Source organism: Choloepus didactylus, chromosome 2 (assembly GCF_015220235.1).
Source record: "Choloepus didactylus isolate mChoDid1 chromosome 2, mChoDid1.pri, whole genome shotgun sequence".
Classification (NCBI taxonomy): Eukaryota; Metazoa; Chordata; class Mammalia; order Pilosa; family Megalonychidae; genus Choloepus; species Choloepus didactylus.
This window is the reverse complement of record NC_051308.1, coordinates 80547865-80836222: the sequence shown is the minus strand read 5'-3', so window position 1 is coordinate 80836222 and position 288358 is coordinate 80547865. Positions and strand designations below refer to the sequence as shown.

Sequence of the window (288358 nt, the reverse complement as noted above, 5' to 3'; positions counted from 1 at the left end):
CTGGACACCAATGGCCATCCTTCAGTGAGGGTACCCTATTGATGCCTTACCTTGGACACTTTATGGCTTTAAGACTGTAACTGTGTAACCAAATAAACCCCCTTTATAAAAGCCAATCCATCTCTGGAGTTTTGCATTCCAGCAGCGTTAGCAAACTAGAACAGCAGCATTAGCAAACCAGAACAACACCCATGGTACATTTCAGCATATTCCTCTGTCTTCTGTGTTTCCTGCACATTGGCATTTAGATTCAGAGCCAGATCAGTTCTTTGGCAGGAGATGTGTTCTTTTGTCAGGAGGCACATAAAATGGTTTTCATTCTCTTTTGGTGTCAGCAGTCATTGATGTTTTAGGGTTTGCAAAATGGGTATACTCATTTTGTTTTCATTTGGTAGCTGTAATTTCATGAGAAGATGCTTACTTCTACTTTCTGGCTCCCCAGTATTACAGGAAAGACAGGAGAAATGCTCAATACCTCTCTTTAATTTACTCGGTTTTCAGACAATGAATGGTATCCAGTCATCCTCAAAAGATGACCAATTTTTGTGTGTTATATGTGTATCTTATATGTGTATATGTGTGTGTATAATTCTGAACTCAAGGATTTAAACATATTTGTTGGGTTTCAATCCTTTGCACTTCTTATCCTTTCTGGCTAGAAAAGCCAAACAGGATTATAGACGTGAGGGGATTTCCTTTAAACAGTTTTCATCTTAGATTTGGGACTATTTTTTTTTTTCCATTTATTTGCTTGCCAATAATTACACAAGTTGAAGAGCCTCCTCTGGAAGAAAATGCTTTATTTTCTTTATATCTAATCTTTGCTTTATATCTAATCTTTGGCTAGTGACAGCTTCTTCAAGCTGGGTTCTTTTTTTTTTTTTTCAGAAAACAATGGAACAAAGTATTAACTCAAACTATAAATCATATTGGATCATTTATCAAACCCAACCCTTCTTTTTTTTTATAATTCAGTTTTATTGAAATGTATGCATATACCATACAGTCATCCATGGTGTACAATCAGCTGTTCACAGTACCATCATATAGTTATGCATTCATCACCCCAATCTATTTTCGAACATTTTCTTTATACCAGAAAGAACCAGAATAAGAATAAAAAATAAAATAAAAAAGAACACCCAAATCATCCCCCCCATCCCACCCTATTTTTAATTTAGTTTTTGTCCCCATTTTTCTACTCATCCATCCATACACTGGATAAAGGGAGTGCAATACACAAGGCCTTCACAATCACACCATCGCCCCTTGTAATCTACATTGTTATACAATCGTCTTCACGAGTCAAGGCAGATTGGAGTTTGGTAGTTTCAGGTATTTACTTCTAGCTATTCCAATACATTAAAACCTAAAAAGTGTTATCTATATAGTGTGTAAGAATGTCCACTCGAGTGACCTCTTGATTCCATTTGAAATCTCTCAGCCACTGAAGCTTTATTTCGTTTCATTTCACATCCCCATTTTGGTCAAGAAGATGTTCTCAATCCCATGATGCTGGGTCCAGATTCATCCCCAGGAGTCATATCCTGCATTGCCAGGGAGATTTACACCCCTGGGAGTCAGGTCCCACTTAGGGGGGAGGGCAGTGAGATCACCTGCCGAGGTGGCTTAGAGAGAGCGAGAGGGCCACATCTGAGCAACAAAGAGGCACTCAGGGGGAGACTCTTAGGCACAATTATAAGCAGATTTAGACTCTCAAGCTGAGTTCTTGCAAAATGATCCTAGTACTGTTTGTTAACTTTCTTGCTGTTACGTGAAAAGGTGTTCCAGGCTCATCTTAAATATTCTGTGATCCTGGAGTATTTCTTGGCCTTTTTAGAGATAGAACTAAGGGGAAGATATATATGTATAAAATTAAAATGGTTCATGATTATGAATATAGATGCAAAAGTTCTCAATAAAATACTAGTATACTGAATCCAACAGCACATTATACAAACTATGTAGCTTAAATGATGTGACTACGTGATTGTGAAAACCTGTGGCTCACACTCCCTCTATCCAGTGCAGGGACGGATGAGTAGAAAAATAGGAACAAAAATTAAACGAGTAATTGGAGGAAAGGGGGGGATGGGATGTTTTGGGTGTTCTTCTTTACTACTTGTATTTTTATTCTTTTTTTTTTTTTTGGAGTCATGGAAATGTTCAAAATGGATTGTGGTACTGTGAACAACTGATTGTAAATTTTGGATGATATCTCTCAATAAAACTGAATTGGAGAAAAAAAAAAGTATTATACACCATGTCCAGGTGGGATTTATCCCAGAAATGCAAGGGTGGTTCAACATAAGAAAATCGATCAATGTAATGCACCACATAAACAGGACAAGGAAAAAAAAACACCCACGTGATCATATCAATTGATGCAGAAAAGGCATTTGACAAAAGCCAGCACCCTTTCTTCATAAATACCACATGAATTCATAACCATGTTTCCAATTAAAATGCAGGACCACAGAGTTTTGCTTAACCTCTTCTGTACTACATCTGTAGCTCCTTTCTTCCATGCTGAGAATACTGCTTCTCAAGGATGTAAGGATTATAGAATTAGAACATTCCACAATTATTCAGTTTTTTTATCCAAATTATACATACAAAAATATGAATATCAATGCCAACACTACCACCACTAATTATAATTTTTAAAAGCAGTTAAGATTTTTTCCACATGCTATCCCTGTTGTCTTCCTTTTTAATTTTTAATGATTATGTTAAATTTACCTTGTCAGAGCATATAGCTATCACATACTATATCCTCTCCCTTTACAATCTAATTCTACACATAAACCATATATTTAATGCTCACCAACAGTCCTTATGCTGATGTTCTCAAGTCATTTTGGTTGTCTGAAGCACATTCTATAGTAAATTCCTTAAGAAGGGCTCAGGGGAACAATGCTCCTTGAACTCTTGCATGTTGATAAGTTTGTCAGTGCCTTCACAATTTAAGGTCAAGTTTGTGGGATATAAAATCATTAGCTCACATCTATTTCCTAGAATACCTTAAATAGTTTACTCCATTTTCTTCTGACATAACCATTACTGTTGAAAAGTCTGATGATTAACTAATTTTCTTTCCCTTCTAAGTAGCAGGCTCTTTTTAGCAAGCTGCCCAAAGGATTTTTTTCTTTTTCTTTAAAGTTTAGGAATTTTACTAAAATATGTTTATTCTCATGTACATTACATGTTTTTCTGATATGTAGACTCAAATATTGTTCCTTTTTTTGCAATTTAGGAAAACTTTCTTGAGTCCCAGTTTAGTATTCATTATGTTTTGTTTTTTTTCTTTAGGACTTCCATTATTTTTATCTTTTTGCTTACCTTAAATATTTGTCATTTTCTCTCAAATCCTTCCCCACCCCCACCCCTACCCCATGGAAGTATATTCTATTTTTTAAATTCCATTGAGACCAATATCTGACATGACATATCATTTGAATATGTTGCTGTTATGAACATATGAATATGTTGCTGTTATGTTGAATATGTATGCCTGGTTTTTAGGTCAACACAAAATATTTTTATAAATAACATCACAATGGACTTTCTGAATATGGAAAAGCAGTAGAAAAAGGAACCAACTTTGAGATACTTTAGGTTATTTATATAGTCTTTCAAAGAAGATCATTTCTATGTTTACTTTAGGAAGTGACAGAAGTAAGATTTTTTATTTTTTCAGAACAGACTGATCGTTTCATTACTTTAAAGATTTGGTTGAGTATAGAGCCTAGGCATTGTTCTACTTAAAATGATACCTTGGAAGGTAAAGCAATGTATAAGCAAATGCAAATGTTTAAAATCAACAAGGAAATCATTTAGATTCCTTTTTATCTTTCTTCATTAGCTTTTGATTCTTAAAATACTCTTTTTTTTAACCTTCTATTTCTGTTAAGGTATTATTTATTGTGCTTATTTTCCTTCTAGTTTGATCTTCATTTTGATATTTTGCTATTATTTCTAATCATTTCTTGAGCTTTGTCACCTCATTTCTGAGTTTTTCTAATTCTGATATATATGGTTCATTCTCTCGTTGTCTTTTACTTCATTTTGAAACAGCATACTACAGTTTTGATAAGCTTTTTTTTTGAGAACCTCTTTCTGGTGTGCTTTCACAGTTTGTAGGGAAGTTATTCTTACTCTTTATTCTTACTCTTTTTTTTTCTTATAACAATTTCCTATGGATTTGAATTTGGTGTTTTTCTGCTGCTCATTTTTATGTGAATGTAGTCTTCTAGAAAGCTTAGAAGAAGCCTTGATTCAGGTAGAAATTTCCCAAATTTGCCAGAGTTTCCTCCTCTGCTGTTTTCATGTAATGTTCAAAAAAACAAAACAAAAAACAAAAACATGGCAGCTTGCCTTCTGAGGTTTTCTTCCTCTGTTCTCCCCCCCACTTTGCTCTAGACCTTCTCTTCCCTTGTCTCTATGTTCTGTTTTGTTCAGTTTTACATCCACTCCCTGCAGTTTCTCAAGTAAGACTGTATCCAAGAAGAGAACTCAGACTGGTCAGTTGACAAGTTCGTGAGGGCTAGTGTGTCCAGCCCCTGCAAGCCTTACCACCAGCCCCTTGCTCGTCTCAGATTGGCCTCCTGAACTTTCTAGTACATAACAGTTGGCTCTTTTGTGGTTCTCCTGTTCTCAGGTCAACTGTTCCATTGCTTCCCTGTGCATAGAAGCTGATACCAACCAGCACTTTGGGTATTGTTCTGGGCACTTGATATACATCAGAGAACAAAATAGACAAAGATTCTTGCCTTCCTGGATTTTATATTCTAGCAAGGGGAAGAAAGACAAAAAATAATAAGCAAATACCTTGCCACAGAGTTCATGCAAATACCTCACCACCTAATTTCGTGCTACATGTTGTCCAAGGGTTTTTGGTTTTGCATTCCAGTTTCTCCATCTGTTTTTATTTAGGGATTCATAAATATCCCCAAACCACATTGCCATATGCTGCCATCTTTAGAGTGATCCTTTAAAACTTATCCGATCATGTCACTTCTCTGTTCAAAAACCCTGAAATGACTTCCCATTTCACTCAAAGTAAAAGCCAAAGTCCATACAAAGGCCCGCAGGGCACTGCATGGTAAGAGTCTCTGCCCATACCCCTCCCATCTCTGAACCTTTCTACTCTCTCCTCTCTCCACTCTCTCTCCACTCCAGCTACACTGGCATCCTTGTTGTTCTTTGGCCATCCCAGATGTCTTCCTGTCTTTTTCCAGCAATTTCCTCTATTATGATCACTCTTACCCCAGACATGAGCTCAGTTAAATTAACCACTTCCTTCAAGTCTTTGCAAATTTCTCTTTCTTGAAGACATCTAATTTGATTACCTTATCTAATACTGCCGTCTCCACACTCAGCACCCCTGATCTCCTTTACTCTGATCTAATTTTTCTTTTTTCCATAACATTTAACATTTACTAACATATTAGACATTTTACTTGTTTTTATGCTTATTATTTATTGTCTTTCTTCCCCTTGCTAGAATATAAAATCCAGGAAGGCAAGAATCTTTATCTATGTTGTTCTCTGATGTATATCGAGTGCCCAAAACAATGCCTGACAGATAGCAGTTGCTCAATAAATGCACGAATGAGTAAACAAACTGAAGCAGCCCAGAGTGGGGTTTGCTCTGGGCAAACCTCCTCCTCCCCCATCCCCTCCGGATGCCATGGTCAGCAAATATACAGGCTGGAAACAGTACCAAGCACAGTCAGACAAGGTTTGTTCCTAAGCTGTGTGGATTCTCAGAAGGCAGGCAGGGGCAGAAACATTCTTTCTAGGACTTCTGAGTTCAGCCCAAACCTGAAATAACACTCCAGCCATGTGCCTTTTAGCATTTCAGCACCTCTGCTTGTGAATCCCGCTAGAATCTCAGAGGAGAGGACCCTGGAAGGCTGAAAACTATAAGACAACTCCCGGCCTGAAGGGGTCAACAGTAGGGCAGAAGATGAGACTGAACCTTTTGCGAGACCATCTCCCTGCCCTTACGCTCCAGCCTGGTGCCGGCTGTGTGCTGGTTCCTTGGGAAGGCCTGCAACTTGAGTCTGTTGAGTTCTTGCCTGTTTGGATGGCATTCATGACGATTATTTACTTGATGTTCCAAGCTTAGGCTTCAGGGAACAAACATTACACTGCCCATCTTCAAGTTGTCCCAGGATAACTGATGAAGTCAGCACTGATCAAGCAAGCATCGGGCTCAACAGCCTCACCTGCTAAACAAACTTAGTGGCTCTTGGGTGAGCAGAGGCCCTCTCCCCTTCCCTCTGAAAAGAGAAGCCTAAGGTAGAGGACAGTTTAAGAGGGTGGCCTTCCATCAAACCTTTTCTCTCAAACTCTAAATAGTTTGGGAAAATGCTCCCTGAGCTTGGATGCCTGAAGGAAGATTGTCCAACAGTGGTTGCCAGCCTATTTCCAGGGCCAAGAAAAATAGGCAAAATGTTGAAATTGAGGCCCTTACCTGTCCTAAGTGTAGGGTGCTCAGCTCTTTCTTTTGATTCCTTATTATTCTGATGGAAACTGCAGGCACAGCAGACAAGATTCACTCCCTTACTCTCCCCAAGTTGTCATGGGTAGGACTAAGTGAGCATTCCCATCCTCCCCACCTCCAGGACAGCACAAGCACATTTTGAAGCCCTTTCTTTTCTTCTTTCTGTCTCTTTATTCATAGTTGGAGGATGGATATTCTTTGGCCAGAAAAAACTGCTGGGTTCCATTTCCACTAGCTAAGAGTAAGCCAAGATTCTGAACCTGAAATGGAAATCACCTCTCAGGGTTTCCAGAGTTTTCCTGAATCTGGACCAAAGATCCCGTGATACCCCCATACCTCCCTCCAGCCACCAAGGTCCCCAACTCAGCTGATAAAGGGACTATGCTATGCCCCAGACATGTCCATCTGATAGCTTATTTACTCCATGCTAGCCCCCTGGCACATAGACCCTCGCCTTTGTTTATAGATAAGAAAACTGAGTTCTGTGAAGTTGAATAGCTTATCCAAGGTCATCCCGCTTAGAAAAGGCCCCAGCAATTTTTATTGCATTGTGAGGTTTCCCAGCCAGCCTGTGGAAGGGTTCTGTGTTCAGGGGGCTGAGGGGCAGTCCCTCTCCCACCTTCTGAGATGTTGTGGACACATGACTTCCAAATAGGGGGACTGTGCAAGTTTGTATATATTATGTCCCCCAGAAAAAGCCATATTCTTTAATGCAATCTTGTAGGGGCAGAGGTATTAGTCTGATTAGGTTAGAATCCTTTGGTTGAGTGCTTCCATGGAGATGTGACTCAATCAACTGTGGGTGAGAACTTTGATTAGATAATTTCCATGGAGGTGTTACCCCACCCATTCAGGGTGGGTCTTAACTGACTCACTGGAGTGCTATAAAAGTGTTCACAGAGAGAAGGAGGTGCTACAGCCAAGAGGGACACTTTGAAGAAAGCACAGGAGCTGAGAGAGGAGCTGGAACACAACTTGGGATCAGCAGATGCCTTCCCAGCTGACAGACATTTTCCAGACGCCATTGGCCTTTCTTTGGTGAAGGTATACTTGTTGACGCCATAGCTTGGACACTTTTATGGCCTTAAGACTGTAATTTTGTAACCAAATAAATCCCTTTATAAAAGCCAATCCATTTCTGGCATTTTGCATAAAGGAAAGCATTAGCAAACCAGAAGAGGGACCATGCATCCTGCTTTGCCCAGAATTTGGGTTGGTGCCCGATGTCCCAGTATAATTATTTATAGTTCCTTCTTTTACTCTCAAACTTGTCTTAGTTCGGACAGTAAATTGCATAGTCACCTTATCTAAGACAGATCAGTAGTAACTGAGTGGAAAAAACTACAGAAATAATTGCTCAAGAGGTTACTCAGGAATCAGCATGAAAAAGGCCTGGCTAGGGCTTTGATGTTCTCCCTGCCTGCCCCACCTCAGCTTCTGCTCGTTTTGCCTCAGGCACTCCCTCCCAAATTGCCGGTGCCTGTCCTTCCACAACACCAGAGCCATAACCGACCCGACAGGAAGAAATGAGACTGAAACATACCAGAGGGTTCTTGCTACCTCAGTAACCCCTCCAGTGGGTCCCTGTATTACTATGCACAAATGAATTCTCCAGGCATGTCGTCCCATCCCTGGCAGGTGAGAGACACTGTCCTGGGGAGGAGAATCTAAGAGAGCACAGAGGTTTTGAATGCCCTTGTTGGGGAAGAAAATAAAAATGTCTTTGACCAAAGCTTTTACTCCACACAGGAGGGAGCTCCCCCAGAGACTCGAGTATGACGCAGTAGAATGACACAGTGGAAAGAGCCGATCTTTTGAAATCAGAGACCTGAGTTTGACTTTAGCTTCCCTATGTTTTAGCCGGGTGAGCTTGGGTAAGTTACTCAACCTCTCTGAGCTTCAGCTTTCTGACTCATTTGAGAAATGGCTATAATGCCGACCTTGCTGTGTATTACAAAATATTGAATGAAATATGCATACCACTCGGGTGCATAAGAGGCACTTATTTTTAGTGAGGATGATAAATTTACCTTTCATTGAATGTAACACCATGACAATGATCTCTGGGCATAGAAGGACTACTCCAAAGGCACGAACTCAAAACACCAACAGACAAACTGAACCTTAACTACTTCCCAAGCAGTAAGAAGATCTGAGAGGCAGGGTTCAATTATGCAAACATTTCAAAGTAAACCGACCTTTATTTAGCAGCTAGTATATGTCGAGTGCCATGACAGGTGCTGGGGATTACAGGGATACCTGTAAATGAGTTTGTGTCCTTAAGGGGCTCACAGTCAAATGGAGGAGCCAGGCTAAAGGCAGACATGTGTCCTCAAATAACCATGATGCCAGGCAGAGTTATAAAAAGCCGTAGGAACAAAAGGAGTGAAAGAGACCATTTTGCTTAGCAGGTTCAGAAGCGTCAGAGAAGAGGGGCAAGTGAACTGGTCCTTGACAGCTAAGCACGATTTCTAGGCATCTGACAACAGGTTTATATTCTAGGTTGGGAAAATTCTGTTCAGTTCTTCCCTCTGCAAAGAAGAACAAGTTGTTTCTCAAAAAGGATGATATAGGAGACACCTCCACACTCCTCTTCCACTTCCTCATCTGCAGTCAGCGGCCAATTCTAAAACGAAATACAAATTCTAAGAGACATGGAGACAGAAACAGAACTCTTGACACAGAAATTCATCAAGACTTGGATACAAATTCAAGTCACAATAAAAAAGTGTTTCAACTTCGTAAAATTCACTTTGAGACATTTAATGGAAAACAAGGCTCTGAATCACAAAATAAATACACACGGTTTGATTGTATCAAAGGTAAAAAGACAAACAGTTCTTGAGATAGGTCACTGCTAAGAAACATCAACCAAGGGCATTGACTAGAAAAATTCGCAAATTCATTCATTAGCCTTCTGCCTCTACCTCCAATCTCTAACCTAGTTTAAACCAGTAAGTGAGAACTTCTTGGTTAACTAAAACAACAAGCAATGGCTCTGTAATGGAAAAGGAAACAGAAGCACAATTCAGGCCGATTGTTCTTTATTGCATATTAGCTCATAGAAAAGGAGGTGTTTCTGTCTGCTACATGCCATCCTACCCATTTGTTCTTCTTTTGCTGTAAGTCTGAGCAGTAGTTCTCAAAGTGGGGGAGATTGCTCCCCAGGAGACATCTGGGAAAGTCTGCAGAGGTCTTTTACTGTCACAACAGGGGGGATGGGGGGTGCTGCTAGCATCTAGGATAGAAACCAGGGATACTGATAAACCTCCTTCAGTGCCGCCCAGAGCAAAGAATTATCCATCCCAGAATTTAGTGGTGCTGAGGTTGAGAAACCCTAGAGTGAAGAAGTCTCAGTAAGCTGAAAAAGGCCTTGAAAAGAGAGATGATGGGATTCAGACAACTGACAGATTTCCTAAATATGAAAATGTGAAAAAGAATATTAATATAAGCAGGTACTTGAAAGCAAAACTCCTCCAGGAATCTGAGAAGAGCAAAAGGAATGGGACTGATTGTATGGTATGTGAATATATCTCAATAAAACTGAAATTTAAAAACAAACAAACAAATAAACATGAATGAGACTGCCAGTGGCCTCCCAGGCTGCAACCTCCACGGCTGCTGCCCAGATCCTGCAGTCCTTAGTTTATGAACTCCAAATTGAAGCCATGGGCTGACACAGTATTTCCATTTCTAATTAGTGAGTTTATTTATATGAAATTTTTAAATTATAAAAAATTACAGTACATGCATATATATATGTGTGCATATCTATACCTATATACACACAAATTTAACAATTCTCCTTTATTAAAAAGAATTATACTATGGAAGCAATTTAAATACTCATCAATAGAGGACTGGTTAAATAAATTGTGGTACATATTCAATATATGAGTACTTGTATATATCTGTTAAAAATAATAAAGAAAAATGCATATGGAAATATTTTTTATAAAATGGTATTCTATCAGGGATTTGCTTTAAAATATTATAGTGAAAATGTTTAAAGTAGAAGAAGAGAATATAATTAAAAATTGGCAAATTGTTGATAATTGTTGAAGCTGGGTGGTAGTTACATGGGGCTTAATTTTCCTATATACTAAGTTTTAAATTTTCCATAATTAAAAAAAAGTAAAATGCAATAATTGGCAAAATGAGAAAGTTTACTATGCTCTCATATGGAAAAAACTTCAAGATATAATGTTAGTAGAAAGAAGCAAAGAGCAGATGAATGGGGGGCATGGTTGGGGGAGCATAAAAATTGATTTTCATATACACAAGTACTTAGAGAAATTATGGGAGGATTCTCAAGAAATTAAAGTGGGTATCTGGGGCATGGATAGAGAAGTCAGAAACTGAAAATATAGAGGTGGGAGCAAGACATTTCTATGTATACCTTTTTAAATTTTGGAAACATATGAATGTACTACATATTCAAAACATAATAATAAAGAAAGCATCTCATAGAAACTCATCTGTCCTAAAAAAAATTGGAACATGTTGTTGCCATACTTATGCCCCAGCCTTGAAAAGAACTCATACTGCTTCTAAAGGATTATCTCATTTATCTTCACAAAAACCCTAAAAGATTAAAGATAAGGGTGGTGGGGGAGGAGGCAGGAATTTCAGTCCATTTCAAGCCAGGCACAGTATGTGAAATAGGAATTAGATTTGTTTTCTGGTTCTAAGGAGTAAAAAAGGAAAAGGACCAAAGTGTAATGTTAGAGGGAGAGAGCGTTAGACTCAATGGGAAGAATTTTCTAACATAGAAAACAGTCTAGGGAGGCCTCCAGATGTAGCAAATTTCTTATGCAATCTGCAGACAAAATCTTGGTGGGCTGTGCAATTTAACAAATATTTATCAAGCTCATTTTGTGCTAGGCTCATAGACCTGCAGTTAAAGAAAGACAAAAAAAAAAAAAAAAAAGCCACATTCTTAGATACAGCTATCTCGGGGTGGGGGCGGGAGGGGGGTGTATTTGGCAATATCTTTAAAGATTTAAAATGCTTATATTCTAAAACCCAGAAATTTCATTTTATGATATTTACATGTGCATAAGAGGCATTTGTACAAGGATAGTACTCACACCATTATTTTGCAATGGCACAAGTTGGAAACAACCTTAGTGTCAATTAATAGGGAGTTGGCTAAATAAACTATAGTATTACATATCCATACTAGGAAATAGCAGGAAGTAATTTGGAAGAAAAAAAGAAAAAAAAAAACTTGGGAAAGCTATATCTAATAACATACAGATTGCCAAAATATATGGCTGAATTTTTTTTCTTAAAAAAAAAAGGAAGTTGAAGGATGATGCATACAATATGATACAAGTGAAGTTAAAAGAAATACATCATATTTTCCATGGGTACATATATACACATGTATGAAATGTCTGGGAAAAGGTCTAGAGGAAAAGCAATACATTGGTAACAATGTTTGCCTTCAGGGATTGGGGAAAGAGACGGTGAAGGGGTGAGATGGCCAAGGGGGACTTTAAACTGCCTTTTCTGTTATGTTTCACATTTTTACAAGGCAAATTAATTTATGTCTTACTTATACAGTTAAAATAGCTGCTTTCATAGGAGGGGGTGGAAGGAGTCAGGATCTGTGCTCAAGAAGCCCACAATCTTTTAAATGTGACCTGTTAAAATATAATTCTGTATGATTGTACAGCAATCAAATAGTAACAGCTAAGATTTGTTCAGTTATTATGTTCCATGGGCTGTTTACCATTAAATCATTTAATCCTGACAACAACCCTAGGAATTAGGAACAATTATTATCTCGACTTTATAAGCATGAAAACTGAGGCGCTGAAGTGACTCACAAAGCTCGTGAGTGGTAGAACAGGGATTTGAACACAAATGTTTCTGACCCTGGTGCCTACTAGATTCTTTACTATACTGCACTGTTGAAAAAAGAAAAGCATAGATGATCCACAATGGCACAGTCAGAACTTGGAATTATTGGTAAACTTGGTTGAGGGTCCTGTGGGAGATGTCCAGTTATTGCAGATGGGGCTAACCAACCAAAAAAGTGTCCATTTTCACTTTCTTTTTCATCCTGACTTGATGCTGGGTGGCAAAAGTCCCTAAGTTAAAAACCAAAGCCTCAATTGCACGTAGCAGCTGCCAGGGGACATGTTCTGACCAGTGAGATGCAAGTAGAGGTTGTTGCCAGGATAGCTTGTTAAGGGGGCAGACTCACCTGTTAAGTACCACTTGGGCTGTTTGCCCTTCACCATTCATCCTTTCTTCTTGCCTGGAATACAGAAATGATGCTGAGAGATGCAAAAACTATCTTTAGACCCTGAGGACAATAGCCACTTACTAAGGATGGTGGGGCAAAAACATAAAGGGGTTTGGTACATGAATGACATCCTGGTGCTACTGCATAGCCCTGGCTGCTACTTCTGACTTCTTGTTACATGAGATAAATAACTTCTTTCTTAAGCCCATGGTCGGTTTCCATTCCATGCTGCCAAATATTATCTAATGAATACACTAGGGTCTAGAGAGGCTCATCCTTGGGAAAGATGCCTGAAAGGTCTTAGCCTAGACTTGTTTTGAGAATGGAAAGGAGTTGCTGCTCCACTCCAAGTTCCCCCTGGGGTCAGAATGTCCAGAGCATGTCCCAGCCACCCCAGTCACCAGACTGTGCCTCATCTTTCAAAGACACAGGGAACTGTGGAAGGGGATCCATGGGGTTCTAGATCTCCTTAAACAAAAAACACCAACTGGGACAGTCTGCTAGAGGGTTGAGTATCAGCAACCTGATGCCATTGTTTTGGACTACGGATCCTAGTCTACTTATAGCACCAGGCAAGTGTGGCAGGAGAGGGTGGAGCTCTTGGCAGCTGCTTGTTTTGAACCTGCCTGGGCAACTCCCTCAACATTTGTTTAGAAAGCAGGCAAGGGAAGGAGACAGTTGGGGAGTGGAAAATGGAGCTTGGGAGAAGGGAAGAGAAGACTGGTACACCCTCCACTCTTGAAATGGAATTTTTTTTAATTCAATTTTACTGAGATATATTCACATACCATGCAGTCATACAAAGCATACATTCAATGCAATATATACGTTGAATACATATATAATGCACATTATATAGTTGAGCGTTCATCACCAAAATTAATTTTTGAACATTTTCATTATCATACACACAAAAATAATAAGAATAGAAATTAAAGTGAAAAAGAACAATTAAAGTAAAAAAGAACACTGGGTGCCTTTTTTTTTTCCTTCCCCCATTTTTCTACTCATCCATCCATAAACTGGACAAAGGGGAGTGTTGTCCATATGGCTTTCCCAATCACATTGTCACCCCTCATAAGCTACATTTTTATACAATCGTCTTCAAGATTCATGGGTTCTGGGTTGTAATTTGATAGTTTCAGGTATTTACTGCTAGCTATTCCAATTCATAGAACCTAAAAAGCGTTGTCTATATTGTGCATAAGAGTGCCCACCAGAGTGACCTCTCAGCTCCTTTAGGAATCTCTCAGCCACTAAAGCTTATTTCATTTCTTTTCACATCCCCCTTTTGGTCAAGAAGATGTTCTCCATCCCATGATGGAAAAGGAATTTTGCTGTCTCAACTCTTTGGGGGTCACACTTCCCCAAGGCAATCTTGGTCTTTTTAGATGGGCCAAGGTTCCTGCCTCATATGAATCCCTGAGCCTGACCATCCTTTAGCCCTGGGCTTGGCAAAGTTCATCTAGGCTAGAGCTAGGGGCTATTTGAAATTCAAGAAGAGACAGAAGAGCAGAAGAGGCCAGAGGGTCAGGTCACTGAAACCAAAAGAGTCAGTGGGGTCAAGTTCTTCAGGGGGGCTAGGAGGATAGGAATGTGATCAGTTGGCCAGAAAGTGGAACATCTTTTCCTAAAAGTCTGACAGAGAAGGAAAGAAATAACACAGCAGTAATTTTACAGAATTAGGAAAGGAGGACTGTAAGCCTGTCAAGGCACAGGGTGGTAGCAGGGACTTTAGATTGCAGCAAGCTGCAGACCATGCCATCTCTACTATGACATCTTCCAGGGTGCTGGCTGCCTCTGCTTTGCTCTTAGGGTCCTTCTATCTTTTTTGTAGTTAGGATCTCCCAGAGAATTTGAACTTCAGCTGGACTATCTTAAACATCAAAACATTTGTGACATCTGAAGGCATAAAGTTAAAGCGGCAGGTGCCAAGTGACAAGAGTGATGTCGGAATCATTTAAATTTCACTGCATAAGCAGCTGGCTACTCAGAGAGCCAGCCCTTGACAAAAACTTGAGGACATTTTCCAGTCACTAAAAGAGGTCAGAAGCTTAGAACTTGAAAGTTGGAAAAGAACTTGGATATCAGCTAATCCAACTCCCTTAGTTTATAAATGAGAAAACTGAAGATCAGAGAGAATTGCCCAAGTCATATCACCAGCTTGGGGGTTATAAAAGCAAACTCTTATAGGATGCCTGTACTATGTGGTAGAGACTCTGACAAACTAAGTAACTGAGGAAACACAGAGAGTAAGGGGCAGAGCAGGGATCTGATCCCACATAACCTGGCTCCAAAGAGTCTGTGCTCTTAACCATTAGTCTGCACTCCCTTGCTTCTCTTAGCAGTTTTACCACCACCAACTCCAGCTCTGTGTCAACAGAACTACCCTCTCCTTGTTCCCCTGCTCTGATGGAGACCGGTGAGAAAAACGGTTTTCTTTGGTGGTGATAAGAATAGTAGGGGAAGAATGAAAGGGAGGTGGGGATTGCTGTGTGCCAACTGTGGACACCTGGAGGGAACTGAGGTGTGGGCCAAAGAGGATCAGGATCTACAGCTTCTGCTGAGTTCAAGGGCTGGACTGGCCTCATCTCCCTTTCTCTTAGTCTGCAGCAGGAAGTTGCGACATGGGGTTCATGGACATTTAGGGAGGTGGAGGTGATGAACCCCAGGTAACTGTATGCAAGATTTCAGTCTTGCATTTTTTCACCTCCCACCCCCTCCAATCCAAAAGCTGGAATTGATATAGAATGAAACCAGGCTCTTGACGCTGCTCTCTCTCTGGTCACCTGAGATCCCATAGAAGGCAACTGCAATATGGAGACAAGAGCACTGAGGCTGGAGTAGGACATGGGTTCAAATCCCAATTCTGCTTTTTTTTTTTTCACTTTTACAAAAACTATTTTATTGTATAGTCACTCAGTATTTTTATGAGGTGATTGTATACCCAATTCATAACATTTTGCTTAAGGGAAACAAGAATCAATTCTACAATCACTCCAAGAACCAACCAATTACAAATCAGCATTAATAGTCATTAGGGTCAAACTGCCTGTATTAGAATAAAGATAAGTTGATCTTTTGTCCACATTTGACACTTTCCTTTTAAATAAACTATAGCTTTAAAGATACATTATACTTCTTGTACCACTGTTTCAAAACAACACAACAACTGTCGTCTATCACGTATCTTTGGAAACATCCATAGGAATCTGGGCTGGTCTCCCACTTTGCACATTAATGCAACCTGAGTAACATTCCCAATAGATTTTAAATTATAAGAATTGTTTTCAGTTTTCTTGGAAAAAAAATCATTATACTTCAGAACAATAAAGAAAAAAATACAGTAAAATTAGATTCAGAGCATTCACCAAAACTTGACCTAGTTATCTTAATTCATAGGAATATTTAATTCAATCACTAGAAAAGTAACAACAAAAGGAAAAGAAATATTTTACCTTCAGATTTCACTTTAAACAATAAATTATCATAATTAATTTTAAAGAAGTTTGCTAATAAGTAGAATCCAGAAAGTTTCTGAGTTAAAATGACAAAGCTAGGAATTTGCCTGACACATATTCATTTTTTGGATACCGACTATACAGACAATATGACACAATTATTTTTCCACAATGTTAAGAGCAAACAGGCTATATTAGGAAAAGTTCAAATTAAAAAAAGCCATTAAAATGCAAAAACCAGTAAAACATTTATTCATCTCACTATTTCAAGTCCATGTTCAGTTCATTCACAATATTCTTTTTGACAATCAGTGAAATTCATTACACACTAAAAATAACACCACATTTATGGACAAATAAATTCATTTTCCTAGTAAAGGTAATCTTCTTTTAACAAGATTTCCCACATATTCATAGTATATAATATCACAGAAAGCCCATATTTGGCCTAAATGTCTCTGAATTGTTGTATTACAAGATGGTAGTTCACTGTGCCTGATAATTTGGTTGAGTTTTGCCCAAATGTCTTCCAGTGTTTGGCTGTTACAAACAGTGTGTTTTATTGTCCATCTTCCTCTATAAAGAGTATGAAAATTTGATGCCTTTAAACTATCTTGCAATTTTTTAGATAAAGGAAAACTCTTTTCAGTACAATTATTGCTGGGATTGAAACACTCCAAGACCTCTTCAAGTGCTGTTTTCCTTTCCCTGATTATTTATTTATATTTTCAGAATTAGTCTGTTGAGTCACTGTGTAAGACCAGATTAAGTGCTTCTTTTTTTTTCAAATTAGGTTGAAACTCCAATAGATCTACAGTACAATCATAATTTGGTGAATTTAACATCATGTTCTGAAGTGGTTAAGAACTGTTTCACATCTTTAGCTGACTCTTCAGAAATCACAGGTGCTGATCTTTCAGGTTTGAGTGGAAGTTGGATCCATAATGTGGAAACCAAGGAATAAATCTGGGTAACAGATAAGTAGGAAAGCCCTGAATTGCTTTTTCAGCAATTTTTGGCAGTTTTGTGGGGTTGCTCTCATATAGTCGAGAATGTAATATTACATTCTACAGTAATCCAGTTACTCTTAATGATGAGAAAATTTCTTAACTGAGTTCCTAAGATCTCAGTTATATGTTGTAGTATGGTGCATTTCAAAATCCTCAGCACTGTTGTCATGTAATTTTACAGATGAAGCTGAAGCCTACTAACTTCATCAGTGCCACATGAAGAGACATGAGACAACAAAAAACCACCTTCGATGCATGATGTAAATCATCCTGGTTCATGGGGATCTCACCGAGTGGAGTCCGTACATCAGCTTCTACAGTTAAATTCTGTCTGGTGATTGCATGGGCACTAATCAGAAAGAGTGATGTACCACATATCCATTCCATTCTAGAGGGCGGCTCTCAAACCTTTCAGTGCCAGCAGGTACTCCTGTTTGGGAGGGATTCACTTCCATCTTGACTGGCACTACGGACCCACTGCCTACAGGGGCTGAGAAGGTTCAGCCTGGCCAGGAAGAAAACGGGAAAGCACATGTTTGGGAAGACCTAATGTTAAACACTTCCAACAGCTTCGCTGCCAGTGGTGCCTTAAATTCTCCTACTATGTTCTTTAAGGACCCAATGGCTTCTTTTCACCAAAGTCATTCCTTATCTTGTAGATATCTCTATATAAAATATTTCATCTTCCAGCTACCTTCTCACATCGCGACTTAAAACACTTCCGGTAAAAATACACACCCTGGCTCTGCTCTTAACTGGATATGTGGAGCCTCAGTTTCTTCATTAAGTGAGGGTAACTTCTTCATGCTGAGGTGTTGTGGGAATCAGGAGGAAAATAACTGAGAGCAAGTGTACTTGGCTCAACTTGGCAAGCAGTTAGCCTTTGTGGACTGTTGGTCACATCTAAACATGGGGAAGCATACAGCCCTGGCTCTCAGGGAATACCTGAGCAGGGACTGGCAACAGTACGGTTCAAAGGGAGGGCTGGGTATTTGACTTGAAGCTATATTTCCAGAGTGAGCACACAGTTTTTGTTTAGCTTATGGGATGGGCTTAGAGCTGAGTAGAGCTGATGATGATTATGGTGAGGGGAGAAAGCCCCCCAGGCCACCCCTTGGTGAGGCCACTAGACTTGAAGGAACCAGGCGAGATAAAGACATCTCTTAAAGTGGTAACAAAATATTCTTGGAATGTCTGTTTCTCTCAATCAGGTCTTCTTGAAGTCCTGACATCCCAATCTTGCTCCTTTGACAAAGCTCCATTAACCTCAGGAGAGGGCTTGAGGCAGCCAAGGCAACACTGGAGAGAGACTTCACGCCAAGGAGAATGGGACATGGAGCCAAGAGCCCTGCTATTTCTATCTCCTCAGAGATCATCAGTCTGGCTGCCAGGCATCTCTATCATGAGAAAGTTGCAGAGCATGAGAGCCAGTAGGTCATGTGGGTCTGACGAATGCAGGACCCCACTCCTGACCCACCTCCCAACACAGCCCCAGTAACCTTCGTCATCAGCAACTTTAGTCATCACCAGCCTAAGATAGAGATGTCCTGGAGCCTTAGCAGGAAAGGTCAGTTGATTTAAATAGCTGTGGCATCTGCAGCAACTTTCCTGGCCTAAGAAAGGAAACCAAAGCTAGGAGAGATGACATGCCAATGGCTTTACCTACAAGGGTGAACAGAAAGGGAAACTGGTTCAGATTCAACAAGCATTTATTAGACATCTGCTGTGTTCCCAATAATGTGCTTTGGCACATCCACATGGTGGCCTTACTTAATCCTGAGGGGTGTACATCATATAGCCATTTTATAGGTAATGAAACTAAATTTCAGCAAGATTAAGTGACTTGCTCAAAGGTAATAGGATTGGATACCTCTCCTCCACTGACTCGGTACCATACCTGGCAGACGCTTTTGTTTTGTTTTTATGAAAATATTACAAAGTTATGTTTGTGATTTTTAAAACATCTAAACCATAAAGAAGTGCATTCGATTTAAAAGAAAGAAATCAAGAAAGAAATTTTCCCTGCTATGCCTGTCTCCAGTTTCCTTCCCCAGATATGTAATTATAAATTATCAGTAATTATAAATCTTTCCAGGGATACTCAATGAAATATAAGCACATATACACATATGTATGTGAGTTTGGGGTGAGGGGGTGATTTTTATTTGCAAACAGTAGGATATTATACACTCTTCTGACCTTCCTTTTTTGATATTTAATAGCTTTAATTTTTCCTATCAGTGCACATAGATTTTATTCTTGTTAACAGCACATAAAACTCCTGTATGGATGGGCCATATTTATCTAACCAGTTTTTATCCAATAAAACACAGGGTTAATGGATTTTCCTGTGCATATGTCTTTGTGCACATATGCAAGTATATCTATGGGATGAATTCTTGGAAGGAGACTTGCTGGGTCAAAAGGGTGTCCCAGTTCATTCTCCCGGTAACAATATATGAGAGACTGCTGGTGATTTTTTCCTACCAGAAAGGTTTGGAACTTCTTTCAATCTAAGCTGTATCTGACAGAACCTGTGACCAGTCCCAGAGCTTCTATTTCCAAGTTCAGGGCCTGTTTAGTTTTCCTTTTAGGCAAAAGTTGACTTTCTCATAGACATGGCATGAAGGAGGTGGTAGAAAGTCAGAATTTAAATAAAACAGAAGGGATAGTATCTCTATCTTTGATGCTTAGCCTCTAGAAGTAGAGAAAGAAATCCAGACACTTCCACAAAATCACTAAACAACCTAAGCTCCAGTGGCCAGCCCCATTCCTGAATGCCCCAAGCTCAGAGCTTACCTAGAGCTACTTGATTTATCGGAGAGAATATGCCAAATCACAGAGACAGAAAGAAGAGTACAGGTTACCAGAAGCGGGAGTGGAGTAGGGGCGAGGGGGAAATGAGCAGTTAATGCATGATGAATATAGGGTTTCTGACTGGGGTAATGGGAAGTTCTGGAATGGTTGGTGGTGAGGGTACTGCAACCTTGTGAATGTGATCAATCCTTCTGAGTGGTGTGCTTGGGGGTAGTTGAGATGGGAAAGTTTATGCTGTATATACATTGTCACATTTTTTTTTTTTTAAAGAGCAACTAAAGAGACAATGACAATTAAATGCAATACATGATGTGGGACTGGCTCTAATAATGAAGGAGAAAAGGCTCAAATGGACATTATTGGGACATGTGGTGGTTTGCAGTTATGTACCCCACAAAAACATGTTCTTAACCTTAATCCATTCCTGTGGGTGTGAACCCATTGTAAACAGGACCTTATGATGAGGTTACTTCAGTTAAGGTGTGGCCGAATGGAATCAGGATGGGTTTTAATCCTATTACTGGAGGATTTATAGAGAAGGCCACAGAGAGAGAAGCCACAGGGAGCAGCAGGAAGCTGGAAGTTAGTGGAACCAGAAGAGAAAGGAGAAAACATGGCATGTAAATTGCCATGTGACAGAAAAGCCAAAATCCCAGGATCCAGCAGCCAGTCCCAGACCACCACAGTCTTTGAGAAGGCATCACCTTGCTGAAGCCTCAGTTTTGGTCTTCTCCTAGCCTCAAAACCATGAGCCAGTAAATCTCAGCTGTTAACCCAACCTATTGTATGGTATTTGTTTTAGCAGTTGGGAAACTAAAACGGGACAAATGAAAAAAAATTGGAATCAATGTTAAATTTCTCAAACTTAATAACAGCACTTAAGGTAGTCACACAAGTGAATATCCTTGCTCTCAGGAAATGTACATGGAATTATTATGTGTTCAAGAAGAATGATGTGTACAACTTATTCTCAAATGTTTACAAAATAACATAGAAAGAAGGAAGGGGGGAAGGAAGGAAGGAAGGAAGATGGGGCAAATGTGGCAAAATGTTAAAATTGATGGATCTGGATATCTGGTGGTAGTGGTGGGGAATCTGTTGGAGCTCTCTGTATGGGTTTTGTATTATTTTTGCAACTATCCTGTAAGGTTGAAATTATTTTAAAATAAAAAAATTAAGAAAAAAAAAAACAGCACACAAACAAGTCCTTTGCCTTTTGAATAGCAAAACATATATGGTCAAGGAATATCAAATTATTATACCTCTGAATAGTAATTGCCATTTCCAGATCTAAAACGCATTTTTTCGAGTGACACCCCGCTTAGTTGCCATTCTCCTTTCTTTACCTGAACCTCACCTCTTACCTGCCTTTTAGGGATGTTCTAAAGAAGAAGAGGGTTTGCCGGCTGGCTCCTATGTGAGGAGTCCAATGAACTGTGAGAACCACAGTGGAAAATTCTAAGCTGTATGTTCTACTTTTTCATGTCTCTTTCAGCCTCTGCTGCACTTCTTTACAAATACAATGGAGTCATCATATTTTAGGTGGATATGGCATATTCCTTACAGGAATTTCCCTTCTGTCCTGCTCCCCTCTCCATTCTAGCATAAAGTCACTTCTCTATCAGTCTTAATATAAAATATAAACTGAGAGTTTCCATTTGATAAGGTGCCAAGAAGTCAAACAACTTCTTTGAGTCATAACTGTCCTTTCTGAGACTTGAAGGCAAAAAAGCATCCACTGAGAACAGAGTTGATAAATAGTGGCTGTTTCACAACCAAACAATAATAAGACAAAAAACAAAGGGATCTTTTACCCTTGCAACTAAAATTAATGTATGTTGGTGTCATGTTGTGCAAGTTATAAAGCACTTTCACATTTGCTATCTCCTCATAATACAGTGGTGTACATAGGACAGTTACCACTGTCATTTTAAACATGAGAAAACAGACTCTAAGTCCTAGGAAGTGGTGGAGTTGCACTGCCTGGGCTCAGATCCTGCCTCTGTGTGTCCATCGGCAAGTAATGTGTGCCTCAGTTTTCTCATCTGTAAAATGGGGATAATAAAAGTGATACCCACCTCATAGGGTTGTTGTGCAGGTTAAGTGAATCAACAATGCCTAGCATACATTAATTACTGAATAACTCCTAGCTAGTATTACTCCAGTGCAGAAAAACCCTTTTACAGATCAAGTCTTTTATTATATAGATTTTTGTAGAGTTTATGATTGTTTAATACATTTTAGAGATTGAATCATGTCCCCCTCAAAAGTCGTGTTCAGGTCTAAACCACTGGTCCTGTGCACATAGACCCACTGTGAATAGGATCTCTTGAAGGTGTCACTTCAGTTAAGGTATAGCCTAACTGAATGAAGTTGGGCTTTAATCTAAATTACTTGAGTCCTCTATAAGCATAATGAGATTCAGACACAGAGAGAAGCCACAGGGAGCAGCAGGAACCCAGAAGAGAAAGGAGCAGATGCAGCCATACACATTGCCACGTGACAGAAAAGCCAAGGAACAAAGGTTGCCAGAAAATACCAACCCCAGGAGGAAGCAAGCCTTCTGGCCTCCGAAACCTCAAGCCAATAAATTCCTGTTGTTAAGCCAACCCATTGTATGGTATTTGTTTTAGCACCCAGAAACTAAAACAATGTGCAGGCTCAAAAGATAGAGGAAGAACTTAAAAGAGTAGCTCAGAACCATAAGAATTTATCCATTCATTCAACATTTATTGTGTGCCTTCCAGGTATTAGGCTAGACACCAGGGGCAGATGTCAAGTATAGGGTAGGGGGTTCTGAATTTGTACCCACCCAACAATAGTGGTCCTGAGTGGCCTTATCAACCCCATAAACTTCATCAGCATCCCACCCAGATACTACAAACAGATTTACAATCTAAGTAAAAAACAGTGACCTTGCTATGTAAATGCAGCTCCCTGATAAGTCTTCCAGCTACCTTGTCAACCAAATTGCTATCCGATTTCCCTACTTTAAAAAATGAAACTGTCACTTGCCTCTGATCTCACGTCCTACCTGGCTGGCAGAAAATACTGCCTTGAGTGTTACTGGGTTCTTTACCTCTGCCCAGGACTGGAAATAAATTCAGAAGACTTACCTGGTGCTCAGCAAACAAGGGAAGGTTGGCAAGTGGCTGCTGTTTGTGACGTACAGTCAAAAGTCCTGTGGCCTCTCAAAGTAGAGGGCCAGCCTCTACAGGTGAACGCGACAGTTCTTCCTCTAGGAAGCCCTGTCACCTCTCCAGGCCCCCCAAACAAGCTCAGGCCCTTTGGTCTTGAGGAATCTTTCCTTCAAGGGCTTTTCAGAGGCTCCCTTCCTTCTCAGAGGCTCTCTTCCTTCTGACCTCTACAACAAGAGTTTGGGCCTTCACTGAGGATTACTGGAGAGGTTGTCTTTCCCCAGCTTCAGATTCCATTTGGCAACACAACCCTGCCTTGAGGCAAGGAAACAAAAAAATCCCACCTCGCAAGAGGTTGAGGTCTTTTGTTTCTAACAAAAGTGGGGTGGGGGAGTGGGACGGGGATATGCCTTCTGAAGTGATCCTGGAATCATCTTTAGGAACTTTTGAAGAAATATTGAGAGTGAAAGTACAGCTAGGAGACTGTGCATTGAGTGAATGTTGCCCTCATTTCTTAAAATACGAATTTTGGTAATGAGACTGGTAAGCTTTATAATACCTGACAAAATTTCAGATAAATTAGAGCAAATTATCCGGTGGTAATCACTTAGAAACAAAAGTCAGGATCCTGATGAACAAATAGGCTCACTAAGAAAAAGTCATGAAAACCCATGCAGATTTCCCTTTTTTTTATAGTCGCTAGACTAGTAGATAAGGGCAATACATAAAAACATTTACATAATGCACCTTGGTTTCAGTAAGACATTTGACAAAGTCCTGAACAAACTGGATAAGCTGAAAAAATGTGAACTAGATAAAGGAAAGTCAGATGGACTGATACTGGTTGGAACAACCAATATTGAGGGTTGATTGATGAATTTATCCCAACTATTCAGAGTTCTGCATCAGAATGTTCTGTTTATCTCTGCCCTAATTGTCCTCTATTTACTTGATTGAAGAATTTACAGTAATGCAGATAGATAATTTTCCCAGTGACCTAAAGAGGGAGAAACAAGACAAATTCCAAAGGGTCTCGTTGGCCTTGAAAAAGTTGTACCGAAGTTAACAAGATGAAATGTAGGATGAATAAACTCCATAGCCTTCATAAGTCCAGAAAATCAAGAACACAAGTTTATGTTAGGTTTAAAAGCAATTTTCCTCCTCACTCAAGTATTTTAATAGTATGCAAAGCAACAGATATGATAAGACTTTCAAAAAGTCAGTGAAATTTTTGTGTTAATTAACTGTCCTGACAACGAAATTACTACCTTGTCTCCCTCCTTTAAAAAAATGAAACTGTCGTTTGCCTTCTAGAAGAAGAAAGAAAGGGACTCCTACTCTGAAATCACACCCATGATATCTGTCCTAGAGAATTGCCCTTTTAGAACTGGATTGCCAATCCAGAATTTATCCAGAGGAAGAATAGGCTGGTGAAGAATCTAGAAGTCAGAATGTAACAGCTGGGAAAGTTTAACCTGAAAACAGATGACACACTGGGGATGTGGGTTATGTCTTCTAATATCTCAAAGGCTGTCACATGGACGAGGGATTAGACTTGATCTGTGTAGTTTCAGAAGGCAGAATAAGAATAATAGCAAAAAAAAAAAAAAAGATACATAGAGGCAGCTTTTACCTTATCATAAAGAAAAGCACAAAGCAGTTCATAAATGAAGAGGTCTTCCTTATGACAGATAGTTCCGCCCTAGAGAATTCAGGCAGACAGTGGATGTCTCCCAGCACTGGATGCCATAGAAAGAGTTCCTAAACCTGTAGGAGGCTGGACCAAAAGATCTGTAGGGCGGGCGTTCTTAGCCTGAATCTCTGTAATGCCGGAGAGCCCTGGGAGTTCTCGGAGAGATCCAGACCTCAACCAAGGGTTGGTGCTGAGAAGGCTCTTTACTCAGTCACAGGAAAGAATTCAAGGACTAGTCAGTGTGTAAAGCCAAATAGTTTAATAAGCTTCATGATGCTGGAGGGCCCCAGGAAATCTCCGCTGGATGCTGGAGCCCCAGGAGTTCTTGGCTGGATGCTGGAGAGCCCTGGGAGTTCTCAGAGAAGTCAAGATCTCAACCAGGAGCTGACGCTGTGAAGGTTCTTGCCTCACCTTCAGGAAAGAATTCAAGGACTAGTTCATGTATACAGCCAAACCAGGACAACTCTGTGTACAGCCAAAAAGTTTAATGCAAAAGTACATGCTCAATGGGGGTGAGTGCAGGCATTCTCTGAAGGAGGAGAAGCACTCTGAGGTTGGGATTCTCCATTATAAGAATTTGGAGGAGCCCTCTCCCCACTGGTTATGCTCATAAGGGATTGGTGAGCTGTATTTTTCATTAGTTCTTTTTCAGTGCCAACCTGAGTGAGGGCTAGGTGTGCATGCACCAAAGGAACTTCTTGTTATGGGTCTTAGGGTTGCTTCTCCCTCCCTCCTCTGTTTAACCTGCCTCATCTGTTCGAGCTTCAGAAAGACTCTGAACACACTGAAATTATATTTGCAGCATATTTGGGGGGAGATTGTCCATAGCTTTTCTCTTTTTAACCAGTCTCAAAGAAGGGAATAACCCAAATTCAGGTTAAGCATGACTGCCCTAGGATGAATTCCCATTCTGAAATTCTAGGAATCAAATTCATCTTTGAGCACCAAAGGCCAAGGAAGTTTCCATTGAGCATGGTGGTCATGCACTAAGATTCCTGAGATGCTTGGGACATAAAAAGTGGACTATAATCTTCTGACATACAGAAGAGAAAGGCCCCCACTCACTAGTCCCCTGACTCATGTAGTCAGCATGCAATTGTGATGAAAGCTAGGTGAATGGAGACAATGCCATGCCTGTTTGTTTTCCACCTAGAATGCTCAGTGCTACACCACGCCAGGCTGCTGCCACCTCCAATAGAGAAACCAATGGGCCCTGGGAGGTGCGTGCAGGTTATTGGCACCAACTGAAGGAGGTCTAGCTAAACTGAAGGGAGAATAACATTTCAGATAACGTATCCTGTCACTGGAGACCCAGAACAAATAAATCTCCAGGAGAAGTTAAATCTCTCTCTCCCCACTCTTACCTCCATTTTTTCTCTTCCCTTCTCCTTTGCCCTTCTTACTATCTCTCCAGGCCATCATTCCTCTATCCTTGTTCTCTTTCCATTTCTTTGTTCTCCTCACCCTTACCCTTCCCTTCTGCTCTGACTTCTAAGTTGACTCAGAGTCACTGTTCAAGATGTTACTTACATAATATGGCTTATGAAAGCAAAATAACCTGGTGGCCTGGGTGAACCCAGAGTGAAAAGAAAATACCTGGTGCTTGGCACTTCTGGGATTTCTTGGACTATTGGCAAGAAGGATCAGCAGGAGTAGATGTCCATTTTCCAAGTGCACCCAACATCTGAATCTCTCTTGAGACTAACCCAGCTAGATCTTAGAGCTCTTCATTGGTTTAATGGCAGAGAACGCACACAGAAGAGATAAAGGTGGTTGGGGATGGGGTAGGGTGGGATGGTGGTCAAAGGAGGCTCATGGATTAAATAATGTGAGGACTAGGACAAGAATCTTCCATTCTTTCTACTTTTTCCCTGGCTCTGGAATTCTCAATCAGGCTTTCTCTGAAAGGCATTGCACAATCCACAGTAGTAGACCCCAGAAGTGTTTCTTGATTACTCAGTACAATAGTTGTGTAGAAAAAAGGTCAGGGCCCTACCTATATTTTCAAGCTCCCTGAAGGGAATTATGGTAATCTTATCCCCTGGGGAATTTCCACTGGATCCCGGACCCTGGTTATTCAGGCAGAAGTGTTAATGAGGCCCGCTTAGGGTCTTTCCTGGGAATACTGTAGCAAGAACATAGAAGATTTCTTTTGGTGTTTCTGGGTTTGTATTTTCTGCCAAGTTCCTGCCATTCTTTCCCAAGCACCAGAAGAAGGCTGATCCTTAAGATCATTGTCTATGATTGAAAAGCTCAGCCTAGGATGAGAGAATCAATAACATTGCATGTAACTGTCTTCTACAAACACCTTCATCCAGGCAAAATGTGGTAACAAACAAATATGAAAGTCATCTTTGATGGGAAGGAGATGTCTCACAGAGGAGCAGGTCGGCTTGGGCTTAGAGTGGGGCTGATGTGGCTACTGAGGAATCAGCTGACTGTGGAAGGCCTACATGATTCCAGTCTGGGAATTCTCTTTATTTGCAGAAATAGAGACTTTGGGGCTTTTTTGTCCCTCTAGACGTTGTCACTTTCTTCTTGCCTGCTTCAGGCTCCCTGGGTTGCTCCCAGAGGACTTTCCTGGCATTTGGAATAGAGAAAGGGAAAGAAAGAAGTAACCAACTTACCTCTCATTCCCTCCAATTAAGTGCAGAAATTGAACTGGCAATCCTTACTCTCACTCTCTGACAGTCAGAAAGGCATAATTAAGACCAGGAATTGAAGGAACAAAACCAGAAACCTATTCCAGTATTCTAGCAACTAAGAAAAAGAAAATTATATAAAGATTCAGTATTCATAATCCTTTGTTAAAGTCCTTCTTGTCTGTTGCTACCCCTTCCTCTAGTTTAATCACTTTCCTGATCTTCAGGGATGTCTAGGCAGTGACCACCCTAACCTGTTCATGTTGAAAAGGGGTGTCAACACTATGAGAAAAGGGGACACATCTGATTGATGTTTTTGAAAAGGCTATTGCCTCTGGGTTTTGGGACTCAGCTGGCATAGGAGCACTCTAAAGAATTCAAATCTGAAGAATAAATGTAGTGAGCGAAACCTTTATAGAGTCCCACATAGGGATCTGGGCATTCTTTAAGGTTACTGGGACTACTGTTGACTTGGACTTATCATACTGTGGTCATTTGGCATGTGTAGGTGAAGCTTTCATAGGAGTAACCCCCAGGACAGCCTCTTGACTCTATTTGAACTCTCTTAGCCACTAAAACCTTGTTTTGTTGCCTTTCTATCATCCTTTGAAATTTGTGCTATAGCTACTTGTTAAATTGTAATTTAAAAGCTTTATCTTTTTGTATATACGTTATATTTCACAAGAAAGAAATAACTGAAACTATGGTACTATAACTCATAACAACTTTGGAAATTTCCTGTATGTATCTATCTACTTGTTAAAACATACTTTGAAAGATGTACATGCATTATATTTTACAATAAGGAAATCACTGAAACTGTGGAGCTGTAACCTATTGTGCTGGTTTGGATGTATTATGTCCCCCCAAATGCCATTATCTTTAATGCAACCTTGTGTGGGCAGAAAACATATTAGTGTTGATTAGGTTGGAAACTTTTGATTGGATGTTTCCATGGAGATGTGACTCTATCAACTGTGGGCAAGACCTTTCATTGGATTATTTCCATGGAGGTGTTGCCTCACTCATTCAGGGTGGGTCTTAATTGGACCACTGGAGTCATATAAAGGAGTTCACAGACAGAAGGGCCTCAGAGCAGCTAAGAGTGACATTTTGCGAGAGCAACTATGAGTGACATTTTGAAGAGGAGCTGCAGCTAAGAGAGGACAAAATGCCCCAAAAGCAACATTTTGGAGAACGCCATTTTGAAACGCAATCTGGGAGCAAGCAGACAACATCCATGTGCCTTCCGATCTAACAGAGGTTTTCTGAACGCCAATGGCCATCCTTCAGTGAAGGTACCCTGTTGTTGAGGCCTTACCTTGGACTCTTTATGGCCTTAAGACTGTAACTTTGTAAACAAATAAACCCCCTTTATAAAAGCCAATCCAGTTCTGGTATTTTGCAAAAAGGCAGCATTAGCAAACTGGAACACCTCTACTATTTTTTGAAATTTGCTCTCTAACTACTTGTTAAATTGCACTTGGAAAGTTATTACTTCCATGTATACGTTATACTTGACAATAAAAAAATATGATTAAAAAACAATTTGAAGAGGAAAAAACAAAACAAAACAAACAAACAAACAAAACCAGAAACCTTAAATAAAAGACAAGGCTCTCTTCCCAGGATAACACTTTAACCTTTATTGCTATCTTTGGACGAGGAAGCCCATTGTGGTGAATTTAATATCATGCCCACAAATTCTTTAATACTCCTCCCCTCAAGAGGCAGAGCTTAATTGCCTTCCCCTTAAGTGTGGACTGAATTTAATGACTTGCTTCCAGCAAATAGAATGTGGCAAAAGTGATGGTACATCACTTTCAAGATTAGGGCATAAAAACTGTGGCTTCCGTCTTGGGCTTTCTTCCCCACCACCTACCCTCTTAGATACCTCACTCTGGGGAAATCTATGTCATGAGCAGGACTGTAGAGAGGCTCACCTGGCAAGGAACCAGAGCCCCCTGTGATCAGTCATGTCAGTGAGCTTGGGAACAGACCCTGACGTCCCAGCCACGGAAGGCAGCTTAAGAGCAACCAAGGCACACCAAGGCCGAACCACCCAGCTAAGTCACTCCGGGATTCCTGACCCCTGGAAATTGTATGAGATCATATTGGTTGTTTAAGTTGCTACATTTTGGAGTAGTTCAGCAGTAGAAAACTAATACACTCACACAATGCTTTCAAATGATACATAACCCTCAGGGATGGAGAGTAGTGGGTTGAGCTATCTGAGGAAGATGGTTACCAGCCCTGGATGAGGCTTTGGCACTCTGGGCTTGGGATGAGGGATCAATGAAGCTGGAGTCCTCAAACCGAAGGAAATAATTCTCTTTAACCTAGAAGAAATGGGTTAGGTCATTTTATGTTTAATATTCCTATTACTCCTTATATAACATGTAGCCTCATAAAACATTTTTCCTGAAAGAGAAATGCTATGCTAAGATATGGCCTGTTCTTTTTTTTTTCCCCCAGATTTCTCCAACATACCTGACTTTCTGAATTCAGCTGTGAACCTTGATGACAAATAAATAATCATAAATTGGTAGATCACTCTTACCCTCCAAGAGAGTAAATTCAACCCAGAAGTGCTTCATGTCAGCATGGGGTGTGATGGTTCACAGCATGGAATTTTAAATCTGGAAAAAATTTAGAAGATGCCCATAGCTTATCTCATGGGCAGATTTCTCACAAATGTCAATTTCTGTAGAAGTGGATCATTTAATGCCTCAGATAGTCCAAAAGTGTTCCCAACTGTCCCCTCCCAAAGGAAGGGAGGAACCTGGAAGATTCAGCTACTTCCAGGATTCCACAATTGGGATGTTCCCTCTCAAAGGCCCTGCATTCAGGATGAGGGAGAGAAGGATTATTTCTAGAACAGCAATTTGGGAGTAACTGAGAGTGGATGGGTCATACATAAACCATTAACATCTAAGATTAATGTTTGTGACATCTCTTCACCTTTAGCTATTCACATCCTTCAGCCAGTGATTGTGTAGTGACCTTTCCCTGACAATTTAATTCAACAAGCATTTATTGAAGGCTTATTTGGCTAAGTGTCATAAGTGAGCTAAGCCTTAGATGCATTAATATCAAAATGTTAATGGGTTGGCAGTTTCTTGACACTAAACCAACCTAGGAATGAGCTGGAAGAGAGATTGTTTGTGGAGAGGGTAAGAGAATCCCAGTACATTCATTTTATGATTTTATGGTCCTCTCTTATAAAGGAGGCTCTGGAGAAGTGGATTCTTCTGTTGTACTGTCTATTTAAATGTAGTTCCTAATTGGATAACAGATTTCTTTCCAGAGACCAGACAAGTGTTCACTTCTTCAAAAAAAAAAACCCTCTCCCCATCTCCCAGTGCTTTACTATATGTAGCATTATTTGAGTAACATCACCAAAAGAACTCACAAAATCATTTGAGGATAAGCTAGTGTACACTGCAATAGCCACAGAAGTCCCACACTGGTGCTGCCAATGATGCTTATTTTAGCAAATGCAGAAAGGCTTCACCACAGAGCTTAGATTTAGTGCGTGGGTGCCCATTGGAGTTAGGTCAACATAAATGACTACACCATGTGCCAGAGGAGTTGAGCAAGCTGAGATGAATTGCAAACCCAAGACAATGCAAGTAACTCAATATGAAATCCACAAGAAAAAGGACAATTTGATGAGGCTCAAGGCCTCCAAAGGCAATTCATCAAATGACAATAGGGACTGTGAGGATGCTTTTCCTCTGTAACCTGGGACTAGGTCACCACTTCTTTCTATCAGAGGGGTTCCGGGCAGTGAATCATAGACAAATACTTATCAATTAGTCAACAGTACCTGACAACCACCTCCCACCCATAAAACATGGGGTGACATTAATTGGAAAGGGTTGGCAGTAGAACCTTGTTTCAAGTTTGATTATAGCTTCTACATCCTGCCTCTCCACTTTAAGTGACAGCTTTCTCAGCCGAGTGAATTCTCTGGAGTGTGCACTATTTCTGGATGATATATTTGTAAGGTCCTGTCTCCTTTATACGATGCTGTATCCTGGGCAAAGGCTATATGTAAGATACATGTATTGTGTATCTAATGTGCAAATATATACATAGCCCACAAATGTCTATATTGTGTATATGTGCGTTATCTGCACATAAGCATGGATACTTTTTTAAACAAGTGGTTGGTGATTGAGCTAAAGACTAAAATGGCAGAGCTCTAATCAGCCCAAATTGTTTACAGTCTCAATTTACCCAAAGCCTTTGGAATTATATGATGAACTATCACTTTATATTAGTTATAACTTTTCAAGCAAAATGAGGCTCTTGGCAACCTGAATCCAATCAGAATTAACCAAGCAAGCAGATATTCCTTTTTCTACAACACCCTCTTCCCACTAAGTTTTCAGTGGTGCCATATTATTTGTAGTTAAAAATAATCAACTTGTTGGATTCTCTTTAAGCTCAGTGTAAGAGAACTTTGCTTTTGGGCCACGGAGAGAGTTAAAACACAACCTAGCCACCAAGGCCTCACTGGTTTGACTCCACCCAGTAGAGTTGCAAGCCCACAAAGTTGATTATTTAAAAATTACATTCAACAAATATTGCTGGCACCATACAAGCTCTGGGGGTATAGTGAGCAAGAAAAATCAACAGGATCCCTTCCTTCATGAAGTTTGCAATCAACAAGTCCTGTTGATGAGGCATCTACTTTTGTTGGGATAGCAAGTTACTTTCCAGACTTCACAACTTATTGGTAGAAAGATCAAGCAATAGCTGAGATTATCTATGTGAAACCTAGTGATATCTAGAGCCCCAGCATAAAGTATTTAGGAACTTCTTTTATCCACTAGTGTACCCTTCTCCCCAGAAAAGATCTGGCTTTTTAAATGGCCCTAGCAGCAACCATCCGTGGACACTCTCTCATTAGCCTATGCTGTCATTAGCTCTTATTCAGGAAATCAGGAAAACTCACTGTTTAAAATGGAGAACTCCTTTTGTGACTACAGGTCTCTGTCTCTTTAAGGTGGCTGGAAGGCTGGGCCAGTAATTCCCAGTTTAATCTACCACTGATAAATTTATCATGTAACCCAGTGTTTGTTAAATGAGCTATAAAAAACACCTTAGAAATACAAGGGGATTGCACTGCATTGTGACCTGTAGATCACAGCCAATTCTAGATGACAGGGTGGAGATGAATATGCTGGTTGTTTCCACGTAAGTTCTGATCATATTAATTTAGAACTCCTATTCATGTAATCTTTGTAGGGAGTTTGGTTAGAATGAATAAAACATAAAACTGCTCAGGTCATCCACTCTTCAGTCCAGTGCTTACACTGTGTAGAGTATACCACAGTCCCTGTAGGAGTGACTCAGTGAGGGGAAGCCAACTTCAACTGGGGAGATGCAGAGAGCTTCAACTGAAGCAAGGCTATCACCCGAACCAGGAAAATGCCAAGTGAGAGGGCTGGAACAACAGGTGTAAACTGGGACCATACCCAGCAACCAGCAGGCATGACTCATACTACTTTGAAAATTAAATCATGCCAGGAGCCAACCCTCCTAGGAAAAGCTACTGATATCCGGGATTAGACAAGACTGGAGTAAAATACACTTGCCCGAAAAAAAAACCTCCCTCATCTCTGAAGAACTGCTCTAACAGGCCCCAGCTACCTCCAAACTGACAACACACACACTACCTTTTAAAAATACCTAATTACTATTGCTCACAATATCAGACCCATGAGGTAGTGTTGGTTGAGTAACTGCTTTTTGCTGGGGCTTTGTGCACAGCTCCATGGGAGCAGAAGGGAGCTCCTACCCAGGCCAGTGAGGAAAGAGCTAGTAGACCAGAATAAGGCAGAACTACCAGGTCAAGGGACTCAGGGCAAGGACACAGACGTCAATATGGAGCTCCCAGGGGAACCACAAGCAGCTCACTGATCTAGTGCAGGGAGAGGCATCTGCAAGTATGAGCCTGGAAAGGCGGGACATGCCCAGAAACACGGGCAGCTTCTGAGAGATTTACCCAGGCCAGCAACGCAGTCAATATTTACTATTTAGATGAATCACTGGCAGCAGGGTGGAGGGTGAAATGAAGAGTATGGATAGTGAGATCAGTTAACTAACAATACTGTACTTTAGGCTGCCATAAAGTTAAGCCAGAGAAGACTTCAAAACAGTATGTTGTACCCTGGTAGGTCAAAACCAAACTCTGGAATGGGTAAGAAGTTGTACCTTATTACAAAATTTTAGGGCTGAGGAATGCCAAGATTGTGTTATCTAATGCTCTTGAGGAGCAAAAACCTTAAACCACAGAGATCCCAAAATTAGGCAGAGAAATGAGCTTGTTGGCAACATGACTCATCTAAGATTTTTAGAAATTCTCAGAGAAGATAAAACCCGAGCTTATTTTGCCTCTCAAATCTCCCCTCTCGGATAGGAAAGGAATGACATGGCACATAGGGGTTGGAGTTTAAAAGAACCACAAAAAAGAAATCTTACAAATGTTAGGCTGATTTATAAGAGCTGCTCTGGGCAGTTACAGTTTGTTTACAATGAGGAATTATCTGTGAACATACTGTACATGGCAATCAGAAGTCGTCATGGCAAGAGAAAACCACAGCATACTTGCTGCAGTCAACACAAAAATCACCATTGAACAAGTAGGGAAAAATGTAGGGATTAAGGTAGGATTTGCTTTTTTTTTTTTATTATAAAAGGAAAGGAACACAACTCTTTAGAAATGTTAAAGGAGTATCTCGCACTCATGGAAAGACACCAGAATACAAAATCACAATTGTGACTCCAGGCCTTTCCCATCTCCTCAAAGGGCAGAGATGGGGAAACAGTTGAAGCCAACAAGCAATTCTGTAAAACAGAAAGACTCAGAAATCCTACAAATATGACTAAAAACTAAACTTGTTTTGCTTTAAAAATTTTTAATATATCAAAAGGCCTGCTTTAGTAACATGCTACTCCCACCAGAAAATAACCCCAGTACCCCTTTGTCGGGAACATAAAGCTTAAGTTGACCAGCCAACTCATATTGCTGAACCCCTGTGTGCACAAGTACGTGTGTGTCTTCCAAACCAGAGCCACCAGGCTCACGTGACTCCCACTGCTAGTAACCTGCATCTATCTGTTACCGGACCAATTCCCACTCCCTTTGGAAGGGTGGGCAGGGCACACTGAAGCTCCCCAAGTGGTAAGGAGGGAATAATGGCCTCAAGTAGCCAACTTTTCAAGCAATGCCTCTTCCACCCGGACTCAAAAGGAGATCCTTATTTCTAACCAGACAAATTTGCCTTCCAGTGATTAGAATGGTTTTCTCCTTTAGAAAAACACATATATCCACACACCCATATATATAATTTTTTTGTTTTTACATTTAAATATAAAAATACTACTCTGCTTTGTGTTATAAATGGAGGACCAAGCAATAGGAACTTTGTCTTCTTATGGTAGGACTATCCATCAGTTAACACTCTTCAGGTTAGGGCATTTAGCCTCAAGCAAGGGAAGCACAACAGCAAGAGATCAAGGGCATTTTCCTCCTAATCTCTGTAACCTTTCCTTCTCTAACTCCCACTTCAAAAGGAAAGTTGGTTATAATCCTTTTTAAAACATGGAACTTCCCACCAAAAGTGGGAAGGGTAAATTCTCAGCTATCTACACAGTAAGTCAGCCCCCCCTCACCTTAGCTAACCTCACAGAAAAAGTCCTGCTCTCCTTTCACAAACACAGATGTTCCCTGTCCAGACCGGACTATGCCTAGTGGACAAACACACCTGATTAAATGGAACCAGTGGTTATGTTGCCCCTCCCACCCCTCCTCACTAATGCACTACTTCCTCAGTCTTCCAAAGCTTCTGTAATAGGATAAGAAGGTGGATGGGGTGGGTGTGAAGAGATTAAGAACTTGACTCCTCTACCCTGACCCAAAAAAGCAAGAGTTATTAACTGGGCACAAGGGAAAAAAAAGACCTTGATATTCTGCCCTTTGAGTTACAGTTAGTAGGACAATTGGGAGACAGGAAAAGTGGGAGTGGGGTGAAGAACTGGGAGGGGTTTGATGGCTGGAGGTCTAAGTCCACTTAGTTCTTGTACTGGAAGGGCTCGTCGCCAGTCTCGTTGAGCAGACACGTGCGTATGAGGGCTTCTGTCACCCCAAAGGGGTCACAGTTAGCAGAGGGGCGGCGGTCTTCAAAGTAGCCCTTCTTCTCCTGGCCAACCATCCGGGGAATGCGGATGCTGGCGCCACGGTTGGCTACACCAGCAGAGAAATCATTGATGTTGGAGGTTTCGTTGAATCCAGTTAGGCGCCGGGCATTGTCAAGGCCCCCCTTGGGATCGTAGGCATGGATGTGGTACTGGTGCCGCTTGCTTAGTTTCTCGATGGACTCCTCAATGTACCTACACGGAACAGAAAAGACACGGGTCTGAGCTTGTCACCAGGGATCCCTCCCTTCAAGGGCAGAGGAGCAGGTTTAGACCAAGGATGGGGTGACTAGGATGACATAACTATCAGACAGCGTCTTCTAGTTTATCAGGCTACAAAACACGGCCCCAGTAGAATACTCCATGGACAGCAGTGACCTTGCCTTGTTACCTGTATGTCCCTGTGCTCAGAACAGTGATGTAAACAGTCAATATTTGCTGAATGAAAAGACCCTAATCGCTGGGAAGACTTTCTCCTACCTGTAAACATAAGTATATCCACAAGTCTGTATTGTTACTAATTTAGTTCTTAAAGACTTTCAAACTCATGAATCTATTTGTCAACTTTTCCCTATCACCATCCTTAATTCCATTCTATGATACTTTTCAAATAGGAACAGAATGAGAAGATTCAATTTTTTGAAACAAAGTGCTAAGAGTTAAGGCACTTGTAGAAGCAGCCTAGCTTCCTCACCCCCAATACATCTAAGATTTAGCAAGTATTCTTGTAAAGGAGACTTTGCTGAAATTGATAGCCCCTTCCCAAGCTTTCTGCTGCCCAAGATTAAAGAAGGCTGAAGAAGATACTCACTTCAGACCATTCTCTTCTCGCATGGCCTTGGTGCTGAAGTTGGTATGGCAGCCGGCACCGTTCCAGTTTCCAGGAATGGGCTTAGGATCGAAGGTTGCTATCACGCCAAAGTCTTCACATACACGATGCAAGATGAAACGGGCCACCCAGAGATGATCTCCCATGTCGATGCCTTCACAGGGTCCTATCTGGAATTCCCACTAGAAGAACGCGAAGGTTGGCCTTCACTACAAGGCCAACTGCCTGCCCCAACTCTCTTCCCACCTCGGCTCCAACCCACTCTTCTCATGTTTCGGGTTAGTGAGCAATGCCTCAGCAGCCCTTGTTGGCAGAAGTCCCCCCTTGCCTGCCCTGCAATCTTCAGAGGTGGAGAAAGTGAAGGACCATAGCCATTTACCTGGGCAGGCATGGCCTCAGCATTCGTTCCCGCGATCTTGATGCCAGCGTACAAGCAGGCCCGGTAGTGGGCCTCCACGATGTCTCTGCCATAGGCTCTGTCTGCTCCCACTCCACAGTAATACGGGCCTGTGCAGGCATCAAGAAAGGATGGTAAGAGAGAGATGAAATCCAGCAAACCCCTCTCCACACAAGATGCATGGCACAGAGCCAGGAATCAGAAGGCCGTTAACACTTGGCCCCCTGGAATCACCGTCCCTGCCGTCACCTGGTGGTGGGGAGGGGAGGGGAGGAGGGTGGGGACAGAGTACAGGAGACTCCTCTCTGCCACCTCCTGAGTGGAGCCGAAGGTTTCCCTTCAACTTTTATTTTACACACTTAATAACAAATGTCTGAATCTGGGTAACATGAGGGCGATATTCTCTTTACAGAATTGTCAGCGAGTCTCCGAGAAATTCCACAGCTTTTTGATTCAGAAGGAGTCATTCCCATCTGTGGGAAGAGGCTTCTTTGTCAACTAAGCACTTGGAGAGAGAACTGGTTCACCTCTCATCCAGGGGGCACTTACCTTGGGGCCCAGGGAAGCCGTTGGAAGGCCAGCCGAAGGGGTGTCCATCTGTCCCCATCAGGGTATATTCCTGCTCCATTCCAAACCACGGGTGATGGTTGCTCACCATGTCCATTATCCGTTTACAGGAGTGCCTTAAATTGGTCTCTAAAAAAAAGAGTCAACAATGCCATTAAGGACATTTATGCTGAAACCAGTGCTGATGGGAAAATGGGCCTCCGATTCTACACAACGGAGGTATTCATTAAAAACTGGAATGACCCAGTGTAAACCTTTCTGTAACCTGTCACAGGAAGCAGAGGAAATGGGAGAAGCTGAAACTGTGCATCTGTAGGGAGGATCCAGATAGACTAGTTATAATTGAACTCAGTGACAAGCAGGTCACATGGGAATGAACCCAGAACAGAGCACATTTTCACCTTATCTGCAGGCTGGCCTCCTCCCAAGTACCAAATGCCAGGCACTTAAACCCTCTATTAACAAAACAGCTGCTTCTAGTTGAGTCTTATTCCTTGTTTCTTGAGCACTTAAAGCTAAATCAACAAGATTCTATTGAGAGAATCATTTGTCCATTCCAGGTGAGGAGACTAAGAGCAAAGTTCTACAGTGTTGGCTAATGCAAACAAATAAACAAGACTGAGATGAGCCCAACTGTAAATAATTTCTAAGCTAAAAAGGAACTTTAAAATAAGAAGTAAATATAGATGTACTGACTGCATTAACTATCTCATTTTAAGACAGTTACATTAAAAAAACAAAAACAAAACCAAAACTCATTGAGTCCTCATGACACTCCCACAAGACAGGTATTGTTAAGAGTCCAGATTTACAGATAAGAACACTGAGACTCAGAGATGTTAAGGAACGTGCACAGGTTACAGGGCAAGCAGAAGAGTCAGGAAAGCCCATATTGCCTTGGTTTGAGAGCCTGTGCCCTTTACTACGATACACAACTGCCTCTCAAACAAAAGAAATCAAGTCCAGAGGGCTTGCCAAAGGCTCACTGGCAGGTAGAAACAAGAGGACTTAATAGAAGGGAGATTTCAGCTAGGTTTAAAAAGATGGATGGGCAGAGAATCAGGCGGAATGGGAATGCCAGATAGGCTACAGGGTACCAACAGGAACCTAAAAGCAGTTACAACAAACAGAGGCAAATATACATTATCGGTGGGCGAAGATGCTGCTATTCTAGTCAGATACAGAAACAAAACAAACAAGCTGTCTGGAATGAAATAGCATCTAATAGTTGATGTACAACTGTTCTAAAAGAAGTGCATGTATTCATTCATTTAATCCTCTAAACAACTTTATGGGATGGATTTTTATTATTTTCCCCATTTTTAAATTGGGGAAATGGAGGAACAGGGGTTAAATAGTTGGCTAGCAGCTGGTACAATCTAGGATTCAAAGCAAACATCCTGCTCCAGATTTAAACTTTATACTACTGGCAGGCAGGAGGACTGTGTCACTGGGGATGCCACTAGAAAACAGATTCAGAAGAATCCAGTGCCATTTTATGCAACCAACAGGAGACCATGGAAGAATGGACCACACTATCTCTTTCAAGAAAGAAGTTCAAAGTGGAGAGATGGATGTTCAAACCCCACGAAGACTCCAATAGTTGAGATACTGTATTCTTCCCAATACTGACTTGGGAATATCTTCTCCCATCCCCTTAAGCAATCATGGATTGGGGTAGGTTATCTATACCGTACATGCTAAACATACCTGCAGGCTTTCGGTTGTACTTGAAGACTTCACAGAACACCAGCTTGTTGGGGTCCTTGCGGAAAGGGTCCCGAAACATGGCAACAGGGGTGAGATACATGTCACTGTTGGAGCCTTCAGACTGAAAAGTACTAGAGCCATCAAAATTCCACTCAGGCAGCTCTGGAGTAAAAAGGTGGGTGGGGGGAGATTAAGTTAAAAATGCACAGGAGCTTTTCAGGCAAGAATATAGATCCTCACTCACCTTTCCACCTCTAAATATCTACTCTCCCCCCAAAAGTTAGAAATATATGAATGCCACTCTCAGCATATGAACCCTGATATCTGCACTTAGCCCTGCAGTCCTTCCTATCTAAACTCCCAGTAAGATGATTGCATCACTTCCTTAAAGGAAATTATAGTCAAAAGAACATAAGAATCTCTCTTCCTTAAATAAGTTTACTGGGCACCAAGGAGACAAACAGAAGTATTCTAATGTCATCAGTGAGTCAGTCATCATTTGAAATACTGAGACAGGGAAAAGAAAAATTTTCTGTATCTCCTATTAGGCCATCTGTGTTGCTTTGTTCCCCCACTGTGTTTTTACACTGTCCTAGCTCAACTTGCGTACTTGATTAGTCAAGGATTGCTTCCATCTCACTTATCCACCTTAACATAGCAAAGATCATCTATCTAGATGCACTTTTCCCACTGTTTGAAAGACCAGTTTTTTTGCCTTTTCAGTTGACAAGGAGCTCTCTGAAGACAGAAACCAGTCCCTTGCATTCCCACTGCCTAGTCCAATAGCTGTCACCTAGCAGGTACACAATGTACACTTCATGTTATGGTAATTCATTCATTCAAGGAATTCTCCAATGTGAACAACATTATCAGAAAAATAAGCTATCATAAAATAGGTAGGAGATGATATTTTTTATTTTCTTCTCTGGATTTTTTCCAGAAAGGATAGGACTATGGCTTGTTCTAGAACAAAAACTACAGGTTACAACTTTAATAAAGCAGCTCCTCGTGGGATGAGCAGATGGTTTAAGAATTTCCAAAAGCGGTACCAACTGAAAACAAATGAATGACTAGTCCCATTCAGAAACCACTTTAGGGTACGTGCTTTGTATAATAGGAGTATGAATCCTTTTTACAAAGCATTCAAAGTTTGTAAACCAAAAGACATTCAGGTTAGAGCAGTGGTTGTCAAACTGGGCTCCTTGGGGTGCCTTAGGGCCAACCACAGGGATAGCCAAGTTGGCAAAGCCTCCTTGCACAAACCAAAGCCTTCATCTTTTTTCTTCAATGTATTGGCTTACTTGCAAGAATTCATCTAAATAAAGGATTCCATTGTTGCTATGCTTTGAGGCCGTAGGAGCTTAATGTTGACTGAATGAAGTCTGAAAAGGCCTGCCTTAGGAAAACATTACAAACACAAAAATAAAGAAGCCCAATCTGGTGGCTTGGTCTAAGGCTGCGGCCCACCCAGCCTGGCTCTCACCTTCTACACACTTGGGTTCACTGTCCAGGGTGCGGGTCTTACAGCGCAGTCCTTCTCCAGTGCCATCAATCCAGATATACATGGCCTGGACTTTCTCGCCCTGGGGCAGAGCCATGTATACCTGCTTGACGCCTTTGTTCAAGTGGGAACTTGCTGAGGTGGCCATGGTGGAAGGTGTTCTGGAGAGAAAAATTACAACATTTGGAACCCTGACTCCAAACCGATCCCCTGAAAGGAATGGCTCAAGAGGGACATTTAAATCCAAGGTAGACACTTCCTTTGAGAAGAATGGGAGGGGCAGCCCCTTCCTTTGGAAGTCACACACCCAGAGGTATACCTATTCACTCTGGTTTCAAGGGGATCCATGTTTTTATATTAGTCAAAAGTCTATAAGTCATGAAAATGCTCAAAACTTGATTATGGTAATGAATGCACAACTATATGATGATACTGTGAGCAACTGATTGTACACTGGATGATGACACAGTACGTGACTATTATCTTAATATTGCAAGAAAAAAATCTCCTTATAACGTTAGGCTGTAAAAATCTGATCACCTTTTCAAGAGACTTAAGTAAGTGCTCGCTGGAGAAAAGACCAACCTCTTGGTAGTAGCCTCGAGGCCTCTCTCTGTCCTCCAGCTCAGGGGTTGAACCAAGGCTTCCCCAGGCTAGAATCCAGACTTCGAATCTACTAGATAGAGCAGATAATAGAATCTAATATTCCCTTAATAGAGGTAGGGGAATTTTTAAAAAACATTTAATACTAAGATACTAGGGATAAAAATGAAGAACATACTCAAGTTCTGAAATAGAAAAGTTTACAAAACAGATACCATCTCCTAATCAACACAAGTAAAATTTAGCCACAGAAAAGCTTGGCTGCTCTGGTTGCCAGTGAGTGTTTCCCTTTGTGTTTCACCTTAGTTGTGGTTTTTATAAAAGCCCCATCCCCTCAACAACATACACTTTAAGATTTAAGAATGAAACAAGGGGCTTCCCTTGAAAGATTTAAAAGGCTGGAGGCTTCTTAAAAGGAGGAGTGCAGTTATTATCACCAGGCGAGAAAAAGCTCATCCACATCCAATTCCAAGGTGAACACTACCACAGTTTCCATCTGTCTAATGCAAAGTTCTTACTTCAGCAGGTGGGCTCAGATTCAGGGTTGAGAATGACAATATTCTCAAATTCCATTGGTTGACTTTTCAAATAATTAGGGAATTCCCACTTCTTAAAATCAAAAAGATCTGGGATTTCAAAAGCTCTGAGGCATGCTAAAAACTGCAAGCTACCACCACAAAACCTCGGAAAGAAGAGAACTCTAAAGCCACAGAACCAACCTTAATGTGAACAAGAGGAAATGTTCTCCATACTCCACTCCACCCCACCCCCGCTCCAAAGCCCAGGGTGGCTGGAAAGGGAACACATTGTTCTCCTCCAATGACTTGGGCAACTTTCTGAAGTACAGTGGCAAAGTTTCTATGGGCAACCATCCATGTTTGCCCAGCTGAAAACATAACTGCTTCTCCTTCCAACAGCATCGCCCTGTGGGGAAGAGGAGAACCTCCTCTGCCAAGCCCAATTAGAGGAAAACCAATACTTTTGTCTATTGCATCCCCAAGTCTTGGTAGGTCAAATGCTATCCCTCACCCCACCAAATCGCCACCTCAAAGACCAGAAGAACAATTCCTGATCCCTGCAGCTCCAACTAAAAGCTAGAACCCAGTCTGCTGGCTTTCCTCCTAACTTGATACACCCGCCCCGCCCCCCCCCCCCCCCAACATCAAGCCACACTTCTCTCCAGCCTCGGTGAAGTGTCTCATGCTCTCTCACCAGCCGGGTAGAATGACAGCAGCCCGGTCTACAGTAGCAACTGGTGCCGCGGCGGTGCTTAATTTTAAATCTTTAGCTGCTTCTGCCGCTGCCACCGGCTCCGGAGTCCATCTCCCTACCCCTCACTCACCCCAGCCATAGGTGGTTAACCATATCGATGGGGTCGCCCTCGTTACGTCTCCTCTTTTTTGACTTGGGTTCACGCCTCTCTTCGTTCTCGGACTCTCGCTGGTCCAAGCACCGGAGCTTTCCGGGGGTCGGGGATGGGGATAGGGATGGGACCGGAGCCGGGGATGTGGACGCGGTCGGAGACGGACTCGGGGACGGGGTAGGGCATGGAGAATGCTCTGACCGGGTGGTGCTGGGATACGCAGGCTGGTGGGTCAGGGTCTTAATTTTGACTCGCGATTTCTCTCCGGAGTTCACAGAATAGGCGACGAAGCCGAAGCAGTTGGTGTGGGACCCCGAGGACCGCGACTCTGTGTCTTCTGCATCGTACTTCTTCGCGGCTTTGCGACTGGGGGAGCGTCTCCGCTTCCCGCCCCGGGGGAAGTTGGAATCCACTTTGAGAGCAGCCCTATCTCCCCGAAGCTTCCCAAACGTCGGAGCCCCGCCCCTCCGGCCCGGGTCCTGATCTCAGGGACTCAAAGAGGGGGCGCCATTCCCCTCTGATGGCAGAGGCTGGGGACGGAGGGGAGGGGTTGCGGGGGGAGTCGGCGGGAGGGGCGGCGTGCGGCTGCCACCTCCGCCGCGCTCTCCTTTAGCCGCGCCCGCCGGCCACGCTTTTGCGGCTCCAGGATCCCCATTGTTCGGTCACAAGTGGAAGGCCCAGAATTTCCCCGGGACCCCGTGGTAGGCGCGGGTCGCGCAAATAGTACACTCCTGGTTAACTAGCTTCAAAGCAGGCGACTAAAAAAATACCACGATGACCTCCCAACACCCGCCACCGCAGAGGAGAGCGAGGAGCCGACGCCTACTTAGTGCCCCTGCGTGCGCTTCTGCAGGTTAACACAGCCGCCCCACCAACAATCCAAACAACACCCCCAGCCCAGAGACCGGGGCTCAACAGCCCTGCCCGCCGAGAGGCCTCCAGGGGCGTCCCTTTGGGCCGCAAGCAGCGAAAGGAGGATCAAAACAACCTCCTTCCTTTCACAAAACCTTGAAAAGGGCGCGCCCCACAAACGCCAACCCAGATCCGCCGGGAATTATCGACGGTGAAACCACGCAGGAGGCCCCGGCGTCTCCGACACCGCGGGCCCCGGAGGCCGAGGCACAGAAGAGAGGACAGGAGGTGAGAGGGGGCCAGACCGCCAAGAAAGGCCTGGTGTGGCCGAGGGGTGAGGGGCGGTGGGCGTCTCCCTTCTGTACTGTCCGGGCGCTTTACCTGTGCAGCAAGCAGGACAGAGGGCGGGAAGGCCGCGAGAGCGAAGTGAGAGGAGGCACGGTGTGCAGGTCAGACGCCCAAGTCTTCTCTCATTCTCGGCTCTGCCCTGCAGCTTCGAGCCCGGCATCCTTTATCTGCGGCCTGGAGCCGCCCCCGGCATCCTGATTGGCTTCCAGAGGCCGGGAGCTGGGGCTGATCAGCTGATGTGCGCCCGAGCACCGCGGCCATTGGGCGAGGAGGCGTGCGGGCGCCGCCGGTGGGGGGAGCGAACCAGGGAAAGAAAGAAAGAGAAAGGGGCGTGGGGGAGGGGGCGGAAGGGAGGAAGAGAAGGGTTGACGGGTGGCGTGTAGAGGGCGCGGGTTCCTGCCGAGAAAGGACCCCGCCTTTAGCAGCTGGAGCAAAACAACCGCGGGCGGACCTGGCAAGGTCCTCGCAGCTCCCTCCCCCCGAGTCTGAAGGTTCCCAGAAAACTGCCTGGGCGTCCGCCCCTTGTTGCCTTCAGATTGAATAGTGTTGCAAGGAGAGTCCTCTCTTACGATGTCATACCGCAGACCCCGGAATTCCCGGGGGAAATTCGGAACCACCGAAACATAATTTTGGCTTTTGTTGTTTGAGAACCTCCCCATCCCCCCTTCCCAGCGCGCTCGTGTTAACGCTTGAGAGGGAGCGCGGGGCGCGGGTGCCCGGAAGCCCTGGGCTTCTGGACGATGGCGGGTGCGGCAGGGACCTGGGGAGAGGGCAGCATCTAGTGGGGCCGGGGTTCCGGAGCCCGAGGACAGGCCCCCTCCCCAGTTGTCTCAGTGAGTTTTGGAAAGTGAACACAACTCTGCTATTTCATAATTTTAATCAGCGTGCTGTCTTATATCATTCCAGGGAGTGAATCTTGGCGGGCTGTAGAAACAAAGTAAGGAGACGTGTCTGATAACCGCCTTTCTTAGCTTCTCTGGGCCAGAGTTTGCTCATCTGCAAAATAATAGTGGTTCGAGGGATGTGACCTTTAGAGCCACCCGAAAGATTTGAAATTCTATGTGTAAACTGATCCCAGCTGCAGCTGAGAGGAAAGGGAGGTCTTCCATTGACCCCTTCGAAGCTCAGAGTTCCTAGAAAATTTAGAATTCCTTAAGCAAATTCTTTTTTTTTTTCTTTTGCTTTTCAGGTAGCTTATTGTTCCTTCTTTTTATTCCATAAACTGGAAAAAATACTCCTTGATTGAGAGAACATGTGTGAACACAGTCTTGAAAATGGATGCTTGCCAAAGATGCACAAGTATCATAAACTATAAAAAATAATATTTTGTTGGCATTGCTACCAGTTCCTATTACTTGATTATTCTATTTTTATTGCCCCAAATCCACCTGATGGTTTAGCCTTTATTGACTTGAAATTGAGATTTTTCTGTTTGAAGACCAAGAATTCATGCTTCATTGCCTTTGGAAGAGGAAATGAAGAAGTTTGTTCTTTGTGTTATTTTTTGTACCACAAATATAGAAAAGAAATGTTGCTGGTGACCACAAACATAACCTGGTTCTTTGGTCAACATCCCTTTCCTTTAAGAGTGTATCTAAATACCATGGTGCTTTTAAATGACAAATGTAGCATTCATATCCAACAAAGGCTGTTGGTGTGTTTCCGACTGGCGATACTCTGAACTGGGTACAGTGTCTTACAAATGTAAGGGATTCCATGTTGAATTTTAGTACTGCATTATAGTGCATTGGTTAAAGGCTGGGTTCAGGGTCAGACAAACCTAGGTTCAAATCTGGGCTTTACCTCTTAGCAGCTTTGTGCTGGCCAAGTTATTTAGCCTTACTAACCCTCAGTTTTCTTGCCTATAAAATAGGGAGAATAACAGCTATTTAATAGGGATATTGTAAGGATTAACTGTGATAACATACGCAAGTCATTAGAATAGTACCTGGGAAACAATAAATGTTTAGAAAGCCGTAATTATAACTATTATAGGCCCAGGATAATCTGAAGAGATTAAATTCTTTCTTTCCCTGTAACGGCCATTCAATTAATACCCACCCAAAACAATGTTCTGACTCAGTGTAATGCTTCACTATCAGTTTTATGAAAGGCTTAGACCTGGAAGCAGAGTAAGCTGCCTTCATTCCATTGCTTTCTGTAAAGCCTTGAATTTTAATGGCTGGGGGTAGAGGGGAAAGGTGATGTTCTTAATTTAAAAGATATTAATTTCCAAATGCCAAACTGCCAAAGCTCTACTGCATTCATCACCACCAGCCCCTGCAGTGGGGATGGCAGTAATAGAGAATAGACTACTAAGGAGCAAATGCAGCTTCTGGTATATTTTGCTGGGCAAGTGCCTGCTTCCCTTGTTAGGTATCCTCCTTGAGCAGCTTATTCATTTTCATATCCCCTGTCGGTATTCAAAGTGAGTGTTCAATAAATGATGTTTGTTGACCCCACAGTAGTGACAGCGGCACCGTCAAGAGAACATGTGCTTTGAGCTGCTTTTCCGGGAATGGAAGTGGATTTGCTTTGATCCATTCATGTGACCAGGGGCATGCCTTGTGAGGGTTAGGAACATAATGCATGGGCTCTCATTCTTTCAGGAGTGAACAAGAGGCCTTGTCCTCCTTGGCGTACCCCACACTTACTTAAACCAACCGTATTAGGGCCCAAATGAGTCCCAGGGAGGCTTAAGAGTGGATGAGGGAAGAAAAAGCAGAAGAAAGTCCTTTAACTGCCCCCAGGAACCCAGACTGTGCATTCAGAGAAGTTGAAACTGGAACGGCCTGTTGCATTTGGATTGATTTTGCTGTGTCTGCTGCCCTTTGTTCTCAGTATCCTCCTTCCCTAAATTGCTAACCACCCCCATTTCTCTCCCCCTCCATAAAAAGCACATCAGCGTGCTTGAACCCTTGAACTTTTCTCTCTTGGTACACAGTATAAAAGCTGACGGGGTTCTCTTCCATGTGCTTTGAAGTCATGTCTCTCTCTTAGAGTAGAGTAGCTTTGGTCCATGGGTGGGTGGAGTGGGAGCGCAGCATTACAGGAAAGATTTTGTTCCAAATCTGCAGAAATGACTAGGGATTAAAATGATTTTTCAGTGTTACTCTGCTGCTTGAAAAGAAGGCCTTCTCTTGAATGGAGGAAAGGTTGATTTCTCCCTCAACCTCTTTCTTTTATTCAAATGACCTATTCTTACTTGGCAGGTCTGAAGCCCCCTGAAGCTAGTGATCTGAACGTGACTTCCCTGGGCTTTGGACTCATTCATCATTAGAGACAAGATTCGGGATGGAACTCAAATAATTTGGGGGGAGTTTTCCCTGTATTTGAATGATTTCAACATGTGTTCAATGAAACTGCAGTAGGGCTAAGGAGACCCGGCTGAGACTCAGGGTTGAGGAACACTCTGGAAAACCAACCCAGAATTGTAAACTCTTCTGTTTTGTTTTTTAATAAACACCATTGCCAATTCTTTCCAAAAGGATAGACCAAAGTATAATCTTAAGACAAAACAAAACAGTTGGAAAAAAAACCAAGTCTGGAAGTTGATGCCATTACTCTTAAACCATATTTCTGGGAGAAGCTGCAGGTGGCCTAAGCTTCCAGATGTCACTACACTGGACACAAGATTAAAAGAAGAAAAGACCAGGTCTAACCAATTGAGGTTATACCTCAGTTCAATACCTAACCCTGGGCGCAGAGGAATTTCTCTTTATAAAATCCTGTCTGATTGTTTATGTCCTTAAGCTCAGGAAAGGAAATTAGAAGTTCAAGTCTCAGCATGTCTCTTTAGTCCTAATGAAGGATTTCATTGAGCACCTGTTGAAATCATTCAAATATAAGGAAACTCCATTTCCCAAACCACATTATGGCTGATGGTTTGGGTCTGCTTGAGCCCTCCCCCAAATCTCTTCCCTAATGGGAAACTTGTTGGAGAGTTGGGAAGAATCAACTTCACCTCTGCAAACAACAGGGGAAAATAAGTCCTACTGAGAAAATTAAAGCCGCACAATTCTTGAATTGGATCTTAACATCATCCTATCTTAAAGAGGAGGAAACAGGCCTGGAGAACACGTAAACTGCTTAAGTCACATTAGTGCCATATTTCACACCCTAATGTGCTTCCAACATATAAACCCTTTCAGAGCCCTTTTCTATTCCTTCCATTCAGTCTTCTTGGACTGTGGGTGATGTGTTCCGGGGCAACCTTGAAAATGTTGGGATTCCTGTTGTTCCTACTGAGGAAAGTACAATGTGCAGGGATAAATCAGTTAACCCTGAATCCTACATTGCAGCGTATCCAATGCCTTACATGTAGTGGTCATTCCGTATATATTTTCTTTGTGAATATTCTGGATTACTGGAAAAACTACTGTATAGCAAGCTCTCTTTGAAGGAATTTTGGAGATCATTTTGTATATCTAACAATCTGTCCCTAGTTTCACTGTTTTGTGAATCAGAGAATTTCAGAGATACATTTTGTTCACATTTTGTTCTTTATTCTCAATGTATATACAGATCTATCTTTGTTCCCTAGATTGATTGGAATGTTACAGAGGCTTATTTAAAAGTTTAGGATATTTAGCACAGTGATCAAAAAATTATTCGAATAGGAGAATGTCCCTTAGTTGGCATTTTTACCAAAGACATTCTCAACTAGATCCAAAGCCCTTCCTCCCTTCTCCCTTCCCCACCCCATTTGTTGATTTGAATCCCTGTTTATTTCACATTCACATGCCAAATTTTAATGGGAAAAAAACAGTTCCCGGTTATGTTTTCTGGATGCTTGGGCAATACTTAATTTGGCTCTGTTTTTTTTTTCCTGCCTTCCTCCTTTCCCCCTCCCCCACTGATTTTTAAACCCCTTGTTCTGAGACTTGTTTACTGGAGTTGAAAGAGCTAGAGACTTGGTTAGGGTATATGAAGGTAGCGCCCTCTGGTGGAATCTTTTGAGAATTACAAACTTCTCCCCCAAAGCCTAAGTGTTGGGTTTTTTTTTTTTTTTTTTTTTTGACTGGCCTTCAAGGGAAGGGCGTTTCTGTTATATCTCAAGTATAGTAAGTTAAGGTATATAGGGAGATCCTCCAGCTCCAAATTATCACCACTCTCTCTCTCCAAGTAATTAAAATTCCACCATATTCATCATATGCATTTGTTGAAAATGCGTAGTGGTTAGTGAAGTTTCTAGATAACATGCGAGTTTGTTACACAGACTGGATATTTAAGAGATGTTTTTATATTGGGAGTATCAACTGATTACAAGAGGTTTGTTTATCATTATAAAACCAGGCCCTGAATGACTGGAAATGGGCAGCTAACCGTGTTTGTGTTTTCTCATCAACTATCATAAGAGATGAGACAAAGAGGACCTCGAAGAAAGGTAATTTTAAAGATTCTAAGGAACTAAGAGGAAAGGAACTAAGGAACCAAGAGGAACTAAGAGGAAGGATTAGAAAACTTGGTCACAAACAAGTCTTACCCCCATCCTCATTAGGATCTGAGCCCAGAAAGTTAAGACAACCCATCAGCCTCTCCCTCCCAGGGGAGCCTGGGGCAGAAGGTGTGGCATAACCAAGAGTATTCACACTGCTGCTGGCTCCAGCCAGGCCTTCTAGCTGACCTTTTTTCTGTTTTCAGCTACTTCATTAGGATCTCTCCCTTCTCCCCCCTCAGTCCTTGGCCCAGAGGACATGGCCCCTGGCTTGAGTCAGACTCACCTGGCTTACTTTCCTGACTCGGCTTGCACCTGCTCAGAGTCTGGGCAAGTCAACCTGTGGGACCTCAGCATTGGAGGCTCCTTATAGAATGCTTGTGGGGATTTAAAAAATAACAGTAAACAATTCAGGAACAGGCTAGTGGATTTTATTATAACCAAGAATGAGGAGGTGATGACTCAGGCTTTGGGACTGGTGGTATCTCCCATAGTGTCCAACAGGACCTGTCCAGGGGGGATGTTGGGCTCCATATTTTGAAGGAACAAGGGTAGGGGGAGAGTCTGTAAGCAAATAAGCCGTTATTAAGCATCGACTGTGTTACATAGTTGGAGCATACACAGGAAAGTAGGTAACGTGGATATGGCAAGGTCCCTTCATTTAAAGGGCCTACACTTTAGTTGGTGATGGAAAACCTCCCCACGGGAAATGATTTGAGGAAGGAACAGGGAAAACCATAGCGTATCAACTGTATAGGAAAAACAACGAGGCAGATTTAGTGTGGGTGCCTAAGATTTCCGGAGCAAAGGAGTTCATGAAGAAGGACTCGTTAGAGGTATTCAGTGGGATGAGGGTGGGGATGGGTTTTATACTGGGAACCATATAACCTGGTAAAAAATATGATTGCTGGGTGGCTTTTTGTGAGATACAAGAGAGTGAAATTTGCAAAGACCCAAGGGTAGGAGCTAATAAGTTACATGTATAAGGGTAATGGTGATGAAATAAGTAAGCTTTGGCAAGAGTAGGAGAGTAATGAGATAGGAAGTTGGAAGATACCAGTCGTTTCAATTCTATGACAATTTGAAATAATAAAAATTTGAAATATTATATTAAAGTATTAATAAAGCCTTGCTTTATCTGTAAAATTAAAAATGAAGCTCATCCTTCTAAGTTGGGGGAACAAAAAGGCAAAAAGAACATAACATCAACCTAGAGGGTTGTGTAAATCGATTATAAATTCTGTTTATGCTACTTCCACATGTTGGTACCACTTTAAAGAGTATCAGTTTTTCCTTGTCAGAATGACACTTGAATAATTCCAAATTTTAATTGTGAGGAATCATTTTTCCCTCAGGTAAAAGACAAACACTTGAGCCTGGCGAAGCAGCTGGTGAGGGCATGACTGCTGCTTTCCTCCCTTCCTGGGCCTCTCTTCCATTGCATTCTCTTCCCACTGTGGTTTTTCTTGCATACTGCTCTACAGTCCTCATCCTCCTTGCCTTCCCCCCAAAAAGAATCATGTCGGAATCACTTTCTCAGATTCCTTTCTCCCCATCTCCTCAGCAACTAGAGGCTCAGGGACAGGGGATGCAACAGCAGATGGGGATCACCTTCTCTCCTTCAGGGCCGTGACCTTCACTGGGGACAAAAGAGGGTACAATGCACAATGCTGTGAAAACCCACAGGGGAAAGACAGGTGGGCTCTGTGCCAGGCATGCCTGGCCCTGCCTCAAGGTGAGCCCTTTGAAAGGAGGAGAGGCTGGTCATCTTTCTCAGACGGCTCCACTTCCCGCAGCAACTTGTAGAGGGGCTCTGCGGTGCTCACGGGATATGGAGCTTCTTTGTACCTCATCAGCTTCAAGCTGGGACAGAAACGATACCAGAAGGAGGAGAAACCATAGATTCCCAACAGGCATGAGGCATTGATCATCACGTGCCAGCAAAAGAAGGTAGCGACAAACATGACATCATTAATGTCATCATCCTGCCATGGGTAACTGGAGATCGGTCTGTATAGAATAAAGCCTGCCTGCATCAGCCAGGAGCCCATTGTCAGAAACAGAAAGGTCTCGATCAGCCAGAAGTGAGGCATGTCAGGAGCCCACAGTTCTGCGGTCAACACCAGCATCAGCAGGAACACCACCAAGATGAGCAGAGAATGAACCTGCAGCTCCACCCCTGCGGTCCCCTGAGTATGTGACGCCAAGAGCAGCAGGAGCACGTAGAAGGTCAGGATCCGGATGCCTAGCTCCAGGACCACACATCTCTGAGGCAGCAAGTTCTTGCTCACGAGGTCCACACAGCCATTGAGGGTGAGGAGGATGAACATGGTGAGGTGCTGCCACTCTTTGGGATACATAAACCTCGGTGGAAAGTCGTCGTCCATCAGGACCAACCCTCCTTTAATGCAGTTGTTCTCATAAGCTATCAAGAGGGAGCCAGTCACCAACTTCACCAAACCTCCATAGGATATTTTCCACAGCCAGGCCCATCTGCCCTTATTCCTGGGAGGGCATGACGGATGCAGGAGAGAGTCATTGAATATCAAGGCTTTGGAGACCACTATTGCCTGATACAGTCCATATAAGACAAGAAAGAGCCCTGGGTACACATGACCAATAAAATTTCCCATTGAACCACAAGTCTGTCTAATGAAGGAGAGACAAGCAAAACTCGGGCACCACCTCACCTTCTGGGGCCACTTCAAGTTCTGGACTTTGGAAAGAACTGCCTTCCACCTATTTTTATCATCTCACCTCACCCACTGCTCCCCCACAGAGAGGAAATGGTTCTTGAGACAAGCCTACACTTTTGGTGGTACATGGCCTCATTGTTCCATTCCATTCTGGTACACTGTGAATTAACCGGCTTTTGCCAAGGAAGGAAGCAGGCGAATGTGTGCTCTCAGGGGGCTGCACTCTACGGCCCTCGAGGCTACCTCCAGGCACATCTGTTCCTCTCTTCCGTGGCTTCCTTTCACTTGTCCTGCCCAGTGCTCGGAGGAGAAGGGGAGAGGGACATGGGGTGGGGGTGGGAAATGCCATGGTATCCAGAGAAAGCGGGGGGCACTCACAAACCCTTCATTATCCATCAATACTTCTCATATCTAACTGTTCCCATGATAAAGTCAAATGTTTTCTTTCTGGACACACATGTTTATAAAAATTTTGGTATTTGCCCTTATGATACTTACTTAACACCTATTGGCTTTTCTGTTCTGTGACAGACCATTTAGAAGACTGCAACAAAGTTCCCCTCACCTTTTCCCCCTCATTCCCCAGCCCCTTCAAAATCTCCACTGCTCAGAAGATGGATCTGAGAAGCCATTTTTGGAGAATGGCTTTAGGGGTGTGGTGGTTTTATAGTGTGTCAACCTGACTAAGCTTGGACCTGAATTCCCTTCTTTATATGCTTCCAAGTTGGGGTTGGCCACAAGAGAAGTTTGCATGTGAATCTGAAGCTTGAAGGGAAACAGTGGCCTAAGTACACGCTTAGGTTGATGTAGTACTCCAGGTGCCATGGCAGTTCCGTGCATGCTACTGCTGATCTGCGGGTTCACTTCCTTGGCGTGGGCAGCAGCCAGGCCTGCAGCTCCCCTAGCCTCTCTTAGTGGGAGGGACAGCAGTATCTTCTGCAGGTTCCCCGCCATTGAAGTTTGAGGTAGCATAAGACAGGCACGGGCTCCAGTTTGTCCTCGTAGGTTCTACTTTGTCCTTACTCTTCCCCACTTCATGAAAAGCATTTCTTCCTGACCGCTGCCACGTTGACCTGAAATGACCTCTGAGGCTCCACAGCAGTAGGGGCAGCAGGCTTTATCAGCGACCTCAAATGGGAAAGGTCTGATGTCTAGAAGAATTCCTTATTCCTTATCACTCACTCCGTATTGCTTTGCTTCCATGTTCCATCTCCAGCTATGTAATGAATCAAATGTAGTCCTGGTTACAAGGCAGATACCACTGAGAAGAGTAACTCCAGTGAGCTGGAGACCATTTACATTTTAATGTGAAGTAGCCCTTCAGCTTTGTTTATCAATTATTACTTGACTAGTGTCTAATGCGCCTAGGAAGACAGACTCCTAGGTATTGGGTGACAACCAGCCGAGTAAAAGGCAGAGGGAATGGTGGAGAACAAGTTATACCCTGGGTACACAGTGGTTCTAGGTTCACCGTAGAGGGTATAGAGAATTGGGTTTTTTCTAGGGGTGACAGGTATGCTGAAAGGAGAGAAATTTCATTACTGAACACGAACGGGGCTGACTTCAGGTTTTCTGTATAATCACCTGGCCTTACATGCAATCTCTTGGGGGCAGAGAGGCAGCACCTGTAGGCCAAAAGCCCCCCCAGTGGGCAGAAGGAAAGCTTACCCTTCACTGCACTGCCTCTGAGCCCTCACTCTCATCCAGATGTCCACTCTTTCCCAAGCCCATTTAATGCCCCCAAAATGGAACTGCACTTGACGATGGCAGTAATTCAGATTGCTTCTTGCTGAGAGAGCTGGTGGGAGTGGCGATTTGAGTGTGAAGGCATGGTGGGGGGCACTTAATTCTACTTTCTGAATGAATACATTTTGCTTATTTAATTAAAATTTTTAATTTTGGGTGTTTTTCTTCAATTAATGTATAGTCATTGTAGAAAAATTAGGTAGATATATAAGCAAAAAGAAGAATGTTAAAAATCACCTGTAATACTCCAACCTGGAGGTGAACGTTGTTACCAGTGAGGTGCAGAGACACTGTTTTAAGAAGGTGTCATGAGGAAGTGGGAAACGCATTGACTGGAAGTCAGGAAATCTGGATTCTATTTCCAGTTTCTCTAGACTGTCTATCATAGCCATACCTTAAAAAGTGTTAGACTTAATTTTCTCTCAATTGAAACTAAAAGGGCATGGATGTTGTTGCACAGAAGTAAGCATGTTTATCTCCTGTCCCCTTCTCCCTCTTGGCGAATTTCCAAAACACTTGGAAAGCACTGTAGAGCCGAAGGCTCGCAGGGAGGAGATTCAAAAGGCAGATCCAAGAGTGACACTTTTCTTAAGTGAATCAGGGAAGAGAGAACCCCAGGGACTCCCTTTTTTAGCTTTGCTTGGGAGAAGCATAGGGTCCATCATTTCTCTAAGTGTCAGCACGTCAGGGCTGAAGAACATATGGTCTGCAGGACTCGAGTGGGACTGCATTTGTTTACTCTTCATGTTGTTCCCAGGACTTTAGGACTGTGGCCCAGTTAAGGTGAGGGCAGCAGAGCTTACTCTAGCTCCCATATTCATTTTCCCAGCTGTGAACAGAGTGCCAGGGTCAGAGGAGGAGGGCAGAATGCCAGCCCTGGCCCAATGGCAATGCAAGGTTGAAAGTGGCACGTACACAGCCCCACTTAAGGTCCCATTGGGGATGGGCAAACCCCCGCTTTGGCCAGACATCAAGGCAACATGCTGGTCACTAAAACATGAGCATCCTGATCCCAGGACTTTGATAATAGGATTTGTCCAGCCCAAACCAGACACTGACCACAAAAATAAAGAAAGAAGCCAAAGGTTATGAATGATTAGCAGAACTGCCAGACAGCTCCAGAGTCTGTGGACACTGAGTACCTGGAAAACTGTTTTATGAGGAAAGCCCAGCTTGACCAATGGAGCACTTAGCGTCCCTTTGTGGCCTGGCTGCACGGCGAGACCCCTGCCCCCCAGCCCAGCCCACATTCTAAGAGACCCCAGGTACAGCCATTTGTCTGGCATCATGAAATACCAAAGTAAGCAAGAAGGTTTCCTGGAGCTCAGTAATCATGAATTTATTAACTGCTGTGGATCCTGCTGAGTGCCACATGGCATATAAAGAAATATATGATATAGCTCTTTATCTCAAGCAGCTTACAATTTAGTTAAGGACACAGTATCTCTCCCTTCAGTCCTCTACACATATTGTACACATACATTAGAAAACTATTTAGACTATCACTGTTCAATAGAAATAAAATGTCACATATGTAATTCTAAATTTTCTAATAACCACATTCAAGAAAGTAAAAAACAGGTGAAATTCATTTTAATGAGAAATTATAGTCAATCCAATATATCCAAAACATTTCAACATGTAATATAAAAAATATAAATGAAATATTTTACATTCCTCATTTCATACTGACTCTTCAAACTCCAGTATGGGTTTTACACTTACAGCATATCTCAGTTCAGACAAGCTCTTGCAAGTGCTCAGTAACTGTATGGCTTGTGCTGCCATATTGGACCATGCAGATTTGGGCAGTACAGAATGACATGTTCAGTGATATATACATTTTAAAGTTTTAATGAAAGGAATGGTTCATGGAGGACATAGAAGTTTGGTAAGAAATGGCATCTAGAGAACTACACTAAAAACTAGTCAATGGTTGTGGGATTTTAGTGGTGCTGTCCAAAAGCAAGTGTCTTTTAATTTAACTCCTGCTTAGAAGAGGCTTCATCATCACCATCATCATCATCATCATAATCATCAAATTATTTCAGCTCTTCTTGCTGCAGAGCAGAAATACACCATAAAGGAGAGCAAAGGCTAGTGGTTTGGCTGGGGGATCGGGCAGGGCTACACAGAGAGCAAGTACATGGAGATAAGCACAAGGTCAGGGAAATCCCATCTGTTCACGTTCCAAACTTTCATCTTATTTCAACTAAGGGTTACTAAACCTTGGGGTTTGTCACTGACTCACCAAAACAAGACTCACAAGAGATGGAAAACAATATTCTAATTTCTTGGTTTGAAAAGACATATGTGCTTTGTTTCTCCTGGCACAACTCATAATTTTCCTTTTCAAAATTTTCTAACACATGGGCTTTCTATCTCATTGCACAATTGTGACATATATAATTAATTTCAGGTACTTTTTACTATCCCATTTCAATTTATTTTTCTTCTGGAAACTTTTGGCAAGGTGGAAGCACCTACTCTCTCTACCTCAGTCATACATAATCTTCCTTTATGACTAAGCTAGTAACTCATGTCTGAGGATAGAACTCAACCACCCTGAGTCTCTTTTTCTGTAGATGGGTTCTCTTCCAAATCAGAATATGCATCCCAGAATTAGGGGGATATGATTCATTCCCCAACATAAATCTAGATTTGTCTGAGGAGTTTGGCTTTTACCAAACTGAATGATAAATTATATGGTCACTCAGCTATGGGCTAGAATCCAATTATATCACCATTCAAATAGAGATACTTGCCATATTGTACCTGAAGTAAGGCAAGTCACTACAATCTCTGCAAGGGCCCTTCATCACATGCCTCTATCTCTATTGCCCCATGGTCCTAACCATCCTTGACAGACAGGTATAAGCAGAAAACTTAAGACCTTCTGAAATGATGACAAGAACACACCTGTCTCCAATTCTAGAGCATATGCCCCATATTTTTCTGCATTTAGCATTTTTCACTTCATCTTGGAGATCATTACCTATCATGAAATATAGATTTCCCTTTAAAAAAATTATTTAAACATTTCTAAAATTTACACTCTATACCTAGCAAGCAACATCAGTTGATTATCACTTGGGTTGTTTACACTCTTTGTATATGAGAATAATACTGCAATGAACATCAGTGTACAAGTATGTGTTTGAGTCCCTGTTTTTGATGTTTTGTGGCTAAGAGCGGAATTGCTGGGTCATTTAGTAATTCTATATTTAAATATTTAAGGAACCACCATACTGTTTTCCACAATGGCTGTACCATTTTACCTTTCCACCAACAATGCAGGAATGTTCTAATTTTGCCACATCCTCTCTAATACTTATTCCCCTCCCACCTTTTTTAATGCAATTTTATTAAGATGTATTCACATACCATACAGTCATCCAAAGTGTACAATTAGTTGTTCACAGTATCATCATATAGTTGTGCATTCATCACCACAATTTTTATGCAATTTTATTGAGATACATTCACATAACCTACAGTCCTTCAAAGTGTACAATCAGTTGTTCATAGTTATGCATTGATCACCACAATCCATCTTTGAACATTTTCATTACTCCAAAAAATAAAATAAAAATTAGAATAAAAAAGAATATCCAAAACATTCCATTCCCCTCCTTCCACCATTGTTCACTTCCTTTTTTTCCACACTCATTCATTGTTTTTTTTTAACTTTATCAAAAAATTTAAAAAAACAAGCAATTAAAAAACATTTCAAACAAAACCAAAATGAAGGAATAAGAAAAAACTAATAACCTAAAATAACTACATTGCTTCCAACATGTTCCTACCCTACCCCAAGAAAATAGACAGACTATAACCCAACAAAGAAATAAGAAAAACAAATAACCTAAAATAACTACATTTCTGTGAACTTGTTCCTACCATACTCCTCAGAAATGAACAAACCATAGTTGTTCCTGAGCATTCCCAGAACATTAAGTTTACCTTCCATAATTTATCTGTTCTTATTAGGTTATCATTCCCCTTTCACTATTTGCTGTCTATCACTAGGTCCCCTACATTCTACAATATAAACCACTTATATTACATTTTTCACAGTGTTCACATTGGTGGTAACATACAATATTTCTCTTTTTGTGCCTGGCTTATTTCGCTCAGCGTTATGTCTTCAAGATTCATCTATATTGTCATATGTTTCACGACATAGTTCCTTCTGACTGCCACGTAGTATTCCATCATGTGTATATACCACATTTTGTTTATCCACTCATCTGTTGAGGGACATTAGGGTTGTTTCCATCTCTTGGCAATTGTGAATATTGCTGCTATGAACATTGGTGTGCAGATATCTGTTCGTGTCACTGCTTTCAGATCTTCCAGAAGGGCAACTGCTGGATTGAAGGGTAACTCTATATCTAGTTTTCTAAGAAATCTCCAGACTGTTTTCCAGAGTGGCTGTAACATTATATAGTCCCACCAAAAATGAATAAGAGTTCCAATTTCTCCACATCCTCTCCAGCATTTGTAGTGTCCTGTTTGTTTAACGGCAGACAATTTAATTAGTGTGAGATGCTATCTCATTGTGGTCTTAATTTGCATCTCCCTAATAGCTAGTGAAGCTGAACATTTTTTCATGTGTTTTTTGACCATTTGTATTTCCTTTTCAGAGAACTGTCTTTTCATATCTTTTGCCCATTTTATAATTGGGCTGACTGTACTATTGTCGTTGAGTTATATAGGCAAGATATCAGTCTTTTGTCAGATACATAGTTTCCAAATATTTTTTCCCATTGAGTTGGCTGCCTCTTCACCTTTTTGACAAATTCCTTTGAGGTACAGAAGCTTTTAAGTTTGAGGAGTTCCCATTTATCTATGTTTTCTTTTGTTGCTTGTGCTTTGGATGTAACATCTAGGAAGTGACCTCCTAATACAAGGTTTTGAAGATGTTTCCCTACATTATCTTCTAGGAGTTTTATGGTACTGCCTCTTATATATTGAGTTCTTTCATCCATTTTGAGTTACTTTTTTTGTAGGGTGTGATGTAGGGGTCCTCTTTCATTCTTTTGGATATGGATATCCAGCTCTCCCAGCCCCATTTGTTGAATAGACTGTTACATCCCAGTTCAGTGGTTTTGGGGGTCACAATCAATTTTTGAACATTTTCATTACTCCAAACATAAAAATAAAAATAAAAATAAAAGTTTAAAAAACTCCCAAAACATCCCATACCCCCCATACCCTCCTATTATACTTTTTGTTCCTGTTTTTCTACTTTTCTGTCTATACACTGGATAAAAGGAGTGTGAGCTACATGGTTTTCATAATCGCATGCTGTGCTGGTTTGGGTATACTATGTCCCCCAAGATGCCATTACATTTGGTGCAATCTGTGGGGGCAGATGTATTAGTGTTGATTAGATTATAATCCTTTGAGTGTTTCCTTGGAGTTGTGACTCAATCAACCATGAGTGAAATGTTTGATTGGACGATTTCCGTGGAAGTGTTACCCACCCATTCAAGGTGGGTGTTAATTGAAACACTGGAGTCATGTAAAGAAATTCACAGACAGAAGGACCAGAGAGAAACTGAGAGTAACATTTTGAAGAGGAGCTGCAGCTAAGAGAGGACAAAACACCCCAAGAACAACATTTTGGAGAACACCATTTTGAAACACAACCTGGGAGCAAGCAGACGCCATCCACGTGCCTTCTGAGCTAACAGGTTTTCTGGACATCCTAGGCCATTCTTCTGTGAAGGTACCCTATGGTTGGCGCCTTAGCTTGGACACTTTTATGGCCTCAAAACTGTAACTTTGTAACCAAATAAACCCCCTTTATAAAAGCCAATCTATTTCTGGTATTTTGCATACTGGCAGCATTAGCAAACTGGAACACATGGTCACACCATATAAACTATATAGTTATACAGTCATCTTCAAGGACAAGGCTGCTGGGTTGCAGTTCAACAGTTACAGGTATTTCCCTCTAACTATTCCAATACACTAAAAACTAAAAAGGGATATCTATATAACACATAAGAATAACCTCCAGAATGACCTCTCGACTCTGTTTGAAATCTCTTAGCCACTGAAACTTTATTTTGTTTCATTTATCTTCCCCCCCTTTTGCTCAAGAAGACTTTCTCAATCCCACAATGCCAGGTCTAGGCTCATCCCCAAGAGTCATGTCCCATGTTGCCAGGGAGATTTACACCCTAGGAGTCATGTCTTCTCATCTTTAAAAAAAATAATGCACATCCTAGTGGGTGTGAATTGGTATCTTATTTTTTTGATTTGCATTTCCCTAATGGCTAATGATTTTGAGTATCTTTTCATGTTTTTATTGGCCATTTGTATACTGTCTTTGAAAGATGTTTATTCAGGTCCCTTGTCCATTTTTAATTGGGTTGTTTGTATTTTTTTATTGTTGTTGAGTTGTAAGAGTTCTTTATACACGGTGTATATTAAACCCTTATCAGATATATGATTTTCAACTATTTTCTCCCATTCTATAGGTTGTCTTTTTTACTTTTTTTGATAATACCCTTTGATGCACAAAAGTTTTTCATTTTAATGAAGTAGAATTTGTCTATTGTTTCTTTTGTTACTTGTGCATTTGGTGGCATGTTTAAGAATCTAACACAAATCTAAGGTATTGGAGATTTCCACCTATGTTATCTTCTAAGAGTTTTATGGTTTTAGCTCCTATATATAGATTGTTGATCCATTTTGAGTTAATTTTTGTGTATGTTTTGAAGTAGGGGTCTAATTTCATTCTCTTGCATGTGGCTACCCAGTTTTCCCAACACCATTTGTTGAAAAGAGTATTTTTTTTCCCCAATTGCATGTATTTGGCATCCTTGTTGAAAATCAATGGGCTATAGATGTGTGGGTCTGTTTCTAGACCTTCAATTCTATTCCATGTATCTATTTGTCTGTTTTTATGCTGGCAGTACATTGTTTTGATTTGATAAACAAATCTTTATCTTTGCAGTAAGTTTTGAAATTGTAGAGTGTAAATTCTCCAACATTGTTCTTTTTCAAGATGGTTTTGGCTATTCAGAGCCCATTAAAATTCATATAAATGGACATGGAATGTCTTTCATTTATTTAGGTCTTATTTTATTTCTGTTTCAGCAGTTTATTGTGGTTTTCTGTTTAAAAGCCTTCCCCTTCCTTGATTACATTTATCCCTAGATATTTTATTCTTTTTGATGCTATTGTAAATGGAATTGGTTTCTTAATTTCCTCTTCAGATTGTTCATTGCTAGTATATAGAAGCACAATTGATTTTTGAGTATTGACCATGTGCCTTGCAACTTTGCTGTATTTGTTTATTAGTTCTAATGACTTGTTTTGTGAATTCCTCTGGATTTTCTCTGTGTAGGATCATGTCATCTGAGAATAGAAATAGTTTTACCTCTTCCTTTAAAATTTGGATTTTATTTATTTATTTGTCTAATTGCTCTGGTTAAAATTTCTAGTACAATGTTGAATAGCAGTGGTCTTGTTCCTGATCCTAGGGAGAAAGCTTTCAGTCTTTCACCACTGAATATGATGTTAGCTGTGGGTTTTTCATAAATGGCCTTTATCATGTTGAGGAATTTCACTCATATTCCTAGTTTATTGAGTATTTTAATCAAAAAGATGTTGAATTTTCTTAACTTCCTTTTCTGCATCTATTGAGATAATCCTGTGTGTCTTTCCCCTTTCATTCCATTAATTGTGGTGTATTACATTGATTGATCTTTGTATTTTGAACCACCCTTGCATTCCTGGGATAAATCCCACGTTCATGGTGTTTAATTCTTTTCATATACTGTTGGTGTTTGCTAGTTTATTAGTATGTGCTAGTATTTTGTTAAGGATTTTTGCATCTATATTCATAAGTGAAATTGGTCTGTAATTTTACTCTCTTTTGCTCTCTTTATCTTATTTTGGTATCAGGCTAATGCTGACTTCATAGAATGAATTAGAGAGTGTTCTCCTCTTGAATTATTTGGAAGATTTTGAGAAAGATTGGTGTTTATTCTTCTTTAAATGTTTGTCAGAATTCACCAGTGAAGCCATCTAGTCCCGGGATTTTCTTTGTGGGTAGTTCTTTGTTTACTAATTCAATGTTTGTCTTTCCTATGATGTGTATGTTGGCTTCATGGTGACCCGTAGGTTTCTCAGGTTCTGTTCATTTTTTTTTCACTCTACTTTACAAACTCAATAATGTTAATTGCCTTATCTTTGAGTTCACTACTACTTTCTTCCTGTTCAAATTTGCTGTTGAACCCCTTTATTGAATTTTTCATTTCAATTATTATATTCTTCAGCTCCAGAATTTCTATTTGGTACCTCTTTATAATTTCTATCTTATTACTGAAATTCTCATTTTTTTTATATATTGTTTTCATAATCTCCTTTGGTTCTTTGTCCATGTTTTTCTTTTTCTTTATAACATCTTTGATTAGTAGTTCCAATGACTGGGCTTTCTTTGGGATGGTCTCTGACAAAATCCTTTTTCCCTGTGACTGGGCCATACTTCCCTGTCTCTTTATTTGTTTTTGTGTTTTTTGTTGTTGTTGAGAACTGAATATTCTGAGTATTATATTATGACTACTTTGGAAATCTAGTTTTCCCACTCCTCAGTCCTTGGGGATTTCTGATTTTACATACTAAGAGCTGGAACCATCTGTTTTTTACTTTTCTTCAGGGATCCATTACATCAAGAAAAGAAGGAAGGAAGGAAGGAAGGGAAAAAGAGAAGAGAAGAGAAGAGAAAAAAGAAAAGAAAGGAAAAAAGTGCACTTCCAACTAAGATGCTAGTTGGAAGCCACTGCTATTTAGAGGTAAAAAACCAAGGCCAGTATCTGTGCTGGTCCTGCAGGGATCTACTAGAAGAAAAGAAGGAAGGTAGGAAGGAAAGACTGGGAGAAGGGGAGGGAGGGGTCAAAAAATATACTCTGCCTCTCCAAATTTCCCAGTAAATGCCAGTGGAAAGCCAGAAGCTACTGCTTCTGAGAGGGCTAAGACTAAGGCTGCTATCTGGACTGGTCCCTCAGGTGTGTGCCTGATCTACCTAAATTTGCAACCCCAACTTTTTGTGGGACAAGATTTAATCTGCCCACCCTGGGCCCCACCAGCCACCCTCTGAATTTGGGCCACTACTTCCACAACCTCTGCCATGGGGCTGAGGAATGGAGGGTGGCTGCTGGCTTGTGCACACTCTCACTTACAAAAGCTTGAAAGCTTGGAATCCTCTCCTTCCAGCCAGAACTCCAGGGTTGTTATAAATTTCTAGTCTGATTCTAGAGTTACCACGTAGTTAATTCCAATATCTTTCTCTAGCTCATTCACTTTTCTGGTGGGGGGAATGATCTGTTGAACTCCCTACTCTACCATTTTGCCAGTTTTTCTCCCCAGTTCATTATAACTCCTGTATTATACTCCTTAATTTATTTAGCCATATCCCTATTGATATTGACTAACATTTTTTTTTTTTTTTAATCATCATTTTATTGAGATATATTCACATACCACGCAGTCATACAAAACAAATTGTAGTTTCGATTGTTTACAGTACCATTACATAGTTGTACATTCATCACCTAAATCAATCCCTGACACCTTCATTAGCACACACACAAAAATAACAAGAATAATAATTAGAGTGAAAAAGAGCAATTGAAGTAAAAAAGAACACTGGGTACCTTTGTCTGTTTGTTTCCTTCCCCTACTTTTCTACACATCCATCCATAAACTAGACAAAGTGGTGTTTGGTCCTTATGGCTTTCCCAATCCCATTGTCACCCCTCATAAGCTACATTTTTATACAACTGTCTTCGAGATTCATGGGTTCTGGGTTGTAGTTTGATAGTTTCAGGTATCCACCACCAGCTACCCCAATTCTTTAGAACCTAAAAAGGGTTGTCTAAAGTGTGCATAAGAGTGCCCACAGAGTGACCTCTCGGCTCCTTTTGGAATCTCTCTGCCACTGAAGCTTATTTCATTTCCTTTCACATCCCCCTTTTGGTCAAGAAGATGTTCTCCGTCCCACGGTGCCAGGTCTACATTCCTCCCTGGGAGTCATATTCCACGTTGCCAGGGAGATTCACTTCCCTGGGTGTCTGATCCCACGTAGGGGGGAGGGCAGTGATTTCACCTTTCAAGTTGGCTTAGCCAGAGAGAGAAGGCCACATCTGAGCAACAAAGAGGCATTCAGGAGGAGACTCTTAGGCACAAATACAGGGAGGCCTAGCCTCTCCTTTGCAGCAACCGTCTTCCCAAGGGTAAAACTTATGGTAGAGGGCTCAACCCATCAAACCACCAGTCCCCCATGTCTGTGGTCATGTTAGCAACCATGGAGGTGGGGTAGGCGAATACCCCTGCATTCTCCACAGGCTCCTCAAGGGGGCACTACATCTTTTTTTTTTTTTTTTTTTTTTTTTTTAACTTTCCCTTATTTTTTCAAATCACCTGTATGAAAAAAAAGTTAAAAAGAAAACAAACATACAATAAAAGAGCATTTCAAAGAGACCATAGCAAGGGAGTAAGAAAAAGACAACTAACCTAAGATAACTGCTTAACTTCCAACATGTTCCTACTTTACCCCAAGAAAGTTACATAATATAGCAACATTTCAGTGAACTTGTTCCTACTACAACCATCAGAAATTAACAGACAATAGTCATTTCTGGGCATCCCCAGAACGTTAAATAGCTTATCTGTTCTTCCTGGATTATTGTTCCCCCTTCCTTAATTGCTCTCTACTGCTAGTTCCCCTACATTCTACATTATAAACCATTTGTTTTACATTTTTCAAAGTTCACATTAGTGGTAGCATATAATATTTCTCTTTTTGTGCCTGGCTTATTTCGCTCAGCATTATGTCTTCAAGGTTCATCCATGTTGTCATATGTTTCACCAGATCGTTCCTTCTTACTGCCGCGTAGTATTCCATCGTGTGTATATACCACATTTTATTTATCCACTCATCTGTTGAAGGACATTTGGGTTGTTTCCATCTCTTGGCAATTGTGAATAATGCTGCTATGAACATTGGCGTGCAGATATCTGTTCGTGTCACTGCTTTCCGATCTTCCGGGTATATACCGAGGAGTGCAATCGCTGGATCGAATGGTAGCTCTATATCTAGTTTTCTAAGGAACTGCCAGACTGACTTCCAGAGTGGCTGAACCATTATACAGTCCCACCAACAATGAATAAGAGTTCCAATTTCTCCACATCCCCTCCAGCATTTGTAGTTTCCTGTTTGTTTAATGGCAGCCATTCTAACCGGTGTTAGATGGTATCTCATTGTGGTCTTAATTTGCATCTCTCTAATAGCTAGTGAAGCTGAACATTTTTTCATGTGTTTCTTGGTCATTTGTATTTCCTCTTCAGAGAACTGTCTTTTCATATCTTTTGCCCATTTTATAATTGGGCTGTCTGTACTATTGTCATTGAGTTGTAGGATTTCTTTGTATATGCAAGATATCAGTCTTTTGTCAGATACATGGTTTCCAAAAATTTTTTCCCATTGAGTTGGCTGCCTCTTTACCTTTTTGAGAAATTCCTTTGAGGTGCAGAAACTTCTAAGCTTGAGGAGTTCCCATTTATCTATTTTCTCTTTTGTTGCTTGTGCTTTGGGTGTAAAGTCTAGGAAGTGGCCTCCTAATACAAGGTCTTGAAGATGTTTTCCTACATTATCTTCTAGGAGTTTTATGGTACTTTCTTTTATATTGAGATCTTTGGTCCATTTTGAGTTAATTTTTGTGTAGGGGGTGAGGTAGGGGTCCTCTTTCATTCTTTTGGATATGGATATCCAACTCTCCCAGCCCCATTTGTTGAAAAGACCATTATGGCTCAGTTCGGTAACTTTGGGGGCCTTATCAAAGATCAGTCGGCCATAGATCTGAGGGTCTATCTCTGAATTCTCAATTCGATTCCATTGATCTATATGTCTATCTTTGTGCCAGTACCATGCTGTCTTGGCAACTGTGGCTTTATAATAAGCTTCAAAGTCAGGGAGTGTAAGTCCTCCCACTTCGTTTTTCTTTTTTAGAGTGTCTTTAGCAATTCGAGGCATCTTCCCTTTCCAAATAAATTTGATAACTAGCTTTTCCAAGTCTGCAAAGTAGGTTGTTGGAATTTTGATTGGGATTGCATTGAATCTGTAGATGAGTTTGGGTAGAATTGACATCTTAATGACATTTAGCCTTCCTATCCATGAACATGGAATATTTTTCCATCTTTTAAGGTCCCCTTCTATTTCTTTTAGTAGAGTTATGTAGTTTTCTTTGTATAGGTCTTTTACATCTTTGGTTAAGTTGATTCCTAGGTACTTGATTTTTTTAGTTGCTATTGAAAATGGTATCTTTTTTCTTGAGTGTCTCTTCAGTTTGTTCATTTCTAGCATATAGAAACATTACTGACTTATGTGCATTAATCTTGTATCCCGCTACTTTGCTAAATTTGTTTATTAGCTCTAGTAGGTGTATCGTTGATTTCTCAGGGTTTTCTAGATATAAGATCATATCATCTGCAAACAATGACAGTTTTACTTCTTCTTTTCCAATTTGGATGCCTTTTATTTCTTTGTCTTGCCGGATTGCCCTGGCTAGCACTTCCAGCACAATGTTGAATAACAGTGGTGACAGCGGGCATCCTTGTCTTGTTCCTGATCTTAGAGGGAGGGCTTTCAGTCTCTCACCATTGAGTACTATGCTGGCTGTGGGTTTTTCATATATGCTCTTTATCATGTTGAGGAAGTTTCCTTCAATTCCTACCTTTTGAAGTGTTTTTATCAAAAAGGGATGTTGGATTTTGTCAAATGCTTTTTCAGCATCTATTGAGATGATCAATTGATTTTTTCCTTTCGAGTTTTTAATGTGTTGTAATACATTGATTGTTTTTCTGATGTTGAACCATCCTTGCATGCCTGGAATGAACCCCACTTGGTCATGGTGTATGATTTTTTTAATGTGTCTTTGGATTCGATTTGCAAGTATTTTGTTGAGGATTTTTGCATCTATATTCATTAGGGAGATTGGCCGGTAGTTTTCCTTTTTTGTAGCATCTTTGCCTGGTTTTGGTATTAGATTGATGTTAGCTTCATAAAATGAGTTAGGTAGTGTTCCATTTTTTTCAATGTTTTGAAAGAGTTTGAGTAAGATTGGTGTCAGTTCTTTCTGGAAAGTTTGGTAGAATTCCCCTGTGAAGCCATCTGGCCCTGGGCATTTATTTGTGGGAAGATTTTTGATGACTGATTGGATCTCTTTGCTTGTGATGGGTTGGTTGAGGTCTTCTATTTCTTCTCTGGTCAGTCTAGGTTGTTCATATGTTTCCAGGAAATTGTCCATTTCTTCTACATTATCCAGTTTGTTGCCATACAGTTGTTCATAATATCCTCTTATAATTTTTTTAATTTCTTCAGGATCTGCAGTTATGTCACCTTTTTCATTCATTATTTTGTTTATATGGGTCTTCTCTCTTTTTGATTTTGTCAGTCTAGCTAGGGGCTTGTCAATCTTGTTGATCTTCTCAAAGAACCAACTTTTGGTGATATTTATCCTTTCTATTGTTTTTTTGTTCTCTATGTCATTTATTTCTGCTTTAATCCTTGTTATTTCTTTTCTTGTACTTGGTTTAGGATTGGTTTGCTGTTCATTTTCTAGCTTCTTCAGTTGATCCATTAGTTCTTTGATTTTGGCTCTTTCTTCCTTTTTAATATATGCGTTTAGTGCTATAAATTTCCCCCTTAGCACTGCTTTTGCTGCATCCCATAGGTTTTGGTATGTTGTGTTCTCATTTTCATTCGTCTCTATATATTTAGCAATTTCTCTTGCTATTTCTTCTTTAACCCACTGATTGTTTAGGAGTGTGTTGTTTAACCTCCAGGTATTTGTGAATTTTCTAAGTCTCTGATGGTTATTGACTTCTAATTGTATTCCATTGTGGTCAGAGAATGTGCTTTGAATAATTTCAATCTTTTTAAATTTATTGAGGCTTGTTTTATGTCCCAGCATATGATCTATTCTGGAGAAAGTTCCGTGAGCAGTAGAAAAGTATGTGTATCCGGGTGATTTGGGATGTAATGTCCTGTAGATGTCTGTTAAATCTAATTCATTTATCAGATTGTTTAGGTTTTCAATTTCCTTATTGGTCTTCTGTCTGGTTGATCTATCTATAGGAGAGAGTGATGTGTTGAAGTCTCCCACAATTATTGTGGAAACATCAATTGCTTCCTTTAGTTTTGCCAATGTTTCTCTCATGTATTTTGTGGCACCTTGATTGGGTGCATAGACATTTACGATTGTTATTTCTTCTTGCTGAATTGCCCCTTTTATTAGTATGTAGTGGCCTTCTTTGTCTCTCAAAACATCCCTGCATTTGAAGTCTATTTTATCTGAGATTAATATTGCTACACCTGCTTTCTTTTGGCTGTAGCTTGCATGAAATATTTTTTTCCATCCTTTCACTTTCAAATTCTTTGTGTCCCTGTGTCTAAGATGAGTCTCTTGTATGCAACATACTGATGGTTCATTTTTTTTGATCCATTCTGCGAATCTATATCTTTTAATTGGGGAGTTTAATCCATTTACATTCAACGTTAAAACCGTGAAGGCATTTCTTGAATCGGCCATCTTATCCTTTGGATTATGTTTGCCATATTTTTCCCTCTCTCTATTAATATCCTTTATTGTACCCATACCGAATCTCTTTAGTACTGAACCTTTCTCCAAGTCTCTCTGTCCTGTCTTTGTTTCTCTGTCTGTAGGGCTCCCTTTAGTATCTCCAGTAGGGCAGGTCTCTTGTTAGCAAATTCTCTCAGCATTTCTTTGTCTGTGAAAAATTTAAGCTCTCCCTCAAATTTGAAGGAGAGCTTTGCTGGATAAAGTATTCTTGGCTGGAAATTCCTCTCTCTCAGAATTTTAAATATATCGTGCCATTGCCTTCTCGCCTCCATGGTGGCTGCTGAGTAGTCACTACTTAGTCTTATGCTGTTTCCTTTGTATGTGGTGAATTGCTTTTCTCTTGCTGCTTTCAGAACTTGCTCCTTCTCTTCTATGTTTGACAGTGTGATCAGTATATGTCTCGGAGTGGGTTTTTTTTGGATTTATTCTATTTGGAGTTCGCTGAGCATTTATGATTTGTGTATTTATGTTGTTTAGAAGATTTGGGAAGTTTTCCCCAACAATTTCTTTGAATACTCTTCCTAGACCTTTACCCTTTTCTTCCCCTTCTGGGACACCAATGAGTCTTATATTCGGACGCTTCATATTATCTATCATATCCCTGAGGTCCATTTCGAGTTTTTCAATTTTTTTCCCCATTCTTTCTTTTATGCTTTCATTTTCCATTCTGTCATCTTCCAGGTCACTGATTCGTTGTTCAACTTCCTCTAGTCTTGTACTATGAGTGTCCAGAATCTTTTTAATTTGGTCAACAGTTTCTTTAATTTCCATAAGATCATCCATTTTTTTATTTAGTCTTGCAATGTCTTCTTTATGCTCTTCTAGGGTCTTCTTGATTTCCTTCATATCCCGTACTAGGGTCTCATTGTTCATCTTTAGTTCTTTGAGTAGCTGCTCTAGGTGTGTCTCTTCTGGTCTTTTGATTTGGGTGCTTGGGCTTGGGTTATCCATATCGTCTGGTTTTTTCATATGCTTTATAATTTTCTGTTGTTTTTGGCCTCGTGGCATTTGCTGAACTTGATAGGGTTCTTTTAGGGTTTGTAGACCAGTTGAAGTCCTTATCTCTAATTTATCAGATCTACAGCTTCGTGGAGTACACTTTCTCTAACTAACCAGCAGGTGGCGTCCACGAGCCACCTGTTCTCCACAAGCCAGATCTCCCCTGCTTAGCCTTTTTGGTGAGTGGGGGAGTGAGTCTTGTGGGGCCCAATTGGTGTCCCAAGCTTGCGTGTGTAGTTGGTGTTGCCTGCCCTGTATGTGGGGCGTGTTTCTGGGCAGTCGGGGCGGGGGGGGTGGCCCTAACAATCAAATCTCCCTGATGATCCTAGAGTTTTAAAGCTACTGCAATAGTCTAATCCTTCAGTTCAGTCCTGCCACAGTTTGTCTCTGCCACTGACCCACAAGTCTTTGGTATTGGCGTATGGCTCCTGAGACTTGCAAGTGGGCCCCTCTTCCAGGCTGTGCACCCCGGGTCCTCTGTTGAGGGATGACTGTGCTATGTCACAGGTGAGTGCCGTCCCCCCAGGGCAGTTCTGGGCTGCTGGGCTGTGTTGGGAGGCTCCCAGTCTGCTCAAATGATGGCTGAATGGGGCTCTGTTAATTCACACTGCTCCCCCTTCCCAGCTCTGGGACATTCAGCTGAGGTTGCAGGGAAGGCTAATGTCCACGCCCAGTTTTGTGGTGTGTGCCTGTTATTTGAAGCACTTCCGTCACACTGGGTTGTCTGGGGCAGCTCTGGGCTATGGGGCTGGCGATGGGCAGGAGTGTTTCCTGTCCACCAGGATGGTGGCTGTGAGCGGACACCCCCCTTTTCTTGGGAAGTTGTGTTGTTTAGTGAATTTTCTCAGCCACTGGATTATTGCCTTTTGTCTCAGAGCTCTCTTATTTCTGCTCTTGACTTGACGTGCCCAAATTTCAATTCTTTGAAGCTTTCTGTATTGAGCTTCTTAGAGTAATTGTTTTAGAAAAAGCAAAAAGGATTTAAAAAAAAAAAAAAAAAAAAAGGGCCCTCCTCAGAGATCTAATGGGTTATTGAAATGCTAATAGACAAAGCAACCAGGGCCATTAAGGAAAGGTGCCCTGGGCAGAGAGATCAGCCTTGCTTCGGGATTTGCATATGCGCCTCAAGGCCTGATCTCCGCCCTTCCCCTTTCTGTGTTCACCAGAACTCCAAAAATCCTCTGCTTTTACTTTGGAGCTTCTCGTGTTGTTTTCCTTCTATGCCCGTCTCCTCTCTGCTGGGCTGGCTGCTCTCAGAGTCTCTGGTGTCTGGCCTCAGTCTATCTATGGTTGGAGTTTGAATCAGTAGAATGAGTTTCCGTTGAGAGCAGCCACTGCAATTCTCCCTTCTCCTTCCTGGAGCTGACAGCCCCTCCTCCCCCGGGACTGAGCCTGGCAGGGAGGGGCGCGGGTCCCCTGGCCGCAAAAACTTACAGATTTCGCTGATCTCAGCAGTTCCACGTTTTCATGAGTGTTGTATGAAGTATGCCCAAAGACAGATTGCTCTGTGGTGTCCAGTCCACGCAGTTCCTGGCTTTTTACCTACTTTCCTGGAGGAGTAACTAAAACATACAGCTCACCAGTCTGCCATCTTGCCCCGCCTCTCCGACTAACATTTATTACTTAAATTTTTCTATGGGAACATTGCTTCAGTGACCGTTCTTGTACATGCCATTGCTTATATGTGAGAGTATTTCTAGAATAGATTCTGTATTAGGCTTCTTAGCTTCTTGGCTAGTTTAGGAGAAAAGGAATGTATTGAAATAGATAAGTTCACGGAATCATTGGGAGGTCTAAACAAAGAGGCTCCAGGTTAAATTTGAAGGATCAAAGCCCAGAACCTCACCATTGAAGTGGGCTAAGGGAGCTGCCTCTGCTGGCAAAGACCCCAAATGTTACCACTGCAAACTGCTGTGAGGAGGCCTCTGTTGCCATCTTTGCCATTACGTGTGCTGCAGAATAGAAGCCTTCAACAGATCTGTTTCCTCATACTGCTCTTTTCTGACTTGAAGTCTTGAGTGGATGTGTCTAATCAGTCAAATGTAATTTAAGCAAATCCAGCAGAAAGGCAGGCCTGTTAATGTGGAGACTGATCAAAACGTAAAGAGAGTGTTTTAAAGGTGTTTATAGGCCCAAATAACAGATGTCCAATACAGCTACCAAGAAGTGGACTTGCTTGCTTGAAGGATATATGTTTATTGAAAATTTTGATGCATTCTGCCAAATTGACATCAATACAAAGTGGACCAATTCTCTACGGTATATGATAATTCCCTTTCCCCCACATCTTCTTTGGCAATGTTGTATAATATCATTTCGTTAATATTTTTGACAATTTTGAGCAACCTGATAGGAAAAAAGATCCCACTTCATTTAAATCTGCATTTCTTCATAGTTAGTTAGTTGAGCATATTTTTCTTATGTTAATTAGCCATTTGTTCTTCTTCTGAGGAATGTCCATTTATAACCTTTGTCTATTTTTTTTTTCTATAGGATTGCCTTTTCTGTTTGTTGGTTAATGTTTGAACATCTTTCTATTCTGGGTAGCAACTTTTTTTGTCTGTTACAGATGTTGAAAACTTTTGTTCCCAGTGACATTTTTCTTTTTTCTTTCTTGAGTCTTTTAGTTATAGGGAATTTAAATAAGACCCATAGTAAACTGTGTAATTTTTTTGTATATGCATACAATGGAATATTACTGAGCCATAGAAAGGAATGAAGTTCTGTTACATGCAACAACACTGGTAAACCTTGAAGACATCATGTTGCATGAAATAAGACAGATACAAAAGGACAAATATTGTATGATCTCTCTGATATGAAATAATTAGAATAATCAAACTCACAGACTCAGGATCTAGAATATAGGTTACCAGGGGATGGGGTGGAGATAGGGGATGGGAAGTTAAGGCTTAAAATATGCAGGGTTCCTATTTGGAATGATAGAAATGTTTTGGTAATGGATGGTGGTGATGGTAGCACAACATTGTGAATGTAATTAATAGCACTGAAACATATATATGAATGTGGTTAAAAGGGAAATGTTAGGTTGTATATATGATAACAGAATAATTTAAAAAAAAAAATCCATGGAACTTCAATACACAAACAGTGAACCCTAAGTTAAACAATGGACTATAGCTAATAGTGCCATTATAAAAATATGCTTTCCTCTATTGTAACAAATGTACTGTACCAATGCAAGGTGTTGATAATAGGGTGGTATATGGGAATCCTGTATTTTATGCATGATTGCTCTGTAAACCCACAATTTCTCTAATAAAAATAAAAAATAGGAGGGACAGAAAGACAAAGAGAGTAAGTGTAGGCTAAAGAAATTGTATTAGCCAGGGTTCTCTAGGGAAAAAGAATCAGTAGGAGATATCTGTAAATATTACGAAATTTTTGTAAAAATTGTCTCATGCAACAGTGGCAAGCACAAGTCCAAGTTCCATATGGCAGGCTTCAGGTTGGGAACTCTGATGATGGTTTTCGATGACATCCCCAGGAGAAGCTGCCTGGCTGAATTAGGGATAGAAATTCTGTCTTCTGCCTGCTGAAATCATGTCTTCTCCTTTTAAAGCCTTAACTGATTGGATAAGATATATTTTATTGTTGAAGGCAGTCTCCTCAGTTGATTGCAGATGTAATCATCCATAGAAACAATCAACTTACTGGTGATTTAAGTCCACACAATGTTCTTACAGTAACAATCAGGCTAGTGGTTGCTTGACCAAACAACTGGACACCATCACCTGGCCAAGTTGACACATGAACCTAACCATCACGGTCTAACTCTTGTCAACTTGGCAACCATACACATCACCTTAAGCCATACTTAATCTCTAAATAAAAAACAGTAGTGGTCATATTTTTCATATAACAATACTCAGCAGTCTTGAATACAACTGGAAATGTACTAAATCTCTCCAGAATAGAATGCAAGCCCTTGGGTGATATTCACTCTTATACTTGATATCCTATAACTTAAATACTATAACATGAAATTAATACAACTTCTGTCATATGATAAGGAGATAAGATAGGGAAGAAAATAAAAGATATTTGCTTTATGTACATATACAAACATACTTAAAACAAAGAAGAAATAGACATAATCATTACACTCCTTACTTCTGTAGCTGGTCACGTGGTTGTAATTCATATTTATTTCTACACTTCTTCCAGTACCCATTCCATGTTCCCTTTACCCTCAGCAAGCACTTCAGCTGGCTGTGGTTCTTTGACTGGTGGGATGACCCAAACATTCATTCCTGGAGTTTCTGGCCATCGGTAGTCCTGCCTGGATTGGGTTGTTGCAGTTTTCTATTGACTTTAATCACAGGGCATTGTAATACTAAGAAACACCCCAGGGGATCTCATATACTCCAGGCAAACGCTTTACCTTCGTTATATAGTTGCAGTCATATTTCCCCTTCATATTCAGGATCAGTCACCCCAGCCAGTACAGTAATTCCCTTCTTTGCCTGTTGATGCAGAGGCATGAGGAGCCCAAAGTGGCCAGGTGGCAGTCTTAACTTCCAGTTCACTGGTATTGTTGTGTCTCCTGGTAGACTGCTTTTGGAACTAAGACCTGTGGACCAATAGAGCATATGGTTGCAGGGACAAGAAGCAAAAATTTTCCTAGTGGATCACTAGGAGTGATAGTGAGTGGTGCCACTCCCATTTCCACCCCTTGATTCCTGGACCCATGAATCCTGGCTATGGGAGAAACAGCACCATAAAGTGGAAGTTGATTTAGAGCATACACAGCCTCCTTGAGAACATTGCCCCAGCCCTGCAAGGTATTACAGCACTGTAATTGAGTCTTCAAAAGGTCATTTCACCATTATATCAATCCAGCTGCTTTAGGATGATGGGGAACATGGTAAGACCAGTGAATTGCATGAGCATGTGCCCATTCCCTCACTTCATTTGCTGTGAAGTGGATTCCTTGATTAGAAGCAGTGCTGTGTGGAATACCATGATGGTTGCTAAGGCATTCTGATGGTAGTTTTGGCAGAAGGAGTGCATGCAGGAAAGGCAAACCCATATCCAGAGTATGAATCTATTCCAGTTAGAAAAAATCACTGCCCCTTCCATGTTGGAAGTGGTCCAATGTAATCAACATGCCACCAGGTAGCAGACTGATCACCTTGAGAAATGGTGCCCTCCATAAAGGGGACTTTGTTGGTCTCTGCTTCAGGAAGATTAGCCACTCAGCCATGTCAGCCTTGATGAGTGGAAGTCTGTGTTGTTGAGTCTATGCTTAACCTCCATCCCTACCATCATGACCACTTTGTTCATGAGCCCATTGGGAAATGACAGGAATGGCTGGGGAAAGAGGCCAACTGGTATCCACTGAACGGGTCATCTTTTCCACTTGAGTATTAAGACCTTCCTCTGCTGAAGTCACTCTCTGGTGAGCAGTAACATGGGACACAAATATCTTCATGTTTTTTGCCCACTCAGAAAGGTCTATCCCTTCCCCAGACCTCTTTGTCACCAATTTTCCAAACATGCTTCTTCCAAGTCCCTGACCATCCAGCCAGACCACTGGTGACTGCCCATGAGTCAGTATACAAACAAACCTCTGGCCAAAATTCTGCCCACTTTACCCTCACCATTATTCTTCAGGGATGTCCCAGAAAGGGGCTGTAGTGCTGCAGCTGTCCAATTTTGGGTGGCACTTGCTTATCTTTGCAGAACCATCTGTAAACCAGGCCCAAGTTTTCTCTTCTTCAGTCGGCTGATTGTAAGGAACTCCCAAGAGACCATAGCTGCAAGGTTAGGAAAGAGAAGGTAATATAGCAGGAGCGGGGGCCATGGCCTTTGGGCCACTTCCTCATGTAACTTACTTGTGCCTTCAGGAACTGCTCGAGCCCTATCTCATATATATCATTTCCATTTTATGATGGAGTGCTGCTATGTACACCCAACTTTATGGCTTGGTGGGTCAGACAGCACCCAGGTCATGACAGACGACTCAGGTCTCATGGTAACTTGGTGACCCATGGTTAAGTGTTTGGTCTCCACTAAAGCCTAGTAGCAGGGCAAAAGCTGTTTCCCAAAAGGCAAGTACTTATCTTCAGAAGATGGCAAGGCTTTGCTCCAAAATCCTGAGTCTTCACTGTTACTCTTCTTTAGGGACCTTCCAAAGGCTTTAGACAACATCTCTGTTTTCCCACTGACACTTCCAGCACCATTGGATCTGCTGGATCATATAGCTCAAGTGGCAGAGCAGCTTGCATAGAACCTCCTCTTAATCTGATCCCCAATCAAAACCAGCAACTATTGAGATCGCTCAGTAAATGGACCAGAGTAGCACACCCAAATGAGGAATATGTTATCTCCAAAATCCAGAGAGGCCAGCTAGGCATTTTGTCTCTTTTTTGGTTATAGGAGGGGCCAGATGCAACTGCTTGTCCTTCACCTTAGAAGGGATAACAACATGCTCCACACCACTGGACACCTAGAAATTTCACTAATGTGGAAGGACTATTTTTGTTTGATTTGTCTCCCATCCTCTGACATGCACATGCCTTACAAATAAATCTAGAGTCGTTGCTACTTCTTGCTCACTAGGTCCAGTCAACATATCAATATAATAGACCAGTGTGTTGGGAAGGAGAAATGATCAAGTTTCGTGAGGACTAGATTATGATATAGGGCTGGAGAGTTGATATACCCCTGAGGTAGAACAGTGAAGGTGTATTGCTGGCCTTGTCAGCTGAAAGAAAACTGTTTCTGGTGGTCTTTACTAGCAGCAATTGAGAACAAAGCATTTGCCTGATCAACAGCTGTACACCAGGTACCAGGGAATATGCTGATTTGCTCAAGCAGTGATACCACATCTGGAGTAGCAGCTGCAATTGGAATCGCCACCTGGTTATGTTTACAGTAGTCCACTGTCATCCTCCGAGATCCATCTGTTTTCTTGTCTTTGGCTGCTACTTGGCTTCTCCCAACCCAGGATCCAATCATCCCCATTGTGTTTAAGGGTCCAAGTTCCATGACAGCAGTTCTCACAGTAATGTCTACCTCAGGACATTCCATTGCAGTTTCATCTTGTGACACAGGATTAATCTTTTCAGAGAAATGAGGGCTTTTGCTCAGGGGAGGTGGTTACAAGTTTATCAGACACAGTAAGGTTGATCTCTTCAGGTGGAGGTTGGATGGCAGAGTCCTCAGGGCAGACTATTACAGGTTTGTCTGGCAAAGACTCAGCAGAATGCAACTGTGGGCACGCACACTGCCAAATTCCATATGGCAGGCTGCGAACTGGGAGCTCCCATGAAGGTTTTCAATGAATTAGCCCAGGAGAAGCTGGCTGCTTGCCTTGAGATGGAAATTCTCTCTTCTCAAAATATGTAATCTTTGATAGCTTTTTTCTTACTCAGGGAGTTTTTTCATGTATTTTATTATAAAATGTTTTCCTTAATTTCCTTCAAAACATTTTTGTGGCATTGTTGCTCCCGTTTAACTTTCCATCCATCTATAATTCTTTGTGTGTGTGTGTGTGTGCATTGTGTGAGGTATAAACTAGCTTTTTTCCCAACTGGAGAGCCATTTAGTTCTCACATTAATTGAAGAGCCCATCTATAACATTTATTTAATCCTCATATTACATAGATGCACTTCTGAAGTCTCTATTATGCTAAGTTGATTTGTGGGCCTATGGTACTTGCTTCTGCACTACCCTGTTTTAATTATGGAATATTTATAGTATATTATGAAAACTGGTAAAGCAATTTCTTCCTCATTTTTTCCTCCTAAAAAAGAAAAAAAAAAAAAAAAAGAGAGGCCTGGGCTTTTCTTACATATTTCTTTTCCAGATACATATTAGGATGGGTTTGCTGAATTCCATTAAAATCATATTGGAATTTATTTTTTTATTGAGGGTTCATTTAATGTTTCTGTAAATGCATGTGTGTAACCTAGAAAATATATTTTATGAGATATTACATTGAGAGAAATCATTAATTACCAGAGACTTACATACCAGTTTATAAGTCATTTGGGATGCAAATGACTTGTTAAGAACAACCAGGAAGTGATTTTTGGGTTTCTTCATCATTTGCCATGCCTGTGTTCAAGAATGGCAATAGAGAAAAGGCCCTGGGTGAAAAATAATGGGAACCTTCCCAGAAACTAGGAGTAACAGGAGAAATAAGAAGGATTAGAAACAATAAACATCTTTTCCCAGGCTCCACTGTGACCTATGCCCAGAAATGTAGGTCTGGGCCTGGAGTAAATAGTCTGACCAGCCTCTCCACAGCCAGGGGATCCTGGGGGCAGAGCCAGAAGGTATGCCATGTACATACTCTTTAGGAGGACTTGGAGTAATTACCCTGTGCTAAGCACCCACACTGGGTCTCCTAGCTGTCTCCTTGTCATCCATTTCATTTTCCCAGTCAGTTGCTTTGGGCAAATGAAACTGATAGAGTCTCAGTTTTTTCATATATAAGATGCAGACTTCTGGAAAGCTAATGAAGTATACCTGATGGTGATACAGTATAAAATGATATACAGAATAAACAATTCCAAACGAGTGTATTTATTATAGCAAGTGAATTTATATGGACTAGCAAGAGAGTGGGCCCACTGCTCAGGAAACGATTATGACTTTAGGACCATCAGTGTCTACTGAGAGTTCACAGAAAGACAGTATATTTTAAAAAGACAAGATAGTGAGGCCAAGAAGCAAATGAGATTTTATTAAGCATCATTTATGTGCAGGCAATGTTATATTTTTCTGGAACATGCAAAGGAAATTAGGTAACTGGAACATGACAAATTTGCTGCCATTAGGAGCCTACCTTTTAGTTGGTGAGGCTAAGCCTCTAGAAGAAAAACAGCAAGACAGAGTGCATCAGCAGTATGGGAAAAATAACAAAACAAATTTAGATTAGTTGCTGAAGAGTTCCAGATAAAGGAGTATATGAGAATTTTCTGGGGAAGGACTTCTTGGTGGTTGTGGTGCAAGAGGATTTAATGCTGTGTACAAAATAACATGATATAAAAATGTGACTGGTGATGGCTTTTTGTAAGTTGTGAAGAGTGGTATTTGACAAAGGCTCAAGGGTAGGATATAGTAAATTAGGATCTAATAAATTGCTTGTGGTCTTGGTGGTGGTTAAACAAGCAACTAAGCACCTTGCTTTGGCTGGATTAGAGATCAGGAGTAAGAAATGTGGTGACATTTAATGAAAATTTGGTTTATGGAAATTTGAAAAACTGATATGGAAGTTTTAGTTCTCACTTTATGTGCAAAACTTGAAGCTATGCTAATTTGCTCAAATTAAAAGAAAAACATGAAATTCTTATCATTTCAACCAGATGGGCTATGTGAATTGTACTATATCTGTTTATGCGGTTTCCACCTGATGGCGTCACTTTAGTTGGCAAACAGAAATACCTGCTATTGCAGTTTTGACTTGTGAGAAATCTTTATTCCTCAGGTAAAAGGCTGATGAAAGCTGGTGAAAGCATGACTTCTGGACTCTGCTTTCTTCTCTTCCTGGGTCCCCTTTTATTGCCTTCTCTTCCCACCATGGCATTTCTTGCACGCTTTCCTACTTCCTTGGGCCTTGTCCTCCTCTCCCACCTCTCCTCCTCTACAAAATTCCATCAGAGTCCATTTTTCATGTCCCTTTCTCCCTATCTCTTCAGCAGCTAGAGCTCAGTGACAGGAGATGCAACAGCAGATGGGGACCACCTTCTCTCCTTCGGGGCCATGACCTTCACTGGGGACCAGAAAGGATACAATGCACATGACTGAAAAAACCCACAGAGGAAAGACGGGTGGGCTCTGTGCCAGGCATGCCTGGCCCTGCCTCAAGGTGAGCCCTTTGAAAGGAGGAAAGGCTGGTCATCTTTCTCAGATGGCTCCACTTCCCGCAGCAACTTGTAGAGGGGCTCTGGGGTGTTCACGGGATATGGAGCTTCTTTGTACCTTGTCAGCTTCAGGCTGGGACTGAAATGATACCAGAAGGAGGAGAAACCATAGATTCCTGACAGGCATGAAGCATTGATCATCACGTGCCAGCAGAAGAAGGTGGTGACAAACATGACATCATTGATGTCATCGTCCTGCCATGGGTAGCCAGTGAGTGGTCTGTATAGAATAAAGCCTGCCTGCATCAGCCAGGAGCCCATTGTCAGAAACAGAAAGGTCTCGATCAGCCAGAGGTGAGGCATGTCAGGGGCCCACAGTTCTGTGGTCAACACCAGCATCAGCAGGAACACCACCAAGATGAGCAGAGAATGAACCTGCAGCTCCACCCCTGCTGAGATATGAGTATGTGACACCAAGAGCAGCAAGAGCACATAGAAGGTCAGGACCAGGACACCTTTTTCTAATACCACACACCTCTGAGGCAGCAAGTTCTTGCTCACGAGGTCCATACAGCCAGTGAGGATGAGGAGGATGAACATGGTGAGGTGCTGCCACTCTTTGGGATACATAAACCTTGGTGGCACCTGGTTGTTCATCAGCACCATCCCATCATCAAGGCAGAGGACCACATAGGCTGTTAAGATGGAGCCAGTCACTATCTTCACCAAACCACCAAAGGATATGTTCCAGAGATTCGTCCATCTCCCTTTATTCTTGGGATGACATGAAGGAAACAGAAGAGAGTCATTGAGTATCATGGCTTTGGAGACCACTATTGTCTGATGTAGTCCAAAAGAGAAAAGATACAGTCCTGGGTAAAAATGACCATTGAACTTTCCCATGGAATTACAGGTCTCTCTAAGGGGTGCAGAACAAAACTCAGGTCCTCCTCTCCCTTTTTCTCCCTCAGGAACACCTCAAGTTTTGGGCTGTTTGTAGAGAGCTAATTTCTACCTATTTTTATCATCTCCCTCTGCCCACTACTCCCTCACAGACTGGAAAGTTCTGGACAGCAGCCTACGCTTTTGGTACAGTGAATCTCATTGTTCCATTCCGTTTTAGTACACTGGGAACTCATTGACATCCGCCGAAGAAGGAAGATGAATATTTCCTAGTACACATCTCTGGGAATGTGTGCTTCTCTCAGTGGCTTGCTTTTGGACCCTTGGATGCTTCCGGTCACAGTTGTCTAGTTGTCTCTTGCTCCCAGAGCTTACTCCCCTCTGCTCCTTCTCTGAGCACGAGCAGGGGGATTATTGAGAGAAGGCCTGGGTTACGCACAGACCTTTGTGTATTCTTGAAGGCTTCTTACATGTATTTTTGGTCATAAACTGAGGTGGAATGTATTCTTCCTGAAACATAAAAGTTTATAAACATCTGCATGTGCAGCCACATATAAACATACTCAACACCTACCAGCCTCTTCAGTCTTCTATAATAGACAGATTTTGGGACCACCAAGAAAGCCCCTCACCTGCCCCCAAATATCTCTCCACTAGCCAGTAGATGAACCTGAAAGCCATCTTATGAGATCAATCTTGGGGTGTTAAGGTTTAATTTCTTACTAAAATGCAGATATGTTGAGAGGAGTAATTCCGGTGAGCCATTTACATTTTAATGTGAATTAGCATCTCAACTTTTTCCTCTCTTTAATTATCATTTGCTATATGATTAATATGTATAGGAAGAAAGGGTCCTAGGCACTAATTGACAGCCAGCTGCACATAGGGATTGCATCCAAGGCAAGAGTCTTCAATTAGAGGGGTGGTAGAGAACAAGTCATAGGTAATTCAAGACATACCCTGGGCACATAAATGGTTCTGGGTTCATTGCAGAGGGTACAGGAAATAGGAGTTTCTCTGGAGATGATGGGTATGCTGAAGAGAGAGGAAGTTCATCACTGAATATGAACTCTGCTCACTTCACAGTCTTCTGCATAAGTGTCCAGTTCTCATGGTATAAGCAGAGGGGCAGCACTTATATTCTCATAGCTTCACCTGACAGTTTACACTCAGGTGACTGCACTACCTCTGAGCCCTCACTCTCATAAAAATGTCTACTCTTTCCCAAGTCCATTTAGTGCCCCCCAAATCCAGTCTCTCCATGCTTTCGAGGATGGAGGTCATTTCATGCCAGTGGGAGAATGGGGACTTGAGTGTAGAAACACAATAGGAGAGAGAGCTTAATATAACTTTATGGGGGACTTGTTAGCCTTATTCCAATTTAACTTCAACTTTCTTTTCTTTTTCATACACAAGTGTGGTGTAGACTGGTTAACGATTCACCAAATTCATTTCCTTTTCTTCTTTGGTCTACCAATAAACCACATTTCCCACTCAGCCTTAGATGCAGCCTTACAACTATGTTCTAGTCAGCAGAATGTGAATGGAAGTGTTATATATTACTTCCTGGTCTCGTCTATGCAATCCTCCCTCGTGTACTCTTCCATGCTACTTTCTTTTATTCTGGATTTATACAGAATATCACAGCTTATTTGAAAGTCATATGTTATTGAGGATGGAGGAGCACCAGTAGGTAAGGAACAGGGTTCCCAGGATTGCTCCTTGTAGGAGACCCATTTTCAATAAATGTGAACCAGAAACAGAAATGATTTGGTTAAGTAATGGAAATCTTTGTGTTTATTTGTTACAGTAGCTGGCTCACCTTAACTAATGTTTACGTAATAATAGCCACTGTAGAAGAATTTGGAAAAACACATAAGCAAAAAGCAAGAGAAGAATAAACATCTGACTTTAGGAATGCAGGGCTGTGAAATGGAAGGAAAATTGGAAATCAAGAGACCGAGATTCTAGTCCTAATTTCCTCTAATTAGCTGAGTCTCATTTTCTTTACTAGAAAAAATAGAAAATTTTGGTAACTGTGTTTGTGTGTGGGGGGGGGGGGGAGGCAGTAGAAAGAGGGAGAGGGAGACAGAGAGAGAGAGAGAGAGAATAGAAACATGGAGATTATTGCATAGAAGGGAATATATTTATCTATGTATTTATTTATTTATTACGTGATCTTTTTTCCTTTTTAGCCAGTGCTCAAAACACCTGGAAGATCTCAAAGAGCTGAATGCTCAGGGAGAGGAGTTACAAAGAGAGGTTGTGAGAGTGATGCTGTGATGGAGTGTCCTGGCACTGTCTTTTGTTCTTGCCTTTTTCTCTGGGAAATTATCACACTGCTCTGAAGGGAAGTGATCCTTGTTGCCACAAAATCCATTCCTCCACTATGTATTTACCATCAACAAAGTGTGCATGTATCTGATTAGCTCAGTTCTGCCTAGAGGAGACTGCAGGTCTCACAAAGGATTGCATTTGGTCACTTGTTATGTATCATACCAAGGAGCTGTGGATCTAAGGGGGGCATAGTGGAGGTGGGGAAACAAGCAGACACCATTATATCCTGCTCACCACATTTATGCCCACCTCGTGGCCACTCCTGGCTGCTGGGAGTCAGAGGAGGAGGGAGGAGGAAACCAGAAGTTCAGGGTTGAAAGTGGCAGTGTGCAGGATGGGTAGCTCCACATAAGGCCCATCTGGGATACTCAGGCCCCCGCCTTGGCCAGGCATCAAGGTTACATGCTGTTCACTAAAACATAAGTGTCTTGATGCCAGGACTTTGAAGATAGGCATCAGCCATTCCAAACCAGATGCTACCCACAAGTAGCAAAGAAGGAAGCCAAAGGTGGTGAATGATTAGTAGAACTGCCAGACAGCTCCAGAGTTGGTGGACACCTAGTACTTGGAAAGCTGTTTTACGAAGAAAGCTCAGTGTGGCCAACAGAGCCCATGGAGGTCCTTCATTATCTGGCTGCTCCACAGCAAGACTCCCCTCATCCCACCCCACACTCCCGGGGGCCCCAAGGACAGCCACCTGTCTGGCACCATGAAATGCCAAAGTGAGCAAAAAGGTCCTCAGGAGTTCAGGAAACATGACTTTACTAACTGGTGACATAATCTTGAACTCACAAGAGTTCACAATATGGAGGTGTAGTACACATATGCACATACATGGAATACACAAATATATATTAATTGGAGAATGTTTTAGTTTGCTAATGCTGCCAGAATGCAAAACACCAGAGATGGATTGGCTTTTATGAAAGGGGGTTTATTTGGTTACACAGTTACAATCTTAAGGCCATATAGTGTCCAAAGTAACACACCAGCAATCAGGTACCTTCACTGGAGGATGGCCAATGGCATCTGGAAAACCTCTGTTAGCTGGGAAGGCACGTGGCTGGCGTCTGCTTCAAGTTCTGGTTTCAAAATGGCTTTCTCCCAGGACGTTCCTCTTTAGGCTGCAGTTCCTCAAAATGTCACTCTCAGTTGCTCTTGGGGCATTTGTCCTCTCTTAGCTTCTCCAGAACAGAAGTCTTCTTTCAATGGCTGTCTTCAAATTGTCTCTCATCTGCAGCTACTCTCTCAGCTTCTGTGCATTCTTCAAAGTGTCCCTCTTGGCTGTAGCAAGCTTGCTCCTTCTGTCCAAGCTAATATGGTGCTCCAGTAATTTAATTCAGAACCACCCTGAATGGTTGGGGCAACATCTCCATGGAAATTATCCAACCAAAGGTCTTGTCCACAGTTGATTGAATCACAACTCCAATGGAAACACCCAAAGGATTCCAAAATCTAATCAACACTATTATGTCTGCCCACACAAGATTGCACCAAAGATAATGGTGTTTTGGGGGACCTAATACATCGAAATGGCAGAGAGAATTATTTAGAATCAGAGCTTGTCAGGCTGAGTGATGTGAAGGGTGCATTTTATAGGATTTCATTTGATAGGAGTTGTTCATGGGGGAGAAAGAAGAAAGATGAGTCAGACTCATCTTTACATACATCCTAGAAGAAAATGTCAGTAACTGAGGGAAGTTTTAGTGTGAGGTTCTTTCAAAAGCACCTTTTAATCTGTCTCTCTTTGGTTGCTTAGCATCTTTTCCTCCTCCTCCTCCACCTTCACTTCCTTCTCCTCCCTCTCCTCCTCCTCCTCTACCAACACCTCCTCCTCCATCTTCACCTCCTTCTTCTCCCCCTTCTCCTCCTCTTTTTTTTTTTTTTGAAATTTAAAGAAAAAATTTATTGAAGATCTGAAAAACAATTCCTAAAAGATTGACTTTTCCAGAAAACTGTAGCTACACAATGCATTGCATCTATCATGTTAAAACGTGCATTAGACACAAATACAAAAACCATGAGACAAGCCACCATTCTTCAACAATCTGAGCAAAGATAAAATGCCTAAGGAACAACATGGATGACTTGCAAAGGATGGGCTCTTTACTTTAAGCACCATAAAGAAGGAAAAAAAAAAAAAAAAGAGCACAAATGGATGAGTGTGTTCAGTTATATACACTGAATTGAACCTTTGGCACTAATCAGAGCATTCTGTCATATAGCATTAACACATACTATAAAAGTGCGTAGTGTCAAAGGAATAGAACCACCAGCATTCAAAGCAGCTTTGTCAATTAGGCCATAAAACACTCTACAGCATTCTGTTGTCCATCACTGAATACACTGGCAGCAATTTTGAAATAAAAAAAAAAAAAGAAAAGAAAAAAAGGAGAATAACCCCTTTTATTTTCTGTTTAAAATTAAACAGAAACAAACATACATCAATTCTGTTATACACTAACATTTTCAAAGTACATCATTTGTACAAGAGGACTAGGAACAAAAACTTGTTAACAGAGGTTCAAACATAAGTGTGTGTGAGCAGTCTCACACAGCTTTCCAATGGTACTCAGGAGGAGCCACTTCATAATCACTGGCACTAAACAAAGTTGCAGAATTCTTTGCCAGATACTTTAGGAAATCATGAAGATAGTTCAGTAATAAAGCAAGGCTCTTCTCATCCAGAGGTGTATAGGCCAACATTGCTCCAATTCGTACAAACAAATAATCTCAGTAGATGTGGCGCTACATACACCTGGGACATGGGTGCATCAGGGTGATCTGCAAGGATTTCAGCATACTGTGGTCTCTCAAATTTGTAGAGCAGCTGAGTGCCCAACATTACATTGAAGTATTCTTTTATCCCTGCCACAACTTCATTAACAGCATATTCCTTATTATCTGTGTTTCCTCGTGATTTTTTATAATTTGCATAATCCTCTAGAATGGAATCCACATTCTTCTTAGCAGGAAGATAAAAGAGCTGTTTTTGCCTGGTAATTAAGTCCCAGTCATCAACAAGCCATGGTTTTAGTTCTTCAGGAATCTTTACTTTAACTTCAACTCTGTTCATGAATGTTTCTTCATTTTCAACAGTAGGATCTACTCGGGCCCTTTTCTTCCGAGGAGGCTGAGGTGTTTCACTGGTGCTGCCACCATCTCCATTTCCAGGTGTTTTCTGTTTGTTCTTTTTTGTTTTCACTTCAACATTTTTCTGCTGCAGACCAGATGTCTTCTTTCCTGGGGTAGCCCCTCTCATCTTCCCCTCTGTGTACTGCTCCTGATTGGCTTTTTGAAGTTCTCTCTGTTTCTGCAGATTGGTGTCCACGTATTTGAGTACTCTGCTTTCTGGAACCCATTCATCCCAGTTTTTATTCCAACCACTGTAATGTATAAAGTATTTCACTTGTTTGCCTTTTATGGCAACCTTTACACACTTTGCTTCATAAAGCAGGGGCCCATGAAAGCACAGCACTCGCTCACCCTCCTGGAATTTAGGCTTCAGGTCCTGCTTCGGCGCCATTTATAAGTGATTCGCCGCCTCCTCCTTCTCCCTCCTTCTCCTCCTCTTCCTCCTCCTCCATCTTCACCTCCTTATCCTCCCCCTTCTCCTCCTCTTCATCCTCCTCCACCTTCACCTTCTCCTCTCCCTTCTCCTCCTCCTCCGCCACCTCCTCCTCATCATCATCATCACCAATATTTGTAACTCACCTGGTTTCATTGAACAGTTCTAGTTCTAGCAGAGGAAGACCAGCTTTGTGGACCTCACAGGCTGCATTTCTATGGGGAATCAGCACAAAGTCAGAGTCTAGATCTCACCTGGCCTACACTTTTCTCATTAGCTCCAGCAGGGGTATGAGAGGTATTTTTGTTTACCGCTCCAGAACCACTTTCCATCTTGATCCACCCTCCTCTATGCCTCAGGAGGCTGAGCATTCTGAATGGCATTAATGACCATCCTCACTCTTGGGCTTCTGGTTGGAGTTGGTGAGAAGGAGGAGAGTGAGTGATGTATTTATCCCCAGGTTCCCTCTCTTCTGGGTTACAGTAAGTTGGTTGCATCCTCTATAGAAGGCCATGGCACCTGCCAAGAGGCCCTTGCCTACACCTGTAGCTCCCTTTTCAGGTCTGGTGACTTCAGGCCTGGGGGTGGTTTATAGCTCCTCAGTGTGCCCACCCTTGGGCCATCCTTTCCAGTATTGTGGAGGATTTTTGTTTGTTTTTTGGCAGTTATTTTGTGATTTTATTTGAGAATCAGCTGTTAGCTGTCATCCACATTGGCTGGCTATAGGTCTTTGAAAGTGGTAACAGGTACATAGGTCATTAGTATACAGAGCTTGCTCGGTGAACATTCATCCTTATTCCCTCATTACATTTTCTGAACAACTGTACACAGATACAGTATGGGGCATTCCTTATTTCTCTGGCCCAGAGAGCTTTGTTAAGCTTCATGTCAATGCACACAACTGGCATTTCCATCTCCTTCATAGCACCTTTTTTCATCTCTTTGAGTGCTCAAGGGGCAATTTTCTTGAAGCCCATTCCACGGAGGCAGTTGTGAATAGTGATGGTGTTCTGTGGTCACCATCTGACTGATGGCAGAGCAGCCCTTCTGCTTCTTGCCACCCTACTCTGCAGGAACCACTCTGCTGGGATCAGGTTGGAAAAACCCTGTATTTTTTAAACAGCCCCTTTATTTAATTCTCTTCAATGTTCCCATTTGAGTGTGCAATCTGCACCCCACCCCCAACCTGGAGTGCTGATTGAGTCAGTAACTGATATCAAGAGTGGCCTCAAGAGTGACTCTAAAGAGGGAATTCAGGGACCAGGTTGTTCACGTATTTGAGAAGTGTTTGGATAATCTTCTCACCAGGGAAAAGGAACACTGTTCATCCTCAGCCTGCAGTGGCACCACAGTTAATCATTGCACAGATTGAAGTGCAAGTGGAGGGCAAAGTGTTGGGAGAGGAAGTGGCTGTGCAAATTGATGATGTGGTGACTATAGTGGTTATAAAAATCAGGGGGTTAGTTAACTACTTTCAGTGCCCTAGAGCATCCCTGTCTAATGTGGTAGCCACATGCGGCAATTTACATTTAAATTAAAATTAATTAATATTAAATAAAATTTAAAATTCCGTTCCTCAGCCATACTAGCCACATGTACTATTTGTGTAGTGCTGTTCCATGGATTTTTTTTTTTAAATTTCATTCTATTACCATACATACATGTGACAATATGGGTTAAACTTGAAGTCATAAAGGACAAATATTGTATGACCCCACTGATATGAAATAATTAGAATAAGCAAACTCATAGAGTCAGAATCCAGAATATAGGTTACCAGGAGATGGGGTGGGGACAGGGAATAAGGAGTTGAGGTTTAAAATATACAGAGTTCCTATTTGGAATGATGGAAATGTTTTGGTAATGGATGGTGGTGACAGTAGCAGAACAGTGTGAACATAATTAACAGCACTGAAATATCTTAATGTAGTTAAAAAGAGAAATGTTAGGTTTTATCATTGTCTTTTGCATCAATTTTCATTTCTATTTTTATTTTCTCTTTAACCCAAAAGTTATTTAGAAGAATATCTTCGAATTTACAAATAAATTGTTATCTTTTTTTCTTTTACTATCCTTTTTATGTTGATGTTATTTCTGCCTTTGTTTTTTTGGAATATGACTTTTTTTCCATAAATGTTCCATGAGAATTATTCAGATTTTCTTATTAATTTTTCTTATATAATATGATTATTTTGAGATTGGTGTGTTATATTCTTTAATGATGATTGTGGATTTATTAATTTCTCTTTTTATTTCTGTCAGTTTTATCTTATGAATATAGATGCCACATTGTTAATGTATGAAGATTCATAATTATATCTTCTTGGTGCATTGAATGTCATTGAGAAAATATCATTGTTCCTATTAATTGTTAATGCTTCTCACCTTGTTTTCTTTTGTCTGCTTTAGAATTATAGCATCTGCTTTTTTTTATTATTTTTCTAGTATATGTCTACATCTTACAGTACTTGCTGTTTTAGATATATTTCTTGTAAGTAGGATATGACTTGACTTTGTATTTTAACCCATTCTGAAAATCTGTGTTATTTTGATAGGAGAATTTAAGACACTTAAATTTATTGTGATCATTGATGTGTTTGGACTTATTTCTGACATTTCATTTTATGCTTCTTGCATTCCTTTTTTAGCCCCAGAACCTGGTTCCTCCTTTAAAAATATCTCCATAGGAAGATGTAACTTACATTTACTAGAATAAAAGTTTCTATAGAAACAAAGATATGTCTGTTAGATTTGAAGGTTAGAGGAATTTGAGATTGACATGCTATTGTGGTTTGCTAATACTCTATTATGCAAAATACCAGAAATGGATTGGCTTTTATAAAGGGGGTTTATTAGGCTACAAATTTACAGTTCTAAGGCCACAGAAGTGTCCGAACTAAGGCATCAACAAGAAAATGCAATGCCATCCAGATGCATGAAGATTCATAATTATTGTATCTTCTGTCAGCTGGGAAGGCACATGGCTGGTATCGCTGTTCCTTTGCTCCCAAGTTGTATTTCAAAATGGTTTTCTCCAAAAACATCTCTGGGCTTGTCTCTCTTAGCTTCTCCAGTGCAAACTTTGGGCTAGCATCTCCACATGTCTCCAAGCAGCTGCTTTCAATGGCCATCTCCAAAATGCCTCTCTCAGCTGCTGCTCTTGGGGCATTTTGTCCTCTTAGCTTCTCCAGAAAAAACTCTGGGCTAGCATCTCAAATCTTCAGCAAGTGTCTGGGTCTCCTGGCTTAACATGTCCTGGGACATTTTCATCTCTCTGCTGTGTGTGTGAACTCCCTTTAAAGGACTCCAGTAGACTAATCAAGACCTACGCTGAATGGGTGGGGTCCAATCTCCAAGGAAACATTCAATCAAGAGGTCACACCCTAATCAAAAAGATTAATAACTCTATCCCCACAAGATTGGATTAAAGAATATGGCTTTGGGGGGGGGGCATAATATATCCAACTGGCACACATACCATATAGATAAAGGTGTCCTTGGTTTCTCATAGCACTGATAGTTTATATGACAACTTGTATTCTTTTGTTTCTCAAATAAATTAGTTTTTATATATGAGATTTCTTAACATCAAGGCCTCACCTCACTGATACCTCATTCAGAGCAGCACCACGGAATGCAGCAGTTATTGCTTAGAGTGTTTTCTGCCTGCTAAAAAAGACTAGAACATTAGGATATCCTGAGAAGCAGTAGGGTGAGATGGTTAATAGGACAAACCCTGACAATACTCTGCCACCATTGCAATCCCAGCTTTGCCATTTTCTCTGCCACCTGCAAGTTGTAAGATCTCAGTCCAGTTTCTTAATTTCTCTAGGCCCCATTTTCCTCATATGTAATATGGAGTTGATGATAGTATCACATCAGAAGTTTACTTAGTGATTTAAGGAGATAATCCATATAAAAACACTCAGCACAATCCTTGGCACATAATAGGATCTCCGAAAATGGTAGCTGATATTATAGTAATAATTTTCTTTGGTCCATGCCTGGGACTTGAGACAAGATTATTTTCACTCAAATTGTCCTTTGCTCTACCCCCAAGGAAGGAGAGCTGTGCATCTTCTTGAAGTTTGTAATATCTCTGTGACAAGACATCGCCTCCTTCCCTTGGTATTCTGAACATCCCAAAGGTGACTGAAGGGTCAGCTTGTGAACAGAGGGCCTGGGGTTTAAACAACTGCTACATTCACTGGCCTTATACTGGTGACCTCTGCCTTATTTCTATTTATTTTTGTCTGTAGTTGCTGCATCTAGAAGACCTGGCCTTAATGAAATATTCAGTCCTGGATCTTTTTATGTCCCAAATTAACTTTAATGAGCAAACATGGAAAGATCAAGAGGGCCGCGGCTGGGACTTAGGGGAAACTTTGAAGCAGAAGCCAGGATGGGGTAGATGCCCTCTGAAAATAAGCCAGCGTTTGCTTTTGATGACAGCAAACCCTCAGATCTTGTTCATTTGAGCTGCAAACAAAGGGTTCTGGTACAGACTACCTGATATTTCACCTTTTGCAATGTCTGTGTTCCTCATTCAACAAACATGCACCAACTGTGAACAAGAAACTTGCTCTAATACTTTTATTAAATGCTTTGGGTAATGCCAATGTGAATTAGAAACTGTCACTGTCCTCAAGGAGAGTCTAGCAGAGGAAATAAGATGTACACAAATGGCCACATTAAGAAGGGGATATTGAAGTGTCATCAAAGCAGTACAAAGTTCTATCAGATGGAGGAAGAATCATCTGCTTTCATCTTGGAGGGAACAGGGACAACTCTATGGAGGAAGTTGCGTGGGAGCTGCCCTTTTAAGAATAGTGGGATCGAGACAGATAGGGATGAGCAATGTTTTTTCAGGTGGAGCACACAGTCTGAGGATTGGCAGGGAAGTCCAGGAAATATTCTGCTTTCTTCTATCTGTGTTTTCATGGGAGAATCTCTGAATTGATAAGTTTCCCCATAAGTAAAATGGACTTAGTTCCATCTACTCAATACTTTTAGAGATTAAATGATTTGTATTATAACCAGCAAGGTGTCTAGTTCACTGTATGTACTCAAATAATGCCTGTCTCTACTTCTCCCCTTTATTCCAGTCTCTAAGCTGGTGAGAAGCAGATCCCCAACAATTTCTACTGGGGAATGAAGTTTGGGGAGCTGCAGATCAATGCTTTTATTGTAAAAGGAAGTTGAGGATTGTCACAAGCAGCCCCCACCAGGGGCAGTTCCTGGATGCCCTGGATAGAATGAATCCTGGACTGAGTCCTCAAGGCCGACTTCCCCCACGGTTCTCTTCCCTGTTACAAACGTCTGGATGACAGGTCATCTTTTCCAAGGATGTTTTTCTTTCAAAGACGTTTTCTTCACTGCTTCCCCAGTCATCTGCTTGAAGACTTTTCCACAAGGAGCTTAAGAATTCATCAGATGCTCTGTTCTGAGCGGAGTTAATCTGGACGAGTCTCAAAAGCAGTGAGTGTTGTCTTGTCCTTTTCCAGTTTGGGTATTCATTTGAACAGACATTTGAAATAGGCTCTTAACTGTAACTTATCCTTTTGTCTCTGAGTTTCAGCAGAGGTTTGAAAGGCAGGTAATAAAGGAGTCAATGGGGAGTCCCTTTGGCATTCCAGGGCCAGGAGCTGGAGTGTCTATGCAGGACTCTCAAAGGGGAGGCCTCAAGCCAGTCCTGCCAGCCTTTGCTCATCACGCAGGTCTAGTCCAAATAAGAAGGGAGGTTTATGAGAGATTGGAAAGTGGTAATTCCTTTGCAGAGAATTATCAATGTGCTGTATACTCTCTGCATCCCATGCCCCAATGAATAGAGGGAGGGATGAGGGGTGCCCATCTCCTCACCTCAAGCCAAGCAAGAGAGACTGTGTGGGGAATAGGCAGGACATGTGTTCTTTGGAATTTGAGAGACCTAGGGGCTATGTCTGACTCACCTGGGGAGTCCAAAGGAGAGAGGCTCTCACAGGGCTGCCCCTGCCTGGTGCAGAGTGAGGGGAGGCTGCAAGGTGGGAGTGAGGAACACACCAACTGATGCAGCAATGGCTACTGTTTTCAGGTTATTCTTCAAAGATTCTTCCCCTGGAGGACCTAATGGAGGGATGAAGGGCCCTGAGTGGTCAAAAGGAGGAGTCAAAAGCTGCCATCTGGAGGAGGGGCATTGCTGACATTGAGATAGAGAGAGAGGATCATCCAGAAGGTGGTGTCCTGAGGCCCAGTGAAGACAAGGTTTCCAGGAGGAGGGAGGGATCAGTTGGTCAAATGCTGTTGTTAGGGCAAGGAAGAAGAGAAAATGACCATTGGATTTAGCCACATAAAAATCACTAGTGCCACTGAATTGAGCAATTTAGGTGGAAAAGTGTGGATTTGAAATTGGTTCCAAAAAGAATGAGAGGACAGGAATTGAGACATGAGTATAAACAACTTCTTTGAGACGGTTTTCTGTGAAGGAGAGCAGAGAAATAAGTGCTGTGTGAAGGACATAGAGCAGTGCCTGGCACATGGAGAGTGCTCAGTAAATATTGCCCAAAGAGGGGCTTGATGACAAATGGGAGGTGCTCCCTAGTAATGTTGGGTGGCTGAATACAGGCTAATAAAAAGAATTGAGGGATGGGGACTGGTCAGGAAAAACTTGGAGTCTTTCTTTTGAATCTTGCAAGAAATGATGGAGGCAGAAGAGGAAAATAGAGGTGAGAGGGTGTTTCAAGCATGAGCCAGGGTCCAAAGATGGGCAGGAGATTGGGGAAGTCAGGGGCAGCTTGGCTGCCAAGCAGAAGGCATTGGGGTGCAGTGAGACTTGAACAGAGGGGCCTAAAGAGACAGTCCCTGGAGGGCTCAGACAGAAGACCCTGAATAGCAGATTGTGGTATTTGTGTTGGGTCTGATGAATTACAGGGAGCCAGTGATCTTGAGCAATTCAGGCATAAAATGGCAGTGTAGCTTTCATTGTATTTTTCAGACTATGCTCTGTGCTTCTGTGCCAAATGTTGAAGTTGGGCAGGTTACAGCTCAGGCTCTAGACAATCTAATGAGAAGCACATGTTTTTAATGCTAACACCAACCTTCAGCTTCTTCTCTGAACTAGGACATTCCTGGGAATAAAATCCTGGGAATGAAGATGAATGGGAAATAGAAACTTGCTTTGGGGACTTCTGTAGCGGGGAGAGTGGTGAGAGAGAGGGGCCCACCTGAGTGAGGACATTTGATGCTGGCTTTAAAAACAGATGGTCTCTGCAGAAAGCCAGGCACTGCTGACTCATCTGGCTATTAGCAGGTTCTGATTTCTCAGGCAGGGCTATGTATGCCTCAGTGGCACAGCTCCCATTTCCATGTAGTCAGGGCGAAAAAACAGTGACCTGCTGGGTATTTTAGACACAAGGTAATTCATCTTGTTACATATGGTATCAAGATTCTGACCAGGCATGAACAGGACAGTTCTTTCACCCAGGGGGTCTAGTGGTGAGGGTGGGTCCAAGAGGCAGTGTGGCCGAGGAGCAAGGATCCAGGCCTACCTGGGTTTGAATCCCCATCTTCCACCTCCTGGATATGTGACCTTTGCTAAGTCCCTGAACCTCCTTTCTTCATCTGTTAAATAGGGATGATGTTTATTGTAAGGATTATATCTATCTACAGCATTTAGTGCATAAGTGTTTATTATTGCCTTTAATTTTTAAAAACTGATTTCAAGTCTGGCCAGCCAGTAAATGATGGAGTAAGTAGAATACTGTGGGAGAGAAGCAGTACGATACTTTCTGGTCCAAATGTGACAGTTCTGCCTAGTTAAGCCCTGCTTAGCCCCAGCTTATAGTCTGCTCTCTATCTTGTTTTGTGCATGTGGTCCAGGTTATAAGGAATGCCCTGATAGGAGGTTGCAGTGATTTCTGAATTCTTTGGATTATATAATTCAATATCCTTTTTGATCGTGTCCTTCTGTGGGGCTTTGACCCAGCTAGCTGCAAAGCTGGAGAGGACGAGCTGGCAAAGAAAAGGTTTGTACTGGAGATTTTACCTCTATTATCAGTTCAGAACTATAGCTTTCTGTTAGATTATCCACTGCTCTTGGTTTATTTGTTTTTAGATAAGCCTGTTGGATGTGGAATGAAATATCTAAAGCTACAATCATTATCATGAGTGAAAAATGTGAAGACTCTTTTAGTGGCTGGGCTGTGAAGAGGCTGTGGGCCCTAGCTGGGATGATGGAGATGCCAGCAAAGTTTCCATGAGGGTTATAGCTTTCTTGCCCACTCCGCTGTGGAAAAAGTGCAGTGCCAGGAGCATATGGGAAGCCATAGGAATGCACGATGACCTGCGAGGTGAGTGGGTCTGACAGCTATCTGGAAGGGAGTATGAATAATTCCTGAACTGGAACTCTGAAGGCTGGCTTTGGGGCAGGCCAGGGCTGCCTCTGGGGTTTGATCTGGGGGGCCTAGGCTAGTCTCTTGCCCCTAGATTGCCTTTTCTCTTTCCCTGCCCCACTCCTGCTGAGGTATGTAAATCCTGCCCGTTTGGATGTTCTGAGCTGGGGTGTGGAATCAGCCTGCCTAACCTTAAACTCTGGTGACTCCAACATTCACTGGCTCTGTGTCCTTGAGCTCATTACGCAGCCTTTCCAAGCTTTAGTTTCCTCATGCTCAAAAATGAGGAAAATAATTATCATTATTATTAGTATAGATTAGGATTTGGTGGGGGGAGGTTAAATGAGAAAAAGCATACTCAGTGTCTGTCACAGAGTAACTCAATAAATGTTAGCAATGTAGTACAAAAAGCTTCTACAAGAACTAATTAAATAGATAAAACAAGGACGTGTGAGGATATTGGATGAAACATATTTTCAGAAAATGTTTTAATAAACATCATTTTTCATTTTTATCACTCCCTAATAACTGAGAATTATCGCTGTTTTTTAAATTGATGATAATTTTGAGATTCAGAGCAGCTTTATGACTTTTCAAGTTTAAGTAGTAAGAAAAATTAGGAATTTAACTTGTTAGCCTAATTTCAAAAGCTCTTTGTTCTTTCATTACAATATGCTGCCAGCATGGGTGCTTGGAGAGAAAGGGACAGAATATTAGATGAGAGAGGGAGGTCACTCACAAAGGAAAAGTGAAAGGGTGCCGAAATATGATCTGGTTTACATTTTTTTGCATGAAATTAAGTATTAAATGTCCAGGTAAGAAGCAAAAATCAGCCTCAAAAACTTCTGTTAGAATCAGTACTCTAAAGTTCAAGCAATGAAAATTATGCACTGTCCACCCAGACCCTCACTTAGAGGTAATTTACTCTTATTTTAGACACAGTGTTAATAAGTTTCTTTTAACTGATTCAGTCCCTGGGCCATAGGAGATTAGAAGCAGTCTGTTAGTTGGAGAAGAGGAGGTAAATCTGCTCAAAATTTGCATATTGACAGTGACAGGAAATAGCTGGTGGCCTGACAAGAAAAAAACTGACAAGCAGAACAAAATCTAAAAGAGTTTAATAGTTTGGGGCTAAGTGTAGGATATTTATGGCACTCCCCCTACATCCCACCCTGTTCCTATATAAGAAAACAGGATGAGTGACTGAGTCATAAAAAATTAAAAGTTAAACTATATTCACCATATCTAATTCAAGGTGGCAGAGATGTTTCAGTACTGTTTAGCAATGTCTAAAATGGGTTTTTGTTTGTTTGTTTGTTTTAAAGAATTGTTTATTTACTGATCCTGGGGCATATTAGATACATAACCAATTTTAAATTTACATCTTTTAATTCAATTTTGAAGTGTTTTCATGCACTCAAAAATAATTGACTTGCAACAGTTGTCCTAAGGTGAAGCAGTCACCTTATCAAAAAACTGTTGCAAGTATTTTCATCCAGGTTAAAAAAAAATTGTTTATCCCGAACATAAAAACCTTTTACAAAATTAAATTAATTATATAAAACTTACTACTTGTAGTTTTCCTCTTGGAAAGATGCCCCCTCCCCCAAAAAAGTAACTAATATACGTCAGTCACAACATAATCCTGGAGATCATCCCCACACCAAACCAGATGCTCCTTTAATTTTAAACCCATCATCAGAGACCAAGAGAGTCATTTCACTTTATACAAAATTCACATGTGCCAAAAGTGAAAGACCCAAGAGAAACAAAAACAAAACCTTAGTACTGACACTGATGTTCAGTACACTAATTAAGTAGTGGCCCAAAGTACCACTGATAAAAATTAAAATAGCAGCTGTATATCATTGCAGTGAAATCCAAGAGGCTTTAACACTTTGGCATCAGAAATCCAGATTTTTCTAATTGCATAAATACACACTTCCTACGTGCCAAGAACACAGAAAGTGGACATGCCAGCACAGAAAGAAAAAGAGCTACCATTTGCTGAAACACCCAGAGCATTGGCTTTAATAGAGACTTCTTACAGGGTTAGGCATAAATCCAAAAAATGGTTACTAGCTGCTTGGGTCATCAATTAAAGTGGAGGTGGTTGAGTCTTAAGGTTCAATAAAAAATTTAGGAGGGGAAATGTATGTTAAGGCAAGTCTTATCTTTACAGCAAAAACAAGAAGGAAAGTACAAAAGTACCCAGCCATGGTCTCCTACTCCAAAGTCAGAGAGCTGTGCCATTAGGCTGGGCAGAAAACATCCAGATGCAGACTGGTTATTTCTCATAAGAACTCAACAAAACGAATCTTTAAGGACTTGAACTGCAGGAGAGGGATCCACAGAAGGCAGTCATTTTAGTGGAATTCTGTCAGCCTTTATGCTGATTTCCTGAACAAACTGCACTTTATTATGAAAACAAAAGGAAAAGAAGACATAAAAAGGACTATATGCCTTTATATTTCATTTACAGTGTTTGAGTTCTGGAAGGACTGTATAAGGGAGGCAGAATTCAAGTAAGAAATAATGCCAATCAAACGTTAAATTCTCATTATAACTTTCCTAAAAAGATGCTCCCCCTTATACCTGTTAATCACAAAGAAACATAAGCTGTGAGTGTACAGTTCAGAAAATTAAAACAGAGAATCTGGTGACATTAGTGTGACTGAGATGTTTGATGAACAGTGAGATACGAGAAAAAGGCTTTTAAACAGCCCTCCAGACTTTGAAAAATCTCTTTAGGTAGTAGATCTGTCCCAGTGACATGGCAACTAGAACAAGAGCTTCAAAGAAGGACCAGGGGACCACTCTGCTGTTTGTGTTGTCTTTGATTGCTCTGTGTATTCTCTCCCGAACTTCCATGTACTCCTCTTCATTGCTTTACAGCTGTCATCGCCACTGCTAGCTCGTTAATCATTTCTTCTGGTTTGTCCTGGTGAGCTTCTGTTTCCAGTATCAGTGGAGATCATCACTATCTTTGGAGTCATGGTGGACATCCTATTGCTAAAATAGGATGTTCCATCCATGTGGGCAGCCAATGTGTATTCCCCACTGGACTCGGTCTCCTTTATAAATTCCTTTATTATCAGGCCCTGTAATCTCCATGTTGATGTCCAGGAAGCTGCCCTCAGCCACCTCGAAGTTGAGGTCCATTTGGTGCCCGAGGTGACCACTTGAATCACACCTCAGAGTGGGTGTTGATGCTAACAAAGTAGCCTGAGGTTGTGGCCAGGACCCCAGCCAAGATCACCAGCAGTTCAGCCAGTGTCACCATGCTGGGACTGGGGCCAAGGCCAGGACAGGGAATGCCTCCTCCAGAGCCGCCACCTTGGCTCCCTAAAATGGTTTACTTACAACCTAAAAAAAAAACAAAAAAAAAAAACTTATTGAGATTCTAGTTTCCTGGACAATCTAATGGCAGGTAAACTGAGGTCTATTGTAAGAAAAACTATTTCAAACACCCTAGACATTAAGTGCAGAGGACTAAGCAGAAAAGTGAGATCTCAAAATCATGGCAAATGATATTCTTAACTTGAATTTTGTGTTTCAGTGTATCAGAAAGACCTGGGACTTTAAATGTGTGTGTGTGTGTGTGCATACCTGCTTTAGTAAGTGTTCCTTTCTTACCTGGAAAACAGATGGTAACTCATCAAGAAGGAATTAAAGGTATTAAAATTAAAGGAATTAAAGGCCCTTGTGTTCCTGAAACTTGGATCCTCCTAATCTCTCAGATGGGTGGGAGGCTCCCCTAGTCTGTCCCTAAAATGTGGGCTTTTCCTGGTGATACTCAAATGGTTGAAGGGCGGGGGCCAAGATGGATTCTTGAGCGGGGTCAGGACAGATCCTTTGAGCTTTAGAAAGTTAAAAAACAAGCACCAGCCCAGTCTTGGGGGAAATCCCAGGGCCTGGGAAGAGCATGAGACTGCAGGTTTGGTTGGGAGTAGATGCACTCACTCTTTCTGACCCAGTTGACACAGCCCCTCAGAGAGCTGATAGGATTGAATGGGCAAGCCAAAGCCCTAGGGCCCATGCAAGGGACACTACACAGAGAGTGTGTGGTCATTTGCCAGAGGTTTCTTCTACAAAAGACCCTGCTGGTTTGAACAGGAATGTGGCTGGGCCAGCCTTATTACCTCCCTGGGCTGCAGCACCCGGGAGAGGATGGAGAGTCATTTCTCCTGGAGGTTGGGAAGGAGAGGGGAAGAGATCATTGCCGTGGCAACAACAAGCAGCAATGCATCATGCCTCTTCCCTTTCTGAGAATGGCTGTTGGAAGATCTTCTTATGGAACTTCATTAACTCCGAGATTCTTGGAGGAAGGGGGAGATGGTCATGGTGGATGACAAAGGGCCCATTTCCTGACAACCTGGTAGATTGGGGCTGGAGCAAGTTCTGTTTTAATTTCAGAAGTAAACTGACATTACTTGGTCCCTGGAGAGTGTGAGACTCTTTATGGATAATTTTTTACATCTGTCTGTGCAGGACCCCAGGCAAAAAGGCTAGGTCCTCTCCTGCCTGAGGCTCTTATGGCTGTTCAAATGAAGTGAGGTATTTTGGTACTTGGGTCAGCTTTCAGAACAACCCTAATAACTGCAGATTGTTGCTCCGAGCCATGTGGGAGCACTTCACATCTCTTGATGGGGGACTCAAGCAAATTTCCTCTCCTGGAGGCATGTCTGGAGCCCAGGCCTGATTTTCAAAGTGGTATAACACAATGCTACTCTGGTACATCTTGGGCTGGCTAACCTGCTGGCCAAAGCATCAGCGAGATGGGGTTGCTAAGACCACTAGGGGGAACTTTGGGTGCTAAGAAGACCTTAAGTAACAGATTCCTCCCTGCTTCCTCACCTGTGAAACTGGGCTGCCTCTTAAGGGCTTGAGTACCGCCAGCTCAGGATGGAAATAATGCTAATGAAGTGGGCAAACCCTCTTAATTATGATCATTAACATGGATTATGGATTTAGTACGGTACTTCTGATGGCTCTAACATTGATTTATGGAGCTTGGATTTTCTGTACTTGACTCTCCCAAGGCGAGAAGAAATCAAAATCCTTTTCAGGTGGTCTAGGACTCAGCTCCAGATGAGCAATGTTCCCCGATTTCTCCAGAACATTAAAGGTTCCTGACAGGAGTGGATGAAGGAGGGACACGGGTTACACTGAAGATGAACCTCAGCCCCAGAGGAGGCTCCTTCTGGGCTGTGGCACACTCCTTCCCCATACTCCTGCACACAGCAGCTCAGCAGGGCAAGTACCACCTTGCCCTGGAGGCAAGGAAAGGACTAGAAGTGAGAACTGTCCCAACTCAAGTTCCCTTACTCTGCTTACAAAACAGGCTCCTTTTCAGTTCCAACTACAAGGACTTCTGTTTTCAGCAACATGGCAGAGTAAACCAAAGAGGGCCACCCTCCCCTCCCACCCCAGCCCCAGCCCCAGCCCCAGCCCTCCAGGGAGTAAAATGCTGGACAAAATAAAATATGTAAGATGTAACAGAAAAAAAAAAAGCTAATTTATATAATTGCTAATTTATAATTCTTTAAAAGAATTAAAACAAACTCCCCAGTTGCTAAAATATAAAATAGACTTTTATTTTTCATAAATGTGGCTAGATGACAGGCTCATTAGTTGATCCTGTGGCAGGCAGATATAGGCTCTAACAGCTGGGGTTTTCATGCCAGTAAGGGGGCCTGGAGATACAGTTTGGGGCTCACACATTACAGGAACTAAAACACAGATTCCTGTTTAAAGGCTGGATTTGGAAGTATAACCCCTTCGGGGTAAGGGAAATGAAACAAACTCTTCCCACCAGTTCAGGAAGCTATTCTCTGCTAAGAGCTCAGCGTAGAAAATAATAAAAGGCATTCCAGAGAAACTGAGACCTCTCCAGATTCACACTGCTCAGGTTTAGGCGGTGCAGGAATCCCAAGCCAAGAGATTAATGTAAAATCTGATATTGGACTATTGAAATTTGTGGGGTGCCCCAACAGAAGCAAATGAGACTCCCAAAGGAAAAAGCAACCCAGGCTGAACTGGGTTCATAATAAATTAATAGCTCCCTGCCCAAGGAAACAATCTACAGACAGGAGGATCAGTGGCCACACACACACCTGATGTGAAAGTAGCACCCCAAGAATGTACGAGAGGCTCTTAACCTCTCTGAGATTCAGTTTCCTCGGCTGTCAAAGGGAGGGAACACCAGTCTCTAACACCGTGTTAGGAGGACCAGATGAGGTTATGTATGTGAAAGTGCGTTAACTGTGATACACTATGCTAATGCTAATTTTCGTTTTTATTATTTTAATCCATAAAAAGTAATAACTACTGTTTATTGAGGGCTCTGCTAAACTCATTCAATTCTTACCATAACCTGTAGTAAATACATCATTTTACCGATAAGGAGACTAAAGCTTAAATGGGTTAAGTCATTTGCCTGAAGTCACAGTTTAGTAAGAGGCAGAACGAGGAAGAATGAAACTCTAGTGTGTCAGGGACCAAAGTCTGCACCCTTAGTTTTTTTCAGTATTTACTGGGTGTTAAGGGTAATTTCTAGGAAGTAGCAAGACTGAGGGAGAGGCAAAAGAGAGGAAGTGTGCTTCCGTACTGAGGAGGAAAATCCAGTCTAATGGGGGCAGTGAATGGAGACTCATTTAAAAAGCAAGTAGGGATGGTATTAAAGGGTGGGAGTAAAAAGGGAGTTACAAAGATGAATGAGACTTGATCCTGCCCAGGAGGACATTGGGAGAGGCAGATAAGCAGATGCATTTTAACGCTAGAAGGGTGTGACCCCAGACTGACCGCTTGGGGATGCAGGGTCAGGGGGTGCGGGGTGACATACTGGGGTGGGGGCAGGGTAGGGTGGCAGAGCCACGACCCGTTTGACCTGATGTGGAACGTACCAGAGTATGCGCTCCATTTTCAGTCCTAGCACTGCCACTAATAAGTGTGACCTTGGGCGAGTTAAACTTTTTGAAACCTCAGTTTCTTAAATGTTAAAATGGAAATATTTTTTGCCTTCCTGATCACATGCCTCTTTCTTCCTACAAAACTCCTTTTATCCTTTTCTTTTTTTTTAAATATCTACCTTCCTCCCTCTCCTGCACATCAGAGGAGGTAGCTGTGTGCACCAGCCACAGCTGCAGAGCTGAAGCAGGCTGAGGCCAGCAGTGGTGGCGATTCCCCTTGCTGGTGACAGGTTTCGATGGAGGTGTGTAATCCGGGTCTAGTCAGGGAGACGAGAGGGAAAGCCTGCTGAAGGGTTTCTCCCCCATCATAAATATGAAGAATATGAAGATACATGTATATATAAAGAGAAAAGAGAGCTCTTTTCTGCCTCTGGACATTGCTGTGGGGATGTGGTATCTGCAGGTGGCAGCCATCTTGAAACCATCATGGTCGCTATACCGAGGACAAGGCCAGTGAGAATGGCAGAGAGAAGAAAAATAGAAATAATCTGTTTCCTGGATAACTTCATTCTGCCACCAATTTAACCAGCTCTGGGGCTGCATGACCTTTGGAGTTCTTGCTAAGTGGGAGAATAAATTTCTTACTGTTTAAGCCAGTGGAATCAGGATTTTCTCTATTATTTACGGCAAATAACATCCTAAATGATTTATTACCTCATGGATGTATGTGGAATATTCATATACTTGTTTAGCACTGTGAAATGTTAACTATTATCATTAACCAAATACTTTATTATGGAATTATATACTTCTTTCATCTTTTATAATATATATTTCTCCAAATATATATATAAGAACATTTTAGGCCAGAACCCAAGTTTCTTCTTCCTTGGTGCCCTTTTCAGCTGCCAAACAATACATATAGTAAATGTTTAATATCTATTTTGTGATTTTTAATTTTTTCCCCTAAATTTAACCCTGATGGACAGTGTAACCTGGATGCCTTTGTGATTTGAATGGGGATTGTTGTTCTCAACAAGCATATTTTATTTTGCCACTAGGAAGTGAATTCCAAGAGACTCTAAGTAATTTATGAAAGGAGAAAATGGCAGACCTTTCGACAGCTGTGTGGAAGCTGCCACAATCACAGGCTATCAGGGCTGGAAAGGACCTGGGAATTTTCTGGTCAAACCCTGTCCTTGTACGGGTAAGGCCCAGAGATTTCCTTACAGTCACAGCTAGGGGCCAGGCCAGGGCTGGAAACTGGCCCCCAGACTCCTGCCCCTTACTTTTCCATGGCTTTCCGTTGCTTTCTCCAGAGTCCACCAACTGCCATTACCACCTGAGTGAAGGGAAGCCCTCACCGCAGAGGCCGTTTGGGCTGCCGGGAAGCCATGGGAATACATGCACCCACTTCTCCCAAGGTCGCTCTGCAGAGTTGCTGCCAGGGACCGGGTGGCCTGGCATGAGATCTGAGGCTCGGCATCCCTTGTGACTACAAATATCAGCCCCTCATCCCTGAGGGTCACTGAGGGTGAGGAGCTGGGAAGAGGCCTCTCCCTGCCCACGTTGATCAGCTCCTAGTGTGGAGGTCTGATAACAGGGGTGATGAAAGTCACCCCATCTGGGTCAATGCGAGGGGAGCACAGCCCAGCATTCTGCATGTCACTGGCAGGCTGGGTGGGGCCACGCATCCCAGGATAAGCGGGGGCCTCGGGGTATCTGGGGCCTCCTGAAAGACCCCTGCTCTGGTTCCTCCTGCCCTGGCTCTCCACGGGGCCTGCCCCACCCTGTGCACATTCACAGCTTTGTTCTTGACTTCCTGCTCCCTACCTCCCAGTTGTAGGCCTGTTCAATTTAAATTTCAATGCAAATATCACCTGCTTGTTGAGGATTTCCCTGATCCCTTACTCTTCAGAATTAATCGCACCTTCCTCTATGTTCCTACCATACTTTGTTTATGTACTTTTTAGTTTCCTGGCTGCTAACTCAAATACCATGCAGTGTGTTGCCTTAAACAACAGGAATTTATTGGCTCATGATTTTGAGGCTAGGAGAAGTCCAAAATCAAGGTGTCATCAAGGCAATACTTTCTCCCAGAAGACTGTGGCATTCTGGGGCTGGCTGCCAGCAGTTGTTGATCCTTGGCTTTTCTGTCACATGGCAATGAATACAGTTCCATTGACTTCCAGCTTCTGGCTCCTCCCTGTTGCTTTCTCTCTGTGTGTCTGAATTTCATTTTGCTTATAAAGGACTCCAATAATAGGATTAAGACCCATCCTGATTCAGTTGGGCCACATCTTAACTGAAGTAACCACAGCAAAAGTTCCTACTTACAATGGGTGCACATCTAGGCAAATGGATTGAGATTAAGAACATGTTTTTCTGGGGTACAGATCTCCAAATCACCATATACACCATTAGAAAATTTAATTCAAAGTGACTTTACTTGGGCCTTTTCTACTCTATTGGTGCTTCTCAAACTTTGTAGGTATACAAATCACCTGGGGATCTTGGTAAAACAGATTTTCATTCAGCAGGTCTGGGATAGGACCTGGAGTTCTGCATTTCTGCTCTCAGCTGATACTGACATTATTGGTCTATGGGCCACACTTTGAGTGACAAGGTCCTAGCTTTTGAGTTCTGGGGCAGATCCTATGTCTTACTCATCTTTGTAATGCCAGCTTTTAGCACAGTGTCTGTCTGATAATAGGTGATTAATAAATATTTTGAATTGGAATGAAGTGGGTTAAGGCACTGATGTTTCTGTTGTGTTGCTTTTAAATGCAAATCTGTTCTTTGGCAGTCTTAGGTCTCATATAGCTGAGAAGGCAGGAAGGAGGGGGGCACTCAAACGGAGGCAGGCTAAATCCTGAACAGGACCAGGTGCTCAGCTTCCCAGATCCAGAAGCTCAATTTTTTCAATTTTATAGTCTTCAAGACTGAATTACACAAATATATAAAGCAGAGGCCCAATTTATTCAGTAACACTAAAGGATATGTCTTTCCAGTGACCGAAATGCTCAGGCCTGCTTAGGAGGACCCCCCCACCACCACCATCCATGCATTCCCTCCACCTCCCATCAGGGTCGCTGAGGATAACTTAATTAATGCCTTCTGGAGGACATCAACTCAGAGCACAGGTAACTGGATGAACTTGTGTGAAAAATAAAGCCAGTAAAGGAAAAGCTTGACAAATTGTTCTTCCTCCGAAAAGATGGTATTTCTCTGATGATGAGAGTACTCATTGCCCCCCCCAAAAAGTTGTTCTCCTTGGACAATGCTGGATAAAGACAGATAAATTCTTGCTTTTAATTATGTGTATTTCTGGCCTTCACATCAACCAGTCTTTCCCTCCTTCTGCCCACGTATCCTTTTACCAAGACCTCCAGCTTCAGAATAACTAATTTGCTTATAGCTGTTTCCAGCTACATTCTATTGAGGCTGTACTGTTTGCTCTTTAATTGTAAGTGTGTGATCCTGAGTATATCTTGGGGGAGGGGCCAGTTTCTGCAGAGACCATTCCTCTCATTTAATTCTGACCTTGCTTGTCCCCATGTTCTGGGGAAGCCTCTTTTTAGCCCCTCCTCCTGATTGTACCTCTGAGGGTGTGGGCAGAATAGGGGTAGCTGGAGTGCTGGCTCACATGTGAGATGGTAGCAGTGAGGACAGAGCTTGGTTGCAGGTGAAGGAGGGCTCGCAGCCTGTGGTAACAAAAACTTAGTGTGCTTTCCTTTCTGCCTTGTGCTGAGCTGGGGTTTTCTTGTGCTTCTTGTTGGCAGCTTGTGACTGGGTATTTCAGTATCTTCATTACCCACGAACCCACTGACAATGTGACATCCTGTGAGTCACTTCTCTCTGGGTTTCAGTTTCTTTCTTTCTTTTTCTTTTTCTTTTTTAATAAACTTTATTTCTAAACCACTTTTAGCATTACAGAAAAATTGCACAGAAGATATAGAGTTCCAATATACTCCCCCTGCCCCCCCTCACACACACATAGGTTTGCCTGTTATTAACATCTTGCATTAGCGTGGTACATTTGTTACAAATGATAAACCAATATTGATACATTATTAGTAACTGAAGTCCATAGTTTATGTCAGGGTTTGTTCTTTTTGTTGTACACTTCTATGGGTTTTGACAAGTAATGTCACGTAGCCACCATTACAGCATCATACAGAATGGTTTCACGGCCTTAAAAATGCCCTGTGCTCCACCTGTTCGTCCCTTTCCTCCATTCCCACACCCCGCCAACCCGTGGCCACCACTGATCTTATTACTGTCTCTATGGTTTTACCTTTTCCACGGTGTCGTATAGTTGGAATTACAGAATTTTCAGACTGGCTTCTTTCACTTAGCAATATGTATTTAAGATTCCTTCATGGTTTCTTGTGACCTGATAGCTCATTTCTTTTTTTTTTTTTTTTTTAAGTGATTTTTTAAGATATAGTAGCTCATTTCTTTTTATTGCTGAATTATATTCCATTGTATAGCTATGCCACAGCTTGTTTATCCATTCACCTATGGAAGGGCATCTTGGTAATTATGAATAAAGCTGCCATAAACATCTGTGTTTAGGTTTTTGTGTGAACATAAGTTTCCAACTCCTTTGGGTAAATATCTAGGAATGCAATTTCTGGATCATATGGTAAGCCTGTGTTTAGCTTTGTAAGAAAATGGCTGTACCATTTTGCATTTTCACCAGCAATGAATAAGAGTTTCTGTTGCCTTCCTCAGTTTCTTCATCTGCAGAAAGAGGGATTTGGAAGAAATGATCTCCGTGGTCTCATTCAGTCCTAAGATTAACAACTTAAAATACTTTATATTTATAACCTGCTTTAAAATGAAATATTTTGTGGAATGCCCACAATTCCACATTTACATATGGGGAGATTGAGTATTAGAGAAGATAAAGCAACTTGTCTCAAAACATCCATCTAGGAAGTGACCAGACTAGGTCTCAGATACAGAGCAGACTCATTTTCTTAATCACTGATACCCTCTCCTGGTGCCTGGTTGAGGAAGGTTTTTGACTTCAGCCTGGACTCCCAAGAGGAAGCACAGCCTTCAGGAGTGGCCCAGTGTTGCTGGGGAGAGTCTGTGTGTGCTCCCTGGGCCCTTTGATCTCTCATCCTGATTAAGCTCATCCAATTCTTGCCTCCCCCTTTCCCCGCCTCTTCCCGTCTAAGGGTCTGGGCTGCTTCCCCCTCTTTGTATTCTCTCTTGGAATTCTTTATCTCTCTTTGCCTCACCCACCTGCCTTTACCCCTCCCCTCCCTTCTCCTCCCTCTCCTACCTCCCACCCCCCGTACCAGCCTCTCTGTGTAAACAGTGCTGGGTTTGCTTCAATGAAAATGTCACCCACACTCCTGGGTGAATCTCTAGGTCAGTGAGGACAGGACGATGGTGGTGGATGTGGCCTACTGACCAGGGTGGTGGCTTAGTCTAGTGCAGGGGTTTCCAAGAATCAGGGAAAGAACAGTCTTCATTAGAAGCATCACTTGGGGAGGAAGGAGGTGAGGTTCAAAATGCAGATTCCTGGGCTTCAATCCAGGGACTTTATTCACTAGGTTCAGAGTGAAACTTGGTAATCTATTTTTTAAAAGCCCCTCTGTTTTCACATGGAACATTGGAATCCTGGTGTTCAGGACCTGTGCCAATCAAGGCCTGTCCCTAGATTGGGCAGTGCAGGCCAGCAAGTGGCCATGTCCACTGTGGTGTCAAGAGGGTTGTCTAAGGTGGAGGCCATTGTGAAGTTCACTTGAACATCAGTTGGTGAGTTCAACATCTGCCCTTTCCCCACCCCAGGCAGATGTTCAATCACTGGTGCATTCAGCTCCATTGGGAAAGCTTCTTGCGCCTGCCTTATTTGGGTAAGCAAAGTCTCCTGGTTTGCATTCCACCTATTTTTGTCTACAAACCCACAAATCAGAGACATGTCCATTCCTTTCATCCTTTGAGGAAACACTTTCTTTCACACAATTTTCTTTGCCTGCCCATCACTCCTGAGGTGCTTGTTGGCTGGAAAAGGGTGAGAGGAGAGCAATTTTCACTCAAATCCCTCTAATAAAGAATGGAGATCCTAATTATGAGAACAGGACTTGCCCCATGAGTTCTCTGAGATCTGACACCATACATGAGGAGTTTGATAGAATCTTTTGAGTCCATCTAATCTAATCATTGCCAGTGAGTCCTCTCTGTATATCCCTGAAAGACAAATGTTTTCTGAAGATGAGCTCTGTGCTAGGTCACCAAGCTCTTTCTTGGGATCACACTGTGCCATTGGTTTATGCCATACAGACTCAACGGGAGCAACCTGACTCCCAGGAAGGTGAAAATTGGTGATTGAAGGGTGAAAATCTTAGATATTACAATGAGGTGTGGTCCTCCGAAGGACCACAGCACATAAGCATATATGTAGTAGATCTGTGGGATTAAAATTTCATGGGGGTAGATGATAGGGGAAATGTCAAAAAAAGCTCTTTAGGGATGGCAATAATGAAGAAAAGGTTGAGAAACACTGGTTAATGCAAAGAGGTCTGTGTCTCTGACTGAGAAGTTGAAATTATTCTGACTTATCCTCCCCCTTTTCATTCTGCCATTCTTGTGCCCAGTGGCAAAGGAGTCAAAGACGAGGTTTGAGCCCACGTGTTTTGGTCTCTCCAGCTGTTAATTGGTAATGGTCATATTTGCCCTGACCCTACAGCTGTGTTAGCTCTCATCTCTAATTGCACAGCCCTGGTAGTTTGTTCCACAACTTTGGCACTTAGCACTTAGCATTGGTGACCTTGTGCCATTTGTATGTTTCAGTTCTGTTTTCTTAACTAGATTACAAAACCTTTTACAGTAGAGACTATATATTCATTTGATAGTTCATTCATTTTTTCATTTATCCATCAAACATTCATTGACACCTCCGGGCATGCATCTCGATTCCTTAAAAGAGGAAGATGAAAAGACATGGGCCCTGACATCAAAGACTTCCCAGTAAATAAAAAGTTGTGAAACAGTGTGACAAGTGTGATGATAGAGATATGTGCAGACTTTTATAGGAGCACAGAGAGGATCCTGCCCAGCTGGGAGGATGCAATGCTTGCCCTGATCCTTGAAGGAGAAGAGAAGAAGGGTTTTCTAGATGGAGAAGGGGTGAGGAGTGGGAAAGTGGGAAGACTATTCCAGGCTGACTGGAAGCTTCTGGTATACCTGAAGACATACAGGATGGGACTGAAAATGAGGCTAGGCCATAGCAGAGGGACATTGAACCTTATACCAAGGGCCTAGATTTTATCCAAAAAGCAAAGAATGACGCTGGAGAATCTAAATTATCAAATGACTTGATTGGTTCTGTATTTCCAAAACTCACTCTGGCTGCAATTAGGAAAGATTCAAGGCTTGGAGCCCCGGTTAAGAGATGTTGCAGTATACCAGAGTTGGTGACTCCTAAACAAGAGCAGTGGTTGGGGATGGAGTGGAAGGAACTCAGTGAAAAGTTACTTGGGAAGGATAATCTGGAGGACTTTTGATTAACAGGTCATGGGGTGAGGGAAAATTAGTACCACCATTTTGAAGAGAGATTCGTGTCTATTTATTAAAACTAAAAAAGGGAATACTCTATGACCCAGCAATTTCATTGCTGGGCATCTGTTCTAAAGATTATTTACTTCAGAATTATTTATTATAAGAAAATCAATGGGCCAACATGTCCATCAAAATGGAACTGGATAAAGAAACTGGCATAAAAAGGAATGAGCAGCACCTCTGTGTAATGAAATGGTTCTATCCCCAACGTGTTATTGGATTGAGTGGAGGAAAAAAATCACTTGTAGAATGATACCTGCTGTATAATGCTATTTCTTTCTCATATGCACATATACACACATACAACAACACTATATATATTCATATGGAATATGTGGCAGATGTCCTGGAAAAAATATTCAAACTCATATGTGGTCACCTTTGGATAGGCAAAGATAGAGTACTGATCAGGACTATCTTTAACTTTTAGGTCCTAATACATTTTTTTTTTTTTTTTTTTTTTTTTTTTTTTTATCATCATTTTATTGAGATATATTCACATACCACGCAGTCATACAAAACAAATTGTACTTTCGATTGTTTACAGTACCATTACATAGTTGTACATTCATCACCTAAATCAATCCCTGACACCTTCATTAGCACACACACAAAAATAACAAGAATAATAATTAGAGTGAAAAAGAGCAATTGAAGTAAAAAAGAACACTGGGTACCTTTGTCTGTTTGTTTCCTTCCCCTACTTTTCTACACATCCATCCATAAACTAGACAAAGTGGTGTTTGGTCCTTATGGCTTTCCCAATCCCATTGTCACCCCTCATAAGCTACATTTTTATACAACTGTCTTCGAGATTCATGGGTTCTGGGTTGTCCTAATACATTTTTTAATGGAGAATATATTCATCTACTACTTCTGTAATTAAAAATTGAAATAGAAAAAGAATAAAATAAATCAAAAGAAAACAAAATGAAAGAATTAATAAAAAGAATTGCAAACAAATTTTTAATGAAAAAGGCAATGTTACTGATAAATAAAATGAACTGCTTCTTAGAATAAACCAAGATAGACACACCATTGTTATGTTTGAGGGATCAAAAAAACACATGGATATCTAGTTCAAATTGGTAGTCTGCATCCACGTTTGTCATTTTTTTTTCCTTCCTGAGACCCCATTAAAGTAATACTAAGCACATTTGTGCAAGACAGCAAGATGATGCAAGCAGGTTCAGGACTGAAATGTAAGTGAAGCAGTTGAGTTGCATCCCAGCATACACAGGAAGGGGCTGACAGCTGCTGTAGGAGGAAGCCAGCTTGCCTGTCAGAGCCCCAGAGAGGGTCCAGTGTCACTCAGCAGATCAAATTGGCAAGAGAAGGAGGATTTTGAAAATAGGGAGGTGACTGAAAGTCTATCTATGGAGCAACTGTGCACAGTAGCCCCAGAGCCTCGAGAGAAAAAGAACTAGGGTGAGTATTGATGCCCAGAGAAAACCTCATTTTGGCCGTCTTCCCACCTTCTCACCCTAAAGCAGAGTGTTTTAGGCATTAAATCTCACTCACTGACACAGCAGGTCTAGTCTTACCATTTCTAGAAAAGAATTTTAATATTAAGTAGCTACAAAATAACATAGAATATATGTATCTTAGTTTGTCAGAGTTGTTACGACAAATACCACACAATAGGCTGGCTTAAACAATGGGAATTTCGTGGCTCACAAGAAGCTAGAAGAAGTATAGAATCAAGATATGGGCAAGGCTTGCTCTCTCCCAGAGACTGTAGCTCTTGGGTGCTGGCTGAGGCAACTCTTGAGTCTCCTTAGCTTGTCTCTGTTTCCTGTCATGTGGCAATGTCCTTTCTTTTTTGTCTTCTGTGATTCCTGATTCTCTTTATAAGGTCACCATTAATCCAGTTAAAAATCTACCCTCATTCAGTTGGGCCAAGTCTTAACTGAGAATAACATCTTCAAGAGGTCCTATTTATAATCGTTTCACACCTACAGGACTGCGGATTAAGATTAAGAGCATGTGTTTGTTGGGGCACATAATTCAACCTACACAGCATAAACCATACAGAGTGTGAAACAATTAACCCTTCTGTGCTCACCACTTATATTTTCTTTTTAACAACGAGATTTATTAAGTTACAAGCTACAATTCTAAGGCCATGAAAATGTCCAAATTAAGGCATCAACAAGAGGATGCTTTCTCTGAGGACAGGCTGCTGGCATCCAGGGTTCCTCTGTTGCATGAGAAGTCACATGGCGATGTCTGCTGGTCCTTCTCTCCTGGCTCTGGTTTCAGTGGCTCTCTCCCAGCTCCTGTGGGTCCTTCTGGCTTCTTGCTTCCTGTGGGACAAACTCTAGATTTCATCCCCTAGCTTCAATCCTGGTTCTGGTTTCAATGACTGTCTCCAAAATGTCTCTCCAAAATGTCTCTTTATGCTCTCTGAGTTTTGTCTGCCTTTTATCCTTTCATGAAGGACTCCAGCAAGGGGATTAAGACCCACCTTGAAAGGACTGGGTTACAACTGCATGGAAACAACCTAATCAAAAGGTCTCAACCCAACAATAGTTCTCCTCCCATAAGAATGGATTAAAAGAACATAGTCTTTTCTGAGGTACATAACAGCTCCAAACCAGCACACCTATGTACCTGTCACCACTGTCAAAAGCCTACAGACCTCCGTCCTACATGGGACATGACTCCTAGGAGTGTAAATCTTCCTGGCAACGTGGGACATGACTCGCAGGGATGAGCTTGGCCCTGACATCGTGGGATTGAGAAAGCCTTCTTGGACCAAAAAGGGGAAGAGAAATGAAACAAAATAAATTTTCAGTGGCTGACAGATCTCAGATAGAGTTGAGAGGTCATTCTGGAGGTTATTGTTATGCATTATATAGATATCCTTTTTTAGTTTTTAGTGTATTGGAATAGCTAGAAGAAAATACCTGAAACTGTTGGACTGCAATCCAGTAGCCTTTATTCTTGAAGATGATTATATAACTATGTAGCTTACACTGTGTTAGAGTGGGAAGAAGAGCCAAGGCTGAGGTGTGTGTGTGTGTGTGTGCGTGCGTGTGCACGTGTATGTGTGTTTAATGAGAGGAAAGAACATGAAGAAGAATTTAAGGAATGCTACCACGTCTCTAAGCCCTGACTCTCAACCCAGCCTTCCAGTTACAGGGGAATAGTGCTTCTAATACAAGTATCCCAAAGACACAGAAGAGCTCAGAGGTGAGAACACACCCTGTGGACACAGGAGCTATAGAATATTCAAAGGGATCAAAGTGGGTAGAAGGAAGAGCCCTAATATCTGTTGAGTCTTACTTTGCATGTGTCACTATGCTACACACTTTACCACTATTTCTTCATTTAATCTCCACAATGTGCCTGTAGGATAAGCATTATCAGTCTCTGATTTACAGTTGAGAAAACTTAGGCCCAGGGAATTTAAGTAACAAGACTGTTATACCTGGAATTTGAACCCAGATCTGTTTATTTAAAAGAAGCTGTGTTCTTTCTACCAATCACCCTTTCTCCTTTTCATGAATTGTATACCCTTATCAACCCAAAAAGCAAACATTTTTTGAGTTCCTGTATGTGTGGAAAAGAGAGAAGCAAAGAAGTTTCTAATACAGTTGAGAAATAAACAAAAATATTTGTAACAGACAAGTAAAAATTCAAGGTAGATTGTTCCAAACTAGAAAAGAGAAACCTCACTAAGTATTTCAACAGAGAGAATATAATACAGAGATTTTGTTAAACAGGTGTGAGAAACCTGAAAAAGGAAAATTGGAACACTGAGGAAAAAATGATAATTAATACAGAAAGTTGCCACCATTCCCAGGGCTTAATGGACAATGGGAGGCGGTTGGGTCACTGGAACCTTGAAGCTCAGAGGGGAGGCTCTATTGACCTGGAGCTTAGACCTCTGAGAAAGAAGTGCTGTTGCCTACTATTGGTACCCCAGGAGCAGGGAGAAGGTGCCTCATGGAGCTTGGGCTCAGACCTGGGGAGATAGCACTGCCTGGCAGGGGCTCAGACCTCAGGAGTTTGGAGGAGGGGCCCTGCAGAACTAGTATGCAGAATTTTGAGGAAAAGGCACTGCCGGGTTATCACTGGTACCTCTCAGGCCATGGGATGAAGCTGATTTGTGGAATGGGGAAGGAAGTTGGAGGTTGGAACCAGCTTTTACTGCCTGAGGCAACACTGACAGAAATAGGAGGCATGCAGGAAGGAGCAAGTCTGTTCTCTCTCCCTCCTGCCTTCTCAGCTCTGTGGAATTACCACTGTTGGCAAAATGTAACAGGGAGCCAACCGGCAAGGACTCAATAGAGTCCCGGCAGCATAGGAGAACAGAATCTAAAAGGGTGGGTTTAGAGCAGAGAAACAGTAGCACACAAGGCAATGTACACTAAGTGCCTATCAAAGTATAGAAGTTCAGGGTGGAGGGTGAGGCATCCCCATGGCTGTTGAGGATGAGGAAAGCCTCATGGAAGAGGGGAAATGGGCTGGACTCTAAAGTTGACCTAAAGAAGATGAGGGACCCCATGAGCTGAGGCACAGCCATAGGAAAGCTGAAGATGTGTTTGGGGACATATTGGGAGCAAAAGACCAACATGAAAAAGTGGGTTAATGGATATTAAAGAAAGCAAACAATTAAAATAAGTATGTAGATATTGATATTGTGTAGTGGAACTTGTTGACTCACAGGTTGAGAAATTTGGTGTTTGTTTCCTAAAAATGGAACAACTGAGATATGAAAAAGCCTGTTCCCAACAACTGCCTTACTCTGATGACCACTGTCCAGAATGTGGAAGTTATAGCAGTTAGAGCCAGTTTTAGGAATATTGAATTTCTGTATCCTGAGAGATTATCCAGGCCAATGATTTCCAAAAACATGTATGTGTGTGTTTATGGGTGTGTTTCTTTCTTAGCACAAGAATACTTTTCCAACAAAATATTAGGGACAACACGAAAGCATTAAACTAATAGAAACAGAGCCTCTCTGGGAGTTTTAGGGTCCCCCTGCCCCCCCCCATTTGACTTCCTTCTCCTTTCCCGTTTCCTTTGAAACCAGGACACAATTTGCCAGTCACTGATAATAAATGAATCCTCCCACTTCATAGATGAGGAAACCAAGGTACAGAAAGTTTATTGTTTTAGCCTAAGGTCCCACCACAAAATTAGTGCCAGAGTTGTGATTTAAATGCAGATCTTCTGACTTCTTGTCCAGGACCATTTCAATTATTGCTACAGTAACTATATGACTTATTGTCTAAGCCAGGACACATTAACTGATAGACATTAACAGAGCCACAAAAATGCTAACTTGGGACTGGCCTGAGCAAACCAGAACACATGGTAACCCTAATGAAACCTTCCGGCATTTCTTATCCCTTCTAACTCCATTATCCAGGTCTCCTCTTGTTATCAAAGCCTGCCCCATATCGATTGTTTTGGTACCCAGCGCCTCTCGATCTAATGAATGTGCAAGACCCAAAGTTGAACTTGGAACCCCGCAGGCTTTTCTATCTAATATCTTCCAGGGTAATTTACTCAGATACTTTGCAAGACCTTAATTTGTGCAGAGTAACAGGGCTTTGGGCAACTATCACCTGATGTGGCAGACTGAGTGAGCTCACCACTAATTAATTGTAAGAACAGAAAAATACTGTGATGGTTAGGTTCATGTGTCAGCTTGGCCAGGTGATGGTATCCAAGTGTCTGGTCAAGCAAGCACTGGCCTAACCATTACTGCAAGGACACTTGTGGCTGGTTAATAAACCAGAAGGCTGGTCTATTAAATAATCAGGTAGTTGATTGCATCTGTGGCTGATTACATCAACGAAGGGAGTGTCTTCTGCAATGAGAGAATTCAATCAGCTGGATTTAATCCAATCAGTTGAAGACTTTTAAGGGAGAGGAGAGAGAATCTTCAATTCATCTTCAGCCAGCCAGCCTCTCCTGGGGAGTTGATCAGAGACCTTCATCGGAGTTGCCAGCTTGCTGCCTGCACTACGGAATTTGGACTCATGCATTCCCACAGTTGCTTGAGACATTTTTATAAAATCTCATGTTTACAAATGTCTCCTGTTGGTTCTGTTTCCCTAGAGAACCCTAACTAATACAAATGTTGTCATTATTTTTTTGAATTTTATTGCAGTAGCATATATATATAACATATAATTTCCCATATTTTTAAGAGTACAATTCAGCAGTATTTATTACGTTCACAATGTTGGGCTACCTTCACCACTATCTTTTACCAAAACTTTTTCATCACAGAAACTCTATCTATTAAGCCATAACTCTCCATTCCCCGTCCCCCAGGCCCCTAGTATGTCATTATTTTTTAATGTCCCATGTGTCTCTCTCAAATCTAATTTTCCTTCCCTTTTCAGAGATAATCATTTTCCTGAATTTTTTTTTGTTTGTTTTGTTTTCCCTTGCTTTTCATTTAAGATTTACCATGTTTTCATGTTGTTTGGTTTTGTGTCTTTTAGAATTTTATACATATGGAACCATTTAGTATATATTCTTATGTGACATGCTTTTTCATCTAAAATTATATTTCTGAGGTTCCATGTTGTTGTTGAATGTAGCTATAATTCATTAATTTTCACATCCATGTAGTATTTCATTCTATGAATATGTTACAACCTTATTTATACATTCTAATACTGCAGGACATTTTGATTGTTCCTCTTTCTCATTGCCAATTATAAATGGTGCTGCTTTGAACATACTTGAATATGGACCTGGTAAGGATATGAGAGTTACTGTACAGCGCATACAAGCAAGGATGTACATCTTCAACTTTACCAGGTAATGCCAAATTATTTCCCAAAGTGGTTGTACCAATTTACAGTCCCACTGGCAATGAATTGATTGTTCTATTTGCTTCATGTTCTTGGTGTTGTCATGCTAATTTTTGTCAATCTGGTGGGCCTGAAATAATAGCCAGCCAGAAAATGTAGAACTCAGTCTTACATCCACAAGGAACTGAATTCTGCCAACAACCACATGAGCTTAGAAGAGTTATCTCCTCCTTTTAGATAATTTTTTCTCCAGAATGGACCGCAACCTGACTGATACCTTGATTGCACCTTATTAGAACCTGAGCAGAGGACACAGCTAGGCTGTCCCTGCATCCTGATACACAGAAGCTGAGATAACTAATGTATATTGTTTTAAGCCACTAAGTTTGTGTCAATTTTTTATGCAGCAACAGATAAGTAATACATTGGATCCATGGACAAGGAAATATAATCCCAACACACTATTTGGTTTTACAGTAAACAGAATTTACATAGTCTTTGAGAGGGCTGAGAGCTGCTCTCTTTGGTTAAACAATCCTGGTGAAGGTTTTAGATCAGCTTGGCCCAGTCAGGCACCTGTCCCTTGGCTAATCTGTGAGTAGGAAAGCAGGTTTTGTTGTAAGATGACATTTTCTATTTAATACACATGGTTTAAGGGACATTTCCCAGGAGAGGGGTGTGGCATAGATGAAATAACAGATTTCAGCCATGTTTGCGCAATAAGAAAAAGCAATTAATAAAGAAGAAAAAATATCTAAAAGGAGGAGATAACTGTTTCATTATTTGCAGGTAATATGTTTATATAAAATCAGCTGAAAACTTAGTAAGAACAGCATAACAATCCAATCAGGCAATTAATATGAAGATCAATATAAAAGTGCAGCTTAATACGTTAATAGTAATTATAAAATTAGATGGAAGGTCCATTCAAAAAATTTACCAACAAATAAACCTCAGTGGAAATCTGTAGGATCTATATTGTCTTTAATACCACACCTTGGTTAGCTTAAGCAACAGGAATTAATTGGCGCAGATTTGGAGGCTAGAAGTCCAAAATCGAGACATCAGCAAGGCTGTGCTTTCTCCATGAGGTGTGCAGCATCCTGGTGCTGGCTTGCTGCAATCCTTGGGGTTCTTGGCTTGCATCTCTGCCTCCCATCACATGGCGATCTCTCTTTGTGTCTGCTCTTCCAGTTTCAGCTGACTTCTGGCTTCTTCCTGTGGCCTTGTGCTACTGACTGCATCCGAATTTCCTGTCTTTATGAGGCCTCCAGTTATACGGATCAAGACCCACTCTGATTCAACCTGGGCACACCTTAACTAATAATAGCATCTTCAAAAGGTCCGATTCCCAAATGGGTTCACCCTCACAAGAATGCAGATTAAGATTTGAACATGTCTTATGTGGGGGGCATGATTCACTCTGCCACATATATAAACCAAACTTTAATTTGAGACATTCCCTGTACTTGATTAGCTGTCATGAAGGATAATAAAACTGTTACATTCTAATAAATGCTTATTTCATGAGAAATCAAGTATTGGAAGGGTGAATTCACATTACGATTGTAGCTTGATAGGGTTTCCTTTCTTAACAGTACCTACATTTTACTTATTGATTCTCAAAATTTAATGTGCACAAGAATTACCTGAGAGTGTTTATTGAAATGTTTATTACAAACACCACCCTAAGAGAATTCGGTTCACCACCTCTGGATAGGACATGTTTACCTGCACTTTAGCTTAGGAAAACACTGCTTGAACCCAAAGGAGGGAATCTCAGATGGTAGCATCTCAGTTCTTCTGGAGATCCGTGAAAGAGACATTCTTTGACATGAGCTTTTTCTGGCAATCCTCAAATTATGTCAGGATAATTGGGTATAGTGCAGGTTCACTTGTTGTTCTTGGGGCTACTTATTACCAAAGACTACATTTATGTCTGTTGTTTGTATGAGGTTATATGTGAGGAAACTTAAGGTACATACCCAACTTTGTGTGCCTTCCATGTTTTCTCTGGATTCTCCCTTATGTTCTGTAAATTTGGAGGAAGTAAGGAAGGTAGCAATGGGATCAAGAACAAGTGGGAGGAGAGGCAAGGAGAGCTGTGTAGTATTGTCTCCGAGAACGGCTGATGCCCAGACATTGTGCCACAGAATGTACTTATTTCATTGCTCGGCAAAGGTCAGTTAGCTCTCAATGGACCAGAGCAGAAGAACAAAACGGAAACCATGACACCCACCCCACCAGAGGTTTGGGCTTCCTCCAAAACCATTTCCCTTCTGTCTGTGGAGGCAGTGGGCTGTGTAGAACCTATAAGTAGGCTGCAGGAGGCTCCCACCACACTCTAGAGCCTGAGGTGGCCCTGAATGAGTGGCCGTTCCTGAGCCTTTTGCCTCTGCTCGTGATTAGACCTGTCTTCAGTTCCATGGGAGGCTTTGAGGGGCATCTGTTCCCAGGACTCTCTCTCTTCTTCTACGGACTTTATCATGCCCGACTGGTGTCCAGGGCCTTGATGTGCAACTCTCTTGTCCAGTATCCGCCACGCTGTCCTTGGAGCAAGGGAAGATGGACCAGGCTGCGGCAAATATACTATGTTGGGTTGATGAAGATATTGAGCTCCTGCATTTTAACAGCTCAAGAGGTGCATAGTGTTCATGGAAGGTTGGTACTTATCAGCAAGATATATCATCAGAGAAACTTTCTGTACCGCAAACAGTGGCAGCATCTCACTATGTATATGACTTACTTTCTGAGTGGGTGTGCAGACATAATGAGCCAGAACCTTCTGCCCCAGAGGTGTTCTGCTATGGAGCAAGGTGCCCAAGTCCTGGGCATATTTGTGTTTCTCCCCCTGATGCTGTCTCACATGCAGGACACAGAAGGAGTGGAGCTGCAGGCTCACATCCTGCTCACCCAGGCCTCATTCTTACTGCTGCTAGTTGTGGCTGCAGAGCTGTGGGCTCCCAACATGCCTCAGCTCTGGATGATGAAGGCCTATTTTTATATGTTGATAGGCTCGTGGCTGATACAGATTGCCTTTATGCTATACAAACCAATCTCTGGCTACAAATGGATGGATGATGACAAAAATGACATTATGTTTGTCACCACCTCCTTCTGCTGGCATGTGATCTTTATTGCCATTTTGATGATCTGGATTTATGGCTTCTCCTTTGTGTGGTATTGTTACATTTGTTGATGCCTGAACCTGGATGAACCCCACATGGTTCCATATCACCCGTCTGCTCTGGGACATTTAGATGAGAAGTTGCAAGAGGTATGGCTCAGAGAGGATCATCAGGCGTACCTCTTTCAGAGTCCACACTGAGCTAGCAGACTCTGCTAGGGTGGGGCACATCTCCTTCTCTCCTTCTGCCTTCTCTTGGTCTCATTTGTTGAGGAGGATGCAAAGGAAAAGCAAGTGAAGAAAGAGGGACATGTAACCCTGACCTTCACTATTGGCACCCCAAGCATTCCTCCAACCACACCTCCCTCTCCTCTACTCCAGCCAAGGTAATCTGCTTTCCCTGCTTCTCTTTGCACCCCTGCACTCCCCTCCCATGAGAACATTAAAATAAATTTACTGTGCCTTGTCTTTGAGTCTTTTGTAAACACCCCTCTGCCCACCGGGTAGAATCCCAACCACAAATCACATCTTTTAGTACATCAGGTTATTTCTACCCATCATAACAATTATCTCCTCATACTTTCCAGGTATGGATCTCTACAGTGTTCCTGCTAAATCCAAACTCTTATTTTGACTATATATAAGCTCATGTAGCTGCTCTTGAGTTCTTTCACTTGATTACTTTATGATTCATTAACCAAAAGTCAGATCCTTAAAGCCAATTTCTTGTGCAGGGTCTAGTAGGGCAGAACAACACCCCGAACACAGGGAGAGCTCAAAAGGGTGTGTTTGCTTCCAGAGGTTCTCTACCCCTGGCTCCCTGCGTGTGGAGTCTGTCACATTCTTCTTCCTGGGCAGAGCAGCCCATTGCCCTGTATATGTCTGAATCGTTTCCAAGCCGTGGACTCACCTGGGCCCACTCCTTTCTGTGTCTCATGTATAATAAAGTCCAATGGCTTGTTTATTCTGCACAGTTTTCTTTTTAACCCTTGTAACTATTCTATTGGGTATGTTAGAGACGAGTAACTCACAACTCAAAAGGGTTAAGAAACTGGCTTAAGGTAGCTATGTATTTAGCTATGTCACTTAATACAATAGCTGAGTGTTAGGGGTTGGGGGAGTGCAGTTACATTATTGGGACCCTGCAAAAGAATGTCTTTATGACATTCCTGTTGCTTTTATCCCGGTTTCCTAAAGATATAAGGAATCTGCCAAACTTTTCTCACTCAAAGGTTAGGACAGAGGGGCTGGGGCAGGGAAACTATTTTCCCTTTTTCTTCTAGTTTCTGGAAGAATTTCTAGTTCCTAGAAGAGCCAGATGTATCCCTGTTCCTTTGGTTCTGGCCCCACCCTTCCTCATTCCATGTTCAATGGCAAAGGAGAATTTAGGTTGCCAATCAACTGACCTTGAGTTGGGGAGGTTATCCTGTATAATCCTGGCAGGTCCAGTGTAATAACAAGGGTCTTTACAAGCGGAAGAAGAGTCAGAAGAGTCAGTGTCAGAGTCAAGAGATGTGAGGAAGTCTCAACCAGCCACTGAGGGCATGTAGATGGAGAAAAGGAGCCACGAGCCAAGGAATGTGGATGGCCTCTGGAAGATGGAAAAGGAAGGGAGCAGATTATCCCCTAGAGCCTTCAGAAAGGAATGCAACGCTGCCAATATCTTGATTTTGGCTGTTTCTTCCTTCTTGGTGTAGGCGTTTAGTGGTATAATTTTCCCTCTTAACACTGCCTTCACTGCATCCATAAGTTTTGATATGTGTTCTCATTTGCATTCATATCAACATATTTACTGATTTTTCTTGCAATTTCTTCTTTGACCCACTGATTGAGTATGTTGTTTAACCTCCATGTATTTGTGAATTTTCTAGTTCTCTGCCTGTTACTGATTTCCAGCATCATTCCATTAAGATCAGAGACAGTGCTTTGTATAATTTCAATTTAAAAAATTTATTGAGGCCTGTTTTGTGACTCAACATGTGGTATATCCTTGAGAATGATCCATGAGCACTTGAGAAGAATGTATATCCTTCTGTTTTGAGGTGCAATGTTCTGTATATGTTAGGTCTAGTTCATTTATTATATTATTCAAGTTCTCTGTTTCCTTACTGATCTTCTGTCTACATGTTCTATCTATTGATGAAAGTGGTATATTGAAGTCTCCAACTATTATTGTAAAGACATCTATTACTCCCTTCAGTTTTGCCAGTGTTTGCCTCATGTATTTTACACCATCCTAATTAGATGCATATTTATGATTGTTATTTCTTATTGGTGAACTGCCCCTTTAATTAATATGTGTCCTTCTTTGTCTCTTGTAACATTTTTGCATTTAAAGTCTATTTTGTCTGATATTAGTATAGCTGCTCCAGCTCTTTTTTTGATTACTGTTTGTGTGGAATATCTTTTTCCAGCCTTTCACTTTCAACCTATTTGTGTCTTTGAGTCTAAGGTGAGTCTCTTGTAGACAGAATACAGATGGGTCTTTTTTTTTTTAATCCATTCTGCCAATCTATGTCTTTTAATTGGCGAGTTTAATCCATTAACATTTAGTGTTATTACTGTAAAGGCAGTACTTATTTCAACCATGTTATCCTTTGCCTTTTATATGTCATGCCTTGTTTTTGTCTCCCTTTTTACTCTTTTATTTACCCTTACTGATAATCTTCATTTCTACACCCTCCTCCAAGTCTCTCTCTCCTGTCTTTTTAGCCTGCACCTGCCGATATCTTGATTTTGGTCTTGTGAGACCTGCTTCACACTTCTGACCACAAAACTATAAGACAATATTGTGTGTTGCTTTAAACCACTAAAATTGTGACAATTTGTTACAGCAGCAATAGGAAACTAAACACTCGGCCATTAGTTCAGCTTCCCTGCTGCTCCCTGGTCCTAGTTCTGCAGTTCTCCATGTAGGTTCTGCCCCTTTCCAGGTTGTCATCTCTGGGTCCCCTCTCCTGGTCTCTCCCCAGCTTTCCCACAACCTTGGATCTCTTTTCAGGCCACTACCCAGGCTTGTGGCAACTCCTTCCTCTAGCCTAGTTGAACCTTCTCCAATCTTCTCCAATGACCTTGGAGTTGAGGTGGGGAGGAGTCTGCTCTACCTCTATTTTCATTCCAGTTTTATTGATATGGCAACACTCTGTTTTCTGCTTCACTCACGTCTCTTTTTTAATACATTTAAAGCATAGTGTGGATTTTTTTAACCTTAATATGGATCTTTATCTTTTTTTTGTTTTTACGCTCTGACCTCACTTGGGGCAGTATCTTTTGGCTGACCAGGGAAAAAGTCATAGGCAAGGTGTGGAAAAGTAAATCCCAAATATTAGTATTTCAAGATATTATCTCTCTACAAAGTTAAAAGTAGAAGAGATGCCAAAGTCATGTGTTAACCCTTTGATCTGTCCCGTTTCTGAGTACTTTTGAGGCCCTGTTGAATACTAATATCTCGTAATACATTAATGTCTACAAATATTATGATGTCTCACAATATATATCTTCCAGTAAAATAATAATAATAATAATAATAATAATAATAAATTATGGCCTTCAAAGCTATAAAAAATTATCACTGAGGCCTGATATAAGGTGGATGGAGGGATCTTCTGTTTGAATGATAAGGGCCTTTCTGTGCTCCTCATATCACATATAAGAGCACTCTGACAGTAAGCCTAATTACTTTGGAAAGTGAAACCAGCTGAAGGTAAATTTGGAGAAAAACAGAAACAAAAAACCTAAATAGGTATTTGGGGAGTGTGGTGTCATTTTAGCATTTTCCACCAGAGGGCACCATCTTTCCATTAACCTGGAAAGATCACTAGGTTTCCAATTGGTATTGGATTTAAAAGAAGTGAAGGATTTAAGAGAAGTGAAGGAGGGATAGAGAGAACAGCAGAAAAACTACATAAGCTAACAAAGGTTGCCCAAGCATCCAGTAAACATAATGTAAGAATGTTCGTTTCCTGTTAAACTTGGAAATGTGGACATGAAACACAGAATTCAATCTGTATATGGATATGTGTGTGTGTGCGTCTCAAAAACGCAAGAGTGTCAAAATGCCGCTTGAGCTAAAATGGCTGTCTCTTAGCAAGTCTATAAAAATCATCAAAACACCCTAGTTTAGTCCATCACATAACAGGCTTTCAATAAATAGCTGGTAAATGAGTAAATGTATTTATGTCACAGAAGTCACACAGATGAAATGGTTTCATCCTGACCTTGGTTTTGAAGGATAAGTAGGAGTGCATTAGAGGAGTGCAGAGCAGGCATTTTGAAGTCTGTGCATTCCTGTACTGGGACATTGAAGCTCATCAACCACACACTGGCTGTGCAGTTCCAGTGATGGGAATTTCATGGCACCAGAAAAAACAACTGAGTTCCTACCCCTGAGGAGGGGTGGCTGAGGAGGAGCCACACAAAATTATTTTGTGGAAAATTTGATGATTTGTTTTTCAATTTGAAGACAGAAGATTATTAATGGACTCTTATTTATTGAGTGGGAACATTATACCCAGAAAGAAATATTGGTTTGTATTATAATCAATATTTAATTTACTATGGCATGTATTTAATAAACTAATTACTTAGGTTTTAAACTTTACATACAAGATTTATACATTTTATAATTTTATATGCAATTATTTTCATTTTTTATTGTTTTTCAATAAACCCGTACATTTGATAAATCAAGTTCTAAACATTTCCGTATTTGATTAATTTTAAAATATCAGACTCTTTTAAATATTTCAAAGCCCTAACAAGGTAGTCTTAAAAATCTAACAAAGAAAATTCTCCTAAGAAATTAAACAACTCTTTTATATGTAATGTCAGTCTTTTAAAATAAAAGTAAAAAAAAAATAAGCATTTTAGAAAGCAAACAGAGCATATATGAAATAACATAAATTTAAAATATATATTTATGTGAATTAAACCTAAAAAGAAGAGTTACTTCTTTATATACTTGGATTTTAAATATATGCATCTAATTAAAAGAAATAAAATCACTATTTCCAACTAATTGGGACCTCTTTGTCCAAAACTCAGTACTCTAACACATTTTATAGGTCAAAGAATATCTGACTACATGAGCCTCCCAAGATGAACCCTATAAACAGCAGAGTAGCCTCCTTGGTGTAGACATGATATATTCATGAGGTTTTTTTAAACCATGGTTAGGAATTAATTAATTGACAAACCAAAAGGTTCTACTTTTCATAATCTCACTCTCTTTTTCTGCAATGACCTGTTATTTAAACAGGTTATTTTAATAGAAGACTTTTCAGACTTTGAATTTTTTTTTTTTTTCCTATTACCATGGTAAAACTGCACCAAGACCTAATACTAATGGTATTTTGAACCCATTACTCAGGCTGAAATTGCACTCCCTTTGTCTTTTAAAATTATGTATATTGCATTGACCACCATTTTGAAATCTTGGTATTTAAATCTATTTTATTGACAATGATGGCAGCAATTGGGGGTAAGTTATAAATTTTTCTGCTTGTGTCATCTGTCTCATGAAGCCTACCACTAGTGATAGCAAACATGGAATTCTGTGTCAGGAGGCATAGTTCTGCCCAAGAGAAAACTAGGGTCAGTCAATATTATATCTAGAGCTTTTATCAGATAACACTGGGACAATGAGTATTATTTGCTCTGTCTCTGTCTCTCTCTCACCCTCTTTCAGTGTCCCGACCCCATAGTCCACAATTTTTAGACCTTAATATTTGTACAGGACTTAAAGTTTCCAAATTGCCTCCACTTTCATCTCTCAGTTGAGTTCAACAAACATTGTGCACCTACTATGTGCCAGGCATGAAGATGAATTGGGCAGTGTCTAACTATTGCATAGAATACCACCTCTACTATGTCATTTCCTTTCAGCCGAGTTCATTCAAGTATGATTATGATTTACTTTTCTATGATTAAAACAAGATGCCAGTTTGAAAGAACAGATTGGAAAGGTGGCAGCTCCTTCAGTTTCTTGCCATCCAACTTTCCATTTGTTTAATAAGCTCTAAGTGTGTGATTTTTGTCCCTCTGCCCATCACTCTAGCCTCTCTCACCCTAGAGTAACTTTTGAATTGCTAAACTCAGCTCCCAAGGGTTTTGTAAACTGTTACTCTGGTAATATCTCCTTGATATTCTGTTCATTCAAAACATCAATCTCCAAGAGGCTTGCATTCCCTTCCTCACCCTGAAGTTGCTGAGGACTGTCTGGTACGAGATTTTCTCATTTCACAACTCTTCCATTTCTCTTGTCCTCTTGACAGGAAAAGAATATTGATAAAAAGATCATCATCCCTAGAAACCTTAATAATTTAACCAAAAGTGACTGAGAAAAGAGTTTTTCATGTTAACCCAAGAGAGGGTTAAAAGAATTTAAGAGTCCCAGGATTGTTGGGAAGCTTATACAATGTCCAAAAAACCTTATTGTTCCCTGAAAGAAGGGACTTTTAGAAGTTGCAAGGATTGTTGTTAATAATGAATTGCCAATGAAACATCACCTACATTTGAGAAGTATTATACTTGCTTTACTATATATACAGGCCAGATACTGTTTTTAAAAGTGATTTCAGTGAGGAGAGATCCTTTCTTTACTGCTTGGTGTTTTTGTGAATGCCAAGATGGGTTTTTAACCTACCATATTTCTTCAATCAATTGTCAGTTGTCTCACTCATTAGACAGTGTAACACACAGTCAGGAGTCTGTGTATCTTACAAGTGTCCCAGATGATTATTATCATCAGACAAATATAGGAAATATTAGTTTTTTAATTAGTCCTGAATTCACATCTTAGCTCTGATACTTACTAGCCGTATATGGGCTCAGAACCAGAGTCTAATAGATTTCCCAAACTTGGGACATCTCCTTTTCCCCGGAGTACAATTAACTTGCCTGGAAATGGTAGCAGGTCCATTTGGGAAAGACTAGGAAGAAGATTCACAGCAAATACTTGCAAAAATATTGCAAGGTTCTTCCTAAAAGGTAAAATGCTTTCTTTGTGCTTAAGAGCTTCTAGGTCTGACTTGGTTTTGAAAATTGGATGAGGAAACTGATTCTCTGTAAAATGCCTCATTTTAGGTCTCCCCTTATTAATTCATTCACTCAACAACTATCTATTGATCACTTCCAAGTGATAGAAATGGTTTTAGATGTTTGAGATAATCACTGAAGAGAAGAGTCAAAAATCCTTGCCCTGATGGAGCTTATATTCTCAAGTAGAATTTTAGTAGGCTACCCACACATTTTCTTTAATATAATTTTTTAAAATTTATTTAATTTTTTATTAGAGAAATGCTGAAACATTTCAGTCCAGGACCCAATGATCAACAGCCACCATAAAGAATCTGTTGGTTGGGTCATTCTGATATTCACTCTTGCATAGCTGCCTATGATGGTAACCACACACTTTGCCTTTGAGGGTTAACACCAACTCCCATTGAAATCAGAAAGACCATTTTCAGTGACAGCATCTTCTCCCAGCATTTCTGGCCATCTCCATGGGCACTTGTGCCACTACTGCTGGCACCACTGCCAATGAACATGTGTCACCACCAGCACCACCATGCATAGTCTCTAATTGCCCCTGCATCTTTGGGTCACCCCTTCAAGATGAACAGTTCTGGGTGGCTGTTCTGATTTGCTGAGTCTTGTCCTTGTCCTTGCTCCCGGGGCAGGGCATGAGACTGTCTGTGCCCCTCCTCTGGCATCCGTAGTGGGAGACATTCCCTCCGAGACTCACACAATAATTTTTTACCCAAAATAGGAAAGTTACTCAGAGACTGACCAACCAAAACAAAGCGATAATAAGTGTCCTTATTAAACACACTTGCTCCTGACCCACGAAGTGTCCAGGACCCCTTTCCTTGGGCTTATTTACAGGTATCCCAGAACACTGAAGGAAGGATGGCTCAAAGTAGAAAATCAGACCCCAAACCTGCATTAATCAAAAATGATTTCTGTCCTTGAAATGAAGAAGAGCTTAATCTTTAAAGTCTTTTTGGGCAATAAAGCATGAGGAACAGAAGTTGGATTTCCATTTTCAAATACTCTGAATGTTTGTCTTACCACACGCTGTTCTCTATGAGCAAACACGTGCTGAGTTCAAAATTTCCAACTTATAAACAAATGTTTTAGACTTTGATGAGTTGGGAATATTCTAAAAGACTCTTCTCCTTTCTTGTTAGTTGCAGTTATTTTTCATCTCTATGTGTATAAACAAGTTTCTGTTCTTCTCTTTGAGCTGATCATGAGGGCAATCATAAACAGGCCTGGCCCAGCTTACAGCTGAGAAACAACATACCATCTTAAGAAAAATTAAAGCGAAAGAAAAATATAACTTCCTTCCCATATTGCCTCTTGCTCACTTCTGTCTTTTCTAAAGTGATTATTTCAGATTGATTATTATAGATGAATGGTGGAATGATCAGGAGTAGAAAATTTGTGGTCAGAACTAGGGAAAATCTATAGTTCTTTTGTATGCTACGATTGATGAAAATCTTACACATCTCTGTTTCGATCTTGTAGTAATATTCTTAGATATGTGAGGTACCTTCTCCCCAAGTAGTTCCTTTATACATAGTTAATCTCTTCACTTATAAGTGGGAAAGTCTGATTACGCATATAAGGATAAAAACAAAAAGCGGTGGGAGGAGTTACACAGAGAAATAGATCATTATGAGGAGGTCTAAGGTAGTTATTTTTAAGTCTGTTAAACTGCATTTTTCAGGTGAAAAGGAGATTTCATTTACTGGCATATTGGAAACACTGACATATTTGGAAAAAACATGGGTTTTGAATCAAAGAGGCCAGGGCCAAATCTCAGGTCGGCACTTACTAACATTCAGTGAGAAGGAGGTGATAATAATCTCTGTTTTATAGGGCTGTGGGATTGAATGAGAACAAAATACAAAACATCCAGTTTAGCTTACATCTCATGGAAGGTATTCAGCTGATGTTCCATCTCTCCTCAAAGTCAGTGGATAATAAAGTAGCCCACAGCCAACCAGAGTGAAATTCTTTGGGAAGGAGAAGGGATGGAAAGGAAAACCTGGAAATTTGATAGAGTTTTCCACCTTATCCAAGAGACAAATCAAGTTGTTAGACATTCATTGAGCACCTTCTAAATTTCAAAAGGGTATTAGATCAAAGGGGCACATTAGAAATAAATCCCTGCTCCCCTGAAGCATACCATTAAATTAAAGACACAGAACTTAAACACAGGATCTCAGACAGCAGTTATAAAGAACCTGTCAATGCACACAAAATAGTACAGACCAAAGCCTTAAGTACAGGAAGAGTCTGGTGAGTTCGAGGGGTTATCGGAGATCAGGTATAATAAAGACTGAGGGCTACAACAGAAATAAGTTCCTGACGGAACCTGGAACCTCTTGGAGGAGGTGTCATTGTGCATTCAAAAGTGGCAGAGTTCTGTTGACTGGGGGCTGATTCTGCTCCTAACCAATCAGAGTGGCAGGAAGAGCATGGCAACATGAGCAACGCTGGTGAGTCCCTGAAAGAGTGGTGTCTTCAAGTCCGGGGGCCCCGCAAACAAGGCCAATGACCCACTTTCCCAATCATTAACAGGCCTGAGTTCCTCAGGGCACCATATGTGGCTTTTATGTTATTCAAGTCCTTTGTTTTCCTTCTCTTTCCTTCTTGCCTGTCCTTCTGCCTTCTGCCACCGTATCTTTGGGGATAGAACAGAGCTGCATTCATAAGACAGCTTAGGCAGGAGGGAGGAAATGAAATGCAATCAGTACAGTGTATGCCTTATTTTCTCCAGGGAGAAGGCCAAGAGGAGGTTTGGGGTTATCCAGTGATTTCTTTTGTTCTCAAGTCAATATTATTGTTGTGTATAATGAGTGCTAAAAGCCTTCCCAGATTATTAGGAAGTTTGAAGGCAGAACAGGTGAGAATGGAAAATCAGTAGTGAAGAAATGGTAGGATGGGGGAGGGAAGGATGTGGTCCCTTCAAGGAACATCAGAGCTTATCAAGATTGGCTTGTCAATGGCAAGGCCTACCACAGGCAAGCCCCTTGTCTCCAGCAGGATGGGTGGCTATGGAAAACAGAATCAATTGGGAAATTCCTACCAAACTCCATTTGCCTGCACTCAGACAGTCACAGATAATGTACCCATTCAACAAATCCATGCTAGGCTCTAGGAATGACAAAAAATGATTGAAGATAAGTCTTTTGAAATAATAATTCATTGAAAGAACAATGCATTCAACATTTACAGAACTCAGACATTGCGCAAACACTATTAGTGCCTAGGGAAAGATGAAAAGAGAGCATCCCTCTTCTCACAGAGCTCAGTCTAGTGATAAAGACAGATACATTAATGGATAAAAACAACATGTTTTGTTAATTTTAGTAACAGAAGATATACGTGATCCTGAGGAGATAGTGACCAATTCTACCATTGTGGGGTGCTTCATCAAGAATATTATATGTGAACTAGTTCACTATGGTTGACTAGTAATTTGTGAAGCAGACTGCGATTGGGGAGGGCATTTCAGGTAATGGGGTTCAGGTGGGAACAAAGACATGGCAGTTTGAAGTGAGGGTCCATAGCAAGTGCAGGAAATAGCAATGCCTCAATTTGGCTGGTAAAGAAGAGGCAGCAAGGGGGTGGAGTAGAGTGGCAGGAGATGAGGCAACCCAAAAGCCAGATTGGGTGGGGCCTCATATGCTGTACTGAGGAAACTGTACTTTATCTTGTAGGACATCAGGGAGTTTTTGAAGGGTTTTAACAATAACAGTGTCAGCAGATTGAGGGTGTTTGGCAATGAAAGACACTGGAAATAAAGAGACTGTTTAAGAAACTGATGCAATAGTCTAGGTAAGAGATGAAAAGGGCCTAGAATAAGAGAGTAAGTTTATGGATGAAGAAGAGAAGACAGATTCCAGAGATATATAGAAGGAGAAATGCACAACATAGTCCTTCACTGCATGTGATGGGGGAAGGAGGAATCAAAGTCAATTCTCAAGTTTCTGGTTCAGACGATTGGATGGGTGGTGTTTGCATTAATTGAGATTGGGAATACGTGAAAAAGAGCAGGCTGAGAGGCAAAATGATAAGATCAGTTTTGGACATGTTGAGATGAAAGTGCCTGATGGATTTCCATGTAGAAATGTCCCATAGCTCATCAGACACTTAGAACTAGAGCCAAGGAGAGATGTCTGGACTGAAAAGACAGATTTTGGAGTCAGCCATGTGTCTATACATTACATAAATCAGGGAATGCTCAGAAAAGAAGAGAAAAGGGCTGAGGAGGGAAACAGGAAAAATGCATGAAAATTTGCAACACTAGACACCAGGAAAAACGTTATCTGTGGAACAGAGGAAAAGAACTGACATCAGCTCTGTTATTCACAATAGCCCTTGATTTTCTGGGTCTCTATTTATATTTCCATAAATCACCCCCAGTGTCATCAGGAAAAGTGATGAGGGGAGTTGTTTAGTTATGTTTGTGTTATTATAACTGTACTCTAGGGATTGCGAGTGGCACTTACTGTTCTCACCAGAGCTTAACATGACTGGAAGATCGGTTAGGATGCTCATTTTGTAGTCTTTCATTACAAATTTGATATGATGGGGAAATACTGGGTCACTGATGAAACAATTAGTTGTTATTCACTAGTTGAACATAGTGCTCTAAAGAGCAAAGACAATGGATTAGAGAGAGAGTAAACTTATGCTTGGCTTTAGGTCATTCAACATTTTTCCCCGTGGACAAACTTGGGTGGCACAATGAGCAAACAAGAGAGGAATAGTGAACATGCTGCATGACCAAATCAATATTCACAAAAGCTGCTGTCAGGCTGTGATGCTGGGCCCTAACCAACAAATTGAAATTTAACTGAAATAAATGTAAAGTCATGTCCTTGGTTTTTGACAAACGACTACATAAATAAAGGATAGTGGAATTAACAGGTTAACATGAAAGCTCCCATGGCTAATCCCGTTTCATGCAACACTGATGTAACATGCCATATAGGCAATTGCTCTATTATGTTCCACCCTGGAAAGCACTCACAGGGCTTCAGCTGCGGGTTCCTCTCCAGCGGCCAAGAGAGGAACAGAATAGAAATGAGGCCATGGAAGGAATGGTTGACTAGCGGAGAGGGGTTGGAAGGAAGCAGAAGAAAGTCATGATGGCTTTATAAATATTGGAAGCACTGTCCCATTTAAAAGGGCTTAGATGCATCCTGTCAAAGTGCAGAGTGCAGAATTACAAGTAAGAAGGTAAAGGGATGCCATTCACAGTAGGAAAAATCTAACCATTTTATCTCTTCATAAATGGAATGGGTAGCTCTGTAAGGTGGTGAACTCCCCATGACTAGAAGTGTTTAAAAAGAGTGAGATTGTGAGAAGAGTCCTAGAGAAGGGCAGAAATTGAGCTAGATGTCCCTAAAGGCCATCACCATGCCAAGATTTGGCCATATGAAATGATTTATTGAATACCTTCATTTTCTCATAGTGAATGCAGTCCTGGTTCATGAGGGTTTTTTTGTTTTCTTTTTCTCCCCATATAGAGATAATCGCTTCTACAAATCTTATAATTCTGCTAGAGGATGAAATCTTTGCAGATTTTTTCAACACATTTCTTTCTCTCCCGGTAAGCATTCTCAGACTTAAATCCAAATGTTTCACCAACACCTGAATAGCGAATCTCCTTGAGCTGAATGCCAATTTATTATTATTATTTTTACCAAGTTTTTTACCCAATAAAAATGATTTCAACCAATTTGAGCAAATAAATATGAGCCAGAACCTCCGCTAAAACCTCCCGGAGCTTCCCCTCATTGATGTAATCAAACCGCAGATCTCAGCCTCCTTAATGACTTTTGCCTCTGTCTCACTCTCTGCTGGTATCCAGTATTTTAGCAACAGTAGCTCTACCCACCGAGCATGCCTGGCATTCCCACACCTCTGCCCCTCTCCTCAGGCTGTTTTCTTTGCCTTTAATGCCTTCATAGTTCCTTCTACCAAACTGTTACCATTCTTCACATCTCTACTTAAGTCCTATTCTCCTTAATGAATCTGTAGGTTCTCCCAATTAGAATTTATTTCTTCCTGCCTCTGTGCCCCTTGGCACTTTGCCTCTTTCTTGGGGATGTGTGTATATGTAAATATGTGTATGTGTGTGTGTCCATGTGTGTGCATGCACACTGTGATGTCTCCCCCACTTGACTGCAGGATGGTGAATTCCTGCAGGACAAGAACCATGGATTATCCACCCTGCTCCCCTCACTGGATGCCTGGCACATGGCAATGGTTGAATTGTTGAATCTATGCAACTAACACAAATCTCAGATGTCAAAATATTCTTAAACCCAAACCGAGGCTAACCCTGCATCTTTTCTGATTTAAATCTTTGGTTACATTTTAAAGCTGGTGCCTTATAAATTGTGTCTTATCTAAGTGTGCCCTTTCCTGTGGGAATGCCATCTATGAAAAGCTGAGATTTCAGACAGGTGGGTAAACACACTCTGCTACTTGCTTTCAGTCCCTTTACTGATGCCAGACCATTATGATCCCACCAACACTTACCAGGTGGTTGCTCTGTGTCAGACAGTGTGCTTCAGACTGGTGATGCAGATATTAACGATACCATCCCTGTCCTCAAAGAATTCCTGGTTTAATGCAAAAGACAGGCATTTACGCTGAGTGCCCAAAGGGTTGTGGGTGAAACTATAGAAGTCTCTAGAAGGCTGTGGGAATACAAATACATGTAAGGAGAGAGCACTCCTAATTGGAAGAGGCAGGGAGGGCTTCATTAAAGAGGTGACATGAGCCCAGGCCTGGAGGAAGAGGGTGTTTCACAATCAGCTGGAGGTGGGGAAGGGGAGGGTGGGTGAAGCAGTAAGAGGAAAGCTTGGGGCAACAAGAGACGTCAAGGCCTCACAGACAGAACAGAGAAAGTTTCCAGGAATGCGATCCTGTGACACTTTCAGGAAAGCTCTAGGTAACTTGGGCTGAAGAAAATGCTGCAAGAGGGAGACACGGCAAAAAATAAGGCTGCCTAGGCAGGCAAAACCAGGGAGCATCCTCCTGTAGGTGATAAGGAGTCATTTTAAGTCAAGGAGTAACGATTGGATTTTCATTTGAGAAAGATTATTTCTGCAGAGGTTTGGCAAATGAGTTGAGATGTCAGGACTCCATGGGGCAGGAAGGCCACATGGGAGATGGTTTCAGTAGTCAGGAGTCAAGGTGAGAGATGATGAGGGTGTAAAGGGAAAAGGATGAAGAGGATGAGACAAATCAAGATTTTTACCAGAGTAGTTAGGACTTTGTCACTATTTGAAGGTGGGAAGAGGTAGTGACCGAAAGGGAGGAAAGAGTTGAGGGCTATAGGCTTGGGTGCTTGGGTGGATGGTGGTGCCAGCCAACAAGATTTTAAAAAAAAGAAGGGACAGAAGGAGGGAGAGAGGAAGGAACAGAGGGAGGGACTGCTCAGAGGAGTAACAGCTCTCTGGGGTAGTCCTTACTCATACTGACCCCTCCGCCACTTCCTTAATAAAAGGTTTCAGAAGTAATTGTAAGACATTCTAGTCAATTCACCAACACAATTTGAGTTCACAATAATGTTCTAGAAATAGGGAAAGTGATGTGGGAAGGTAGACTTCAAGTCAGAGTATAAGAAAATCTCCGCCATTTAGGCAGCTGTGTTCTATTTAGAGAGAAAGTAGTATTTCATATTGCATACTGCTATCAATTTCCAAACTGCTGCAATTTAATTCCCATTGAATTCCCACTATTATCCTGTGAGATGGGTGATCATCTCAAAAATGGGAATTCAGTGGAATTCGCTTTTTGTAGATTGTCTTTTTACCACCGAAGCCGAATGGCTAGACTAAAATGACACAGTGAAGCTGGGGCAGCCCTGGGAGCTGACCAGATCTTCAGTGCTCCGCCTTGCCTCTGTCCGCTATGGTGCAACTGTCTTGGATAATCTCATGACCTCACAGTCTACCACATAACCTTAACATACCCCCTAACTACCATTACTTAATACACCTGGCAGAGCATGGTGTGCAAATACCGAGTGCGGAGCAGGGAAGGATCACTAAGGACTGAGTCTCCTTCATATACTTCTCTTTGTAAAAGGCAGGCAACATAGACTAATGTTTGGGGCTGTCAGTCTCAGGAAGATGGCCAGGCTGACATGATGTGCTCCTAACTACAATTAGGAGCCCTTCTAGTTTATCACCAACACTTCTGGGACTCTTGGAGGCATTTCAGAGCCCACAGTGAGACTGCTAAGCTCAGATACTTATAAACCTAGAAGGCTTTTCCCATCAGTCTCAAAGCTGGTGGCCTAGGCAGGACAAAAGAGGACAGTAGCCAGGAATTGCCCATCAATTTTGCTCCCCTAAGTGACTTGTACCCCTGATTCTCATATCCTCCATCCTTTCTACTTTTTCCAGCTTAGGAGTTTATGTAAATCCAAATCCAATCATTATGAAAAAGTTTTAGATCCTTGCTTCAACTCTCCAAGACCATGGAGAAAGTGAATAAAGCAAAGCACAAAGCCAGATGATTTTAATACCATGAGCTTGGGCCTTTGCACAAGGCAAGTTAGCTCCCAGATTGGGGTCTTGGAGGAGTCAAAAGATAAATGTATCCTGTAATTTGTCTGTTTGGGGTGTTTCTATGCAAGACAAGCTGATTCAGTGGAATAAATTAAAAAACTCACACCCCTTGAATAGGAAAGCAATGGAAGCTGTCTTACCCTGTGGCTGCCGATGGATCGTGCTGGGCATGTGAAGAGAAGCACTACCCCCTTGGCTGTTGCTTAGCTTTCTTTTACAGGTGTTTGGTCAGGTACCATTTTACACTGTTGAAAATTCACAGTGGAGCTTGTGGCCAGAAATACCATACGACTTGGTGAGTAAGATTTTTGAATGATTGGGGGTTTGGGATGAGGGAAGTGGGAGCTGAAAGTTGAAGTGTAGATGGGAAAGGCGAGAGGGCCCAACAGACTGGAAGAAACTGTAAAGCAGGTGAGCAAAACAAATAGCATCAAGCCATATAGACATTTCTCTTTTTAATGCTTTTAATTCTTGAATTGCTGGTGAATTCTTTTTTTTACATTTTAGCCCATAGTTAGCACATGGGATTCATCTCTCATGCCCATTCTGATTATTGAGTAGTATGTTTGAAGGACTGTGTTGGGAAGGACTTTGAGGGCACATAAAGTTCGGCAAGCAAGAGTCTGGGAATTGATTGGCGTCTTTCCATGAGCGTGGGACAGGAAGTGGTAGCCCTTGTGCCATGTGTCTATCATTTGTATTATAAGATCAAGTTCTACAATTCTTAATGGCTACTCAATCATTCTCCTCCAGAACACATCTTTCTCCCAATCATATCTTCTCTTTTCACCTTTTCCTTTTCCTTGTCTATTGTCTTTCTTCTCTCCCTTTTACCCCTTCCTGTTCCCTTTCCACTATGTAGAACTTAGACCTACCAATGTCTTCCATATGCCCTCCTGGTGACAGGTGAGACTAGAAAGATGACTCTAAGCTCCACTTTCAGATTCCCCAGGATCTGAAAGGCTGAGAAAGACATCCCACTCTGATTATCATATTTGGTTTCCCTAGGAGAACCCTGAAACTTAAAATTTTAATTTTTTTCCTCCCTTCTCTGGTAGCTCGAGTCCTCGGGGATCCATGCTGTACTCTAAATAATGTCATGTGTGACTCTTGGTGTGCTTTTTACAATTTTTGCAGTTTATATTGGGGCCTTGTGTGGAATTATAAGTATGTTTACAAAGAAGCAGGTTGAATAGTTACGACCCGACAACACAGACACAAATCTCTTCTGCTTCTCCTCTGTCAAGCAGGTATCAGATCATCTTTTAAACAACCTCACCCAGGAGTAAGGAAGAATTTTTTTATGAAAGACCAAGACTTTCCTTTCCAGCTAATCCATTCACTTCTCTGGGAGCCCCAGTCCAAGTTGCCTCTCCCCACAGATTTTATTTTTCAAAACTCCCTCTCCTCCAGGCCAAATGCTGTGTGAGCTTATTAATTGCCTCTTGCTAAGCTGCATTTCTTAACATTTCACTTCTTTTTTCAATTCCTGTGTTGTTGAACTGTAGCTTGCCAAGTACAAAGGATTATTGACCTGGTTGGAAAAATACAGGTTACCTTTTTTTTGTAAGACCAACTTATGTTTCCAGTACATTCTCTGCCAGGAACTCATCAGTTTCATTAATTCCCCGGAAGGAGGTAAGCATGTGTGTATGACTGTGTGTGTGCACATGTATGTGTAAAAACATGGGAATCCAGACTGCAAAATCCCTGTACTGTCAGTCCTACATTAAGGTACAAATTCTAGCTGTCTTTGTAGCTTTAAACATGCGGGTGACCCATCTCATGTTATGGCAGTGGGTGGAATCCTAGGCTGAAAATTGGTATCTAGAGTAATAAGCAGGAGTTCGATGGGCTGGGCTATTTGTCTCTCTGCAGCCAGAAATGAGGGAATTATTGGTGGCCACAGAACACAGTAACATTGCCTAAAATATATCCAGAACCAAACAAATCTCACTGCCACCATTCTCATCTCAGCCACCATCATTTCTCACTTGAGTACTGCATTCATCTCTTACTCTCCTTCCTTCTACTCTTATCCTCCTGCTCACAGCAGCCAGAGTGAGCCTTTTAAATGTAAGTCGTATAGTATCACTCCTCTCATCACCGTCTCAACCCCCACCAATGGTTCATGATTTAGGAAATCATTTTTCTCCTGATCTTCATTTTTTCAGACAAAACTCACATGTTTTATGATCGATCTCAGAATTGCAGTTTTCTCTATAGTGGCACCTCACCAATTCAAACCCCCTCCAATGGCATATGAGATTCTAGAGACCTAGCCCCCATTTCGTCTCCAATCTCATCTCCCGCTCTCTTCCTGGTTCACTCTATCCAGCCACCTTGGGCTCCTTGTGGTTCCTCAAATAATGCTGGACACTCTTCCTCCTCAGGAGTTTGCACCAGCAGTTCCCTCCTGGATCTACTTGGCTCCCTCTCTCATCTTCTCAAATCTTGGTACAAATTTTTACCTTCTCAATGAAGCCTACCCTGATGACCCTATTTAATGCTATATCCTACCCACCCATCCAACCCTGCCCCCGAAACTCCCAATCTCCTCTTCCTTGCTGTACTTTGTTGTTTTTTTTTTTCTCTGTAGCACTTCAAACTTAGTAGATAATATACTTATTTATTATACTCATTGCTTATTGTCTGTTTCCTTTATTGGAATGTAAGCTTATTGAGGACAGGGATGTTTCCTGATGTGTCCCAAGCATCTAGAGTACTAACTGGCACTTAGTAGGCATGGAATAAATATTTGTCGAAAGAAAGGATGAATAAAATTCCCAACCAGGGTTGAATTGCTAGCCTGACTATCAGCCAAAGGAAATTAAGTATGCTCTATACCAAGCAAAGTTAAGATTCAGAAACATCCATCGAGTAAAATGTTGTAACAAATCAGTCCCTATATGAACCCCCTCCTTCAACATCTGTGTTAGGAAAGTTGGATTAAAATGCAAACTAAGGGCCAAATCGCTGCCAGTAGAGTGCATAGAAGGGAGAGGCCTTGGCTGGACGATGTTTTGGGGCTGAGGATTGTACACACACTTTGGGGTCCCTCACATGCCACCTGGCGTCATGGCAGAGGGGATGTCTTAGTGCCCTGCTTCAAAAGCACCACACAGTCAGCTCCTCTAAGGAGCCACCATTTCTCCTCACTCACACTGAGCGAGTAGGGGTCTGGCTGTGTGCAAGGCTGAGAGAGGGGCTGGGAGAAGAGTTCATTCTTGCCCTCTTACTGTGGACTTTTCCTGGCAGCCAAGATGATAAGATGGAGAAAGGCAGACCAGTGGCTACTCCAGAAATGCATTGGCGGAGTCAGAGGGATGTGGCGCTTCTGCTCCTTCCTCAAGGGCAGTGCAGGTGGGTTCTCAGAGTTGTTCCTGAGGCCTCTGCAAGTCCTTAACAGTCTCCAGGATCCCCAGAACCCTGATTGGCAGTTAGGTATGTTTGTGGTAAATATTCTTAAATGCTAAATAATGTAGATTGGATAAAAATCTTTGAAAACTGAAGTCCATAGTGCAGGTTGGAGTAAAAGCAGAGTTCCTTTCATTCATTTATTTAACAGTATTTATTGAGTACCGCTATGTGGCAGGCACCATGCTGGTAGCTGGGGATACAGAGGCGAACAAGAGCGGCAAGGTCGTGCTTCAGAGAACTGCTTCTGGGAGAGGGAGTCAGACAAGGAACAGAACAAAAAGTAAATCTCTATAGTGAAAGTGTTGGGAAACAATGGCTGGCAACCTTCTACTTCCTGTTCTGTTGGATCCAGTAGTTGCTGGAAGGCTGGCAGCCACTACGGTTCAGCACCTTTCAGCTTCAGTCCAGGGAGAAGCTGTAGTTTAAAGGTGGAATCCTGTGTCTCCAGGGAGCAGATAAGGAAGAACTGGACAGACTGTATCTTTCAGTTTGTCACTCCGAGTTTAGCCCTGGCAAAGTTGAGAAACAGGGAATGTAGTCTTTGACACCTTTTGGCACCAGTGTGCTTCTGCAGGCGGCTCCAGGCCCATGATCTAGGTCATAGCTTTTCTCCCTGATCCTTATTTTTTGGGCAAAACTCAAATATCTCATGATGCATCTCAGAGTCTTGCAGTTTGCCCTAAAGTGGCAACATCCTAATTAAAACATTCACAAAGGATCTCCATCCTTTAAGTCCCTGCCCTGTTCTCTCCCTGCACCCGCAAGCCCCCTCTTCCCCCACACACGCACACACATTAGGACTTCTCTGGAGATGAGGTTTTAAGCCCAAGGAGTGAATAGTGGTGATGTCTGAAAGAAGGGAGCAAGCTAGTGGAGGACATCTGTTGCTCCACCCAGATGCAACCACCAAAGGGTAAGATTAGGGTGTAGCTCTGTGCCTTCCCTGTCTGATCTGTAGGTGAAGAGCTGGTAGATTTCTGGATCCTTGCTGAGAAGATCCTGAGCATAGATGAGATGGACCTGGAATGGCAAGACCACTACCTGTCCCTCCTGCTTGTGCTGAAGGCCACCCATCTGCAGGAGGGTTCCAAGGTGGTGACTCTCTGCAACACGGATATCAGTAAGAACTATAATGCATATTTGAAATGAAATCTAGCATCTGATAACCTTCATTCTCTTGCTTTGCAGACTTGCTCCCTTTTCCATTTCCTGTTTATCAGAGAAGTCAGTGGGAATCCCAACCCCTACCAGGGAAGGTTTGAGAGAGACAAGCTACATTTAGGCATATTCTTTGCTCCCTCATGAGTTATTTCCTGTCAGTGCAAGTTGGCTGGGAGGAGTGAAGAGGAATTGGGATAGGAATAGGATAACATGTGTCTGCATGGCTGTTTCATTTTTTTTTTTTTAATTGTGTTTCTCTAGAACTAAAGCCCATGGGCCAAATGTAGTCCATGAGGCCTGCAAGTTAAGAATGGTTTTTACATTTTTAAGGGTTAAAAAAAAAAACAGAAGACAACGACTATGTAACAGAAACTGTATGTGACCCACAAAATTTAAAATATTTACTTTCTGGTCCTTCCATAAAACGTTCCAACCCCTGCTCTAGAACATCAGATTCATCCAAATTTAAATTTATTAATTGAGGATACATTCCTAATCCAAATACAAATGTATTCCAGAAGATCTGCTGTTTAGAATTAGTCACACTCCTCTCTATTCCTATGGGTCTTTGTGAATTGATGACATTGAGTTCGTTCAGGGCGCCTAAGGACTCCTTCAAATTCACCAGTCCAAAGTCCCTCCTCCAGTCAGATCTGGCCATGAGGAATCCCATTCAGAGGGACTTTTCTGTTGTTCTTTAAACATTTTTTCCTTGTGTTTTTTCTTTTTTTTTTTTTCTGTTTTTTTTTTTTTTTTTTTTTTTTTTTGGTTACAATAGCATCCAATAACCTAAACAAACAAACAAACAAACAAACAAAAAGGACAACCCCCAGGTTGTCCATAAAATGATTTATTTCTATGGGGAAGAAGGAAGGTAACCAGAGAAAGTGGCTAGTGTTTACTGAACAAACCCTTAACAGGTGTCAGTGATATGTTTGACTTTTCACACCCCACGATTGAGTGAAGAACTAATAAAATGTCATACACAAAAACATTTGGAAAAATCCAGAAACCACTCTAATATCATCACCATCACCACATCACATCATTGTCACCCTTCATCTCTCCATTTTGTTTTCAGAGGCCCTCCTGAATCTCTCCATCTGGCATCCAAACCAGTTAACCACCAGGAGAGAGATTCTGAGCCACATGCAGAAAGTGGCTCTGTTCAAACTCCAGAGCTACTGGCTTCCCAACTTTTACATCCATGCCAAGATGAGCATGGCCAAGGAGGAATCGTGCAAGGGTCTGTTGCAGGAGTATGAGACTCGCCTGTGCAGTATTTGCTACACCCACCTAGGAGGGCTTCCTCTGAACATGAGCATCAGGAAGAGCCACCACCCCCAGAAATGGTACTCAAGCAGGAAGAGCAAGAGGAAGCTGTGGCAGTTGATAGATTGTGACTCTTGGTCTCTTGAAATGGAACAGCCATCCATTCACTCCAAGCCAGACACCACCACATTGTCCCCACAGGAGCTGTGTCCTCAGGAGAAGGTGATTAAACAACTGCTTTCCCTGAAAGTGGCCTGTACAAAGGAAAGAATATTCAGTACCCTGGAAAAGAATTTTCTGTGTGCCAAGAGGTCCAGCATGAAGAAGAAAGCCAAGAGCCACTTCCACATGGAGGGCCTCTTTGAGCCGAAGTTCTCTAGCCACCTGAGAACCCCCATCATCAGTCACTCTTCCCAGATGACACTCAAAAAGGCAATCAAACAAAGCCTCTCTTTGGGGTACACCCACTGGGCCTTATGTGCTGACATCTATGCAGGAAATCCTTTCCATAACTACATGAAAAAGCAGAATTTGCAAGTAGAGACCCGACTCCTGGACCTCTGGCAGGATCTGCACTATTTCCTCAGTGTCCTGATGAGAAACAGGAAGAATGGGAATGCCATCTTTCGGCACATATTGGGCAACAGAATCTGTGAGCTCTACCTAAATGAACAGATTGGCCCATGCCTACCACTCAAATCCCAAACCATTCAGGGCCTGAAGGAGACGCTGCCTTCTGGGGATGTGAACCCCTGGATTCCCAAAGCCCAGAAGGAGATCTGCAAGGTAGGCCAGACCTCCCGGAAATGGTTAGTATCTTGAAGATTAGATCAATCCTGCCTGCTCCTATACTAGCTAAGTTAACTGTGTAATCACCCACACAACCCTTCACAAATTGAAGGGTTGGTTGATCCTTAGGAGCAAGTCATGCATAGTCCCAAAAACCAACTAAAACTCCAAAGTAGAATAACCTAGGGAAGGGGGAGAGGTGGTCAATATCCACCTTCTATTCCTTCTTCACTTCTTCCTTACATGGAGTCTCCCAAAACCATGAGCCTCAGAGTGCTCTCTCAAGGGAAGCTTTGAAAACTCTGTTTAAGCATCATGTATTGAAATACAGGGTCTCTCTTTCCCTGACTAGCCAGCAAGAAAATTGCCAATTTGGAGTCATTTATTCTTATCCCAAAACATTAGAGAAAAGCACTGGAATATCACAAAGACTCAAGGGAAGTGAGGCCCATAGCATTGAGTAATGAGGCATGACTATTGTATCCTTAAGATCTTAGCAGAAAACAAATGGCAGAGCTAAGTTGGATAATAGATGGAGGCTGAATCAAGGAAATGGGCAGAATGCAGGGAAACCACAGGGTATGGTGCAACATCCTCAGGCCAGTAAGAGAGGGCACCATTCTCACTCTTAGTCTGAAAAGTAAAGGGAGGGAGTTGCTACAGAACCAGAAGGGAACGAGCCTTATGAAGTGCGACATTTGGCAGGAGCTGTAATCTTGGTAAAGAGATGTTGCCAATCCCCAGTGACCTAGCAGGAAGGGAGCAGGGGGAATAGATATTCGAACCTCACTCTCCTCTGGCTTTCCCACCTCCTCCCAGGCCTCCTCATGGGATGAACCCAACCAGAGGAAAGGGAGTCTGTTGATGTGGTCAATCTCCCAAGGCACAGCAGGGTGAAGAAGGGCAGAGAGTAGATCTAGAAGGGTGAATGGACATAAGCAGCAAAGTATTTAGTGCATCTTAAAGCATAGACTTCATAAAGCATATTCACACACATCTTCTTTATGCCTGTTAGCACCTCTGAGAGGCAGGCAGGGTAGTATAGTTCCTCTGTTTTATGCGAGAGGAAAATGAGACTTGGGAAGGGTAAATGAGTGCTTCCAAAGACACATAGATGGTTAGTGGATAAAGCAAGACCAGAGCCCAGGAGTTCTTGGCTCTAAGTCCAGCATGATTTCTAACCAACCACAAGTATCAAATTACCACATCTGGGTAGTGTCAGACCAGAGAGTGCCCTAGGGCCACGGCCCCCAATCCAGTGGATCCATAGCCAAAGCTTTCCTTTGCACAACTCTCAATTCATGAAAGCCCTCCCTTTATTGAGGCTCAGACTAGGATTGTGCTTCCCCTGCAGCACATCCTTACAGCAAAACTTTTTTGCCTGATGGTTTGTCTTTAGCAAAAACATTGGAGGTATTTGTATATGGATAAGATTGACCTCTATCATAGTTTCTCAGACTAAAAATCTTGATATCATCCTTGACTCACCGCTTTCTCTCACACCCATGTCTGCACTGTCAGTGAATCAAGTTGGCTTGACCTTAAAAATATATCCAGAATCTTACCACTTCTCACCTCCCCTGTTACAACTGCTCCAGCCCAAGCCCTGTTCTCCCTTTCCTGGGTTACTGCAGTTGGTCTCCAGAGTGATGCCTGTGCATCTGCCCTTGCCCCGCCTGCAGGTTTGGGTCCACACCAGCCACAGGGATGCTGTAAAAACACAGATCTTGTAATTTACTTGAACATAGGTAAAGAAAGTGAGTGAAGACCTTGAAAACAGATGCCGTTTTGTCTCAGATTAAGTTTCAAAGTCCCTACAAAGGCCTGACAAAGTCCTATGTGATCTACACTCTACCTCTCTGCTCTCTGGCTTCGTCTACTCTTTCTCTCCCCTTGTGCTCTACTCCTCAGCCATGGCAGGCACATGGCCATCTCAGCCAAGCTGCACTTGTGATGTGTGACATGCAGCCAGCTGCATGGCTTGGTCTCTTCCTAGGTGTCACTTTCTAGGTCTTTACCCAAGAGTCACCTTCTCAGTGTGGCCTTCCATGGACACTTGATAAAGCATTTCAACTCTACCTCTATTTAGTTTTTCTCCTGGGAACTTTTCACTCTCATCTCCATCTCTTTCAACTCTCTACCTATCTATCTATCTATCTATCTATCTATCTATCTAAAGACGTGTATAATCTTTAGATGTTCATATAGGCATGTGTGCATATAATATACATCTATTATATACATACAGTATGCTTATAGTATATTTCTAAAAGATACATAATATGTATACATGTGTGTGTGCAAACTTATTTTGTTTATTTTCTTTCTCCCTATGAGGGTAGGGACTTTTGTCTATTTTGTCTCTACTGCCTCCCAAGCATCAAAAACACTGCCTGACTTGTTAGACATTTGTTGAATTCATAAGTCCATCATTCCCAGTTGGAAATGACCCCTCTTTTGGGCTTGTGCCAAGACTCTGTGAAACCTCTGATTTTATCATCTGTTCATCCATACTCCAATTATTCAATAAGCCTTTGTTGAGTGCTGACTGCATGCCAGCTAAAATGTCTATCCTCTGACTTCTGACTCACTGATATGGAAACAGAGCCTGCATGGAACTGGAGAAAAACTAATGGTTTAAGTCCAGGCTCTGTCACCACTTAGCTTTGTGGTCTTGAGTAAACTCACATTCTAAATATTTTTAATTTCTCTAGGCTTCTTTGTCCTTGCGTGTAAAATGAGGGTTGGAAGAAAAATCATATTTTTCTATTCTATTTATGAATTTAGGAAGTTTTTAGATATGTTGAGGGCATTGTATTGTAAGGGGCAAATAAGTAGAGAGAAGAGAGTGTGAACCTTGAAGACAGATCATCAGCCTAAAAATATGCTGTTTGTTCTAACTGGGAAGGGGAGGGACAAGAGGAGGAGCTGGAGGAAGGAGTTCCATAGAAACTGGTGGCGATATGCAAAAAATTAAATAGGGTAACAAGAAATTAAACTAAATTTCCCTAATTTGATAAAGAGAAAGTCTGAGATTAAGGTACAAAGGACACTGAGGTTTAGTGAGAAGAGCAGGCAGAATTGAGTTTGAATTCCAATTTCTCCACTTTCAAATCATTTCATCTTAGCTAGAAAGTTGCTGGGCACCTCTAGTCCAATGGGGCTTACAATGCTTCACTCAAAGAAAGACACTGTACGTACAGTGTCTGGCAGGTAGTAGGCACACAAATGTTTGTCCTCTTTATTAGAGCCATAAGACTTTAGAACAAGACAGGACCTCAGAGGGCCCCCTCACCCTGCCCTGTCATTGTCCAGAGGATGGGCCGAGGTCTGAGGTCTCACTGCTGATTCATGCTCAGTTCATGGCAGGGTCAGCAAGCTATAGCCTTAGGCCAAATCCAGCTCACCGCCTGAATTTGCATGGCCAGCAAGCTAAGAATGATTTTACGCTTTTTAAAAGCTTGGAAAAAATCAAAAGAAGAATATTTTGTAACACACAGAAATTATATGAAATTTAAATTTTAGTGTCTGTAAACAAAGTTTTATTGGAGCACAGCCACACCCATTTACTTATGCACTGTCCACGGCTGCTTTCATGCTGTAGTGTCCGAGTTTAGCAATGGGACCATGTGGCCCACAAAGACTAAACTATTTACTATCTGGCCCTAAAATATTTACTATCTATGATGCAATAGACCATGTGCAGACACTTGGTCTATTGCATCACACACTGCTCTGAGGAGGAAACAGGGGGTTTACCAAGTGACACACAAGCTCAGTTCTGAAGAAAACCTTAATGCATCCTAAGAAAAGCACTTATAGGGTTTTTAGATAGTGTTTTATTATGTTTATTAACTCATTTGTTACTATTATTTTGCTATATATGTCATTATTTCCTGTAATGGAAAATCCTCTTTTAAGTACTATTTCTTAAGAAATCAACTTTGCTCATTTATTTATTAGTCATTAGATAGAGTCATAACTTTTTTAAAATCAAAGAGATATTGGTAGGGTATTCATTTCACACATGTTTATTTATTATTCTTTTTATATATATTTAGAGTTATCTATTAGTACCATTGTATTACATTATATTATTCCAGTATTCAGTCATTGAGCTGAATTCTCTCAGGAACATATATCACTCTAGTTCCCCAGGAACTCAGGAGATCTGAGAAAGAAGCTAAGACTCATGCCCTTAAACTTCCCCTTTGGCAGCATGACTGCAGGTGCTTTGTGGCTACAATTTCACATTCTTTAAAAATTATTGTTTACAACTCATTGCCTGAAAAATAATGCCCAGACTACTTAGCAAGGCATTAAGTCCCCTACGTATAGTCCCAATTAACCTTCCCAGTCCTATCTCTTGCCACTCCCCCATACCCCATGCTCTCTGTGAGAATAGTACATTTCAGCCACACTGGAGGACTTGATGTTCTCAAATATGCTTTTCCCATTTCTGTGCCTTTGCGTAAGTTCTTCCCACTGCCGGGAATGCCCTTTACTCAATTTCCCTATGGTAAGCTTCTACTTAACCTGCAAGGTCCAAATTCTACTTCACATCTCTTTGCCTTTATGAATGCTTCCTGGATCTCCCTGGCCCAAGTAGAGATAAATGTTTCCTCCTCTCTGCTCTCAGAGAACTTTGTTCATATCTTCACCATAGCATGCGGCTTGTTGACGTTCTTCATGCTGGAAGGCCAGCTCCTTGAGAACAAAGCTTATAGTATATTGATCTCTATATTCCCAGCATTTTGGCACATATGAGGCACTTGGAAAATACTTGTCAAATAGTGAAAGTGAAAGTATGGATGAATAAATCTAGCTCAGCACAGACTGATAGGTTGTTTTGTTTGTTTTAATGTAATGAAATGTTCTTCACAAATGGATAAGGTCTTCAAGTGGGAGATATGAGAGTGGACACACACCCCAAAAGGAGAATCTTGCCTTTCAGAGCTGTTCGGAGGATTACATGAGATAGTGCTTTGGAAAAGAACAAAGCACTATGCAGATGTCCAGTAATTGTCCTTTGGTAAATTATTTGTTTTATCTCTTCTCAAGTAAATATTGATTACTGTTCTCTGAGACAGCAAGAGGCTATGTGGGCTGCCATAATCAGAGAGGGAAAGGAGTGGCTCTTGGTTTGTCCTGGCTGATGTTTGATGTTTGATTGACTCTCTAAATTAGAGTCCAAAATCTATAGCCTGTTCTGCTCCCAGGTGACACAAACTGGAGAGATGCAGCGAGTGGAGCACCCACTTCATAACGCTTGTGTCATGTTTGGGTTTCAGATGCTCAGTTCCTGGTATGACCAATTCCTGGATGAAGAGGACTACTGGTTTCTCCTTTTTACAGTAGGAAGGACTTTGGGTTGGGGAGGAATCATGAGGTTGAGGGAAGGAAAGAAAATAACTGCTCTATTAGAAACCTCATTTTTTGAGGTTTGATTTTTCCTGGACTCACCAGGGGGTTATGGTGCTTCCTAATGTTCAAAGAACATTAGGAAAGGACTCAAGGGTGTGAGTGGATTTTGAAGTCACATTCCTATGGAATTTCTCCCTTATAGAAAATGGGTTTGAATAGAAAGAATAGAAAAGGGAGGGGGTTCCGGTTTGCTAAAGCTGCCAAGATGCAATATATCAGAGATGGATTGGCTTTTATAAAGGGGATTTATTAGGTTGCAAATTTATACTTCGAAGGCCATGGAAATGCCCACATTAAGTCATCAACAAGAAGATACCTTCACTGTAGAAAGGCTAGTGGCTTCCAGGGCTCCTCTGTCACATAGGAAGGCACGTGGAAGGAGCCTGCTGGGCGTCTCCCAGGGTTAGCTTCTGATTTCCATGGTTTTCTCAAAAATGTCTCTGAGCTTCTGTCTTAGCTTCTCTCTCTTTCAGCTCCTGTGCATCCTTGCTTGTTTCTCCCAGGGGGTTTCTCTCTAAGCATCTGGGGCTCTTCTTTTAGCTTTTCTGGGGCAAACTCTTGATTTCATCTCTTAGCTTCTTTCCTGGCTCTGGTTTCAATAGCTGTCTCCAAAATGTCTCTGGGCATTTTCTCTCTAAGCGTCTATCTATCTGCATCTCCAAGCATCTGGGTCTGTTTCAGCTCTGAGCTCTCTCTCTCTCTCTCTCTCTCTCTCTCTTTCGCTCTCTCTCTCTCAGCTTCTTAAGGACTCCAGTAAACTAATTAAGACCCACCTTGAATGGGCTGGGTCACGTCTCCATGGAAATAATCTAATCAAAAGGTCCTACTCACAATTGAGTGGGTCACATCTCCATGGAAACAACCTATTCAAAAGGTCCCACCCAAATAGGTCTGCCCCCAAAAGATTGGATTAAATGAACATGGCTCTTCTGGGGGACATAATAGATTCAAGCCAGCACAGAGGGGGTTGGGTATAACAAAGGAATCATTCTTAACACATTGAAAACAATCAGCATAGGACTGTGTGACAGGGAAGTACAGAAGGAGTGAACTGTTACAGAAATCCTGCTGCTGGTCCAGTTCCTGTGGCAAATGCTGTGTGTCTCCCTACCCTCCTTCTCTTAGACTCAGAGCGGGATCATCAACATCAAGAGGCATAAAAAAGAATCTCTGAGCAAAGAGGAGAGTGTTCTTCTATTTAAGAGGATTCAGGAAGCTCTGGAGTTAAGCCAAGCTTTAGCTAACCTGGAGGAAATGGAGTCTCTGCAGTGGCAAAAGGTAGCTACTGAGGACCTGAGGCAAGGCGGGTCTCTCCAGGTGGAGCCGATGTCTCAAGTTGTTCTGGAAGGTAAGGGCAGTCATTATAATGTTTTTCACCCTTACTTAGAGGGAACTGGGAAATATTAATTTTAACATATAGTGATTATTTACTGTGCATTAGCACTGTGCAATGCAACAATTACCTCATGTGATCTTCAAAATATTCTATGAGATTAGTACTGAGTAACTGAGGCACAGAGAGGATAAATGACTTCCTAAGGTCAGACAGTGGGAGAGTCAGGATTTGAATCCAGACAGACTGTGGGGCCCTCTACTGACTCTGAAGACAGCTGGGGCACTCAAGTTTGGTCCAACAAAAGCTTCAATGAATACTTCATTCCATGCATCTGGTAAGCATCTTCCACCTTACCACACCTCCCTCAGAATCAGATCTAAGGCATTTCTGTGAATACATTTGTTTTTTAAAATTTCATTTTGGATATATGTAGCATGGATTACATTCACAATTTTGTGCTGCCAGTACCACCATCCAATTACCAAAACTTTTTCATCACTCCAAACAAAAACTCTGTACCCATTATCATTCATTTCCTATTCTTCATTATCCCTGGGCTCTGGTAATCGCTATTCTACTTTCTGTCTCTTTGAATTTGAATATTCTAGCCATTTCATGTAAGCAGAATCATGCAATGTCCATCCTTTCGTATCTGGCTTATTTCACTTGGCATAATGTCTTCAAAGTTTATCCATGTTGTCACATATATCAGAACTTCATTCCCTTTTACAGCTGAATAATATTCTACTATATGAATAAACCACATTTTGCTTGTCCATATTTGAGGACATTTTTAACAGCCATCCCCATACATAACATACCAGCCCGCCCCAGGCAGTGGAGAGCAGTGGTTAGGAGCACAAGGCTTTGCTGTCCTGGAGGTCTAGGGTTATATCCTAGCTCTACTATTGGCTGTGTAAACTTAAGCCATGTATTTAACCTCTCTTTAAGCCCCGGTTTTCTCATCTGTAAAATGGAAATGATAACAGGCTATTGTAAAGATGACACAAGATAATTATGAAAGCTATTAGCACAAAGTAAAGGAATAGTAAGATTCCAATAAATGTTAGGCATTTTTACTCATATTGAACAGACTGCTTTAATTATCTATGCTGAAGCAGTTGGAGTACTGCAGTATTTCTTAAACTTCAATTCACAACAAGAAATACATTTGACATCATGACTCAGGGAACATATACCTGTGGATATGTGTATGCATACATATGAAATAAAAACTCATGAAACAATACTTGCCCTTATTACATAAGATGATGCACTCTGTTATTCTCTATTCTATTCCATTTCAATTTTTTAAAGCTGGCAATGACTCACTAAATTTACATTTCAGCATAACAATGAGTCATGACAACCAGGGTTTGAAAAATGCTGATGAAGAAAGCATAAGCTTTGAAACTTTAGTTCCACCACTCACTAGCTCTGTTTGCTTGGGCAAGTTACTTCCCTTCTCTGAGCCTCATTTCCTATAAAATGAGAATAATGGCCCCCAGTTTGCAGAATTGTTGAGAGGGTGAGAAGTAATGTATTTACATAGCAAGGAGGTACTCAACAAATGGGAGTTGTTAGGACACACTAAAAAATATAACACACAACTCTCAAAACTTTAATATGCATTTCATATACAAACAAGACCCCTGGATGCTTGTCCATTTGAGGACTCATACTCATGCTACATAGGCATGCGTTGGTTAATTCTAGCATGAAAGGCTTTGTTACTTAGAGAGATTCCACATTCTCTCTAAAATCCAAGCACTCCAGAATATCTCCCAGAAATCAAGGAAAAAGTGGAAGAAGAGATGGCTGGTAAATTTCACCACGCACATTTTGGGCAACTTTGGTGGCTGTGGAGTGTCAGGGAGTGGCCAAGAAGGATGTGAATCACCCTCCATGGAGATGGTCTCTCCCCCTACACATATCATTACTGTCTCCACCAATGCTTCATCGGAATGCAAGCCTGGTCTGGTTAAGTGTCTCTTGTGTGTTTGCTGAAGTCAGACCCTGTCTCCCAGCTAGGCTGGTGCCTCCCTTCAGTCTACAGCATAAACTCATAGATAACCACAGCTAGAATACTCTTATCTTTCATGGGAGAAACTAGTCTAAGAGAGGTGAAAAGACCAAGGTTTCTCAGCTAGTGAGTGGCTGATCTGGGACTAGGAACCTGGATGCACTGCAGAAGCAACCCACTGCTCTTTCCACTTGTGGCCAGATTCCCGTGGCTAATAGATTATGATGATGATGATGACAACAATGACATAAGGATGACTGGCATTTGTGAGTCCACACCCCTTTAGGATCCAACAGTATATGCCAAGAAAGTACTGGACTGCCCTGAGAGTTCTGGGAGAACTGTGTGCTCTGAGATTTACTCTAAACCCCTGAACACACAACACAAATGAGTGTTTTCACCTTGGGAGGAGGCAGGATTCTGCTATTCTGCTTCTATTACCCAGAACATTGTTAAAACTGCCCTGAAGTCCCATCCCATTTTGGATACAAAAAGGTATTCTCTCTTAATTCACCACACATAGCTAGAAATGATGTTTGGCTATTTTAGAAACATTAATTCAACTCTCAAAGGATAGAGATTTGTAACTATAGATGACATTCATATCTATAAGCTGTCAATTCTGAAAGTAATCTCAAAGACAAAGCCAAGGAGGAGTAAGGTCCTAGCTCGTTATTTGCCATGCATTATCCCTAAATGCATCAAGTTCTTTGAAGCAATAGCAGAATTTTGAAATGCCTTTGCAATTCCTTCCCACAATAGATAATGGCTGCTTTGGAGGGTCAATATTCCGGAGGGGAGTGGAGGTTGTATTTCCTTGCTTCTAATTTGTCCTAGGGAACTTGTATTCCTTATGTAAACATTCCACTAAAATACTTTTGTCCTATTTAAATAACATTTTAAAGGCAAAATCTCCAACAAGAGTGGGCAACTAGACTGTACCCCTGTTTTTCCCTCACAGATTTAAGTAAAATGAACTTTGAGGAACTCTGCTGTAAGAATCCAAAGTTGGCCATAGAGATGATTAGTGATGATTATAAAATATATTGTGAAAAAGTACCTGAAATAGGTAAGTGCTGAAACTTGGGGATGGATTTGAGACTACCAGGTAAGAGAGAATCTCCAAACTCAGAGATAAGCCAGAAGAGAAATCATGCTTTGTTTGAAGTGAAAGAATAGTCAGGTCCCAATTACATGTCTTTTATTTCCTCTACAAATCAATAGAAGAGCATCATGAAAGTGAGATGTAAATAAAAATTGTTGTTGTTGATGATGATGATTGTTAATTTCCACCTTCTTACATAGTTATCATTCTGGGATTTTAAATAATGTGTATTTGTCTTCTGCTGGGCTTCCTGGAATCGTATACCTGTGGCAGAAGTTTTGTTAGGTAGTATTTTTAGAACAACATCTGTAAGGGAGTGAAGAAGGCAGGATTGATCAGAGGAAGGTGCTGAACTGTGAGACAGTTACAAGAGGCCTCAGCAGATACCATAGGAAGCTCTGGAGCTGGGATGGCCTTCCAGGGTTTCCCTCTTTGAGGCAATGGACCTGGGTTTTGATTCTCCCACATTGACCCATATAGGATGTGACTTCTCCTAACAAGGCTGTAACGCTGGGTAGGGGCAGGGACCGTTGGCCAGGGCTTCGCCCAGAAAGGACCTCAGCTGTGAGCCATCAGCAGCCAACATGCCAGGCAGCCACAGGAATGAGTACTTAATCCTAGTGGGATCTGGGTCATGCCCCACAGCATCCACTACTGTCCACTTGCTTTGTACAGAAATTTCACTCCATCTTGTCACAGCTCCTCCATGAGTCTGGTTGGTTTCTTTTCCTAGGGAACATTTATGAGAAAGGTTAGCCCACACTACTACAGCTTATTTGGAGACTATAATTAATATATTCCTCTCCCTTGTTTACTACCCAGTCTGCATTTTCCCCCATGCTCAGCTAGTAACTCTACTGGTCTTGGTGGCTTACCTGGTCCACAACCTAGACTCTCATCCTTGAGGAGTCTGGGCCCCTGGTCATCATGCCTTCTCAGGCTGTGGCTGTTGCACTTGTCAATTATCATCAAAATTGGGCAGGGGAGTACCAAGAATGCCAAATGAATACTTTCTTGCCCCCACTGTGTAAATGATGATACTGTTGATCAGCGTCAATTACCCTGACAGTATAGTCATTTCTCTCCTTGTTTGCTGGCCTCTTAGCATGAGGTGATTGAAGTGATGGAGCACCTATTGTGTCTGCAAGGAGCAGCATCCCCTTTTCTCTGAACCAAGACCTCTGGACCAGCACTGCCCAATACAGAAGCCACTAGCACCATGTAGCTGTTGAGTATTTGAGATGTGGCTGGTATGATTTGAGATATAGTCAATCCTCTTTATTTGCCAATTCCATATTTTCAAATTTGTCTGCTCACTAAAATTTATTTGTAGCCCCCAAATCAATACATGGCACTTTGTGGTCTTTCTTGGACATGCACAGAGCAGCAAAAAACTTGAGTTGCCAGCCCTACGCATATGTTCCCAGCTGAGGTCGAACAAGGCACAGCTCTGCCTTTTTGTTTCAAATGTCATACTGGTAACAAGTGTCTTTATCATAGCACATTTAACACCAAGTTTTTGCATTTTTGTCCTATGTGTTGGTGATTTCATTGTTATTTTAAACTCCCAATCTATAGATCACCTTGGGGAGATCTGATATCTTTGCAGGTTTTTTATTGAGATAAAATTTATATAACATAAAATTAACTGTTTTAAAATATAAAATTATGTGGTATTTCTTATATTCACAACATTGTGTAGTCATCATCTCTGTCAGTTCCAAAACATTTTCATCACCCCAAAAAGAAACCCATACCCATTAAGCAGGCTATCACCATTCTTCTTCCCCCATCCCCTGATAACCCTATTCTCCTGTCTTTATAGATTTGCCTATTCTGGACATTTCATACAAATGGAATCATATCATGTGTGGTCTTTAGTGTTAGCTTCTTTCACTTAGCATGTTTTCATAGTTCATCCATGTTGTAGCATGTATCAATACTTCATTCCTTTTAATGCCTGAATGATATTCCATTGTATGGATATACCACATTTTATTTATCTATTAATCAGTTGATGGATATTTGGGTTTCCCTCTTTTGGCAACTGTGAATTGTGCTGCTAGGAACATTTGTGTATTTTTTTTTTGTTTGAATACCTGTATTCAATTCTTTTTAGTATATACTCAAAGCAGAATTACTAGGTCATATGGTAACTCCATGTCTAACTTTCGGAGGAATCGCCAAAATGTTTTTCATGGAAACTGCATCATTTTACCTTCCCACCAGCAATGTATGAACATTCCAATTTCTCCATATCCTCGCCAACACTTGCTATTTTCTGTTTTATTATTGCTATTATTATTATAGCAATATTATTGGGTATGTAGTGTTATCTCATTGTGATTTTGATGATTTTGATGATGATGATTTTGATGATTTTGATGATGATGATTTTGATGATTTTGATGATGTTGCGCATCTTTCCATGTTCCTATTGGCCATTTGTGTATTTTCTTTAGAGAAATGTCTGTTCAAGCTCTTTGCCCATTTTTAAAATCAGGGTTTTTTTTTTTATTATTGTTTAGTTTAAGAGTTCTTTATATATTCTGGATACTAGACCCCTGTCAGACATATGCTGTATCAATTTATTTCTGGACTCTCAATTCTATTCCATTGTTCTATATATTTATCCTTTTTCCAGTACTACACTGTTTTGATTACTTTGTGATAAGGTTTGAAATTGGGAAATGTAAGTCCTCAAAATTTCTTCTTCTTTTTCAAGATTATTTAGGCTATTCAGTGTAATTTGCTATTTCATATGAATTTTAGGCTCAGTTTTATTGCTAGAATTTCTATTTGTTTCTTTTTAATCTTCAGTTCTATGCTGAAATTTTCCTTTCTATCTTTTAGTTCCTTGATCTATACTAATAAGAGTCATTTTAAAGGCCAGTTTTGATGAACCTATTAGCTGCATTTCCTGTGTTTTTCAAATGTTAGGTTTTTCTCCCTTGGTTTTTGGTCAAGTTTGTTTCAATACTTTGTTGTTTCAGATTGATTTGTGAATATTGTCTGTGAAAATTTATAGAGATAAGTGCAGGCTCTGGATGAAGTTATTTTCCTCAAGAGGTGATTTTCTTTTTGCTCTGGCAGACACTAAACTTGAGAAATCCAGATGAGGGTTTGGAGGTGATTAAAAGTTGATTTTTATTCCCTTAGATGAATGAACCATTTCTGATTCCCTCTTAGTCCTTGGAGACCTCATTAAAAGCCTATTATTGGCTGTCCCTGAATTCCAATTTTTGTCCTCTCTTTCCCCAAGGGTTGCCAAAAACTGCTAAATTTCTCAGTAATTTTCGTAGTTGGCAAATTCCTGGAGAGTAAAAGCAGTTCCAAAGTTTTGCCCATTTTCTGAAGGACTGTGGGTTTTTTTTTTTCCTGTCCCAATGTGTCTTTAACATGGCAGTGGAAGTACTGGTGTCAGCTTAACTTTCAGGTTTATAGCATCCTCTTTGTTTCTAGTCTCCATGTTTTTGTTCTGTTTTGTCTTAATTTCTTGAAAGCTTACTTGTGACCTTAAAAATGTACTGTTTTTAATCTAGCATTTCTTGGTGTTTTGTATTGGAAAATTTTGTTTTGTTGTGTTTTGTTTTAGGATATCTAGCCTTCCACAGTCTGGGTTTTATTTTTACACTTATTCAATTGCATTTCTTTGGATTCAGTATATATTTCTATTATATCAAATCCTCTTTCTACACTGCTTGTCACTTAAACTATTATCAAACCACACAAAAATTTCTTGTGAGGGTTCATCCTACTTAATAAACATTTGCAAATCATTTATTATATAACTAGGCCCTGTTCTAATTTCTAAGCGTTGTTATAAAGATGAATAACACATCAACCTTGCCCTTAATGAGTTTACAGTCTATGCTTTCTTTTGCAACATTAACTTCTAAGGGCTCTTCTAATACTGAGATCCTTGGAATCTATTATTCTTCAATATTTGTGCTTTAATATTTTTTTTGAATAATGGTTTCTAATGGCTGTAGGGAACCAAAACACTGTCTCTGAATTGTGATGTGATAGAATAAACAATCAACATTTAAGAAGACTGCAATAGAAGCAGCATCCTTAGGAAAGAGAATGATTTGAATGGTTTCAGTTAAAGCAAGAAGGTGGAAGGAGAGAGCCAAGAATGAGAGAAGAGTTGGGCATCTGAACTGCACACCGTGCTTCCTCTCATTTCACTCTCACGGCCTTCCCGCCTTCTGTCCTGCTTGCTGCAAAGAACACCTTCCACCATGGCAACCTCAGCAAGTTCCCACTTGAAAAAAGGCATCAAGCAGGTATACATGGCTCTGCCCCAGGGCAAGAAAGTCCAGGCCATGTATATCTGGATCGATGGCACTGGAGAAGGACTGCGCTGTAAGACCTGCACCCTGGACAGTGAACCCAAGTGTGCCGAAGAGCTGCCTGAGTGGAATTTTGATGGCTCTAGTACTTTTCAGTCTGAAGGCTCCAACAGTGACATGTATCTCACTCCTGTTGCCATGTTTTGGGACCCTTTGCACAAGGACCCCAACAAGCTGGTGATCTGTGAAGTCTTCAAGTACAACCGAAAGCCTGCAGAGACCAATTTAAGGCACTCCTATAAATGGATAACGGACGTGGTGAACAGCATGCACCCCTGGAGCAGGAATATACCCTGATGGGGACAGACGGACACCCCTTTGGCTGGCCTTCCAATGGCTTCCCTGGGCCTCAAGGCCCATATTACTGTGGAGTGGGAACTGACAGAGCCTATGGCAGAGACATCGTGGAGGCCCACTACCGGGCCTGCTTGCTCACTGGCATCAAGAGCGTGGGAACGAATGCTGAGGCCATACCTGCCCAGTGGGAATTCCAGATAGGACCCTGTGAAGGCACTGACGTGGGAGAACTTCTCTGGGTGGCCCGTTTCATCTTGCATCATGTATGTGAAGACTTTGGCGTGTGATAGCAACCTTCGATCCTGAGCCCATTCCTGGGAACTGGAACGGTGCCGGCTGCCATACCAACTTCAGCCAAGGCCATGCGAGAAGAGAATGGTCTGAAGTACACTGAGGAGTCCATCAAGAAACTAAGCAAACGGCACCAGTACCACATCCATGCCTACAATCCCAAGGGGGCCCTCGACATCGCCCAGCGCCTACTGGATTCAACAAAACCTCCAACATCAATGATTTCTCTGCTGGTGTAGCCAACCGTGGCACCAGCATCCGCATTCCCCGGTGTAGCCAACCGTGGCGCAAGCATCTGCATTCCCCGGATGGTTGGCCAGGAGAAGAAGGGCTACTTTGAAGACCGCCGCCCCTCTGCCAACTGTGACCCCTTTGGGGTGACAGAAGCCCTCATACGCACGTGTCTGCTCAACGAGACTGGCGACGAGCCCTTCCAGTACAAGAACTAAGTGGACTTAGACCTCCAGCCATCAAACCCCTCCCAGTTCTTCATCCGACTCCCACTTTTCCTCTCTCCCAATTGTTGTACTAACTGTAACTCAAAGGGCAGAATATCAAGGTCTTTTTTTTCCCTTGTGCCCAGTGAATAATTCTTGCTTTTTTGGGTCAGGGTAGAGGGATCAAGTTCTTAATCTCTTCACACCCACCCCATCCCCCTTCTTATCCTATCACAGAAGCTTTGGAAGACTGAGGAAGTAGTGCATTAGTGAGGAGGGGCGGGAGGGGCAACATAACCACTGGTTCCATTTAATCAGGTGTGTTTGTCCACTAGGCATAGTCCAGTCTGGACAGGGAACATCTGTGTTTGTGAAAGGAGAGCAGGACTTTTTCTGTGAGGTTAGCTAAGGTGAGGGGGGGCTGACTTACTGTGTAGATAGCTGAGAATTTACCCTTCCCACTTTTGGTGGGAAGTTCCATGTTTTAAAAAGGATTATAACCAACTTTCCTTTTGAAGTGGGAGTTAGAGAAGGAAAGGTTACGGAGATTAGGAGGAAAATGCCCTTGATCTCTTGCTGTTGTGCTTCCCTTGCTTGAGGCTAAATGCCCTAACCTGAAGAGTGTGAACTGATGGATAGTCCTACCATAAGAAGAAGACAAAGTTCCTATTGCTTGGTCCTCCATTTATAACACAAAGCAGAGTAGTATTTTTATATTTAAATGTAAAAACAAAAAAATTATATATATGGATGTGTGGATATATGTGTTTTTCTAAAGGAGAAAACCATTCTAATCACTGGAAGGCAAATTTGTCTGGTTAGAAATAAGGATCTCCTTTTGAGTCCGGGTGGAAGAGGCATTGCTTGAAAAGTTGGCTACTTGAGGCCATTATTCCCTCCCTACCACTTGGGGAGCTTCATTGTGCCCTGCCCACCCTTCCAAAGGGAGTGGGAATTGGTCCAGTAACAGGTAGATGCAGGTTACTAGCAGTGGGAGTCACGTGAGCCTGGTGGCTCTGGTTTGGAAGACACACACGTACTTGTGCACACAGGGGTTCAGCAATACGAGTTGGCTGGTCAACGTAAGCTTTATGTTCCCGACAAGGGGGTACTGGGGTTATTTTCTGGTGGGAGTAGCATGTCACTAAAGCAGGCCTTTTGATATATTAAAAATTTTTAAAGCAAAAAAAAAAAAAGAAGGTGGAGGGAACCCTTGAAGAAGAAACCGAAATTATGAAAGGCTTTGCTGATTACAGAGAAAGAGTCCCAGAGGGCAAGTGGAAGGGGTTAGATGGATAGCAGATGTGTCGAGTAAGACAAATTGTCGTGTAGATGATGGCCCAGAACAAATAGCAGGTTGAGGGAGGGATGACACTTGGGTGTTGACTGTGTAATAAGTAGGAGAGATTGTTGGACTTGGTCTCAGCAGTCTTTCTAAGGAAGGTTGGTTCTAGGCCTAGTGGCCAGCAGTCTTAGCTAACACACCTTGGACGGATACTACTCTCAGGTGGAAATGCTCCCTAGGTCTTTGTTCTCAGCAATACTGGCCTGAGATGGCAGAAGTTGTGGGGACTGCAGTTTTTCCACCTGCACTTAATGTCTGATACATGTCCTTGCTATTTGGGCCCTTCTTATTCTCTGCAATGTTCCTTATAACATGATGTTCCCCAACTTTGTGATTTTTTCATTAGATTTTAGCATAGAAATTGTCAAGGAACCAACAGTGGCTGTGCAGTCACAAAGGAGAGCATCCTTCTTTAAAAGGACTACTTCAAGAAAGCCCTCGTTGAGACCCAGGTAAGACACAGGATCTGGCTATACCCACATCTCCAGGCATAAGGTCTCTCTTTAATCTCAACGTGCTAGCTAATGCTGAATTTATCTTACTATGTATGGGTTTCTAGACCTTTTCCCATGTATCACACATATGTGCACAGGCAAGCTTGGTATTATAAATCATTATTTATTTATTTCCTAAAATTGGCATCATACAAAATATATTATGCAATAACTTTTTGTGTCAATATGTATGGATGTATTTCCTTCCTTCATATGGATATAGCATGATTTATTTAACCGTACCCTTTTTTGGACATTTACTTTGCCTTTAATTTTTTATTATAAATATCACCACAATGAACACCTTTGTAGTTGTATCCTTTCTGATTCGTGTTTTTCTGGATTGTATATGTACTACTGTAGTAGCCTTCTAACTCGTTCCTTACTTCCTGTCTCTTACTTTATCATCAATTCTAATGTCAGCCTCTGGAAGGTCCCACTGCTAGGCGAGGACTGGGAGTCTCATTCTCCTTTCTTCCCACTTACCTTAGCACAAGTGTCACCTCTACATAAAAGTTCTCCATATTTTATGTCTCCTATGATTGCCCCCTCCTCCAAAATCCAGAATCCCTGAAGATGCCAAGCACTTACAATGTACTACTTTTTAGATTATGTTTTCCATTTTCTCAACTTGACAATAATTTTTTGAAGGTCATGCCATTCTCTCATTAATGCATTCATTTTTATTCAATAATTATGTATTTTTTATTAGAGCAGTTGTAGGTTTACAGAAAAATTTTGCAGAAAATACAGAGTTGCTATATATGCTCCCTCCACAGTTTTCCCTATTATAAACATTTTGTTTTATTATCTTTGTTACAACTGATGAACCAATATTATTAAAAAGTAATTATTTATTAATGACTAGCTATATGAAAGGTACTCTTCTAGCTTATGGGGATATAGTGGCACATATAAATTTTGTAGACTCAGTCACTGGCAAAGTCTTTTTCATTAAAAAAATTTTCCCACAAGAATATTTTCAGTTACTGATAATACTCACTAGAAGTGATAAGTTCTCTGTCTTTTATCAATACTCTAGATAATCTTTATCCCCTTTAAGTAACTGAAATCATTTCCTGAGGTTCAATCATTTCTTCCTTTGGCTTCTCCAATTTTTACCACTCACCCCTCTCCACTGTCTATGTCCACAGAAATATTTATTGCCCAATTATTTGATCATGAGTATCGTAGAAGTCTTTTGTAAATCACATATTCATACGATCATTAAACTCTAGAGGAACATTCATGGCTGTATTGTCCACTTTCATGTCTTTAGTTAAGATCATAACAATGGTCCAGGAATATAGTTGTGAACAATTCTCTTAAATCCTTCCCCTCACTCTTTTTTTTTTAATTTTAAATTCATTTTTATAGCGATATATTCACATACCATACAATCATCCATGGTGTACAATCAGCTGTTCACAGTAACATCATAAAGTTGTGCATTCATCACCCCAATCTATTTTTAATTCAATTTTATTGAGATATATTCACATACCATGCAGTCATACAAAGCATACATTCTGTTGTTCACAGTAAGTACATTATATAGTTGTGCGTTCATCACCAAAATTAATTTTTGAACATTTTCGTTACCACACACAAAAAAATAAGAAGAATAAAAATTAAAGTGGAAAAGAACAATTAAAGTAAAAAAGGACACTGGGTGCCTTTTTTTTTTTTTTTTTTTTTTGCGCCCCCATTTTTCTACTCATCCATTCATACACTGGACAAAGGTGAGTGTGGTCCATATGGCTTTCCCAATCACATTGTCACCCCTCATAAGCTACATTTTTATACAATCATCTTCAAGATTCAAGGGTTCTGGGTTGTAGGTTGATAGGTTCAGGTATTTACTGCTAGCTATTCCAATTCATTAGAACCTGAAAAGGGTTGTTTATATTGTGCATAAGAATGACCACTAGAGTGACCTCTTGGCTCCTTTTGGAATATCTCTGCCACTGAAGCTTATTTCATTTCCTTTCACATCCCCCTTTTGGTCAAGAAGATGTTCTCCATCCCACGATGCCGGGTCTAGATACCTCCCTGGGAGTCATATTCCACGTTGCCAGGGAGATTTACTCCCCTGGGTGTCAGATCCCATGTAGGAGGGAGCTGCCCCTCACTCTTATTCATTGTAATAAAGTTACTGATCACATGCGGAGACCCAGACACTCTGTGGGTGGTATTGATACAAAAATAAGACAAAATCTCTAACCTTAATCTAATGCATAATTAAATAAAATACAAGGAAGCTCTTTAAAATGATACAATAAAATTTTAGCTAAATTGCTGTGATAGTATAGTGGAAGGGGAAAGAAATTTTGAATGAGGATGGGAAAAATTAGAGTATCACAAGAGGCCCTGAACTGCATGTAGGAATTCAACTACAAATAAATGGGAATGTTTTGTGGTTAAGACCAAGCCTTCCAAGTTGAAGGAATGACACAAGGACATAAAATTATGAATGAAAAGTAATATTCAAAGACCTGAAAATTGTACAGTGGTGTTTAAGCATAGAATGCATAGGGTGAAGGGACATAAAACATAAGTTTCAAAAGCTAAATTGAGACCAAATAGCCAAAAAAAAAATCTTGATTTATTTATAAGGAATTTGTATTGATTTAGTGGCAATGGGGATACATTGTGGTTTGTTGGAGCAGGGGGCAGCAGCATTGGATTAGAAGGCTTTGAAAAAGCGGAAGTGATGGACCAAGCTGCGCATGGAAGTCTCCTCTATGGTTTTCCTCCTGTTCTTGAGTTGGGAAATGGCTGCTGTGTAGTTACAATGAAGCTGAGGCCTCGGAGCGGTGCCCCGGTGTATCAACAATTTGAATTTAGAGTTTAGTTTCTCAGAACATTGTCTCCAGGAAGAATTTGACAGTATCTCAAAGACTTTGCAGGACTGCTCAGTTCTTTGTAAAGCCCAAGGAGTAAAGAAATGGGTCACTCCAATTCTAGATCACATTCTTCAAGATCAAAGTCTAGATCACAGTCTAGTTCTCAATCAAGATCAAGATCACACTCTAGAAAGAAGAGATACAGTTCTAGGTCTCGTTCCAGGACGCATTCAAGATCTTGTAGTAGAGATCATATTTATTCTAGAGATTATCATCGAGATTACAGAAATAATAGAGGAATGAGGCTCCCTTATGGGTACAAGGAAGGGGCAGAGGGTATTATCAAGGAGGAGAAGGTAGATACCATCGAGGTAGTTATAGACCTGTCTGGAATCGAAGACACTCTAGGAGTCCTAGACGAGGTCATTCATGCTCCAGAAGTCCAAAAAGAAGATCTATTTCTTCTCAGAGATCCCTAAGCAGATGTCGCCACCATATAGATCCTCTAGGTCTCCAAGATCCTCCCCTTCTCATTCTTCATCCCCATATAACAAATCACCTGTCTCTAAAAGACATGGGTCTCAGGAAAAACAGACCAAAAAAGCTGAAGGGGAACCCCAAGAAGAGAGTCCTTTGAAAAATAAATCACAGGAGGAATCAGAAGATACATTTGAACATGACCCATCTGAATCTATTGATGAGTTTAATAAATCAGCCACGTCTGGTGATATTTGGCCTGGCCTTTCAGCTTATGATAACAGTCTCCAGTCACCCCATAGTCCTTTACCTATTGCCATGCTGCCTAATCAGAGTTCATCTTGCTCTGATGACCCCATGCTCAGTACAGTCCACTCTGCAAAAAAACACCCCCTCCCAGCATTCACATTCCATTCAGTGTAGTCTGGAGAGGTCTGGGTCTGGTTCTATAGAAAATGGGTCAAGTCGATACAGTCCTTCTCAGAATAGTCCAATTCTTCACATCCAGTAGCAAAGAAGCCCTGTGAAGACAATCATACCACAGAATGCTCCTAGAGATGAGACCGGGGATCGGTCCTCATTTTATCCTGATGGTGGAGATCAGGAAACTGCAAAGACTGGAAAGTTCTTAAAAAGGTTCACAGATGAAGAGTCCAGAATATTTCTGCTTGATAGGGGTAATACCAGGGATAAAGAGGCCCCAAAGGAGAAAGGATCAGAAAAAGGGAGGACAGAGGGTGAATGGAAAGATCAGGAAGCTCTAGATTACTTCAATGATAAAGAGTCTGGAAAACAAAAGTTTGATTCAGAAGGGGATGACACAGAGGAGACAGAGGATTATAGACAGTTCAGGAAGGCAGTTCTCACAGATCAGGGTAAAAATTTTGCCACTACATCTCACTGGAATGCTGAAGTGGAAGGATCCATATACAAGTCTAAAGTTTCACTGAAAGGCAATAGAGAAAGTGATGGATTTAGAGAAGAAACAAATTATAAACTTAAGAGACTGGATATGTAGTAGAAAGGCCTAGTACTGTAAAAGATAAGCACAAGGAAGATGACAAAAATTCTGAGAGACTAACAGTAAGGAAAGAAACTCAGTCACCTGAGCAGGTAAAGTCTGAAAAGCTCAAAGACCTCTTTGATTACAGCCCCCTCTACACAAGAACCTGGATGCCCAAGAAAAGCCTACCTTCTGTGAGGAGAGCCCACTTAGGAACAAAATGACAGCCAGTGATTCTCATCGTTCTGAAGTCAAACTCCAAAGGGCACCTGTTCCTCTTGATGGGTCCAACAGACCTGTTTCCTTGACTAAAGACAGGCTACTTGCTAGTACACTAGTCCATTCTGTCAAGAAGGAGCAAGAATTCCGATCCATCTTTGACCACATTAAGTTGCCACAGGCCAGCAAAAGCACTTCAGAGTCATTTATTCAACACATTGTGTCCTTGGTTCATCACGTTAAAGAGCAATACTTCATATCAGCTGGAATGACCCTAAACGAGAGGTTCACTTCGTATCAGAAAGCCCCTGAAGAGCATAGTGCCTGGAAAAAGAGCCCTGAGATCCTCAGGAGAATTGACATCTCTCCAAGTGCCCTGAGGAAGCATACCTGTTAAGCAGAAGAGACAGTTTTTAAAGAAGAAAATCAAAAGGGAGATAAAAAATTAAGGTGTGATTCTGCTGATCTTCAACATGACATTGATCATCATAGAAAAGAAAGAAGTAAAGAACAGGGGGATTCCAAGGGCTCCAGGGAATCCAGTGGATCAAGAAAGCAGGAAAAAACTCCAAAAGATTACAAGGAATACAAATCTTACAAAGATGGCAGTAAATATAAAAGTAGAGAGCAAGATCATTCTCAGTCTTCATCCTCTTCATCATCACCTTCTTCTCTCAGTTCTTGAGAAGAAAAGGAAAGTAAGAAGGAAAGAGAAGAATTTAAAACGCACCATGAACTGAAAGAATATTCAGGCTTTGCAGGTGTTAGCCGACTGTGAGGAACCTTTTTTCAAATTAGAGGCAGAGGAAGAGCCAGAGGAGTTTTTGCTGGGACATATACAGGTCCAAACAACTCAAATGCTACTTTTCAAAAGAGACCGAAGGAAGAGGAATGGTATCCAGAATATACCCCAAAGAGCAAGAAGTACTTCTTGCATGATGACAGAGATGATGGTGTGGATTATTGGGCCAAAAGAGGAAGAGGTCGTGGTACTTTTCAACATGGCAGAGGGCGCTTTAACTTCAAAAAATCAGGTAGCAGTACAAAACGGACTCATGACAAATACCAAGGGGATGGGATTGTTGAAGATGGAGAAGAGCCCATGGAAAATAATGAAGAAAAGAAGGACAGACACAAAGAAGAAAAGGAATAGTGAATCTGAAGTAAGATTGCAACAGAGAGCAGAACTCGCACCCCATTTTTTTTTCAACCTGAGTTTGTTTTCAAATAAGAATGTAACAAGCATTTTACTTAAATTTTACTGTTTGCAAGTAGTCTATAGAAATTTTGTTTTAAGCCATTAAATACCTTGAAAAATAGCAGACTGTATGTTGAAAATTGTACTGAAATAAAGTAGAAAATTGTTACAAAAAAAAAAAAAGAAGGCTTTAAAAAACATAACTCTGGCAGCCATAGCAATGATACTATAGGAGATTAGAGATCCAGAGTCTAAAGGCAGAAATAATAGAAGGTTGTTGCAGTTGTTTGTTAAGGTAAGTTACAGTAAAGGTCTGAATTAAACAGTGGAAGTGGGATTGGAAGGGAGGATACAGATTTAAAAAAAAAAAAAAAAAAAAAAAAAAACCTGAAGCATCAGACTTTTGGAATGGTGAAGTGAGAAACTGCAAATCTTTTCCCTAGAATGATAGAACTGAGCAAAACTGTCAAAAACAAATTGAAAACTCTGAGGGTATGTGACAAACTGAAGAGCATTTAAAGGAGAAATAATCCAATATTCCACAAACTCTTCAAGGAAATAGAAGAAGGAACACTTCCCAACTTATACTATGAGTCTGGTATTATTCTGATACCAGAGACAGGCAAAGACATAAGAAAACTACAGACTTATAGCCCTCATGAATATAGATGCAAAAATCCTCAACAAAATATTAGTAAACTGAATGAAGCAGCATATAAAAAGGACTATACACCATGACCAAACGGGATTTATCCCAGGGATGCAAGGTTGATTTAAGATCCAAAAATCAATTAATGTCATACACCATCTTAATAGAATAATGGGAGAAAACCATATGATTATCTCAATTGAGGCAGGAAAAAGTATTTAACAAAATCTAACACCCGTTCATGATCATACCTCTCAAAAAACTTGGAATAGAAAGGAACTGTGTCATCCTGATAAAGGATGTCTATTAAAAACCTGTAGTGAAAAATCATACTTATTGGTGAAAGACTATTAAATGCTTTCCCCCTAAGATAGAGAGCAAGGTATGGATGCCTGTTCTTAACATTTCTGTCAACATTGTCTGGAGGTTTTAGCCAGTGCAAGCAGGAAGAAAAATGTAGATTGGAAAGGCAGAAGTAAAATTGTCTGTATTCAGAGACTACATAAACCTGTATGTAGGAAATCCTAAGAAATCCACAAGAAAACACATTAGATATAATAGACAAATTCAGCAAGGTAAATATATAAAATTTAATTGTATATTGATATACTAGGAATTAACAATCCCAAAATGAAACTAAGAAAATAATTGCATTCACAAGAGCATCAGAGAGAATAAAACACTTAGAATAAATTTAATTAGAAGTGCAAGAGTTGTAAGTTTAAAAATATAAAATATTGCTGACAGAAATTAAAGATCTGAATAAATGGGGAGGCATTCCGTGGTCAAGGATTAGAAGACTCAATAATGTGAAGGTGGCAGTTCTCAAATTGATGTACAGATCAACCCAACCCCTATAAAATTCCAGAAGCTTTCTTTTTCTTTCAGAAATTGACAAACTGATCCTAACATTTATGTGGAAATGCAAAGAACTAATTTTGATAAGGAAGTGCAAAGGGGGAAAACTTTTACCTCTATTATATTTAAATTTATTCTAAAACTACAGTAATTCAGACAGTATTACTGGCATCAGAACACCACAGAAATCAATGGAACAGAATTGCAAATCCAGAAATAATTTCTTTTATTTATGGTCAATTAGTTTTCCACAAAGGTCCCAAAGCAATTCAGTGAGAAAAGGATAGTCTTTACAACAAATGGTGCTGGAACAATTGAATACCCATATATTAAAAAAAAAAAAAAAAAAAAAGTATTCAGGCTATTTCACACCAAATCCAAAAATTAACTCAAAATCAGAGTTCTAAACAGAATGGCTAAAATTATAAAATTTTTAGATAAAAACCTAAGAGAAAATCTTTATTACTTTAGGTTATATGAAGATTTTTTAAGATACAATATCATAATTGTGTCCATAAAAGAAAATAAATTGATAAATTGGAATTTATCAAACTTCAAAACCTTTGCACTTCAAAAGACACCATTAAGAAAATGAAAAACCACACTATAGATTGGGAGAAAATATTTTTAAGCAATATCTCTAAAAAAAGGACATATCAACTATATACAAAGAACTCTTACAACTCAATAATAAGCCAATAACCCAACTAAAATATAGGCAAAAGATTTAAAAAGACATTTCATATGCAAAAAATACATGAATGGCTCTTAGTCACATGAAAACATGCTCAGCATCATTAGTCATTAGGGAAATTAAATTAAAACCAAATAAAATATCTCCTCACATATACTGGAAGGTGTATAATTAAAAAGACAATGACAAATGTTAGTGAGGATGTGGTGAAACCTCATAACATTGCTTATGGAAATGTAAAATGGTTCAACTTATTTGAAAACCAGTTTGGCAGTTTCTTAAAAAGTTAACAAACAACTTGGGGTTCTTCAAGGCATTCCTCAATAGGACCCAGCAATTACACCCCTAAGGATCCACTGAAGAGAAGTGGAAGCGTATGTCTACACAAAGACTTGCAAACAAATATTCACAGGAGCATTATTCATAATTGCCCAAAGTGGAAACAACTTAAATAGCAAGTGGATAAACAAAGTGTATTATGTCCATACAATGCAATATTATTCAGCAATAAAAAGGATCAAACTACTGAGAGATGCTATAGTGTGTATGAACTATGAAAACTTTATACTAAATGAAGAAGCTAGACACAAGAGATCATTTATATGAAATATCTAGAAAAGACAAATCTATAAAGACAGAAAGTAGATTATTGGTTTTCTGGGGCTTGGTGTGGGAACAGGGATTAACTAAACAGGCAAAAGGGCTCTCACTAGGGTTATGGAAATGTGCTAAAACTGGAATATGGTGACAGTTGCACAACTCAATAAATTTACTAAAAATCATCAAATGTACACTTAAAACAAGTAAATTTATTATACATTAATGAAGTTTTTGTTTTTTATTGGAAAGGTAGCCTCAATTGAACCTCATGACACTTAGATGTGTGAGTTGGTAGTGCCTGGAAAAGGAAATGTTAAATATAATTCCTGATTTTCTATTTTGGGAAATTAGATTGATGGTAACATTATTCCCTGATATAGCTAAATCAAGGAGGAGGAACAACTTAATCAGTTGCAGATGTGTGTATAGGGGTTTAAAAAACAAGTATCACCTAAATATGAGATTCAATGGGCAGTTGAAATATGGAAGCAGAACTCAGGGAAGTTTGGAACTAGAGATAGAGTTTCATAAATCTTCCTCATACCAATGAAAATTAAAACCACAGAGTAGGTGGAGATTACCAGGGAAAAACCATAAGGAGAAGAGGATTGAGGATGAAACATTAGCAGCACTTATAGTGAAAGAAGAAAACAGCACAGAAAATTTAGAAATATTGATCAATAACTACCACATCAGCCGTGTTCTGCCTCTCAGATATGGCTGCCAATGAGGAACTGTTTAAAATCCCTTGAAAAAAAAATCCTCTTTAAAACAATCCCCTAATCCACTCTTCCATTAAGGCTGTCAAATGATTGGACCAAGCCTAGGAAGGATATATAAAGGTTCAAGTTTATCTCCAAGGAAATAGATTAACCCACTCATCCACTATGCCCTTCGCACATGGCTAAAAGCCCTGCAGCCTGGGAAATGCATTTTCCCATTTCCTAATCAGAACAGAACACAGGGTCACCATCCCCTTCTCTCCTCCAACGATGCTTTCTTGTTTGCCAGAAACTTAATGGAAGTCCTCCTAAGTACACAGCACTTGGACTTCTTCAGGGCCTTCCTCAGAGAACGGAAGTCTGAATGCCCATTGCAGTTCCTGATGGCCATACAGAAGATCACTGTTGAGACCAATGAAAAGCTTTACAGGTCTCTCGTTGACAATGTCATCAAAACTTACTTCCATGGCAAAATCCCTCCTGGTATGCACCCCCTTCTCCTGATCCTGTTTCCTTCTTCCCTTAGAGCCTTAAGAGAGTGGTTCCAGAAAGGGTCTGTCTCCTGTGAGGCCCCTGAGAGAGAACAGAGCAGAGCCCATGTGGGGGCAGTTTTGAGAGTCAGAGATTAATAAGGACAGTGAAAGCAGCGAACAGCAGCAGTGATAAAGCCAGAGCAGTAACTGAGTAAAAGAAGCCAAGGGCAAGGCACTTTCACATATGCCCTCTCATTTAATTTTGTTTAATCCTGAAAATAACCTTGTGTGTTACGGACAGATAGCTCTATTTTACTAATGAAACCCAGGGAAGATAACTTGTCCAGTTGGTGGGACTTGAATTCAAACCCAAGTCTTTTGACCCGCAAACAACGAGGCTGGAGTTGGACACAAAAGCAAAGTTTAAATGTGTACAATTTGGAGGCTCCGCTGTCCATAGTTTGTGAGTAGAGTTGCAGTGGGGAGGAGAAGTCTCTGCTTGAAAATCTTTGTTTTGTAAATTTTGTCTTGTTTTCTAGTTGTCTAAGGTGGGAGGGTAAATCTGGCTTATGTAAATTCATCTTATTAGAAAGCAGAAGTTGCAAATAGAGTACTGACCTGTAATTCTAGAGGGGAAAAAGAGGGTGAGTGTGATCCCACCCTGGAGGTAAATACATTTACAGCTGTGAGAATTAAGCCTTCTATCTTTGCATAGATGAATAGATGGGGAAGGGAAAATAGTTTTTTTGTGTTTATTAATTTGGTTTTTTGTTTGTGGTTAACCAAGACAAGATTATAAATTTTATGAAAATAGACAAAGAGGTAAAATTTGGCAAGACTTAATTTGTAAGAAAGCTTATTTGTGAGAAATGTTTATTTGTTGAGTATCAGGATGTCAAGTTCTATACATCATTGTGAATGGGATAGAAGAAAAAGAGAAGTACCAGATCCTGTCCTTGATAAGTTTTCAAGTTTTATTATTGCACACAGCAGTCTCTAGACATCTGGAGAATCATCTTGGCATATGATATTTATAATCTTAGATTCTCCACCTACCCAGCAACTCCCCTACCCTTTAAAGAGAAAACATCAAATAAGCTGCAGACATGAGTCTCTTAAAAATTTCCTTCCCTTAAGCACTCTTCTTTGAAATTTTAATGGGACTAGTCCAGAAAAAGTATTTGCCTTACAAATACTTTTGCACCTAACTTTCCAAATATGCTTGTGAGATTTTCAAATTGAGGATGGCTCCAGTACTAGTTGGATGGAGAATGGGGGCTGTGAGACTCCAAAATGAAGAAAACACCAAACACCATCTAACTCAGAAAACGGTAGACAAGAGGATGATGGCTTTTTTACTCTCTTGCATATTTTTTTAGAAGAAATGTTACAGTGCAATGTCCCTTTCATCAAAGAAATCTCTCACATGCGCCGTATCAGCACAACTGCATTGTTAACAGTCCAGGGCTGTGTCATAAAATCTCTGGAAGAAAAGTGGTGAGTATGTCCCATGTTGGCAGTGATTCTTTCTGGACCTAGTCATTGGTTTCTGAAAACCACATTGATCAAGGAGTCTCAGAATCCATTCTCATAGCCCATTGCCAGAACCTCTGTACAAAAGAAAAAGCCAAACATATCTTGAACCCTTCTACCTACCTACCTACCTACCTACACACACACACACACACACACATTCATACACACATTTAACTTGCCTTAACAAAAGAACTGTACAGTGTTGATCAGGAAGGACAGACTGGCATTAGCAAAGGACTGAAATGGTAACAAGGGTATTGTTTGGTATTCCACCATCCTGCACGTCCCACTTCCTCCTAAAGCTGAGGTAAATTTGCCTTGATATCCTTCACATGTCAGGCTTTTTTCCCTGTTTGATATTCTTGGTCTCCTGCTGGCAGGTTCAAAGATTACCAAGAGCTGTTCCCGCCTGGTCCTCTGGAGACTGAAAATGAAGTACCGGTTTCCCATAGGAAAGTCTCAAGGACAACGACTTACCTACAGGAATCACAGGTCAGTGAGGAAGAAAGTGAAAGCAAGACACTGGGGACAAGGAAACCACTGCCTATGCATTGTCCACTATACAAATGACTCTTCATTGTTAACCTATTTAATCACCAAAACAGTTACCCTTTGGGGTAAATTTTTAAATCCTTGTGTTTCAAAAGAGGTATCTGAGGTTCAGAGAAATTGTTATACTGGGAACTTAAGGGAGCCATTCTCTTCTCTATCCATGGTTAGAACCAATGGAGAGAAGGCACAGGGGTCAGATACAGGGAAATCAAAATGTCAGTTTTATTACTACTGGAAGCTAGTTTAGATGGCACAAATTAGTCATGAAGCCAAATGGATTTGCTAACTCTCTCTGCACCCAAATTAGACCAACATACACGTGAAGTCACTGGCATAACTGAACAGTTTAGCCCTCCCCCATCAGGCTGAGCCCCTGACTATATGACAAAAGGTAGACTGAACTCAAGTTTGCTGCAGACATGCAAATCCAAGAGAGAGAATGCACAGAGCTGAGAGCTGAGCATACCCATTTCCTTCTTCGGAACTTTTCAGTTCTCTTTCTCACTCCTTCACCATGGGAGGAGAAAAGAAAGGAAGAGGCAGGAATGTTATTCAAGTCTTGTTGCATGGTATGAACAAAGAAAAAGAAGCATCCCCTTATATAATACTTCCTTAATATGTTGTAGGGTTGATTAGTTTCAGAAAAACTTGAGTCCAGCTCTGCCTGACTCCTAAATTCATGCTAAGATATCTCTGAAAACAGTGTCTGAGCCCATTTACCCACTACTCCAGAAACGTGACAATTTGCTCCTCCACGACCCCCTCCCTGTTTCACCTCCATATTTCCTCCGCACATAACCCACTCTGGGTCACTGCACCATGAATGACCACACAGGATGTTTAAAAGAATACTCTACCAGGAACCTGGACAATTAGTTTTAATTTCAGGTCTGTCATTTGCTCTGTGATCTTAGAAAAGAATAGAGAAAAGGAAAGAAACAGGTACTAAATGTCTACTTTGTGCCAAGTATTGCATCAGAATTTACATATATAATCTCTACGGCCTTGAAAGCTATTGCTTTGACTGAACACCTGGAGACACTGAGACAAGTTAATTGACCCAAATTATACAATTAGGGAAAAGCTAGATTCAATGTTTCTGATCCCAAATCTAGTACTTTTTCTACTTCATCACTGACTTAAGGCAGGCTGTTTCCCTCTCTGTAGAATGAGACAACTGAACTAGATGATCTGTAAGATTCTTTCTAGCTCTAAATACCAGTTTCTCAAGGAATAAGTGAACTGGATAATGGTCACTGGGCAGCTATTAAGAAACTGAGGAAGAAACTTATAAAATTCATTTTCAAGCTTGTGTGTGAGTGTGTGCACGTGATTATGTTTTTCTTTTTTAAATACTTAGAAGTGGTTTTACTCATTTTCTTATTTCTTCTTTTCAAAATCTGCCTGAGACATCACTATGTTGTGGATCACACTTAACTCTATCCTCTGACCCTCCCTGTTTTAACTCTTACACTCCCTCTGCCAGTCACTGCAAGCAAATCTTCACTGTTGTGGGACTTGTGGGAGCAGCTCAGCCACTGGCGCCATCCATGTCTGGTTAAGGCTGGACTCTTCCACCCATGAGCAGCTGAATCTGGGGCAGGTCATGCAAACTGTCTGATTTGAGTTTCCTCACCTTTAAATTGGAGCTAAAAGTTATTCCTGCATGGGGGTGTTGTGAGGATTAAATGTAATGAACGTCAGGTTTCTGGCACGTAGCAGCCTCCCAGTGAATAGCAGCCATACTACTGAATATGTCATACCCCTCTCTCTCTCTTCTCAGAAGAGGGGCTGGCTTAAAATGATCAGCTTTATCAGGAGCTTTTGCAAGTACCGCAGATTTATGCTGGATCCCAATAAGCGCCAAGAATTTGAAGAGTATCTTCACCTGGAAATGTATAATAACAAGGACAGTAAGTCACTTTACTATGTACTCCTCTTCCCCATTGATATTTCAGCCACAAGCGTTCACCCAGATGAGAAGCTACAGAGTTCATTGCTTCTTGCCGTGTCTGTGTCAGCCTGGGGACTAGCAAGAACTCCTGCATGCAAAGTCAAGCCCAGGCCTGACTAGAGATGGGCGCAATCTCAGGAGCTTCTGCTTAGGGAGCCAACAAGGGTTGGAAAGATTTAGTATAAGGGACATGCTAGAATTCCCATTTTGCAAAACTATTTCCTTATGTTGTATAATTTGGTCTTTTGGAAATTCTTTTTTCTTTGGAAAACAGAAAATAATAAAAATTACAGAAATATGTAGTGTAAAAGTGAAAATCCCTCAAGAGATAACATTGTTAATACTCTGTGAACTTGCCTTCTGATTATTTTCCTACAGGTATTTAATATACATACAATTTCTCACCTTTCCATCATATAATTTAATTATATAATTATGTAATTATATAATAAAAATAACTATCATTTTTAATGCCATATGTTCTATTTGTAACTTGCTTTTATACATTTAATAATGTATCTTGGGCATCATTTCATATCAGTACACATATATCTGCTTTGTTGTTTTGACTGCCAAAGAGTATCCATTGTAAGAATTTATTCAGCTACTTCATTCACTCATTCGTTTATTCATTCATTCATCATCCTTTTCTAGAATCTGCTCTGTGGCAGACATTCTGCCAAGTGCTGGGGATACAGTAGTGAACACACAGCATAAGATTTGCCCCCATGGCACTTATAATTCTATGAGTGAGACAGAAAATAAGAGCCACAGACGGAGCCAGACTCCTGGGCTCAAATCTGTCACTTTCTAGTGGAATGATGTTGGGAGGGTGACTTTGTGCCTCAGTTTTCTCATTCATAGAATGGGAACAATAATGGTACCTATCTCATAAGGTTGTTGTGAGGACTGAGCTACTACATGTTTCAGAATGATGCTTGTTGCATAGTAAGTGCTATAAGAGGGTTACCCTTGTTATTGCTGTCATTATATGATTGTGATGAGTGAGCCTAATGATAATTGCAGGGAGACCCTAATTAGTTAGGTGGGTTACATAAGAGACTTCTTCCAGGAAATGACATTCCTGGTATGTGCAGAACCCTAAAATAAGAAAAGGGATGGTGCAGTTGAAGAACTGCAATCAGGCCAGTTGGACTAGAAATTAATGAGATGGGGGAAAGTGCATGAGATTGAGTCATGTCTCTCTCGATGACTTTTGAGTTGTTCCAACTCTCACTTTAGCAAACAATGCTGTGAAAAATATTACATATTTTGCAATTGTATGTTCCTAGAAATAAATTCCTTAAAATGAAAGTACTGGGTAAAAGTTTAAGAAAAGTTAAATTTTGGCCTCCAACAACATTGCACCAATTTATACTCTCACCAACAGTGTAAATGAGTGCCTGGTTCCTCATGTACTCACCAACAATGGGCATTATATATTTTTAAAAATTGCCAGTCTAGAAGATGAAAGATAATATATCATTCTTATTTACATTTCTTTAATTAGTAGCTGCAGCACCTTTTAATGTATTTATTGGTCATGTGTTGTGAAAGAAGGGAGCCGACTCCGTCTCTGTGTTCATGCAAAAGAAAGTTTTTTTCTACTCATTCCTACAGGTTTTTATAGCATACAAGGGAGTCTCCTACGTGACTGTTTTCAGGTATTTCAGGGAGGGTGCATTTTTTCTAAAGCCATAAGATGTGATTGCATGTCTTTGATCTCAAGGGACAATCTCTTAGAGGCTAGACGGGCGACAGCAGGAGCAGGAGACAGGAGCACGGAAGGAGCCCAACGACTTTACCCTTGTCTAAATTGGTGCCTGCCTTCAGGCACGCAAAGATTTGGTCTTCTCCCGCTTAGGAGGCGGCCTCCCTGTATAACCTATCAAGCCAGGGAATCTTCCATGTCTCCACAACGTGTATTCTTTTTTGAGCTATTCATGTCATTTGTCTATTTTTCCGTTGGAATTTTAATGTTTTAATTATATTTTTGTTTCTGAAAACTTTTTATATGTATCTTTTATGAACCGCTTTACAACCAATCATTTAGGATGCAAGATTTGTTCTTTTATATGCAATCGGCTCAAGCCCTCATGCCCCAGAATGACAGGAAGTCCAGTTTCACCTTCTTTGACTTCCCACTTCCCCACTAACACGTGAGAGCTCTCAGACAAAAGTGAGTATGCAGCCCAGTGGGATGTCTGCCTGACTTCCAATTCCACTTCCATGCAAGGAAGAGCCTGGTGACAGGCAGTCTGCTCTTCCAAGTTTTGCTGCGAAGTATGATACACATGAAAATGAGCATGCGAGCAACTATGGACCAGACAGCCAAGTCGAGAAATAGAAAATGGCGTAACCCAGGCAACCCTGTGTGCTGCTCTTCAGCCACACTCCCTACCCTCAATGGATGTAACCACTCTCTTGAACACAGATGTTCATTTTATTGTGTTTTAAAATGTACATACGTTTTCATAATCTCCCTATATTATCTTGACTCAAACAAATCTTTGAGCCCCACTGGCACCTCCACTTTATTAATCCTATTGATTTTCTCAGGCCAGAGTATGTGTTTTTATTTTCCCCGAGAAAGCAGAAGCAATCAGAAGAGAACTTTCACAGCTTCTCCTCACTAAATTACCCAATCAACCTCCCCTGAACTCACATGCCCTGTTCCAGGGGGGAAGCTGCCCATCTTTGCTCCTAAGCAAGGATCCATCCCTTCTTATCTACTCAAGGACATCGTTACTCCAAGCAGCTTGCTTGTGCTCCTGCATCATTTTAATTTTTTCTGTTGGATGATTCAATCAGAATTGTACCTTTCGAGTAAAAAAATAACACCTGCCTCATCCACAATCCCTTCCAATTACCTGGAATGTTTTTCTCTTTAGAATGAAGATCCTCAAGAGCTGTGCATTCTTGCTACTTTTTTTTCCTTCTCTTTCCATGTTTAATTATTTTTATAGACTTTATTTTTAGTGCAGTTTTAGGTTTACAGAAAGATTGTGCAGAAAGCCCAGAGTTCCTGTATACTTCCTGTCCCCTGCCCCTACCACAACAATTTTCCCTTTCATTCACTTCTTGCATTAGTGTGGTATATTTGTTACAACCAATGGACCAATATTGATACATTATTATTAACTAAAGTCCATAGTTTACTTTAGGATTCACTCTCTGTGTTTGTAGTTCTGTGGGTTTTGACAAATGCAAAATGTCATGTATCTACCATTATGATATCATACAGAATAGTTTCACTGTCTGAAAAATGGCCTTTTATCCACCTATTCATTCCTCATCTCCCACTCCTGAACCCCTGTCAACCACTGATTGTTTTTCTGTCTCTATAGTTTTTCCTTTTCTACAGTGTCAAATAATTGGAATTGTACAGTATGTAGCCTTTTCAGACTGGCTTCCTTCACTTAACAGTATGCATTTAAGTTTCCGCCATGTCTTTTCATGTCTTGATAGCTCATTTCTTTTATTGCTGAATAATATTCCACTATATGGATGGATGTGCCACAGTTTGTTTATTCATTTACCTGTCGAAGGACATCTTGGTTACTTCCAAGTTTTGGTAATTATGAATTAAGCTGTTATAAACATTTGCGTTCAGGATTTTTTGTGGGTACCAGTTTTCAACTCAGTTGTGTAAATACCCAGAAGTGTGATTGCTGGATCCTATGGTTAGCCCATGTTTAACTTTGAAAGAATTGGGCAAACTGTCTTCCAACATGGCTATATCATTTTGTGTTGCTACAGCAGTGAGAATTTCACTTGCTCCACATCCTTGCCAGCAATTCGTGTTGTCAGTGTTTTGGATTTTAATCATTCTAATAAGTATATAGTGGTATCTCGTTGTTTTAATTTGCAAGTGAAAGTGGCCTCTTTTATAATGCTCTCAAGTTTTAATATTAAGATTCTATTGACTTCACGAAATGACTTGGAGGATCGTTCCATTCTTTCTGTTTTCTAGAGGTGTTTTTATAGTATTAGTGTTAATGTTTCCTGGAACAATCTTAAAATATGGATTCCATTACCTTACTCATTGTAGGATCCTTTGGATTTTCTATTTCTTCTTGTTTTTATTTGGTTAAGTTGTATTTTTCTGGGAATTCCTCCATTTCATCTAAATTTTCAGTTTTGTCAGCATAAGGTTGTTCATACATCTTCTAATGATCCTTTTATTTTTTTATTTTAATTTTTTCACATGTGAGTTATTTTATTGTACTCTCTATCCACCAATTGACAGAATAATCCGATTTTCTTTAAGGACTTGGGTTTCTGTACTTCTCTCTACCCCTGCACTTCTACCACTTTTTTGATCAGGTCCATTATTTTCTTACTTTCATTAAACCTAATTCCAGTTCTCATTCAATAACCTATATGCAAGACCAAGCATTGGCCCCTATCTTCCTCTGAAGTGTTTTGCTCCTTTCAACACAATCTTCTCTCCTATTGTTGCCATATCCCCAATTCACTGTAAACTCTGCCATTGTAATGATCTCTAGGGCCTTGACCTCTTCCTATAGCCCATTCTACCGTTTCTATCCGGAGTCCTTTCTACTAACCTGGTTTAACCAACACCCTGCTTCATATTGGCCTTGTCAATCTTAAAACTCTGATAGAGAAAGCCATGCATGGTGTTGGTGTTTCCCACTAGAAATTAACATGATTTAACCTACTTTGGATCTTCAGTACCACCTTATATTTCTTTTTCTAGTTTTATTCTATCATCTGCATCTGAGTCCTCACATCCATTTTATTCCTCTTAATTCCAGTAGACTTTTGGTTTTCCCATGAAACTTTTCATACTCAGAACAAGGCCATCTGACATGAATTACTGTTTCTTGGCTAGAATTACACATATTTTGTAATACCATCTAGTCTATCCTCCTTTCCTTCAGATTCAGAAAAATGAATGTCTCCATTATTTTCAATGTTGACACATACAACTTGACCCAATACATTCACATTTCCTGTAGTATCCGTCAATTCCTTCTTTCTTGTACATATCAAATTCCTTAATTTCCATGATATTAACCTTTATTCCATCTTAATCATTATATTCATTATGTTCATGTTTTCATTTAAAACCTTGATTGAATTCATAATAGTTGTTTTAAGTTCTTATCTGTCAATTCCATCTTCTCTATCATTTCTGGGTGTGTTTCTATTCACTGGTTTTTCTGTTGGTTATGGGTTAGAGTTTCCTGCTTCTTCACTTGTCTGATACTTTTTGGTAAAATAGTGGACAATATTACACTGTTGGTGTCTGGATTTTGGTAGTTTTTGTTGTTCTTACTGTTGTTGTTTTCTTCCTCCTCTCATTGGTAACTTTTGTTGTTGGTGTCGTTATTATGTTTTAAACTTCCATGAATATATATGTATATGCATGTGTATGTGCATGTATATGTATGCAAGTATATCCCCTTCTCCATTCTTAAACATATTTTTCTCCATTTTGAATTATTTTCATTTCTCCACATCTTGGAGATCAGTATACAGTAATTTATAATGATAATTTTCATTCTTTTTTGCAAGTGCACAGAACTCCATTGATATAATGTAGTTTATTCATGGAGTCACCTAGTGATTGATGTTTAAGTTGTGCTTACTCTTTTTCTATTACAAGTAGTCCCTGCAATGAATATCTTGTGCATAAATCTCATATTTGGTCAGTATGTCTTGGAATAGGCATTTACTACAGCATTACATGATCAAAAGATGATTATATTTGTAAATTTTGGTTAACACTGTCAATATCTCTTCCATAGGAGTGATCACCGTTTTGCATTTCAACCAGCAATATATGAGAATGCTCTTTCCTATAATCTCTTCCTCAGAATATGCTCTCAGACTTTTGGATTTTTGCAATCTAATGGGAAAGCAATGATAGCTCAGGATGTTTTAGATTTGTATTTCTCTATTATGAATGAATTGGAACATCTTTTCATATACTTGAGTCATTTGAATGATTTTTTATTGTTAACTCTTTGCTATTTCTCTAGCTCATTTTCTTAAAAAATTGTCTTCTCCATTATTAGAAATATTAACTCTGTCTGTTATATAATTGCAAGTTATAAATTAGATGGTAATGTGCCTTTTTACTGTGCTTATTGTGTATTTTGTCATGAAAATGTTTTTTTTTTTAATTTCACGTAGTCAAATTCATCTTTTTCTCTATTGCTTATGGATGTTGGGACATATTTGTGAGCATTTTCCCCTTCCCAGTCATACAGTCATACAGGAATTCACATGTGAACTCTTCTAATACTTATAGAATTTTTTTTACATTCATACATATACACATACATACACACACATATAATGTTTTTTTATTGTATACAGTATCCACAGTAACATCACTTCTTCTGACATTGGTTATTTGTGTCCCCTGTCTTGCTAATTCTAGTCCTTTCATAAAACCACTGTTTGCTTTTTGATTGCCTTGGCACTGTACTAAATGTAAAAAGGATTTCTGTGATCTTAGATCAAGAGTAGAACACCGTCTCCTATGTGAAATAGTTTGGGTGATGAGCACTGCCTTTTTAAAATCTGCCTCAAGCTTCATACAGTTTTTGGGTCTGATAAACACCTTATTTCCTCCTGTAATGTGCTTTCTCATCACATCTCTGAAACATACCCTTTCTCTGCCTCCATTCTGCTCCCTGTGGATCTCCCATGATCCCTGGCCCTCTTTATTATCTATCTAGAATTAGAGTTACCCCTTATTGATCCCAAAAGTACTTGCTTCAGTTCTACCAAGAATCTATACGGGTCCTTGAGATCCTGCCTTTACTGTTAATAAATCTTTTTCCCAATTATGTTTGCCTGAATTATGCACATCAGCTAAGCTGTTTTTTTTTTAAGGCATTAGAAACTTTTAGCATCCAAACTCAGACTTCAATGGCATTATTGAATCATTTATTCAATAGATATTTATAAATTACCTTATATGAGCTAAGCTCTGTGCTAGATTCTGAAGATAAACCAATAAACAAAACAAATATTGGCCCTGCTTTAATGGAATATAAATTCCAGAAGGGGAAATAAGCAAAACAAGAATAATAAAATGTTTTTAGATTAATTAAGGGAAGTACATTAGTTTTGTGAGAATCCATGACAGAGAGAGTGAACATAGACTACAGGATAATGGAAGGCCTGGAGGAAATGGCAAGTAAGTTGAATTTTGAAGGATAAGTGGGAGTAAATAAGGAAAAGGATGAAGGAGAAGACTTCCAAATAGAGGAAATGGCAGGTATGAAAACCCAGAGGTAAAGGTGAGTATCATGCATTAGAGGAGTTAGAGGAGGATCAGTATGGTCAAAAGATAGAGCAGTATAAAGGCAGAAGGGTGAGAAATGAGGCTGGAGGGGTCATCAGGCTTAGAGGTTATTGAACCTTATAGGCCACTTGAAGAGTTTTAGCTTCATTTGATGTGCAATGAGAAGTTTTAAAGGAGCTATTCCCTTTTAACATCCTTATGGAGATATAATTGAAATATAGTGAGTTGCATATTTTTAAGATGTACTGTTTAAGTTTTGACATATATATATGTGTATGTGTATATACATATGTGTGTGTGTGTGTGTGTGTGTGTGTGTATAGCTGTGAAACCATCACAGCTAACAAGATAGTGAACATATAACATCACCCTCAAATATTTCCTCAGGCTCCTTTGTCATTCCTCCACACCACCCCTTCCACCTTCCTCACCTCACTCCCACCCACAGCAACCACTGATCTGCTTTCTATCACTGTAGATTAGTTTTCATTTGCTAGAATTTTATATAAATAGAATCATAAAGTACTCTTTTTTTTTTCACCTGGCTTCTTTTAGTCATCATCATTATTTTTTGAGATTCATTGATGTTGTTGAATGTATCAATAGTTCATTTTTATTGCTGGGTACTGTTCCAGAGTATGTGTATACTACCATTGGTTTATCCATTCACCTATTAATGGGTATTTGGACTGTTTCCAGTTTTTTAGCTATTACAAATGAAGTTGCAATGAATATCCATATAAAAGTCATTATACGTACATATGCTTTCATATCTCTTGAGTAAATACCTAGGAGTGGAATGGTTGGAACATACGGTGGGCGTATGTTTACACTTTTTCAGAAAACTGCTAAACAGTTCTCCAAAGTGATTGCACCATTTTACATTCCTACTACAAGGTATAAAAGTTCCAGTTTCTCCATATCCTCATCACCTCTTGGTTAGATCAGTCTCTTTTTTATTGTGGCACAGTCTAAAGTTGTGTAGTTTTATTTCATTGTGGTTTTAATTTGCCATTCTTTAATCATCAGGTTTTCATTGGCTTATTTGCCATCTGTATATCTTGTTTGGTGATGTGTTGTTCAAATCTTTTGCCCATTTCTTTATTGGGTGTTTGTTTTTTATTATTGAATTGTGAGAGTACTTTATATATTTTGGGTACATGTTTTTTATCATATATATACTTTGCAAGTATTTTCTACCAGGTTGTGTCATATTTTTCCATTCTCCTAATAGTGGCTTTCAAACAGCAGAAGTTTTAAATTTTGATGTAGTCCATTTTATCAATTTCACTTTTTTATGGCTCTTGCTTTTGGTGTCATATCTAAGAAAACTTTGCCTAATTCAAGGTAATAAAGGTTATCTACCATGTTTGTTTTTCCTAGAAATTTTATTGTTTTAGATTTCACATTTAGATAAATGTTCATTGTTACTTAATTTTTTATACAGGGCAAGGTATGGATTGAAGTTGTGTTTGGTTTATATGCATATTGATATCCAATTGTTGCAGTACATTTGATAAAAATGCTGTCCTTTCTCCACTAGGTTATCTTTTTTACCTTTGTTAATAATATGTTATCCAAATGTGTGTGAGCGTACATCTGGGCTCTCAGTTTTGTTCCATCGATCTTTCTTATACCAATAACACAGTTTGATTACTGTAATTTTATGAGTCTTGAAATCAGATAGTGTTAGCCTTCCAACTTTTTCCTCTTTGTCAAAGTTGTCCTGGCATTTTAGGTCTTTTGCATTTTCATTTGAATTTTAGAATCAGATTGTCAAAGTCCACCAAAAAAAAAAAGCTGTTTTGGCTTTTGATTTGGATTGTATTGAATCTATAGAGCAATTTTGAGAAAATTGACATCTTGACAATATAGTCCTCTGACCCATGAACAAAATCTATCTCTATATTTAGATTTTCTTAAATTTCTGTCAGCAGTGTTTTATAGTTTTCAGTATATGAATCTTTCATATATTTTGTCAGATTTATCCTTGAGTATTTCATATTTCTTAATGCCATTGTAAATGGTATTTAAAAATTTTAATCTCAGTTTGTTGCCAACATACAAAATCCAATTGATTTTTGTGTAATATTCTTGTATCCTATAACCTTGCTGAAACTACTTATTACTTCTAGTAGGTCTTTTCTTTTTTTTTTTTTTTTTTTTTGGTAGACTCCATTGAATTTTTTACATGGACAGTCATGCGTATGTGAATAAACAATTTTACTCCTTCCTGTAAAATCTGGATGCCTTTTATTTCCTTTTCTTGCATGATTGTACTAGCCAGAACCTCCATATACAATGTTCAAAAAAAGTAGTGAAAGCAGATACCTTTATCTTTTTTCCTGATCATAGAAAATAAGTATCCTTTTACAGGTTGAAAAGTTCCCTTCTTTTCCCAGTTTGTTGAGAATTTAATCAGGGGTGGCTGTTGGTTCTGTTAAATGTTTTATCTGCATCTGTTGAGAGAATCACATTTTTTTTTCTGTTTTAGTTTATTAATATGGTGAGTTACATTGGCTGTGAAATGTTAAGCCAGCTCTATATATACCCAAGATAAACCCCTTTTGGTCATCATGCATTCTCCTTTTTGTATATTGTTGGAGTTGACTTTTAAATTTTGTTTAGAATTTTGGTATCTATATTTATGAGGGATATTAGTCTGTAGTTTTCCTGTAATACATTTGGTTTTACAATTAGGGTAATGCTGACCTCAAAAATGAGTTGGGAAGTATTCTCTCCTCCTAAATTTTCTGGAATAGTTGTATAGAACTGGTGTTATTTCTTCCTTAAGTATTTGGTAAAATTCAACAGTGAAGCCATCTGTGCCTGGAGATTTTTTGTGGAAAGGTTTTTTACTACAAATTTAATTGCTTTAAGAGATACAAGGCTCAGTTGTAAAATTTATAGACATAAAGTTGTTTATAGTATTCCTTTATTATCCTTTTGATATCTGTAAAATCTGTAGGGATATCACCTCTCTCATTCCTGATGTTGGTAATTTGTGTCTTCTCTCTTTTTTTCTCATCAATCTGGATAAAAGTATATCAATTGTTTTGATTGTTTCAAAGAAACAGCTTTTGGTTTTATTGATTTTCTCTATTGTTTATCTGTTTTCTATTTCACTTATTTTTCTCCTTTCTTCTGCATAATTTGGATTTATTTATCTCCTCTTTTAATAGTTTCTTAAAGTAGTTTCCTCTTACAGTTTCTGAGATCATTAATGCAAAACCTTCCTTCTTTTCTAATATAGGTATTGAGAGCTATGAATTTCTCCTTAAGTGCTGTGTTAGTTTTTAGTGACATATCACAAATTCTATGTCATATTTTCATTTCTACTCGGTTCAAAATATTTCTAATTGCCCTTTTGATATCTTCTTTGACCCATGAACTATGTAAAGTGTGTTTTTTTTTCCAAATATCTGTGGATTTTCCAGATATCTTTCCATTATTGATTTTGAATTTAATTCCATTGTAGGTAGAGAACATATTTTATATGACCTGAATCCTTTTAAATTTATTGACCTTTTTTTTATGGTTCAAAATATGGGCTATCTTGGTAAAATATTCCATGTGCACTTAGGTAAAAAAAAAAAAAAATGTGTGTTCTGCTGTACTTCAGTGTAGTTTTCCATAAATGTCAATTAGGTCATGTTGGCTGATAAGGTTGTTCAAGTCTACTCTACCCTTGCCAATTTTATGTCTACACATTTCATCAATTTTTAAGAGAGTGTATGGCAATCTTCAGTTACCATTGTGGATTTAATAATCTCCCCTTGCAGTTCTATCATTTTTCACTTTATGTGTCTTGAATCTCTGTTATTAGGGTCCTAGATGTTTGGGATTGTTATGTCCTCTGATTAATTGATCCATTTATCATTATGAAGTGAACTTCTTTATCCTTCATAATATTCTTTACACTAATATCTATTTTGAAATCAACCATGGTGGGGTATTTACACTATAGAAATTGATAAGTACCACAAATGAGCCAACTACAAATCACCGACTCCCACCCCTAGCCAGTTTGCAAGCAGTCCACTGCTCACAGGTTTCTTGGGTAGTTTTAGCACTCCTTTTTCCTAAATTCTCTGGCCATCATATCAACTTCACAGTTTGCCAGACTTATTTTCCTTTTCCTTCAGACTGAAGCCTTAAGAGAGAAAGTTAGAGAGAGATTGCAACTCTAGTACAAAGAAGTGTCTGGGGCTATAATAGGTGTTAGGTATTTATTGAATGTTTTAGTTACCTTCCCATCTTACATGTAACCCTGCACCTAAAGGAATCCCACTTATACCATAGGGAGTACCATTCCCACATCAATTATTCCTAAGACAGTATCTGGAATAAAGGATTTAGGGGAAGAACAGTAAATTTTAGAGCTGGATTAGGCAATTTTCTTAAACCCAGGCAGGCATTTAACTTAGGCATACCTGTTAGACCCAGCCCCAAACTGTTCTCTTCTCATCCCAGAATCCCTACAGATGGATACCTCTGGATATATTCTAGTCAAGAAACTTCTTAAAATTATTGTCTGATTTTTCTGACATATAATCCAAACCTTCCAGAACCTTCCATGCTCTCCTTCACTCATTCCCATCTCTTTTCTGCACCTTAGCTTCCTGCCTTCGGTTTCTTTTATAAATTTCTTCTATACTCATATTTCATTTTTTCTTTGTGCTATTTTCCCAGTTTATTCGTAAATTAATTCCCCAGTAAACTTGAAAGCATCTTCAGAACCATACACTCCACTGTGGAGGTCACATCTGCATGTTCAGTTCTCACAGTCTCCACAGAAAGGTTATGAATTAGCACAACTACAGTGTGATTACGTTTCTCTTAAATTAGCACCAGGCAAATGCCTTTCATTATTCAGGAGGCTTGGTTTTGGTTTTGGTTTTGGTTTTGTGTGTGTGTGTGTGTGTGTGTGTGTGTGTGTGTTGTACGTGTGTTGTCACACCATCTGGGCAAACGGCCTTGTCAGCAGTCCTTTTACAAGTCAGTCAAGTCTAAATAAAAGGTTGAACCCAACAATAGAGTTTTCAATAGACTAGTTCAATAGACCCACAGAGTGGATCCAGCTTCCTTTCTTCATTTGGCTATGAGCAAGTTGAAGGCGTCAGGCTTAAGAGTGGCTTAGTCAACCCAGGTTGTAATGTCTTCTTTCTCACTCAGATTTCACTGGAGCACCCAACGCAGCTGGACGCCCTGGCCCACTCCCCTCTAATATCCGGAGTGGAGATCATGAGAATGAAGAAATAACTCTTCTGAAGCGGCGTATATTGGGCCACAGGATTATCACAGTCAACTATCTGGTCAATGATTTATATTTCTTTTCTGAAATGGAGAAGTAAGTTTCCCACATCCCCTCCACTCTTGACTTTCCATCCTTTTACCTCTCAGCAAGGACTAGGTTGGTCCTATAAGTGGCATAGTGGTTTCAGGTCTGCCAGGCAAGAGTCTCTATCTGAAAATCTTCCTGAATGTCATGACTGTAGCAATGGCCACCATTCTTTTCTTTGGGTCCTAAAAAGCTCGTCAGTATTCTGGAGTTCCCAATATTGAAATGTACTCACTTATTTCCAGGAAGTAGAGCATTTTTTCCCAGTATTTATAAATACAATAGTAGTTCTTGGACCAGTAGTTCTTCAGTTAAAGCAGGAATTAAAATAGCAATTATAATAATAAGCATTATGTCTGTGTTTGGCATTAAACAGATACTTTAAGTTAAAACATAACAGCACACCTTCATTCACCTGCCAAACTTCTGATGTAGAGCCAAAGTCATTCCTCTGATTGGAATTATCTTTCTTGTATCAACGGTACCCAAAATGCTGTCTACTAATTCTAATTTTGCTTTCTTTAAAATGGAGCAAGCATTCAAAGATTGCTGCAAAGTAATATAATCTGAATTTTTATGCTTTTTTTTTTTTGCTGTTTTAAATGGTCTTGCCTCATAATTCAACAGTGATTTGTTTTAAAACAACTTGCCTTTATTGGAATGTTCCAAAGCATTTAGATTTATTTTCAGAGAAACAATAGCTACTTTCTGTTTTCATGTTCATAATTCATCAATTATATAATTCATAATCGTAGTAACAAGAACAACAGACAAAACATGACTAACTCTCAGTAAACATCCATTTCAACTAGTTGGAGGATATGCATGAGGGTATACCAGGGGTGGTCCACTAGGGCATGCGTCTGTGCAGGCTGTGGGCCTCGTCGGGATGTTCTTCAGAAGAAATGGAGAGCACCAGGTAACCCAGAGCATCAGTTAGGAGAGTTGAGTTAAGAGATCTTCCACTGCAGAGGGATGTGGTTCTGTTCTGCAAATCAGTATTGATCGATTACTCTAAATTGAGCACCGAGTTTGGCTTTTGCAGATACAAAACCAGCTAGGATACGTTCTCCATTCTCCAAGATCCCACAAACTGATGGGGATGGCAGACAAGATGCAAATAAAAATCGGGAAGTGGTACAATAAGTGCTGTGGTCGAGTCAGGCACAGGAAGGCCATTTAGACAAATGTGAGGCCTCAGGTGAGGTTTCCAGGGAGACAGGTCACCTATGCTGAATTTTGGAGGATGAGTGGGGGTTAGTCAGATAAAAAGGTTTGTCAGGGCCACAGAAGGGGGGCGGGCAGAAAGGGAGGCCAGTCAGAAAGAACAGCCTCCACTGCTACCATTAGAGTTCCCTCCACTATCATCTCTCCTGACTGGTTCCTCTGCGTTCTTGCTTGCCCTCTACAGACTATTTTCTGCGCAGCAACCAGAGCGGTCTTTTAAAAATGTAAACTGCACCATGTCACTCTCCTACCTAAAATGATCTGGTAGCTTCCCATCACTACTAGGATAAAGTTCAAACCCACTACCATTGCCTTAAGGGTTCATTGTGAGTGGCCTCTGCCTGCAGCCTGGAGCTCATCTTGTACTTGTCACCACCTGCCCCTAGCTGTGCAGATCGCCACTCTGCACCCCCCACCCCCCAGGCCAGGCTGAGTAGGGGTCTGCTTTAGAGCCTTTCTGCATGCTCATGAAGGACCCCTGGCCCTCGGATCTTCAAAGGTCTGGCTCTTTCTTTCTCATCATTCAAACCTCGCTGCCCGCCTCCCTCCCAATCACATCATTTTCTTTTGTTATCATCATAGCACTCTACTGGACATTTAATTATTCATTTATTTACTCCTTATCGATTGTAAGCTCCTGGAGAGTAGGACCCGTTTACCATGTTTGTTGCTGAATCCCTACTCCTGTAACAGTGCCTGGTACAGAGACCCTTAATAAATATCTGGTAATTAAATCAATGAATGGATGTGCAGAACATGCTGATGAGGGAAGGTTCTTAGTAATCTACTATCAGGGAGATTTAAAATACTGAAGACTTAAAATTGCTTCAGAGAAGTAAACTATGTACTGAAATCATTTTAGGTAAGGTAAAACTGACAGATATTTGTTGCTGTAGAAAGTTGTAGTAATTTTGAGGTTCAGCAAAGGAGAGGGAACAAAGAGCAAGATAGCATTCAGCCCTTGAAATAGAGATGAAACTGTTGCAGGGGCCAACATGAGTGAAAAAGGGACGATGGGATAAATAAGGGGATTTGTGGTGAAGAAATACATTTGAAGGAGCATCTAGCATATTTTCTGACATGTGGTAGGTGCTCAATGAATATTTATTTGCCAATGGGCAAATTATAATTGAATGAATGAAACTGCAAACCCAGCCCGGACTTGACCCTGCCTTTTCTTAGGCCAGGAAATAGGTCTGGGCCTGGTACCCTATATAGTCACCTGCTTCCATCCTTTTCTTGCTGATTTCCTTCTTAATGCCTCTTTTCAGATTTAATAATTTGGTGAGTTCAGCTCACATGCTGCAGATCAACCGAGCATACAACGAGAATGACCTGCTCCTAATGAGGGCCAAAATTGGTGTCATCCTCAGGCTCTTCCTGCAGTCTGACATCCCTCCAAGGCTGAGGGTAAGGAGGGCTCCCATTCTGCTCCAGCCTTTTGCCAAGAAGCATTTCCCTCAGAAGGACCCTGAAAGCTAATTTTTAGGCACCTCCTAAGTCCTGGGCCAAACACATGTCCCTTGCCTAGCAGCCCCATGGAAAGCTTCTCCTCCTGCCTTCTGGAGTGGGGGGTGGTCTTGAGGGTCCTGGGAGCCAAGAGAGGTGTTGTGCCTTCCTGGAGCCCCTGCCAGTGACGGGCTCCCACTCTGTGGGTAGGTGAATATTTCTGAGTCCCAGAAGGATGCCATCCTTGCCGCCATTATGGAGGGGCACCTAGATCGGAGCATCTTCCACGGGGCTATCATGTCCCTCTTCCCCATCATTATCCACTTCTGGAAAAGGTAACTATCTTCCCTTACCCGGGGACCATGAGTTCAGGAACACAACTTTGACTCTCTAGAGGGTTTTCTGTCTTCCTCCAGCCCTCATTTCTTAGTTTCCAGTTCCACAGGGGAACCCGAATGCTGCATTCTTGTCCTCCTTACTACATGCTCTGTTCCTTGCGCTCTCACCTAAACACTGAGTCAGAAGATGGAAGGCAGAATAAGAGTGGGAGTCAGAATGCCTGGGTTCTGATCTCCTCTTCTGGTGCTCGCTTGCTTGGAACAAGGGCGCCAGGTTCTCTTGGGCCCAGGTTCCTCACCTGGAGAGCAAGGGTGGAGCACAGCTCCTTGAGGAAGAAAATTCCCCCAGGCTAACATAACTGTGCTTGTGTTTAAGGACTGTCACAGAGGGAGGAAGCCAGAAGTGTTTTGCTGGGTCATGCCCAAACCCACGTAATTACCACTGAGGGAGGTACAGAAGCTAGATATTCCAATTTTCAACAGGAACTCGAAATTTAGAATTTTATGTCCGATCTCCCAAAGTTAAAGTGGTTAATGTGGCAACTAACTCAGAATTAAAACATGGTGAGGAACCTGTGAAGGTCAAGAGACAAAAACAGAATCAAAACAAAATGTGGGCCAAATGCACCCTGTGGCTTACTGATTCCTCACCTGTCCTTCAAGGTTTGAGCCTACATTCTTGTAGCTGGTTAGTTATCCCTCTGCTGCACCGTGGCTCCAATTCGTATCTTTTACCTGGTGAATGGCAGTGCCTGGAGGGGTGGGGGGTGGGGGGTGACCAAAGGACAACAGGCTGAAATTTTTCCAGACAAGGCTAATTGCAATGATTAGATTATTACATGTCCAGACTCTTAAGGTTCTCCCTCCTCTACCAAAAATATTACTTTATTAAAACAGAAGAGTCAAGTATGCTGAGCAGTCACCAACCTTTATTTTAAATCCCTAAGAGAATATATCATTTAATACAGGATCGAAAGAAATACAAAGATCTCAGTTTAAGACAAGGAGTTTAGTGTTTTGAACATCAGTTGTTATCTAGCACTGCTTGACTTAACCCTAGTTCTCCTAACCAAGACCAGATAGAAATTCTTTCTGAAATGTTTTTGGGGATCATGATCTGGGAATAAACCCACAACTTCTCTAATAAAAAATTTTTTTAAAATTTAAAAAGAACCTCTGGTTAATATATGCTGCTCCTAGCTTGTGTCAGGCTCTGTTTCCCTTCATAAATATTTAAAAAGATTAGGGGTGCTTCATACAGCACTGTGAATCTCCAATCCTCATACAGTTGGCCTTTCAGTTACTTCCATATTTCACTTATAAAGAGTTTGATATTGTACAATTTGTGTTCACATATATTATCTCAGATGAATCTCCCAGCAACCCCATGAAGCAGGTGGCAAAGTGTTATTATCCCTATTTCACAGATGAGGAAACCGAGGTTCAGAGTGGCTAAGGGACTTGCCTAGGATCACATACTTGGTAAATATTAAAACCAGGATTAGAAACTAGGTCTCTTGACTACCATAAATAATGCAGCTCTGGCATATTAGGGAAATCATGACAGGAGGGAGACCTAGTTCAGTAAGTAGAATGGGAAAGCCAACTGAAATAGAATAGACTCCCCCTTGGGGAGAGGGCAGCAGTCAAGACCACCAGAGCCAAGGTAGCATAGAAAATAAATCCAGTCTCAGCCAAGACTGATCTCCAAGGGGTCCAGTCTAAGGGCAGGCTGAGGTTCAAGATAACAAGGGGTTAGGGGAGCAGGGAGGAGGAGATGGAGATTATTGTGTGAGGGAGCAACGGTTCTCAAAATGCACTAAGTCCCCAAATCTGCATTCATATGAGGAACCAGGATCAACTCCAGGGAAAGGGACCGTTGAGAATGAAGTAAGGGAATCAAAGCTTCCAGTAAGGGACAGCCCTGAAACCAGGGATCCGGACCTGAGAGGAAGCCAGTCAGTGCGTCTGCTTTGCCAGGGGTGTTAGACAGGGATACCAGAACCTGAGGCCCAAGCAAACACCCCCAGGGCTAATGCCACCCAAGGCATGGGTACAATAGATTCTTTACAGAGCCCATTCACCGATGGTTCCAGAAGGAAGTCCCAACACACTGCCCATGCCAGGCCCTCACAGGAGCCGGGTCTGTGCGAAGAGGAAGCCTGAGAAGTAGGCCCCAACAGGCAGCACACTGAGGCCAGGGCCCTCTCCTCTTCTCTGTCCTACACCCCACATGGCGTGAGGGCTGGTCCCTGCCTGCTTTCCCACGCACCCGGTGCTCCAGCCCCCTCAGGGGGTTTCTCCCTGTGACCAGAAGCCATTCTTCTCACAGGTTTTGTTCCTGGAAGGAAAAACGATCTTACTTACAATCCAGGGGGAAGAAGTTCAAGGAGAAAAGAAGCCCTCCTAAACCTATATACAAGTACCCGCCTTGGAGTGCAGGTAAGTGCCCCCGCCCCTGCCGTGACCCACAGCCCCTTTCTCTGGCAAAGGAGACTTGCAGAAAGGAGGGCCCGGGGGAATAGACTTAAGGCTTCCCTGAGCTTGTTTGCTGGAGAAGTAGGCATTTAATTAACCTGGCTCTCACCGTAGCGGCAGCACTCGGACAGAGTAAAGGGTATTTTATCTGTGGCTGGCAGTCCTGGAAAGAGGGCACCCCTCCCACATCCTGCTCCCTGCAGCAACCTCCAGGATGCCCCTGGGCATGCTTGTCACTGTCTATGTGGTGGGAAAACAGAGGTGGCAACCTGGTTTGCTGCTATGTAAGAAGCCCCCTGCTTCAACTCTCTCCACTAAAGCTCCATTTCAGGAGCATTTACTATCATGGTAAGTAAGAAATTAATAAAGAACAAACAAAGTTTAATTATATATGCACACATTTATCTTCATACCTATGTATATATACATAATTTTTATGAATGCATAGGAAAATCTTGGAAATATACAAGTGTTAATAGGTTTATCTCTGGGTGGTATGATTATGAAGGATATATAGATTTTCCACATTTTCTAAATTTTATATGAGTATAACTGTATAATCAGGAAAAAGAGTGAGAGAAAGAGGAGAAGGGGGGATTCCTTTTGGTGTAAAGAGATCCTTTTGGAAGCGTTAACCCAATAAAATCAATGCATGCACACTTTAGTTCAGATCAGTTAAAACCCAGTGCTTGAGCAAAAGGGAATTTTGTTGAGAGGGACGAGGGTAGAGAGGGCAGTGGAGAGTTCTGGGAGACAAAGAGAACAGGCCTAGGCCTGGGGACAGTACCAGCCTGAGAACAAAATATGGAGAAAGGGCAGAAGAATTAAAAACAGCAACTAACTGCACCATGATGGAGCTGAGCATTCTGTTGCTTTAGCTGAAACCTGTCCCATTCTTATGTCCATGTTCCCAGATATCTACCCCCACCCCCACGCCCAGCTCTTGCAAACAAGCCTTCCACCTCCTTCTTGGAGTACACACAAGGGCCCATGTGACCTAAATCAATCTCTGGCTTGCCTGAAATATTGCAGAAGCAGCTCTGACTCATTTTAGAGCTCAGCCCAGCCCCTGCCCCTCTGAGAGGGTCCTCACCTCCACAGCAAGCAAATCACCTGCCTCCCTGGCTGAAGAAGCCCTGATGATCAATGAACATTACTTGGCGTTCCTATCTCTGCCTTGAAAAATGTCATGTCAGCAGACACAAATCAGCATTCTCTTCACCATGCGGGGCTAAATGTCCCTGTGGGTGAGAAAGCTTATTTAGGATGGGAGTGAAGCTGGAGAAAGAGGAGGGAAATAGTAGGAGAAAAAAGAAAGGGAGGCAAGCAGACAGGGCAGGAAAACCACACTCATTCTGAGGAGTATTCCAAAGATGCTCCCACCTTTGGCTTATTTCTGACATCTGAGCTCCAGAGAGGTACATCCCCAAATATCTTCTGCTTTTCAAAAGTGGGATGCCCTTAGTTAATGAGTCAGGCCACGTGGCTTCCAGGCTTGGAGACCCATCAGGTATAAGCTGAGTGACCTTGACCAGGCTGCTTCCCTTCTCTTAGCCTCAGACCCCTCATCTGAGATACAAAGTTTTGGATTTAGAATAACGTTCTAGCACTAACATCCTGTAATCTAAGGAATGTTACAGAAGAGCCTTCTTGCTTATTTAGAGACTCATCTTGTCAGATATTGTCCTAAGGGTTTTTCATGCCCCCTCCTGTCTTCCTTTCCCAGGGGATCACGCCACGTTAAGGTTCACTCTGCTCAGGGGTGTGGAGTGGTTGCGGACTCAACAGCGGGAAGTGATAGCAAGTCCACCCCAAAACTGTAAGTTTGGAATTGGAATCTCACTGATACCAAAAGTCCACTCCTCTGTTAGAGGGTGACCAGCTGTCCATTCCCCTTATTTATGGGAAAAGTAAGGATCCCTGATCCTTATGCAGAAACTAAGACCCCTGAAATGTAAAGCGACTTGCTCAGGATCACATGGCTTATGAGTGGCAGAGATGGGGTAGAAAGTGAGTCTCCTGGCTCAACTTCCAGGTCTCATCCACAGCTCTCATTGGAATCGTGTTATCTTCCTGGTTCTTTTATAGTCCCATAAAGGCAGGTAAGCATCTCTATATCCTGGCTGACCTCTGCCCATTTACAGACATAATGTATGATCTTTATGAAGAGGCAATCATAAAATCCCAATCACCATCTTCCCATTGAACTGAGACCACCTGAACAGGGCCTCGATCCCATAGCTCCTGCTTCCTGGAGGCTCCTGCTACTGATCTTCTTAGCCCTGTAATAAATCCTGTGCTCTTAGTCCCCCCATACTGGGCCTATATTATATTCTTTTACCTCCACATCTTTAGCCCCAAGAAGTCAATCCCCTTCTAAGCACCAAATCTGCCTTCATTTCTACATGGTCCCTCCCAGCAAGCCTTTCCTTTCTATTCCAGTTGTCAGCTTCCACTTCCTGGTTGTGGATACTGCTTCTCTGCTTCTCGCAGGCATGGAATGCCAGCTTGCCTCATCTGCACATTTGCACCTGCTACCTCTTTCCTTAATGGGGGAGACCACCATGAAGCCCACAATCCATAGTGTCCAACCAGTCTTGTGATTCTAATGTTCATCTGGTCCAATCTCTTTAATTCTCTGGATCTCTGGGGGTTGGCACCATGGCCTTTGCATCTAGAAGAAATGTTCCTTGGGACAAAAAATATATATGTCTATTGCATTAGTTGAATCAGGTCTCCTGAATGTCCCTGGAACATCCCTGTTTTAACCTTCACTTTCCAGAAGCCCTGCCCTGGACATTCCCCCTGGAAGCTCTCTTGGGGTAGCCCCTCTGAAGTTGGAGGTCCTCCATTGACTGTGTGCCATGGATTCTAATGCAGTTTCTCTCTTTTTTTTTTGGCTTTAGCTTCATCTAGCAACCTTTCCCAGCTGAAACATGCACCATCCCTCTTGCAGCTGAGTTCTCTCACAGGGTAAGCAAGAGCCAGGAAACCTCTTCTTCAAGTCAGAGCTACTTTGTCCAACTGTACAGTGGAAGACAGGCGAAAACTTCCCAGAGAAGCTAGTTCTACATCCTGACGTTCCCCTCCATATAAGACTAAGAAATTGAGCTTGCTGCCTCCAGAGAGCCATGAAGTTGGTGCAGACAGTTAGGGAAGAGTTTCTCTGAGGTCCAAGCCCACCTCACAACTACTTGGGGCCTCTGACCCACCCTCAAGTTGACAAATACTGCTTGGGGAAGAGTGTCCCAGATGATGTTTTATTGCTGACCTCCCTGATACTCCAGCCCTTTAAGGAAAATTACATACAGTGGGAAAGAAAGAGGAGCTGTTCTTCTGTCCAGCAGCCTGGCAGGATATGGGAAATAAGAACAGAAAGGATTTGAGCCTGTCAAAATATGATTCAGACTAACTCAACCTCTGCTTTAGGAGAATCTCCAAGGGGTCACTAAAATCACAGCTGAGGAGTGCCAAAAGCTGCCAAGGTTGTAGACAGCAGGCTCTGTGAACAGAAGCCTTCCCACCTTCTCAGACCTGCTACAAGTCCAACAGGGACTTGGAGCTGTATGGGCATCATTTGCCAGTCCTGATTTCTGGAAGACAAACCAGATAACTTGGAACTCTTTATATTGGAAAGGCAATGCAGGGCTTCAGGGGTCACAAGCTCTTGGGGAGGAAAGGGAGAATAAAAATGTGAGAAGGCCCGTTCTGAAGGCAAACACCTTGCATTTTGACCATTGTCATTCCCAGCAACCAACCAGCAGAGAGTTAATTCCAGTTCCCTCATCACCATTGTGATAATGGTTATTCTTCTCTCTCCCTTCAGATTAAAAGGACCCAAAAGGGAGAAGAAGTAATCAAGTTGGGCCCCCAACAGAGAGGCATACCATCCCTCAGAAGCCTCCTAACACTGACAGAACCTCTTCTGGTCAGAAAGGAAATACCCTGGTGCCATCTGCCCCCTGGAAAGATCGAGAAGGGGAACACGGTGACAGCCCAGATATGGTGGGGCTGGACTGCAGTGGGTAAGATGCGAGCAGAGAGTGTGAGCAGAAGCACCTCTGCCCTCCCTGGCCCGGGTCCTTCAGAGATGGTTTTCCACAGTGGGCATGTAACAGAGCACCCCACTCTCAGGGTCAGGTGCCCTGGGTTCTGGTCTCACTCACCCTGCAGCTACACGGCCTTGCACAAGTCCTGGCTGCCTCAGGGTTGTTGAAGGATCCCATGACAAGTGGATGTAGACGGTCATTGAAAACCATAAGAAGCAAAGTGCTGTTATTATAAGCAGTGAGAGATGGTGGCTTTTAATGCCAGGACCTCCCATTTGTACAGTGACTCACATGCATTAACTCAGTAGATCCTTACCATTCTGTGAGCAACTGTGGCAGATGCCATTTATTTTTAAACAGAGGGGAAACTGACACACAGAGAGAGGGTAAGTGACTTTCTCAAGAGTACTAGATAGTAAATGGAGTATGGACTAGAACATGCTGCTTTTGTTCTCATTCCAGGACTCGTTCCATGGGAACCATCTATGCAAATTTGTATGCACACAAGGAATAGCTCTCCTCTGGAGATCTGTCCTTTGAATAAAATCAGGAGTGAAATGACAGCATTTCCTGGATGAGCCATCCACTTGGGATGATTGGGGAAGTTGGATCATTGTCTCGTTGGGTTGCAGAAAAGGAAGGCCTAGAAAACTTATTGAGGAATCCTTTCAAATCTCTAGCCAAGATTTTCTGTCATGTTGATGTCTTTTATTTCCTAGACTTTTCTCAAGAGTGGAAAATGTTGTGATATGAGAACAAGGCTCATGAACCCCTTGGACTCTGAGACCTGCTGGGTGGGGCTCTGATAGCACATGGTCCAGGAAGGGCGTAGGCAGACACAGCTATTGGGGACGTCTGAGAGGAGGCAAGGCCACTGGGAGGAGGGGCATCAAGTCATCATTCAGTGTTAGGGAGTCCAGAAGTAGGGAGTGGGGATAAAATTAGAGGGCTAGATCTTCAGAGCAGGACTTCAATTAACAGAAGGAATAGAGAGCATGAGACAGAATTCCAGTTTTAGGCTAGTGTCACCTACAGAATGCAGGCAGGTGACATAAATGAGTAGAGCAACCCAAGAGAGATGCCAAGGAGTGGAAGAGACTGTGGTGAACTGGAGAACACATCTCAAAGGGGACAGAAACAATCAGCTCCAGCAAGCCAAGTCCAGTGTTGCCAGAGCTTCTCAGTTGAGAAAAAAAAGAGAAGGGAGGGTTGGAGAGAGGGAGGAAGGAAAGAAAAAGAATGGGAAATTTAGATTTTATATAAAGTTTCCTAGTTTTTCAGTGCAGGACAAATAAAACTTGGCTAGAGGAAGATTGACCCACAGACCACTAAATAGCAGTCTTTGTTTTAAGCTTTTATTTCCTATCTTGGAATTAGATTTGGGTCTTGGCTCTTCTGAGACAGAGAACATGGGAGGCAAGAAAGGGAAGTCTCAACAATAGACCCAAAGGGCTGCTGACATCTAGAATAAGGCCAAGAAAGAGGAGTCAAGTAAAGAGCCTGGCCTATTTTAGTCCCTCTGTTTTGTAGTGTTGTCATAAAAATTACCAAAAATTTAGCAGCTTAAAACAACACACTATTATTATCTTATAGTTCTGTAGGTAAGAAGTCTGACCTGGGCTAAAATCAAGTGTCAGCAGGACTGCCTTTCCTTCTGGAAGCTCTATGGGAGGATCCATTTCCTTACCTGTTCAGACTATTGGCAGAACTCAGCTCTTTGCATTTGTAGGACTGCGGTCCCCTGTTCCTTACTGGCTGTCGCCTGAGGCCTCTTCCCAGCTTCTAGAGGCTGTCCACAGTCCTTGGCTCATGACCTCGTCCCTTCCTCTTCAAAGCCAGCAATGGCAAGCCCAGTCCCTCTCACACTTCAAATTTCTCCTGCCTTTTCTTTTGTCATCACATCTCTCTGACCCCTTCTTCTGTCTTTCTTTTCCAACTTTAAGGGCCTATGTGGTTATATTGTGCGCACCTGATAATCTAGGATAATCTATTTTAAATTCCTTAACCTTAATTCCATATGCAAAATTTATTTTGTCATGTAAGGTAACATATTCTAATCCAAGAGATTGGGGTGTGAACATCTTTGGGAAAGGAAGAGGGGACATTATTCTGTCTACCACAGTCCCCAAGGCCAATTTCCCCAGAAAACAGTGTGTTATCTTATAATTTGGGCATCTGAGGCCTCCTAGAGCCTTGGGCACAACATTTTCTTCCTTTACTTATCATATTTCTTTGTCTACCCTTTCTCAGTCTTCTTAACTCCCCCTCTGCCTTTTCCTTAAATGTCATTGCTTTTATGGGTCTATGGTTGAACTTGACTTCTTCTAACACACACTCTTCCATTGGCTTGTAATCCCTAGCCGCAGCTTCTCTTCTAAATTCAGAACCCATATTTCCATTTACTTAATGGGACACTGCACATTTTACTTATCTCAAACCAGCTTTGGCTCCTTTATTGCCAATCTCTGTTTACATTATTGATGACCTAGTCTTCCAAGCCAGAAAACTTAGAGTCACCCTCAACTCATTCCCCTCTCTCATCTTCCTGTAGTAACAGGAAGTTCTGCCCATTCTCCTTGGAAATGTCTCTCTCCTCCTCTCTATACCCCCTGCACTGCCCCAATTCAGTTCCTCATCTTCTATCCCTGGCACTTTGGAGTAAGCTCGTTGCTGTGGTCTCCTTGCTCCCCTCTCCAGCCCTACCCAACGCACATCTAGTTGATCCCACACTCCACCACCAAATGTGATTTTGTTATTTCCTCAATGTGAAATGCCTTTATTCCATTTCTTTTCTTGGTTGAAAAAACCTCTGAACTCCTTAGCATGGCATACAAGGCCATGACAGTTTGACCCCAATGTAGGTTTCCAGGTTCACCTCTTGCCCCTCCCTCATGCACTCCAGCCTCCAGCGAAACACTCTTCCCTTTCTTCTCTACCTGGTGAAATCAGGTGTCAGTCACCCTGTGATACCTCCTGGATTTTTCCTCTCTCCTCTCACCCTCTGTTTCTGTGACACATTTTTCTCCCTTTGAAAATACTTGTTCATGTCTCTGCCTTACTTACTAGACTATATACTTTTGGAAAACAGGAACCATGTCCTGTTTTCCTTTGGACCTCCAGTGCCTAGCATGGTCGTATGCACATAATTATTGCCCTAGAAATATGCATCAAATGCATGAGTCGATGTACTGGGCTGGATGCTGAGAACTTAGTAGAGAAAACGGAAGATTGAGTTTAAGCCTTCACTGATCCTATAGACAACTATAATAGACAATGCTGTTAACCAGAAAATCAAATCAATGGTCAATTATAATTGTGACTAGCACTCTGAAGAAGAAATACCAAATGCTGTTTTCTTTAGGGAAAAAAAATTGTTGCATTTCCAGTAATTCATCATGATTTAAGAACTCATTTTTTTTAGGAACCTCTTACAACCCTTTCAGACTCAAGAGTTACAGAAAGAGGCAGAGGAGAACAGATGGAGTGAGAGACTGAGGGAGTGCTGCCCTCCTTTTCAGATACTTGTGTCAAGCAGACATGAACATCTTTCCACAGAAGTATGAAAAGTCGTCTGTCCCTCTATTGTGAGTGCCACCGGCTGAACCAAGTCGCCACAGTGGAGGGGGTGGCCCACATGCGCCATACCTGGGGGACCAGTCCTATCCCTACACCTCCGTCAGGGATGCACGAACATCAGCTAGAATAAAGGATGTCCATATCCCGATCTGTGGGCCTCCCATCCTCTCCTTAAAGAAAGGAGCACAGGGAAATCGGTGTGTCAGTGTTCTTCGAAGTTGCCCCCAGGGCTCCTGTTGGCATTTTCAGTTTGAGCAATGAGTATAAAGGAGAGTACAGCCCATCCTGGATCAGGCCCGTGGGCCGGTCCATCTCGTCCAGCAGCCCCGTCACAGGGACCATCCCCTGATTGATGCTGAGTCCCAGCCGGGAGGCCCCGCTGCCGTGCCTTCCAAGCTCAAGTTTTACCACGAGGCTGGATGCTTTCAAATCTCTCCACTTCTTAGTAATTTTGTGATCATTAGCAAATTACTTAATCTCTCCAAGTCCCAACACCCTTGTGTGTGAAATGGAGATGAGGATCCCAACCTCACAGGGCTGTTTGGGGATGAACTTGAGGTGACACAGGCCAAGGGCACGCAGCACAGAGCCAGGCAGAGTCGGGGGCACGGATGTCAGTCACCACCCCTCTTCTCACCTTTTCCTAACCTTCCCAGAACATGAAGGAAGTAAGTGATTGACCAAGAGTGGTGTAGTTGAAGAGTTAATTCCTAGGGAAATTCCAAATGCATCTTCTCCAAGAAGCTATAAAATCCATGGGGCCAGGACATCCAAAAAATCTATTTAACTCCTAATGCACACATAGTCCTTTGGAGGTTTTATAGATGTTTACTGTTAATAAAGGGGGAAAAAAGACTTCATCTTGTGCCCTCTACCTGCACACCCTAACTCCCTGGTGGATACCTTAAAATATCAGCAACATTTATTGAGCACTTACTATATGTGACAGCAGGGATAGGAATCATCAGCCTCACTCTGTGGACAAGGTAATGAGGCATAAAGACGGTGGGTCACAGCCCAGGCTACATATCTAGTCAACAGCTTCAAAATCCAATGTCTCCTTGGGGCCACGCAGAGAGTCTGTTTAGAAAGACTTGATACTTCACTTAAATGTCAGAGGGGAATTAGGCAGTCTATACTGGCTATTTTTCCCAGAGAATTGCCAAAATGTGTGTTTGGGTGGGTGTGAGTGGGAACAGGTACATAGAGAGGGTGAAGAGAGGTAGGGTTGCCAGACTTAGCAAGTGAAAATACAGGGATTCCCAGTTAACTGTGAATTTCAGAGAAGCACTACAAATAATTTGTTAGTATGAATAAGCCCAAATATTATATTTATACTAAAATATTACTCATTGTTTACCAGAAATGCACATTTAACTGTGCCCCCTCTATTTGATCGGGCAACCCACAAGAGAGAGGATTGACCTGGGAAATTTGATTAGTGATGCCAACACTGGGATTGGGACTGGGGTCCCGGTAGAGATGATGGGGGGTCTGCTTTAGTGGAGGGGGGACTACCTTTCAAAAGTCCTGCACCCTAAGACCCACCCACCCCCACTGGACTTTCTGTGGATGACTCAGCGAGCACTGAATTCCTGCAAGTAAGGGGAAACCCAAGGGACAAAGCCCAAGGGACTACGGGAAGTTCTCTGGGCAACATGATTAGGGGAGAAGAAAGATGGGTATAAAACAGGGCCTCTTGATTTTAAAGGGCTTTCGATGGCCTCCTTTGAGAAATTCAATGCCAATTATAATACTGTTGCTATGAGACATTATGATTCTGTTTGCAGCTATCATCTGTCCTAGATACTTGGAAATGACACCCACTCTACCCTGAGGACTAGCAATCCATGTGATTCATAGAGCGTGGGGAAGGACGGAAGACACAGGGGGACACAGGAAAGGCCCCAGCAGGAGAGAAACACACCCTCAAATGAGGAGACTCTGGAGGTCGGTTTAATGAAGGGACCATTTTATAGTGGGCTCAGGAAGACGCAGCAGCCTGGAGCTAGAGACAGCTGCAACACTACCCTGAGGCCCTAAGGATGGGGGAGAGAGTGGTAGCTGATCCCAGAAGGAGAGAATTGTGAATGTAGGATCACCTTGCCACAAGCTGTGACTTCACAGCCCCAGGCAACCCCAGAAGGAGGGAGCTTGGATAATAAGCACCTGGCCGTCTCCGTCTCCTTCTCCCTCTCTTTGATTTCCCACTGAGGCTTCCCACTGGCCAAACCCACTCATCATCAGCCAGAGGGCGAGGAGGCTCACAGATATAGTCCATGGGTGGAGAATGGTGGAGAATGGGATTGGAACAGCGCACACACACACTCTGCTGGAGTCGGGGAGCTTCCTAGAGGAAACGTACTTGGGCTGAGTCAGGGAGGACAGATAGCAGCTGGACAAACTAGCAAGAAGGGCAGGGGCACTGGGAGATAGCTCAGGCTATAGGAATAGCACACGTCTACGTCTGGAGGTATAAGGGAGCCAGGAATGATCCAAGAACCACAAGCAGTTGAGTTTATGTCCTCCAAGGACAATAGGGAGGGCTAGTGGGAGGAGAGGATGATAATTACATGGTCACAGATTGTAATAACTAACATTTATTGAACACTTACGATGTACGAGACTCTGTGCTAAACACTTTATGTGTCATCTTATTTAATCATTCCAGCAAACCTATCAGCTAGATACTACTATTGTCTACATTTGAGAGGTTAGAAGACCAAAGCATAGGAAGTTTTAGTAATATATCCAAGGTTATAATGCTGGTAATTGCAAATCTGGGATTTGAACCCTGGAAGGCTGTCTCCAAAGCTCACACTACTAACCACGACTCTTTTCTGCTTCTGTGTGCTGTATACCAGAGGTCGCCCAATCTGGCTGCCCATTGGAATCACCTGAGAGATCTTTAAAGTGCTGAAGTCTAGGCTCCACCCAAGATTCTGATTTAATTGTTCTGAGGGAGGCCCAGGCATCAGTATTTTAAAAAAGCTTCCCAAGTGATTCCAAGGCATAGCCAGGCTTGAAAACTTCTAATATACGCCATACCCTTTAATGCCAGCAAAGGAGGGAGGCAGGCAGTGGGAATGGGCATGGGGGGCCCTGCCTTCTCGGGTATCATAGGCAGCCCTCTCTGCACTGGCTCCAGTTCTTTAGGTCTTATTAAAAGAAATGTTGCCTCTACAACATGTATCGTCATGCACCAGGAAAGGGAACCGGTCCCTGCCATCCTCCTTGTGTGCTTATGCCACAACTGAAGTGAGGGAAGTGGACAGTTTTAGATTTTGCTTTAGTTGCCTTCCAGATGACAATTCAGCATTTCTCTGGTTTCACTTCAAGACCAGTGCAATCCTTTTAGTCTGCGGTGACTCCTGGGTCTGTTCCAAGAGCATGAAAACAAATGTATTTTATTAACTTTAAACAATGTATACATAATTTTTTGTTCCTCCCAATGAAGCATGTTTGTAACCGTTTTTAGTTTGTTAAAGTTGCTGAAATGCAATATACCAGAAGCAGGTTGGCTTTTACAATGGGGATTTATTAACTTACAAGCTTACAGTTCTGAGCTGTGAAAATGTCCAAATCAAGGCATCATAAAGACAATACCTGGTCTCTGAAGACAGGCTGTCAGCAGGCATCCTCAGCTCCTCTGCCACATGGCAGGGTACATGGCGGATCTCCTGGTCTCTTCCGGGTTTTGCCGCTTTCAGCTTCTGGCTTCTCTGTCTGTGGCTTTCTCGGCTTCTGCATCTTTCTCTCTCAGCATCTGTGTGTTTCTCTCTTAGCTTCTGTTCTTTCTATTTCATCCTCTTATAAAGGACACCAGTAGGAAGACTAAGACCCACAAGGGCATGTTTCAACTGAAATAACCTAATCAAAAGGACCTACCCACACTAGGTCCACACCCACAGGAACTGATTAGCTTTAATAACATGATTTTCCAGGATACATACAGCTTCAAACCTTCACAGTGACTAATCCACGCACCTTCATAGTCCCTCAGTTTTTAACCCAATCTCTATGACATTGTAGTTATATCATCACTTACAAATTTAAGGATTTTAAATTTATGAATTAACATTTCTCCTTTATTAAATTAAAAAATAAAATAAGGTGGTTGTAACAAGTACTCCATACACTGAGATGTAAGCAATGTCACATAATGTTTATTTTTTTTAATTTAACAGCCTTAATGAGATTTAATTAACCTATCATACAATTCACCCAATTAAAGTGTATAACAATGTTATTTTTAGTAACCATCAGTGCAATCTAATTTTAGAACATTTGTCTCCCCAATAAGAAACACCATCCTCTCAGCAGTCACTCCGCACTCTTCCCCACTAACCTCCTGCAGCCCTAGACAACCATTGAACTACTTTGTGTTTCCATAGATTTACCTATTCTGAACATTTCATATAAATGGAATCATATAATATGTGGCCTTTTGTGTCTGCCTTCTTTCATTTAGCCTAATGTTTCAAAAGGTTTGTCTACATTGTAACATATATCAGTTCTTCATTCTTTTTTTTAATTGCTGAATAGTATTCAATTTTATGGATTTGCCACTTTTTATGTATCCATTCTTCAGCTGATGGCCATTTGGTTTGTTTCCAATTTGTTTGGCTATTATGAATAATGCTGCCATGAACATTCCTCTACAAATTTTTGTGTGGATGTATATTTTCATTTCTCCTTTGTATATAAGGTCAAACTCTATGTTTAACATTTAAGGAACTGCCAAATTTGTTTTCCAAAGCAGCTCCACCATTTCATTCCCCCACAGCAATTTATGAGCGTTCTAATTTCTCCACATCCTCACTAAAACTTGTTATTGTCTATTTTTTTTATATATATGGCCATCCTAGTGGGTGTGAAGTGGAATCTCATTATGGTTTAGATGTGTTTTCCTAATGATGATGGACTTCTTTTCATATGCTTATTAGCCATTTAACATCATGTTTAGAGAAATGTCTGTTCAGATCCTTTGATGTTTTTAATTGGGTTCTTTATCTTTTTATTGTTGAATCATGAGAATTCTTTATTCTGGATGTAAGTCCCTTATCAGACATATCATTTACAAATATTTTCTCCCATTTTGTGGGTTGTCCTTTTCACTTTCTTGATATCTTTTGCAGGACAAAGATTTTCACTTTGATATAGTCCAATTAATCTATTTTTTCTCTTGTCACTTGTACATTTGGTGTCATATCTAAAAAAACCATTGCCTAACCCAAAGTCACAAAGAATTGCTCCTTTGTTTTCTTGTAAAAGTTTTGTAGTTTCAGCTCTTACATTTAGGTCTATGAGCTATATTGAGTTAATTTTTGTGTATAGTTTATCCAATTATACTGGCTCTATTTGTTGAAAAGACTTCTTCTCCCACTGAATTGTCTTGGCACCCTTATCAAAAATCAGCCGATGATAAATGTGAGGTTTATTTCTGTACCCTCAATTCCTTTGATCTGTATGTCTGTCCTGATGTCAATAGCACACTGTTTTGATTACTACAGCTTTGTAGTAAGTTTTGAAATCAGGAAGTCTGAGTCCTCCAACTTGTTTTTCTTTTTCAAGACTTTGTCACATCTGGGCCCCTTGAATTTCCATATAAATTTTGGGATCAGCTTATCAATCTCTGTTCTTCAGACTGTATAATCTATATTTGGTGGTTGTACTTTAAGTCCAGAATTTCCATTTGATTCTTTTCTAACTCTCTATTGATATTCTCTATTTATGTGACATTTTCATCATATGCCTCTCTAGTTCTTTAAACATGGTTTTCTTTAGTTCTTTGGAAATATTTATAATAGCTGCTTTCAAGTCTTTGTTAAGTCCACCATCTAGGCCCCTTTAAGGGAAGTTGTTATTGCACACTTTCCTGTTTCTTTGTGTGTGTTATTTTGTTGTTGTTGAAAACTGGACATTTTAAGTGATACATTGTTGCAACTCTGAATACTCATATGCCTGGAGATTGTTTAGTCATTTGTTTAATTGTTTAGTGACTTGGCTGAACTACTTCTGCAAAGTCTATTTCCCTCATAGTGTGCAGCCTCTGATGACCCTGCTCAGATTTTTTCCCTTATTATTATCTAGGGCTCCTTAGAGAAATGGTTGATTTCAGTTCTGGAGCAAAAGATTTACAAGATGAACTGCGACATTGGATTATACCAGATTGTGATGAAGCTATCAAAGACCACTTTTCTCCTTAAGCCTTTTCTCAAAGTGGGCAACCAGAAGCATCACCCAAAGTTGTAACTTCTAAAAAGATTTCCCTTCCTTATTGTTTTTTAGTGCCATCCCTGAGTGAGGTTGTATGTAGTGGCTGTGTACTTCCAGCTGGTGCTAGCATTACATGCAGATTCATTTGTGAACCTGGGAAGTGTTTCTCCTTCCTCCTTTAATTGGTCAGAGGTAGCTCCCTGTGAAGTCATTGGTATAGATTATAGGAGAGGCAGTGGAGCAGTACTAGCAGGTACCATGGGAATCTGAGCTACCTCCTTTGGAAATGTATTTGTGAATTCTGGACCTGCTGGGGTCCATTTGCATTTCATTTTTAATGGAATACTGTCACTCATCATCACTTAATGTAGCTTTTGCACAGATCAGGAATGTAAGTAAAATGGGGATGTGGTAGGAATTGCAGCTCCTGCTTCTCTCAAGTGTATACAGGTGACACTAATCTCTGCAATTCCCTCAGGGATAGGCATGGGGGAGTGAGGGCTTCCACTGGCCTTTCCACTCCGAGAGCCCTCACTCCAATGGGAATGAATATGGGAATTCTTCCAGTCATCAAATGCACCTAATCCCACTATTTGGACTAGGAATGGATTTATCCCCCAACTCTATCCATCTCCAGACCTCCATTAGCCCCTACTCTGGCCAGTGTATTATGGTCTTTGGAGATCAATATATGCTCAAAGCCAGTATCTAAAAACCTAAAAGTTCACCTTCCCCAGCGCAGTCACCCTATAAATGACCGGGTTCTTTTGGGGGAGGATTAGGGAAAGATTCATCATATATATATCAGACTCCCTCTCTGAATGAGCCCTCCCTAAGGTGCTCTAGATCTGTGAACTGGCTTATTATATGAATTAGTCAGCTTCGCTGTGGAAACGACTATACCAAAATCAAAGTGGCTTACAACAATAAACATTTATTTCTTTTCATATTACAGGACAGAGGCTGTAAGTTAGCTGCTGTAGCTCTGATCCACATATCTTTTCACTCCATTTCCTTAGCATAAGAGACCTAGCAGGACTGAACATTTAATCAACTACCTTGCAGTCTTTAATGAAGCCTGGGTTTGATACTCAGCCATTTCTGCAACTGCATGAAAGGTGACCCTGGCCTCACTTCTGTTGGTCAGCCAATAGATCTATTTCCCTTGGGTCAGTAATCCTCTTGTGAACCAGCCAGCTATGACCAGGGAACTGTGGGTGACTGGGTGAAAACACGGCCACCCAGGCCCACCCCTTATCAGGATGAGGCAAGAGGTACAATTCTTCATAAAGAGATTTTAGATGGGTACAAATCATGTCTATACAATAGCAAAAGAGAAGGGTCCACGGTATCGTGGGATTGAGAACCTCTTCTTGACCAAAGAGGGATGAGAAATGAAATGAAATAAAGCTTCAGTGGCTGGGAGATTTCAATTGGAGTCGAGAGGTCACTCTGGTGGACGTTCTTATGCACTATATAGCTAACACTTTTTAGGTTTTAATATATTGGAATAGCTAGAAGTAAATACCTGAAACTACCAAACTCCAATCCAGTAGCCTTGGCTCTTGAGGACAGTTGTATAACAATGTAGCTTGCAAGGGGTGACGGTGTGACTGTGGAAACCTTGTGGATCACACTCCCTTTGTCCAGCATGTGGATAGATGAGTGGAGAAGTGGGGACAGAACCTAGACGAAGGATAGGGTGGGATGGGGGGGGTGATTTGGGAGTTCTTTTTTATTTTTATTTTTTATTCTTATTCTTATTCTTTCTGGTGTAAGGAAAGTGTTCAAAAGTGGATTGGGGTGATGAATGCACAGCTTTAGGATGGTATTGTGAATAGTTGATGGTGCACCATGCATGGTTGTATGGTATGTGAATATATCTCAATAAAACTGAATTTAAAGAGAGAGAGAGAGAGAAGGGTCCAAATGAATCACTTCAACAAGGGATTTGAAATATAGATTCATTTTCTTTAGTAATTCAGATCTTGTTATATATTATAAGATTTACCAGTATGTTTTTGTTTGAGCCCACACACAGGTAAATCTCTACTCTCTGGCATCCAAGAAAGGAGAGAATACTCAGAACAGTGTGGGTGTTCCTGTGAGTGATGAGTTGGAAGGTTTCTTTTCAAAGTTCTTAGGAACCTGTCTTAGTTTGCCAGACGGCTATGACAGATAGCTAAACAGTGGGAATTGTCTCATGGGTTTGGAGGCTAGAAGTCCAAATTCGAGGTGTCCACAAGGTGGGGCTCTCCCCTGGGAGTCTGCGGCATTCTGGTGCTGGCTGCTGCAATCCGATTCCAGGCTTTCATCTCTTGCCTTCCAACACATGGCCAACTCTCGCTCTCTGTGTCTGCTCTTCCAGTTTCTGCTGACCTCTGGTTTCCGACTCCTCCCTGTAGCTTTCTCTTATTCTGGCTTCCAGTTTCTTCTCTTTATTAGGCACCCAGTAATACAGATTAAGGCCCACCCTGATTCAATTGGCCCACATCTTAACCAAAATAACATCTTCAGAAGGCCCTAGTTACGATGGGTTCACACCCACAGAATGCAGATTAAGACTTTGTGGGGGTTCATAATTCAATCTACCACAGAGCCTAAAATATAAATTTACAACACTCATGCTACACTGGTTCCTCCACACCTGCACCAGGTAGCTAACCTGGTTTATTGGGTTTGAATTTTCAAAACCTTATCTAAGATTCCCAGGGCTTTTTTCATTGCAGGTGAAATGGCTCCAAGAAAAAGGTAGAGATGGGCTTTAAAACTATTTTTTAAATAGGTAATATTTGTTCTTGGCACTGATGTAAAGTGTAAAAAGGGTATTCAGGGACTGGTAAGTGTCCTTGTCACTCTAGTCCCCAGCAGCCACTTCAAGCCCAGGAGAACTGCAAGGTCAAATGGCTTGTGCACCTGTAATTTAAGTAGATGTCACCAAATCTCCTTCTACAGATGCTGTAACCATTTATACTCCCACTGGAGACATGTATTAGTTCTTTTCTCCACTTACTTTTGCCAGCATATGGAATTACTAAACTTTTTATCTTTGCCAACTGATAGATGAAAACTAGCAGGTTTTTTCTCTTAGGAAACTTGTTTCTCTTATGAGTAAAGTTAAACATGCTTTTAAATGCTTAAGAATTGTGTCAATTATCTGTTCCTATCCTGTAGGATCCAAGTTTTTTTTGTTTTGTTTTGTTTTTAATGCCATTTGTTCCTCAATCCCCTTCTATTTACCCAAAAAAGATAACAAAAAAGGAAGCTAGGGAGGAGGAGGAAGAGGGCTGACCCTTTTACATTTGAAAGACATATACCCAGCGAGTGAAATGGCAAGTCTTGGTAACTAACAGGTAGAACCTGAGGGGAAGTAATCCTGTAGCAACCACCTTGTGGGGTAGCTTGATCAAGGATGTTATCTCTACATCTCCCCCACTCATTTTGGAGCAGCGTGAGGCAAGTACCAGCCAAGAGCCTCCACTCACAGGCACAGCTGCCAGATCTTGCCCAGGGTGGGAACCCATCTTCCTCCTCTGCCCGTGGAACTTCCCCGCCTCTTCCTAGCTTCTGGTGGCTCCAGTTGTTACTTGGTTGGTGGAAACATAACTCCAATCTCTGCCTCCTCCTCGAGGCAGTCCTCTTCCTGTGTGTCTCTGACTTCACATGGCATTCTTCTCTCTGTGTCTGTGTCCTTCCTCCTCCTCTAATAAGGATGTCAGTCATATTGGATTGGGGCCCTCCCTGATTCAGTGTGACGTCATATTACTTGACTACATCTGCAAAGATCTGTTTCCAAATGAGGTCACATTCACTGGACTTGGGGCTAGGACTTCAACCTATCATTTTGGAAGGCGCAATTCAATCTATAACACAGACCCAAAGCTTCAGGCTGGTTATTCGTCAATTTTTCCAGTCTGTTTGGCATCGGTACTTGGTTTAGTACTTTATTTGGCCCCTGGGCTGTCTTTAGACCCCTTCCTTTACTCTACATCCAACACAACCAGTCCCATCCCATCCTACCCTAGATCTTGAAGCCCTGGCTCCTTTCACAGCTTTGGTCCTCCAACGAGCTTGGCAAAGATTTTAAGACCTGAAAATGAACTTTATTTTGCTAAAACATAGCCATAAGTTGGATCCAAGATTAGTGTTGATGGTATTGTTTTCTAAATTCTCTTAGTCAATTGCAAGTAGGTTTAAACAGCAACAAGCATGGGTATTCAAATTTATCAAAAGATTGCTTGGCTGCAGGTCCTGGTTGGCAAATCCGGATATGTGTATCTCTTGCACTGCCTCCAACAGCTCCTGCAGGATCTTCTTCCCACTGGGCTGATTTCTGCCCCTCTGGAAGTGCTTCTCCAGATTCCTCTCACAGAGCGAGTAGCTGAGATACGACCAAGATTTCCTGTTGTCATTTACCATAGAGCTTCACCAAATGGCTATGCTTCTGGCACTTGTTAGCACATCTGGCCTTTCAAATGCCTCTTGGAATTTTTGTACCAAATTACTTCACAGTAACTTGGTTACCTGCATAGAACCCCAGGTAGACTCCAGGTCCATCCTGAGTTTTGGCTCTCTACGTCCATGGACCATGAGCTTCAGATCCCTTATCCTGAGATGCTTTTAGCTATGTATCAGCTGCAGCTCCTTTTTCTAACACTGGTTAGTGGGAATGTAATTTTGATGAGGATCAGAAACATCCTTAGTGGCCCCATATTTAAGGAGTATCTAGGCTAGGGGCTTAAGGTAAACCTGGATGGCTTTGGCATGGAGGTTTCCACACCTGAGGTCAGTCCACTTCTCACACAGCAACCTGGCCACTTCCATCTTTCTGTCATGGCCAACTCCACAGCTTTGATGTCTTCACTGTCTTGCACATTCACATCCTTTGCCTCCAGGACAAACTTTACCAAACCTAAACTTCCATTTGGTATTAGAAGGATAAGGGAAGCAGCACCATTAAGGTCTCTCACATTAGCATCTGCACTCCCACCCAGCAGGAACTGGTCAGTTGGTTCAGTGTTGCCATGGATCTGGGCAGTCCTATCCCAAGTTGCCTCTGATGTCCACTCTGGCCCACATGATGTCAACAAGCATTGCTACCGTTGCTAACAGACCATTGTTGGCTGCATATATGAAGGCTGTGCATCCACAAATTCTCATTTCAATCTTTCCTTTGGGGGACACAGTTTACAAATTCACATCTGCTCCCTTTTCATGAAGAAGTTCAAGACCCTCTCCTTTTCATACCATGCAGCTTTGATGAAGTCATTCTCATCTGCCTCATCAACTTTTGAGCCTACCTGTAGACATAGCTCCAACAGGACTTGTGTTTCCAGAGATGGTGGCTATGCTAAGGAAGTGGTACCATTGTCTTCAGTTACACAAGGGTCAGTATCTTTCTTTAGCTGCAATTTTGCGATGTCTTCCTCATCAGCTTGCACAGCTCAAAGAAGGGGGGTCCAGCCATACTAGTCTGCCCTGACTCCAACAGGTCTTGTACATTCTTTTGGCCATCTTGCTGGATAGCAGCAAGTAGAACCTGGACAGCCTTAGTGGGACTCTGCTCATGTCTGGGCCTCACCACCTTATGAAGGACAGAAGTAGCATTTCCCATACCAGGGGTGTAGGTGGAGATTGAGGGGCTGCCCTGAATGATATTGCTATAGAAGAAGTGAAGAGAGCAGAGGGAATTTTTTGGTTAAATCAAGACTTATGATACTTAGAAGTCCTATATTTCCTACTCCTTGAGACCCAAGTATAGTAGCTAATAGGTCTGTTTCCTGTCTCCTTTGTAATGCTGCCACTAGGTTCCTCCTAAATGCAAATGTGACAATGCCCCTTCCAGACTGAAGGTCCTCCCTCTAGTGATCTCCCTGTTGCCTTCAGGATCAAACCAAAAGTCTTTAACACAGAGTAAAGACCCCATATGACCTAGACTTGCCTCCTCCATCAATCTCATCACCCACCAGCCCCCTGCATGTCCCCTACGCTCCAGTTACAGCAAGTCCCATGCCTTTGCATAAGATGAATCTTCTGCCTCAAAGGCACTCCCCACTTGTTTACTTGGGGAAATTTCACTCCACCTTCAAGACTTGCTTTTTCCTGTGGGGCTTTACCTAGTGCTCACATCCCAGCAGATGTGATCTCTAGCTTCTTTCTGTTGCTGCAGTCTCTGCCTCTGTGACCACACCTATCATGCTAAATTGTCAACACTGGTTTCCAGATCTGGCACCCTGAAGAACCCGAGAGCACTCTGAGAGCGGGTGCTGTGTGTCCCTCCTTTCTGGGAGCCCAGTGCCCAACACACACATGTGTTCACTGCATATCAGTTAAGGGAATGCAAATATGAAAAAACTGGTAAGATGCAAACCATTTATTTCCATGCAAACATGGGTAACCAGCAGATTTTCCCTTTTTAGAATGTATTTGCCTTCTCTCTTCTTTCCTTGTATTTTAATCTCCTTTCCATTCTTTTTTTGCTGCACTTCTCAATTCCTTTTCCCTCTCTCCTCTACCTTTCCTTAATCTTTTTTTCTTTCCTTTTTTCCTACTTCACCCTTTTTTGTCATATGCTCTATCTCCTCTGCATTCGCCCCTTCATATTTCCCTTCTCTCCTGTTTCCCCACTTTTCTCTCCCCACACCTTTTCTTCTCATTCTTCTATTCTTGTCACTTCTCTCTCTGCCCCATGCTTCCTCTTTTCTTCACGTGCATTATGAAAACACTAGTTTGGCAGCCATTGCTATTTGTCCATCAATATCCACCCTCCTTACCTTGTGTTTAGTAGTAGAACCCCCTAAGTTTCAGCTGAGCCCTGGTTACCTAAGTAGAGCTTCCCTGCAGCTAAGTAAGGTCACGTAACTAGGTTCTGGCCACAGGATTGTAGGCAGAAGGATGGGGAAAATTAAAAGGAAGTTAGCTGTTCGGTCTATTTCTCTTCCTTCCTTCTTTTTATCTACACTCATTCTTTCAATGATCTCTTTGAATCTCAAGGCTTTAAAGACTACCTATCAGTTGAGGACTCACAACTTATCTCCAGCCAATCTTTACCTGAACTCCTGATATGCACCTATAAGGCTACATGACAAGTAAATGCCTCATAGGAGTCTCGTGTTTGGCATCTCCAAAACTAAACTCCTGATCGTCCCTCTATACTTGCTTCTTGCACACTATAACTTTGCTTATGCTTATTTCTGTCTACCCCCTGCCCTTACCCCCATGAAGGCAAAGATATTGATCTGGTTTATTCACTGAACTATCTCCAATGTTTTAAACAACTTAAGGTAGGAAAAAACTGTCCTCCAACTGACTCATGGTGCATAACTGCTCATTTCCTGGACTACTGGTCAACTTTGGCTTTAACATGAAAGAAATTTGAAATGTCCAGCTTGTTTAAGTTATGTTGTTTGGTCTCTGTTAAAACAGCTAAACAAATTACTAATCATCTCAATATTTTAAAATCTTAAAAAAAAAAAAAAAAAAAAAAAAACCTAATACTCCAAAAGAAGAAAGAATTTTCATGAGAAAAAAGAATGAAAATCTCTGGGTTTTTACTTTTTATTGCTCTGGTTCTCCCTTTCTGTATCCACCAAATACTTCAAGTTCTCATGTTAAATTTTCATAGCTCAATATTAGTAACTAAAATAGTAAGGTATACGTATTTGTCCTCATAAATAATAGAGATAAATATTGTTTATGAAAATCTAATCTTGTCAGTGGTTGTTTTTTTCCCTACCCATTTCTCTTCTGTTGTTAGCCCCTTCTCTTGCTCTAAGTCTTGCTCTAATTCATGCTGTAAGTACAAACAAGCATAAAGCAATTAAAAGATTGCACACATTAAAAAAACATGTGGAAGAAATGAGACTTTGCACCACTCATTATTTTTGTTGTTGTTGCTATTTCTATTCCCTGCCTTAGGAGAAGAGAGAAGGGGAATTAAACATTTGCTGCACGCTTATTACATGCTAGGTGAAAATCAACAACAGCAACAACTAAAATTCAGTGCCTAGTGTATGCCAGGCACTCTTCTTGGCATTTTTGGCAATCCTGAGAACCCCACAGAAAGGAAAAAGGGAAGCTGAATTTCTCAGGCTCTCCTCTAGAGGGAGATTCTGCTCTCCTTTACCTGAAGCAAATTGCCTCCTAAGGTCAGTGGAGGCAGTTCCAAGACTTATCCCTCTCCCAGGCTGCAGCTCCAGCAGGTACCCTCCATAAATCCAAATTGAAAGGTTCTATTCACTCCCACCGAAGTTCAAGAAGCATTTTCTGTGTGCCTATAATATGCCAGGGAATATGGCCTTGGCCCTCCCAGACCTGGAGAGGTGGGCACACATGCCACACACTGCAGAACGTAACACACACGGCAGAGCTCTGGCCGCAAGCAAGAGCAAGATGGCACCAGAAGAAAGAAATTTCATCTGGAAACTGAAACTTTAGAGGGAGCTGGGCTTGGTTGGAGGAATTACAGATTGTAAGTCCATAGGCCTGGCTCTTACATCCCCGCAGGCCAGGGGGAGTTAAGGGCCCAACAATTGCTTCTCCTATGGGCAGATGCCTACACAAAATCACATGAGGGGTTCCAGAAAGCATCCAAATAACCTCCCCTTCGTGGATGCTTTGTGCTCCACCCTTAAACTGTTGTTTCTTTGGGTCTTACAGCCTCTTCATTTACTGAGGGACCCATATGGCAGAGCCCCTAGGGAAGGGAATCAACTCAGTGCAACTCTGGCCTTCAGGATGCTCATATTTTAGAGAAAGAGGAAAGCTTATAACTAGCTAACCATATCACAGTGAGGTACTGAAATCACACAAGCACTTATTTCTCCACTCAGTAAATATTTGTTGAAATCTGCTTTGTTCCAGTCACTGTGCTAGATACTAGGGGTGGGATATGATAGTGAACAAGAAGATAGCACTGGTGCTTTTGTGGGGCTTATATTCTCATCACGGGGAGGAGAGAGAGATTTAAAAAATCATCTGTACACACATAAATTTGATAATTTCCTTTAGTGATTAGTGCTTTGATGTCATTAAAAATAATGAGATTTGAGAACATCATTTGGTAAAGAAGGTTGACCTGAGAAAGTGATATTGTAGCTGAAGCTGAGAAGATGAGAAGGAGCTAGCATGCAAAGACTGGCAGGATAAGCCTCCAGGAAGAGGGAAAAGAAAGCAAGGGCTGTGAGGAGGGAAGGATCCCGGCCTTCCTGAGGAGCAGAGATAAGGCCAGCGTGGGGACGAGACAGGAACAGGAAAGGCTATGGGCACAGAACTATGGGCTTCGCCAGTTCATGGAGGTAAACAGTCCGCGTTGTTCTGTCATGGAGAGCCATCTGAGGGTTTTAAGGAAGTGACCTGATCAGATTTACATTATTTAGAGGTCATTTTGTGGAGAATGGATCGTAGGGGGAGAAGTAAAAAGCAGGACAGTCAGTTATGAGGCTCATGCTTCAGCCCAAATGAGAAATGATGGTGGGGAGATGGAAGGTTGTGAACAGACTCGGGATCTATTTTGCAGGCAGAACCAACTGGTCTTGTTAATAGACAATATGTGGAAGACGGGGGAGAAAAAGAAATGAGACTAATAGTTTGGGGGCAATTAGCTGGATGGTGTTACTACCAAGAGGAGGAAAATACATTTCAAAACCCAAGTATCACCTGCCTGGTTATGATGATCATCTGGGGAGGGCAGAAAGAGAATTGCCTGTGCATTAAGTCTGAGGCACTCTGTTTAGAGGCTGAGCAGAGGAACTGGCAAGGAACATTGTGGGGACTCAACCAGTGAGGAGGAGAAGCAGGAGTGGCATTGGAGAAGCCAAAGAAGACAGTTTCAGGAGCAAGAGAGTAGTCAGCTGAATTGAATGTTGCTGAGAGGTTGGTTAAGACAGAGAAGTGAGCATTGGATGTGGCACTGTGGAGGTCATCAGTAACCTTGGCCTCATGGCTTTGCTGGAGGAATGGATGAAAGCCCTGACTCCATGCACATAGGGTGCCATCCAGCCTGCCTGAACTCACCTTCTGTGGCACTCCTTTGGCCTCAATGACCTGGATTTGCATCCCGGCTCTTCCACTTACTACCTATGTGAACTTGGACAATTTACTAATCCCTTCTGAGCTTTAGTCACCTCTTCTATAAAATGGGAATAACTTCATCTTATAGAATTGTCATGGAGGTGGCTAAACATGTTATGTAAAAGCAGTAGGTACTGGAACACAGGAGGTGCTCAATAAGGGGTAGCTTTATTACTTTTACCATCATCTCGCCTATGTTCCTTTTCCTATACACTCTGGATAGGCAACCTCCCCTCTTCTCTGGGTAACTTGACAAACCCAAGCACAAAATCACCTTCCCTGACACAATACCTTACATGAGCTACCTGCTCAGGAAATACTTGTGGTAATGATAGCTGAATGAGAAAGATTTGCGGTGTCAACAGACCCTCAGAGAATAAGGGAGAATAAAATGATCATTTCCTTCCTTCTCTCTTTGCAAGGACCCCCAGGGCCCACATTATTTCAGAATTACCAGGGGGCTGAAAATTTGCCCCTTTTCCCATCATTAAAGATCAGGTTGCCTTTTCTTAAAGCTTACCCAGTAATTGTTCATTGAGCATTTTCTACTCTCGATATCACTACTCTCTGAAGTGGAAACATCACTCAGAGAAAATCAGGTTTAATAAGATGATTTGAAGTTTTATTGGATATGCTTCATAGATAGGCATTTCGATTAGCAAATCAGAAAACAAAAGTTTAATTTTCAGACCTAATGCAATCTAGCTGCTCCTAAAACCTCAGAGAAAAGCCTTAAGTTTGTTTCTTCCAGCACTTCTTATCTTCATTTAGTGACACTCATTTATCCATTAATGGACCACCTCCTTTTCAGAAAGATCCTAAGACACTGTTTTATTACAAGCTCCCCCAATTACAAAGTGCCATCTTCACCACCACACTGAGAATAATTAGAAAGAACATCCAACTTAACATCAGAAAATCTGTTTAAACCAAGGTGGTGACACTTCCAAGCTATGTGTCCTTGAGTACATCAATATATTTCTAGCTTTAGTTTTCTCATCTGAAAAATGAGTGTAACAACACTTATCTTACAAGATTGCTCTGAAAACTAAAAATGACAAAATATGCATATGTAGTATTATTATTCATGAACAAAGATGGGTCATTCATCATACAATGAATATTCATTGAGCATTACCATGTGGCAGACACTTTACTAGGTGGTGAAGATACAAACCCAAAAATTCATAGTTATTCACCCTAAGGAGCTTTGACTCCAGTGGGGAAAACATAGCTACAAGATGGAGAGATGCATGCTCTGATATGGCTCTGGGTACCAGGGAGCCAGAACAACACTCAGACTGGGGTTGAGGGTGAGGGTGGTTGGAGGACTTCCTTAAGGGGGTGTTCTGGTTTGCTAATGCTGCCAGAATGCAAAACACCAGAACTGGATTGGCTTTTATAAAGGGGGTTTATTTGGTTACAAAGTTACAGTCTTAAGGCCAAAAAGTGTCCAAGGTAAGTCATCAACAATACAGTACCTTCACTGGAGGATGGCCAATGGCATCTAGAAAACCTCTGTTAGCTGGGAAGGCACGTGGCTGGCATCTGCTTCAGAGTTCTGGTTTCAAAATGGCCTTCTCCCAGGACATTCCTTTCTAGGCTTCAGCTTCTCTCCAACATGTCACTCTCAGTTGCTCTTGGAGCATTTGTCCTCTCTTAGCTTCTCTGGAGCAAAAGTGTGCTTTCAAAGGCCGTCTCCAAAATGTCTCTGTAAACTGCAGTTCCTCTCTCAGCTCCTGTGCATTCCTCAAAGTGTCCCTCTTGGCTGTAGCAAGGTTGCTCCTTCTGTCTGAGCCTATATAGTGCTCTAGTAAACTAATCAAGGCCCACGCTGAATGGGCGGGGCCACGCCTCCATGGAAATTATTTCATCAGAGTTATCACCTACAGCTGGGTGGGTCACATCTCCATGGAAACAATCAAAGGATTCCAATCTAATCAGCACTAAAACGTCTGCCCCACAAGATTGCATCAAAGAATGCTTTTTCTGGGGGACATAATACATTCAAACCGGCACAGGAGGTGACCCTCGAACTGTCTTGCTACAGCAATAAATCAAATCTCGAGTCATTTTTCTGTGGGGTGGTCTGCACAGTCTGTGGTCCTGGGTCCTGGGCCCTGAGCCAACTCAAAATCCTCCTGGCCCCTTAAGGCAGGATTTCTTACCTCAGTACTACTGACATTCTGGGCTGGATAATTCTTTATGGGAGACTGTTCTACGCATCATAGGATGTTTAGCAGCATCCTTGGCCTCTATGTCACAAGATAACAGTAGCACACAACCCCCACCCACACCACCAGTTGTGACAACCAAGACATCTCCAGACACTGCCAAATGTCCCTTGGGTGCAAAACTGACCTACTGCCTTAAGATCATGGGAAGCCAGTGCCCAGTGCAAATAGCTCTAGAAGAACGGAACTCAGGCAAGTAGGACCTAGACATAGAGTAAGGAAGAGCTCAATAAATACTGAATGAATGAATGAGCCACCTGGAGCCCCTGCGATGTGTTCCTTTTGGGTCTCATCCAGAAGAGCCCTGAGCTGGTAATTTAGTTCTCAGGTGACCAAGTGAGATGTAACAATAGTACCACATGGCATTTATATACTGCTCCATACAAGTTGTATGATATTGGGCAAATAGCTCAAACTCTCTGAGACTCATACTCCTCAGTTCTTAAATGGAGATAAGTCCTGTCTTGCAGGGCGGTTGGGACAATTAATTGAGATAATTCATTTAAAGCATACAGCACAAGGGGTCTGGGCACTCCTCCGTTTAGTGCAATTGACAAGAGGAATCTTAACAGAATGCCCAACTCCTGCCATTAACCTTTACCATGGAAATGGACTAAGGTAATTGGGGCATACACTGTTTTTGCTACAAACATTTGCAGAATGCCAGACACTGGGGCATCAGCTATCCAACTCATCCTTAACAAGCAACCTTGTTAGATGACAGAGACCCAGACAATTGTGACTGTCTGTACTAGTGAACGCAAAAGACTCAGTCAGCACTCAGGGCCATTTGGCCCATTCTCCACAGCCACCGCTCCACCACATTAAAGCTTGGGAAGATCGTGGGTCTGGGGAAAATGCTTCGTGTATTCTGTGTCCTGTAGTTTCGTATAGACATAGATCATCAGATCAGGAAATGTCTTCTGAAAATACTGGGCAGGATCTCCAATTTTCAACTTCATGCTGAAATGAAATAAAAATGACTTGACAGGCTCTCCCTCAATTCCTCTTCCCCCTATATCACATACAGCTCTGGAGAATTCTTTGCTGCCTTAATTCCTTGAGTACAATGAGGAAGGACTTTGGAATCTGACAGAGCAAGATTCACATCTGGAGTCTTCAATTAATTGTGCAATCTTTAGCAACTTAATCTTTCTGAAACTCAGTTTTATCATCTGTAGAATGGAGCTAATACAAGTCCACAATCCTTAAGCCACAATTCCACAATTCAAAAAAGCCCTGAGAACTATAAGGTTTTGTTTGTTTGTTTGTTTGTTAGTTTGCAGCTACCATTTTTAGCAGCAAAAGCTGACGACGAATGTGGAGCCATTTTTAGACTCTGAAACTGCATTCGCTTCACCAGCTGCCCAGTGCCCCTGTGTTTCTCCACAGAAGGGAGTCCCTAGCCTTCCAGTCCGTGGGGCTCAGCCAAAGCTGAAAGGAAGACGGAGCAGGGCCTACCGTGCATGCCCTCATTAATTGTAGGGTCCTTGTGATCAAGGGTCCTTGTAGGGTCCTTCCCCAAACAGAAGGAAATAATTACTTTTCTTTTCTTTCATCAAAATAAATTTTCTATTTTCCATCAAACAGTGCAAATAAATTTAGAATTGGAATTTCTTTTCATTTTTCTAATTTCACACATTATTTACAGCAGTGGAAGTAACACTTACTCTTTATTTGTTTTTTCATTAATGTGTGCGCCCAGATTCCGAATGAACTTTAACAGGTCACCCACACTGTCCTGGTAGAAATTGCGGCTTTTTTCATAGAACTTATTCATTTTTCTCATAACACGTTGGTCTATCTAAAAAACAAAACATGACGCAAAAAAATGTGATAGGAACACAAAATAAATGCTGATGGAATGTCAGTAGAAAAAGACAAAATACAAATTTGAATATATGTCACAAATACCACTAATTAATAAAGCTGTTTAATAGAGAATAAAAGAATGAAAGGAAGTGTTGTACGTCAAAACTCTAAGTCTAATTCTGTTAGGACGTGGGATTATAGGTAATTTAAATTTGTGTCTCTAGTTTCCAAGGAAATTGATTTTATAAAAACTAGCTCTATTAAAACCACTTTAAAAAATCTTTGTCTGCTACCCTAGAAACTTTGCTTCTCATACTGTACATTATTTTTATTCTCATGGCTATTCTTCCAAATTCACATTTGATTAGATATCCTCCTTAAATGGAGTTGTCCCAACAGAAACCAGGCCTGTCAACCATTTGCGAAATGGATGTGTTTTTATTTTTAAGGAGTGTATTTCCAAAGGTTGTTTTTCCTCGCCGCTCAGTCTCCCGGGGTGATTCCTTATGATGAATGCTCTCCTTCTCTCTGCTTGTCACCCTTGCAGACTGCACCCATGTTTAGAAGGAGTTTGGCATAAGAGAATGATATGCAACATCCATGCAGCCAGGGTGTCACTTAGGAAGAGTAACTGGTGACTAGACCAGGCTGTCTCACGTGAAGATGGTGCTGAGGCAGCCCGGGTGTATTATGTGAGAAACACTGAGCGAGGCGTACGCAGCAGGATGGAGGAAAGAACATGGGAAAACGTGGGTTCTAGACCTGGTGCTGCCAAAATTTAGTCATGTGACCATGAATATAGGCAAGTAGCTAAAATCAACAGAAAAACAAAGTATGAAAAAGGAATTAAAGGTAAGACCCTCAGTCAATGAAGTTTTGGGGAAAGAACCACTGGAATGGGAAACAAAATAACAGGGTTCTCTTCCCAGCTCTGGCTGTCAGCCCTGGGCAAGTCAGGAACCACCTCTGTGCTTAAAATGTCCTCCAGCAACTAAAATGATTGAGGAACTTGATGCCATTTCAGCTCTGGCTTGAGTACTTGACCTTGGCAGCCAAACTACTGAGATTCAAATCCTGCGGCACCCCTACCGGCTCTGGGCCTTTGGAAAAATGACTTGTCTGTGCCTCAGTGTGCCTATCTTCCAAATGGAGACAATGGCTTCAGAGTTTGTTACAAGGATTAATTGTGGTAACACACTGTAGTGCTTAGAACAGTGGTTGGGGCATTGTCAACACCATAACACTGTTAGCTATCCCTGCCATCTGCTCTGATGTCAAAGCTCTGTTTCCACAAGTTTAAATTTTAGCTGAAGTGTTATAGACATTCATGCAGCAAGGAGTCACGGCTCACCTACTTAGTGCCTGGAATACAGTAATGGATGAGACAACACACAGCCTCTGACCCCATGGAATTTACAGGCTAGTGGGGAAGACAGACATTGGACACTACGCCAGCAGTTATGAGCATGATGTGTATCCCAGACACAGGTAAGAGAAGGAAAGCAAAGCAAGAGCCAGAAACAAAGAGGAGAAGCAGAAGCCTAGGAGGACTAGAATGGGTAATATGTGTGAAGACCAGGGGCTACGGACCCTCCCCCAGTGCTTTGCATGTGTCTCAGGGGTGCTCAGCACATGTCACATCACCATTCCTTCCTTGGTCTCTCTGCCTACAAGGATCAGTCATATTCTTCGTATCCCGATGGCCTTGCACTAGTCTTCTACATCATTGGTACCTGACAGGTTTGCCAATTAATAATAATTAAAGGTCTGACAGTACCAACTAGATCAACATGATGATTGATTTTGTAATCACTATATTTAGTTCAAGTTGGGTGAAACTCTTCTTGAAGAGGAACGTGAAGGATCATCTTTTCTTTGTAGTCTGTTTTCTCAGCCAGAACCTGGGTCTCCACACAGATCCTCGGAGCTGGGCTATTCACCGACAGAGGAGGTGGCCAGGCTCTCCCTGGACTAAAATGTCTCATGGTGCAGAACCTCCTTTGGGCTAAGCTCAAATTAATTGACTGCTCCTGTCACAAAGACAAGAACAACGCTTAAGGGACATATTCACGGGAAAGGTAAAGGCTCATGGGCTTTTCCTCAGGACGAGCTTGGACAAGGGTATCAGGAGGGTCTGGGGCCTGGAGGAGTGAGGGAGGGGCCTGACTTTGAAAGGGGGAGCAGTGACGCAAAAGGGCAAGGTGCGTACTGGGTATGGGGAGGGAGGGAAGGAAAATCACCTCTTCCACTCCCCGGTTACATGGGCCAAGTAAGAAAAGCTAACATAAAACATTTACAACCTCTAGACAGAAGAAGTAATGACCCTTTTATACAGATTCTTATTCCTGGAACAACCCCAACCATGGGAATTATCTGTACCTTACTAGTCCACTGGTCAAAACTTCTGGAAGGTTCATGTGGCCCCTGATTCAGTTTTTTGAGGATCTCGCTTGTAGCTTTTCGTACTTTGATGTCAGATTCATTTCCCAGACCCTGAAGGGTCCTATAGCGGCTGCGGATGACAAAATTATCATGATGACTCCCTCCTTTGCACTCTTTCCAGAAAGAAAAAAACATTAGATTTTTGTTTTTTAATAAAAGTCATAATACCACTGTCTTAAAAAATTCTGCATAATGAGAAAGGCAGGCAACTTTTTCACCCTTATCCTTCAGAGGAGAAAACCAAACTCGAGAGAGGCCAAGTCACCTCTCCAAGGACACAGCCAGCTGGTGCCAAGCTGGAGGAAAGCCTGAGTCTGCTGGTTCCCAGCCCCAGCCTCAACCCACACCATCATGCCCTCTTCATTCTTGAGGCTTATGATACAGGTTCAAGTTTTACCTACCTCTCCCAACTCCAAAAGAAAGGATGACCCAGCATTTCACAAAGTGGAGTCTGTAAGTTTTTCCCTGGAGAGAACAGGTGGCGAATGAGATCCTGAATTTCCTCGTCTGGATAAAGCCGAATCACCTCTTCATTACTTTGAACCTTCAGCGTCTCAAAAGGGATGTCTCCTTTCTTTACCACATATAGGACCAGCCGTCCAAGAGCCTGTACAGAAACCACAAAATGAAGCCAAAGATGCTGATGGATTCTCTATCTGAATAACCGTGGAGGGAATGGTGCAGGCCATAAACAAATGGAAGACAGAGGAATCTCATGGAGTATGCAGACTGGTTAGGGAGAGAAGACACAGGTTTGTACATAATTCTTCAAGGCAGTAAATGGTCCACACAAGTTTTATTTTTGAGGAGCAAAAGATAATCCTGGGCCACAGTTGTCAGGGCAGATTGATGGAAGAAGAGGGATTTGAGGAGGGCCTTAAAAAGATTCGATGGCATTTACATGAACAGAGGAAAGGGAGAATGGTTTAATCAAGGGAAATGCTGAGGAACTGGGACTTTGGGTCCAGGGCTATGGTGAGCAGCAGATAAAGGGGCCAGTCCAGGTTGGAGGGACACAGTGATGGCCCCAGGAGTTAGGCCATGGCAGGGAAGAAAGACAGAGACGGAGCCAGCATAAGAACTCTCTGCACCAGCCAGGCAAGATACCAGTCAGGGCAGGAGCTGAAATCTGGAACCATCAAACCACAAAGGCCAAGCTTTAAACCAGCAGAGGCAGGAGACCAGACAGATGGTTGGAGAGCTCTTGCCCGGTGGCTTGAAAACTCAGCACCCTGGGGAACGCAGCAAGACGGAGACTGCCCTGGCAGGGTCAGAATCAGCCTGGGACCATTGGTCTGCACAGGCCAGGCTCCATCTCCTCTCAGGTGGAGCAGCCTTTTCAGGGTCTCAAGCTTAGTCTCTTTCACACTGGAGGTTGACCACATCCTTCCCCGGAAACTTCGAAGGGCCTCAGTATCTGGCCATCTTCAGAGCTCAGCACACAAGTCTGATAGAACGGGAAAAGAAATCCATTTCCTTTATCCCTAAGCAGAAGGTGTTTCACTGGAGAGGAGTGTGTTGTGGCACACTCAGTTTATTTACTTATTAGCTACTGGAGGAAGAGAAAGAGCCAAACTACATTCAGAAAGGTGCCAAAGCAGCAGCCAACTCCACCCAGACCCGGACCTTTATACCTTCCACCCTCGACACTGAAAGCTCTACCCCCAGGATGAGGCCCGTGGAAAACTGTTGTCTGTAAGGACTGAGTGAGGACAGCAGGCAAGACTGGGGGACACTGTGGACCCTTTGGAGACACCAACAATTATTTTTATAATTAGAGTTTTGTTTTGTTTTTTTTAATTTCCATTTCTCAGCTTAAAAACAAGAAAAAAAATAATAATAGTCCTGTGTTTGTCCAGATTTGAAGTATCTCTAATTTGTCTGGAACTATATCTGGCACCATTCCCAAACCCTAAATTAATTGGTAAAATCAGAAAGAGACATGAATATTCTTTCCATCCTGATTTAAATAGGACCATTTCAAATATAGGTCATAGGAAATTAAGAAACGAATGAGCAAATAAAGGAGGAAGTAGAAACATGAACAAGTAAACTGGATTTTAATAATTACCTCTAGATCTCTCTCGATTTCCTGCAGATGTCCAGCATACTTGACACTTTTATCAAAATCTGCCAGGCGAACAGCATTCTTAGAATCTAAGGGATAGTTTACAGAGATGCATTGAAAATCCTCATTCTCGTGTTGTGAGTCAATTAACTTAAATAAGTATGTCAAACAATGTACAATCCATCATCTCTGAAGAAGACAAAAAGAAAGTTTATATCTGTATTGCTGCTTATTCCTCAAAACACCCTCATGCAGACTGCTTCATTTGGTCTATTCAGTATCTGACAAGAGCAGTGCTTACATTTTTTTTTAATTTTATTTTGAAATAAATTCAAACTTACAGGAACAGTTGCAAAAACAATACAAACCCCATACACAGAACTCCAGCATACCCCGACCCCCCCTCCCCCAATACCCCGATCCACCAACTTTAACATCCTGTCACACCACCATTTCTTTCTTTCCCTCCCTCCCTCCCTGTCATCCATCTATTGCTCTGTCTTCTGAACATATGAGAGCAAGCTGCACACATCTTTGAACAAACAATATAATTCACATAAACATTACCCATTAACAGAACATTCTTTTATGCAATCCCATTAAGTGCAGCTAAGAAGTTCAAGAAATTCAACATTGATATAAAGCTTACATTCTATATTTCCTTTTTTTTTTTCTTATGCCCCAACTATGTCCGTTGGAGCCTCCTGTCCTCCATCCTCAGAGCCCATCCAGGATCATCCTTGGCATTTAATTGTCATTATCTATTTAGACTGTCTTTTTTTTTTTCAACTGTGGAAACACATATACAGCCTAAATCTTCCCATTCCAACCCCTCCCTAGCATTCCATTAGTGGGATTAATCACATTTAGAATGTTGCAATGCTATCACCTTCCAACCATCCATTTCTAGAAGTTTCCCTTCACCCCAAACAGACACCCTACTCTCATTTCTTAACTCCCCATTGCCCCTTCCCCCACTTCTCGTAACCCCTACTCTACTTTTCATCTCTATGGTCATACTCTCTGATACTTCCTTTGTGTTTAGCATGGGGCTTTAATTTAACCTCCTAAATCTATAACAACCTTGTTTTTCTTTGATACCAACTTAACTTCAATAGGACACATAAACTATGTTCCTATACTCTTCCATTCCCCCACCTTTATGTAGTTCTTGTCAAAAATTACATATTTTACACTGAGTCCAAAACCACTGATTTATCATTACAGTTTATGTATTTTAGATCCTGTAGGAAGGAAATAGTGAAGTTACAAATCAAAAATACAGTAGTATTGGTATTTATATTTACCATGTGATCTTTACTGGAAATCTTTATTTCTTAAATGTGGTTTCAGTCAATTGTTTAGAGTCCCTTCCTTTCAGCCTGCTCAATTCCCTTTAGCATTTCTCACAGGACTGATCTACTGGTGAGGAAGTCCCTCAGCTTTTGATTATCCAGGAATGTTTTCATCTCCCCCTCAATTTTACTCTCCAGTTGCTTGTGAATTTTCTAAGTCTCTGATGGTTACTGACTTCTATTTGTATTCCATTGTGGTGAGAGAATGTGCTTTGAATAAATTCAATTATATTTTTTAATTTATTGAGGCTTGTTTTATGTCCCAGCATATGGTCTATTCTGGAGAAAGATCCATGATCACTAGAGAAGAATGTGTGTCCTGGTGATTTGGGATATAATGTTCTATATAGTCTGTTAAATTTCTCTGTATCTCTCTCTCCTTTCTTTGTTTCTCTGTCAGTAGGGTTCCCTTTAGTATCTGAAGTAGGGCAGGTCTTTTATTAGCAAAATCTCTCAGCATTTATCTGTGAAAAATTTAAGCTCTCCGTCAAATTTGAAGGAGAGTTTTGCTGGATAAAGTATTCTTGGTTGGAAATTTTTCTCTCTCAGAATTTTAAATATGTCATGCCACTGCCTTCTCGCCTCCATGGTGGCTGCTGAATAGTCACTACTTAGTCTCATGCTGTTTCCTTTGTATGTGGTGAATTGCTTTTCTCTTGCTGCTTTCAGAACTTGCTCCTTCTCTTCAGTATTTGACAGTCTGATCAGAATATGTCTTGGAGTGGGTCTATCTGGATTTATTCTATTTGGAGTTTGCTGGGCATTTATGCTTTGTGTATTTATATTGTGTAGAAGGTTTGGGAAATTTTCCCCAACAATTTCTTTGAATACTCTTTCTAGACCTTTACCCTTCTCTTCCCCTTCTGGGACACCAATGAGTCTTAAATTTGGATGTTTTATTTTATCTATCATATCCCTGAAATCCATTTTGATTTTTTCAATTTTTTTCCCCATTATTTCTTTTGTTCTTTCATTTTCAATTATGTGGTCCTCAAGGACTCTGAGTCATTGTTGAACTTCTTCTCATCTTGTATTATAAGTATCCAGAGTCTTTTTTATTTGGCCAACAGTTTCTTTAATTTCCACAAAACCTTCTATTTTTTTAATTTACTCTTGCAATTTCTTCTTTATGCTCTTCTAGGGTCTTCTTTATGTCCTTTATATCCTGTGCCATGCTCTTCTTCATGACCTTTATATCCTGTGCCATGCTCTCATTGTTTGTCTCTAGTTCTTGATTAATTGCACCAAGTACCTTGACTCTTCTGATCTTTTGATTTGGGTTTGGGTTCTCCATATCATCTGGTTTTATCATATGCTTTAAGATTTTCTGTTGTTTTTGGCCTCTTGGCATTTGCTTTACTTGATAGGGTTCCTTTCAGGATATAAAAAATACCGATGTCTAATTTGTCAAATCCACAGCTTGATGGTGTACACTTTCTCTAACTAACCAGCAGATGGTGTCCGCAAGTCACCTATTCCCCTCAAGTCAGTTCTCCCCAACTTTGTCTTTGTGGTGTACAGGGATCTGATTCTTGTGGGGTTCAATTGGTGCATTAAGTTTGGGTGTGTTGTTGGTGCTGTCTGCCCTGAATGTGGGGCGTGTGTCTGGGTGGATAGGGAGGCAGGGCAGCTTTAATAATCAAACCTCCCAGGTGTTCCTGGAGATTTAAAGCTGTTGCAAGAGTCTAAGCCTTCATTTCAGTCTTGCCACAGATTGTCTCTCCCACTGACCCACCATTCCTTGCTATTGGTGTAGGGTCCCTGGGATTTCTGTGCTCTTCCAGGACCTCTGCTGAGAGAAGGCTGTGCCACATCACGAGTGCGCGCCAGCCCTCCAGGGAAGCCATGGACCGCCGGGCCGTGCAGGGGCGTTCCTAGCCTGCTGTAAAGATGGTTGAATGGGGCATATTAATTTCCCCCTTTTCGCACAGCTCTGCCTTCCCAGCTCTGGACAATTAGCTGTGGGTGCACTAAAGGCCACTGTCCATGGCCAATATTGTGGCGTGTGCACGTGCTGCGGGAAACACTCCCCATCACACTGGGACCCTTCGTGCAGCCCTGGGCTATAGCTCCGGCCCCGGGCAGGAGCATCCCCAGCCCGCTGGGGAGGTGGCTGTAAGGGGCGCGGTTTCTTTCCCCTTTTGACTCCCCTCTGCTCCCTGGCCCTGAGACAATCAGCAGTGGGCTATCCTCCATGCCAGACACCAAGAGGTTGGCACATCCCGCTCCTGCTGTTCTTCACTGCGTGGTTCTCACCATCGTAACCGCAGCTGCTCCCAGGATTTTTTTTTTTTTTTAAAAGAACTAGTCTGTCTCCAAACGCCAACCCATGGTTTCCCCGCACTGCAGTGCAGCCACCAGACTTTCAACCAGCTCACTCACTTGTTTCAGAATGCAGACTCCCCGTCTCACCAAATGCACAGTCCCTGTGGATTTAGCAGACCTTGTCCAGCTGGTGCATCACTGGAACTGGTATCCTGGGTCACTTTCTGGCTTTTATATAGTATTTTTCATGGAGTTGTTTTTTTGCCCTGTCTTACCTAGCCACCATCTTAGGTTCTCCGCTTACATTTTATTTTTTCCAAGCTGGGAAGAAGGGGAGTAAATTTGACCAGCTCCCCATTTGTGCAATTCCTGGGAGCAAACAGCAGAGATTTGTGAAGTTGCTGGCGAAAGTTAGGGTTATATCCTATGGCTGAAGAACAACTAAACAAAAACAAGCCACTAAATCCAGGGCCACCTGAGCATAGCTTCCCATCAAATCAAGCCACTCACAAGCCACTAGTATATTTTAAACAGACATCAAGGTTCAACCATTTGCTTGTACTGAGTCACTGCTTCTTTGTCCACTTCATGTCCCACATTACAATCTTCCTTCCTTGAAAGAAGCCACTGAGTCCTCCAAAAGAGGGATGAATGATTAGAGAGGCCTCAGGGAGTTAAGAACATGATGAAAGGTGGGCAAGTCCTCTGAGAGCTGGTTCTTACTTCTGGCTTGAAGGAATCTAAGAAAGAAGGCTGGAATAGGATGATGACTGGTGCAATTGAGGGTTTCTAACATGGACCTCAAAGTTGTGTTGGAACCCAGAATCCAACAAAAATAAATCAGTAACTTACTCAACAAGTCTTTATTGAGGGGGAAATGATGGTAAACAAGAACATAGTCTAGACCCTGGAGTTTAGAGTCTCTGGGAGATGAGATAGATATTAAATGAATAATTATATGACCAAACACAAAATTACTGCAATTGTGAAAATGCTAGCAAAACGTGCAGGATGCTATGAAGGTATCTTACAGGAAAACCTACCTGGCTATGAGGAGTGTGGAAGGAGAAGTCATACTTAAGGAAGAGACACTTAGACTGAAAGGTTGAATAGAATTTGGAGAGTTGAATGGAGTGGGGAAGAGAGGGAAAAGAGAATTCCAAATAGGAATTCCTGAGGCAGAAAACCTGGAGAATTCTACTGTAATGGAAAGAAGGCCTGGGAGGAAAAACAAAGGATCAAGTAAGAAAGTGGACTGCAACGAGGCTGATGAGGCAGATGGGGTTCAGATCATAGACTGGGGATTGTCTTCAGTTATTTGAACCAACAAACTCCTTTAATTATTTAAGCCAATTTGAGTTTTTCACTACTTGAGTTTGAACAGACCTAAATGAAACACTTCAAATCTCTTTCAAGACATGATTCTTTTTCACAAACCCCAATTTTTTTATTATTACAATCAGCAGACATAATCAAAGTGCCATAAAAGTTTCTAAACACGTATACACTTAGTTTCTGTATTTATATAATCATAGACAGATGTGATAGTTAATTTCATGTGTCCACTTGGCTAGCTTATTTGTCTAGTTGTTTGGTCAAGCAAGCATTGGCCTGATTGTTACTGTGAGATTACTAAGTGGATTTAAATCATTGGTCAGTTGCTTGCATCTATGGTTGATTACATCAACGAAGGAGATTGCCTTAAGGGGTCTCCTTATCCAATCAGTAGGAGGCCTCAGAAGGAGATTGGAGGATTTCAGCAGATTTCTATCTACACTTCAGATAGTCAGCTTCCCCAGGGAATTCAATGTCACCGTCACTGAGTTTCCAGCTTGTAGCCTGCCCTACAGGATTCGGACTTGCCAATCCCCATGGGGGCATGAGCCAATTCCCATAATAAATCTCTTAATATTTACACACACACACACACACACACACACCCCTCTTGTTGGTTCTGTTTCTCTGAAGAACCCTAATGCAATTATTAGAGTGGATGGGCAGGGTCCAGATGAAGTCTGCCCACTCCACCCTTTTGCCAGTGAGTCAAGAACCTCAGTCCCTTCCTTTCACTCTGCTCTTCATTCTCACCTCACTCCCACCAGAGACCTATCATCTGAATTGCCATGTTTTTTAATTTGTGGTTTTAAATATATATGTATGTAGGTTGCTTGAAATTAATAATTTTTTTGCTTCTTAGGTCACTGTTTTCCACCAGACTCTCTCTCTCCTTCCTTATGCATATCCTCCAGCAGTTCTTTTATATAGGGTTGGTAGTAGTAAAGTTTCTGAACCCTAGAATGCTTAAAATGTATTTATTTCGAATAGCATGAGCAATAATTTGACTATTAAAAAGGTTCTTTCTCTTCAGCTCTTTCTTGTTGCATACAGGTGGCTGAAGAGAGAACTCATAGGCTAATATGATTCTGATTTCTGTGTTGGTAATTTGTTTTCCCTTTGGAAGCTTTTGAGTTTTCCTCTTTATCCTTGATGCTTTGAAAGTCCTTTATGATGTGACACAGTGCTGTTGTTTTTCCTCTTATTTATCTTTATTGACTTTTAGTGAGTCTTTTCAATATGAGAATTGATACCTGTCTTTAGTTCTGGGAAATTCTGTATTTTTTTTTTCAAATATTGCCTCATCCGCATTCTCTCTCTGAAATACTGTATTTGGGTTCTCTAAGGAAACAGAACCAACAGGAGATATCTGTACATATGAGATTTTATAAAAGTGTCTCACACAACTGTGGGGATGCACGAATACAAATAATTCCATAGGGCAGGCTGCAAGCTGGCACTCCGATGAAGGTTTTCAGTGAGTTCCCCAGGAGAGACTAGCTGGCTGATGCAGAGATGAAAATCTTCTCTTCTGACTGCTGAATTCATCAACTCTCCTTTTAAAGACTTCAACTGATTGGATCAAATGTCTCACATTGCAGAAGACACTCCCCTTAGTTGATTATAGATGTAATCTGCCATACATGCAGTCAATTTACTGATGATTTAAGTCCATGAAATGTACTCGCAGTAAGTTCGGCCAGTGCTTGCTTGGCCAGACACCTGGGCACCATCACCTGGCCAAGTTGACACATGACCTAATCATCACAAATTATTAGATGAATGCTGCAACTTCTGGTCTACCCTTCACAAAACTAAATTTTTAAAATATACTTTCTATCTCTTTATGCCTTTCTGCTATGTCCTAGGAGAATTTCTCAGGATAATCTTCTGGCTCACTCATTTAATCTTTAACCGATTTCTGAAGGTTTTTTTTGAAAATTGTTGTAAACAATTGTATTTTTCACTTCCAAGCTTTCTATTTGGCTCTTTTCATAATGTTTATCCTTCTTTTTGGATATAATAACCTATCTTTGTTCTCTGGTTTATTAATTATACTTACTTTAAAATTGGATTGTGGTTACTCAGCTCTGATTACTTGAGTGTAAATTCTTGAGCTTGATGCATCTCTTTAAAGGTATCGGCACTCCTCAAACATCTTAAATGATTTTTTACTGTAAGCCCATCTTTGCAGCTGAGAATCCCTGATGCCCTGTGAGTTGTTTCTGTGAATGTCACCCAACAAAGAGCAGGGATGGAAGCAGTTGCCAGAGCTCCTGCTCTGCACTGTACTCAGCGTAAGTCAGGGCAAGCAGGATATGCCACTTAGCAGGGGGTGCCTTAGCAAACAGTTGTCTGGGTGTAACTTCTCTTTGCCTTTCTTGGGATCACCAACCACCCAGTGTCCCAAGCAGCATTCCTGAAGACAGACAGCCCTGTCACAGATGTCTGATCCCTGGAGAAGGGGGGATTCACAGGATTTAATCTGCCTACTTTCTACTGATTTAGCAATCCTTCGGTAGCCAGTCCTTTGTCCTTTCCTGCTTCTGCCTTCCCCTGCCGCTGGGAGAGATGTTCCTTTGTGTTGTTCCAGGTTAGAGTAACAGTTACCTGTGACTTTCTGTATGTCCTTCTTCAACCCCATCTTATCCATGCTGAGTCTGTCTAGGATTCTTGCCCTATAAAAAATTCCTCTTTTATTTTGAACTCAGCTATAAATTCATTTTAAATCGTTTTTTTTCCTTTTCCTTTAAGGATTTAATGCAAGGAATAGAGTCTGCAGCATGTGTTCAGCGGTTCATTACCTTGAGGTAGAAATACAATCAATTCTTTGTTTTTCAAAATTAAAAACAGATGAGATGGTGCAAAAAATTCCAAAGAATAGGTAGCTCAAAGCCCATTTCTTATACGCTGTGTTATATGACATTTTAGCATCCAGATCGGTTGTGAGAATTGGGAAGACCCCTGAAGACCTCTGGCTAAATCTTGAAGACTCTGCCTCACTCTGTAGAGCTACACGCAACTTTTGGCCCTCTTTAGCACCCCCAGCAAAGTGCTAAAAACCAGGGCAGAGTAGCACCAGCACCTGCCCGCAAGTTAAAGGCCAGAGCCTAGTTGTTTTCTTATGTATTCCTCCTTATCTCTTTCAGATCCTTTAATACTGTTCTCTGCCTCCTGATACCTGATCCACTTTTTCCTCTCTTCCCTTACTCCTGACTTAAATCTCAATGCATGCCTATATGTCATGTCCTGTTTCTTCTTAGAACCGTAGATAATTGCTAGGCCTTTGTTGAGTACTTACAATATACCAGGTGACTTGTCTACTTAAAACATTACACTTAGTCCTCACAGCAAGCTTATGAAGCAGGCATTATCAGTCCCAAATGAGGAAACTGAAGCTCATAGCATTAAATGACTTGTTCAAAGTTACAAAACTAGAAAGTGGCAGGACTGGGCCTTAAGCCCCCCTGATCATCGCTAAAGCCCAGGATCTTTCTACTGTACCATATTGTCTCCTGGGAATTTACACTCAGTTGTACTTCCTTCCTTTAATGTTGTTTTCATTTATTTTGTTTTTGGCTTGGACCAGTGGATGCTGACTTGCCCTGCCAGTTTGGAGTCTATATTGTCACCCTGCTGCATCTTGCCCTCACATCTCCTGTTTTGACCTTAGTTTTGCCATTGAGTTTCACAACGACTGCCCCTCTGTCTGTAGGAACTCACCTTCAGGATTCCCTGGTTTGCAAACTACTCTAAGAATTCAAATTTCTGGAGCTGGCTCCCTCCAAGACACACATTTATATTTGCATTTTTCCTAGGGCAATCTAAGGTTAGCCTGGTATTCCCCTGGCACCCAGCAACCTCCCTGTGTGGTAGGGGAACCCAGTTATAATAGGTAGCAAGGAGGGACTGCACTGCAATTATGAAATCCTTGCAATAATCCTCTGAATTGTTTATCTGTGAAAATTTACTCTATACCCTTCTGAACCACAATGGAAAACTTTTCCTTTTGTAAACAAAGACTGCAATTTCTAACAAAGGATTGGGTGTTGGGACTCACCTATCAGAATGTTTTGTGGGTGCAGATCCTGGTGAGCATATCCCACAAGGTGTAGTTCTGCAACAGCCTTAAATATAGACAATAGCGCACTGCGGGAAAACTCATCTTCTGCGTTTTCTGCAGCTCCTCTGCAGTTCATGGCCAAGTGCTCCTCCAGGGTTCGCTCACAGAGGGCAAGACACACATACAAACAGTCTCCCTGACTCTCAGTCCCATAGAATGTCACTAAGTTACAGTTCTCTCGGCTGTTTTGCAGACAGGAGACTTCCTTTTGTGCAAGTATACTGCCTTCACAGAATCGCTTCACAGCTGCCTCTTGTCCCTCGTAGAACCCCAGATAGATTCCCCCTTCGGATGTGTCAGCAATTTTATACTCTTCGTCAATGAAGATCTTGAGTTTGCCAATCATAGGGCGGTATATCCTGTGGAGATGTTTCAGGGCCTCCCCCCAACGTGAATTCTGAGGGTTCCAGTCCTCAGCAGGAGGGTGAAAATCTTCTCTAGCTCCATTACGGAGAAGAAATTCTACAAGGGAAATGTCATAATTCCGCCTCGCTATGATAACAAGATTCCCACAGTCCACGTGGGCTCCTTTGTTGCATAGCAACCGGGCAATTTTCTCCTGTCTGCCTTGGACAGCAACCAGCAGTGCTGTATTGCCCTCGCTGTCTGTGTCGTTAACGTCTATATGCTCTTGTTCCAGAAGCATCTGCACCAAACCCAGGTGCTTCTTTTCCACGGCCAGAATCAGGGGCGTTTTCCCTCTTTCTCCCCTCACGTTGACGTCAGCCCCATGGTCAAGCAGCAGGCGAGCGATGGCCTCCACGTTCTCCTCGCGAGAGCTCATAAGAGCGTAGATCAAGGCGTTTCTGCCCATATTGTCACGGGCATTGACAGCTGCCCCCATCTCATCGAGGAGCACCTTCAAGGCATCTACGTGGCCATGTTCAGCAGCATCCATGAGCGCCGTGGCCCCTCCTTTCCTAAGCTTCTTTTGATCCTCCTTTGTCTTTCGCCCCAAATTCACCTCTGCTCCGTTTTCATGCAGGAATTTTAAAGCGTCCACCTTACCATACACAGCAGCTTCCATGAAAGCTGTAAAGCCATTTAAATCACACTCGTTGACTTCTGATCCTTTAGAAAGGAAAAGGTCGAGCAGCTTCACATTTCCCACGATCCCAGCGACAAGGAAGGGAGTGGCCCCATTCTTCTTCCGCCTACAAGGGTCGGCGCCGTGCTGAAGCAGAAGCTCCACCATGTCCTCACTGCCAAGTTGTACCGCGTTATGCAAAGGTGTCCAGCCCCCATCCACTTCCTGGAAGTTGACATCAGCCCCCCTTTCCAGCAAATTCTGGACCAGCTGGATATTTCTCTTTTGAACAGCCTCGATCAACAGACGATTGTCCTCCACTGCAGCCCTCTCACCACTGGAGGGCGCGAGTCCCTCCTGGGGGTTGTTAGGGCTCTCGGTCTCCATGATGGAAAATGCCCCTGGCTACAACTTTCTGTCCTTTCTTTGGGAAGAGTGAAAATTTATCTCCTTTGGACTGGATCTCAGAGACATCAAATGCTTAGAAACTCCTGTCAGGGTAAGGAAGGATGATCTTGCTGGAGGAAGGACAATGCTCCATGAGCCTTCCGACATTTCACCTGGAAACAGGAGCAATACTTTGTAATTTTATATTATCCCAAAAAAAGTCTAAAAATATAGAAATTCATTTTACTAACAACTTTTTCAAAAAAATACCTATTTAATACAGAACTTGCTTTAGTATAGATATTATGAATATATAAATTTAAAAATAAGAAATTATTACTGTTTAGTCCACTGCCCAGAAACAGACACTGTTGATATTTTAGAATTTCCATAAATATTTACTGAAATAGTTGTGATCATGCTGTGTAAATAATTTTATATCCTGCTTCCTTCCATTTAATGCCATAATAGAAATAATTTTTTATTTTATTACAGTCTTTTAAAACATTTTTAATGACCATGTAATATGCCATAATGCAGTTAATTCCCTATTACTGAAATTTAAAAAAAAAAAAATTTTACACAAGTTTTTTAAAATACAAAAAAAAAATTGAACAATTCTGGATAATGTTGCAGCAAACAATTCTTTGTATATAAAGCAATCCAATTGCAAAGGATTGAATGAATGGCCACAGGATATGATTGTTTTTCAACTTCTCAACCTATATTAACAAGTTTCTTTCAATACCACATAAAAATACTCTTAATAGAAAGAGGTGATCTCTTGGGAAAAAAAAAAAGGCCCTCATATAATAAGAAAAATGTGTTTCATGGTTTTTGTCAATTTGCTTTTCTCATACTACCAGGAAGGTTGATCACTTTCAATGTGTTTGCTGACTCTATATCTCTTTTTGTACTGTGTGCTCATGTCAGGAGTATAAGGTAGGGGAAAGAGCTCAGGTTTTAGCCTCAGCAAGACCTGTATTTGAAGCCTTAGTTGTGTAACCCCAGACTTTACTTCTTGATTGTGTTTAATCTTAAACTGTTAACTTAGTCTTTTTGAGTCCCAGTTATCTGTTCCCTTAAATGGGAATAATAAATAAGGTCATGTGTTTAAAGTGCATTATAGTACAGAATGTGACAAATATTAGGCACTTTATAATTGGTAGCGATACAATATCCTTTTAAGGGAAAAAATAATGCACTTATACTCCCCACCCATGTGCATATAGGTACTACACAAATGGGGAGCCGGGGTTCAATTTGATCCAACCACCCTAAATCAGATCTGAGCACTACAGATCCAATTCAAGCATCAGACAGCCCTAAACTGTTAACCTGAATATTTAAATAGCCACAACTGCTACATATTTCACAAAGCAACTGTTTCTCAGCAATTTCGACACTCAACAGTCTCAAAACCCTCAGAGGTTTAATCAGTTATGCAACATAAACAATTTCTGAGCCACCCAGCTTTCTGTGCAAGGAAGTCTTTGGGACAAATGCTTCTGTTGACAGTCTCCATGACAAGCACGTGCAAGACAGGATGGTATAAAGGAACAAAGGTAGAAAGGTACTTGAGGAAACCCTGGGTAATAGATGAGAGTAGAGAATAAAAATGCTCCAGTCAAAGAAGTGCAACAGACAAGTCCTGCTTTTAGTTTCGTTTTCTCCAGGTGATCAGAGGTGCCTGATAAACAGAGGATTTGAATAAATAACGTGTGAATTGTGGCAGGATCTTTGAGGAAACGGCTCTGGACCAAAGGTTCCCAGGGCTGCAGCCTGCTCTGCACCAGTCGCCGGGCTCTCCCTGGCTTTCATTCCCCCACACCCCTTTCACCTCCAGTCTCCCTGCTTCTCAAAGCCCAAGAAATCCTTCAAACAACTTAACAAGCTTTCCCAGCTCTCCTCCTTCTGCTCAGCTTACCTTCTAAACTCCGACTTCCCCCTCGGGTTTTCCTTTGGCGGTAACAAATCCTCCAAGACTTGTTCTCGGCAGAGAAGCATTTCCTCCTGGGAGACGTCACCGAGCTGGCTGGGCGGAGCCAAGAGAGGAAGAAGAAAGGAGTGGAGGGTGAGCCAGCCCACAGTCAGGCGCCGCTAAGCCGGAGCAGACAGCCTCTCTAAACCCTCTGGAGGAGAGTGCTGCACTAATCTGACCGTGGATAGCCTAACCAATGGGATGCCCAAGATAATTTTGTTCCCCTTTCAGCCTTTCAGGTTGGAGCATCCAGCTCCACTCATCACTCTTGTCTCTCTCCCACGTCTTTCCAAATACCCCACCTTCTTCAGAAAAGGGCTGGGAAATGAACACTTCTGAGCACCTACTGTGTGCCAGCACTATGCTCCTTGCTACACATGGGGCATGGCCCCAGTCGACCTCTAACAATCTTGTTGATGATGAAACTGAGCCTCGGAGAAGCTAAGTAATCCCAGAGCCGGAGCTCTCTCCCCTCAGCTGCAGGATGGTGTCCTTACAAAGGGCACTGGCCTGGGCATCTGGAGACCTCTGCCAGCACTGTGACGTTTAGCTTCATGACCTCAAGCAGGTGATTTAACGTGTTGAGCCTCAGTTCTCTCATATGACAGGGTTTTTAAAGCCCCTGTTTGCTCTGGAAGTTCTGTTCTTTACCATGTTCCTGGCTCTGAGCTGCATACTGTGCACTGAATGCTACAGTGGGAAGTATTCCTGTCCTCAGAGAATATCCCGTTTTGCTGGGGAGACCGGTCGTGGGCAGGGATGTAGGGCAGTACATGGTCACATGCCTATGTCATGTCCTCCAGGCCCAGGGTTCTACTATTCCTTATGCACCAAATATCTCCCAAACGTCAATCTGTAGCCCCAGACTTCTGCTGAGCTTTATGCCCACAAATCTTGACCATGTCCCAAACAGAAACCCTCATCGCTCCCTAAATCTGCTCCTCTTCATGTTTCTTCCAATTCCATGAATGACATCACCACCTGGATGTCACCCCTCTTCCCAATACCAGTTCCCTAACTCTCATCTGCAAAGAATGGTTGATCTCAGCCCTCATCATCGCTGATGGCAAGAAACTGATGACTTGCTTCCAAGCCTCTAATCCATTGCTCCACCTTGTTGCCAAAGACCACAATACACATTCTGCTTCATTGACCCACAGTCGTTTAAGGCAAAGTTCAAAACCCTTAATATATTATTCATTGAATTAATATATTTTGTGAACTAACCATGTTGCCAGTGACTACTCTAATGGTTGGATACAGTGATTCACCAGACAAGTTCTTCATGGAGTGCTTCATGGAACTTGCATTTCATTCGGGGGAGATAGATCATAAGCACTTGAGAAAAACTATGTAATAGAATTTCAGATTATGATATGGTCCCTGACTTCCCCTATTCTTCATGGGCATCATCCCTGCTGCCATCTAGTTCTCCATCACATTGTGCTGCTTCCTGCCTCTGTCTTTGCACACTTTGCTTTTGCCTCCTGAACTAATACTAGTAATGGTGATGATGATGATGATGTTAATAATAACAAACACTCATGTGTGTTCCAGGAACTGTTCTGAGAACTGTGCATGTATAAAATCACTTACTCTAACTCTCATAAGGTAACTACTGTTTTCATGCCCATTTTACAGATGAGGAAACAAAGGCACAAAATGGTTAACTTGCTCTGTTCCAGGGATTTGGGATACATCACTGAACAACACAGAGTATTCTTGCCCTCATTCTAGTCGGGAGACAAAGACAATAGACAAATAAGTTAATCATATAGTATGTTTTATGGGGAAAATCCTGCAGAGAATAATAGAGTAGGGGAGGAGCATGGGAGGTGGGATGTCAAAAGTGCCAAAATGGGGATTACAGTTTTAAATTGGATAGCTGGGGAGGATCTCATTCAGAAGATGACATTTGAGCAAAGACTTGAGGAAGATGAGGAAGCAAAGTATGCAAATATTTGGGGCATGCACACTGTAATCAGAGGCAACAGCCAATGCAAATGCTGCGAGACAGGAGCACTGCTGGTGCAATCAGGGAGCAACAAGGAGGCCAGTGAAGCAGGAGCAGAGTGAGTGAGAGGGGAAGGCAGAGAGGATTGGAATGTTGTCAGAAAGGACTTAGAAGTCCAGGTCATGTAAGGTCTTGGGGACCAATATAAGGGCTTTGGCTTTTACCCTGAGTGAGATGGGGGCCATTGGACCATTTTGAGCAGAGGAGTAACATGATCTGAATTATATATTATATATCACATAGCGTATGATATATTATTTGTTACATACTATGCATTATAGCATATATTGTATATTATGGGTTATAATTATGTTATATGTTGTATATTAAGTTATCAGTCTTCTATTATGTGTTTATATTATCTGTTGTGCTGGTTTGTATATATTATGTCCCCCAGAAAAAGCCATATTCTTTGATGCAGTCTTGTAGGGGCAGATGTATTAGTGTTGATTAGGTTGGAACCTATTGGTTCAGTGTTTCCATGGAGATGTAACTCAATCAACTGTGGGTGAGACCTTTCATTGATTTATTTCTATGGAGGTGTTGCCCCACCCATTCAGGGTGGGTCTTTATTGGGTCACTGGAGTACTTTAAAAAGAGCTACACAAGCCCAGATGCTGAGCAGCTGCAGCTAAGAGAGGACAAAATGCCCCAAGAGCAACACTTTGGAGAACACCATTTTGAAACACAGCCTGGGAGCAAGCAGACACCAGCCACGTGCCTTTCCAGCTAACAGAGTTTTTCCGGATGCCAATGGCCTTTCTCCAGTAAAGGTACCCTTTGTTTATGCCTTGCCTTGTACACTTTATGGCCATAAAACTGTAACTTTATAACCAAATAAACCCCCTTTATAAAAGTCAATCCATTTCTGGTGTTTTGCAAAAGGGCAGCATTAGCAAACCAGAACAACTGTTATATTTTGGTACTGTGTTGAAAACAGCCTGGGGATTGAAGGAAATGGTAGAAGTAGGAAAGCCAATTAGGAGGCTTTTGCAATAATCCAACTGACAGCCGATGGCGGCCCAGACCAGGTTGGTAGTGTGAAGTTAGTAGTGGATGTTAGTTTGCCCTGAACAGCAGATTTGATAAAGACAGTTGGAGAATGCTGACCCTCCTAGTCATGTTAGCATAGGTCAGAGCCCAGCAACCTGGAACACACCTGTAGTCACACAAACCGAGGAGTCCTAATTTCCTGGAGCAAGGGAGAACACCTCCCTGGAACTGTGGAGCAGCTTAGTAAGAGTGAGTTAAACTTGCTGGAGGGTTTGGGCTTTGTGTTAAGGTGATTTGGGTGAGGGTTCAAGGAAGTAGGGGTTTGTTCTGAATTGGGTGCTGTCGGGGAGTAGGAACAATCTAATGATTGGTATCTTGGTTTTTATTGTCTAGGAATCAGGAGGAACAAAGTAGAGTTAGAGTCATCCTGGATAAAGAAGCAGCAGTCACTCCGTGAGCTGGGAGAAGGGAGATGTTGGTTACTTTTGTGGCCTCATAGCATCCTTGTCTTTGTCTAGTATTCAGTTCTGGTGAAGGGATGGTCTTATTTTTGTCTTGTTTCATCATGATCATGGACTAACCTCATCAGATTATTGTTGACATTCTGTGGAATTAATGTTGAGAGGAAACACCACAGCCCAGCTCTTAGCTGCCAGTGTCAAGGCTATATTCCTTTTTTTTTTTTTTTCCCTCTTTCTCACAAACCACAGATCCAAAACAGACATTGATTTTACAGGTTAAGGAGTAAGTTCAGCTTGAACAAATCCCAGTCCTCTGAATGGATCATTTCAGAAAATCAAATATCACCCCCCTCACCCTGGTACCCACACATCATTAGCCATTAGGGAAATACAAATCAAAACCACAGTGAGATACCACATCACACTCTCTGGAAGGGCTACTATTTAAAAAACGGAAAATAACAAGTGTTGGAGAGGATGTGGAGAAATAGGAACACTCATTCATTGTTGGTGAGAATGTAAAATGTTGCAGCCACTGTGGAAAACAGTTCAGAGGTTGCTTCAATTCTCAAAAGAATTGAAAACAGTGACTTGAACAGATATTTACACACCAGTGTTCATAGCAGCATTGCAATTGCTAACCCAAGGGTCCATCAACAGATAATGGATAAGTAAAAGGTAGTATATACATACAGTGGAATATTATGCAGCCATGAAAAGGAACAAAATTCTAATACTTGCAACAATATGAATGAACCTTGAAAGCATCATGTTGAGTGAAAAAAGCCAGACACAAAAGGACAAATACTGTATGATATCACTGATATGAAAATAGTAGAATAAGCAAATTCGTAGAGTCAGAAACCAGAATACAGGTAACATAGGCCTGGAGAGAATATAGAGAACAAGGAGTTAATGCTTAGTTTTTACAAAATTTCTATTTGGGATGATGAAAAAGTTTGGGGGATGGTGGTGATGGTAGCACAACATTGTGAATGTAATTGACACCACTGAGTTATATATCTGAACATGATTATTTAGATTGTATATATACTATTAAAATAAAAATTTCAGAAAGTGGGCAAAAGACTTGAATAACCATTTCTCCAAAGAAAATGTACAAATGGTCAATAAGTACATGAAAAAATGTTCATCATTAGCCATAATGAGATACCATTTCATACCCACTTGAAGGGCTACTATTTAAAAAAAAAAAGGAAAGTAACAAATGTTGGAGAGGATGTGGAGAAATAGGGACACTCATTCATTGTTGACAGGGCTGTAAAATGGTGCAGGTGCTGTGGAAAACAATTTGGCTGTTGCTTAGAAAGTTAAGTGTAGAATTGCTGTGCATTCCAGCAATTCCACTTCAGGGTATAGCCCCAAAGAACTGAAAGCAGGATCTCAAGATATTTGCCCACTGATGTTCATAGCAGCATTATTCACAATTTCCAAAAGATAGATACAACTCAAGTGCCCAACAACAGATGAATGTAGTTAAAAACTGTGACACACACACACACACACACACACACACACACACACACACACAATGGAATATTATGCAGCCATAAAAAGGAATGAAGTTCTGATACATGTGACAACATGGATGAACTTTGAAGACATCATGTTGAGTGAAATAAGCCAGATACAAAAGAACAAACACTGTATAATCTCACTTATATGAAACAATTAGAATATTCAAATTCACAGGCTCAGAAACTAGAATACAGGTTACCAGGGGCTGGCGTGGGAGTAGGGAATGGGGAGTTAATGCTTAATGGGTACAGAGTTTCTGTTTGGGGTGATGGAAAAATCTTGGCAATGGTTGTTGTTGGTGATAACACAAAATTGCGAATGTAGTTAGCACCCCTGAATTGTGTATTTGAAAGTGACTAAAATGGGAAATTTTAGGTTGTACATATGTTACCAGAATAAAAATTTTAAAAAGCCACCAAACTGTACAACACAGTGAACCCTAATGGAAACTATGGAATATAGTTAATAGAAAAATTATAATAATATTGCTCATCATTTGTAACAAAGTTACCACACTAATGCAAGGTATTAATAATAGGGAAAACCATGTGCATGATGGAGGTTTATGGGAATTCTATACTTTCCGCATAATTTTTCTGTAAACCTACAACTTCTCTAATAAAAAAGAAAACAAAAACACACAAATATTAACGAAATATATATATACATATATATAACTGATGGTCTCATCTACTTCATCAAGACTTTGCTTCTCAAGTTGAGATTTCCTCACTTTCCTTTGACTGTAGAAATCACTCACGTTATCTATTCTGTGCTCCGTGAAGAATAAAACGATAAGATGAGAAAGTGGAAGTGTGGCTAATATAGGAAATTTTTTAACTGAAAAAAACAACAACAGTAATAATCATGACTCAGGAATTGGGAAGCAGAGTTCTGAAGGAATAAACACAGTAGCAGCAGGAAATGTAGGCAATGCTAAGCAGCTGGCAGAGTTAGGACCTCCCCAGCCCTTGTGATTGACTAAAGATTGTGGCCAGAGCATTCCTTTCTCGTAGGCAGGGGCAGGAAACAGCCAGACCCTTGCTGACAGATTCGAGGCATTAGGTCTCCAGAGCATTTAAGAACAAAGACTATGGAGCTAGACTGCCTATGTTCAAATCCATGTTCTCCCATTCTGATAGAATGATTACTAAAAATAGCCACACTTCTTCATCTCTCCTTCCATTCCAGCACTTTGCAATGTAACTTTGTAGTTTCTTCCCTTGAGAGATAGAATCCCTCCCTGTGCCGGTTTGGATGTATTGTCTCCCCCAGAAAAGCCATGTTCTTTAATGCAATCTTGTAAGGGCAGACTTATTATTCTTTTGATTAGGGTGGAACCTTTTGATTGAGTGTTTCCATGTAGATGTGACTCACCCAGCTGTGGGTGGGAACTTGGATGAAATTATTTCCATGGAGGTGTGGACCCTGTCCATTCAAGGTGGGTCTTGATTAGGTAACTGGAGCCCTTAAGAGAACTCAAGAGCCGACACAGACGCTGATGCTTAGAGGCACTTGGAGATGCAGGCAGAAGGACATTTGGAGATGCTAGACTATGAGATGAAGCCTTGAGTTTGCCCCAGAGAAACTAACAGAGGGCCCCCAGATGCTTAGAAAGAAACATCCTAGGAAAAAGAAGCAAGGACATAAAGGAGCCAAGAGAGAGGAGTGAAGACAGAAGCCCAGAGACATTTTGGAGAAAGCCATTTTGAAATACAACCCAGGAGCAAAGGACCAGCAGATGCCAGCCATGTGCCTTCCCAGCTGACAGAGGTGTTCTGGACACCACTGGCCTTTCTTCAGTGAAGGTATCCTCTTGTTGATGTTTTTATTTGGGCACCTTTATGGCCTTAGGACTGTACATTTGTAATCTAATAAATCCCCTTTATAAAAGCTGATCCGTGTCTGGTGTTTTTCATAGTGGCAGCTCTAGCAAACCAGAACACTGCCCTTGAATCTGGGCTGGCCTCGTGACTTGTTTCATCCAGTGGAATGTGACAGAAGTGATTGTGACAGTTCTAAACCTGGGCCTATTTTCACCATCTTGGAATCCTGCCACCACTATGTAAATAAGCCTGAGCTAGCTTGCTGGATGATGAGAGAGACACATGGCCCAATCAACACCATTGTCCCACCAGCCAACCCCCAGATATGTGACTAAGGCCACCCTAGATCAGTCAACTCCCACCAGCTGACCGTGGACTCAAGAGCAAGCCCAGGTGAGATCAGCTAAGCCTGGTCCAGATAAGCTGGGTTTACCCAGCTGATCCATAGACTCATGAGCAGTAAATGCTTATGGTTTTAAGTCACTGAGTTTGGTGATACTTTGTTACCCAACAATAGCTAAGTGATATAACCACTATTAGGTGTTGGAATTTGAGCAATGTACTTATTCTCTCTGGGTCTTTGTTTCTGCATCTGTAAAGTGGGGGTGATAAAGATAGTAGCTACTTCATATGATTGTTTTTAGGATTATAGAAATTAATATATGCGACGTGCTACACTTAGAATAGTGTCTGACACATACAAGTATCTACCATTTATTGAGCACCTACTATCTATTAAGCACTCTGATACATATTTTCACATATTTTCCCATCATGTTATCACAAAAACCATATAAATCCAGTACTATTGCTATTCACATTTTATGGGAAAAGGCAAAGGTCAGAGAAATTGAGTAAGGTGCTGAAAGCCACTCAGCTAACAAGTAGCAGGTGTGGGATTGAATGCAGTTGTCTTAACTTCTCAGCCTGCTGTCTTAGTCATTTACCACACTGTCTTTGAAGCTACCTCTTGGAACTGGCAAGATGAAATGAGCTAAGTCAATTACGCTGCTCAACACAGAATTAACCCTGAGATAGGAATTCACTGCAAATAAAAGACTGATTCCCATGTTATTACTTTTCTCAAAGTTTAAATTAAATCATGGTCCAGGTGGTTTAATGACCAGAGCTTGGCAATCATCAACACTCTACGTGAAGAGATACCTTTTCTAAATGGTGGAGACTCAAACTCCATTATCTAGTACCTAAATGCATTGGATTTTTTACCCTTAGGATCGTTCCTCGGTTATTTAAATTTCCAATCTTTCCTTTCTTCCCTAAAGCAATTCAATAACTCACCCAATTTAAAAGATTTGGTGACATGAATTAATTTGATAGCAGTACTTAATAGGATCTGAGTACACTTTTTTTTTTTAACTTAAGAACTTCACATTTTAAAGTCAGTGTTAATTTCAGCCCTGTTGACTAAAGAAATCTTGATTTAATCCCTACACTCACAGGACTGTGTATCTTAGTGGATATCATTTCCACAAAAATTTCATATCTTTATTCAAATGCATTAATAAACAAAACAACAGTGAAACAAAATTTTCAAAATTCCAAAGAAAGCCAAATTTATCAAACAATGCCAAGGAAAAGGCTTGCATTTCCTGAAATGGCCACAGGGAGGCAGCAGAGGGCGAGGAATGAACCAGGAGCTCTTTCACAGTGGTAGGGAAGCAACTCCGCAGACCTGGGTTTGAGTGAGTCCCATTGTCCCTGTAATAGACTGGTTCATGTCATGGCTCCAACCATCCGCTTCCTCATCTGAAATTCTGGCATGCTCTGAGCATTAGGTGGAATATGGTACTGAAGGATCTGTAGTATACTTGAAAGTAGACTTGGAATCCTGGGTTTGAATCTTGTTTCTGCCATTTATTCAAAAGTCACGTATTTCCTGACTAATGCTTCCTGTGAACAAGGCACTGTGCTAAGTACTGGGAATCAATAATGATGATAACTAACATACACGGGATGTCAGCATTGTGCCGAACACTATTCAGAGCACTTTATGTATCTTATTTCATTCGTTTCTCCCTTTGAGGGGGCACTTTTATTATCCTGATTGTACAGGTGAGGGAACCAAGCCTTGAAGAGGCTTAAGTAACTCCCAAGTTCATTCAGCGAGTGAGCGATGGAGACAGGATTCCAACTCCAGCATTCTGACTCTGCAGCCAGTGCTGTGAGCCCCTGTGCTGTGCTGTGTCCCCCATATCATCCAGGTTAATAATATGGCTCCTGGCCTTGAAGAGCTCCATGTAAGAGGGGCAAAGCTGGGAACAGATAAGTTACTGTGCCATGCCATAGACAACAACTATAACCAAAGTAAGAACAGAGTGTCTTCGAATCACAGAAGTGGAAGCAATTAACCATAGGGCAGAAGTCTTGGAAGGCTTCATGGAGGAGGCGATATTTTTGCTGGCTTTGAAAATTGATGTTCCCTCCTTATACTCCCTCCCCCTCAGAAAAAGAAGAAAGAGGAAGAGAGCATTCCAGGCAGAGAGAACAGCATGTGCAGCAGCGCAAATATATATAGGAAGTTAAGAGCTTGTAAGTGGAGAACCACTGAGCAGGAGAACCACTAAGTCTGGAGAGGGAGTTGGATCAGATCAGAGAGATCCTTGGTTGTCATAGTAAGATTTGGACTTAGAGTTAAGGTGAAACTCTGAAGGACTTTAATGCAGCCACGATGCACTCATATTTTTGAAAGATGCATCCTTAGACCATTTAAGGAGGTGGGGCTAGCAATGATGAATAAGGGGACACAGGAGGGAGGTGGTCCATTATGCAAAAATGAGGAAACTTGGACAAGCAGGGTGAATCTGGGCACTGTGAAAGGTTTGTTTTTCAGGAGTGGGTGAGGGAGTAGCAAGAGAGCAGGTTCTAGAGGCCCTAGGGAGCTGGATCAGTTGTGCTTAGGATTTGCCTACTAAGCCAAAGCCTGAGGTGCTCAGGAGAAGGGGATGGAGCCAGCGAGTATAAAGTCATGGAGGTCTCCTTGCTAGCTGTGTGATCCTCAGTGAGTCACATAGGCTCTCCAAGAACCAATATGGGATGGGACTGTTTTCAGCCTGGCACCTGGACAATCTACAGTTCAGTAAAGACTCATTCTTCTTTCTCTAAGATGTGCCTACCAACTTTTGGGCAACCACTGATTCCAAGACCATCCTGTATGTGAAAGAGAGTGAATGAGAGATATCAGCTGGGAACAAGCCTGGAGAATGGTCTCCCAGATTGAGGCGCCGGCAAGCGCCAGCCCTGGTCTTCGATGTCCATCAGCCCCATTCCCTTCTCTGTCACTCACTCCCTGGTTACACCCATCTTTTCCTACTTTAAAATACACATTTTGCCTTTGTCTGAACATATTCAGAAACCCCCACCCATCCATTAAATGAGGCCACTTACAGAAGATGGTATGGTGAGTGCTTTTGGTTTTCTATCAAACATATAAGATTTAGTCAAAGAATTCACATTAAAAGGCAAAAAGATGGAAGGAAAGTAGTGAGAAAGGGGGAACACACAGATGCCCCTTTTTCATACCTCCATGCTGCCCTAGGCTTTCCTCTTTCTTCTTTCCTCTTTTGTCATGCTCCTCCACCAACTCTCGCAGGCTGAACTCCTCCCTGTGGTGTGACCAGGTTCAGACCCCCACTCTGCTGCTCACTCTTGAGCCGACTACCCTGGGCACGTTCCTTCCTCCCAGAACTTCGGTTTCCTCACCTGTATTATAGGGTGATCATACCTCCTCGCAAAGCTGCTGTAAGACTGAATGGGATGCGGGCTTGTCACAGCGTTCATTTCCATCTTCCCTCCCGGGTCCCCAGACATCAGAATCCCTCCTGGCCGCACCCACAGACTCAACCCTTAGATCTGGGCTTAGGGTGCAGTTCCGTGGGGTTTCCTACCCAACATATCTGAAGTCTGATCACTTCACCCAAACAATAGGGGAGAAATAAAAGTCAATATAAGATCCAGACCTGCGTATGAGCAGATAATTCAAACTAGAGAAGAGAGAACTTTAAACGGTGAAGGTAATTGGGAAAAATTGAGTGGAATTGGTAGGATAAGAAAAGGAGGGAGAACAGGCAGGCGATTGACAGGGGAAGGGCAGATTTTGATCCTTGCAAACCTACACTCAAATTCTTCAAGACCCAGCTCAACCCTCTTGTTTCCTAGGGCCAAGGAACAGGGTGGCTGCGTGCAGAGTAGCTCCCATAGCTCATCTCAGAGGCTTCTGTGAAATTATCAAAGAACACAAATTCTTTTGTATTTATATGAAATTATGAAAGAATGTTATTTCAAATTGAAAATGCACAGAAGTGAAAATGCCACAAAAATCACCACCTGACAATGTACAGCTCCTTGACCAAGCACTGTTGACCAGACAGAAATGGGAATGGCTTGTCCTGAGTGCCAGTCAGGCGGACGAAGGATGGGGGCTCTGAAATGACAGCGGGCTGAGCCCGGTCAGTCCTCGCGTTCAGGCTGCCAGCAGCTCAAGGAAGTCCCCACTGTCATGGCCACCGCCAGACCCTACCCTTCTCTTCTCTTCTGCCAGTTACCAGGGGCTTCACTTTGTGCCTCCGCTTCTGATGCACAAACTCCTGAAGCACTCATCTGTCCTGTGGAATTTCCAGAGGCCAGCCTCCCACAGCACTCCCCTTTCCCTTTTTCCGCTGACCACACAAGTCCTTGGAAACAGGATCTCAAAATTTTTATTTTACCAGAATATAATACGCCGAACCAAGAAAACAGGGATAGAGAACATCATTCATATCCAGGAAACCAGCTCCATTTGTCAACAATAAATAAATATTTAAACAGTGAGGAGTTCCTGACAGGCTCTAAGGGGTCCCAGCATGTTCTCCCAGGGAGGAAGTCAGGGTGCCAACTCCTGCTGGGACTCCCCAGTGCAGGCAAACAGAAATTACAATAATAAATAACAATAGCAATAACAATAATATGCTATGACAATAGTCACAAAAACAACAATATGTTATGCTTAAATAATCTTCTGCTGGAGGAACTCACAGTGCAGAGAGAACAGTGTTTGTTATCCCCGGGCACCGGTGCGTTGCCCTGGTTGATTCTTTTCAGCCTGGGTCCTTGCGCAGGAAGTCCCACCACGTGACGTTTGTTCAGGAACGCCCTCAGGTGACAAGCAGGTTCGGATCCCCCCCACCCCCCGGTTGTGCCCTTGCAAGCAGCCTCCCCCCCCACTTCCACTCTCAGCTTCTACGTTCCAGCTGAGGGTCATGGGCTCCCTGTCCCACCTCTCCAGTGCTGTCCTGGAGGTGCATTTGCCTTCCCAGAAAAGAAACATGAGGCCACCCTTCTATTGAGTTTTTTTCCGTGTTCTCATACTCTCAAAAAATACTAGCTTAAAATTTAAAACAGGACTTTCGGGAACTGGCAAGAGATTAGCGTCTTCTGATCCTTTTCTCCTGGGAGCTATACGTCAAGGGTAGGAAGGCAGCTGGAAATCCCTACAGTTCCAAGATTAGCCATTTGGTCCTCAGCACCTCCCAGCACTGGGTCCCAAAACACAGGAGCGCACAGAGACTGAGGGCCCGTCGAACAGCTGCTGGCGGAGAACTGGATCAGCTGCTCACCCGGAGGCCTCACACCTTTGTCCTCACGGGCTCACCTTCAAGGACAGCACAGAGCTGAGAGAGGACACATCCCAGCAAGAGGCCCCTCGGCAGGCCCTCCCCACAGCCGGACCCTGCAAACCCAGGGCCAGGGCCCACCTGCAAAGGTCACCACGAGCACCAAGATTCATTTCACAGGAGCAAGAAGGCCTCCTTTGGGTCTCCCTGCTGACTTGGAAAGGGGCTCAAAGGCAGTAACTGAGGTATGAGAATCTCATCTTGGTGAGTCATGTGTGACTCCTCGGCCTTGGCATGTCTAAGAGGCTGGATAAGCAGGATATCAAGAAGTGCAAGCTAAGGGACCCCTGGGCAGCTGAGACGCAGGTGAGGAGGGCAGTATGGGAAGCCTCACGCCTGCTGCTCCCTTCTGTGCCCAGAACAGTCGGGGAATTAGGAAAACAGGATGTGATCAGAGTTGACTGGTAACAGGCAAAACAGCTGATGGGTCATCTTTCTCCTGCTCATTTGCAAGTCTCCCTGTACGAATATGTTTTCCAAACCACCGTAGGATATTTCCTTGCCCCCGTGAGAATGTGTACCACCACTCTTTTCCCTGGAGCCCCACCCAACCCTCATCTTCAGGACTTAGTCACAGGTACTGGAAGTGGGGAGGAGACCCTCTCACACCTGGAATTTAGTCCCACAGTATCTGGAGGGGAGGGTGTTGCTTCCAAAACAGGCTGCAGAAGTGGTTTTTTTCCTTCACTGGCCTCTTGTGCTTGCTTTGCAGAACCTGCCTCCCACACAGGGGCAGTGACCTCAGGGATGGGTGACTCCACCTCTCTTCCAGGCTGGCTTCCTCGCTGCCACGGAGGCTCAGGTGTGCAAGGGCTCAGCCGGGCTGCAGCTGGATGGAGAGGCAGAGGCGGCCGCAGCTTGGGCAGCCAGGTCCTGGTAAGCGGGTGACTTCAGGAATCGTGGATAGGAGTCCTTCTCCATTAGTGTGCGTGTCTTGCCCTGAGCCACGTCAAAGCATGCAGCCGTGGTGGCCTGCAGGTTTGTCCTGGTGAGCTCCCTGGTCTCGTGGTCTATGTTCACCTGTGGGAAGGAGGGCGAGCACACCAGTGAGTGGGGAAGGGAAGGGGGACAAGGCTAGAGGTCCAGCAGGCTAAGGGAGGACTGAAAGGCAGGTGGGGCCATAGAAAATCTTCTGGCTAGGATTTGGGCAATGCATTGGTTTGTTGGTTTTTATTATTACTTTTTAAAATAAAAATCATGATCTTTTTTGGAGCTGGGTTCCCCAAGTCTATCGTTAACTGGCTTTACAATGCTGTGGCTGTCCCCACATCTAGGATTCAAAATCACCATGAGGATAAACTAAAGAGTGTACATGAATTTAACCTCTTTTTCACCCTTCTTCCAAAACGCCACCCATCCCAGTCATGATCATCTCCCTCTTGGATTAATGCAGAAGCCTCCTAAGGGGTGTCTCGCTCTCCTGTTTGATCCTCCACCCAGCAGCTGGAGTGATCCTTCGAAAACCCATCAGTTGGGTGGCATTTCTGCTTACACTACTCCGTTGTCTTCCCTCCTCTCTCAGAGGAAAAGCCAAAGTCTTTGCTGGGCCCACAGGGCTCCTTGGCCCCAAACTTGGCCACCCGCTGCCTGTCTGACTTCACCTGCTCTCCCTCCCTCCCCCTGCTCCACAAGGCCGGCTTGCTGTTTTGTGACAACAACAAGCACTCTCCGGCCTTTGTGATTTGTTGTTTCCTGTGGTAGCCTGTTTTTTCTTCCCTTAGTTCTTTCAGGTCTCTGCTCCAAGGTCACCTTATCAGACAGCTCATTCCTGACTTCTTGTCATAAAGCAGAAAGCCCTCACCTCCCCCATCCCAAACCTCTGACATTCCCCATCTCTCATATCCTGCCTTTTTTTTTTTTTTAAATGGGAGCACAGATCATCCCAGCATAATATATTTGTTTGTTTACTTGGTTCTTGTCATCTTCTTCCATTAGAATATAAGTCCCATGAGGGTTGGGACTTTGTTTTGTTCACTGCTATATCCCCAGTGACTATGACAGCACCTTGCATGTCACTGGTGCTCAATAAATAGTTGTGGAATAAAGGAGAATAAATAAAAGTGCTTAGAAAATAAAAACACCAAACAAAAGCAAGAATCACTATTCTCTCTCCACCAGGTGGCCCCATGTTCTTTATCTGGGCTGGCTGCCGGGCAGAAGTTCACTGACCACAACCAGGGGACTGAGGCAGGTTATAGAAGACCCTGTGATGGCCTTGTCTCCCTGTAGTGCAAACGTGTTGAGCCTCTGAAGGGGGCTCAGCTTACAAAGGTGGGTATGGAGAGAAGCCCGAACACCTTCCAACCCACTCTGCGCCATCCAGGAGCCTGAGGTCCACCACCATCCAAGGGTAGGAAGGAGCCTGGCTTTCCTGAACCCCACCCAACCCTTTGCCAAAGACGGTCAATCTACTCCTAGACCGTCCTTCACCCCAAAACCCCCAATTCCCAATGGGGAAGGGGCAGGTAGGGTCTGTAGAGTCCACAGGTCACGTTAGGGCTCTGACCTCTTTAGGGGCTTCTGCGCGAACAAACTCCTCAAAGATCCGCTGAGCCCTGGAGGCCAGCTTGGCAGCCGACCGGATCTTCTTGAACTCCTCACAGGCCAGCCAGAACTCCAGGTTCTCCTCGCTGAACTCCGTCTTCAGGAAAGCGTGGAAGGCAGCCACCCCATCTGTGGTTGGGGGGAGGGAAGAGGAGACGGGTCAGACCAGGGGACAGAAGGGAATAAAAAAAGAAAAAATGGCAACTGCAGTTAATGGCTCTATTTTTGGGATGTAATTTTCTTGAACAAGGACCTGCCTTTGTATTCTGAATAGCGGCTGGCACTCTAGGGGATCATTATTATTATTATCACTACTGCTCTTATTTTGCCCACGCTTTCAGCATCCTCGTGTGTGTACTCCAAAGCACATGAGTATACATGTGCCATCCACAGACAGACATAACATAGTCCTACTCACTCTTACTGCTCAGCAGCAAGTCAAACGACTCCCTCCACCCCAGCACATCTTCTGAGAAGTTTTTGCTGAAAAAAAAAAAAAAAAGAGGACCAAGATTTTTTTTATTAAAAAAGTAAATAAGCAAATATCAACAAACCAAGGCATAGCACAAATTCCAGCCAGGATTCTTATGGGAAGTTGCATAATTCACACAAAAGCTTTCTTGTTGATTATGGAAGTTGCCTCCTCAGTCTCCTGGTTGGGGTTAGGGAAGGCAGTGGTGTTTTTGAGAGTAAGCATCAGTGGTAGCTAGGGACCCTTCCGTCCTCAGTCAATATCTCTTAAGGCTGTCTCTTTCCTGTTCAAAAATACTTCTATCCCCATACGCCCCAGATTCTGTTTCATTCATCTCTCCAAGGGGGAAAAGGGCATCAAGCATAGTGACTGTGTCCACCCAGAACGTCAGAGCCTAGGATGGCACCTGGCAACAGTAGATGCTCAGTATGTTGGGGGTGGGGGGACTTCTAGGCAAAGTCCATGCTGATGGCAGTAAAGTCAAGTGATCTTGGACCCTGTCCTGGCCCTGTTTCATATGCAGTGCACATCTCCAGAGGAGAGAATGTGGTAACTAGACATTCAGGACCCGGGAGCAGCCATCTGTGGATGGACTTAGATCCCTGGAGCCACCACCCAGGGGCCAGGCAAGCAGACCAACAAAAAGCACCATTAAAAAATTCAGGAAGGAGTTACCAAGGTCCGCGCCAACACAGCGTGGTTTCTCCTTGTATTTTCCTTTCTAAGTCTGGCTCCCTCCCCTCTAGGAGTCCTTTGCTGCTAAGAAGGACTCATGGCTCTTTTTTGTTTCTTGTTTTTTTGTTTTGTTTTTTTTGTGTTGCTTTTTATTTTAGGACTTACCTATCTTTGCTGTGTTTACTGCCCCACTCGAACTTGCCAACATTCCCAGTATCGGAGCCCAATTCTGATTTGTGAAGAAAGATCCCCAGACGTGTCTTGAACTCTTTGGCTCTGAAACACAACGTTTGAGCATGTAAGGATTCTCCTTTCTCTCAGCCAGTGAGGAGAGGTTATGGGGTCCCAGCACAGTTCAAGCTGGTGCCACTCAAATTCCAGCACAAGGATTCTTGGGACATGGCTGTTGCCAGGGCCCAAACTTTGCTGCTCTCATTAGCGCCATCAACCCAGAAACAACAAAAATGATGCTGGAACCGAGGTGGGTCTTATACTTGCCCATCTGGGTTTACAGCATTGTATATGTAAACTTTTCCCCACTTAAGTCACACTGATCTATCTTTGTGCCTGATGAATAGCAGAAGGCAGCTCAACACTCTCAGGAATATTTCTGGATCTGTATGGAAACAGATTCTTGCTTCATCTTTGGCTTTTCCTTCCCAGCCACAAGACTGAGTAAGGACTGGAGACTATTGTGTGGCTTCCTGAGAAGTGGGCACACCCCTATGGGTGGGACCTGGAAGACATCTCCATCTGCCTGCTTTCCTAGGGACAGAGGAGACCATGCGCCTAGCTCTGGGCTGTGGACTGAAAACCAAGTGCTTAAGAAACCGGGGAAGAGTCAGTTCTGCCAACGCGGCCGTCCTGCAGTCGGGTCTTCCTCAGGTCACACCTGAGACAGACACGCCGTTTGTCAGAGGACAGGGAACGGGGGCAAACAGTGGGACCCTGATTCCCTCGCCTTTCCTTCTCCCTTCTCCTGGCGCGCGTCTTCTCTTCGACCCTGATAGAAGTACCAGAGCACACGGCATCAACGCAGACTCTGCCTCTGCCTCTCCGCTCGAGTCACGAGCGCCCACTCTCCAGCCCACCCAGGTCCCCTAGGCCGCCGCTTCTCTCCCTACAAGTTGGAAGGACTTGGGCTCCTTCCTCCCGGCAGTGGCGCAAGTTCCACGGACAAGCTCCTCTTACCTCTCCAGGCAGGTGGTGGGGAAGGCGGACAGGGTCCGGCACATGGTTGCGGGCGCAGGACAGCACGTCGTGGGGAGGATGGTGGCAGCTGCAGCGGGCACTGCGACGGCAGGGAGGTTCAAGAGCAGCGGCTGCCGGAGCTCCAGCGAGAGTTCCAATTTATCCAGCTGGATGCGCCGAGCGGGCGCTACCGCGGTCTTTATTCCCTCGGAGGGGTAGGGGCGCGGCCGCGCCGCTGGCCAATCGGAGAGCGGGGCTGGACCCCGCGAAGGGGAGCAGGGTGCGGGCGCGGGCGCGCCGCCCCTGCCGGGCTCGGAGGCCTCTCACCAGGGAGCCGGCCGCTGGAGCGCACGGGGCGCACGGGGCTGCCCCTTCCTCTGCGCGTGGGGAGGGAGAAGGGACAAGTAACTCGGAGAGTCGACGCGCACGCCCCGCTTAGAAGGGAAAAACTTGAAAACACTTGCCCACTTCTGGTAAAAGAGGGAAACCAACTCCTTTGGGCGGGTTTGCGGGTCCGGCTCGGAAGGCACAGAACGGTGTTGGTCACTGGAGAAGTCTGGACCGGTTCGGTACTGAAGGACGGGGCCATCCGGCCAAGGTCGCCTCTTGATCATCCTGATAACTATTTACTGTGCTCCTATCCCGCTGGCCAAGGTGCTAAGACCTTCACTGTCATGTCCATTTTACAGATGAAGAAACTGAGATCAGAAAGTTAGAGACTTGCCTGAGATACAGAGCTGGAAATAAACAAAGTGGGGCCCCGGGTGGATGGACTTTGTATCTGCTGTGTGCCAGGCACTTTAAGACTCAGGTTAAATAATTTGCGAGGAGTTAAACAGTTAATGTTAGCGCCAAAATTTAAATCTGAAGTTACCACGCTTTTTCCACTGCCCCAAACAAAAACAAACCCCACCGCCTCTGTAACTGTTGAATAACCCTCAGCTTAAGCAATTACTAGCTCTGAGAAGAAGGTAATAAATGCTCCACCTCACTTCTCATCTCTTTCCTTCAAAGGCCTTATAGCCTCCTCATACCCGAAAGCCCTCTTGGAACTGTTATTAGGAAGCTGCTTCTGAGCTTAAGAGTGTGGGGTCTAATACTAAAAAATATATAAATCAATAAAATAAAATAAATTGAAAAGAAACACAAACAAAAATGAAAAACAAAAATAAATAAATAAAATGACTGGGGTCTAGAGCTAGATTTTTAGGTTTTAAATCATGGCTCTACCATTTATTGATGGGAGATCATGGGCAAGTTTCTTAATCTGTACATGCTTGGTTTTCCTCATCCCTAAGACGAGGACAGTGATAAATAAGTTAATGCTTGTGTTTTAGTTTGAGTTCACTGGGAAACAGACTCTGAAGCAAAGACTTGCCCACATGAGGTTTACGGTGGGGGGGGGGGCATTCTCCAACACACCACCTGTGAGGGAGTGCCAGCAGCAGGTAAGCAGAGAGAAGAGGTGAATGCCACCTCATTGCAACAGAGATTGCATTGGTCCCCTGGGAGGATCTGGAGCGGGGAAGGCCCATGGTTGCTGTCCCCCACTGAGGCAAGGGGGCAGGCCTTTGTACCCTACTCCCACATCCACATTTGATTGGATGCAGTCAAACAGAGAAGGTGGCCTACTCTTAAACAAGGCAGCTCCCTTTGGCCAGGGGCAACTCTGAAGGATTGTGCTCTGAGTCTACAGCAGACAACCTCTCGGTCTCTCATGGAATGACAGCGTCGGTCCCAAGGTGGGGATCTGGGTGGCACGTAGTCAGCATTTAATAAGTGTTAGCTCTCACTTTCAATAGGGATACAGGAATCCCAAGACAATAAGGAAAAGTAGTGAGCTTTTAGTGCCTCTTAGAATTTAGGTTTTTATTTCATAGAAAGTATCTAAGAATTGCTACTCCTCAGCAAGCCTGCCCTGTTTTCCTGAAACAGCATTGTTTTTTATGAAAGGGTCAGATAAAAGAGAAACAGGGAAGGGGGTGGTCCCCACCCAAGAGAGCTAAAGAGAAGGTTAACCGAGAGAGCAGATAAAGGAAGAAAGGGAAAAAGCCCAGGCGAGGAAGAGGAGAGGGAGACCTGTGGAGATAGTGGTTGAGGCACCGCTCGAGCAAGAGAAGCTAAAAGCAGAATAATGCACAGGCTTCATTGGTCATTAAGCCAGGACTGGCAGAAGATGACCCAGTTAGTCAAAAACTGTGTGCCTTGAAGAACTAGAGCTGTCATCCTTCCGCCACATCCTGATGGTTGGTTAGTGGAGCCCAGGGGCACGTTCCTCACATCGGCAGCGCCATCGAAGACACCAGCATCCCTCCCTCAGCCCCTCCTCTCACAAGCCTGAAATGGGCAGGAGAAGGGAGTGGGGCCGTGGTGTGCAACCAGGCAATGGGAAAAATTGGAAAATCTTCAGAAGCATTTTGGAAGTCTGTGTTTTTCAGCACAATCCTTCATCCTTGCGGCGAAGCAGCCTGCTCCAACCCCATCGGCAGGACATTCCCTGGAGGTGTTGGTAAGCTGAGGTGACGGGTTGTTGTTTCCCCTAGTATGGCACATGCCCCAAGGTGCACTTTTATAATACAGCTGCCAGATGGGGATGTGGGTGTTGTGTGTGGGACGGGTTTTCTTCATGCAACAAAAGCCAGTTTATAGAAGGACCAAACCCGCAGTCTTGTCCTCAGTAGCACTAAGTTTGAACCAGCCCAGACATGGCCACCTGACAGCGTCAATATTGATTATGAGGAGAACCTGCTTAGGGTTCCTCAAGCCTTGGAGTCCTTTCCACATCCCCGTAAATAGGCCAGAAGAGTTTCTAATTTCCATTTTGCAGACAACAAAACAGCAGAGCCTGAGGCACCCTTAGTTAAGGGCACTAAAGCAACTGGAACCTGGGCCAGATCTCCAGATTCCTGAATAAGTTCTTCCTCCCTCAGACAGGCAGATCCGAGAGCACAAGGCTTCCTGCTGAAGATGAAGGACCCCTCAGAGTTCATCCTGCCTCCTGATTGCCATGGTTACCTCTTCAGTTTCCAGGCAGAAACTTTTTGAAGTTCAGGATTTATCCCAAATTCCCTTCCCAGCACAACGGTTAATGTATCAGCGATTTCAGCATTGCAGGCTGACTTGACAGTTGCTATAAACTCAGCAAGTTGAGCTCACTGGCGAATTACACTGGCTTTGGCAAAACCCGACCTTGTTTCTTCCCAGTGCTCCCAGCACAGCTTTGCTGTCTTTAATGGAGGCTGTGGTGACACAGCTGAGGTCATCTGGAGGCACCAATCTGGGCAAAACTAGGATCAGGATTAAACATCACACAATGTCCCGCCATGCTGCCTTCCATGTTCTCCAGCCCCTTTGACCCCCAGCACCCTCCTTTCCACACTAGCTGATGTCTATACTGGATCTTTGTCTATTAAAAATCATAAAGAGAAATGAAAGAACTTACTAGGTTTTGTTTTGGTACAGGTGATCCCCAAACTTCAATCATCAATCTACCAATATATATTTTAAGAATTTACTGTATTCCCAAGTCAGTGGGGGAAACAACAGCTTTTAAGACTTTTCCCTACCTCCAAGGGCCCAGTCATCTAGCTGAGGAAACAGAACTAATGTGGTGGGGGTGAAAGGAAATTATTACCCGGAGCTGCAACAGATGTCCAGGAAAGGGGGAAATCAGTCTTAAAAAAGGAGGGGGACCTACGTGGGATCAGACACCCAGGGAAGTGAATCTCCCTGGCAACGTGGAATATGACTCCCGGGGAGGAATGTAGACCCGGCATCGTAGGATGGAGAACATCTTCTTGACCAAAAGGGGGATGTGAAAGGAAATGAAATAAGCTTCAGTGGCAGAGAGATTCCAAAACGAGCCGAGAGATCACTCTGGTGGGCACTCTTACGCACACTTTAGACAACCTTTTTTAGGTTCTAAAGAATTGGGGTAGCTGGTGGTGGATACCTGAAACTATTAAACTACAACCCAGAACCCATGAATCTCGAAGACAGTTGTATAAAAATGTAGCTTATGAGGGGTGACAGTGGGATTGGGAATGCCATAAGGACCAAACTCCACTTTGTCTAGTTTATGGATGGATGTGTAGAAAAGTAGGGGAAGGAAACAAACAGACAAAGGTACCCAGTGTTCTTTTTTACTTCAATTGCTCTTTTTCACTCTAATTATTATTCTTGTTATTTTTGTGTGTGTGCTAATGAAGGTGTCAGGGATTGATTTAGGTGATGAATGTACAACTATGTAATGGTACTGTAAACAATCGAAAGTACAATTTGTTTTGTATGACTGCGTGGTATGTGAATATATCTCAATAAAATGATGATTAAAAAAAAAAAAAAAAGGAGGGGGAGAGGGGTTGTGACTATGGAAGATGGTAAGATTTAGATTCAGGGCATGTTCCAAGTGAGAGAAACAGCTGGGAAAACCCTGTTGTGGCTTGGGTGTTCTGCAAAGTGTTCATCTAGGGCAGGAAGATACAGGAATTCCTTAAATACTGGCAGAGATGCTTAGACTTGTGGGAAACCAATTGGGAGCCACTTTTAGGGTTAGGAGCACAAAAATTGCAGGGGCTACACTTCCCAAGACAATTGGTTAAGGAAGCAGAGAGGGCCTCCTGCAGAAGTGACATAGGCAGTCCCTCAAGGACACTTCCTTGCTGGGCCATGACAAAAGCTGTGGGTGCCCTCCCCCCCAGGGTACGGGAAGTTGACCGAGTTCATCTGGGTACAGGAAGTTGAGTGTGTCTCCCTCGTGGGCACTGGATGCAGCTCACTCTGGCAGCTCCATTATCCCTCTCTAGTTTCTCCTCTTCATCCCTCCCCCTCAGAGAAAACTCTGGACAGGGTTCTAAGGAGATGGGAGTGTGGGTGCTCTCTACCCAGCCCAGGCAACAACACCCAGCCTCCAAGGCAAGGCAGTTTCAGCCTCTTGGGGATGAGGCTTAAACTCTTCTCTCATACCTGTGGCTTGCAGGATGATATCCAGACTCCTCTGCATGGCATATAAGGCTCTATCTCATGTCCCTTCACCTCACACCTAAAATCCAGCCAAACCTGGCACCATGTGCCCCACACCTATGTACCCCTAACCATGAGGTCCTCTTGGCTTTGAAGGCCCTATGCCCCACTGTACTACTCAATTGCAAAAATATTTTTCAATAACCTAATTTCATTTGGTATAATTTATATATAATAATCAAATGCACAGATCTTAAGTATACAGACCTATGCTTTTTGACAAGTGCATACACCCATGTAACTGATATCCAATCAAGCTACAGAGTGTTTCCATTATCCCAGAAATGCCCCCATTCCCCTTTCCAGCCAGTCTGTCTCATCAGAGGCAAGCCCTGTTCTGAGTTCTATAACCATAGATTGGTATTGACTCTTTATGACTGTTCTACTTATTTTTTGAAACCTAGCTCAAGAGACTTTTCTTTTCTCATACCTACCCCAATTCCCCACCTCATCCCCAAGCTGTTGGCCAGGGGACTAGGCCCTCCCTGGAGCCATCCCAGTGCTTTGTTCATACCTCCATTGCCTTGTATCATAGAATTGATTTGCAGTCTGTCGCCTCTGTGATGTCCTGGAGGGACGGGACCATAGTCGTGGTCATCTCCTTATCTTCCAGTTTTTTTTAATTCCAGAGGATTGAGCACATTTTTATTTCTGGAATTAAAAAAAAACTGGAATGTCAGGCAGGTACGGCACACGGGTTGTGCCACTGTCTCCAGGCAGGGAACCAGCACTGCAAGTGGGGGTTATCTAATAGATGCCATCCCCTGGCCTGGGATTAGAAGTGGGATTCTGACCAACTCCCTCCTCCACCTTATTCTCCAACCAAGGCAACAGCCAGGCAATGATATGTAATATCAGGGGCAAGAAGAAAGCACATACCTCTCTGAGAAGACTGTGCAAATAGCCTATGGTTGTGTCAAGAGGAGAAGGGGGATAAAAATAGGGTGGAAGAAGCATTGCTCTTATTCTCAAATTGCATGTGTATCTATGTGTGTGTGAGTGAAGATGCAGGGACTGAAAGACCCTCACAGAATGAAATCTCTGTAAGTCCCAGCCCACCCATCCTCATTTCTTGGGAAACATCATGAATCAGACTATCCTTGGTTTCAAAGGCAGCCCAGTATACTCTCCTTGGTTGGAAGGCTGCCTTGGAGATGTGAGTGCTCCTTCGGACAGGTCTAAAAGGGCCTTGGGGAGGCCTGGAACTCCAAACCCTGGTGCCGAGCCCAGTGACTGACACAATATAGAGACCCATTAAATACGGAATGAATGAATGAATCCCATTCAGTATGGGATTGGGATACTGAAGAGTTGGTGAATGTCTTTGGGGAGTCATAGTCAATTCAGCCTCCCCAGGATGCTTGGGATAGCAGAAGTTCTCAGTTAAACTTCAACTAGAGAACCTTCTGGAATGGAGCACAGATAGGCTGAATGATGCAGTGAAACTTACTACTATAAACCAGATAACACGCCCCTCCTCCTGTGGCTCTTCAGAGTGGCCTGATGCAGAGCAAGCTGGAGCAAAGCCAGGAAAGGGTCTAGCAGATGTCAGAGGCTCCAGAGCTCAGCTAGAGTTGGAAGCAGGGCACCAAACATACACAAAACCAGTGCCAACTCTCCCTACCCATCTCCAAGCACTTCTGAAGGCCCTGGTGTACCTTACCCCCTTCTTCCCCTCTCCTCAGTATTCCAGAGGGGCATGTGCTAGCAAGAAACTATGGGCCAAATCCAAGTTCTGGGTTTGCCGGTAAGAACAGATTACAACTGGCTTTTGGCCAGCTAACACCTGATGCTGCTCTGGGCCCTGATTTGGTGGAAGGGAAACTGCCATTTTGTGGGGCCCACCATGAGCCAACACTGAGCTCAGTGCTTTGTACATGCCACCTCTGAGGAAATCAGACATCAGCAAGGTTAGGTATTCTACATGTGGTGATGTACCTAGTAAACAGAGGATAGGAACCCAGCGCTGTCTAGAAGGTCCAAATGCAGGACCTTCTCAGTGCCCCATCCCCTGACCTCTGAGCAGCTCTCCTCTGGCCCCTGGCTGCTGCTCTAGGCCATTTCTTCACACTGTCCCAGACAGAGATTTCTAGGTGCTTTCAAAGGCCACGGATCAGAGATCAGACCCAAGGGCCCTCAGAAACAGCAACCCCACTATGCAAGCATCACACACATGTTCAGAGATGGTAGGTTGGAGATACAGGAGGGGCTTTTGCCATCTCCTGGGAGTTAAGGCCCTGCCCTCTCTGCAGCTCTCTCTCTGCATCTTTTGAGTCACCTTCTGTGAACCCCCATGCCAGTGGGGAAATTGGGGTGTGGAAGTGGGGAGGGCTAATGCAGGGACACAGAGGAAAAACGGTTTTATAGGAAAACAAGGGAGGCTCAACAAAGCATGAACACTAGTCGTGAGAACAGTGGCAAGTCATAAGGAAACGTGCCTCTGACAATGTGCCTGCCACACCTGAGCAGAGGGAGAAACGTGGTTTGATGTGTGAGCAGCTGGGAGCTGGGGGGGGGGGGCCAGGGCTGGCCGAGCGGGGGTGGGAGGGAACAACAGGAGCAGGTGGTCCTTTCACAAGCTCCCGGGCCATCAGCCCCTGACACAGCAGCTGTCCTAGAAACAGGCCCAGGTGGACAGAGGGAAGAGCACAGCAGGAGTGCCTGGATGTTTTGCAGAGAAAGAAATGAGCCCTCCCTAACGGGCCCCACACATTTGAACGCAGAGAGACACGCGGTGAGCAGTGTGACTAAGCCAGGAATGAGCCCCTCCCTCTCGACCAGGCATCTGACTGTGCTGCTCCCTGTGTGACCACAGGGGAACCTGCGAGGTCCAAACCCTCGGGCTTTCTGGGCCCTCTGGCTGCAGTAATAGCAATAAGAAGCCCTAATGTTTAGTGAGCATTTACTCTGGCTATCCATCATGGTTATTACCGTCGTCCTCTCATTTAACCCTCACATTAACCTATGAAAGAGGTACTCTTCCTGCCCTTGTTTTCAGATGGGAAACTGAGGCCAGAGAGGTTAACTGAGGTTAATCCCAGATAGGAAAGACAATGATTTGATACGGGGTTGTCTGACTCCACTGAGAGCCACTCGGTCTATATATTGTGCACCTCCCCCAGCTCTGCCCCCGCCCAGACTGGCAGGAAGCTCTTTTCTGCCCCGGGTTCCAACATCCTCACGTCCCCAGCTCCAAGAGGATTCCACGAGACTGATGCTTACCTTCTCTTGTAGTTCAGTCTGACCCTGTCCCTCTTCTTCACTTCTGGGGAGGAGACAGAGAGCAGAGTCAAAGAACTTTCAGCTTCTGACGTGCAGTTTTTGACCCTGGGACCACTCTTTTCATCTAGGAGTTCCCTACACCCTAATAATGGTACTCTCCACTTATCCAGCAACCCCCAAGTCTTAGTCTGATGTTTGGAATTTTGTACATCTCAGCTCATTTAAGGCTGAGCACAGACCTGCCAGGTAGGCTTGACCACACTCTGGCTCAGCTCCAGGACAGCTCTTTGTCATTACCTGTCTGCTAGATAAGATGCTCCCCAGGGTCTCTTCTTATACTACAGCCTCTACGGGAGTAAGATTATCAGCTGTTATTGCTTACCACTGTCTATATGCTGATGAACCCCCAAACCTTCTCCCTGGCCCCTACAAGTGACCCCTATTTCCAGCTGCCCATTAGGTGTCTTCATACTTAATTTGTCCAGAATTAATGTAGTGTCTTCTACACATCACCACACCCGACTGGACCATGGCACCACCATCGATTCAGTTGCTTTGGGAAGAATCCACACTAACCATAATGATCCCTCACTTCCCTCCCTCCTATTTCCAATCAGCCTCCAAGTCCCGTCAATTGTGTTCTCACCTCTGGAATATTCCCTCTCTGTCCGTACAAACACTGTCCTCACCGTCTTGCCTCCTAACCCATCTTCTCCATCCTACCCATATTTTACTCAGTGCCAGATAAAGATGAATCAGAGCATGTCATTCCCCTCTTGCAAAGCCTCTAGTAGCTCCCAGCTCCACCCACCCACCCCCTGGAGTCACATTCAAACTCTACCAAGACATTCTGGATCCCTCATAGTCTGGTTCCAATCAGTTGCTCCCACCTCCTCTTCCACCTGCTCCCTAACCCCTCCAGCTCTAGTCATACTCAACAATTTTCCCCCAAATACTCCATGTCACCCACCCATTTACTTTTGCACACATTGTAGCCACCATCTGGAGTGACTTTCCTTCTTTTGTCTGATAAACTATTCATCCGACAAGATGCAACTCAAAATTCCCTTCTTTGAATGTCCTTATTCTTAGAAGATGCATGCTGAAATGTTTAGGAGTGAATACCATGTCATCCCTCTCTTTCAAATGATTTGGTTCTTATCTACATATATGTGTATATATCTATATATCTATAGCTACCTATCTATATATCGAGCTAGAGAAAACCAATGAGGCAAATGCTAACAAAGGCTGAATCCAGGTAGTGTTCTCTATAACCATCTTTCATCTCTTCCGTTTGCTTGAAATTTTTCATAATAAAAGGTTGGGGAAAAAGTCACCTTGTCTGTGAGGGTTTCCTTATTGCCCCAAAAAGCAAATGACCCCTTTCTCTTTACTCACCAATAATAGAGCACTTTACCATATTTTGTTGAAATGACATGTTCAGCAATTTTCTCTTCCAGAGACTGTGAATCTACAAAAGCACAGTAGCTGCAGGCAGTAGGCACTCAAAGACTAGTTTTTATTTTTTGTGAATGAATGTCCTCCCTGTAGGAGCAGCCCTAGTGCTTCACTCTTCACCACGTGGATGTGCATCAACATGGGAAAGGCTCTGCGGTGTGAGGACATATCACAAATGACTCTTTCCTGAGTGACAGAACATGATTTAAAACTCCGGAGATCCATGCTCTGCAACTGGTTCTATGATTAACCAGCTGTGTGACAATATGCACTCACTAACCTCTTGTACCCCAGTTTTCTCGCTTGCCAACGGGGTTAATGATGACTGTCTTACCCAACAAGTGAGGGGAAAGAATGTGAAAGCACACTGAGAAATCAAAGATGTCAGACAGATAGGCAGTTCCAGCCTTATTTTTGTTATTGAAATGATCAAGACTTTGCCCGAACCAGCGATGTTTTCTGAGTCATTCAGTGCTGGCGGAGGGGGGAGGAGGGGGCGGGGAAGGGCGGGGAGGAGGAAGGAGGGGGTGCTGCTGTGAAGGATAGGAATTTCCACCCAGCTGAAATTAATGAGCGCCTGTGGCTTGGCCTCATTGTCTCCCACCCCCGCTTTCCCTTTCCTCTGACCAAGTGACAACTGCTGGGAAACAGGACCCGAGGCTTGGGAATCTTAAAATAGAGCAGCAAATGTCTGCATCTCACACCCCCAGGCCTCGGTTGACCCATCCAGTCTGCTTGCGCATGTATATACACTCAGAGGGTGGCTCACGTGGACCCCCAGCTCTCTGCTCCGGAAGAGCCACAGCCATGGAAAAAGGAAAGATTGCTTCCAGAAAAAAGCAGTCATCCAGGAATGCAGTGTTTTGATTGGCTGCCCATCCCCAGCCCTGTCTGGGTGAGATGCTGCATCCTGATGTTGCAGCTTTCTCCAAGGCCTGGAGCTCCCTGGAGGAGGAGCTCTTCCTGGAAGCAGCCACAGTCTCACTGGCCCTAGAAGATCGGGGAAAGACAAAAAGAAGCCCGTGGGGATAGAGGGAGGCCATGACTCAATGGCTTCATGAAACTGGACTTCTCAGGCTCCGAGGGCCCCAGTTTGAGATGCTCGTATAACAAACACTGGGAGGCACAAAGTGCTCTGGAGTGGGGGAATACCTAGAAGACTAGACCCGGAGTTTGGTGGCCCCACAGACAACCCCAAAGTTCCAAACAGGTACAGTTTCAGGCTGGTCCTAGGGGAAGGTTCCCTTCTGGGCTTGAGGGCTGAGGAGACAGGACAAAGATCTTAAATCCTGCAAAACAACTGTTGATTCTCATCTGAATTTCTCCTGGCTAAGTTCATTCATTTATTAGCACTATGTGCCAGCTGCTCTTCACATACACTATCTTATTTAATGCTCACAACGACCATCTATAGGCACTGTTGCTAACCCTACTTTCCTTCTGGGGAAGCTGAGACACAAAAGGCCACTGCCCCATGGTGGCAGAGCCGTGGTTCAAATGCAGACAGTCTGGTTCCAACACCCGTGGGTGTAACCACTACCCTATGCCAAGAAGCTTCTAGGAGACTGGCAGTGCAGGGGTCACAGTGAGGCTGGCAAGCAAGGACCCTCAGATAGCTTACATTGTGGTAGGGAAGACAGATAATGAGCCTGCATCAAATTGCTAAAATAATTACCAACAGTGATCAATACAATAAAGGAAGTAGAGAGTCAAGGGGGAACTACTTTAGGTAAGGTGGCTGGGGAGGTGTACTGGGCAAGTTTCTGTTCCTAAGAAGAGAAATTGACTTTCTCTGACTTAAAGAGAAAGAATTATTGAAGAGTTCTGGGTAGCCCACAGAATTTTCTGGAAGTCTCAGGAAACAGACAAGAACAAAGGGAGGCTAGGCAGCCAAAAAGTCCCTCCACCAAACCAGTCTGATGACAGCCCAACAGGTGCCACAGCTGAAGGCCACACGCCTCAGCCTACTCCACAGCCGACGCTGGGACTCCCCAGACACCCTGCCTGCTCTGCTGCCTCTGGAGACCGGATGCTGCGGCCACCGCCAGCCCCAAAGTGGATTCTCCACCGTCTCGTTTCTGTGCATCACCAGCTCCTGATTCAAAGTCCCAGGTGGGTGGAGCTAACTGGTGCCTGCTGCTCCTGATGCAAAGCTCCAGTCTGGCTGGGCAGAGGGGGAGGGGCAACTGAGAATGGGGGTGGGGCTGACCATCCATCCACTCTCTATTGAAGTCCCTCCCATTCGGCTAATGCAGCCCTTTCTTTTCGGCCTCTCTTCCCATAAAAATAACAGCCACTAATTTTGAGTCCCTACTGTATGCAAATCCTTCACAGGCAGCATCTCTCAGGCCTACCACTCCCTTGCAAAATAGTTAATTAACCTCTCCATTTTCAGGTGTAGAATCTGAGGCTGAGAACGTTTAAGAGTCTTGTCTTGTCCAGTCCTCCAACTAGGAAGTGGTGGCATCCAAATTTGAACACAGGTCTGTTATGCTCTCAGGAGCACATGCTGCCTCCCAAGGGGGTTGATGAGAAAGGCAGGCAAATTATCAGTACAGAAGTGATTCCTGCTCCCTAATCCTGTACATGATACCTGGTGGCAGGGGACAGTAAGCTCTTTCTGGATTTAGGACCACAGGCCCCTGGAGCCCTTCCTGTTACCCCAACAACTCCAGCTGTCTCAGCCTCTGAGTAGATGGGGTCTGTGAGGCCATTTGGAAGCCATCTCTGGTTTCTGCTTTGTCAAGGCAGATCCCTCTACTCTGTCTACCCCACTGAGCCTCAGCCTGCAAGACTGCCACAAAGCCAGCCCCTCTGGGATTCTACACCTCTTGTTTTCACTGCTATGGGCAGGACTGCCTTTACACAAAATGCACGTGGCCCCAAAGCTGCCTGTTGTTGCATTTTTGTAAATCAATACTATATACCCAGTGACTTACACCATCATTTCAGAAATCTCCAACTGTTCTTTAGCTCTCACAGAGAACCGGACACACTAGCTTAAATTTCACTGCCTGCTCCTTTCCCTACTTTGCTTGGCAAGCAAAGATCAATAAGCCAACTTTAAAAATACTAGGGAAGCTCACCATTAATGGACTCCTAAAGGCAATCATTTTACAAAGTGAAAAAGCTTGCTGCTTGAAAGGAAAGACCAACCCCTAAGGTATTTGTGTTGTGAATGAAATTTTTTCATCTTGGTTTTTATTAATCAGTTTGTACATATATACTTAGCTGTCTACTAATAAATCAGTACTATAAAGTGAGTAATTTGGTCAGTGAGCACGGAGAGAGAGAGAAGCAGTGAGAATGAACCTGGAATTCTGGGCCTTTCTGTTACTGTTACGGGCCACCTGCCCAGCCTTTCAGGACTCAGTTTCTCTCTTTGAAATTGGAACAGACAGTCTTGCATATTTCTGGAGGCTCTCATGAGATTTTAGTGATGCTCTCCGGTGAAGGCCCTTTGAGATTCACCTAAAGCATTGTTAGAGAGCAGAATGCATACATCTATTTAGAGCCTTGCATCTCGCCTCCAGGCCCAATGAAGCAGTTGCTGCCACCACTTGCTAACTGCCCTCTTCTAGGCCAGGTCTTTATTTTCCCAAAGTCCTGGTGCCCAGTCATTCCTAGTGAGGAGAGCTGGCACTGCATCATTCACACGTTCCCCCGAAGCCCAAACAAGACAAGCGAAGCAGCTTATAAGGGTTGAAAACTCGGTCTCAGGCTGCTGACAGAGATCTGCACAGCCGTGTTTCCCCTGGCAGCAGACAGCTGCCGTGTTAGGGTGTGAATCAAACATGCAAACCTCTGGAGATTTGTCTCTCGCTTCTCTGAGACACAGCTTAGCAGAATTGCTGAAAATATGGTGACACATTGCCTCAGCACCAGGCTCTCCGGGAGATGGAGGAGGGGGAGGCACGCTTCTCTCCAGGGCTTAGGAGGATGTCTGGTCTTTATCCCTGTCCTCCTGTGTGCCTCCCTGCCTGCCGCTGTCTCTTCTTCCCATCCTGACTTTCTGGATGTTCCAGACTACAAGAAGCAAGGCAGGCCCCGAGCTGCCCTGAACACCTGTTGGGGGCTGTGAGTACAGCTTCCGGGGCAAGGGCACGCTGCCTGGAGACCTCGGGGCAAAAATCAGGCTCCCCCGTCTCCCCTGATTCCTTGAGCTAGGAACCGTGTCCGTTCATGTGCCGGTGTGTCCATGTGGGTACACATGTGTGATGGAGGACTGAAATTCTCTCCAGAATTGCCGGCAACTTCAGCTGCTTTTGTTTGACTCTCCCGTCAGAGGGCTGGTGATTCCCTGATGTACGACTGAAGTAACGTACTGTAGGCTTGTTCTTTGGCCTCCCCGAAGACGGATGCAGGCTGGGCCCAGAATGTCGAGGCTGAGGTCAGTCACGCAGCCGACAGAAACCTGCCCAGAGCTCCTTGTTTTTGCACCTAGGATTTTGTTTTATGTCATGATTATTTGGTATATAGTTGCATTAGTTTATATACAAAGGCCCACTTACCAGGTATGAATCCCAGTCCTCAAAATACCATTTTTCTTTATTTCCTATAGCTTAACTGAATTTCTCCCTTTGAGGACCCACTCTGCAGACAGCTAGAGAAGAAGAAAAAAAAAAAAAACAAAACCCAAGAAATCAGACCTTCTTGAGGTAACCCTCTGTGAAATGGTCCAGGCTTATTGGGCATTATACAATGTCAAGTGGGGGTGAGGGGTGAGGATGTATGGGCCTCGGGTCTTTGGCCTTCTATCCACTCAGGTTTCTCTGAGAGAGCCACCATCTCTGTTGACAAGTCCTTCAGACCTAGCAGCACTCTGCTTCTTTGTTAGTTCTCTTGGTCAACGGGAACCTTTTGCATGACTGTCTAAGGACCCCTTGCTGAGACACATTTTCCAGTCATTTGGCTCTAGCATCTTGCTGCCTCCCAGGTACACCCCTGGAAAACAGGCCTAGGTCCCCTCTTATTTTATAACTCAAAGAACCCTCTTTGTCCCTTCCTGCCATCAGCCCCAGGGGCACTCTCTTTCCAACGGAGAAGCCAAACCACCCCAGAGAGGACACCTAAAGATGTGGACATTTGGGGTTCCCCATGGGAAAAACTAGCCAGTTACTCTAAAAGCCCTGCTTGTGCACACAGAGCTCACAGTCACATCCTTAATGCCTCATTCTTAAATATGAGCGAACAACCAAGGACCAGCAGACCTTAGAGCAGAGCCTCAAATGTCAAAGAGAGAGATAGAAACAAACAGTAAACAAGAACCAGAAACAAAGTAGGGAACAGAAGAAAAGAAAAACAAAGAAGAACAAAACAAAGTCCATCATTTACATCCTCAGAGAAGCAGGAAAAAATATTTCATTTGTGAAACAAAAACAGAATTTTTTTTAAGGAACAATCAGAGAAGAAGAACAAGACTTTAGAAATTAAAACTATAATAGCAAAAAAAAAAAAAAAAAAAATCAATAGAAATGTTCAAGAACAATGTCAAGGAAATCTCCCAGAAAGTAGGGGTAAAAAAGATAAAGAAAAGGAGAGTAGGAAAGAATAAATAAGGAAATTAGGGGATAAAGCCATGAGGTCTCATTTCTAACTCACAGGAATGTCAGAAAGGGAACAGAGAACACAGTGGAGAGGAAATTATCAAAGAAATTATATAAGTAAACCATCAGTTTATGTCAGTGTCCAAACTGACAAGGCCTACCAAGTGCTCCTGTTGAATGAAAAAAGACCCACATCAGAACCCCAGAAAAAAGGAGATCCTAAAAGTTTACAGACCAGAGTGAGGGGTTGGGGAACAGGCCACAGTGAACAGGAATCACAATGGCCTCGGTCTCCTGGATAGCCGCGTTGAAAACAGAAGACAGTAGTAGTGCCTTCAAAACCCTACCTGAAAACTACATTCAACTTGGAGTTCTATCCCACCCAGATCGAGAATGAGCAGGAAATAAAGATAGTTCAGTAGGAAAAATCTCAAAAGAATGTTCACTCACGTGCTCTTTTGCAGAAGACTACAACTGGAAGTTAAGCTCTGTTGAAATAAGGGCATAAAATAAGAAAGAGGATGCAGTGGAAGACAAGAATCAGGAGATGAGCAATAGGGGAAAGGAATTCTCAGGAAGTAAGCACAGGAAAGGGCAGGACAACAGCTATACAGCCGACTAGAGAGCAACTTCCCCAAATAAGGGGTCAGAGGACCCCAGGAGAATTGTCTCCGGGGGCAAAAATTAGCTGGCAGACTTGACGAAGTGGAAATTTCATGAGCAGTGTTTTATAGGGATGTTGGAGCATGTGGGAGTGCTGATAGAAAACTAAACACATGAAAATTAGAGGCAATTATTAATTCCAGGAAAAAACGAAGGTGCAAGAACAGATATGTAATTAAAATATATTACTTCACTTAAGTGCAAATGATATTTACACAATCAAGATAACAAAAGCATTGAATAGGAGAACGCCTCCTTCGGTTTCCTGGCTTGGCACACCCAGCAGGGTGGAGGCAGGAGGCCACTGAGCCCGGCGATGGCCCCGGAAGCTCCGCGTCGGCGCCGCAGCCTCCTCATGCAGACTCACGGACTCTCCCAGAAGGCCGCCTGCCTTGGAAGGGGACAGCTCCATCTGCGAGATCTGAGACCCAGAATGGTAGCTGCCCCTCCAGCCCCGGAGCAGTTAGCTGGAGCCCGGGCTCCTCACCGCCTGGATGCCGGAACCAGGGCAGAGCTTCCCCGCCCACCCGGGCTCGGAAAGAATTTGAAGTTTAAAACACCATCAAGAAGGAGCTAAGATGGCAGCATAGAGAGGAGTGGAAGACTGTTAGTCCCCGCCTCCCCGAACAATCCATAAATGACCAAAAAACTAGTAAATAACCTGGAATAACTGCGGGGAGACAAACGTGACTGTCCACTCATCATACACCAACCTGAATTGGGAGGAATGCCCAAGATCGCAGCATAAAATCTGTAAGTAAAACTGCAGACCGGCGCTGAGAGCCTAGAGCCGAGAGCCTCTCCCTCATGGAAGCCTCACGGTGCTAGAGAGCAGCACTCTCTCAGCCCAGCTCCAACTGGGGTTTTAATGTTAACTGCTCAATACAGACAGCGAATCCTCAACAAGCAGACAGAGGCTTTTTTTTTTTTTTTTTATCATCATTTTATTGAGATATATTCACATACCACGCAGTCATACAAAACAAATTGTACTTTCGATTGTTTACAGTACCATTACATAGTTGTACATTCATCATCTAAATCAATCCCTGACACCTTCATTAGCACACACACAAAAATAACAAGAATAATAATTAGAGTGAAAAAGAGCAATTGAAGTAAAAAAGAACACTGGGTACCTTTGTCTGTTTGTTTCCTTCCCCTATTTTTCTACACATCCATCCATAAACTAGACAAAGTGGAGTGTGGTCCTTATGGCTTTCCCAATCCCATTGTCACCCCTCATAAGCTACATTTTTTTTTTTTTTTTTTTTTTTTGGCTTTTATAAAAGGGGGTTTATTTGGTTACACAGTTACAGTCTTAAGGCCATAAAGTGTCCAAGGTAATGCATCAACAATCAGGTAACTTCACTGGAGGATGGCCAGTGGCGTCCGGAAAACCTCTGTTAGCTGGGAAGGCACGTGGCTGGCGTCTGCTCAAAGTTCTGGTTTAAAAATGGCTTTCTCCCAGGACATTCCTCTGTAGGCTGCAGTTCCTCAAAAATGTCACTCTTAGTTGCACTTGGGATATTTGTCCTCTCTCAGCTTCTCCAGAGCAAGAGTCTGCTTTTAACGGCTGTCTTCAGACTGTCTCATATCTGCAGCTCCTGTGCTTTCTTCAAAGTGTCCCTCTTGGCTGTATATCTTGAAACATTTCCAATCCAGAATGGAGCTTTATATTGCATTTGTCGTAAATCTACATACCTTCTCTTCCAGATAACTGTAATTGCAGAGTAAAGCTTGCTTTGACATCAAATGGCAGGGTGATAGTATGCTACAACCCCTTTGTGGATATTCCATATGAACACACAAAACGTATGCCTCAACCAGATCCTATGCAAAGCAAAGAAGAAACCCATGACCAAGTGCTGAAAACCAGATTAGAAGAAAAACGTGAACATCAAGGACCCATGATAGAACAATTTAACAAAATGTTTTTTAGTACTAAACACCATTGGTATCCTCATGGGCAGTATCACAGAGGTCATAGGAAACCGAATCTCCCAAAAGACAGATGATTTTCAGATTCTCATTAGGAATCAAAGAGAAATGTTATCTTTTGCCTCATTTGCCATTTGTGAAAATGTAATCTGGTGTATTTACTAATATGTTATATAGTAAAGTAGTAATAAAATATCTTTTCATAATTTAAAAAAATGTAATTGAGGAGTTCTGCTTCCCATTAGGATGTAGGAAGTTACAATAATTGTTCCTATAAGCTACATTTTTATACAACTGTCTTCGAGATTCATGGGTTCTGGGTTGTAGTTTGATAGTTTCAGGTATCCACCACCAGCTACCCCAATTCTTTAGAACCTAAAATGGGTTGTCTAAAGTGTGCGTAAGAGTGCCCACCAGAGTGACCTCTCGGCTCGTTTTGGAATCTCTCTGCCACTGAACAGACAGAGGCTTTTGGTGACAACTGACCTTGGGAGAGTCGGGGGACATATCTGTCTCAGGACGGGGAGCCCAGAGGATCAGGTGCTATCTCTGGCTGACAGGTGAACCTGGGAGCTTTTCTGTCCCTTTCTCCCTCTGTGGAGAAAACCTCAGCCGTTTTCAGCCCACACTGCTTTGCAGTAAAGACAGCCTCAGCCATTTTAAAATCAAAACATTTTGATCAGCAAAGTCAGAGAAACAAAGAACTTAACTGATATGCAGATGACCTCTCTGGAGGGGGGGCATAGCTTCCCAAGAGGAAAGGGAGGGGCCCAGCTCTACTGCCTGCCTTTCTGGAACCAGACCCCAAAGCCTGGGGGAGGAGAGCCACAGGCCACACCCTCTTACACCAGCTGGTGACAGGCTGACAGGTGTACCTACCAGGCAGAAAAGCACAGATGTATCAATCCTCTAAGAAAAACCATCAGGGAAACCAGATACTGAATATTTCCTCCTTCTGTGACCTGAGCCTGTTCTCATCTGGGAAAACCTGACTGGGGTGGCCTAGGAGGTCAGATGCCTAGACAACAGAAAACTACAACCTACACTAAGAAAAATGAAGCTATGGCCCAGTCAAAGGAACAAACATACACTTCAACTGAGATACAGGAATTTAAACAACTAATGCTAAATCAATTCAAAAATTTAGAGAATATTTTGCAAAAGAGATAGAGGCTGTAAAGAAAACACTGGGCATACATAAGGCAGAAATTGAAAGTTCAAAAAAACAACTAGTAGAATCTATGGAAATGTAAGGCACAACACAAGAGATGAAAGACACAATGGAAACGTAAACAGCAGATCTCAAGAGGCAGAAGAAAACACTCAAGAACTGGAGAACAAAACACCTGAAAGCCTACACGCAAAGGAGCAGATGGAGAAAAGAATGAAAAAATATGAGCAACGTCTCCAGGAACTTAAACATGAAACAAAGTACAAGAATGTACATATCATTGGTGTCCCAGAAGGAGAAGAGAAGGGAAAAGGGACAGAGGCAATAATAGAGGAAATAATCAATGAAAATTTCCCATCTCTTATGAAAGACATAAAATTACAGATCCAAGAAGCTCAGTGTACTCCAAACAGAATAGATCTGAATAGGCCTATGCCAAGACACTTAACAATCAGATTATCAAATGTCAAAGACAGAGAGAATCCTGAAAGCAGCAAGAGAAAAGCAATCCATCACATACAAAGGAAGCATAATAAGATTATGTGCAGCTCTCTCAGCAGAAACTATGGAGGCAAGAAGGAAGTGGTGTGATATATTTAAGATACTGAAAGAGAAAAACTGCAACCAAGAATCCTATATCCAGCAAAGCTGTCCTTCAAATATGAGGGAGAGCTCAAAATATTTTCTGACAAACAGACAATGAGAGACTTTGTGAGCAAGACACCTGCCCTACAGGAAATGCTAATGGGAGCACTGCAGAGGGATAGGAGAAGACAGGAGTGCATGATTTGGAATACAATTTTTGGGAGATGGTAGCACAGCAATGTAAGTACACTGAACAAAGATAACTATGAATACGGTTGAGAGAGGAAGGTTGGGAGCATGTGAGACACCAGAAAAAAGGAGGAAAGATAAAGAATGGGACTGTGTAACTTGGTGAAATCTAGTGTTCAACAATTGTGATAAAATGTACAAATATGTTCTTTTATGAGGGAGAACAAGCAAATGTCAACCTTGCAAGGTGTTAAAAATGGGGAGGCATTGGGGGAGGGATGCAATCAATGTAAACTAGAGACTGTAACTAACAGAATCATTGTATTATGCTTCCTTTAATGTAACAAAGGCAATATACCAAGGTAAATGCAGATGGGGGGGGTAGGGGAGGCTGTTAGACACTTGATATTGTGGTGTTGTCTGACTTTTTTACTCTACTTTGATTTAAGGTTACTTTTCCTTTTGCTACTTCCTAGCTGTCATTTTTTTTCCTCTTTCTTTTGCCTCTCTACCTTCTTTGACTCTCCCTCCTGCCTTGTGGAAGAAATGTAGATGCCCTTATATAGATAGTGGTGAAGGTGGGGAACTCATAAATATGTGACCATACAGAGAACCATCGATTGTTTACATAGGATGGAATGTATGGTGTGTGAACAAAACCATCTTAAAAAAAAAAAGGGGGGGTTGATGACAAAACCTCGAGGGCAATATACTGAGTGAAATAAGCCAGACACATAAGGACAAATATTGCAGGGTCTCTCTGATAAGAACTAATTATAATATGTAAACTCATAGCCATGAAATATAAGGTACCAAGATACAGGACGAGGCTTAAGAATGGGGAGTGGTTGCTTAGTATGAGCAGAATGTTCAACTAGGATGAACTTAAATGTTTGGAAATGAACAGAGGTGTTGGTAGCAAGATGTGAGAATAACTGACAGTGCCGAATGGTGTGTGAATGAGGTGGAAAGGCGAAGCTCAGAGTCATATATGTCACCAGAAGGAAAGTTGGAGGTCAAAAGATGGGAATATATAAAACTGAATCCCATGGTGGGCAATGTCTATGATTAACTGTACAAATATTAGAAAACTCTTCCATGAACCAGAACAAATGTATGACAGTACAACTAGAAGTTAATGATAGAGGGGCATATAGGGAAGAAATATATACCTATTGCAAACTATATACTACAGTTAGTAGTATTTCAACATTCTTTCATAAACAGTAACAAATGTACTATACCAACACTATGAGTCAACAACTGAGGGGGGTTAGTTAGCAATATGGGAGGATTCAAGTTTCCTTTTCTTTTCTTCTCTTTTTTTTCTTTTTACATCTTTCACTTTATTTCTTATCTGGAGTAATGAAAATCTTCTAAAAATTGAACAAAAATTAAGTGCGGTGATAGATGCACAGCTGTATGAGGGTACCAGGGGCAACTGATTGTACCCTTTGGATCTTTGGATAATTGTATGGTATCTGAACAATCCCAATAAAAATTAAAAAAAAAACAAAACACCAAAACAAACAAAAAAGCATTGAATATGGATTTAACCAAACATTGGGGCACGAGGTGAAGAGAAGAATATGTGAATTTAAAATCCTCATTACCATGATAGAAAATCAGTAACTAATGTCTAAAACTGACAAATCAACAGAGCAGTATAGTCAGTGAATTAGACATATTGGGTAAGACCAGATGAATAATTTAACTTAGAGTTGAAAGTGGTTTCCTCTGGGGAAATGGAGGTAGGGTGGAGGGGAGGGAGATAAGAGATAGCTTATTTTTATTATATATTTTTCTTTTAAAACTAGTTGCCCAGCAATACTTTTATTTAAGATAAAAGTATGTTAAAGACAAACCTCATCTGTTTGGAGTGATGGTAAAGTTTTGGTAGTGGTGATGATGCTGGTAGCACAACATGGTGAATGTAATTGCCACCACTGAAGTGTATACTTGAAAGCAGTTAAAATGGGAAATGTTATGTTGTATATATGCTACCACAATTAAAATTTAAAAACAAAAACAACCCTGGTCATGTAAGTGAAACAGATATGTAAATGAGTTGGTGCTACCTGTGCACAGGTGAGATATGCAGATTAAGGCGAGAGTGGACAATTCCACCTAAAGAAGAAGGGCCAAGAAGTTCCTGACTCCTACTTCCCTTTCTTATCCTGGGATGCTGCTGCTAGTGTGCATATACAAATGTGGCTCACTTGAAAAGAACCTGAGAAGCAAGGTAGAAACTCACCAAACATTCATAGAGAATGGATAGAGTTACTAGTTAGGAACCTGGACTCAAGCACTACACTGCCTGGGTTTGAATCCTGGCACTGCCGCCTGGTGTGATTTGGGGACAAATTACTATCCTCCTTGGTCTTTCTGTTCTTACGCACCTGATACATAGGGTATGTCAAGGGTTAAATGAGTTAGTGTGTAAAGGCTCAGAATAATTCCTGGCACATACAAATATTGTCTTCTCTCAGCAGCCCCATGTTGAATCTGCTGAGCACAGACTCTGGATAAGCACTGGGAGGTATGAAGAACTCTAAGCCTGACCCTGGCCTCCTGGAGCTTAATGTGGGATTGGGGGTTTGTGGGGAGAAGGTACACCCATAAACAAGGATATTAGCAGCAGTAGTGTCTGGGTGATTGGATGCAGAATGAGGGACCAGTTTCCTGGAGGGAGTAGCTGTCGGTGTGTGCTCCATGGGAGGGTTTGGGAAACACTTTTTGGATTGTGCACCCAGTATCCCTTTCTCTAGGAATTTCTGCTTCCCCTCCTGTAGCTATATGGCTGCAGCAGAAGCTGTTGTGTTCTTATAATGCAACTTTGCCTCCTTGACCAGAAGTGAGCACATCTGAATCAAGCTGGACCAGTCAGTGTTTTACCTGGGAATTTGGGACCTGAGACTGATATTATGGCCTCCCGCTCGATATCTTTGTGTTAGGACTGATATGTAAACATGGGATCTATTGACTGTTTTTTGTCATGTGAACTAGAAAACAGAGAAAAACAGTCTGCAAATAGAGAAAAGAATGCAGCAGTCACACAGAGAGAAGCTGAGAGCAGAGAAGGAGGGAAAAGGCTAAGCTATGCTCACGGTTTCCGATCCCAACCGGGCTGTATCTCTGCCCCAGAATCCACAGGATGTTCCAGTACTCTTGCCAGAAAACTCCCTTTGCTAATACTGGCTTGTGTTGAATTTCTGTCACTTCAGTCAAAATTACCCTAATAGTAAAGGGGGCCTCCCCAGCTCCTCACTGCTGCACAGACAGCAGGAGAAAAGATCTGACCACATTCCCTGGTCTGGTGAGACATCTGATAAGCCTAAGCCTGGAAAAACCCAAAAAGGTCCCTAGGGTGCATTGCATCAAGACCTGGCTCTTGGCCGAGGACAGAGCAGCTTCAGCTTCTGGGACAGGCTTGGACTGTGGGATAGGATGAAAGGGTGGCCCAGAAAAGGTTGAGATCCTAGGCCATAGGGGAAAAGCGAGGGCATCTGTGGTTCAGGCTCATTTGAGCTCATAGTACAGAGACTGCAGTGGGAGAACAGAAGAGAGGAAGGCAGAGAAGGCATCAGTAATCATGGCAAAAGGAAGGTGAAGAAAAAGTGATGGTAGCACTGAAGCAAATTTGAGTAGGTGAGTTGGAGTAGGTGGCCAAGCAAGATGCAGAGGCAGGCCAAGCAAATGGTGGCCTTTGCCATCCATTCACTGTGTCCTTTCCTGCCCATTGTACTCTGGACAGCAAAATTTTGGGGAAGGATCAGCATTTCAGGGATCCAGCTGTGGAGATGAGTCATGGAATCATTGGGTGTTGCCATTGTGCTGCCCCAGGTAGGTGTGGCCGAGGAATCACCTATCAGCAGGTAAAAAGCACCAGGAGAGGGCTAAAATTCAAACCTGCCAAAGTGGCAGAGATCAGACATCACAGCTGGTCAGGAAACCTGGGAAGGCTTCATGATGGATGGATAGGATTTCAACATTGAAAGGCCAACCTTTCCGACATCCAGCAGCAAGATATCATCCCTCTTTGTAGCTGCATCTCTGAGTCCTAACACAACAGATGCTCAAAATTTTTTGCATCAGTAAAGGAAAAGGATGGCAAATGACACAGGGTGTGTGTAGGAGCACAAGCAGTAATCCTACTTGTTGATAATAGGAAGCACAAAAGGAATCAATCAGTGGAAAGTCTGCTGAAAAAGAAAGTTGAGGCCAGAGCTGTAGGTAATCAGTGGCTGCTCAGCCCTTGAGTTCCCTGAAGACAGGGACCACACCATTTATCCTGAAGCTTGTGTAGGGATGGGCTCGGAGCCCGTGTAGGGTAGGTGCACAGAAAAGTATGTAAATAAACGAAAGAGTGAGGAAAGCTATCCATCCCGTTAAGAAATAGTTCACCACTGGATTCCTTTAAATCAAATGTCCCTTGGTCCATTTAATTTAGGACTTAATGCACAGAAATTGTTTTTGCCCTCAACTTTCAGAATGAAACCCAATGATGCAGTAAATTCTTTGGCATGTGGACTTGTGTCTGAAACCCCACTTGACTGTTGTTAGTGGGGTGGGAAAAGGGGTGGTAGTCATCTATGCCCATAAACCTCAACTATCCATCGCCCAGTTTTTAATGAAGATTTAAAAAGATAATCCATTAGATGCTCATGTTTGTTTGCTTTATTTCCCTTTTTCAAAGTCCTGTTCTTTAAGCAGGCTATCTCCATGAAGACAAAGTCTATATTGTGTTCAGTATATTTTTGGATGTTTCATAAGGGTTATAAAAGTAGAAATGATAATTATAGGAACTCCTAGTAACTGATTCATCTCTGCCCCTATTTTTAAAACAGATTTATTGAGGGATAATGGACATATAATAAACCGTACCTATTTAAAGTGTACAATTTGATAAGTTTTGACCTATGTAAATACCAGTGAAGTCATCACAATCAAAATAATGAGCACATCCATTACCCCTAAAAGTCTCCTCATACCTCCTATCCCTAGGCAACCATTGATCTGCTTTCTGTCACAATGGATTAGTTTGCATTTTTTACAGTTGTATATAAATGGAATCATGCCTTATAGTCTCTTTCTTGTCTGTCTGCTCATATTTTTGAAGCAGTCCTCACTGAATCATAGAGCCAAGAGACCAGAGCCCTTGTTTTGGGTAGACAATAAGTAGTCACGTGACTTTGACAGCTTTGCTCTTAGAATAAATTATAGTGGAAATACTCACAAGGTTTACTACTAGAAAATATAAAAGCATGTGCGTGTTTAAATAACTAGATTTGGAGATATTAACCAGTTTTTTTGTTACCCTATCTAAAATTTCCCCTTTACCTTCCTCCATTCAAGCAAGTAACTAACTTTGTACCTTTTTTCATCAGGGAAGTATTGTACAAAGTGGGAAAACAGAAGTAGTCTGCAGATCTTCCTGGCTTTGGATTTTCCAAACCCTTTGGTAAGATCCAGGTTTGCAGAAAAGTAAAAGAAAGGGCTTTGTGGGTTCATATAAATGATATTTTAGGGAAATAGTGGGGAGGGTGAAGCTAACACTTCTCATTAGACTTCCAAACAGTCTTTCTGCCTTCAGCATCCCCTCTTCCACCCTCCTCCTGGTTCCGCTAGCACCCGAGCCTTTCTGGAATCCTTCAGGCAATCAATCTGTTCTGGTCAATCAGTCAATTCCCCTCTCCTTATTTATGTCCCTCTGGGCTCCGGTTTAGCTTCTGTGCTCTCTGGAAAGTCATTTGCCATTCCTCCATCTGCTTTTTGTCTCCACGTACCATTGAGTTAAGGTTATTTTGTTGTTTCTTGTTCTACTAGCTGTTTGCAGATTATTTTTAAGGAAAGAACGGTACAGAAAGGTCTTAACTCTGCCTACTTGAAATTGGAAACTAGCAATTTCTTGCTTTTAACATTTTTTTAATTGAGATATATTTTCCATTTGGTGAAATGCTCACTTCAAGGAATTTTGACAAATGCATTCACCAATGTAATCCATATCACTATTAAGACAGAACACTTTTATCACCCCAGATAGTTCCCTGTGCCCCTTCGCTGCTGTCACCCACTGCACCCCCAAATGGCAACTACTTTTCTGATTTTTTTCTTTTTTCTTTTTTCTTTTTTTTTTAATATAGATAAGTTTGCCTCTTCTAGAACTGCACAAAAATGGAGTAACACAGAATATAGTCTTTTGTATCTGGCTTTTTTTTTGCTCAGCATAATGTTTTTGAGATTAATCTATGTTCTTGCATTTATTAGTAGCTCATTCCTTTTCATTGCTGGCTGGTGTTCCATGGTATGAATAGACCACAATTCGTTTATTGATTGTCCTGCTTATTTGGGTTATTTCATGGTTTTGGCTATTGTGAACAAAGTTGCTATGAGCATTTGTGCGTGAGTCTCTTTGTGGACACAGACTTTCCTACCCATGGGTGGAGTAGCTGGGTCACAAGCATGTATATATTCAACTTTATAAGAGACTGTGAAACTGGTTTCCAAAGTGATTTGTACCATTTCACACTCACACCAGTGACTAACAAGAGCTCCAGTTATTCTGTTTCCTTGCCAACCTTTGTTGTAACTGGGGTTTTTATTTTATGCATTCTAGTGGGAGTGTATTGGGGTAATACTCTGTGGATTTCAGTTTTATTTTTCCTAATGTACCCTGGTGCCCAGAAGAGCCTATAGAGCTTTGAACAGATGTCTCATTAGTCTTTTTGGGTAGTTATCTCTACCTCACAAATGTGGTTCTTTATGGGCAGGAGAGAATCACTGTGGTGTGATGCAAAAGGTAATGTGGCCCCACTGTGGTCCATGGGGAAACCCCTCCCTGGCAAAGAGAAATATTAAAATGTCATTTGTGAACTTGAAAGAAACATCAGAGGACACAAATGAAGATGAACATAACCAGGTACTTCTGTGGATAATCAAGCTGTATCTTCATGACTTTAGTGCTGTGGCTACAAATCATGTAGAGGAAGAGGAGGGATATGAGAAAGAGTTTTATAACTAAAGTAGGAAAATCACTTGGGGATCCATGGAAGCTTTAAGGGCACAAGTTTGTTTCAAAGTCTATTTACAAAGTGGACTGATGGTAAATTATCTGATTTGCATTTCCCTAATGATTGATGATATTCAGCAGTTTTTGTTTGATTGGTTGGCCATTTATATATCTTCTTTGTGAAGTATCTGTTCAGGTCTTTTACCTCATTTTGTAAATTGTTTTTCTCTGTTTGTTTGTTTCTATTGAGTCATTGGAGTTCTTCACATAATCTGGATACTATGTATTGCAAAAATCTTCGCAGGGCTGGCTTCCCTTTTTATTTTAACAATGCCTTTTGATGAGCAGGGTTTTAGATTTTTATATAGTCTAATTTATCAATTTTTCTTCTTTTATGCTTTAGTACTTTCTGTGTTCTAAGAAATCTTGCCTACCCCCAAGCTATGAAAGTATTCTCCTGTTTCCATAAAAAAGCTTTATGGAAATTTTTGCTTTTCAAACTGGCCTCTGAGAAACCCCGGAAGTGCCTGGAGGGGAGATGGTGAAGTCTAGCACACAGGACCTTTCCACCCCCTTCTTTGCTCCCCCTTCTCCTACCTTCACCTCAGCCAGGGCAGCCCCCTCACTGTTGTATGTATTGAGCTTTTAACTAAAATTTCCATTTTTTTTTTTTAACCAGCCCACTGAACTGTAAAATCCTTGAAGGGAGGAACCATGCATGTATTATATTCCTTTTTATCCCCAGCTATGTGCAGTGCCTGGGCACAGGGTAAACACAATCAAATTTTTAAAATTGAATTAAATCAAACGAAAGCTTGGAACGGGAAGAGGGCCTTTATTCCATTTAGCCAACTCTTACATAAGATGCACTCAGGGGCCTCAAATCTGGGTCAGGCTCCTGTGCAGGGAGAAGTGCTCCTAGCAGGGGTGGGATCAGAGGCCTCAGCCTGCAGCAGGCTCCATAGGAGGCAGTAATAAAAGCATTGCCTTACATTTATGTAATCTTTTACTATTTATAAAATTCTTTCATATAAATTATCTCAAAAAAAAAAAACTTCCCCTAAATGCACTCACAAATGAACTCATGAAGACAAGTAAAATCCCTAGAGCTTCAAATATATGGAGGGGCGGGGGAAGGCAGACCACGTTTGCAAGCAGGACAGAATTCTGGCCACTTGGATGATGAGATGACCACCCAGAGGGCCGTTTTTAAATCTTCCCTCCTCCCCAAATTCAAACTGATGCTCAAAAATCTCACTGAGCTTTATCCCTTCCACCTGAGAGTTTTATCCCTGTTCAGGGCAAACACTGCCGGGTGAGAGGCAAACATGACTCGCCCTCCATTTCCGACGTGGTGTTTAGGACCAGCTGCGTGAAAGGTGAGTCATGGCGGGAAACGTTTCCAGCTGAGAAGCCGGGGCCTCCAGGGCCTTCCTCCCGAGGCTCATAACTGTACTCTGGTCAAAATCCGCAGACAGCGCCTCCGCTCTGAGTTAGACTGGCAGGTGTGGCCCGCGGTGCCCGCCGCCCTCCCTTCCTGTCTGTGGCTGGGCAACCTCCGCCTCCGTCAGTCGGTTCCGCCCCCACTCCTGCTTCCGACCCCCACGTTTTCACTGTCGATCTCTGGGTAACCGCCTCACTGACCTAGGAAGCCACCTCCTCACCTAGAAAATGAACTTTGAGGGCATTTCATAGTCAGATAACATGATTCTATGAAGTTTTTTTCCCAAAGTACATACATGCCTAGTATACAGTTGGTGCCCAATATATGTCTGTTTTGAAAATAAGTAGCAGAATTCACACCAGGCTTCCACTTGATCTCAAAGAACTAGACCTAATCATGCTACTGGACTGGGCTGAGAAGTCAATTTTTGAGGAGAAAGGAGGTTTAAATACTTCAGGCCAAGCCTAAGGCTTTTTAAAAAGGCCTATGAGTTATAAAATCTTAAGTGTCCCAAACTTCTCCCAACTTTCTTCACCATCAGAGTTCCCCTATATGGCTTTTTCTGTGACTTCTTTTCCCTTCCAGAATTACTCTGGTTGTCACACACCCACCCACCCCACCACACACACACCTTAGTTCCATCTAACACAAATGTTGAGGAAGGAATGTGTGTGATTTGTGAGATCTTTTCCAGGCACCCTGTTCCAGGGGATATGGGGAAGTGTCTCAGGAAGCAAGGATGGGAATCAGGGAACTTCTTCCAACCCATGATGAACCTTACCCATCTATCCCACCCACTTATCAGAGCAGAAACTTGAAATGATGCTGTCTCCCCAAAGCTGATTAAGCCTTTTTCACTCTAGTTAGCATGAGTATACCAGTTCCCTAGGAGGAAACGAAAGCCCTGAAGAGGACGTGGAATTCAGATCCTGCAAACATTTGTTGAATGTTCACTATGTCAGATGTTATATTGATCATTTGTGTGTGTGTGTGTATGTGTTTGTGTTTAATTTACATTCCAAAGTTGCATTTTACGTATGAGGAAAGAGATGCTTGGTCAGACTAACATGGCCACCTACAGCCAGCAAGTAGGAAGGTCAGGACTCTTAACCAGGTTTTATGACTCCAAGTCCAAATCCAGGGTTCTTTCCATTAGATCACAGACCCAATCCAAGGTGCACTCCCAGACCACGTTCTCCAGGAGTCCTCCTAGAACATTACAGACCACATCAGCCTCTCCCCTCTGAGCACCAGTGGCACTGCTGCATGCCATTTCCCGTGTGGGTGAGCCTCCACAAAGGGCTGGAAGCTTCCCAGGCGCCAAAGTTGTGTCCTGTCTTCCTTTTCATCCTCTGATATAATGTAAGGCATATATGAAAGCAACAGTTTTCTAGGGACACTTCATACAGCTGCAAAGCTCTCTCTCATATACACTATCCCCATAACTCTGGGACACGGAATCCTGTGCTTTATTTGAGCTGGGCAGGGGGAGGAGAGAGGAAGGAAGGGAAAGGAAATTAGTAGGCAATGCGGAATTCAGCCCTAAAGGTTCAAAGCTCTAAGGATCCTGATTTAAAGGATAAAGACCCTGGTTGGCTGGGATAATTGAAAGATTAACTTTCTTTCTTGGGCACCTCCTGGGGGGCAGATAGTGCATTATTAGGTTGTTACCTACATTATCTCATTTAATGCCATCCTGTGATCGCTGCAGTTGTGATAGTTTGTTTAATGGAACTCAGTTCACACGATTGAATTCAACTTTATAATCTTTGATTCATATCAGATTATCCTTATTGGTCCAAGCTCGGTTCTCATTTATTTATTCTTTCTCTCATTCAGTCACTTATTTTCATGATGCAGTGAAAATCCTTGATCCTATACTGATGGTAATTTACATCTACTTAAATGTCCCTCCCTTTACTAACCAAGCCAACTTTATCCTCTTTCATTTCCTTGCTCTTTTTTAGTTTTATTTCATATATATGGAAACCTTAAAATATATTGAATTTTAGTAAAACTACTTGCTTCTTTCACTCAACATTATTTTAAGATTCCCCATATGGTTCTGTGTCACAGTTGTCCTTTCATTTTCACAGCTATTCAATATTCCATTGTATTATGAAACATATATGCAAATATATCACAATGTTATGCATTCTTCCTTTAAGGACCATTTCTGTGGTCCCTCGTCTTTTGCTGTTACTAACAGTGCTGCCATGAACACTCTTGTACGTGTCTCCTGGTGTCCATGTATAAGAATGTTTTTGAGAGTTATGTATCTAGCAGTAGAAATCCTGGGTCCATTTTATAGATGAGGAAACTGAGGCCCAGAGAGGTTAAGGAAACTGTCCAAGATCACAGCTAGTAAATAATCAGAATCAGGCCTGCTATGAAGACCACAAGGTGAGAAAAAAGGGAAAAAGTGGAGAATACCTGTTCTCACATGCCTTGGCCTACGCACTGGGCCTGGAAGCTCTGGAGGCTGCAGGACCTCTGGCCCTGGCTCTGGACAAATAGTCACTTGGCCCTTTAATCCCCAGACTGATGGCTGTGCTGAAGAAGTGGGAAATGTTTCTGGGCTTCAGTGCAGTTTGTTCCCAGGGAACACCCTCCCCCCCACATCACTGCACCCCCCAAATGAGGTTCTGAGGTGCTCCCAAACTGCCCCAGCCTGGCCATAACCTTTCCCCATGCTTCACTCACACAAAGCCAGAGCTGCCCTTGCTTCTGCTCTTTGGCACCACCCCTCCCCCCACATCCCTCTCTGTCCCTCCTGCCCCACCCCCCTTGCACACACACTAACCAGGGTGAGGCCACCCACAGAGCCATTTAATCTTCCCTGAGTGGAGGGCCACGTCGCAGGCGCATGCAACAGGAAGGGAAAACAAGACCTGCAGCTGTGCCATGATGTCACTGACAGGGCAGATGGGCATTCAAATAAAAATTAGAATTGCCAGACAAATATGCCCTTGGCAGACCAGCTGTTCACTAGCCTCAGGCTCCTGCATTTCAGTATTCACAGATCTGTGTATATTTAAGTAATTGCAGGGCTTATAAAACCACTCCTCAGTGGGCCTACAGGCTCAAATCCTGTTCTCCTGGACAGCAGCCTCGCTCTTTCCCAGAGCCACAGACTGACCCCTCATCCAGTCCTCCATCTTCCACTGGAATTTGCAAAGGGTCTCAAGGGTGACTGGGGGAAAGACTGGGAAAACAATATAATAGTCAAACCCTACAGAGAGGAGGCCAGGGACATTATCTTCATGCTGGAAGGACAGCCCAGGGTTATCCGGAATAAACACGAAGTGTTTGGGTGTTGATCCTGTATTATATAAGGCACTTTGGGGCCCTGCGCAGCGGGGGCTGCCTACCAAAAATTATCAGACTTGCCTCCTGCCTTCTAAGAGCTTATGCTCTGGGTGAAAAGAGAGGAAAAAATGAACAACATATGAAAATTAAAATAACTGAATGACTGAGTTCACTCACAGAAGAGGGGTTCTAGAAAGAGCCGTGGGGAGGAAAAGCACATCTACGGGAGGTAGTGGGAGGCCATGGCTAAGAGCACCAGTTCTAGGGTCAGACACACTTGGTCTGCAGCCCCATCTCGCCATTCACCTGGGGATTTATTACTTAACCCATCAGAGCCTCAACTACCTAAGCTGTAAAATGGGATAATAATATCTATGTCATAGAGCTTTGGTGGGGATTATAATGGGGCATATAATAAGTGCTTAATAAAAGGCTTCAATCCCTATAAGAGCTCCCTCCCTCCCCCTCCATCAAATTCCCTGTGAAGTTCTGATTACAAGGTGCATTACTTTCTTACCACTGGTCTGCTTCTTTCCCCTCTTTGTCAGTGGTGAATGTGAACAGAATGGAGTTTTCTTCTATAGCGTTAGAGAGCATCTCCCTGCTCCTCTAGCCTACCCCACCACAGAGAAGCACAGACACCCCGAAGGCAAGTGCTCAGGGGCCTGCAGGGTGGGCTGCACGTATCCTAGTGGAGGAGCAAGTGGCCCGAGGCCCCGGAATCTCTCCCCTGGGGCCTGGCATTGTTGGCCTCTGTTCATCCTGCTGCAAGCTGGCCTGGCCCTGGGACGGGGGCAGCTTCTAGTGCAGGGGACTGAAGGTCTGTGCTACTGGGACAGACGGGTGCGTGGGACCTTACATGGAGTGGGATGCGGCATGTGACAGGCGCCTAGACCACACATTCCAGCTTACCGGCCGCGCTAATGGCCCCCCGGGCGGGTGGTGCTTAGCCAAACGCAGTACTTTGTCTCTCCGTAATTCCTCTAGCCCATCTGAGGGCACAGCTCCCCCGCTCCTGCTCAAAACGGGGCTTATCCTCTGCTGGTGAGCAGGTGGCCGACAGCTGCTCCCTTGACAGAGCAAGATTGTCTCCCTGGCTGCAGAGCAGGCCCAGATGCAGCCCCTTTGTGTGAGAATGTCTCCTCCTGGCTGAGAGACAAGTCCCTGTGCAGAGCTGCCTGCAAGTGGCATTTGCCAGTGGGAGGGTTGGGGTGGGGTCCCGGTGCTCCCTCGGCTGCCCCCAGGTACTCTCTCTCCTCTTCTCTTGCAGGGTCCTCTGTATCTTAGCAACTGCTGCCCAAGAGATCAGGATGCAAATACATTTGCCCTCTGGCCCTGGCTGTCCTCCCAATGCCTACCTAACTTCACTGAGCCTCTGGTCAAAGGAAGGACTGAGATTATTGATGGGTAATTGCTCCGTATTCCTCTCTGCAGGAGTTGCCTCTCCTCCCTGTGATGCAGGGACAGGAAGAGTGCCCTGACCCAGCACGCCACAGTCTCGTGGGGTTCTGTGATTTGAATATGATTATGAAACACAAGGTCCCAGAAGCCACACTTGAGAATCCCTCTTCCCAGTTCTTCATCCCTTCCTTGCCAACTTAAGCCCAGAGGAGTTGGAGGTTTAAACCAGCCTTGTTTATTGGTTACAATTGACCTGATAAAGCTCTTACTGGAAACCCTGACAATGGCATTTTTGGATCATATGATTAAAATCTCCTTTAATACCCCAGCAAACTTCATACAGCTATTCTGTAGTCAAGGCAGGCTCCATTTAAGTCTATTGCAGAACCACTTACACACCCTGGACCTTGAATGGAATGTACATGTCTGTTATGTTTCCAGTGTTATTTCAAAGTCCACAAGTCAAAATTATAATTCTGGTCCCAGGCTAAATTAGATAAGTACCTGATCAGTTGTTTTGGCTTTGAAATAAACAGGGATTTTTTTTTTTTTAACTCTACCAACTCAAATCGTCAGTTAATTTGTTTGAATTTGGTGTTTTGCATTGAAAATCTTGTGTAGCAAGTGAGTGATTCCTGTTATATTTAGATCATAGGGCACTTAAGGAGAAAATCTTGGCATTGCAGGGTAGAGCACGGCACAGCGCCTCCTGACTGAAAGTCACCTCGTCATTGTCTGTAGCTGACAGAGGTCCTATTTTGTTTTTTGGTTTTTGCAAATGCAGCTTACATTTAATCTACCTTGATAGACTTGCTGTTGCCAACAGCTCCATGACAGGTTCTGACCCCCATGCTATCCCTAGCACTAGGATGTCCATAAGCCAGGGTCTGGATCTCCAAATTAACAATAATTATGGCTATTGTGTTTTGAGCATCTATCAAATACCAGGCCCTGCCCTAAGTGCTTTAAACACATCATGTCTAATCCTTCTAGCCACCCTGCATGGAAATGTGGGCATTATCTCCCTTTTGCTGTTAAGAAAACTGAAGCCGGGAGAAACAAAATGCCTTCCCCAACGTCACATATTTAAGCAACTGGGATTCATCTCACGCCTGTCTGCCTCCAAGTCCATGTTCTTTCCCACCATGAGGCTCTGGAGGGAGGCGCCCTGCCTCCCACTTCTCCCTCCTCAAAAGTTCATGTATGGAGACTGCACCCCACCCCACCCCCCGTATGTGCTTGCCCCATGGCAGTGCAGGTAAAGAGTCCCAACTGGTCCCCTGCTAGGGGGTGAGCGGTGACCTCAGCCTCCCGGAGCAATGATGTACTCCGAGGTCGCTGGCCTTGGGCTATGGGAGACAGCAGCCGACTGAGGGTCCCAGTGCGTACAAAGCGCGAGGCAGAAACAAACCAAACGCGCCTCCGCGCCTGCGCTCGCTACCAGGGACGAGTGCCGGCAGATAGTCGCCGAACCCAACTTGCAGTGGGTGTGCTGCAAATTTTTCCGCCGCCCACCATTTTCCACCAGATCTCCAACTTCTCCGTATTCCTGGACAGGCAAGAGATGGAGAACTGACCCCCCACCTTCACCCCTACCCTTGCCCCACCCCGCCTGCGTTGCCAGATATTCATCCTCCCCATCCCACCAGCAGCTTTGCTCCGCTACCACCCCGGCCCCCCACGCCCCGCCATTTCCTCCCAGTCCACAGCAAATAGAGCAGTGGTTAGGAGCGCTGCTCCCGGACTCACGGCACCAGGGTTCTAAATCCCCATTGGGCCACTTACACGTTTTCTGACCTGGAATATGTTACTTGACCTCTCTGTGCTTCTGTTTCTTCATCTACCAAATGGGGATGGATAAGGGTATCTACCTCATGGAGTTGTTGCAGGGATTCAACAAGATGAAGCACGTGAATTGCTCAGCAAAGTTCCTGCTCAATAGGTGTTCTCTATTCATACGGCTGCTTTGATTTACTGCACTTCCTATCTATACCACTCATTTGGTGAGGCCCTGTGCAAACTCTTGTAAAAAGTTAAGTAAATTCTTTGAAGGCCCTGGTTGTAGATTTCCTTCCTCCTCCCTCCAATCTACCCAAGTGCCTAATCTGTGAGGTGCTCAAAAAACATTTCAATAGTTATTTAAGGACTGGAGCAGTGAACAAAGCAGACACAGCCTCGGAAGTTTATAGTTCATCAGGGAAGGGATGAAACTTTGATCCTGGAATATTATTTGCTTTGAGTGGTGTATTAATTTCCCAGCTGCTAAAACAAATACCATACAGTAGGTTGGCTTAATAACAGGAATTTATTGGCTCACAGTTTCAGAGGCTAAGAAGGCTGGCTTGTTCCCAGGGTATCTTCTGACTGGCCAGCAATCTTTGGGGTCCCTTGGCTTTTCGGTCACATGCTAATGCATTTGGTGGCATCTTCTCCTTTCTCTTCTGGGTTCTGTTGACTTCGTCTCTGGCTGTTCCCTATGGCTTCTCCTTCTGTGTCCACTTTCCCTTGCTTGGAAGGACTTTAGCCATATTGGATTAAGGCCACCCTCGTTCAGTTTGGGCACATCTTAACAAATAACATCTTCGAAGGTCCTATATGCAAATGGGCTCACACTCACAGGACCAGGGTTTGGGACCTGAACCTGCCTTTTGTGGGGAACATGACTCATTTCCCAATAAGTGATTTTCAGTCAAGAAGCAAGTGAGCTGTGAAAGGAGGGTGGGGTACTGGCTTGGCTCCTCCATCATCCCAGTGTGAGATGGTAACAGTTAACTCACACTGTGTGACTACTTTGTACCCAGCATTGTCCTAAGGACTTCCCATGTGTTAACTCAAAGTTCACAGGGCTCCATACAATTGGCCCTCTTATTATTTTAGTTTTATAGGTGAGAAAACAAAGGCACCGGAAGGTAGGTGACTTTCCTAAGATTGCACAACTTGTAAATATTAGAGCTGGGATTCA

General features: G+C 42.1%; 8 protein-coding genes and 6 pseudogenes across 15 annotated transcripts; 4 read left to right on the top strand and 10 right to left on the bottom strand.

The window, feature by feature from the left end:
- Positions 1–16549: 16549 nt before the first annotated feature.
- LOC119512091 lies at positions 16550–17693 on the bottom strand (annotated as a pseudogene).
- Positions 17694–34013: 16320 nt separating this feature from the next.
- GLUL (glutamate-ammonia ligase) lies at positions 34014–44096 on the bottom strand. The gene is made up of 7 exons (XM_037825221.1): positions 43939–44096; positions 40722–40900; positions 39239–39400; positions 37511–37657; positions 36944–37071; positions 36547–36746; positions 34014–35930 (listed from the first exon to the last, which is right to left on the bottom strand). Exons 2-7 carry the CDS (start codon positions 40885–40887, stop codon positions 35612–35614), a joined length of 1122 nt encoding a protein of 373 aa, XP_037681149.1. The 5' UTR covers positions 40888–40900; positions 43939–44096; the 3' UTR covers positions 34014–35611.
- On the bottom strand, positions 40907–43360 carry LOC119512080. The gene is made up of 3 exons (XM_037806616.1): positions 43298–43360; positions 42685–43184; positions 40907–41412 (listed from the first exon to the last, which is right to left on the bottom strand). The coding sequence occupies exons 1-3, from the start codon at positions 43358–43360 to the stop codon at positions 41139–41141; spliced, it is 837 nt and encodes a 278-aa protein (XP_037662544.1). The 3' UTR covers positions 40907–41138.
- A 6976-nt stretch (positions 44097–51072) lies between the features above and the next one.
- Positions 51073–51975, bottom strand: LOC119526261 (transmembrane epididymal protein 1A-like). Its single transcript, XM_037825222.1, has one exon. The coding sequence runs from the start codon at positions 51973–51975 to the stop codon at positions 51073–51075; it is 903 nt and encodes a 300-aa protein (XP_037681150.1).
- Positions 51976–79280: 27305 nt separating this feature from the next.
- On the bottom strand, positions 79281–80183 carry LOC119526262 (transmembrane epididymal protein 1-like). The gene has a single exon (XM_037825223.1). The coding sequence runs from the start codon at positions 80181–80183 to the stop codon at positions 79281–79283; it is 903 nt and encodes a 300-aa protein (XP_037681151.1).
- A 4684-nt stretch (positions 80184–84867) lies between these two features.
- On the bottom strand, positions 84868–86072 carry LOC119526260 (annotated as a pseudogene).
- A 736-nt stretch (positions 86073–86808) lies between these two features.
- LOC119512070 lies at positions 86809–87416 on the bottom strand (annotated as a pseudogene).
- Positions 87417–91197: 3781 nt separating this feature from the next.
- Positions 91198–198906, top strand: RGSL1 (regulator of G protein signaling like 1). 7 transcript variants are annotated; one of them, XM_037825220.1, is made up of 24 exons: positions 91198–91566; positions 94178–94412; positions 131398–131480; positions 134678–134752; positions 135966–136095; positions 137716–137820; positions 138836–138997; positions 140120–141096; positions 146391–146453; positions 147649–147871; positions 150844–150951; positions 158059–158164; positions 167762–167955; positions 169325–169442; positions 169862–169973; positions 171817–171946; positions 184448–184622; positions 187112–187250; positions 187500–187624; positions 189960–190069; positions 191832–191924; positions 193012–193078; positions 193932–194130; positions 197576–198906. In XM_037825220.1, the coding sequence occupies exons 2-23, from the start codon at positions 94319–94321 to the stop codon at positions 193960–193962; spliced, it is 3420 nt and encodes a 1139-aa protein (XP_037681148.1). In that variant the 5' UTR covers positions 91198–91566; positions 94178–94318; the 3' UTR covers positions 193963–194130; positions 197576–198906. The 7 variants fall into 7 exon arrangements, with proteins under 7 accessions (XP_037681148.1, XP_037681143.1, XP_037681142.1 ...); XM_037825215.1 differs by lacking the exons at positions 167762–167955; positions 169325–169442; XM_037825214.1 differs by lacking the exons at positions 91198–91566; positions 167762–167955; positions 169325–169442 and adding an exon at positions 93955–94088.
- On the bottom strand, positions 97162–97737 carry LOC119526264 (annotated as a pseudogene).
- LOC119526263 (transmembrane epididymal protein 1A-like) lies at positions 117912–118924 on the top strand. The gene has a single exon (XM_037825224.1). The coding sequence runs from the start codon at positions 118151–118153 to the stop codon at positions 118922–118924; it is 774 nt and encodes a 257-aa protein (XP_037681152.1). The 5' UTR covers positions 117912–118150.
- On the top strand, positions 155217–156508 carry LOC119526265 (annotated as a pseudogene).
- LOC119526257 lies at positions 161128–163933 on the top strand (annotated as a pseudogene).
- Positions 198907–215917: 17011 nt separating the features above from the next.
- On the bottom strand, positions 215918–235091 carry RNASEL (ribonuclease L). Its single transcript, XM_037825213.1, has 7 exons — positions 234996–235091; positions 231592–233241; positions 222580–222665; positions 220910–221115; positions 220446–220578; positions 217925–218058; positions 215918–217217 (listed from the first exon to the last, which is right to left on the bottom strand). Exons 2-7 carry the CDS (start codon positions 233066–233068, stop codon positions 217079–217081), a joined length of 2175 nt encoding a protein of 724 aa, XP_037681141.1. The 5' UTR covers positions 233069–233241; positions 234996–235091; the 3' UTR covers positions 215918–217078.
- Positions 235092–247102: 12011 nt separating this feature from the next.
- On the bottom strand, positions 247103–252590 carry RGS16 (regulator of G protein signaling 16). Of its 2 annotated transcripts, none has more exons than XM_037812760.1 (5): positions 252434–252590; positions 251408–251518; positions 250514–250575; positions 250058–250224; positions 247103–248571 (listed from the first exon to the last, which is right to left on the bottom strand). In XM_037812760.1, exons 1-5 carry the CDS (start codon positions 252475–252477, stop codon positions 248350–248352), a joined length of 606 nt encoding a protein of 201 aa, XP_037668688.1. In that variant the 5' UTR covers positions 252478–252590; the 3' UTR covers positions 247103–248349. The 2 variants fall into 2 exon arrangements, with proteins under 2 accessions (XP_037668688.1, XP_037668683.1); XM_037812755.1 differs by having other exon boundaries at positions 247104–248571; positions 250514–250578.
- Between the last annotated feature and the right edge of the window lie 35768 nt (positions 252591–288358).

What these genes read in the sequence shown, in the direction of transcription:
- GLUL (XM_037825221.1), bottom strand. Translation starts at nt 40,887, where the DNA reads ATGGCCACCTCAGCAAGTTCCCACTTGAACAAAGGCGTCAAGCAGGTA. An exon ending in CTGAGGCCATGCCTGCCCAG is followed by an intron (nt 36,747 to 36,943) that starts GTAAATGGCTAT and finishes GCGTTCTTCTAG; the next exon opens with TGGGAATTCCAGATAGGACC. An exon ending in CGAGAAGAGAATGGTCTGAA is followed by an intron (nt 35,931 to 36,546) that starts GTGAGTATCTTC and finishes TGTTCCGTGTAG; the next exon opens with GTACATTGAGGAGTCCATCG.
- LOC119512080 (XM_037806616.1), bottom strand. Translation starts at nt 43,360, where the DNA reads ATGGGGATCCTGGAGCCGCAAAAGCGTGGCCGGCGGGCGCGGCTAAAG. An exon ending in TAAAGGAGAGCGCGGCGGAG is followed by an intron (nt 43,185 to 43,297) that starts GTGGCAGCCGCA and finishes CCCTGAGATCAG; the next exon opens with GACCCGGGCCGGAGGGGCGG. An exon ending in GTTAACCACCTATGGCTGGG is followed by an intron (nt 41,413 to 42,684) that starts GTGAGTGAGGGG and finishes TCTATCTAGTAG; the next exon opens with ATTCGAAGTCTGGATTCTAG.
- LOC119526261 (XM_037825222.1), bottom strand. Translation starts at nt 51,975, where the DNA reads ATGGGAAATTTTATTGGTCATGTGTACCCAGGGCTCTTTCTTGTCTTA.
- LOC119526262 (XM_037825223.1), bottom strand. Translation starts at nt 80,183, where the DNA reads ATGGGAAAGTTCAATGGTCATTTTTACCCAGGACTGTATCTTTTCTCT.
- RGSL1 (XM_037825220.1), top strand. Translation starts at nt 94,319, where the DNA reads ATGAGGGTTATAGCTTTCTTGCCCACTCCGCTGTGGAAAAAGTGCAGT. An exon ending in AATGTATAATAACAAGGACA is followed by an intron (nt 171,947 to 184,447) that starts GTAAGTCACTTT and finishes TTTCTCACTCAG; the next exon opens with ATTTCACTGGAGCACCCAAC. An exon ending in ACATCCCTCCAAGGCTGAGG is followed by an intron (nt 187,251 to 187,499) that starts GTAAGGAGGGCT and finishes CTCTGTGGGTAG; the next exon opens with GTGAATATTTCTGAGTCCCA.
- LOC119526263 (XM_037825224.1), top strand. Translation starts at nt 118,151, where the DNA reads ATGGGAGGCTTTGAGGGGCATCTGTTCCCAGGACTCTCTCTCTTCTTC.
- RNASEL (XM_037825213.1), bottom strand. Translation starts at nt 233,068, where the DNA reads ATGGAGACCGAGAGCCCTAACAACCCCCAGGAGGGACTCGCGCCCTCC. An exon ending in AAATCGAGAGAGATCTAGAG is followed by an intron (nt 221,116 to 222,579) that starts GTAATTATTAAA and finishes GTTTCTGTACAG; the next exon opens with GCTCTTGGACGGCTGGTCCT. An exon ending in TTCTTTTGGAGTTGGGAGAG is followed by an intron (nt 220,579 to 220,909) that starts GTAGGTAAAACT and finishes TGTCATCCGCAG; the next exon opens with CCGCTATAGGACCCTTCAGG.
- RGS16 (XM_037812755.1), bottom strand. Translation starts at nt 252,477, where the DNA reads ATGTGCCGGACCCTGTCCGCCTTCCCCACCACCTGCCTGGAGAG. An exon ending in CCCACCACCTGCCTGGAGAG is followed by an intron (nt 251,519 to 252,433) that starts GTAAGAGGAGCT and finishes GTTGTGTTTCAG; the next exon opens with AGCCAAAGAGTTCAAGACAC. An exon ending in CTTGCTGCTGAGCAGTAAGA is followed by an intron (nt 250,225 to 250,513) that starts GTGAGTAGGACT and finishes CCCCAACCACAG; the next exon opens with ATGGGGTGGCTGCCTTCCAC.